Below are 265,409 nucleotides of genomic sequence, written 5' to 3' on the forward strand. Positions count from 1 at the left end.
ATCTACAGAGACGGCAGTTGAAGGCAGTAAAAATGGACCGTTTCACTGGGGTCAGCCACATTACTGGTTCTCACACCTCAGTGAACCATCAGAACCACCCAAGGGTTTACTCAAAGTGGAGAATCACAGCACCCAGAGATTCTGATTCGTGGGGCCCCACTGATTCTGATTCTGCAGGTCAGAGAACCACACGTGCCCTCAGACCACATAGGAGGCACAGACTGACCCTGACTGTCCCATCTTGGTTATGACCATGAGGCAGTATGATACTACCTCCAGTATTTCATGTTATTTTCATTTGATTCAGCATGAGAAGAGAAGAGCCACAGTGGTCCGTAACTTTCATGTTTGTATAACTGAATCTTGTGCTTCATTTCCTTGTGGGCATTTTTCATTGTTGGTGAAATAAACTTGGTACAATTTGTTCCTTCATGCCTTCCCTGAAGACCCTGGGGGAGATCATCCTCCAAGCCTGGGGACACTTCACTAGCTCTTTCTTCCAGTGGGATTACCATGGGTCCAGACTTTGTACACAGAAGCTGACAACCATTGGGGACCCATTCTAGGCAAATCTTGCTCCATCAAACTCATAATCCTCAGGTGGGTAGATGAGTTTGTAGCGGAGATTCTAGGAAAATGAATTAACAGAAAACCCTTCTTACTGATTCTAGAGGTAATTTCTCTTTTTATGAGCATGGAACTGGGAACAAAACAAATTTCTCTTCCATAGAAATCGAATTTCAGTAGTTCCCTCTTCAGGTCAGCTTGGTGTCATGGCAGCCAAGTTATCTTGGGAGACAGCATTTTGCTACTGCTAGCACAAATGAAATAGGAGGGGAATGTTTTTCAAATACATCTTCTATTGTTTTCTCTAGAACACTTCCTTTGTTGAATAAGTTAGCTTTTAAAGCTTAAAACTTTCTTTCTGCATTGTATGGAGGTAAAACTCCACTTCACAGGCAAAGAACAGGCAACTTGTCCTTTCTGCTTGCACCATACCAGGCGTGGGACTAAGGGTTTACACATACTACATGTTCTAATTGGGCTCCTAAAATGTCTCGTGACTCAAAATGTCCCTCTGTCCTGACTGCCTCCTATTCACCCTATTGGTAAGGGGAGGGACCCCTGACCTAAATATCATAGCCAAATGCACCACAGCTGACACTGAACCGATGAGATTGACAGCAGTTTATTAGTCACCCACACTCACAGCCTGGGGGAGGACACAGCACACTATGCAGGCCACATGGAGGTTACACATAGGAAGAGAGTGAAGAACCAGGGCTGTGAGGGGTCATGCTTTGTAGTAATAAGAGGGTGGGATAACCTCTGGTTCCCGTGGGAGGATGTGATTGGCTTGTTTGAATAATGTCACTGGCTGGCAGGAAGCCGAGGCCCACTAGGTTGAGGACTGGGTGGTGTGCAACCAATCTGACTGGGAGGGCAACAGCCAGGTGGGGAGACCTTCTCGCTGGGTCAGGGGCATGTCTGGTGAGAGCAGGTGAATTCTTGGTTAGGTCTTTGGGTCTCTGTGAAGCTCAAGGATGTCAAGGCTGCCTGTGAAATTTTAGGCCTTACAATACACCTTCCAGGATCAACCCCTGCCTTTAGTAATTGGCCATATTCCCTGGGTTACTTAGTCCTGGTTTCAAAGCTGACTTTGAACTTTCTCAATAACCCAAGCAGCAAGGGAGATATAATCAAGGATAAGATATACATTGTCCATGAAGTTTCCAAGAAACCCTCCCCAAGCATCAATACCCAGCTTCACTCACTCACTGTCTCCTTCCTGAACAGCTCTGCTCCTGGTCGGCAGCTCTGAGCTCCTCCAGCCTTCCAAGGATTTTCCCCAGGATTGCAGAAATCTTGCAGTCTGATTGGATTCTTCCAAACCAATTTTTTTACTCTTTATTTTCTTCATTTAAATATTTCAGCCTTTAAAATGTCCTGTAGCCTGTACTTTTCCATTGCCAAAAAAAAAAAAAAAAAAAACTCAGCATTTTTCACAAATCAATTTATAGTATATAAGTTTGCTTAGAAGGAAGCAGGTTTCTGTTCCGTTCCCAGTTCACTGGGGACAGAAGTGGTAGCTCAGATTCCTCTGGATCCCTTGTATCAGCCCAGCGGGTGCACCCCAGCGGCAGCAGGTGCTACAGCTCATGGCTCACACCTGCAGCCTGCCCTGGAGGCCGGCCCTCGGCCGAGTAGAGCTGGCTTGCCAGGAGGTGTACACAAGTTACCATTCCATACACACTCACACACACACACAGTTACTCATGGCTAAGGACTGAGTCGGGGAAGAGGGAGGAAAAGCCCAACCCCCTTCTTCAGGGCAGGACAAGCTCTGGTGTCATTTATGCTCCAGAGCTCCCCAGGGATCAGGCCAGACTTCGTCAGAAGCTGCATCCTTTCCCAACTCCTTCCTTTTTCCTGCCTTCCCCGCTTGCTTGCATTCGGGTTCTCCTGAGATCACTCCCTCAGTAAATCACTGCGTGGGAAGCTCCACCTCCGGCTCGGCCTCCGGGAAACCTGACCTACAACTGGGCTCTTGCTCCACAGCTGGAGGCAGCAGCTAAATCAATGGTATAGTCCCTTTCACAAACCCTTTTATTTTCCTAAAATGACTGTTTTAAGACTTTATTTTTATTATAAGAGTGATACAAGCTTATGGCTAAAAATTCAAGTGATGTCAAAGGGTATAAAGTAAAACATAAAAGATTTCAACGCCCAGCCCGACTCCCAGTTCCAGTCCCCATAAAGGGAACCAGCAGGCATTTTTCCGTGTCCTTTCAGACACGTCTATGTATACTGAAGCATTAATATAGGTGTTTTTCCATAAATTATATCAGATTGTTCATATTATTCTGCAACCTGCTTTTTTCCACTGCATATATCATGAACTTCATTCCATTATCAATGCAAAGAGATCCGTCTCAAAAATGAGCACCATTTGTAACACTCATTTAAATAGGCGCATTCTCTGTAACTGGCCTGGTCATTTCTGTGAATCAAAACAGAAAAACCAGTAATTTGAAATTTTATTTTGCCAAATGAACAACTTAGAGCTCAGTCTGAGAAAATAATTGTCATTTCCCCTGTCATGTGCCAAAGGAAATGAGCCTGATGGAACCAATGAAATTAGCGGCAGAGCCTTTTGGATTAAGGCCGTGGACTGAGCTGAGGGAAATACAGCTGTCCCGAACAGTGGATGAAAGCTGGTGAGAAAAGAGAAGGTGATTAGGTTCTACTTTATGCCCTTCCACAAAACCACATACCCAGGAGCAAACTATACTTTCAATCTCATGCGCGTGTGACAGCCTGTGTATAATTGAAGTATAGTAGGCAACGAGTATAAGATGGAGGCAGCAGCTGGATATCACAGATATGATAAAACATATTGTAAGATACATAACAAAAAATAATAATGTACCACAGCGAGATACGATCTCTCATCCAGTAGGATGGCTACCAAAACACCCAGAAAATAACAAGTGGATGTGGAGAAATTGGACCCCTTGTGCACTGTGGTGGAAATGTAAAATGTTGCAGCTGCTATGGTCAACAGTGTGGAGGTTCCTACAAAAATTAAAAATAGAATTGCCATATGATCCAGCAATTCTATTTCTGGTTATATACCCAAAAGAACTGAAAGCAAGGTCTTGAAGAGATATGTGTACACCAATGTTCATGGCAGCATTATTCACAATAGGCAAAATGTGGGAGCAACTCAAATGTCCATCAGCAGATGAATGGGCAAACAAAATGTGGTATTTACACATTATGGGACTATTATTCAGCCTTAAGAAGGAGGGAAATTCTGACATATGCTACAACATGGATGAACCTTGAAGACATCATGCTAAGTAAATCAGTCACAGAAGGACAAATACTGTATGATTCCACAAATAGGAGGTATCTAGATTAGCCAAATTCAGAGAAAGTAGAATGGCAGTTGCCAGGGGGTGGGGGAAGTTAACGTTTAATGGAAACAGAGGTTCAGTTTTGTAAGATGAAAAAGTTCTGGAGATACATGGTGGTGATGGTTGCACAAGAATGTGAATGTACTTAATGCCACTGAACTGTGCACTTAAAAATGGTTAAGATGGTAAATTTTATGTTATGTGTATTTTTCCACAATTAAAAATAAAAATTTAAAATAATGTATTCCTCAGTCCTTCCAAGCCTCCTCAGAATGATGGAATCGCCCAGTATTAAATAGCCAGCAAGTGCAGAGTCATTCGGTCATTCCATGCATATGTAAGGGCACACACAGGCTCACTCTTAGTTGACTGCAGGTCTTCTGCCCCACCTTCCGTCTCAGAGTGCCTCTGGCTTGTGGGGGTGGTGAGAATGCTGGTAGAGGGAACCGTGGGAACTATCAGCCTCCCAAGTCAAACACAGGAACCAATGAACCAACCAAAAAAGGGGACGAGATGCTAGCAGAAGTTTCCAGCCCCACAAAAATGATTAGTTCTTCTAGAAGAGAAGCCACCACGAGAAGCATCCCATCCTTACAGAAAAGGGGTTAAGTGTGTGGAGTCTGGACCCAGATTGCCAGGTTGGCACCCCAGCTTTGCTGCTTTCTAGATTCTCGCGTGATCTTGGGCATACCATTGAAATTCTCTGTGCCTCAGTCTCCTCATTTGAAATGAGCTTAGAAGAGGGCTTAGCACATAGCAAGTGGAGTATAAGTATTTGTAAAATAAGAGAAAAGTTCCTTGATTTCATCCTCACTGCATGCTGTGAGGACCGGACAGCTACAGCGCAGTGGAGAGGGGAAACGGAGGCTCAGAGAGGTGAAGTGTCCCTTTCAAGGCGGCGTCAGAGCTGAACACAGCTCTGCTGACTCCATCCCCCTCTTGCCACGCCGCGGCCACCAGCCTCTCCCAGCCTCCTTGGTGGTCCTTCTCCCGAGGCAGCAGTGGAACCAGGGCGTCCAGGGAGCACTGGTGAAGGCGGGCTACCGCTGCCTTTTGGAGCCACCTCCAGACTCTCCTCGCCGCCAGCCCCAGAGCCCCACCACCGCTTTGGCGTTCAGAACGGGACCTGGTAGCCGTGAACCGAGTGCCCTAGACACAGATTGCCTGAGAGACAAGGACCAACACAAGCCCCGGGTGTGGGAAGCCACTTCCTGAATTACTCTGTTACATGGAAATGGATCTCCCAGGCTTCAGGACTGCCCTGCCCTTGACCTGTCTCACCGGACACATCTAGTTCTTGGAAGGTGGCCAAGGCTAGAGAAAGAAGGTGGACCTTTGCATATGTTTCATTTGAATAAGTATTAATTCATGCACACCGCACAAAATTCAAAGGCACCAAAGGGTATTATTCAGTGTAAACTGAGTTCTCTCACACTCCTGTTCCCTCTGCCAAAGCTCTTACCAGAGACCGCCACCGCCTAGTTTCCTGTGCAAGGAAGGACACCCGTAAATCAAATGGATTTGCTCTTTAGGGCGCTGGTTCAGGTAGGGGCGAGCCAGTCTGTAAAAGCTGGTGGGCATCAAGGGACACGGAGAGGCAACTAGAAAGGTATTTCTAAATAGAGTCCACTTCCCACTGCGGACTGTGTGGCTGGGTCATTGTCTGCCATGCCCTCCCTGGGCTGCTTCTCTCCTCGTTAGTGTGGACCCCAGAAAACAGTCACCTTTGGTTTCTTATAAGCCTTTTGTGATGAAGGCTGGGAGCCCCCACTGCCTTCTTGTTGTTACAAAAGAGACCAATTCCTTAATCTGAGTGCCGACAGGGTCAGGACCCAGTGCATGATCTACTCCGAGGAATAAGAGGGATCAGCCTCAGAGATCTTCCCCACCCGCTGCCTCATCCTACCTTCCTTTTTGTTCCTTTCCTTTTGCTTTCATTTCTCTTCCCCACCCACAAGGGCACATGAAACACATACAATGAGGGGTGCCTGGGCTTCCTATGGATTTATGATTTACGGTTATTCATCTTATTATCTAAGTGGCTTTGCCAGGTAAAATATTAAGGCCCCACTGCCATTATAACCTTGTCTTCCATGATCTCATTGGCAGCTGGTGTTGCCATGACAACTGGGCTGGAGAAACTGGTACTGAGCTTCAGCAGAAGATGATGCGAACACTGGTGTGTGTGCATATGTGTGCGTGTGCGCACGCGCGAGCCTGTGTGGATGCAGACCGCCTATCATGTAAACCTGTTGTGCAGGAAGCCATGGATTTTTTAGTCCACACCTTCTGCTTCTCCTTCCAATTTGGTCAAAATTAGCTTCAGGGCTCTAAATCAATTGAAGGAAGCTTTGAAGGATGATTTTTTTGTTCGGCTTTTGAGTGGCAAATTGGAACCGAGGACACATAATAAATATTTCAGAGTCTTTCTACCCACGTGAAATGAACCACTATGCCCACTTGATGTCACTCTTAAAAGCACCTTGGGCCTAATTTATTTAAGACTTTTATGTAATTCCTTTATTAGACATAGAAAGTCGGAGCCCCGGATGTCATCTGGCCTGATCCCCTTTTCATTTCGATGGGAACTGAGGCCCAGAGAGCCTAAGTGACTTGCCCCCATCTGGTATGGTACAGTGCATAAGAGTCTGGGCTCTAGAGTCACTGGTGGGCCTCAAATCCTGGCTCTAGCATGTGCTGACTATGACCTCGGCCAAGGGACTTAACCCCCTACTAAGTCTCAGTTTGCACATCTGTAAAGTGGGGATAATAGCGAGAGCAACCTTATGGGTCATGGTAAGGATTAAGTTACATAATCCACGATGCTTGGCACTTATTAAGCCCTAAATAAACTTTATCACTATTACCCCCAGGCACGCAGGGAGTCAGTGGCAGAAATAGGACTAAAATCCAGCTCAGCTAACTCCTACTTAAACTGGAGCCTTTTCCCATTAATCCCACACTGTTCTTTGTTTCTTTTTGTGTATGTGTTACTCACCTTCCAGGGGAGAGTGGGAGCTTTTGAGACACGGGCTGTCTTCTTAAAACCGCTGATGAAGTAAGTGTGTATAACACATGCCCTCGGCACCCAGTGGATACTTGTTGACTTGAGGCCGAAATGTGACATGCTTCATGCTATCATGGAACATTGACTGAATGGACATGGTGTGGCTGTAGCATGGAGGAGAAAACTGAAGGAAGGAAGTGAACAGCTTTTGATCACCTCATGTGAAACCAGGCATTTCGATAAGCTCTTTACAAATGTGCTTAATCATCACAACATCCCCATGAGGTGAGTGTATTCATTCCCATCCACAAATAAGAAAGCAGACTGAGTGGTCATGCAGCGTGCCCAGCTCACCAGGCAGGTTGGGAGAGCTGCGTTTCCACCCACCCTTTTACTTCAAGCTGTCACTGATGCCCTCAATAGACTCTGCTTCAAAACAATTTCCCACCCGCTCTGTGAGCCAAAGGCATATTCCTGAGGGGGTGAGAGGAATTCAGAGCAGACTGACACCTTTCCCATCACCAACACAAAGCAGAGTGTACAAAGCACAGTTGTGTAACTCTGGGGGTCTAAAATATCCTCCCAGCCACACTGAACACGCATTGAAAGTCACACCCAGTTGGGCGGTTTTGCAGAATGCCGCGTGTTCAAACTTCCTTTCATCACTCTGTCAGGAATCAGAGCGGTGCCGAGGGACCTCACAGTCCTGTTCAGAGAAGCAAGCTGTTCTGGGGAAATTTTATTTCAAAAGTTATTCTGAAGTAAAAACATGCTCCCTTGGGAGAGGGCACTGATCCTACATCCTATATCCTGGGTAATGAGGCCATTAAATCAGCTGGTCTCAGCACATCTTATATAAGAGCAGCTCAGTCTAGGGGCGAGTTGAGTAAACCAGTGCAGAATTTAACCTAGTACCCATCCTGAACCCAGAGTGAGGGAGGTCAGACGTGGACCAAGGTGCCTGATTCTTACAGGCACCTCTTATAACAGGCCCAAAAGAGGCTGGAGGACATGCCTGGGATCTAGGTTGGCCCAGCAACCATCCTTTGTTTTTACCTACACTGTATGTTCATTTGGGCCTGGGAGTCGGGGGAGGCTGATAAAGATTTGGAGGAGATAATGCATGGAGTTGCAGAACTCATGGCAAAAGTTTGGACTTCGGCCTCAGACGTACCTCTCAGGTAGGAGACCCAGCCTTGGCTCTTGCCACCTTTTGTCACTGTGTGCACGTTACCAACCTGATTTACTGCGCCTGCAGAGAGGGGACAGGTAGCTCCGCTGAGTTACTGGGGGCACTGCGTGAAATAAGATGTGTAGGAACTTTTAAAATGGTAATTATTACAATAGTTTCAGATGGAGAAACCCTTTTAGTATCGTTAAGCCTCATCTTTTGATTCCACATGATTTTCTAGAAGGTGCGTTTGCAGTGCCATCTCTGCATCCCAGCCGGCAGGTATTCCCCAAACACGTACTGACGCCGGGTTTCAACCCGGAGGGGACCACGTGGACCTCAAGTGCGGCCAGTAGCTGGACCCGCCCTCGTTCACCCTACCCTGCGAGGCTGGGGCTGGAGGGGTCGCTCTTCAAAGCTGGGCCAGGGGAGCGTTCCCCATTGCACAGAGGACGCAGGCCGACTCGGAGCCCCGCCGCCTTCTCGGTAGAGAACAGCCCCGAAGGAGCCGGGGTTCTTACATAACCTGGATGACGTCAGCGCCGGCGGCTGCCGAGGGGCGGGAGCGGGGGCCCGGGCAGCGGGAGCGCGCGCCCCATGCGGTCCCTCTACCGCAGCGCCGCGGGCTTCGCCACGGGGCTGCGCGGAGGCTCCAAGGAAGGCGCCCCGGGTGGCCGAGGGTGCAGCACGAGCACCGCGCGCCGGGTGGGCCGGGCCGGCCGGCTGTCACGTGGCCAGCCTCGGCGCGGGCGAGCGGGGTTGGCGGGGACGCGCCCGCGACGTCGTCGGGGGACCGACTAAGAGACAGTGGCTGCTGCTGGCGATCAGCCGCAGGCAGACGTGGGGCTGGCCGGCGGGGTGCAGCCCCTCGGGGCCCCCGGACCCACTGACGTCAGGCGGCCCCGGCGCCTCCGCGATCCTGGGCTGTACCTTGCGCCCGGGAGGGCGAGCTCCGGGAACTGCCTTCATGGGGCTGTTTTCCGCATCAGACAGGGCTATTCTAAATTGCTAGCCGAGACTCCGGCTTGGTGCTTTCCTGGGTGTGTTTTTTCTAAGAAAAAGCGGCTTGTGGCCTGTGACCTCTGGCTCCAGCCGGGACATTCCGAGGCGGGTTTCGGAGCGGGTGTCTGCGGGGCACTCAGGTGCGCCTGGTGAACGGGGCTTGATGGCTTTTCCGGCCCCTGCTCACCCTTCCTGTGTCCTAGCCGGCCCTCTACCTCATTGTGGTTTTAAGGGGTGGCCCATTGCGGGGCATGGAGAGAAGGTTTTCATCTTAGAATTAATTAGGTTCACGCAGTGGTTCTCTACCCAGTCTGAACGTCAGAATAACCGCGGGAGGATTGAAAATCCCCCTTTTCAGGCCCTACCCCTCAAGGTTCTGATTCAGTTGGTCTGCACTGGAACCTAGACCGATATTTTGTAACCGCCCCCACCCAGGTGATTCTCATATACAGCCCAGTCATCTGAGCCTTCCGCGCCTTCCTGCGCTAGGGTTTTATCAGTTCCTAAGGCAGCCTGGCCAATTTCCATCTTACCAAGACGGGAGGCAGAAGTCCACGCTCCTCCTGCTCCTCCCTTCCCTCCAGCCCACATCCTTTTGGGGAAAGTGCAGGCCCTTCTCAGGGGCCAGCGCTGCCGAGCAGGGTGGGAAGCGTGGCTGTCAGCACTGGCCCTCTGAATTTAGGCGAATGTGATGGCAGCCTCTTTCTTTCAAAGGGGTGTACTCTGGCAGTGGCCACTGTTTGCTGGGTCTTTCCATGTTACACAGAACGCGGCATGAAGAGCTTGAGTCAGCTTTGCGCCTGCCCAGGGGCAGCAGGCTTCTAAAAGTCTCTCCCTAGACTCTTTCCAGGAGGGGGATGAGGATGCAGACTTAGGTCTCCCTGCTGGTGTGCATTTAGTGATTTGGAGGGAAAGACAACACCTTATTTTGATTCCAGTGGGAGAGTCTGTAGTTTGGGTTTACAGTGCTTTTTCTCAGCACACCAGGATTTTTATAAAGCTTCCCTATATTGAGCCCCTAGGCAGCAGGATCCCTTCACTGTTTTCTAAAGTTGCCTGAACTTAAGAATTACCAGGGGCAATTAAAAAAAAAACAAAAAAAACCAGACAGACTCCTATGCCCGTGACAGATATGAGTGGGACCTAAGAATTCCGTATTGGGTCAGTTGGGGGAAACAGATGCCGGGGAGCTCGATTCCTATTGTCAGGGGTTCAGGAAACACTAAGTACAGTGGTTGCTCAGTGTGAATCAAAATCACCTGGAGGGCGTGTGAGACCACAGATTGCTGGGCCCCACCCTGAACTGTTGACAAGGCATTTCTAACAGGTTGCCAGGTGATGCTGATGCTGCTTGTCTGGGAAGCACCTTTGAGCATCACTGGTGTAGTAGGAGGTGCACTCGGCTGGGTGTTGGAAGAATGGAAAACCTCCATTGGTTTTATCACCTCCATCTTGTGACCTTAGACAAGTCATTTATCTCTGCACTGAAAAATAGGGACTGATATCAAGAGTTTGTGAAGATAAAATGCTTCCCAAAAAAGAGGGCGGGGGGATACAAAATAGCCAAGTCTTATTATTAACAACAGATTGGACCAGGATGGAATCCTTGTGTTGAAGACAAAGGGCCAAGGCACAGGACAGAGGGAGGGTAAGACAGGGCCTGCAGGCCAGCCTGGCACCACCCATTTGGCAAAGCTTACAGCCGGGAGTTGGAGGAAGAGGTTTAATCTACAGGTGCCTCCCTCAGCAAACCTGAGTCTCTAATAGGATCCACATGGTGGCCCAGAGGCCAAGGGCTTCTCTAGCCGGGTGTCACAGAGCAAAGCCTGTAAGCTTCCTGCCTCTGGAGGAGGGGGATCTTTGGGGCCAGGTTCTGGCATGTTCTCTGTGGCCCACTCTTCTTCTGGCTCTGCTGTGGTTTGGGATGCTCCCCACCAGTGCATTCTCCTGGCTAGGCCCCTATTCACTGACGTCCAGGCCCCTGGCTCTTAGGAAATTCTTGCCTCTTCAAGAAAATCCTTTTCACAGTGATCCTGGGACCCACCTCTCATGGGGGAAAACGAATCTTCTAGCTTCATCTTTGGTTATGGTTTAAAATGCTCTCAAAGTTCCTAATGATTTGAAGGGCTGGGGGCCAAATGAGGAACTCAGTTTTGAACACAGAAGCTATTAATGTCATCATTAATAACAGTAATAATAATAGCAATTACTATTTACTGATATCTTAATTTATTCCAAGAGCAGCGATAAATGCCTTACATACATGACCTCTTTTAGGCTGCCCAAGAGGTACCTCTTATTATCTCCTTTCTGCAGATGAGGAGACAGGAGCTCAGAAAGGTTAAGCCAACACCTGAGATCACACAGCTATTAAAAGGCAGAGGTGTGATTTGAACCCAGGCTGTTCCATCCAAAGCCCGTTATTGATATTATTTTTAGTTTCAAGTCAGCCTTTCAGGAAAGCTTTGGAATAGTCGGAAGCCTTGCTTGCCCCACTAACTGGGCCACTAGCAGCAGAAACAATGGGAAGGGCGTTCTCTGAGCTGCCCCGGACATTCAGGCGAGTTATAGATGCTGGGAAAAGAAACATTGCGATGACTGCTCCTGTGGCAGTGACTTCCAGACCAAAGCCACGCTCGTAAACATTCTTTGGCCTCGTCACAGAGTCCAGGACGTGTAATTGGCAGTTGAGCTTTACGAGGGCATGGGGCAGGAAACCAGCTGTTGGCAGTGTGTGTGTAAACAGCATGCATGGGAGGGCACTGGGTTTCTTGTGGACCTTTCAAGGGAAAGACTCCCGTCCTACACTGCAGGCGAGAAATCACTTTGCTCTTTGGGTGAGAGATGCAAGCTCTGAGACCTGGCCTGCTGGTGTGTGGGGAGAGCTCTGCCCTCAAGGCCCCCTCCTGCCAGGCCCCCTCCATTCAGCCTTCACTGCCCTCTGCCAATTTTGTAAGCAGGAAATACTAGGAAAGTAAAGGAAGAAGAGGTACCTCAAAAGGCAGAAACAGTTAAGGAATGCAGGGTTGCATCTATCCAATAGGATGCTTTTGTGCAAATTAGAAAAAGCACCTCCTCAATATGCTTTGCTGTCATCTGCCAGAAACTTGTCCTATGGCAGATACACATCTCCCATCACTGCCATCTGACTGGTGCCCACTAGGGTTGTGCAGCACATGCCCTGTAGCCCTGAAGGAGCCTTCGCACCTTCTGCGGGGGTGCAGAGCTCAAAGAACCCAACCTTCCTCCTCCTTCATTCCCCACTTGCAAATCTCCTCCCCTTAGCTGTGGTCCTTCTACAGTGAGGTCAGGCTCCCTGTCCTGCCACGCAATAGCATGATGCTGATGGCCTCCTAGGCACCCCACCCCCACCCTCAAATGGGATAAAGGCAAAACAATCCATCTATCGAAGGATTTTTTTGGGGGGGAGCACTTCCCAGTATCACAGGCAGCAAAGAAAGGTAGTTTTGATGTCAAATTGTTGGAATCTCCAAATATTTTCAAAAGTTCAGGAAGCTAAGGGTACAGGAAGTGTAGGCCCTGAGAAGATGATATTGTTCATGAGACCAGGGAGGCCAAGGAAGGAAGGAACTGTATGATGTGCTGGGAGAGAGCAATCATGCCCACCCCAGAGCTAGGCTTTCTCCCTGCAGTGGTTTGTATTCCCGGCTCCTTACAGCCATTCTTTCTGTGGGTCTGCTGCTTCCAGGAGTGGCTATGCGTCTGCATCCGAGGACTTTGTCCCTTATGACTTGGAGGTCCAAGTTCCTGGAAGAGTCATCGGAGGGAACAGTGGCTTTGGAAAAGCAACTACCCCTGAAATAGCCAAGTGGGGTGAGCAGCCTGTACCGTGCAGCCAGCCTGTGGCCTGCCCACACTGGGGAGATTGCCCTATGTCACAGGCAGGTCAGGAAGGGCCCGGCTAGCACAGCCAGGAGTCTTGGACAGTGGTCCCGTGGTGATCGGCACAGCTGCCAGCTTTCTAAGCTGTGCATCGAGGCGGACAGAGCAAGTAACTGAAGGAACCTTTCCTCGATACTTGATTAGCGCACAAGAGAGCTTGTGGGCTGGCCACACATCACAATGTTTTCTGATTAAGAGCAGTGAGGGGCTCCAGCCAACCCTGGGCATCAGAGTCACCAGTGGAACTTAAAAAATGTAGATACTTGTCCCTAGCCCATATCTCCTCAATGAGAATGGCAGGTGGGGAGGGTGGATGGGGGGAAATTGGGAGTCCACTGCAATTTGGCTGTGGACCCTCGTTAAGAACCAGCGCCCTCAGAATAACTGGAGAGGGGAGGGGTTGACCTTCCTTCCTCCTTCCTGGTGTCCGGCCCGCAGGGTTAGAGCAGCTGGGCGTGGCCTCCTATTTCTCTTCCCTAACCTTGGTTCTGTGAAGAGGCTTGCCGGGTGCCCCATAAATTATTTAATCAGCCAAAGTCTTCCTCTGGGTAAATGCCAGAATTTCCTGCAAGAACTCAGCTGCCCTGGGTCACCACATGGCACTGTGGTGGCTAGAAGAGCCTCTCCAGAGCCTCTTCTCCAGGAAAAATTGATGTTCCAGCAGAAGTTGGAAAAATAAGTTGGGAATTTATCACTTTTCAAGATGCCCAGGATGTTTTATTTTTTTTCTCTAAAATCGAGCTAGGCATTTTCCAGGGGAATATTATACCATTTGGAGCTGTATTTAATTATCTGCCTAGTCAGGGCGAGGATTAACTGCATCTTAGCAACTGGGAAGTACTCTAAGTGCTGGGGGGAGGGGGGAGGGGGAGGGGCTGGTTACATAGGTAGCTGGAAGCTTCCCGTGAAACAGACCCCGTTTGATGAAGTGGGCTATTTTAAGGGAAGAAAGCAGGCTCTGCAATGACTACTTCTTGACTGCCGCAGCCAAGGCATTCCTCTTCGATAAACCTTAACTGATGATAGTATGGCCTTTGCTGGAATAGTCTGAGTGCCATTTGTGAATTCAACCATCCAATAAATATTTGTTGAGTCCCTGCTCCTTGTTCGGCCAGTGGTTCTCAACTTGGGCTCAACATTAGACTCAGCTGGGGAGCTCTGAAAACAAACCCAGGCCTGGCCCCATCATCTGGAGCTTTAAAAGCTTCCCAGGTGAGTCTAAAGTACAGCCAGGTTGAGACCTCTGTGTCAGGTACCACCAGGAGATGCTAGGGATGCAGATGTGACCAAGACTGACGCTTCTCATCCTTCATGTGTTCAGATCCTTAAAAAAATCAGGACATCATCCCAGAGGCACTGTCAGTCAGACCAGGTATGCAGGAGGGCAGGTTCCAGGATCACCCTCAATATTATGCCTGCTGCTCTAACTGTGGGGAGCATCCATCTAGATTTCCAGAATAGTCTCAATTTCAGGTCTTCTTTCTGTGAGCCATATATCTTAAATTCTTCATTTGGAAAAGCTGGCCTCCATAGCTATAGCCATGACTATAACTCACAGATGATTTCGATGATTTCCACCAGGTGGCACAGTTCACCTGGTTTGTCGAGATCAAGACCGAGCAGAAGGTGCCAAAGGTGAGATCATCAGGGACAGCAGTGACCAGGTGAACTGCTCTTCTCCCCTCCTGCAGGGGTTTCTCGCCTCCAGGGTCAGCTGGGACAGGGCTGGACTCCTGCCTGTGTTCCCTGGGTTGGCGATGGCCCATGTTTGTGCTTCTGCAGTGGAGGCAGCCACAGCCAACAGAGAGCAGGAGCCAGTGCTTCTCAGCAGCAGGGTTTGACCCAGGACAGCGGAGGCACCGAGGTTTGACCCCCTGCTCTGGGTTGCCCATGAAGCCAGCAGGCAGTGGACAGTCCCTGCTGCAGAGGCGTTATACGGGGCAATGGCACTGCAGGGGTTTCCACCCCAGAAGGAGCCCACATCCGTGGGACACATTAAGGGCAACTCAGTTGCTGCCAGCCAGGCTGTGAACTGACCCAGTGGCCTTCCAATAAAGAGGGACAACAAACAACATTTTGGTGATGGTGACAGCCACTTTCTAACAAGAGCTCTCAGACCTGGTGCACATTTTGTGGTCTTTCTCTCCTGAGAGAGTTGGAACCAGGACTGGCTACGTAATTTGTGGGACCCAGTGCAAAATGAAAACGTGGAGCCCTTGTTTAAAATTAAGAATTTCAAGATAGTGAAGGCAGAGCATTAAAACAAGCCTGGGTTCCTTCTGAATGTGAGGCCTGTGTACCTGCACAGTTGTACGCCACGATGCTGGCCCTGGGTGGGAAGTGTAAAGTGGAGCGAGGGGCCCCTCACTTTCACTGAAGAACGTCCTCCTTCCTTCCCACGGGGGTTTCCTCCTCTCTCCTGTGGACCTTCCTGTCCAGCAGCCCCACTTCCGCTGCTGCTCCACTGAGGGGCCCGTGGGAGGGACGTGGGGAGGGGCAGACGGCGCCCCCGCACCCTCAGGCTTGGATTATGGCCAAAGAAAAAAATTGCCCCAAGCTAGAGTAGAATATTTTGCATCTGCTCATTAAGGTTATTAATTTTTTAAAATAGCATTTTCAAAGCAAGTGGCTGTTCCTGCAACTCCTCACCAGACCTCGTGGTCTCACGCCATCCGATGCCTTGCCTTACGGAGGCCGAGTGCTGGCGCACGCGAGGGTGTCTGAAGCTTCCGCTGATGTCCGCAAGTGCCGCTGCAACCCGGAGCCGCAGTTCCCGAGACGGAAGGCTGCCTGTCGCCTGCTGGTAACTTCGTGCCGCCCTGCTGCAGAATGCAACAAGAATACTAGTCCCAGGTCACCGGCAGAGGAGGGCTTGCCTAGATTCCAGCCCGCTGTGGTTTGGGCCATATTTTTTACGAAGCGGATTTATATGGAGGAGGATGACAGTGTGGTTCTGCTTGTAATCTTGAGCCATCCTTATATCCAACTCCACCGTCTTCGGGAAGGATATAGAGCTGAAAGGCGGTTTCCTGGGGTAGGGAGGGAGAGAGGGAGCCCTTCACCTGCTGCCCTCCCTCCCTACCCCCCCCCCCAACACACACACACACACACACACACACACACACACAAGTGGGATTTGAACAGACGCACGGGTAATTTCCCCATCTTTTGTGTGTATGAGTGACCTCCAGCCCTGCGAGCTTGGAGGGCCCAGGGCTGAGAGTGCCTGACTGCTCATCCCCGTGGATGTTTCTCCCCTGACTCAGTGCATCCTCCAGGCGCTGCCAGTGATGCACCGCTCCTCCCTGTTTGTGAAGCGGCGCCACTCCCCAGCTTCAGCTGGTCTTCATTCATAGGCAGCCCCACACGCAAACAGCGTGGGATGTAGAAAGGAGCTGGGCTCTGATTTGAGTCCTGGTTCTGCATCCACTAGTCCTGTGAGCTTGGGCAGTGTTCTTAGCTTCCCTGAACGTCAGTTTCCTCATCTGAAAAATAAGGGTGATGTTACTTTATTCATTTCTGAGCATATAGTTGAGTATGGACCATACGTCAGGCAGTGTGCTGGGAGCTGGAGAGACAGATACAGCCCCTTACAGTCTTGGGGGGATTCAAGTGATTGACAGGCACTTTCAGTGAAGCATGTGGGCCGCCCTGGGCCTGCCTGCTCAGCTCGGAACCACACTGGGGGGTGGGTGGGGGAGCAGATGGTGTGGACCCAGCAGCTCCCATCTCAGCCGGCTTCTAGCTGAGTTTGGCCAATGGGGGTATTAGAGGAAGATCCGTAGGTGGGACGAAGCGGGAAACAGGATATTTGGCTTCCCTGGCAGTGGCCAGGGGACTTCCTGTGTGGTGCTTCCTGCTGGTGGCCACCATGGTTCCTGGGCCGAGGTCACACCACCTCCTCTGTTGTTCCTCCAGCCTAGGGCTGCCAGGAGCTTCCTGCTGTTACTGATCTCTGGGAGACGTCTCCAGTCCCAGTGCAGTTCTCCTCTCGTTTCATACCCTGGGAAACCAGGTTTATCCCTGCATTTAATTCCCTCTATTGAAAGAAGTTTCTGTTAGATGCTGACTGACTTAACGTGGTAAGAGCTAAGACATGGGAAGTTCAGGGTATCATAGAACGTATAGCTCTCAATCAGTAGGAGAAGCTATTATTATTGGTGTTATTGGTATTGTTTATACTAATATTATTACCACTCCCAACCTTACGTTCTCTGCTTCGAGCTCCCTAGTTCTCTTTAATCAGTGCTTTGGCCCTGCCTCCATGGGAGCTGGAAACTGGCATGCTCCCAGAAGCACGAGAGGTGTGAGGCAGAGCAGTGAGGACACTGGAGGGGCTGGTCCTGGCTGCGTGGTTGGGTGGACATCGAAGGGCAATGGTCCCTTGGGCAGGAGGGCCTGGGGGTAGTGAGTGGCAGGCCAGCTGAGTCAAGTGAGCGTAGGCAAGCTGGGCCCCCAGGAAGGCTCAAGGTCACGTGGGAATCAGCTGCTCGTACACACTGGCTTGGTAAGATCAGGTGTGTGGACTGTCCTGCCAAGGTGCTCTTTCTAGAGGGGGCGTGTGTGGCCCCAAGCTTGGGGGAGGAGTGCTTGTTGTCACAGAGCAGGCTCCCTGCTCACCAGCCCACTGTCTCTGGCGCAATGTTCCCCATGGGCCTGGGGGAGAAAGTCAGAGTGGACCCTCCTCAAGCTTCTTGTTGTAGTTCATTACCATCTAGCCGCCTGGATAGAAGGGCACCACACTTGTCTGGCAGTTATCTCCTTGGGCAACATTTAAAAAAAAAAATAACCTTTTAAATTTTAGAATAGTTTTACATGCACAGAAAAGTTGTGAAAATAGTACAGAGTTCCCATTTACCCCATACCAGATTTTCCCTTTGTTAACACCTTATATCAGCATGATTCATTTGTTACAACCAATGAATCAATATTGATACATGATTATTAACTAAAGTCCATTCACATTTTCTTAGTTTTCACCCAATGCCCTTTTTCTGTTCCCAAATCCCAACCAGGATCCCACATTACATTTAGTCGTCATGTCTCCCTAGTCTCCTCCTGGCTGTGACAGTTTCTCAGACTTTTCTAGTTTTTGATGACCTTGACAGTTTTGAGGAGTACCAGTCAGGTGGTTTGTATACTGTTCCTCAATTGGGGTTTGTCTGATGCTTTTCTCATCGATTAGACTGGAGCAATGGGTTTTGAGGAGAAAGATCACAGAGCTACAGTACCCGGGCAACATTTAACTCCTGCCACACTCCCGATGTGGCTGGAAGGTGCTGTCAATGTGCCCTATGTCTTGTGGGGATTGATCCCGTCAACATCAAAGCACCAAGATGAAAAACAGGTGTTTCCACTCTCCAGCTCTCCCAGGCCAACATGGAATTCCAGCTTGTGGAGAATGGTTGAGTTAGCTTCCCCAGTACTCAACATGAATATTAACTACCACCTTGTACCTACATGGTGGTTTCTACTCCTGAGGGCACATTCATCCACTGTTTCCCATTTGCTCATCACACTCACCCTCTGACGTTGGTAGAGGGGTTCCCATGATGTCACCTCGTGAGTCCTGGGCCCCACAGCAGCTAGATGGTATCTCTTCCACAGAAAGGAGCCCTGCTGAGCTTTGTCCCATCTCAATAACAGCACTTGTACCCCAGGGTTTAAAGAGTGAGGACAGTGGGGCCTAGTGCTCCTAGGGCCAGCATTGTCATCTGTGGACCAGCACATCGGGGATTTTTATACACATATGCCTGCTCCTGGTTCCTTCTCCTGATCACAGCTGACCGCTGCCTTCTCCTTCTGGGTGCCCTCTGGCTTCCTGTTTTCTCCCAGAGGGAGAGAGATGATCTCCTTGCCCTTTTCATGATGCTTCATTTCACCAGGCTCCGTGGTTGATTTGTCTAGGGCAGTGATTCTGTCTTCCCTGCTCCTACCTCTTTTTAATTCTGAGACACTTCAGGTGCTCCTAGAAAGCTTAAGCAGGTTGTAGAATGTCCAAAGTGGAACTGAGTCTAGTTCACTTGAATTTTGTTGGTTTTTGAACCTGGATTTTGTGTGATCACACAGCACTGTTGGGTGGGAGGGCGTCTGGGGCTGGTTGGGGGAAGGTGTCAGATGAAAGGGTCAGGGTCTAGACTCAGTTTGCCATCGTGGGTAGAGGCTCAGGGCCGGCCCAGGAGTGAGTCAGCAGCCTGTGTCCGCTCTGGCTGGGCGAGGACCTTCAGAGTCTTTTTAAAAGAGTGTGGTCCTGTACAGACAAGGCTTTTCCTATCCCTTGAAGGTGGAGGAACACTCAGTTGTGTCAGACTTAAGCTGAATATGGTATTCAAGCTGACTACAGACCTTCTGAGTCACGAAAATGTGGGGTTGCTTCTGTTTTCTCATTCTCTGAGCCTTTGTCTCAGGGTGAAAAAACAATGTTTTGAGATCAGTAGAAAGAAATTCTGACTACAGCCTTGGGTTCTATGGCTCGATTAATGGGGAAACTGAGGCAGGGCACTGAACTCTCTGCTTTATCCAAGGAATTGTGGCTGTTGCTCAGCATCTTGCCTGTGGATTCAGTTCTCAGGTCCCTGCAGCAGCAGAAATCTCTGCCTTGAGTGGGTGATAAGTCACTGATGCCTGGCGGAGCTCAGTGGGGTATCCTTGCGTTCACTAGAGACTGAGGATACAAGTCTGATTCGTGTGCTGGGGACAGAGATACATTGTGTCACTTACGTGTATGGCTGTGTGAACCCCATAAAGGAAAAGGGGGATATTCCACATGGCTCCTCCATCAAGGAGTTCTGAGTCTACTGGGGGAGGGAGCTGCATCCAGAGATAACTGTATCACAAGGCAGGAATTGATGAGCGTCATAAACAAGGACTGAGTCACAGAGGAAGTTGTCATCTTATAGTTATAATGTGCCTTAGGAATTGTCTTAAGAGCAAAATATTGACAAAAACCCCTAAATGATTGGCAGCAGGAAACGATGACACATCCATGCGAAAGTATGTTACGTATCCATTAAAAGATAGACTTATATACAACAAAAAAAATCTCCAAAAACATATTGTTAAGTGAAAAAGAAGGATATAGAACCAGGTATAGTCTGATCTTATTTATATGGAAAAGGACACACATACATACACACATATATTTTATATATATGTATAATGCTTTAAATATATAATATGTAATGCCTATAAATATTGTATGTGCTTAAAATATTTCTGGATGATTCACAAGAAACTGTGAGCAATGGTGTACTTCTGAGAAATGAGACTGTTACTTTGATTTTGTATCATTCCAAACTTTTTGATTTTTAAAACCATGTACTAGTATTTTATGCTCTTTTTTTTTTTTTTTTTTTTTGCTGCAGAAGATTAGCCCTGAGCTAACATCTGTGCCAGTCTTCCTCCATTTAATATGTGGGTTACTGCCACAACATGGCTTGATGAGCGGCATGTGGGTCCATACCTGGGATCCGAACCCATGAACTTGGCCTGCTGAAGTGGAGCACGCCGAACTTAGCCACTATGCTGTGGGGCCGGCCTCTGCTTATATCTTTTTTTTTTTTTTTTAACAAAGCTTTACAACTTTTTTTGTTTTCTAGTTTAGAACATCTTTCTGCACATTGTGGACTTGTCTGATCCCAAGAAAACTGGAAATTTGTGGAAAATTTCAATCAGGAACATAAACTCAATGTTCTGGTAAGCTTTGTAAGTGTAAGTAGAGGATAAATCTCATGTGTGTACATTTCTCGTCTATGTGCATGTGGACTGATATATACGTTTGTGGATCTCTATGCCAACATCTTAGAATCTTCTATGGTGAGGCTTGTTCATGTAATCAAGTTTACTTGTTGGATTCAATCTAAACAGCATGTTGGTTAGATTTCTGGGGAAAGGAAGGGACCATCCACTGGGTAGGTACTGTGGGAGGATGAGGATGTTCTGTTTTTCAAAAACTCATTTAGGGCTGGCCCAGTGGCGCAGCAGTTAAGTTCACACATTTTGGCTTCTCAGCGGCCTGCGATTCGCAGGTTCGGATCCTGGGTGCGGACGTGGCACCGGTTGGCAAAAAGCCATGCTGTGGTAGGCGTCCCACATATAAAGTAGAGGAAGATGGGCACGGATGTTAGCTCAGGGCTAGTCTTCCTCAGGAAAAAGGAGGATTGGCAGTAGTTAGCTCAGGGCTAATCTTCCCCCCCCAAAAAACAAAATTGATTTGTATATCTGTATTCCTGAGCTCTGTAGATTTGGGAAGTGGTATATTAAAATCAGAGGCTCAGGGAAAAACAAAAATAAGAAGCTTAGTCCAAAAGAACACTTGCTGTGGACACGCAAATCTTTTAGTAACAGTCAGAACTCCACAGAAAGCCAGGAGGACCCAGGTGGGATGGTGCCTGTCTGCTCCTCCCAGAGATCCCATTTTGAGCTGAGCTGCTTTTCTATCTAAGTAGTTTCTAACGTGCTCCAAAATGTCTGTTTGGGCCAAGGTCTGGTCTTGCACTGTCCAGTATGGTTATGGAGCATTTGCAATGTAGCTCATCTAAATTGAGATGTACTGTATGTGTAATGATCAGCTGATTTTGAAGACTTAGTGTGAAAAAATTAAACTATCTCATTAATATTTTTTTTTCCTAGATTGGCACCTGAGCTAACATCTGTTGCCAATCTTTTTTTTTCCCTTCTTCTCCCCAAAGCCCCCCAGTACCTAGTTGTATATTTTAATTGTGGGTCCTTCTAGTTGCGTCATGTGGGACGCCACCTCAGCATGGCCTGATGAGTGGTGCTGGGTCAGCGCCCAGGATCTGATCTGGTGAAACCATGGGCCGCCAAAGCGGAGCGTGCAAACTTAGCTGCTTGGCCACAGGGCCGGCCCCTCATTAATATTTTTATATCGATTATGTGTTGAGATGAAACTATTTTGGATGTATTGAATTAAATAAAATATAGTATTAAAATTAATTTTACCTGTTTCTTTCTACCTTTTCAATGTGGCTACTTTCAAGAAAATTTAAAATGACATTCTTTCTATTGGACAGCGCTGGTCTAGGCGAATTCCCAGAGCATTTTATTGTGAATTAGGTTGCCCGGCCAAGTCCTTGTAATTAGAGATCTCTGCATAGTTCTGTGGCTGAGCCTGCAGCACAAGTGACATTTTCCTGGATGGGGTTTGGAGTGAAGGGACAGTTGGGCAGAATTACCCTCACTTGATGCGGGGCTGGTGAAGGCGGTGGGGGTGTGGGGTTTGGGAACTGATCCCTTGGCCCTGTTTTCCTTGTTTTTTGAAGTCATAATTGTAATTTCTAGATCAATAATGCATAGTCAATAAAAGAGAGCTCACAGAAGATGGACTTGAAAAAAACTTGGCTCCCAAGACTGTGGGTAAGTGTAAGCAGTTTTCTTGTTTGTGTTTGGCAAAAGAACCAGACATAGATGACACCATAGAAGGATCAGAAAGATGGGTCAACCTTTTGGGTTCTTGGTCCCTGGCGTGATTGCATTTGCTTTAAGTGTATCCTTCACTGCATTCATTTTTCTTCATAAAACACTCTCTCTTGTCATGTTTTTCATAATGTGTATTAGTGCCAGAAATACTTTGTATTGTTAAAGCATTATTTTCTAGGAAGCTCAAGGCTCATCATAGAATTATTTGGGAGGGCAGAGCAAGTTCATCTCAGGTGGAGAGTGAGATGAACTTGAATATGAAAACTGTAGCCAAGGGAACTTCCAGCAGAACTGAGGAAGGCACAACCATGAGACAAGGAGATGGAGCAACAAGGGCATTCAGCCAGAACAGAGGACACCTGGATTCTCGGTCCCGCTCTGTGCTAACAGGCCGACTGATTTTACACCGGGCCAGTGGTTCTCAGATTCATCTTCCTCGACCAGCAGCATCAGCATCACTGGGGAACTTGGTAGAAATGCACATTCTTGGGCCTCACCCTCAAATCTACTGAATCCAAAACTCTGGGATGGGGCAGAGAAATCTGTGTTCTGAAAAGCCCTCCAGATGACTCTGATGCACACTCAATTTGAGAACCAAGGTACCAGGCTTTTAACCTTAGATTTTCTCCTTGAACCTAGGGGTCTGGAGTAGATTATTTCAGTGCCTTTCACCTGGGAGATACAAGGAATCTAAGATTCTCCCCAGTATCTATACCACTTCCTTACAGTAAGTTAAGGTTTTAATGGGGCATTTTAATTAAATATTGTCCTGAGTCACAGGGTGGATGGCAGGGGTTGATGTGGTTGTTGGGGTGGTTGAGGGTGTCCATTAAATAACAACCCTCTTCTCACCCAAGAACTGAACCAACTGAGGAGTAAGACAATGGAATAATAGCAAAATATCACTGCTCTCACTGGTAAGACTAGTTGAAGGGCATGGCTCAGTCTGAGCCAAATGGGTTCCTTAACATCAAACTCCAGAATTAGACAGACTCACTTACTTTGTTGGCTGGCCTAGGACAGCCACCACCATCTCCTCCCCAGGAATAGGGGAAAGCGGGAGCGGAGCTGAGCATGCACAGCTGATTGTTCCAGATTGACTCAACTGATTATGTAAGCCCTCCACCTCCCTAGATGGAGGGAGAAGGGGTTGAGAGAGGACAGCATCACACTCTTTGCATTCTGTCCACGAGGAAGGAAACATCAGGAGAGGGGAAGAAACTTTCTCCTTGGTGGTGAGGGTGCATTTTTTAAAACCAATACCTGGAAGTGTGCTATGAAATGGTGCAGATTTGGTTCAAGTATTTCCATCTTTGATTTTGCTCCAAATGTGGTATCATTGCCAAAAGTCCCAAAAGTACCCAAATGTGGGGGCATGCAGAGGTTTGCCTTCTAACTCGGTTGGATGGCAAAGACTCCTAGAGTGGCTGCTCAGCAGAACTGGCTTCATGATTTGTGGGGCCCAGTGCCAAACAGCAATGTGGGGCCCCTGTATTCAAAAATTATTAAGAATTTCAATACAGTGACAACAGAGCATTAAACCAAATGCAGGGCCCTTAGAGACACAGCACCTGTGGGACTGCGCAGGATGAAGCCAGCTTGGCTGCTTTCCCACCCACCTATCCACCATCCTGCAAAATTCTCGTGGGGGTTTGCTGCGTGCTGGGCCCTCGTGAGTGTTGTATATATGTCACTTAACCCTCATGACCCTATGATGGAGGTGTTCCTACCTGTTCATTACAGATGAGAAAAGTAGAATTGGGAGAGCTTGTATCACTTGCCCAAGGTCAAGTGGAGGGGCCAGAATTTGAACTCAAGTCTGCCTTCCTCCACAGCCCAAGTTCGTAACCAGGATGCAATTCTGCCATTGCTTCCTCAAACTCATCATTGTATCATCGTGAAATAAGTGCTAAGGGAGCACTGGGAGGGGAGTGACCATACATGCCAGAGGAGGATGGGCTGGAGGTGCTACTTAGAGGGCCATCTGGGACTCGTTGCGAGAACTGAGAATGTGGACAGATGTGATAGCCTCTGGGGGGACTGACTCTTTGATTACATGGCTGGTTATGTTGTACTTCTGTATGCATCTAGTCTGCTCCTAAGGACCTTGATATGCCTTCATTTTCATTTCCTATTTGTGTTGGAAACATTTTATTGATCTTCCCAACCTCTCTGAGAAGCATAATAACTCTCATGCTTTGATATTTATTCATCCTCTCTGGAGTGAGAGACACAGCACAATATACAAAGAAGCATGTCGGTGACGGAGGGGGCAGCTTAATGTGTCTCTGCTTCACAGATGAGGAGACACAGAGAGGTTAAAATATTGTCATTCTTAAGCAGGTCTAGAGCCAAATGAACAACCCAGACCTCTGTCTGAGTCCTAGGAAATTGCTGGCTGCCGTTCTAATATGAAACACGTTTTCCTGGCCCGATTATGTAATGTGGGATAGGTTGTTTTCTGTTTTCTAAGATTCAGTTGAGTCTTTAGAAACATTTCCAATAATTCCCAACCAAACCTCAGTAGGTTCCAGACACTCAGAGGACGGGACAGACACCAGTATTTGCAGAATTTATCACCAGATCCTAGGGGTTTGGAAGCTGGAGATTAGTTAAATGTGAGATATCGTCAGAGCCCATGCCTGCACATGGCTGTTTGTGGAGATATCATAGTATATGAATTAGATGAAGTTTGGAAATAATTCTTAACATTCTGTGGGGGTGGGTGGAGCGCGGAGAGATTCTGGTATCTCAGGAGACAGATTCTGTTTGGTGCTGTTCTCGCCGCGCCTTTTGGGTCTTCTCAAATCATATACATTTTGCCTGTTAGCATTCAGTGGCATTGAGAGTCCGCGAGGAGTGAAGACAGATGGGAGGGGAGGAGAGGTTGTGCTAAGTGCTCTGCTGGCAGCCTGCCACAGCCTGAGCGCTCGCGGATTAAAACTCTCACCCACATCTTAGCCTTGCTCACGCCACAGGACGCAAGACGCAGACACTGATTCCACCTCCTCCAGGACAGCTGCGTCATCAATTAATAGACTGTAATAAACAAGCAGTGGTGCCTCAGCTCTTTGGCAGAAGGTGGGGGAGTTCAGTTTAGGTCATTTTGGAAGGACACATATTAGTATACAGTAAATGTTCTGTCACTTGACATTCTGTTATTTGGAGCTCTACTCACTGGCATATCCCCACAGCCAATGACAAGTCCTGTATAAAGCAGGGACCCAAGGTCCAGAAATATTTTAATAATAATAATGATCATAATAATAATAATAGCACATGCTGAGCACTTCCCATGTGCCAGGGGCTGCACCAAGTGTTTTTTCTGGGATTATCTTATTCAATCCTCATAACTTGACAAATTTCACAGACAAGGAGACTGAGGGTCAGAAGTAGTCTGAAACTAGAGTCTGTGACTCGCCTTCCTAGACAAAGGACAACGAAATCATAGCTGGTGCATTTCCAGGATAGGGTTGTATCTGACAGCTGTGGCTATATAACAAAACTCCAAAATCTCAGAGGCATACAATGCTGAACATGTATTTTTTGCTGGTTCTTATGCAAGTCCGCTGGGTGGCTATTCTCAGCTGAGCTCAGAGGGGTGTCTCTAAGCAACAAGTTGGATGTGGATCGTGTTTTGCATTTTCGCATCCTCCTTCAACTGTTAGGTTGGCCAGAGTATGCTCCAATGGCAATGGCAGAAGCCCAAGTGTGCAAGCACATTTCCCACCCCAGCTTGATTCACGTCTGCTAACATGCAATTGACCAATGCAAGTCATTTCAAAGAGCCCCAAATCAAGAATGAGGGAAGCATACTCTGCCCATGGAGGTGGGGAAGAGGGGGTGGATATTGTTGAATGATAATCTCCCACAAGGTCAATTTTATTATATTCTAATTCTTTGGAAAAGGGTCATCTGAGTTTGATGTGATAGTTATTTATTATCCAAAATATTTAATACACAAAATGCCTTCTTTATTCAATAAACATTTATAGAGGGCCTACTATACACCAGACACTGTGGTCAGTGATGAGGATTCAGAGATTAAAGGGACTCCTGGCCTAGTGGGGGACTTAGACACATAAACAACTTCAGTAACCATATGGTAAGTCCTCTTGTCATCCAGGAGGGAGCTAGGGTACGAAGCCTTAGAGGAACAGTGCTTCCAGGGTAGAATGTTTCCTTACACACTATGTTTGGTGCCAGGCATTCTGACTTGTCAATCACCTATACCCTGAGCTTTACCCACACACCATTTTGCTCCTAAGACCTCCATCCAGTGCATAAACCTTCAAGATTCCCAGAGAGACACAGTATCTAGGAAATATAAGTACTGTAGAAATGACAGCTAATACTGTTTTAACATCCAAATCCATTAACCTGGAATTGAAGTCCTTTATTATTATACCCCAGCCACCTACTTGTCCAAACTGCTTCCCATCATTTCCCTACGTGGTTCCTCTGCCTGTGAGCCCGTTAGTTTTGGAACATGCCCCTAGCAGTTTGGAACATACCTCCAGGCTTTTGTCCCGGCTGCTCCTCTGCCTGGAATGCCCCCACTTTCACTTCTCCTCTGTGACTCAGCTGGGCACACCCCAGCCTGGAGCTTGATCGCTGCTCCTCCTCTTGGCTCTGTGTGTCTAAGCACAATAGAAATCACCTGTTGATCAATGGGTTTCTTGCATAGAGCATGGATCCCTGAGGGAAGACCTGCCTGACCCTTAGGAGGAGCTCATCCTCTTTGGCTGAACTGAGCTGACCTTCTGGGTCTACTGACTGGGTCCACGGCCTGGGTCCAGTTCCTCCAGCTCTATGACTATGTGCAAATTGCTTAAACCTCCCCAAGCCTCATGTTCCCATTTTGTAAAATGAGGATAAATGATGCTTTTATAGGCTAGAGGTGAAGATTAAAGAAAGAGTTGTAAGTTATTTACTCAAGAGAAAGAACTTGTGTTCACACAAAAACACACACACACAAATGTTTACAGCAGCTTGTTTTATTCATAATCGCCCCAAACTGGAAACAACCCCGATGTTTTTCAACTGGTGAATAAACTATGGTTAAAGTATGGTACTTCCAAACAACAGGATGCTATTCAGCAATAAAAAGGAATAAAATATTGATGTTTGCAACAACGTGGATGACTCTTGAATGCATTGGCAAAAGTCAAGCCAGACTCAAAAGGAGACATACTGTATGATTCTATATATATAACATTCTGGAAAAGGCGAACCTATAGGGCCTGAGAACAGATCAGTGGCTGCTGGGGGCGAGGGGTGAGAGGAGGGTGTGACCACAAGGGAATAGGTGACTGTGAGGGAATATTTGGGGTGATGTAACTCTTCTGAATCGCACTACAACGTAATGCACAGTTCCCGAACCCTATGCATTTGTCAAAACTCATAGAGCTGTACAGACACACACACACACACACACACACACACACACACACACACAGAATTTTACTGTAAGTAGAGAGATATATATTTAAGAAAAAGAAAAAAAGGAAAGCATTGTAGCTCTCAGCACGATGCTTGGCATGTGGTGAGTCCATGTCTTAGTAAACAGGTTATTGATAACGACTGTTTCTAGGTGCCCTCCCTCTGTAATCAATGAGCTCCTAGAAGGGACACTGTGTCCTCTTCAGTTCTGAGCACAGGTCACCCTGCCTGATAATCATAGGTGCTCAAAAGTACCCATTGGAGAGGAATAAATGCAGAGATCCCCTCCATGCTGTGCGGTGCAGGGGCTGGGGAAAGGCCCTTCCATATTCCAAGGATAGTGGAGAGTACAAAGGCTGTGGGAGGAGAGAACAGCAGCCTTTCAGTACAGGAGAGCCTCTTGGGGTGAGGAAAGGTGGCCCCATGAGAGATCCTTGACCTGAGTGAGGTTTCACATTTCTTGAAAGCCCATCTAGTTCTGGGCAAAGCTGGGAAGCAGGCAGTAGTTGCAAAAGAAAAGATGAACAGCCAATCCCAGTGCATCATGGGTGTTCCCATTGTTCCTCCATCCCTATCATTTTCTAGAATTTTCTCTGTACCACCTATCCCCTAAGAATCCACTGAGAGGAAAGGAGAGAGGAAGATAGAAAGGAGAGAGAGAGAGAAGGAGAGGGCTGCCATCTAGCCGTATCAGTGGTCTCTCTTAGGTTTCCTTCTCTCATTTTGGAATCTGGCCCCCAAGGTGCCCAGTCCCCTCTGATCTCTTCAAACAAGTGAATTAGTGGATGTTGGAGTGTCATCAGGGCCCCAGCAAGGCCAGCGTGGCTTCAGCAGCATTCTACATTCTGGACCACTCCCACTTCCCTTCCTCATCCTCCCCTCTCCCCTCCCTCCGAATATTGGTCTCTTTTCTCTCATTCTTTTGGGGCCCACTCCTTTCTGGGTCCTAGATCACAGCTAAGTGACTCAAGGAATCTATGCTCATTTTAGCAGGTGCCGTCTTAGGACTTTATGGTGGGGAGCGGGATAGGAGAGGAGGTTATTTATTCAAGAGCATTTATTTTTCTAATCATAAAACAAATGAATATTCATCTAGAAAATAAGGAAGTAAAAATATAGAAGAGAAATGAAAACTCGCCTGTAATTCCATCGTTAAAGTATAGCCCACTATTAACATTTTTGGTCTGTTTTCTCTAAGACTTCTTCTATGCATGTCCCCTACTCCCAATTGGAACCACACTGTATATATCATTCTGAGTCTTGTGTTTTTCCATTTAGCATTATAAATGTTTTCTCATGGCCTTAAGTATCCTTTAAAATGTTATTTCTGTTAATAATATAGTCTATTGAATGAATGTTCCATAATTTATTTAATTAATCTCCTATTGTGGGATATTTAGCTTGTTTCCAATTTCCCACTATTGAAAATGACTCCACAATGAACACTTTTGTACATACATTTTTGTGTACATCTTTGGCTATTCCCTTAGCGTGGATTCCTAGTAGTGAAATTACAGGGACCTAGTATGTGAGCATTTTCAAGACCCTTGATGGACATTAACCAAATTGCCCTCCAGAAAAAATTTAGCAATTTATATTCCCACCAGCATTCAAAGTGCCCTTTTCTCCTCTTCCTAACAAATTCTGGGTCCTGTTGTTCTCAAAAGAATGATCTTTGCAAAACTGACAGATGAAACATTGCATCCTATTTTTTTGTGTGTTTCTTTGGTTACTAGCGATGGTGAGGGGCCAGCCCAGTGGCGCAGCGGTTAAGTTCGCACGTTCTGCTTCTCGGTGGCCCGGGGTTCGCCGATTCGGATCCCGGGTGTGGACATGGCACCACTTGGCATGCCATGCTGTGGTAGGCATCCCACATATAAAGTAGAGGAAGATGGGCACGGATGTTAGCTCAAGGCCAGTCTTCCTCAGCAAAAAGAGGAGGACTGGCAGTAGTTAGCTCAGGGCTAATCTTCCTCAAAACAAAAACAAAAACAAAAAAAACTAGTGATGGTGAACTTGGTGGTGGTGGTTGTTTATGGCCATTTGTATTTCTTTTGTAAATTGCCTGTTCATGTCCTTTGCCCATTTTTCTGTTGTGATCATCATCTTTTAAAGTGTTGATTTATAAACTTTCTTTGGCACATTTATCACAAGTGCCTTCTCCCTGCAGTTTAGCAAATTACTTTTAAATTTTATTTTTGGTTTGCCTCACAGAAGTTTAAATTTTTTATGTAGTCAGGCTGTATATTTATCATTAAGATTGAGTTATCCATTTGTATGGCATAAAAAAAAATCCCTGGGTACTCTAAATACCTACTTGGTTTTTTTCTCCCCTATTTTCTTATAACATTTTCTCTTATTTAGCCTTTTAATCCATCTGAAAGTTATTTTGGTATACGTAAAGAGCCTCTCTTTCTTTCTCTCTTTCTCTCCCTCTTTCTCTCTCTCTCCTTATATTTTTTAATAAACAGTGTCATAGCTGCTTATTTATTGCATAATCTTTTGAGCTGTGGTGCCATCTTTATCATATACCAAATTCTCATTAAGTTTCTTCTCTGAGCTCTAGTCTGTTCTGCTGATCTATTAATTATTATGTCAGAACCAGACTATTCTAATTATTCACAGTACATTTTAATATCTTCTAGGGCAAGTCCCAGCTCATTACGGATCTCATTCTTAACCCATTTTAACCCAGAGGATTGATAGTTTGTGGGGCAGAAGGGCAGATTTCGGGCAACAGGGGAGACTGGTGGGGTCTTGAGCTCCTGAAACCACCAGTAGGAGCCCCTCTCCACCCGTAGAAGACTTTGGAGCCCTGGAGGAGGCTCATGGTCTAAAACTGCACTGGGGAGCTCTGTACGGCCCTCCTAAGGAGAGAGAATGAATAAACCCAAAAGTCAGAGATCATGTGCTCCTTGGCTTTTCGTTTTCTGCCAGTCATCAAGGCTGCTTTGGATGAGGCACAAAAACTTCCCAGAATTGAGTCCCCTTGGCCACGATGCCCTGCCCACCATTCTCGGGTGGGGGTGGGTTCTGAGCTGCTGCAGCACCCAGCTCTCTCTGGGCTCTGTGGGGACCGCTTCTCCTGGTCTCCTGGCCAAAGGAGCACTGGCCTCAATTCAAGAAGTCCGTGAGGGGCCTGGAACTCATTCTGGCCTGTGGGCCCAGAACCTTATCTGATCATCTGGCTGGGATTCGGTGGGTGTTCTTAAAGGAGTGCTGTTCACAGCAGCTCTCCCAGACACTCATTTGGGGAATTTTAAAAACAAAATCCCAATTAAGCACCTTTGTGCTTTTAATGAGTGAGGGCCCAGTGCCCACAATTGGGTTCTCCCTGCTGTAAAGCAGGCTCTTTCATTGTATCCCAAGTGTCCTCCGCAAGAGTGTCCCTCGGATGTCACAGCAGGGAGGAAATGCAGACATCTTGCACCAGAAACACTGGTTTCGCTGCAGCACCCTGAGGCATAGACCTTGGATGCCTGAGGAAGACAAGGAAGTGACAGCATTGTCACCCATGAGTGAGTGACGTGGAAGCTCAGGCAGGTGACCAGGGCTCTCCCCTCTCCTCTCAGGTGATCCTTCCCATTAGCGTTCACATATGTCCATTCTCATGTTTACTAGAGACAAGAACAAACACTTTGCAAGACTCCACCTTGGGGTGACCAACCATCTGGGTTTTCCTGGGACTAAGAGGGTACCTAGGACACAGGACTTTTAGTGCTGAAACCAGGAGAATCCTGGACAAGCTGGGACAAGTCGGTCCCCCTACTCCACACTCTACTCCTTCTTCCTCCTCTCCTCACAGCGAAACTCTGTCTTCATTTCCTCACTTCCCATGCACTTGGCAACACACTCCATTCTGGTTTTCTCCCCAACCACTGGTGACTTTCTAGCTGAGGTCACCTGTGACCCTCCTATTGCCAAACCGAGAGGACGTGCCTCCATTCTCGTCTTACACGATCCCTCAGCAGCACTTGACGCGGTTGTCCACGTTCACCTGGGACCCTCTCTGTGTGGGCCCTGTGATTCCATCCTCTAAGTCATAGCCTCTCCTGTCTCCGCTCCTTTCTCCTCAAGCTCCTTAGCCAAATGCGGTTTCTCTGCGTGACCTTTAAATGTTGGAGTCCATCCCAGCCCAATCCTGGCCCTCCCCTCTCCTCCCTCTGCACTCTCTCTATAATGATCTCATCCCTGTCCACAGCCCCAAATGCCACCTTGTGCCCTGGCTCCCAAGGGTCTCCATCCAGCCCAGATCTCTCTTCTGAGCTCCAAGTCCATATCTCGAATACCTCAAACTCAACATGTCCAAAATTAAGACCCTGACCTTCCCTCACCAGTCTACTCCTCCTCTAATTGTCCCCGCCTCAGTAGATGGCATGACCGTCCACCCACTTGTTCACTTCCCCTTCCTTACCTCCTGCATCCAATCGATTATCGTGCCTTTGAGTCGGCCTCCATATCATGCCTCCGGTTTGTCTGCTTCTCTTCATCTCCATGGTACCACTCTGCCCAAGCCGCCTCGGGTACTGTAATATAGTGTGGTAATGCTAGGCTCTTGGTGCCCACTCGTGCCCCACCCCCACATCGTTGGCTTCCTCCCTAAAGCTGACAGAGTGATCCTTAAAAATTACACATCTGTTTCATTCTGTTTCAGATCACATCTTGGTGTCATAAAAGCTCAGTATCATTGGCATTGGCCTTCGAGGCTCCAGCCTCAGCTTGCCCTACTCTCCAGCTCGCTCACTCAGCTTCAGCCACCCTTGGTTGAGCCCTCCAACCCCAGGGCTCTTTGCACAGGCTGTGCTGCATGCCTGGAACAATCTCCTTTCCATCCCCAGCCCTCTCCCAATGCTCTGCCAGCTTATTCCTGCCTCTCCTCTAAATCTTAGCTCCGATGTCACCTCATTGCTAATGCAGCCCTGACGCCATCCCCACCCACCCCCATGTACTCATAACAGTCTACACTCTTCCATCATAGCAGTTACCTGAACCGTGAGTGTAAGTTAATTGCATAATAATCTGCTTAATGCTTATTAATGCCTGGGAAATACCATGAGGGCAGGGAGCCCTCACAGTCTCCCTAGTGCTTAGCACCGGGGCTGATGTTTAGCAGGCCCTTGATAAATACTTGCTGAGTGACTGGAGCTGGATAAAGGAGGATGAGTTGAGGTTGAGCACAAAGGGCAAGATCTGATGCACCCTGACCACTGTACACATGGAGAAGTACCACATAGTATTCACCAGGGCTGCTCGTCTGTACCTTTAAAATCTACACCAGTAACTTCCCAGGGGTGGAGGGACATTATTTTCTCCAGCAGATAGTACACTTGGTGGGAGCACATACCCACTGGCTAGTGGCTTTAATTCAAGCTGGCTTTGAAGGTTTCTTAATAGAAACTTCTATCAGTTTTTCTTATGTGAAAAGTAAAAATTGCAATGTATTTTTCTCATCAAATAATAATTAACTTTAATGCTATTAAAATATATCATTCCCCAGATACCGTACGATTTCAGGAGCACTGCGAATTTAATATTTGGGTGGAAACGTGGTTTTAGTAATGCTTTAAGAGTACTCTCCATCTCTCCTTCAGCCTTACCTAGGCTTGACACCGTTTCACATCCCTCCCTAATTAGCTTATATAGAGAGATTTGCTTCAAGTCATGTACTCATGTAATAAAGGTCCTTGTTGCCATATTTAGAAAACTATGTCCAACATAAATTCCACTCTCAAATCTCTTTCTCGTAATGAACCTCCATCGACATAATGAGTTCCTTGGAAGGAAGGCATTGTGTAAATTAAAAACACTAATGAGTCATAATGATAATGAATGATTTTCCTGATTCCTGCGAGCAGGACTAACCTTCGGCACATTTTCCAGTAGCTGTACCTTCCCTTCACCCAGGACTGCCGTCCCCTGGGAGCCCGTACTCTAAAATATCTTCTCCTTTTTTTTCTTCTTATCAAAACTCTGAATCCCCTAAATGTTCCTGACGGTAGCTGGTCAGTCTTGGAAGAAGGGAGGTTACCGAACTGGCTCACACTAAAATATGAATGACCCAAGGACCTGTCGGCCGTTTCCAATGACGCTCTGCCTGTCCCTTCTCAGGGATAATCTCATTCTAAAAGGAGCTGATTAGCGCAGAAGAACTGGGGGACTGCGTAGCTAAGATGAGCCGAGGGTCTTGGGGTTGTCTGGCTACAAGTAACAGGAACCCACTCAAGCCAACTAGACAAAAATAATTTCTTGGTGAGATGCAAGGGCAGCCCTCACAGAACTCAGTGGGGACGCACAGCTGGGCTGTGGGCAGGTCGGGAACAGGACAGGATTGCTGTGAGGAACTGGGGTAAACTTCTGTCTCTCTGGGACTGTTCTTCGCAGACGCTCATCACAACTGCTTCGCTCTCTCCCCCTCTGCAGACAGACTGTCTCTGCTCTTCTGGGCACATGGGCCACATATGGCACTGCTGAATCAAAGCAAAAATAATTGGGACAAAAATAATTGTCCCTCTACCTGCCCTCAGTTGCAGGGTCCCATTTCCATACTCTTGGGAGAGAGCTCAAGGCCACGGGGGACAAACACAGTGCCTGGCCCAGGGTAACGGCTCAGTTATGTGTTTGTTGTTGTTATAAACAGAGTGAGGAGCCCACCCCAAAGGGGAGCAGTGTTGGCACATCTCCAAGAGAAGTCTACCACACCTGGCCAAGGAGTTTCTTGCTTAATTCGGTTGGGAACCTGGAATGTTGAAGGGTTTGGGGGTAGGAGAGTGACACTGGCTCACTCATTAACAGCAGGCCCTGGTGGGATCTGTATGAGCTGGGCAAGGAGCTCCTGGAACCAAGTTCCTGCTAAGGGAACAGTGACTTGCAAACAATGGGATTCATTCCTGCTCCGTTGGCAGTAGTGTCGGCTGGGACTTGGTGTGATTTAATGACTCAAGAAAGGGAAATTTGCCATCTGTTTTCCACTTTGTATGAACTTGCTGGGAAGTTGGGTAAGTCACTGAAGCTCTTTGGGATCCTCTTGATTCCAACTCTTTTAATAAAAAATGTATATATACACACACACATATACACACACATTAGTTATATATTTGTTATTTTTTAGCAGATTTTTATTGTGTTACTCTTTGCTGGGCTGAATAACACTGAGGGGACATGGCAAGGGCCTCAGAAAGCCAGCGGGGAGGTTGGAGGATTATAAATCGCCTGTGGCCTGAAAAAGATGCTTCATCTCCCTCTCAGGGAGGAGAAATGCTTGCTGCGTGTGAAGAGTTACGTATGCTCTTTGGAATGATACGGCTGGTGGCCTAGGAGGCAAAAAGCCTACAGAAGCACGTGACGTCTCGGAGCTGCTCCTTCAGGAGGTGGCGGGAATGGGAGAAGGGTGGGGAAGGGCCCATTTTGTGGACGTGGGTTGAGGGAGATTTTAAAATGATAGAAAAGGCCCTGGAAGGCTTGTTGCCCAAAACTGTGTTTTTTCTCCAGAAGTTTTTAAAAAGCACATACCACCTGGCTGTGCCCTCGGGAAGCGTATTCGGCAGGGGTGAGTGGCCCTGCTAATCCTCCTGCAGGTGAGTCTGTTAACATCTAAATCAATACAGGTGTGTTCTCACAGAAGCTGAAGTGGAAAACAAAATACACAACCATCCCCCGGGTAGGGAGGAGAGGCTCACCCCAGGTCTCATCCATCTGCGGGGAGAGGAGAGAGGGTGCCCCCCCACAGCTCGGGCCAGAGGGCGAGCAAGCCGAGCCCTCAGCCTTCCTGGGCTCCGGGGCGGGTGACCCCGAGGGAAGCAGCAGCCTTTCCAAGGAGGGGGCTGCAGGCCTGCCGCGTGGAGCCCGCGCCCGGCTTCATTTCCTTTACTCAGAGGAGCCGTCTGTAACAATCCGTCTCGGCTGCTGATAGGGCAGACAGCTTTTGGCAGGATTCCTTTCTACTTCTTGCAAATGAAATCACAGAGAAAGCCACCAGCAGTGAATACAAAGAAAGTGTTCAAGGCCACTGGATGGAAGGGAACAGCTGTTAAACATCCACAAATACTAACAAGGCAAATTGTTAGCGGACAAACTGGAGAGACATGTCCCTCCAAAGACAGATTGCCGTCTGGGATGAAAGTCACAACTCTGAATTACTATTATTACTAATTACTGAATAATAATAATAATAATACAGAAATAAAATGACAACAAGCAACGTGCACAGAGAGCTTTCCAGCCCACACACATTTTTATTTCACCACAAAAGCCTCTGATCCTGGGAGCGGGCTGGCAGGCTATTATCTCCCTTTCACGAGTAAAGAAACTAAGTCTGAAATTGCCACGTCCACTGGCCCAAGGTCACACTGCTGTAGGTGCCAGAGCCAGGGCTCAAATTCAGACCCCCGCCCCCCCCAGTGCCCCATCTGTGACGCCAGGCTGCTCCTGTGAGCTTGGGTGCCGGGCACGGAGCGGTGGGTGGAGTTGTTCAAGCAGAAGGTCCAAGGAGTGGTCCAGAAAAAAGCCCAGGGCCTGCCACTGGCAACCTCTTGTTTCCCACCTCACGTTGTGGTAAGGGGTTTTAATTTACCGCCCCCCTCCCCTTAAAACAAGGTACTGTACGTTCATTGTTTCAAAAAACACAGATAGGCATAATAACGTGGCAATAATAATTGTACCACTCAGAAATAAGCATTTTTAACACTTTAGGCCACCAAATTTTATTCTTGCGGGTATTTTCTCTGTTTCGCCACATCTTTCCTCACCAGAATGGAATTGTGTTGTTCCTGTCGTTTTGTAACTTCTCATTCCATATATTGTGAATATCTTTCCATGTCCAATGCACTTCAACAGCATTTTTCTCATTTTGTTAAAAATATTATACATATATGTTTTATGGTTGCAGAAATCATCATAAAATTATATGCTCATTGTAAAAAGACTCCAGTTCAAACAGTACAGAAATGCAGAGCAAAGGAAGCCAATGTTTTACTTAATCCCACCCTTGGGACACAACAGTGTTGCTAACTTTCATATTTCCTGTTCATATTTTTCTATGCACGGACTAGACATAATGAACATATGTGTATATATACATTTTTTCCCCCACAAAGTGGGCTCCTAGGCTGTTCTGCAGTTTGAGTTTCTCTCCCTGTGGGGTGGACATCTTTTCCTCTCAGTCAGTGCATGAGGTTCTGAGGCATCTTTGTTCCAGTCCTGGGGAGAGGAAAACCGATGAGATGGAGGAAGGAACAGCGGGGCAAGCAATGGCAACACAGAGCCAGTCACAGCCTGTGGACTAAAAGCCTCAGAGAGGAGGGACACTGCAGCTCAGGTAGCCGCTTGCCTCATCCGGGGGGTGCGGGTAACCGGGTCCCACCTCACCACCCCTCCTCAGGGTCACCGACACGAGGGGTCCTGCAGCACCAGGGAGCTCCCCCACCCTCACGGAGGTTCTGTGCCTCTTCAGGTGGGCACATTCTCACGACTGCCCTGAGCCCTGCATTGGAGAAAGGACACGACCCCAAAGTGGTGGGTTGACCTTTTGGGATGTTTGTAAGTAAATGACTTTGTTCCCGATGGGAAGTTGGTGGTCCTACCTATGCTGCTTCCACTGTCCTAAGGGGGCCATTCTGTCCACATCAACAGGGAAAACCAAATTCTGTCCCACGGGCCTTGGTTTAAGAACCTGGCAGCAGTGCGCCAGCCTGCACAGCATCCAGCTAGGTGTAGAGAGGATCTGACGCAGGCTGGGAGGGGTCCAGGTCGAGACGAGGGTCAGCCTGGGGCTCGTTCCTGATGACATGCACTTGAGGAGCTCCTGACGCACAGGCAGGGATCCCACATGCTCCTTCTGGCCGCGGAGCCTTCCTGGAAGCCCCTCCCCATCCTGCCTCCCCTGCTCTTAGGGGCCCCTCCACCTCCCCGACTCCTGCCTCTTGTCGTGGCTGGGTGGCTGCCGCCCACGCATGGCCCACGAAGGCCCTGTGAAAAGGGAGGCAGAACCGTGCAAAGATCTGTTTTAAGGATCCCAGCCCTCACTGAAGGCTGGTCATGCCAGAGTTGGCAAAGCCTCGGGGAAGGGAGGCTTCTGAAAAGCAGGGCAGCTGTGGGAGTCATGCAGGGCAGGAGTGGGTGGGGGCATGTCCTGGAGAACACGCTGCTCGAATGGGAGGGGACGGGCTCATGGAGCCAGTTCTCTCCTAATAGACTAAAATGACACAAATCAGAGAAATCAGGAAGAAGCCAGTTTATGTAAGCGTCATAGTCTCTGCTGTGGTGGCCAGAATAATTACCCCCCTGCCCTATGCCATCCATGTCCTAATTCCTGGAACTTGTGAATATGTCACCTTTATGTGGCAAAAAGGGACTTTGCAGAAGTGATGAAGTTGCAGATCTTGAGATGGGGAGAGTAGCCTGCATTATCCAGGTGGGCCTGATGTAGTCACAAGGTTCCTTATAAAATGGAGGAAGGAGGGCCAGAGTCAGAGGAGATGTGACGATGGAAGCAGAGGTCGGGGGGGCACAGCCACAAACCAAGGAGTGCAGGTGACCTCTGGAAGCTGGAGAAGGCAAGGGACGGGTTCTTCCCTATCACCTCCAGGAGGAATGCTGCTCTGCGGACACCTGGATTTTAGTCCCAGACGACCCACTTCAGACTTCTGACTTCGAGATCTGTAGGAGAACACGTGTGGTGTTGTGAGCCACTAAGTTTGTGGACATTTGTTGCAATAGCAACAAGAAAACTAATACACTGCTTGACAGAGAAGGGGACTGCGAGGGTTAACGAACTTGTGTTTATAAATTTCCACTATGTTTACTGCCAGGAACATTCTCCTCAGGAGGAATTGAGCACCGACGATCCACAGTGAGAAGGGACAGCATTTAATGGAACTGTGGTCTCTGCACAAAACCAAGTAAGTGAGGTGGTTTTCTCAAGACTGCATTTTATTAAGGTGCCACGTGGGTTTTTATCCAAAGAAGGCTTATTCTGGGGTACACATTAATCTGGATGTTAGTAATTCACAGCACCTGAAAATGTTCCCTGGCGAACATCTTCCCTCTCCATCAGGAGTGGAGGAGGGCTCTGCTCAGACCACGGTGGGCCTTTAGCGTGCTCCTCCGAGAAGCCACAGAAGTGGCCACCTTTCTTTTTGGTGTTTCTCAGGCCCACCAAGAAAATGGTGAGAGCCGGTGATCACCAAAACAGGAGCCCAGAGAGGCCTCCGGGCCCTGCTCAGCTCAGATAGAAGTACGGGGGCGACGCCACTCCTCGCTCCTCTGGGCAGACCCCCGGCTGACTCACTGGCTAGACAGATGCCACAGGAACAACTCTGGGTTCGCTGGGCTCACCTGGAAGGGCGGGCTCCTTCAGTTCTGAAGAAATAAAAGGACAAGGGACAGGGTGGCAGCTCTCATGCCTGATCTTAACAGAAAGTGTAGTTGTTCTGCCGTTATCTCAGCTTGTTAACAGCTATTTTTAAAAGCCTGCTGTATACTCCACACAGACAGTTCTTGCCCTGAAATCCCCCTGGTTGGGCTCCCTCACTATGAAGCTGCCGGCGCCCACAGCTTTGTCTGTTGATGGTGTTGCCTCAGCAGGTAGCCGTGTCCGGCACTCTCCCCACCTCTCCCCCTAACCCCTGTGCGCCCTGGGTATGCCCCACTTTTTTTCACTCACCCCCAGACCAAATCCTGGTAGATTACTTCTCCTAACTCAAAATCCGGACATTTCAAAGAGCCATAGTTCTTTATAATTTTCCCAGGGGACATGGGAATAAAGCACCCACTCATCATAAATGAGGCCCAGATGGAGTTCTTCACAAACTGCCCTGGACTGGGCAGCAGCCTCAATATAGCTGAGGTTTAAGTAGAGTATTTAATGATTTTTTTTTTTAAATTTGCAACTCATGTGTTCTCTAAGCATCTCTAGGAGTTAATTCACATCTCAGTGGACACCCTCATGGTGCTGGCCTGCGCTGGGGGCCTGAGCTTGGGCGTAGCAAAGAAGAGGGTCGCACAAGTGATTGTAAAAGAGGAAGATCTGGGCGAGAGGGGTTTAATTTCCTGAGGGGAGGGGTAGGGAAGTCCCAGGCAGCGGGCAGTTTGCTGTTCCTGTTCTCACGTTCTGCCCTCTCTGCTTGTTTGCACTTCCTATGGGGTGGGGGGCAGGACGCAGCACGGGGTTCTAGTCGGACCTGGTCGGGTAAAGACCTGATTCAGAGGAAGGTGAAATGAAGGGTGAAGTCTGTGCACCTGGCAAAGCCCCAGACAGGCTCGTCCTGGGTGCCCTCAGCCGGCTCCCCCGCCTCCCCGCTAAGGGGCACCTTCTCCCCCATTTGTTCAGCCTTCCCCCCTGTCCAGAGGGAGTGGGGGCCTGAGCGTGCTGGGCCACAGGGCACCGGCCGTCCACTCCTCACGAATGCAGCCCGGCTGCGTGGACACCCCTGGTAGGTCGCAGCCTTTAATTTCCATGCCGCTTATGTTTCATCTAAAAATATCTGAGTGGCCGCAGGACTGCATCTCCCCAGGAATGACCTAAAACCAGAGTAATGAGGACTCAGGGATTGCTTCATCTCCATGCGAGAGGGGATGCAGGGACTAGAGAGGGAGCTGCCTCTCCTCCCAGGCAGAGCTCTTGTTTCCAGGTTGCCATGTGCATGGCCGAGGGACGGGGTGCCTCCTGGCCACAGCGCCCCGGGACGGGGACAGCTGGTGAACACCACGCTCCCGGGTGGGAGGGGAAAGGACAGGGGCCCAGGGAGGTCAGCAGGAGACCGCTGGGGACAGCCCCCGACCACCTCACCGCTACCCAGGTTTCTGGAAATAATGAGTGCACAGAGGTAAATAATAATCACTGAGGAGAGAACTGGAATTATCCGTGTGTTGGAGCAGCAGGGAAGGAGGGCAGAGCTGTCTTCCAGATCTGCCCATCCCAACTCCATGACCTCGGGCAGGTCACCTGGGTTCCCTATGGCTTCCTCCTCCCCAAAGGAGGGAACTAAAAACAGCAGCAGCCATGGCAGACACCCCACAGTACACCCCAGGTGCCAGGGGCTTCTCTCAGTGCTGTCCGGATCCTAACTCGTGTGTCCTCACAGCCCCTACAAGGCAGGCACTACTATCACACCCATTTACAGACGAGGAAACTGAGGCACAGACAGGCTGGGCCTGGCCACGGCATTTTGGGAGGCAGGCTCTCTCATGCACTGCTGTCACCTTTCTGAAAGCCAGTTCATTAGAAGCCTTAACATCTGTACATACATCCTTGGAATTCATCGTAAGACATTATGAAAGATATGGACAATGGGTTTGCTCCTGGCAGCACTGGTGAAAGGGGAGTGAGTTAATAAATTATGGAACACCTACACGGACAAAAGAAATCTGTTCAGACCTGAAAACCCTGCTGTTGATACATGTCTATGGGAGAGGAAAATTGTCTGCACTCTATCATTAAATGGAGATATCAGGTTTCCCAACAGTACACACTGTATAATCTAATTTTTGCTACCCCCACACGCCCGCGGAAAGAGGTGTGTGTTGGTGCCGTGCGGCATCCCTCGGAGACCTGGCTGGGAGACTTGGCACAGACTAGGCCTCTGACGCACAGATGTGAGGAAGTCTGGCAATCTTCTGTTGCAAACGCAAAGGGGATGTTCTCAGCCAAGCACACCAGGAGACACAGGCCGGGGGTGTTGGGAGAGGCTAGCTTCTTGATTCTTCTCATTTCCTAACAGGAGACATGCTTGGGTCTGCTGACCAGGGTGAGCTCCATCAGGCGGTGGAGAGCCCCCAGCCTCTTCTACTCCCAAGTACATTACCCTGACAGCTCCAGCATCAACTTGCATGCTTTCAGAATCTGTGCTAGCAATCCCACCGCCTCGATCTAACATCTGGGTCAAGGTGCAGTTTGCTGTCTGTCGTCCACAGGTCACAGAGCAAGGACTGGACAGGGGCCTGGGCGTGAGGACGCTTGTCCTCTCTGAGTGGTAGGACAGAATGTTTCACGTTCCTTCTTTTTGCTCATCAGTAGTTCCTCATTTTTCCACAATAAACAAATATTGCTTCTGTAAAATAAAAAACAAAGTTATTTTTAATTTAAAAACTGAGGGCCTCTGATGAGATGATCCTTTCCATCTCTAAAATCCTGGCATCTCCTTAGGGTTCTCAAATGTTTTCAATGGTTTCTTTTCTTTCCTCGGCTTTACGAGAGAACGATTTTGTTTCCCAATGTGCTCACTTTAGAGACACTGTGTTCCCCGAGGTCTGTGGGCAACGGCGATATAGTCTGTAGCCAGCTGTGGGCCGCCTGCGCTGAGGGGCAGGCTGAGGGCAGGCGGCCAGGGCCTGGGGAGGGACGTCAGAGGAGGAACCTCCATGGAGCCCTGGGGTGCAGGGTGCAGAGGGAGGGCGAGGCAGAGGAGCTTGGCAGGGAAGTAAAGTTCTTCCCCTTCTTACTATACTCCTCCCTAAAAAGAGGAAACACCACAGCAGTCCAGGAAACCCCCAGCCAGGATCTTCAGTGGTTAGAATCATCTGAGATCGCCAACCCAGGAGGCAGGGGGCTGAGCGTTTAGTCCCTTCCCGGCCTCACTGCGGCCCACGCCCCGCTGCAGAGACCCTGGTTCTTAGGATAGAAAGGGGCCAGGGGGCCTTGCTCTCGGGTGATGGGCTGGTCTGGGTGCCCCGTGGCCCAGAGCCTGGGGGACAGAGGACCCCACACACTTGCAGCACTTTCCACCCAGGCTGCAGGGCGACACCGCAGGGGCTTTGTGACAAGGCCCTCTGGAATCTGAGCAGCTTGGGTAACAGCTGTTTTGAAAAAGAAAGAGAGCAGTTTATGACCCCATTGTTATTATCACTGTTGGTATTGGTATTAGAAAGCAGCCAACCCCCCCCCCCCCCGCCCCCATCCCTGCATTCCAGAATGCTGTCCTAATCAAACTGTCTGGGTCCCTGTCCCTTCCTTCTTGCAGCTGTGAGGCTGTCGATGCCCAGGTTCCACTCAGTGCTCAAGAACAGGGGAGCTCTGCGGCCCAGGGTGTGGATACTGTGCCGTGGCTGGTTTCTCCATGTCTGTGAAGGCGGCCGCACCCTCCTTCCCTAAACCACAGGACTGGGGCCTCTTGAGGTGGGCCCTCCTCTTTATGAAACTTAAGGTGGGGTGGGATTGTTCCCCTAGCCCATAACTGTGCCCAGGTGTCAGGGCGAGATGGTTCCTTCACCTGTTGGGGTGAATTTGTCAAGTGCCTCGCCTCTGATTTTGCACCCCCACTTTTTTTCCATCTATCTTTCTGAACTCAGTGGGTCCCTTGACAGAAGGCCTCAGGTTGTGATTCCTGTCATCAAAGTCCTGGGCAAGGCCAGGCCCCGTGGGCGCCGAATAGAGGTGATTCCCACCTGGGAGATGGAGGGTCTTCTGGGAAGCTGAGCAAGCCTGGGGGAACAGAGCCCTCCAAAGCAGCAGTGTGAAGCGAGTAACTGTGATTCTGCATTTCTATTTCCGGAGGCAGTTATCTGTTAAGGTTTTGTTTTCTACCCGGGCAGGATCCTGAGGGGCAAGCTCTGAGAGAGGCGGCAGGCCGGGAGGAGATGGCATTAAGAAGAGAGTGGCAGCCAGGGTCTTCTCTCTTGTTCTTTCCTCACTATGGATAACCACCATTGCTGGAGAATTAGGAAGCTCGGGTGACCCTGCAATGATTAGGATGGTCACACCTCCTCCCCTGGCTACCACCTGCCTGTTCCCAAACACGCCACACTCCCGTCCCCAAGCCCCATTGAGCTAGACCCACGCCTGAAGACCCTGCCCTCACCACTGGAGAACGTCTGAGTTCTCAGCTTGACTCCCGTTCTTCCCCTCTAGGTGTCCCTTCTGTAGCTCATCACGATACTCATCTGTGTGGACCCTTGAGGACACAGATGGTACCCAACTCCCGTGTGGGTCCCTCCTCAGCCTCCCCATAGGTGTCGGTGAAATGACGGACCTGCGGCCTGAGTAGCGGCAGGCAGAGGACGCTCTGCGGTTCTCACATCTTTGTCCCTCTCGCTTTTAGATCAGAAACCAGTTCCCACACACTTGCCTCTTGTTAGAATATCCTCCTCACTGGCTGAAGAGAAACTAAGAGAACTCCTGGAAGAGCTGGCTCAGAGATTTAAATAGGCCAGGCCAGACCAGACGCACGGCCAGAATCGCCTTAGAGAAGACAAGACGGTGTGGACTAGGGGCCAGTGAGCAGAGTCGAAAGATGCCACTGTAGCAATAAGGAACCTCCATGGGATGGGAACTTTTACCTTAAAATAAATATGACTGGGGCTGGGAACAAGCTAACCTTCATCTTCTGCAGCACAATCTTTTCCTGTGTAGATCTTATTTGAGAATGTGGTTTTCTTAAAAATTCTGCGTTTAGGGTCACCCCGCATTGTCACTGTGAGGGAAGCAGCGGTGAGCGCTGTGCTGCTCTGAAGCCAGGAGAGGGCTGTCCGCTGCCTCTGCCGTACGCGTCCCCGGGAGCACAGCACAACCAAGGGACAGTGCACAGTGACATAAACCAATTACAGGAGGCCTAGTCTACATTTGCTTAAGATTAAGAGTGGCTTCAATAATGCACCTGGCATTCTAGCGCTACGTTTTAAAAAAACTTCTAAATTACACCATTTTACCTCCTAGTGACTCCAGGGAAAGTTGTAATGAAATCAATGAACAGATTTAGAATATATCTTCATGCATTCTTGGTGTTCAAGGTGAAATAGACATAACTCGTCCCCCATAGTGAAGGAAAACCCGGGTGGGCACAGCTCGGCCAGTCACACGTTTGGTTCCTCAGATCCAGGCTCTCAGCCAAGGAGCCCCAAGGAAGGGGTTTTTCTGGGTGTGCCTGCCTGGAAGGTCAGCGAGCACTGGCTCCATCTGATGGCGTCTCTCCTTCCCTGAAGGAGGAAAGCAGGGGCCTCTGGAGTGCTAGGTGTGGGTGAGGCTGGCACACGTGGGCTATGAGGGAGGGGCCCCACCAGAGATAGGGGCCTCGACGTGAAGGGTGACCCACTACGCCACTCACTGGCTGTTCCACATTGTGCAGGCTATTGATTTCTCCCTGCCTGTTTTCTTATCCACAAAATGGGCCTCATGGGTGTTTAGAGAGGCTTTTCCTGGCTGTATTTGCCCTGAAGTCCTCTTTCTCCTCGCTTGGAAAGTTTACTAATCACAGTTAAAGCAGACTTCTGTGAAAGATCAAGAAAATAAAAAGGACCACAGGGCCAGAGCCCACTTGCTGCACTTTGAGTGTGTGATGAACGGTGGCTCACCTTTGTCTCCAGAGTGTAGCTTTCCTTGGGGTCTAGACAGCCAGGTGCAGGAGTGGCCCAGAGACTCCCCTCCCCTCCCAGTTAACCCCAAAGCAGGGCTGTTGGGGTGTATGTGGTTACATGTTACAGCTCAACAACAACAATGATGGGACCACAGGTGCAGGAAGGTTTCCACAGAGATTTATTTTAAACCATGGAGGCAGCTTTGCATTGAGAGTCTTACACTGGTAATGGCTACATACGGTTTCGGTTAGAGGGAAGCTCAGTGGGAAAGTGAGCAGAGTTTAAAAACATTCACAACATTCAGCAGCATTTGAGGGTAGAACTGGATACAGACATTTTAACATTGTAAGAAATTCTTGCTCAATCCCACCTAGTCACATTCAGGAAGTCAATATCCAGACTGCTCGGTCTGGTTGTGGACCGCAGTGGCAGAGAGCATGGCACTGCCGGGAGGATCCAGCTAGAACCACATCTGAGAAGTCTGTTCCAGCTTCGGGCTTATTACATTCTCAGCCTGACCCCTTGGGGAATCTCATTTCAAAAAGAAAGAAAAAGATATTGATAAAGTAACATGCCCGCTGCAGCCAGGCTCCGATGTGGCTGCCGACGGATGGCGTGCAGCATGGAAGAGTCCATGTCCCTGGTTATGGATAAGGTGGTAGGCAGGCACGAACGTGGGGCTAGCACCTTCCCTGTTGTCCAGTTAATAACAGTTTTTGTACTTTTCATATAAGATTTTCTTTTGAAAATGACAGTACATTGAAAAAAAGTTATTTAAAAAGCAAGGCAAATGGCGTAAAACACAAATATACAAGAGTACAATGGTTACCAGTGACACAAGTGTTTTGGTCCCTACTTCAAATGGGCATATGCTACTGATATAAGGCTGACATCCATTTAAATGGGGAAAAAAGTGTATATAAGTGAAATACTTTTTTCAAACCATTTTCCCTTTTTGTGTTATAGTTCACTCTCTCATATTTCTCAGAGAACCAAGGAAAAAAAAAAGGAGGAAAGAATCATAAATATCAAGGTCAGATTCTATATCTAACGTTTAAACCATCCTGCAGTTCTCTGACACTTTCTCTCCCAAGAAAGTCAGATACATGTTTTGACTCACAAAGGTGAACATTTTGAGGTATCTATTTTTAAAGAGATGGTACCATGATTAACTTCCACGTTCACCATCTTTTTCAAACCTACTAGGCTTTAGATGGAAAAATACAGAAAGAAACTTACTAGATATGACAGAAGACAAAGGCATTGCGACATGCTCTCATGTATCCCAGGAAGTCAGCCACATGTGGGTCGCTCGCTGGTAATGGTTTAGGCCAGTCCAATAATAAACAACATTCATGGAATCACAGGATCACAGGATCGGAAGGGATCTTAAGAACAATCATCGAAGTCAACCCTTATTCAAGCTGTCACCTCCTTCCCACATCTCTGACGAGGGGCTTTCTGCTGTGTGTTCAAACACTGCCTGGTATGGGAAACACAGAGGAGGAATCCCACTCCAATTTCGGACAGATCTAATTTTTAGACACTGCTTTCATGTGTTAGGCCTCTTGGTGGAAATGATAACGTTTAAAGGCAAAAATACAAACTAAAAACCCAGAGGGTTGGTATGTATATAGTTCTTGGTTATAAAGTTGAGCTAAAGTTTAAAAATAAACATGGATGTTCCTCAATTAAGTTATGGATATATGATACTTGAATAGTGAAAGACAAAGGCAAATGGATGGAATAGCAAGAACCAGAAAGCCCAAGCCCTGAGGGGGGATGGTGGGATGTCCCTGCCTTGGCAGAGCCAGGTCTCTGAGGCAGTGGCTGCCGGAGCCTTTTTACTGACACCGAATGGAGAAAAATGTTTCCACCTACTAGGCGAGTGCCACTGTGATGAGGATTTATCACATTTACCACTTGGTACTGAAATGACCCATTACTTGAAAGGACGATTTAAGGCCGAGAGAGAAATGGAGGGCAGCAGCTGCCTGCTTATGTACCAAAAGGCTGCTGCTGCTTATTAGTGTAAGGCCACAGTTGTCCAGAACAATCTTCCCCTGCCACAGGTCAAGGCCTTAAGCCTGGCTCACCTGTGTAATTGTGGAATTATTATGTAAGTTCTTCCAGGCCAAGTGTGTGCATGCAGTGATCGCTAGCTCTACCTCATGGCCTCGAGTGAGGGGCTATGCACCCAGAAAGTTTTAAAGTTAGTTACCATGGGTCATTTTAAGATAACAATTCCAGGTACTTCCAAAGAAAAAGAAACTGATACTAGCCTCAGCTGTAGGTAAACATGACTCTCAAACTAATGAGCCTCTGAGTGGACCTGTCACGGCAGACCGTGTGCTGCCGCCCTCTCCGTGGTCATGAGCATCCGAGCGTCACAGTGACAAGAGCTCAGGCTCCAGGACTGCAGCTGAGTGCTTGATATTCTCTGGCAACTCCAGACCACTTGTGGTCCCTGAGCACCAGGCTGATGCTAGATCTTGGGCCTTTATTTATGCTGTTTCTGCAGCCTGGAAAATCACGCCCTTACTTGACTCACTCCAATGCAGCTCAGAAGTCCTTGCCTCTATGAAACCCCTCTGGCCCCACCCATGCGGGACCGCACGCATACCTCCATCACTGAATTTACCACGTGATACTGAAATGATCTCTGCATGCCCTCTGCCCATACCAGGGAAGGGACCTCGTCATCCCAGGGCCTAGTTCAAAGCCTGGTAGATGGTGGGCACTCAACAAATGGTTGAACTGGACTAGAATCTCAAGGATCAACTAGGAAACTCAGTGTTCAAAATGGACTTAATTTCTGTGTTTTTCAGTCAGGTTGCTGGATATCCACTTCCACATCAGGAAAAATTTAAGTTAACATTATTTTAAAGGAGAGAAAAAGAAGAATGTTTTGACAAAATTCTTGCTTGACTTTAAAATATAAATCTTGGTGGACAAGGTCACTTACATACAATTAAACTACTACGACAAAGCAAAACCAAAGGAATCTCATTTGATGAATACTTATGTCCAGTAACTTTGATACATAGTTTAGAGCTTTCCCTTTGCTTAGAAGTCAAAATTCAGGTTTAAAAATTGATTTTTAAGCAAAAATAAATTATACTTTTAAAAAGTGAATCTCAAAACATGAGAAGGTGATGTTCCTAAGAAGGGCAAATGCTGCAGGCGCAGAGACTCACTCCAGGCCAGCCTTCACACAACAGGGTAGGGTGCATTCAGTGCCCCTGGATTTCCACTTAAATGTTGCCACTGGGATGGTCTCTGGGGAAGACCACAAGAACGAGTTAATGCTGAGGAAGACCTGCAATAATTGACTCATTGCATAGTATCCACACACTCCTAACTACAGGGCTGCGGCCAAAAGAAGTGTCAAATTCGCTTATGATAAGAGGAGCAGACCTGGTTCCTGAGAGCTCCCTGTCTCAAGGCAGTGCAAGTCTCTCCTCCCACTCATGCCATTGCCAGCTAATGTTCAAAAACAACTGTTCCTTGAAAATTCTTCTTTTAGATTCTCTTGTTTACACCTCAGCTATATCTAACTGCCTGGCATGACTAAAGTGTTTTGTGCTTGGAACATCCTACATCTCTGAAGATCCCTTCCAGTTTTGTGATTTTATGATTCTTTGAACAATTCAAACAATCAAATGAGAAATACATCATGGTTGATTGACCTCATATAAAAAGACACACGATTCCAAGTATTTTATCTAAAACCACTTTTGCTACTGTGGAGACACATCCAGGCAGTTTAAAGTTGCAGCAATATCATTTCTTTGGAGAAACTGAGAGCATGCGATTGGTCTTATCCTACCAAATAAAGGACAACCACGTGTGCGGTCTGTGCAGTCTTGCCGCTTTCCCAATGTAGCCACGTTAGGCATCACTTGCCAGAGCTGCTGTATGTTGAAGTAATAGAGCAAAATTTATGTAAAGTGCAATTCCAACATCAGCACATATCTCTCTCTGAGTCAGAAAAATGGTGGAGATACTCAATGTAAAACTCAAGAATTCACAGTATTATAAACACACAGTTGGCTTGCTTAGCGCTTCTCTCCAAATTCAAGCACTCCCACAGATGAGGAGAAAGATAAGGGCAGCGTGATGGATACCTTGACACATCTGTGGTTTTTTGATCATGACTCTCATCACCAATGAGGTGTCAAGTGGTTTCAACCTCTAAGTGGCTCTGTGGCCTGGGGAGCTATGGTGGGAGGGAGATGGCTGGAGAGAAGTGCAGGGTCCCAGACCAGAGCAATCACGGTGTAGACAGGTGATCCAGTGGGGACAATCAGTTTCCCCAATGGGGTCTGAGCTCACCTAGACCCAACCCAGACCCACGTCAGGCGGCTGGGCACCTCATCTACTGCCTCCCTGACACTGTGTTTCCCTGTCTGTGTACAGGCTGTGCGCCAAAGTTCAGGAAGGGAAAACAGAGCGATTCATTTCTATTACTCATTTCCAACACATAGCTCTCTACTATGTACAACTCAGTAAGTGGCTCCAGGTTCTAGTAGTAAACTGCAAAATAGATATATGAGTATTTTAATTCCCTTTTTAAAGCTCTCTCACAGAGCAATCATGCAGAACAGACTTAGATTAGTTTTAATAGCTTCGACTGATGGCAAGCAAGGGCAGTGCGGAAGGGGCGGGGAAGGGACACGTGGTAATTGCTTCTGTGTGTGTGTGCATGCACACACGCAACCTTAGAGTACGGTCACAGGGGCTGATCTGGTCTGATCTCTCAGGGGATGGCTGTCATGTACCTTGGCAGCAGGGGGCACACCTGCTGGTCCTGCTTCCCAAAGCTGCAGCAGCAGAAGCATCTCTGGGAAGCCCCATCCCCAGGAGGCAGACTTGGTCGGCGTTAGGGGTGCTAACCAAGTATGGTGGGTAGTACTTCTCCCAGTTAGAAAGAAAAATAATTAATCATCACGAGGGGAAAAAACTGCTTTCCAGGAAAAGAGAAAAAAAATAGGGAGGATTTCAAATACTACCACAAAAAACTGTCAAATAAGACACTGAGGAGGTAGGGCTTGGAGAAAGAAGGGCAAGTAATTGGCCTGTTTATCTGCAAGGCTTTATTTAACCTGGAGATCCCCAAGAGACTCAGTGATCCCCCAGTGCTCCCAACAGGTGAGGGTTGAATGAGCTGGGACATGTAAAGTGCTTAGGATGGGGCAGGCACGCAGCACATGCCTGCTGCTAATTTAAGCTCTATTTTTACAGGTGAAAATAAGATTTTTTTAAAAGGACTTCAATATCCCGAGTTGAGTCATTTACACACAAGAATATTCCGCTTTATCAAGTTTGACTGAATTCCCTTAAAATTCAGGTTCCTCAGGTTCATTTTCTAAAGCCCTTTTTTTACATTCCCAACAGGAACGCAGCATGAGCTGTAGGATTCAGTACCTTTTATGTCTCAGATCACACAGCTTAGTATGAAAGTGTGCAAAGTGTTCTGATAAAATACATTAAGATAAAAATCTTTAAATATCTAGTTTTTAAAGGGGAAGAAAATACAGATGGCGAGGAGTAGAGCAGGATACAATCTCGCAGTAAGGAACATGTTCAAGTTCAGAGGTGACACCACATGGAAAAACACATCCTGAAGACATTTCTTTTGGAAGGACACAGAGTTTTGGTGTTTCGTTTTGTTTTGTTTTAATATTCTGAGCGAGGGAGAGATGTGTCAATAAAATTAAAACATAAAAGACTCAGAAGGCTCCAAGTGAATTAGAAATGATCCAGGCACTGACAGCTGAAGCTCTGAGTTATAATAATCTACTCCTGTGATGACAATGGTTGGCAGCAGCTCTCACGACATTTTTTTAACATGCGAAAAAGAAAACTGAGGCAGAAACACAAGGTCATTTCTGCTCAATGAGAGCATGAATGAGTTAGACATTACGAATGGAGCATTCTTCAGGTGATTCAGGAAGTCAGTTGGTAAATCTATGGTTTTCCACATCTCTCAACTGAAGAGGATTTCTATGAAAGCACTGCGAAAGAAACACTGCGAATAAACAGTGTAAATACATACACTCTGGTTAGCAGCAGAGGAACGTGGGGGTAGACACATAGAGAAGAAAAAGATGCTGACCACATAATATGCGCCGAAGTGAAGAGAACATGGAAACTACTTTATAATGACCCCAAATACCCCGAACATTTCTCCCACACGCAAAGCAACAACTAAAATGAAGTGTTGAAAAATATAAAAATTAAACACCCCACACAGAGCTTTCAGTATACTCAAAACAATGTAGCACAGCCAGACTGTATAAACCATTTGTTAAAAAAATATCTTCTTTGATATTGTATGAACAAGTTGAAAGAGTCCCCTCGCCAGTGTTCACTCACTAGCTCACCACCGTGTGTGCAGGAAATACACCGACTCTGCCCGGTTCTAGTTTCTCTCTTACTTCTCACACGTCTGCTTTACAGCTCCAGTAAGGATTGGGATTAGAACAACCGTTTCTTGAGTAAATACTCTCTTTCTGATGCCTGAGAGCGTCATCAAGACACCACTGGGGTCATATCCCACAACTGTGAACAGAAAAAGAGGATAAATGATGAACTGAAATGAAACTGTGTTGAGGATAAACAATCCTTAGAATTAAATTCAAGTGAACTCTTTAACGTAGCAGGCAACTAAATACTGAGATGATTTCTAAATCTATGAAATAGAATTTTCCCATCAAAACGTTCAAGATAAATGTCAAAAACACGAAACGGCAGCTGGGAATTTAATCCAGCAAATGGAGAATAAAGGCAGATTATATTCCTTTAAGAGGAAGGGAACTAACAAATATTAGGCACGAAATGGGCCCCAGTGATGTGCTGTGTCCTTTCCATATCTCATTTAGTCTTCCAAGCAGTTCCACAAGATGTCTCATTCTCAGAAGCAAAGGAACTGACGTTCCCAGAGTTCACTTTAAACTTGCTCAAAGTCACAGAGGCCTGGTAGCTTCCAAAGGGGGTTATTTTAACCACCTCATCCCGCTGCTGCCTCCCCCAATGGACCAGCACAGGCCTGGGAAGTAGAGCTCAGCGTGCTGGGTGAGCCTGTGCCTCCGTCTTTCTCAGGAATGACGCAGGTGTGGCCCCTTCTGTCCCGGGCCTCTGCTGTGGCACTGAATCCATGTGGCCTACCACAGTCCTAGCAGAGGCCCAGAAGGAACGCTTCTGGATTAATTGATCTCACTGGGAAAAGATCTTGTTTATGACTTGCTGGCTTATTCCAGTTCTGCTTTTCATTCAGTGCTCAGCTCAAATCCCATCTCCTTCATGAAGCCATCTCCAGCAGCACCATCTCCCGCTCCTGAACGCTTAAAGTAATTCTTGTCTGTACTGCTCTTTTGGCTGCTGAATATGTGATGTATTATTAACTGTCTTTTTAAGAGTACATCCCCCCCAGCAGACTAGCCATTCCTTGCAGGCCAAGAGCCATGTCTTATTCTGGCGTGTACAGCCAGTGTCTGGCATGGGGCCTCGCATGTTATGGGTTCTCAAAAATGCTCACTGCTAAGGGTAACCTTTTGAGCAGCCCTCACATTGCCTTGGTGCTCCTGTATATTTACATAGGGCCAAAGATGGAAAGCTTCTACAATAGGATGGCCTCCTACCTTAATAACCTTGTCAGTTCCAGAAGTCAGTAACCATCCTCTGGTTGCATCAAAATGCACATGCACAATGTTATGCTTACTGTCATGGAAGGTAGCTGTGGGCGCACGTCTGGAAGGAATAAAGAAAGATGCCAAGAGTGAAAAGTCGTGACAGATAAATGAAGGAGACCTAGGGTGACATTACGCTCTAAGTTTTACCCAAATGGCTAAAACTGTTCACTGTTAGAAATGCTCCTCAGAGCTACCTTTACGCCCTGGTGACCTGTTCTGATTTTTAAAAAAATGTAAAAGCATTCTTATATTCTCAAAAATGGGAAGGAGATGATGAAATTTCCAAAAGTCCTTCTAGAGAATTTGCTGCTATGATAGACTCTGTGAAAATCTCTACCTCTGCTTTTGACAAATCTTGAAAAAAAAAAAAAAATCCACAGTGCTTTCGCCACGTTTAATCTCAGAAGGACTTGCCAGTAAAATGGTTTCCCTTTCCCTATTTAACTAGAAAAGAAAAATAGCATGCTTGTTAAAATGTCTAAGGCACTACCATTCTAATCGAAGGGCGAGCCCTTCTTTTTCCTCTTCTCACTGGTATAACTGCAGGCTTAGTTTTTCTGTGTATTCTAACACTTTAACAAGCAAAACAACATATAAACAAACATTGTTATTTGTTTTGTATTTTTTAACCTACGCATTTTTTTAGTAAGAAGACTTGTCGACTGCCTAGGTGCTCTAGAGACAATGCAAATACTTCCGCGGAGAAGAGGCAGGGATGTGGGAAGGGGACAGCTGTTCTCTAATCATGTTTCAAGGGTTCCCACTCCTCTGCAGTGCACTCTGAAGCCAGTTGTTTTCCTCTTTTTATCTCTAGTTAAATCTTAAGAGGAGATCTTTGTATACTACAAATGATCACTTTAAAATCTTTAGAATTAAAGATTTGGGTTTAAAGTTTGCAGTCGCTTAAACTCCCTGGGTCTGTGTCTTTATAAAATGACGAATTAAACTAGACTATCCCCAAAGTCTCCTGCAGCTCTCTAATTTAATGAAAAGAACGCTCTTACTAATTTCACCACGTATAATGAGTGGAAAATAATCAATGAACATAAATGCTTCCTTATGAAGGGCATCCTAACTTTTTTTGATATGGATAAATAAAAACGAAAAAACACATAAATTAGGGTTATCTGTAAGAGAATGCTTTGGTTTATTTTCCAAGAATTTCTTTTAAATGCTGACTGCCTCTGGTGCATTTTAAATGTTTCTATTTACATTCAGCTTTTAAGACAACCACCTGGTACTTAAAATGATTTTACTGTATACAAGGTGCGGGGGGTAGGCTGGGGAGGGAGGAACGGGCAGAGAAGTCTCCTGTGAGAGCCTGCTGTAATTCACTGAAAGGGAAACTAGTTGCAGAGCATTCTGTTCACACCTGGGGCAGTTTTCAAAGAGGAGACATTAAACAAACAACACAGATTTGTCCCACCCCTGCAAGCACACTGAGGCGCAGTAACCTAAGGTCCTGGGTTACTGGGCAAGACCGACCAGCAAGACTGAGTAGCTGGGCAACTGGTAGTATTTGCCTCTCAGGTAAAGTGGCTTAGCTCTTCCTGGAAAATGAAACCCGTGGAGCCCATGGGCTTGTTCAGCTTCTACTAAGATACCAGCTTGGGCCAGAAGTGAACCCTGGTTCCTGCACTCTTGGGCAACTCAAGGAAATGAGCAGACAGAAGGGTATGCTCGAAGAACATCCATTTGCAATACACACGCCCCTGGGATTGAGAAGAGCACAGATGAATTCTTTGCGCATCCTTCCTCTTCTCCTGTCTCACAAGAGAACAATCTCTTGGTGGAAAGGAGGGCCTTGCCCACTTGCCATGGTCTGTATTCTAAGCCAGCAGGCACCAGGACACTCTTAGTCATGGCTGCAGTGCTAGGTGCAGCTCTCAGATCACATCCTCTCCTTAACCCTGACAATTCTGCAGACTGCTGGAACTTACTCTTCATCTGTGATGGCCTCGTGGCAGCTGTCGCAGACTCTCACTTCAAACTCAAAGCCCATCAGAGGGATGGAGGAGCGCTTGGAGCTGCACTTGCCGCACACAGCCTTCCCGCACTTGCGGCAATGGTGCTGCAGGGAGAGGAAACAGACACTTGCTGCCGCTTCTGCAACTCTGCCTCTCCAGGTAGGCTCAGCTGTGATCAACAGCATTCAGGCGAGGATGCTAAACAAGCGTGCCCCAGAAAATGAAGGAACACACCAGGTGTGCTCTCTTTTGGGCTCTTTATTCAGAATGAGGGCTGCTGGGAAACACATCTCACTGTACCACCCACCCCCCACTGCCTGCCTTTTCCCCTTCTTGGACCTTTCCAATTATCATCAGTATGAACTCTAGAGGAACCACCCAGGGGTCAGGTTATCTTAAGCCACGTGTACTGAAGAAGTGCCATCTCCAGAGATTATGCTGTTGGATGAACATGGACGAAACCTGATTCAATCCATTGTCTACACTTTGGTCACACTCAAGCTAAGTGACTAACATTTGATTTCCTTGAGGAGGATCAAATCCAACCATGGAATCAGACTGAAAATGCTCTATTATAAGTAGATCTAAATAACTAAAACTAAGATGAAAAGAGGGAAAGTGAAATTACTAAGAAGAAATAAATACCACTTCTATAATTTCATGGTTTGGTATCAGTATGAGCTAAGCATGACCCCTCTAATTTTAAGGTGTATTTCCACAGCTGCCACTGGAATTCTAATATCATATCCCTTAACTTCTTACTGGGAACAAGTCACTACAAAACTGAATCCAGTACAAATGAGCTACAGTAGATAAAGAGAACAAGTTAATGTACAGTCACAAAGTGACTCCATGATAATAATTTATCGCACCACAACTCCCGCCCAGGGGTGCGCCTTCTTCTAAGATCATTAGGAGAAGTTATTTCCACACTGTTTCATTTTGATGAAACAGCCATACCACCTACCTGTCTTAGGCCAATTTTCTTACTGTCCCACATTTGCTTGAAGTTCCAGAAGAACGGCTGATCACACTTTTGGCAGGAATCACTGTCCAACCATTCAGGGGTCTTGTCAAACAAAGCACACAACAGGTCACAGTGAGAAGCAGTGAGGACAATGGAGCCACCGACACGGATGAAACTTACAGAATCAGGATGCGTTTTTTAAAAACGGAGGTGTGATTTCTCAATCATTTAAAAAATATTTACTGAATGCCTGTCATGCGTCAGGCCCTGGGGATGTAGCTGTGAATAAAAAGAACTTCTACCTTTATGGAGCTTACAATTTATTAGGGAAGACTAAACATGAAATATTACGAGTAATGATTATTTCAATAAGTAGAAGTGCAAAGGCCTGAGAAGGATAAGCACACAGCACCATGACAATGGTGTGACCTAGGCTGGGGTCCAGGGGTGTCCGGGGCATCCAGGGACAGCTGGGGCCATATCACACAGTCTTGCCAGCAATGTTGAGGATTCAGGACTTCATCTCGTATTCTCTGATTGTATGGAATTATATTCGCTCTGGTCTTGTACAATTATATATAACTGCAGACCACACATACACACAGCTACCCGTGTCAGAGGGATGCAACCTGACCACAGCGGGCACTCAGGGAAGCACTTGTCCACTGTCCACTCCTGGCAGGCCCAGCAGAGCTTGAGGCTCTGCTCCTTGCCTCATGGGTCACACAATATTCTGGCTTTGTTCATGATTTCCCAGCCCTATCATGAGTATTCTAAACTGGGTCAAACAGGTTTAAAAGATGTGTTAACCATAAAGTACTCTTTAGCAAATCTTCACAGATTATGCATATAGTGGCCCTACATTTGCTTCTAGAGTTCCACGTTCAACTCTGTAAATTCACCATCTGTGCAGAGAACTGATCTCTTTCCACATATCATCGAACCCAAGGAACCTAAAAAAATATACCCAGGGTTTCCCAAAAGTGAATTCCAATCTGACTCATAGGACACATTGTAAAAGAGGCCTGAGATCAAACAAGTCAGAGAAATGCGGTAAATGAGAGCCTGCCCCCTCTCTGAGATTCAGAGCCGACAGCGGCACAGTCAAGGCTCGGGAAGGCCTTTTTCTATTGAGGTAATCCTTTCGGGGAATGCCTGTTACGGAGCGGATCTGGGGATTTAGCCTGTTCTCCCACCTTCGAGGAGAAATGAACCTAAAGCTACACATTGTCTCAAAAAGACCCCCATAACAGTGACATTTTAGAGTTCTGATTCTTGGTCTACTTATTTTATTAAAACTAAAGAAAAGAAATAAGCCTTCATTTGCTTTGTTTTATGCCCTAATCACTTTAAAGACAGATTTAATAAAATAACACAAAGTTTTTAGCTAAGACAACTTTTGTCATTTTTCAGAACATTTATAATGCAGGAAAATCAGCAAGATTTACAAAAAACTTTCACACTCACACACACAGAAACATCACTACATCTTTTACAAGGCAGCATGCAGGTTTAGGACATATATCAAATGTATCATAGTGGGTGCCTATGAAGAGGAAATTGGGAGTAAGGATCAGGAATGGGGAAAAAATACATCAGCATGTGTGGTATGATTCCATTTTTTGTCAAAAAAATCTTACACATGTGTATATGCAGAGAAAATATACGGAGGATCTTTGCCAACATGTTAAGGGTGATATTTCTGGGAGGTGGTATTATGAGTAATTGACATGTTTTCTATTTGTTAACAAGCATTTTGTAACTTTTCTACAAAGAATATGTATTATATATACTTTAAAAACATGATAAGTTTGAAAGAATGGATTTTATTAACTGTACAAACACGTTTAACACGTTTACGGGATGTCAATCCCATCTTCGTTCAGACACTTGAGGTTCTCATCACCTGCCCCGCGCCCTCGGCTGCCAGCCAAGTGCTTCTGTCTGCTGCTGCTGCTCATGAGCACTAACCCTCTGCCTGCGACCTCTCGTGTCCACCTCGTCTTTACTCCTGGTGTTTCTTGTCCTGCTCAGAGCACGTCCAGGCCCCATCAATCTTTGAGCACTATGTCCTTCTACAAAACCTTCGCTGAGAACGTTAGCCGACAATGATAACACTCCTTCCTAAATGCCCAGAACTAATGCTCTTTCCTACACCAACTGTAACAGTTTTCTGAAGTTTTCTGTCACATGTCTTTTCTTCCAGAAAGTCTGCCAGCCTTCATGGCAGGGACTGCTTCATTACACGTCCCAGACCTCCTGAGGTGAGCACTGCATGGCACGTGCCATAACCAGAGTGGAGCTCCACAGATACCTCTCAGGGGTATATGTTTATAAAATATGACTGGCAAAAAATGGATGGAACCTCCTCCACTGCTCACTGAGAGCTCTGATTCACTCAAAAAGAAGATTTAAAATAGTCAATAAGTACCGAAACCCCATATATCTGCACGTCAAAAGGCATAATTTTTAAGCAAGACGGCACAAAGGACTGTCCACCAACCGCCTGGTTTTGTCTTCGGAAACCACATCTTTATCCTTCTTCGGGTCTCTGTCCATCAAGGGTGGAGGGAGCACGCAGTGATGGAAAAGAGCCCAGCAGTTCGCTCTCCCCTGGTCTGGTCAGTTAGGCCTGGGCAAAAGCCAAGACAGACCAGGTGTGGCGTCCCTCATCCAAAGCAGGCTACCATGCAGAATCACCAGTGACCCGGGGAGCCTGGCTAGCAAGGCTAGTACATATTGTACTGATTTCCCTGCCTTCACACTGATGGGGCCAAGTGGTACTTTCAAAAGCAATATTCTACAATTCCCCACTTCCTAACAGTAATGATCGTTTTAATTAGTTACTAATAGAACTCCTGTGGATTTATGGTTTGAGCAAATCAAGCTTTAATCTTCTTAAGCATTTAATTACTGGCATTTGAAAGGCATTACATTGTGGGTAATGCAACTACTCTCTTGAAATGAGATTGGGTGAGGGCATGGAAAGAAGTTGGGAAATTGCTTTTGTCTTTTTAAAGTGTTGCTGTTCTATCTAATTTTTGCATCCTGCAAGGAAATAAATTAGAAGAATATACACTGTCAAAGGGAAAGTTTATCCAGTATAATTCTAGGGAGATGAGAAAATAGTTAACTTCAAAGTACTTGTCAAAGGGGATGATTCAGTAAACGCATCAGTTAAATGCTCAAAGGCGAAAAGGAAAACTCATAAAAAAAGAATATTATGATAAAACTTAAATATATGCCTAAAAATGACAAAGTATATATTTATATCTGGAGAACTGTTAAGGACATGACTGATAAAGAAGCACAATAATAATTATTTCTAATATTTCTATTAATACCAAACTAAAGATTCTTACTTCATCAAATACCATTTCTCGTAGACAAGCCACCATTTCCCTCAATAACATAAAGCACACGAGTTTTCTGTTTTCGTGGGCACTTTATCCCGAAGGCTAATTGCCTGAAAATAGATGGTTCCTTTTTCTCACCTGAACTTTTGCTGTGAATTGTGTAACAGATTTTAAGCCTACATAGCTTAGTCTCAGTTGAAATTCTTATGAAATCTCCATTACATGAATGTTACATGCCAATTTGTGAGGGGTAAAAAAAAAATGAGAGCTCCTTTTATAGTAGAATTTTTTTTCTCCAACAAACATGTCTTATTTCATGGTTTAATCATAAAAGAAATGAGAAATGAGCAGAAGGGATGGCTGAGCGGTTTTTCAGCATAGCCAGAGCTGCAGAGCCCAGCCCAGTGGCCGTGGAGGGCGAGGCACCAGCCTGCTGTGACCCCTACCTCCTGCCTCTCCACGTCCATGTTCCAGACGACAATCCCACCATCACCACCACAGGAGATGAGCTGCCGTGTGTGCTGTGCATAGGAGAGGGCCTGGACTTTGTCACTGCAAAAGGAAGCAAGAGTTAGTGACAGTTCAGGAGAGCAAGCGAAAGCCCTGAGGGCAGGAAGCCCAGCAGTCAGTCAACACACACACTCACCCTTGCGCTCCAAGTGCAGATCTCAGAAAACGGATGGAACTGTCAACATGCTAACCCTTGGGAGAGGACTCAAGATTTAAAATAAGCCAAAATGCTCATCGAAGATGCTGAGGCCACAGGGAGAGGCAGTGTTTGTTCATTACCAACACTTAAGGAAAAAAGCTGAGTGTTGAACTGGTTGTAATATCTTACTGGTTCCTTCCTTAACTGATTAATTAAATGAAGTCTGTGCCACATCTTCATGTTGTAATTGTTCAAGGGTCATGATTCTACCTTTTAAAAAAAGTATCCTTTAGGAGTTTTGGAGGTCATCCATCGAGATGCCCAATGGATTTACCTGACAGAGCCAGGTAAACTGTGCTGCCTGAGGTGTGAACCATATCATGGCGGCTTAGGCACAGGCATGCCATTTCTTGGCTTCCCAGGGTGAATCCAAAGCAACAACAGACTTGAGTTTTACTGACTCTCCATTTCTCTAGTTTTAATAATCTTTCTCTACTGATTGTGTTTTACTTTTCTTTCCAGTTCATGCGTGGCTGCTAAGTTAGTCCCTCTTGGTGGCAGCCATGATGGAGGATTCAGGTTTACAGTCTGACAATTTGGTGATCACTTACAAGATTAGTGAGATCTACTCTCCACTAAGTAAGAGGGAACAGGGAATCTGGTTTCTTGGTCGTTTGTGTTTGAATATTTTTCTAATTTGAGCTCAAATCAATTAAGCATTCTGTGCCCAATGGGAAGGAGAATAGCTCTTTGAAATCTGGACTGGTGGTTTTTGTGTTTACTTTTGACCTGTGGCTGAAGTTGTAAAAGTGAAGCTATGAAGCTCCATGTGCCTGTGTCTACCTCTTAGATATGGAATGCTTTCCTATTTCCAGAAGTATCAATAAAAAGAACTGCTTCTGTTTGACTTGTAAAGATAAAGTGCTTATATAAATTAAATATTCCTAAAATTCACAGAAACTAAGGAAATTGAACCTCTAAAACTTTAAACTTACTAAACTTAAAAATAAAAATTATTTTACACAAAATGCTATCTAACTCAGTAACATCTTAAGAATCCAAGTTCACAAAATTAAGGTAACTCTTTGGCAAATGAGACTAGTATGATATGTTTTAAAACACAGCTGTCTTTCTGATTTGTCAGTGTTATGTGTAATGCAAGCGTATGTTTTATTTTATGTGGGTCGATTTCTCCTAAATTTATATAGGATTACTGGTCAATAAGCTAATATATATATATATATTTTTTTCCTGAGGAAGACTGGCCCTAAGCCAACATCCATGCCCATCTTCCTCTACTCTATATGCGGGATGCCTACCACAGCATGGGGTGCCATTCAGTGCCATGTCCACACCCGGATTCGAACCAGCGAACCCCGGGCCGCTGAAGCAGAACATGCGCACTTAACTGCTGCGCCACGAGGCCAGCCCCAATAAGCTAATATTATGCCTATATAATGTTTAATATTATGAAAAATATAAATTTATGTTCCAATAAATTGAATAATTGTTCTGATAAACTTTATATAAACAGCAATTATGTTTTGTAGCAAATAAACTTAAAGATTATTCCTAAGATCTTTAGGTAACTTAAAACAGACTAATATTAAGTTGTGCTAATCGACAGATAATCATTGGATATCTAGATAATTCCTAAGTTAAAATACTGAAACTTTGATTACAAAGAATAGCATTAAGTGTATATATGTTTGCTTCCTATTTTTATATGCTACAGAGAGGCTATACCTTAGTGTCTTGTCAATGAACGGCTTCATTTTTGCCACTTCAAGGAGATACAGAAGTGATGTATGTTGCAGTACAAATTTGTGTTATATGTGTTCATGAGCTTTGCAGTCTGCTCAAATGTTTGTATGTGACAATTCTGAATTATCCACATCCTCCCTCCCAATTTTCTCTATGAAATATAAGCTAGTTACTTTGGTTAACTATTATAATTAAAATGAGTGGTTGAGACTATGCCAGGTGCAATAATGAAAAAGAAATACAACAAGAAATAAAGCAGTGGTTCTCAAACTTTATGGTCTCAGGACCACTTTACACTCTTAAAACTTATTGGAGGACACCAAAGAGCTTTGGTTTAAATGAGTGATAATCATCAATATTTGTCATATTTGAAATCAAAACTGAGAAATTTTAAAAGTACTGATTCATTTGAAAATAGCAATGATGGATCCATTCCATTTTAACATAAATAACATATTTTGTGAAAAATAACTCTTTCCCAAAATGAAAAATCTTGATGACAAAAATAGCATTGTTTAACATTTTTGCAAGTCTTTCTAATGTCTGGCTTAACAGCAGAGAGCCAGATACTCATCTCTCTCTGCATTTGTTATGTTATCACTCATCATGCAGCCTCTGGAAAACTCCATTGTAGACTTTTGAGAGAAAAGGCAATTCTCCAGTAAAGTACAAATTTGTTCCAAAATATGAGAGAGAAAAATGAAGGCCAAAACTTGGGAAGTGAATTTTATTTGCTTTGGTTTATAATATTCAAATCTGGAAAAAAAATGCATTAAAATTCTGGCATAGTTCCCTCAATTTTGATGGTTTGTTTCCTTGGTTTACTGATTAATGCCTTTGACTACAATGCAAAGGATATTCTTTACCTTCTATGGAATCTGCCTAACTAGCAGAGATTCTGTATCTCACCAGAATTTTCAGAGCTTTATGTTGACTTGATTATTTAAGGAAAAAAATAAAAGGACCAGGGCCCTCACATGTGAAAAGAGCTAAATTCCTGAAAATTGTGTTACTTGCTTTATTTATTTTCAAATGTGTGTTATTCTTACTTTGATTATATAGATAAGCAAGTATTATTTTTGGACCACCTGTACTCTTACCTTAATCAAGTACCTAAAACTACTCTAACAACTCTTTGGTTTTGCCTTCCCAAACTATACCCAGTATTTTGAAGAAATAAAAATGTTAGGGTACTTTTTACACCTAAAACTATCATTGAGATTTCCTAGAGGGGTCCTGGAAAATCATAAAGATTTGTTTCTTTGCCTTACAAAAAGAGAGATGCTAGAAATAAATGCATTTGTTTGATGTGTTACTATGTTGAGTTGCATGTGAAGAGTTGTCAGATCAGAAGAGATGCTCAGTAAAATGTGACTAATCTAAGTATTCTGAAATTGTCTATTTCATGGGAAGACCATGGAGATTTACCAATGCTCTCATTGTCTATAATACGTTTTTCCCTTCAGGGGAAATACTGATCAAAACTCTTAGGAAATAGTTATGTAGGGTAGCCCAATAGAGAACTGTATTGTCTTCCATTCTGATATTGTCAGAATAAAAAATTAACCACTAAGTCTCTATAATCTACACACAACTTTTGTATTATTCTGATGTTTGCCTGAAGGCTCTGCTATAAAAGGTACAGGCCAGAAAGGACGCTCTCAGAGTTTTGTGGAAAAGGACTGTTGTACCAGGTATTTTAAAATATTGATATTTCAAAGAATAGACTCTTAGGCAAAGGCTACTGAGTTGACAGTACTTAGATAATTGTTAAGCTGTTAGTGGATGGAGTCAGAATTTCCTGGGATTTCTTTTTTTGGTCTGGATGTAGACGGCTTCATGAATGCAGACTGCTAAACCAAGAACCAGCAGAACAAGAATTAATTACATAGAACTCAATGAACTGAAGAGGAAAGTTTTATTGTGGCTATTTGCTTGGCTGATGTTGTTCTAATGTTCTACTTTCTGGATAGATGAGGATGCCTTGCCTCTTTACTTTTTTTTTTTTTTTTTTGCTGAGGAAGATTCACCCTGAGCTCACATCCATGCCAATCTTCCTCTATTTTTTAGTATGTGGGCTGCCAGCACAGCATGGCCTCTAATGGTGATGTAGGTCCAAGCCAGGGAATCAAACCTGGACTGCTGAAGCAGAGTACACTGAACTTAACCACTAGGCCACCAGGGCTGGCCCTCTCTGACTTTTTAACCTATCTCTAACCTACAGTTTAGTAAACTCTGCTTTCATAGGCTAAATTGAAACATTTAAAAATTATATCCTATTCTCACTGATGCCCCAGAATTCACAAACTATTACTGAATCCCCTTAATTTTCAGGGCAATATAGTTATTTCACAGGTTCAGTTGGAATCTATCCACGGGATATAATTAGGCAAGCAAGCCCTTACCTGGAGTGTCGTATCAGAGAATGATGCTCACTGAAACAGATATGACTAGCGACTTTAAGAACTTACGGAGCCAATGCCTACAAAGCCCTCCCAGGAAAACTGACCTGGTACCTGGTTTACAGGGTCCTGGCCTTACAGGTGGTAAGGAAGCTACTAGACCAGGAACCTAACAAATGTTGGAAACCTTGAGGAATTCAAAAAGGTTATAAACACTATAGGTGAACTAAGGAGCAGAGTTTCTTAGGCTTGGTTTCCTAGCCTTGGGATAGCAAATAATAGAGGCTTTGAAAAGTCCAATCCAAGATTCCTTACAAAAACCTGCAGGCGGAAGTTAATTTTGTGGGCTTAATAGTTGTTTATACTGTATGGCTCTCTATTTGCAAAGCAAACCAAGAAAGTCTATATGGTTAATCAACACTCTTACCACACCAATGTAAATAATTAGGCCAAATCTTATGAGACCAGCCCTCTTTTGTGATGAAGAATAATCTTTGAGATTATTATAATTACAGGAGAGGAGGGGGAAAGAACTGTCAGGCAGAGTGTGAAAGACTGTGAAATGGCCAAAAAGAAATGACTGGGTGTCTTTTCAATGGAATATCAGGTGTTATTTAGCATACCCTTCTGAGTTATCTGATTCTATAGCAGTCTGTGTTTTTGGTATCTTTAACTGAGCTAGTTTATAACTATGTAAATTATAAACTGATATTATTGCAAATGAATTTTGTCCAGTGAAGATGCAACTAACCCCCATCCACGCCCCTCCCATGGAAGAAGCAAGCTGTGAATCTGCTCAGCATTCTCCATTGCCTATGCATGTCTCCTCTTTGAATTTTCCTTTGAACTGGTTATAACATCTTACTAGTTTCTAGTATTAATTAATCATTAACTAGTATTAATTAATGACTAATATAAAATCTTTGGCATGTATCCATTTATAAAAAGAGTCAATTGTTTGCTATCTCTCCTGGTTGTTATTTCATACATTTTAAAGTATGGCGTGCCGCCATTCTGATATTCAAAAGCAAGAAGGAAAATCATCTAGTTGAACAGACCCTGTGATTTGAACTACATTTCATTTGTTAAGGCATCTTGATACATATCAGTGATCTTGTAAAACCAAAATAAGCTAGAGAAGGAACTGCTTTGCCACTCATAGCTGGCAGCAACATTCAGCAACAAATACGTAATTTATGGGATTCCAGTACTGTTCACATTCCAACGCAGAAGAGTGGGACACAGTGACGAATGCTGGATTCCAAGCTTTGTAATAAAGCTGCTCAGGGACTTCCTGATTTAAAGATTCAAAATATGACCACCTTGCAGTTAAAAGCTGAGTGAGGGAACATCCCCAGGTTCAGAGACTAAGGGTTATAAAGAATAAAAGATACCTTCTCCTTACATTCATGTTTCATCTGACATCACTGTAGCATTTATACTAGAAAGCATTTCAAAACTGGTTATTATTTCATGGATCAGTGCTCCGTGCACTGCACTGCAAATGCTCTTACAAGTGCACAAAAACCTCACTTTTTACAGCCACAAGGATCTGCCATCCACAAAGACTACACTTAGTGGGACGGCCTTATTTCCTCTCTCACCAACCCTAGGGGCAACATGTCTAATCAGGCCCAGCTACATAATTTGGGAGGCTCAACGCAAAACGAAAATACAAGCCCCCTTGTTGAAAATTTATTAGGAATTACACGATGGTGACAGCAGAGAATTAAACCAAGCATGAGGCCCTCCTAAGCATAGGGCCTTGAGCAACTGCACAGGAAACATGCCCAGGAAGCTGGTCCTGGGCCTGAGGCTTCTTAAGGAGAAAGGGTAGAGAAGCCTTTATCCTCTTCATAGAAACAGATTTTCAGATATAGGCTAACATCTTCCCAGATGTCAACGTAGGCCCTCTTCCATCTCCTAAGAGTAGGAGGGACTTAAATGTATAGTATCTTTCATTTCTTTGATGAAAAGTCCTGGGTTACCTGGTATAAATCTGATTAGTTATGCATCTGCTACCAGATATCTCGCTCTCTTATATTCAGAACTCCCATATTCATAAGTTTTCCAAACCTCCAAGGACCAGAGAAGGTTCATAAGCAATCCACACGTGTGAGGTCTCTTGGATAACTGATACCCAGGGTCACCACACACCAAAGGGACCTGAGAGGGATCTGCTTCCCCAGGGATCTGTGGACCGCAGCCAGCCTGAACCCAAACTCAGGGACCTCTGTCCGGGAGCACTGGTGTGAGATCAGCAACATTTTGCTGTTCAGAGACTAGGGTGGAAGTTCAGATTAGCCACCAGCTCTCACTTGCAATTTCCTGAAAACACTATATTTAGTGTTTTCATGTGTTCTGTTTTGAGTAACATCCTGATCCTGACAACCATGAGAATCTCTTTACCTCCTAAGATCCAAATCAAGAGTCACTCCCCCACTGAGCCTCTCACTTTCTAGTAAAACTGGCCAACTGTCCCACCTTTATGTCCTAAGTGCCTAACACAAAGTCTGGTATGTAGCTGGAGCTCACTAAACATTTGTTGGATGTATTATGAATAAAAGGAGGAGGTGTATGTGGCAATATTTCCATAGTAAATGCTACAATCAAGGAGAAACAGTAATCATATCCAAGAGCTTGATTTTTGAATTATTATAATTTTCATTAACAGGAATAATTTTAACAACTGCCACTTACTGGCCCTTACTCTTGTGTTGATTATTTTACATGCATTATATCATTTATGTTTTTTGATAACCTTTGAGGGTTTTTCTTTCCAACATTACCCTTATTTTAGAGATAAGGAAACTGAGATCAGAGAGATGAAGTACCTAGCCTAAGCCTATGTAGCCATTAGCAGAAGGGCTGGCTCAAACACAGCTTGGCCTGACTCAGAGGCCAGCACTTAATGACACACTACACAGGCCCTCTGTCTTTAACAAGATGAGGACTCTAATTTCTTATACTGTGTTCTATTATGTGTTTAGCTAAATTAAAAATAGAAAAGACATCTCTTCTCTATCCTGATAATTCTCCAGTGCTACAGTGAGAAATGCTCCTAACTCTCAGATTCGGAAGGAGAGAAAGCTTTCATACATATTGATCTTTGCCCTCCCTCTTCAAAACCCAGAAGAAGCTGAATGCAAGAATTCTACTTCTTTCATAACTTTACATGCAATTTACTTGATATAAGAGGGAAGAGCACAAATTCTTCCAGTGTATATTTATTTATGAATAGCCTATTTCTTTACCAAAAGGCTTTGAGGATGCTTATAACAAAAATCTTACACATGGAAGAGTAGGGAGAGAGAAACCAAGCCCTGGGATTGTGGAAAGAAGCAGCAAATACACAGGCCACATGTGCCCAGGGCCTGGCTGTGCCACAGCCTCATGCAACATGCGGATCCCAGTCTTGGTGGAGTGTCCCATCACAAGGGACCACACAGCCCTTTACCTGTGCTTTAAATTATGTTACTATTAAATTAAGTTGCTAAAAAGTCTTAGAAGCCTAAGAAAACACTGCTAGAAAGAAAAATTACGGTCAAAAAGTTGGTCGTGGAATGATAGATATTATCAGAGAATAAAAAAGGACCTAAAAAGCCCAAGTACCATTATTAGATTTGCCAAGGTGGGTATGGGACAATAAATATCCAGGTCTACGCTTCTGTAATATCCATCCAACTGGTAACTAATACTTGAAAAAACATAACTGGCCCTGAAACTGGAATCTTTTCTTTGCCTTTCCTTCCACAGAGCTAACATATAATCATGGTTCCACTTGCTGCAGGGAATAAAAACACCAAAATGCTTCCAACGCAGATAATATTGTATAGAAGTATACTTTCTTAGCTTTTTTCCCTTGGACTTGGAAACATTTTGCTGTCATCCATCACTTACTGTAGTGCTAAAGCTCTCTTTGTTTTGATGGGAGTTTTATACACCAAATCAAACTAGTTGCAAAAATGTCGTATTTCTGCTGCTGAAGGATGGTATGAAGCAGCAGAACCTGGGACAGAAGACACATGGAGTTGTCCCTCTACACTATGGTTGGACATTTCCACAAGAGGGGAAGGCAGTCTCCCCATCCTGAGGGGTGGGGATCTCTGTCCAGTCTGCTCTCTCCAGTTCCCAAGCTCACCAATTCGGTCCTTGATTTGGAACTCTGATACCATCAGTCACCCTGGGGGAAGGTGGGAAAACGAGGAATTGTTCAGCGCAAGGGGCAGCCTTGGACCCCAAGTAGAAACTCCTTGGCCTCTAAAGATGAAAAGAGACAGAAAACACCATGGGGCACCTGGGGGGAGGGGGATACCATATGTTACTCAATGTTCATTTTCATATCCCCAGTGCCTGGCACAGCTCTGGACATGAGGAAGGTTCTGAATAGCTTTCCTAGTTCAAACGGACCTAAGGTTTGGGAGACCTAAGCTCCCAGCTGGGGTCTTTGAGGATGGTAGCCTAGTACGCTCATCTAAGAAATGATATCTGGCTTCTCTCTTTAACAGGGTTATCATAAGACTAAACTGAGGTGTCTGCGTGTTTTGAAGGCTCTTTGACAAAGTATTAGGTGCTATTCAAATACAGGGATCACTGAACACCAATCCAGGGTCAATCTTCAGGGCAAAGGAATGGCTGCTTTGACAATGGGCTGATGACTTCTCCTCTCTGGCCGGGTGCCCTTGCCCTTTCCTTCCCACACCTTCTTTGTGAATCCCTTCTCCTACTTTCAGCAGCTCCAGTGGCTTTCCTGTCCTCAACTTAGGCATTCAAACCCGCTCTAACAGACTGACAGCAACTGATGCTGAGGAAGTTTATTTCTCCTAGCTCTGTGACACCCGGGGCAACCCCTCTCACGCTAAGACCTGGGGACAAGGAGCTTTTTAGAGAGTTCATTTTATTACTAAGCTTGAATTAAATAAAATACCTTCTGCCATTATTCCTGTTCACAGCCAGTTCTGACTGGGGGCTCCTGATCTCACCGCCTGCCTGTCCTAAGTTCTAAGGGTGTGATCCCTTCGGGATGGACTCCAAGTCTGGTCTATTCCATTTTCTAAAAGGTCAAGTCTGTATTTCTTAGAAACTGGAAGACCTTTCATTTTTCTGGGACTGAGAGACTGTATCTCAACTTTGTAGCTTTTCCTTTCTTACCAAACTATAGGTGCAAGTTCCCTAGAACAACATTCTGCATGAGAGCACTTAGCACACAGTGATGCTGGTGTTAAGCACTGTTACACTTCACCACCCTGTGGACGGGCCATGCAAGGCTGCTTGCAGCCTTTATTAACCACTGTGTAAGAATAAAGCTAATTATGAGCTAATCTGAATGAGTCCAATAAATATTACTGATCTTCATTCAAAACCTGCGTTTTATTTCTCTGAGAGTCCAAAGCAGCAGGAATTACCTGGCAGATTAGATAATTGAGTGTTATTAAAGAAGACTGTTTTTGGCTTCTCTTTCTCTTCACTTACATAGATGATGTCAACTCCTTCTACAAGATCTCGATGTGTGTCCATGTCATGGAGATAAATATAAGAGAACGACCCCTCTAATGTGCTGATGACAAGGTCCAAGTGACCCACAAGCCAGGTGTAGCCCCAGACAACTGATCTGTTCTCTAACGTGGGAAAGAAGGGCTGACCAGCTACTTCTCTAAAACTAAACTCTAACATTAAAATAATTATTTTTGCATGGGCTGTCTAAAATTGAATTCACTGATATCCAATAATCCCAAACTGTAGATTTAACTGGGGAGGCTATTTTAAAACTAGTGTTTCCACGCAGATTTACAGGCAGAGCTAATGTTGCTTAAAACCAGTCAGTTCATGGGAGCAGGACTGACATTTGTTCATGGCTGTCTAGAGTCATTCTTAATAGCATTTTGAAAACTTTACAAGTTTAAACAATTCAGAACAGCTTGAGTGTTCTAAAGAGATCTAAAATTCCTTCCTACAACATGATTAGGCCTTGCCCCCAGGGACTGTGGGCAGCACATGCGGAACAAGTTGGAGTGTGGTCTGAGGGTCACCAGCAGAGAGCCGCCTGGGAGGCTGGTTACGACACAGACGCCCGAAGCTCCAGACAGCGACCAGATCTCAGAAGACAGGGCCCAGAAAGCTACTTTTTAACAAACTCCTTGGTGATTCTTTGTGTACCGCAAAGTTTGAGAACAGCTCCAAGGAAACACAAAGCTCTCCCTGCTCTTCCTCCCAGGCCCCTGAAACTGTCCCTGAAGGAAGAAGAGCCTGATATGAATCCAGGCGAGAACTCAATAAATATTTGGTGAAGTACAAAATGTACTGTGTAAGGAAGGATATGATTTCTCTCTTTCCTCTAGCTGCCAGGAATCTTAGAGCCACATTGGAACTCAATTAAGAAATTCTGTGGGCCTTCCTATTTTTAAGCTCATTTTTCCCTCATTCTCAAATTTTGACTCTTATATTCTTTCCGGTTCTAATTTTTACCTTTTCTTTATTTGCTGCCATTATTTTATTTTACGGTTTTTTGTAAGCACTCTCAGATCCTCTGTGGAATAAGATGGAGTATAAATAAATAAACAGATGTACAGATGTAAATCAAAGTGGCTATTATTTGCGTTCCTGCCATGTTCCTTCCCACGCTGAGATCCTGCCATGGAGACTGGCCCGCACTCCTTTGTTCTAGCTTTCGGCTGGGAATCTTTTCTCAGTGTTCTTTATAAAAGCACCAGCAGTCTTACTTGTGTCCTTGGAGCTCGATGGCTGTTCCTTTTCTCCCACCGATGTCCCACATGATTACAGAGTGATCTGAGCTGCCCGAGAACAACACTCGCTGGACGGGGTCCCAACAGAGAGCAGTCACCCCACCTGAGAGAACAGAGCCAGCTGGACATTAGTCACAAAGTAATAGTATTATTCACCAATAAAATGTGAAAGCAAAGGAGTTAGGATCTAGCGCAGTTCCTGGCATACAATACATTTTTGTTGAAAGAACAAACAACTAAGTCTCAAAAGAGAAAAAAATTGGCTCCAAGAATGAAGTCCCACCCTTTAAGCATTATTTTCTCCCAAATTTAATGTACTATACAATGAATTACTGTAAAGACCAAAGGGAAATGAAGATGGCAATTAATTGACCTTCAAACAACGGGCATAATTCTAAGAAGAATGGAAAATATTGCACTGTTTGGAAATATTAACCATATTTTCTTAACTGCTGTCTACTTCCCACCCCAACAATAAGAGATAAGAAGTAAATGGGGTTTAAAAATCTCAATTAGCTTTTTTATTCTTGAACACAGATATAAATAGACTATAATATCAGAACTTAAAATTTATTTTCTCTCTTTGGGAATATAAGTTTACAGATTCTGGGCAAATTACCTACATCCTTGAGTGTCAGTTTCCTCAACTATAAAATGGGGAGGATGGTAATACGACTGTGACTACTACAGTGATAACATCAACCCAGCCATTACCTACTTCACAGGATTACGGTGAGAATTAGATCGGATCAATTACGTAGGACCCTCTGTAGACTGTGGTGTGCAGTACAGATGTTGGTTATTAGCATTACTCTAGCGGTGTGGCTATAAAATATGATGACAGATTTTCTTCTCTGGCAGTCCTCTTATAAATCAAACTCCTTGTGCACTGAGAAAAATAACAACTTTTTCCATATAAATTGAATGCAAAGCCTACAAATACTTAAGAATGTGAGAAAGACTAACTTTTTACCTTATTAAAAAATATTGTATTCTGAAAAGAACATAAAATAGCTTATTTCTTGGAATCTGACATTTTTCCTATTCAGATTATCAGTTTGTTCTAATGAAGTACTGCACTTTAAAAGCTTTTAGGAAAGTTTCTCTCATATAATTGTCTCAGAAGACCAAAAGGGAAAAAAAAACCCTCACTATTCTGAATTATGCTTAATGGCTTCTTCTCATACCTGCACAACATTCTGCTTGAATATATTCCTGTCCATGTAAGAATACACATCACCTCCCCCAGGGCACATGCAGTAACCACCCAGTGCAGCTCCCATCTCCTCTTCCCTCACCACTTGCCGCCCCTCAACCCCATCCATAACAGCTTCAAGCACAGAGCCAGCAGCAAACAGGGTCTAGTGTTGTCTGTTGAATGAATGAAGGAGCAGATGAATGAAAACACAAAAGTCTTTGTTTTCATCCACAAATCTTGTTATTCGGAAATGTTCTGCTATGTTTACTTAGCTTTTCAAAGCTGAATATTTTCTCCTTCTGTATAACTCATTTTCTTTCCCTGCTATTAAACTCCATATACCTTTTTTTTTAAAGCTTCTTTCAGAATTTTAGAATGTAATACTTCAGCATATACATTCCATCCTGCAAAATGTTTATTTCCACACAGTACCCAAATGGCTGACTTTGTTCAATATCTGTGGCAGTTAGCTAATTGTTCACCTAAATTCATATGCCCCCTTCCATATATACAGTGCTCCCTGGAAAGCTGCTGTCCTGCAGGGACCACATTTACTGGGCCCTCCTGAATCTAGGGGGCATGGGACCAGTCCTCAGCCATGGAACCCAGAAAGTATGAGGAAGTAACATGCATTGCCTGTAGGCCAGGCAGTTAAGATATCCCTTTTCCACTGTCTCTTTACACTTCCTCCTAGAGGACTCTGAAACCTCATGGCATGAGAAATTCTAGAAGGAGCCCGGGTCCCTGAATCACCAGAAAAGACCTGTAAATCAGGAACACTGGCATTGGATTGTTACATGAGTGAGAAATAAACTTCAGCAGCATTAAGCCACTGAAATACTGAAAATTATTTGTTAAGAGTAGTTAGCATTACCTATTACAATGCCATATGTTTACTGGAATATTATAATAAGCCTGGCCCAAGAGAAAGATGAGAATCGGCAAAAGCTTCATAAATGTCAGAGAAATGAAAAGAAGTTACTGGTTTAGACTGTAAATATTGATGCCTAATATTTAAACAGAATTGGAGAGAACCCTGGTCAGAAAATTGTTGCATTAGCCTCCAAAGCAATCCATTATAAACTCTGAATTGATTTTTTCTCCAAAATATATCTAGAATCTAAGCACTTTTCACCACCTCTACTGCTACCACCCTTGTATGAGCCACTGTCAAAATTCTTGCCTGGAAAATTAAAAAGTCTGACACATGTTTTGTTATAAAGGCTATGGGGGAAGAAGGCATTCTCATACATTGCTGATGAAAATGCAAACTAGTAAAACGTGGAAAGCCATATCCAACAAAACTACATATGCGCTTAGCTTTTAATCCAGCAATCTCACTTCTGGGAATTTGTCTCAAAGATACTGTCTCCACACCCACAGAAATACACATGCACAAGGCTGTTCATTCCAGCATTGTCTGAAATTCCAAAATATTGGGAACAACCTAAATGCTTGTATGAGAGAGTAGGTGAATAAACTATGGTACATTCACTGAGTACTACGCTGCTATGAAGAATGAACAAGAACTCTTGGATAGATATGAAGTGATTTACAGGATATACTGTAAAGTGAAAAAGGCAAAATGCAAAAGAATATCTACATTATGCTACCTCTCAGCTAAGGAAAAAGGGTCGATGAGTAACGAATGAGATTTGTTAACTAAAAGCAGGTGTGTGGGAGCAGCTGGGAAATGGAAATAGAGAGGGATGAAAGAGATTAACACTTTTCTGAGTACATTTTTTTGTTTGATTCTGAGTTTGGGAACCATGTTAATGTTTCACATATTCAAAAACAAGTGAATAATTAAAATCAACCAGGAGTGTGGGGTAGTGATGGACCCCAAATGGAATATAAACAGAAACAAGTGAACCTAGCTGTATTATAAATGAATGATACAACCACACTGAAGGGGAGCAGGAGGAGAACTGACAAAAGTAGCTTTGGAAAATGGTAGTTCAATTGTATAGTTTAAGGCTAAATATAAAAAGACTTGTACACAAATATGGTACTCTAGTTAGTAGGTTTGTACTTCACAGGGATACAGGTTATACAGGTTAGCAAGTCTGACACTATTCTAATGTGTATTTAGGATTGAGCAACTAAGAAATGTACTGAGGATAATAAAGGCTGAGATTCTCACTATTATAATAGGAGTTACAAATAAGGAGGGAAGTTTAGAATAAACTCTCCGGGGTTAGATCTGAATTTGAAATATCAGTATGGAGTCAGGTGTGTGTACAAGCACACACATCCAAGATATAGAAATAGTTATAGATGTGTGAATACACATATATATATTTTCTAGCTCTGTCTAGTGAGAGGGCCAAGAAGCAATGACACCCCATTAATAATAAGCACACATAGCACCCAGATTTTGCCTTCTAATTACTATTCTGTAATAAAAGGAATAAGGGTTATTTGGATAGTTGAATCTAGGGCTGAGGCAAGGAGTATACAAAATAAGCCAGGAACATCATATGGTACCATAAAGTACGACTTGCTCAAAAGATGATGGGGACATGTGAAAAGGAGACAGGAAGCAATGCGAAGGGGTTCCCAACAGCCAAACTGGGGACAATTTGAGCAACAAGATAAATAAATGGTAGTAACAAATTCTCACACAGAAATAAATAAAAACTTTTGGATCCAAATCAATACAATCAACTGAATAAATACATGGGGGAGAAGTGAAAGTTTTTCCTTATGGTACAATTCCAACCAAACAGTGTGGAAGTTATTACGGTAATAAAAAACCCACAAATTTGGCAAACACTATAATCATAACTGTTTCTGGTAAGAATCATGAATAAAATTACTGGGCAGAAATATGATGAAAAACAGAATATTTACACAGTTTCAAAGTATTTCCTCATAAAATACTTATGAATTACAAAGGGTGATTAAGTGGAGAAACCTGGCAGACAGTACCCTAACCAAATGATTAAAGTTAACATCTCCAGGGCAGAACAAATCAACATCATGCATCTGATATGATGCACTGACAAGGACACAACGTCATTTTTGTGGTATTCTTATCAAAAATGCATAACTTGAATTTAACCATGAGGAAACATCAGACAAACTCAAATGGAAGGACATTCTACAAAGGAGGGACATTCTGGCTAGTACTCAAAAATGCCAAGGTCATGAATGACAAAAAAAGACTGAGGAACTATTCTAGGTTAAAGGAAACTAAGGAGATATTATAACCAAATGAATGTGTGGTCCTGGGTTGAATTCTGAATCAGAAAAAGGTTATTAGCAGGATAACTGGAAAAAATGTGAGTAAGGTCTGTAGAATAGTATTGTATCAATGTTAATTTCCTGATTTTGACATTTGTACTGTAGTTTTCAAAGATGTTAACATTTGGGGAATATGGATGAAGGATGTATAGGACTCTGCACTATTTTATAACTTCTTTAATGTCTGAAATTATTTCAACGTGAAAGTGAAAAAAAAGAAAGCCTAAGACTATTATAAGAGCCTTCTACAAGGTTTCCTGGGCTCCACTCCTGTTCTGTTAGCTGTTCTCCGGCTAGCAACCAAAGCAATCATCGAAAAACCCAAAGCAGATTATGACACCCTTTGCTCAAATCACTCCTATGGTTTGCCATCCCATTCAGAGGAAAACCCGAAGTCCTCTCTATGGCCTTTCAAGGCCCTTCCTGATCTCACTCCTGCCCCTATCGTGGGGCTTCCCTTCCTCCCCTTCTCTACCTTACTTGCTCCCCTCATTCCCTCACTTCACACAGGTCCCTGCTCAAATGCAACCTCCTTACAGAGACCTTCCTTGTCTGCTCTTATCACTCTAGTCCTTATTTTGTTTTATTTTTCTTCAGAGCATAACAATCTATCACATACTTATTTACTGTCTGCTGCCCCAACAGAATACAAGCTGTGGCAGGGCCAGGGTTTTGGCTTGTTCACCATAGTCTCCCCAGGACCTAGAATTCTGCCTGGCTTACAGTAGGAACTCTAAGCACAGACAAATGAGCAAATGACTGCAAGGAGTAAGCACACGAATCAATGTCCTGTGCCTTGTTCTTAGCACACAGAACAGGCACGTGACATCTCTTTTCCTGGCTGACCCGTGGGAACAGCCTTCATCTATTTTGCTACTAACACCTTTTAGGTTAGAGAATGCTCATCTCAAGGAGAAGCTCTGGAGATGGTCTTGTTTGACTGGTTAAGCCACTAGGATTAGAGGGATAGAAAAGAGAAAGATGACAAATGGGATTTCCCCTATTTAACATCTGTTTGCGTCCCCCTAAAACTCCTATGTTGAAACCTAATCCCCAATATTTGGAGGTGACGAGGTCACAAGGGCAGAGCCTTCAGGAATGGGATTAGTGCCCTTACGAAAGAGACCCCAGAGAGCTCCCTCACCCCCTTCTGCTATGTGATGTTATAATGAGAAGGTAACCATTTAGAAACGAGGAAGTGGCCCTCACCAGACACTGAGTCTGCCAGCACCTTGATCTTGGACTTCCCAGCCTCCAGAACCATAATAAATAAATATGTGTCATTTATAAGCCACCCAATCTATGATATTCTGTAATGGCAGCCCAAACAGACTATGACAACATATAAAATGGGTAGCTCAGGTTCTTTAAAGCATCTTGTCAGATTTAAATTATGGTGGGCAATGGTAAAAAAAATGGCTAGAAAGGCTTATTTAACTTAATTAAAGACTTAATTGCAAGAGCTGTTCATCCTGTCAGAACAAACATGGAAATACTTAAATAGAGCTTATTACATGCCAAGTGATAAATACCTTTCAATTTCCCTCAATACACACCCACATCTATAAACACTGCACCATGAGAAGGAGGCCCTTTGCCTTCTTTGTTGGTGACTAAGGGATAAGGATAGTTTACGGTAAAGAAACTGGAGGTTTAGATATGGTATTATAAGTGCACTGGCTCTGGAACCAGATTCTAGGCTTAAATTCCAGCTCTATCCTTATTAGGTATGTGGCCTTGGGTAAGTTATTTAACGTCTTTGTGCTTCAGAAGTCTCATCTGTAAAACAGGGATGATAATAGTTTTGTTGGGATTAAATGAGTTAATATATGTGAGCACATAAAATGGTGCCTAGCACCTGGGAAGCTCTCAATAAATGTGAGCTATGATTACACTGCAGGAGACCTCATCTATACCATCTCCGAGACAGCGCTTATTGTTGAGTTAGCTTTAAGGCAGTGATCAGCTTGTTCCCATGTTATCCCACAATCATGAGGTCAATTAAAGTTTTAGAAACAAGACCCATCTCTAGTTTTTCCACATCACATCAGGCTATAAGGGGCCAGAACTGGGAAGGAAAGTTCTTGGTAATATAGAGTTAGGAAGAGAAAACCAGGTTAATGCAAGTCAAGGTATACTCATCAGACCCTCCCAAGGCTCAGAGTGTTAACATGCTCTATTAACAGTGGAAAAGATGGAAGGAAAAGCAGCAAGACAGGAAATAAGATGGACTGGGGAAGGAAACAAATAACTTTGGGGTCTCATCCTAGCTCTATGTAAATATCCTAACAATGGGTCCTATTGGAGGTTGGCTTATAAATTGTAAACTAAAGAATTCATTTCAAGTCAGTTCAACAAGCACGTATTAGGCTCTGTGGATACAATCAAATGAAATTAGACGCTATGCCAACACAAATGTACAATGGTAAGACAATGGGATTAGTTTTGAGAACAAGAAGGGCATGCACATTGTATTTGGTGGAGTCATTCTCTCATGGGACCTGTGGTTACTCTCTCTGCCTAGAGTGCCCATTCTACCTTTTATCACCAAAGTAACTTTTCTCCCTCTTCAAGGTGCAGCTTAGGTGTCTCCTGCAAGAAGCCTTCTCCCAACACCCCCAATCCAGGTGAGGTTCCCACCTCTGTGTACATCTCTGTTGTCACACTCACCATTTTGTCGAACTTTGTTGGATTATAAATCCATCTCTACAGTAGGCTTTGGGTTCAGTATCTCTGTATTCAAGCACAGTGCACAGTGCTTGATACACAGGAGGCACTCAATAAATATTTACTCAACTGGCCTGTTGAATTTGAAGGCAGAGAAGAATGGGCAGACAACAAACAAGAGCAATAAACCATCACTACAGAGGCACTGGGTGAGCCTCGAGGGTGGGGCCGGCAGGAAGGCAGCGCGCTGAGAGACATGGAGGAGCAGAGAGGTGGGGAGAAGAGGTGGAGGTGGAGAGAAGAGCCGCTGACTGAACAGCCTCTTCCTTCCGACGCGACTGTTCCTGAATCTCTCAGCAGACAGCCTCCTGATGAACAGTCCTTTCTACTAGAGGCTTTTGGCAGCAGGAGAAGGCAGCTACCATCAGTGAGCCTGCCTTCCACAGCAGTGTGACACACACCTCACACTCAGTCCACATGCATACCATCCTCCTTGCCCTCCTAACTAGGTCGGACAATGAGAGCCAGGGTCTATGATTGTGGGTTTCCAGGGTTTATGATATCTTAAATGACAAAAATCATTTCTTCTATTTTTTTGACTTCACTTCAGCTTACTGCATCTTTCTGCTCCCCACAATGTTTCATTATATGCTTCTTCCTGTTTTTGACCTCGACAATATGACAGACAGAATAATTTTTAACAAATGAATTCATTCTTAAAAATAAAGGTTTTTATCATTATAGAATTTAACTATACTATTATATACTCTCATAGATGTAATTTTTAATGGCTGTATAATGTCTCAACACATGGAGGTACCTTAACTTATTTCACTTATTATTAGATTTTTCTCAACTTTAACTATTATAAATTTTGCTAAGATGAACATTTTTATATATAAAACTTTGTTCACATTTCTGATTATTTAGTTAGAAGGGATTCCCAAACATGGAACCAGATCAAACAGTATAAACATTTTTAGAAATTTAACATACATTACAAAAGGCTTAGTGAAATAATTTTCTGGAGAGCTTTACAACATTTCTTGCAAAAGCTAAAGACTGTGGACTGTTGCAAAGTCAGGGTTGGAAACTGCTGGGTATGTCTTTACCAGTGTGATTCGGTACCTCAGTACGAGTGTTCCCTTATACCCTGCCAGGTGAAGGTTTATAGGCTAAATGTGGCTAAAGGAGGGCCACCAAAGTAAATCCTCAGATCACGAAGATTCTTGGATAAAATATTTGACCTTTCGTTACTGCATTTTGCTCTAGGTTAAAGTGATGAGTGTTTTTGTAAAGCTAAATGTCCTCCATCTCTAGGCTACACCTTCCTCCTGAGATCCACAAACGGATCTCCAGCTGTCTCCTTGCCACCTCCCCAAGGACGTCTCTTGGTCACGTTCAGTTGAAAGCACCATGATATTCTCTCCCAAACCTGCTCCACCTCCAAGCCAAGTTCCTGGCTTCAGTAAACGGCATCATCATCCACCCAAATGCTCCAGACAGAAACCTGGGAGCCACTCTTACCCCAATGGCCAAATGCTGCTGACTCCTAATCTCCTACAGAGATCCTGAATCTTTCTTCTTCTCTCCATGCCCACTGCTATCTCCTCAGTCCAAACAAGTGTCACCTTTTCTAGGGACTCCAGCAGTAGTCTTCCTTCTATATGGTCTCCTCACATCCATTCTTGTTCCCACTCAATCCACCACCCACAGCTGCCACAGTGATTTGTTAAAATGGAAACCACGTTAGTACACTGCTTAAACTTCATCACTGGTTTCCCAGTGCCTGAGAACAACATCCGAAGTTCTTAACACTGCCTCGAAGGTCAACCTGTATTCCTCACCCCTGGCTCTCCACACGGGCCATTTGACTTCATTCTGTTACTCACACTTTCCTGCTCCAGGCTTCATACCTGCTTCATACATGCAGTGCCTGGAATGTTCTCATCACCTGGGTAACTCCCCTTTCTCCTTAGGGTATATTTACACACCACTTCCTTGGAAGCCTCTCCTTAACTCTCCGGAAAAGGAGAGGCCCACTTGTACCGGCTCCCAATGCAGCCTACGCGTGCTGGGGCTTCACAGCACTCGCTACACTCATAACATTTTGATTAATTATCTGAAATTCCTGGCTTAATGCTAATATTTCATGACTGGAAGATGCAGAGGTCAGGCATTATGCTTGTTTTATTCACCTATGTAACCCAGCACTCATCATATGGAGAGCTAATGACTTGACCGACTCAACGAAAATCCGCATCTACCGGATGTGAAAGCCTCCACTGTAAACAAAAATTGTTTTCAATTTAATGATTTGAACCTTCATATTTGCACTGAACTATGCCTGTCCTTGTTTTAGTTATTTTTATTATCGTTATATTGTTACTTTCAATAATTCTCCTAACGGTTAATGAACAAATCTGTTTTTAATTTTTCATTAAGTAGTATGCTTTGGCAGATTTACATCCAAGCCCTCCTGTTCCCAAGATGTTTATACTAACCAAAAAATTCTTACAAGTAAAAAAAAAACCAAACAAAACAATTTTATTGACACTATGAATTTCCAATGGTCAAAATCTGATTTTTTTTCCTTTTGTTCAGGTCAGTGTATTACTTTTTGGTAGAAATACATTGTAATTTCTGCAGAAATAACCAAGAAATAAAACCAGCAGAGGGAGCAGAAGAACATAAAACTAGTTTCGTAAGTCCCCATGGATTAGTAAACGTTAGGTTTTTGGCCTCTGGGTACGACTATTAGGCCAATCCCAGAACTAACCCACATCTCCTAACACCTTCTGTACCGTAACAGGGAGTGACGGGTGAGCGGCTACAACTTCACACACATACCGAAGACTTGTCAGCTTCCAAGTTTAGATCTGGACTGATGAGATCCCCAAGATCACTCTGTAATGGATCTGGGTTCATCTTAAGTTCTTTGTTTGAGGCATAGCGGAGTGAGGAGATTAAACTAATCCTTAAAAAACCCCCTTCTCTTTTTGAATAGTATTAATGTTAGATAGTCCTTAGCTTTTATCTTACTTACAAGTTAGCAAGCAAACCTGCCATAGTTCCACGGATGCTGGTAGAAGGTATGAGACTCCTTGGTCAGAGACGAATGATAGTTTATCATTTACAGGAGTAACAGCAGCAAGAATGTTAGCATTTTATGCTGGTTCCTCAAGTCTCAATTTCCACAGGAAAACATGAAGAGAGCCAAAAGGAGCCCTGCATGGTGTGCAGAAGAACCCTAAACTTAGGGAACTCGAATCTCTCAAAATAGGCAGTAGGCATGCCTGCCCTTTGCTCCTAAGCAGACACATCCCTTTGAAAAGGGCATTCAGTGCCTCAATATGAAAAAAGTACAGAAATGTGAGAGAAAAGTCTCCCCACACAGAAACCCTTCAATTCTGTACTAACTTGCCTTCTGGCAAGTCTACCTATGAATACGTCACTCCACTGGTCACTCTGATTCACCTGGGTGACGCAGGCTGGGATCAAATCTATTCAATCTGTCTCATATGTCATTTAATTAAGGCTACTACCTACAAGACTGCAAGCACGAGTTTAAGCCGGCCTACAGTACTGACCTTATCCATGACCCCCAAGGTCCTGGACCTAACCAGCTGAACAAATACAGCATCAGGGTCTACTTAGAAATCCAGTGGTTTTCCCCTTACATTTCCCCTCAGCCATTCCATGAGGCAGACAAATGTCACCCAGCTGGTGGCACACACAAATAGGACAGTCCCTCCTAAAACGAGGACTAGACTCAATTATTTGATCTGAACTGGGACTCCTAAGGTTTACCATCCATCTGGGAAGCCACACTGAAGGCACTGTCAACTTGTTGCCCCCCAACTGGTGAACATCTCACTTGAGTGGCCCAACAATTATAAACATTTTCTTTCCAGGGGCACTGTGAGAACCCTTGGTATTATACTTCTTGTACGAAGGCCAGGCATTAACTTGCTTCCCTCCCCAAAACCACAATAACTTGCACCTCAGGAGTGGTCATAAGAGGCTTTTGAGTATTTAAGGAAACACTACCAGTAGATCGTGCAGCCCTCAGATATGTGTGGAGATCTCCACAAAAGGAGCTACCTTGCTAATTCAGTGTAGCTTCCCAGAAAGAAGTGATCAGTGACACCACTTTAACCCTGGAAGATACTCCAGTCAGCCTCAACTCACTGGCCAGCGTGTGTTATGGATGACAGAATTGCCCTAGACTTCCTTCTTTGGCGGAGGAGGAATCTGTGCATTCTTTGTGTATCCATCTGTACCTGGATCAACGCCACAATATACAATAAGGACAAAGAAGGCATCTAGAACAGAATGCTTGAGTCATACATAGGTCAAGTTCTACACTTGATCACCTTCTTTTCTTGCTCTTCATTGCTACTAAATTGGAAAATGCTAACTCACTGCTATGAGTTGGCAGGAATGGCTACAAGAGTTTGAAGGCTCTTGCAGATGGTTTTGGATATTCAGATCATATGTGGAACCAGAAAGACTTCTCATTAAAGTCTGCTTCAGGAATTCATTAGACACTAAGTTGACCAGCCCATTCCATGTAAAAGCAAGAAAATTGAAGATTGCCACTTGTGAGACATAGGCAAAAAGATTTCCAGTCTACTCTGTGGTTGTATTCAGCCACATAAAAGTATTTCTCTAGGGGCTGGCCCCGTGGCCGAGTGGTTAAGTTCGCGCGCTCCGCTGCAGGCAGCCCAGTGTTTCGTTAGTTCGAATCCTGGGCGCGGACATGGCATTGCTCATCGGACCACGCTGAGGCAGCGTCCCACATGCCACAACTAGAAGAACCCGCAACGAAGAATACACAACTATGTACCGGGGGGCTTTGGGGAGAAAAAGGAAAAAAATAAAATCTTTAAAAAAAAAAAAAAAAAAAGTATTTCTCTAAATTCAGTTGTAACTTGTGGATGTAGTTTTTAACTACAGTCATTTTTTTCCTCTATGAATAAAATAAAAACATTAAGATTTGGAAGAATTTCAAACTTGCAGTGGGGCTGGCCCGATGGTGTAGTGGTTAAGTTCATGCACTCTACTTTGGCAGCCCGTGGCCGGTGGTTTGGATCCTGGGCATGGACCTACACACTGCTTATCAAGCCAGGCTGCGGCAGGCATCCCACATATAAAATAGAGGAAGATGGGCACGGATGTTGGCTCAGGGCCAATCTCCCTCAGGAAAAAGGAGGATTGGTGGCAGATGTTAGCTCAGGGCTAATCTTCCTCAAAAAAAAAAAAAAAAAAAAAAGTCAAACTTGCAGTGATGTATCCATTTCATCACAATTCAGTCATCCTAAAAAATTATTTCGGTATCTCAAATTTGATGTTGATGTTTGGAACTGGAGATATTTTAATTGATATTTTTAACCTATTCAATCAAGATAATGACTATACTGCTAAGTTGCTTAAAATAATAGAAAGAATCTTTACTGGCATTATCAGTAAAAGTGCTGTGTAATGTATCATATACTGATAAAGCCAGTAATGAACATTTTCTACTATTTAAAGTAAAAATAATGCCAGTAAAGAAATTAAGTTCCTTCCCAAAAGAAAAAAATGGCATGCTTCTGGTTGGAAAGGCAGTCTTACACTCCCCATGCCTTTCCTCACGCAGCACTCACCGCTTGCAACTTGATCATATTCATACTATTTCTTTCAACACTAAGAATATTAGTAGGCTCATTATTGAGTTCCAATTCATTAGTGCTATCTCTTTATCCAGGTAGCAATAACTCTCCCTATTGCACATAACTAGTCGTCTGTCAGTACTGAGTCCAGCAAACTCCGTGTCCAGATTCTGTGCTCCAAAGATAGCAAGCGTATCTCCTCCATATGTGCAGAGTACGTAGGCTGATATGTAATGGGCACCAGAGACATCAGTACACAATCACGCAGGTTAAGTGTACAGACTAAACTTGCCTGCTTAGGTTCAGACCCCAGCTGTGCCACCTAGTAAACTGTATGATCTCGGGCATGTCACTTGACCTCTCTGTCCCTCAGTTTCCTCATCTGTAAATATGAGGACTAAATGAGTTAATATGTAATGCACTTAGAACAGCACTTGGCACATAGTAGGAAGCACTATTTCGGTGTTTGATAAACCAATTAAATGAGTAATTTTGTCCCACTGTTAAGTGAAGCATCTGCTATCCTGTATCATAGCAATTACTCCTCTTCACTGTATGTTTTTGACACCGTGATTTTTAACATTACTTAGTAAAGAAATTTGGCTTTCTCTAAGAACAAAAATAAATAAATAAATAAATAAATTAAAAACCCCCTTCTCCAGAATTGTGTCCGGCTGAGTTTGGGACATCCCAGGGTCCAGAATGGGCCTACCGCATAGGAAGAGCTCAACGGTATGTTCGAATCACTGTGGGATCTCTCAGACATCCCTGCTCTGGCTTTAAGTGACTGAGCTGTGCTGTAGCCACAGCGACCACGGGTAGATACTACTGCCTACGAACAACAAGTTAAATATCTCATCTGCTACATTTACCTTCACGTTAGTTAGCGGCCTTCCTGGGCCACGTCCTGTCTTCCTCAAAGATATTTCATGATGAAATCATATGAAAATGCTTTAACTTCTCTGAGAAAGATAAGATACAATGCCAAGGTGACATTTTATGTTAGAACTAACCCAGAAGATGTGAAACCCTTGGGCCACATCTGGCTCACCACACAGTGGTAAGAAGCAGCTATTTACCCCTGTTCTGACCTGGAGGCAGCAACACAGAACTCAGAGCACTCCCATCAGCCACCATATGGTGCAAGCCTGACCAGGAGAGCCAAAACGTCAGGCTGAAAGCCACATCTGCCTACGCTGAATCTGGGAACTATCCAGGTCGTCACTAGGCCTGTGAGCTCACTGCCTAAATTTTACCTTGGGTCCATCCATTCCTCACTTTCCCATTACCACTGCTGCATTTCGAGGGACAGTTTCCTAGTTACATTCTCTACTCTACTGCCAGAACAATCTTCAAATCCAATCAGGTTAACTTCTTTGCTTAAAAACTCTTTGATGATTTCTCACTAACATCAAGATAATGCTCTCAGGGATTTGAACTAACTCTTTCTTCCTTTCTGGCTGCCCCCCACCTCATACTCAGTGTTGCAGTCAAAGAGAATTACTAAGAGTTCCCAAGAGAGCCCTGTGCTTGCAAATCACCATGCCTTGGACTATGCTGGTTTTCTCTGCCTGGATGGCTCTCTTCACTTCGCTCTCATGAACTCGACACTAACTCATCCCCAAAGATCTTAGGTCATGCCACATCTTCCCCAAGGAAGCCTTCCCTGACTAACTCCCACTCCTGTTCAAGATAGGCGCCCATTCTGTGTTCTTGGAAGTGCCTGGTGTCTGCTTCCCCCGCTGCCTTTGCCACCGTGCACTATAATTACCGTTTAGCTTCTGTTTCTCTCACTGGGCTGTGAGGAATTTGAGGACAATGACTGTGCCTTTTATTTCTGTGACTGGGAGTAGTGGCTGAGATCAAGCAGACTGAGCAAAGAGCGTAAAGAGAAGAGGGTCCAGGAAGAACCCAGAAAGGCCACAAAGGAGAAGAGAAAGAGCAGTCAGAGACACAGAAGAAAACTGGGAGAGAATGTGTCACAGAAGCTAAAGGAGGGCAGTTACAAGCAGGAAGGAATGACCACAATGTAAAATGCTGCTGAAAGGTTAAGTAGGACATGGTTTAAAACATGTCCACTGGATTTAGCAACCAGCAGGCCACTGGCCATCCGGGGAGTGGAGTGACAAGCCAAATTGCAGGAGGCTGGAAAGCAAATGGGAGGTAAAGAATTTGAAGCAGCTGGGGAAATGATATTCCTTTAAGATTTCCTTTATCATATTGTTGTTTGCTACAACATGAAGATTATGCTAAGTGAAATAAGCCAATCACAAGACAAGAAATACTATCTGATTCCACTCATATGAAGTCCCTAGAGTAGTCAAATTCATAGAGACAAAAAGCAGAATGCTGGCTGCCAGGAGCTGGGGAAGGGAGGAGTGGGGTGTTAGAGTTAAATGGGTATAGAGCTTCAGTTTTGCAAGATGAAAAATGTTCTGCAGATGGATGGTGGTGACAGTTGCACAACAATGTGAATGTATTTAACGCCACTGAACTGCACACTTAAAAATGATTAAAATGGTAAATTCTAGATTATGTACATTTTACCACAATTTAAAAAAAAAGAAAAAAGAAACATTGTTGTTAAGGAAATAAGATGGAGGGGCCAGCCCCGTGGCCAAGTGGTTAAGTTCAGAGGCTCCGCTCAGTGGCCGAGGGTTTTGCGAGTTCGGATCCTGGGCGCGGACATGGCACCACTCATCAGGCCACTCTGAGGCGTCATCCCACATGCCACAACTAGAAGGACCCACAACTAAAATATGGTCTTTGGGGGTAAAAAAGGAAAAATAAAATCTTGAAGGAAAAAAAGAGAATAAGATGGAAATTGCTACAACAGGACACGGGAGTGAGAGAGTTTCTGTTTGTTTTTTAACAGAGAGAAAAGAAACTCAGGCATGTTAAAAAATTGAGAAGAGTGAGTTAGTCAAAAGAGAGAAAAAGGGAATAACTTTTGGTGTGGAGACCTTGAGGAGAATTAGCCTGGGGCCAGAGGACAGGAGACTCCTACCTAGGCAGGAGGGCAAGAAATAAGGAGGGGGGTAGAGGAAAAGTCTGTTGGGAAGGGAATATAGGGTGGGCAAGAAATAAAATCTTTTTAAAGGCTTCTATCTGAGGACTCCTGTTTTTCTTTGAAGGAAGAGGCTGGGGAGGGGAGGGCTTGGAGAGGGCAGTGAAGGTCTGAGGAAGCTGACGAGGGGAACGGGAGGAGGAGTGCACCGAGGACTCGCAGAGGAGTCCGCGGAGGTATTTTGAGTCTGGACTGGAATGGGTTTGCAATGGTAATGATAATCTAAGTCTCGGGTGTGGCTTGGGGCAGACCCAGGGGGCGCGTGCACAAGGGTGTGGAGAGTCTGAATCACAGACAAGTCTCACCAAGAGGAAGGACAAGGGAGCCCTGAACTGAGAACGCTGGGCAGCAGGTGGCTGAAGTGACGCACTGCTGGGAAGGAAGGGAAGATAGGGCAGAGACACTGGGGAATGAGGGATCAAGGATCACACTCCTCAACAAGGGCAAGAGCAGGTGGAGTTGGAGTAAGGGTTGAGGGAAGTGAAAGACTAGGAGAGTGAAGTCAGCAGTGTAACACAGAAGTTTAAGATTCCTGGGCAGTTCTGGGTCCCTGCCAGGCCAGGCTTGGCCAGGGTATAGGTGGCTAAAAAGAAAAATTCCATCAGGAAAGACCTGGGTCCTATCCACAGGAGATGCTTCTATGTGCTCTCTCCCAAAGGCACAGATCATTAAGATGATCTTTTATGAACCTTTTCCCCTGGATTCAATTTTCTCTTTACTGCATTCCTTTTTTTCCCTTTAGGAAACCCCTTATGATCTAGGTACTATCCCATTTTACATCCTCATTCACCTACTTTTGTTCTTATATGATGTCTAAACTTAATATTAACTTAGTTCTATACAAAATCATGGGTTGGTAATCTGCAGAAGACACAAAAGCCCATTAAGATCCATATAAACGCAGTGACTTATTTTCCAGGGTCAACATCACATATTAAAAATACCAGCAAAAAATTAGTGATCATCATCTATTCAAATCTTTCAAAAGCTAAGTGTGGATATTTATATTATCTTGCTTAAATGACCCTGAGCAGACCAGTAACATAAAGGGGTCCTCCGGTTTAAACTGAAAAGAGGCCAAAAGGAAGGAAAGTTAAAGAGGAACTTGGGACTTTCATGTAGCCTCGCTACCCATGGTGAACTCAGTTTTCATTTCATTTGTGTTGAAAGTCGAAGTCTGTCTTGCCCACCATCTTCTTGCTCCAAAGATGGCAAGGACAGACTAGGCAGCTGTCCCTTTGGCCTTCCGGGGTTTGTGCACTTGCCACATAGTCTCAAACAATGTCTCATTGACATGTGCCAACACTGGCTTTCTCCAGTGCCACATGACAAAGAACCAAATCACCAACATTTTCAAATAGATTCGTTCCCCTTTTGCTTGGATTGACGTAGAAAATTTTTGACATTATATCTTACTGAACCGTTCTGAAATCAGTTAAGTGTAACGTGCATCTTTGCACAAGCCCAGAGAGTACTTTGCCACTTTCACAACATGTCATCCGAACATCAGAACATGCAGCAGGTGATGTTTCACTGGGAGAGCAGCACATGGAGACTCTGCTTTCAGTCCCACCTGTATGTCCTCTGAATGTTGTGACCAGGCTGCAGTTTTCTTGCTCCAGTTTGAGGATGGTTACTTGGCCTGAGTGGTCACCAATAAACACATGCCGGGTTTCAACATCAAATCTATCATGTAGGCATTAAGGATTGTTTCTCAAAATTGAGTGGATTTACAGAAAAAAAAATAATAAAGAGATAATAAATGTAACAAGAAATGTACGGATCCCATAAGAGGAAAACTTGGATACAATGCTGAAAGATACAAAAGTGGACATAACCAAATGAAAGATACAGTATTAGTGGATAGTAAGACAACATGATAAAGATGTCAATTCTCACAACATGAATTTATAAATTTAACACAATCCCTACAAAAATATCTACATATTTTTTTCCTAGAGCTAGATACATTAATTCTAAAGTTCATAATAGAAAAATAAATAAGCAAGAAGAACCAAGAATACTCTGAAAATAATAATAATATGGTAAGTGATAGGAGGAGGTTAGCTTACCAGATAGTAAAACATGTTATAAAGTCTCTGCAACTAAAAGTGTGATATTGGCAGATAAGTAGACAAATGGAACAATGGAACAGAATAGAAAGTCTAGAAATACACCTAAAAGCATACAGAAATTTAGCACATGTCTGCTAAAGGTGGCTCTTCAAATGAGCAAGGAAAAGATGGATTAAAAAAAAAAGATGTTGGCATAAACTGGATACTCATGTGGAAAAATAAAATAGGATCTGTATTTCATATTATATTCCAGGATAAATTCCAAATGAATTAGAGATCTAAATGTAAAAAAGGAAAAATGTAAGTTTTAGATGGGAAAGTTCCTCTGTAACTTGGAGTAGAAAAATTTATTACTCAAAATCACGAACAACAAATACCATAAACATAGCCAAAAGACAAACTGGAAAAAATATTTGCAACTTAAGTCACAAATGGCCCAAATCCCTGATATAAAAAGAGCAATCAGGAAGAAAAAGACCACAGACCTAACAGAAAAAGGGGTAAAATATATGAACGGATAGTTCAAAAAGAAATGAAAATGGTGCTGTGCAAAAAAGAACTAACCTAGCAGGCCTGACTGCTGTCCTTTGAAAGGCTGCTGACAAGGCTGGTGTGGCATCTGGGAACCTGGATTTCAAGAGAGTTCCCAGGGTTAATAGACAAGAGTGGCTCACTGTCCTTTAACTGTACAAACAATATGGTTTATGCCAAACACGTGTTTTCCTTCTGCGAGTATGGAATTTTGGTACATGCCAGGAAGCGGCTGCCTACGTGACCAGTCTCCAGTAAAAACCCAAGGCCCTGAGTCTCTAGCGAGCTTCCCTGGTTGATAATGACCAGCAATCCTACTCCTAGAGATCCATCTCAGAGATACACTGGCAAAATTACAAAATGACACATGCCTGAGGCTATTCACTCTATTATTTTAATAGCCAAAGTTTGAAAACAACCCAAAGTCCATCAAAAGGGGACTTACTGAATTAAGGATGATACATTCCTGCAACAGAATATTATGCAGCTGGGGAAAAACAATGGAGATCTCAATACCTTAGCAAACTGAGTGGAGTAATTTCCAGGATACATTATTAAGTGAGAAAAAAAGCCACGGTATATAAGAGTTTACATGCTACACTATCTTTGTGTAAGAAAGGGAAGGGGAATATAAATATAAGTGTGTGTGTGCTTATATTTACAAAAGGAAGCACCGGAAGGATAAATCAAGATCTAACCAAGTGGCCGCCTAGGGAGAAGGGAGAAATGAGCCGAGGGCACAGGGACGATCATGAGCCTTCTCTCTTGTTATATAGTTTCCATTTTGGAATCTTGTAACTATTTTACATATTAAAAATATTCATAAAATTAGAAGGAAAAATCTCCCAAATTGACAACCAAGTAAAACGAATGAACCTAACTATCAAATTGGTGATATAACCACACAGTTAATAGAATTATTTCAAGTGACTTTAAAAAACATTATTTTGGCTGTACATCCTTGGTAGAACATATTCTAAGGACAAAGAAAACTATAGAGAAATCTAAAATCTCATTCAACGGTCTTGTTATTAAAATACTGCTATTATTATTTTGAAACAACTTCAATATACCATAGGCTAAAGCAAATAAGGAATTACATCAATGTTTGAAATAAGAACCAAGATTTTCGGTCCAAGATAAAAGAAATCAAACACAAAAATGAAGTTAAAACCCCATAATGTTAAATTTGAATTAGAAATATGTGAACTAATGATTTATTTTCTTTTGAAAAATACACATAGCTATCTCTGAATACTATTCCTCACTAAAGAAATGGCTGATTTCAGCTGCAAGATGAGCTTAAGACATATGACAAAAAGAAAGTAGCACTCAAAGGCTAGTGGATTGTATTAAAAAGATATAGAAGCCAACGTGATGAGGCTCTTAAGGCCAAAGATGGGACAATATGAGCATCAAAAAAAAGTGACAATTTGGGGCCGGCCCCATTGCCGAATGGTTAAGTTTGTGCGCTCCGCTTCGGCGGCCCAGGGTTTCACCGGTTTGAATCCAGGGCGTGGACATGGCACCCCTCATCAAGCCATGCTGAGGCGGCATCCCACATGCCACAACTAGAAGAAACCACAACTAAAAAAATACATTACTACGTACTGGGGGACTTTGGGGAGAAAAAGAAAAATAAAATCTTTAAAAAAAAGAAGTGACAACTATTGAAATATACTGAATATTTTATTAAAAAAACAAACAAACCCTAAGAGTTTATAATAATGCTCAAAAACAAAAAAAGATCCCTATAGGAGGTAACCAGGGCACTAAATCTCTACTCTGAAAATGAACAACTAAAGAGAAATAATTAAGAATTTATGTTGCTTTTCCTATACTAATGGTATTTCAGGGTAACCAAGAGCCCTAGTTAACGATGGGAAGTTTTACTTTATAGAAGAATTCCAACTAATACATGTGGAAAAAACGATAGGATTACAAAATCACCATTTTGCAACCCTAATGAAAGAACTGGTTCAGGCAAAGACCAGTAATGCATGAAACCATTAAATGAAAGGCTGATGGGGAGGGCTGCACTGCAGGGACCTGGCTGTCACCATCTGAACCACCAGTCAACCTCTTGAACCAATAGAAGGGCGCCAGCACGCCACTACGAGCTTCCTGCTGTGAGGCACCAGGAACCACACAGCACAGCTACCAAGCGTTCTTACCAAAAATTGAATCTGAACTGAATCAAGATTTTAGAGGCAACTTTCAGTTTACAGAAGAATTTGGGAGAAGGGTAGGGAGAAAAACATTTTAAACAACATCATGAGAAAGCAGAGATCACTTAAGACCGTGGGGCTGTCTACAGGAGAACTGACTCAGTGCCTCCAACCAGCCACAGCGGCATAAAAAACAGTAAAGCGGGTCTTGGCTCTAGATTGAGAGATTTAGGAGATATGACAAGCACATCCGATGTGAGGACTTCGTCTGGACCCCACTTCAAACAAACCTACTGCAAAAAGCCATTTTTGACACAGTAAGTGAACCTGAAAATAGACTGATTATTCAACAATATCAAGGAGTGACGATAAATTTTTAAGAGTAATAATAGCATTGTGATTATTTTTAAAAGGCCCATCATTTTTAGAGTTGCACAATGAACTATGTAAAAATGAAATGACAAGTCTAAAATTTGCTTTAAAATATGTCAGCAAAAAGAGAGAGAAAGCAAAAAGGGATAGAAGAATCGACAGTGGAGCTGAGTAATGGGTATATGAGTGTGCACTACACTCTTTTCTTCAACTGGTGCCGATTTTGAAAATTTTCAGAATAAAACATTAAAAAAAACAAGCGAAGGAGAACAAGGCATAACAAATTTTTCCAGTCTGAAGAACAAGAGAGAAAAGTTATACTCTCCTAACAAGTTATCAGATACATGTAAAACGATATTAAGATTTATACGGAATAAGTTTACCTTAAATTTATCTTGATTAATTATACGAACACAGACCAAAAAACAGACTCAATCTAATACCTACAGTCTTTACAACTGCAGGTAAATAACAGCAGTCAGTAAAAAATATATGAATGTAACAAAGGCTATTTGGAAGACGGCTGAAATAAAATTATAGTACACCCTCAAAGTCAGAGTGATTGGCATTAGGCATATGAGGAAATAGGACAATCAAGATAACCTTAATAGCTTTTCAGTATTCTTTCCCTGAACAGGAATAGATCTAAGAAACTACTTGGTGGAAAGATATTCCACTATATAGGGTGACATCTTGGAAATATCTCCAACATGAATAAAATCTTAATATGAAGACTACCTGAATTATTTTTGTGAAAGCATGAAAAAAGTGATCAAAACATGGTCAAACGAAAAGACTAAAAGGTGAGGCTAGATAAAGTATTCACAAACTTAAAGACTAGCAAGTGAAGTGGGGAAGGAAAATAGTTCTATTTCCTAACATCAACCTGCCACGGGACCTTCGGGAGACACCTCCATTCTGCTGGGTCTAGTTGTGCAGAGCGCTAGCTGAAAGATCAGAACGCCCAAGTTCTAATCCTCATTCTGCCAGGTCAGTCAGGTGACCTCGAGAAAGGCCCTTAAGCTTTCCGAGCCTCTCTGAACCTTGGTTTCTACATTATGCAAATTAAGAATTAGGTCTTTTTGTTTTTACTGCACATTATTATTTGGATACTGAACGAAGTAACATTATGTGGAAGCAGCGTGTAAACTCTCAGGAAGTGCAAATGTCAGAAAATCTCTCTCCTCTCCTCTTCTCTCTCCTCTCTTCCTGATTGTTACTTAGTATTATAGTTCCCCACTTAATATTTGAAGTTTCAGATCTTTAGCCAAAGCAATCAAAGATTTTGAGGTTATTCAGAAACTGATAGTTCAATTTGTGAACTGGTCACAGTCGCTTTGCCCTCCTTTGCTTCTCTACTTAATTTTGGTTATTTTCATTGCGGATTTACTTCTCTGCTAAGAGGCCTGAAAGAAGAGAAAAAAGGCGGAATTCAATCTGGCTTATTCTATCCCTTGTTGGCTTGGGTGAATGACTTGGCGGTGGAGACAGGAGAGAATCAGTTCATCTGTAGAAGTCTCTTATCTTTGTACGTCACCAGTGTCCACTATGAAGAGAGATAGGGGTAATGATATTATTCTGGACATTTTATATTTTTCAACAGCTCTTCCTCCTTCCCTTATCACTACAAAAAAAATCCCTATAAGTATGGAAGGTGGCAGAAAGAAGAGAAGGAGAGAGGTGAGGGTGGAGGGTTCCCATGAAAAAACCTGTTTAAAACCTGGATGTTAATGTGAACCCTAACACTGTATGGGTTGCCTGTTAACAATCTGTGCACCAGGCAGCTCTGAGAAAAAAACCTCCAGCCTTGGCAAAGCCATACGGTTCTCGGTTGAGAACCTCTGGCAAAAGCAGTGCTGTCATGCCACCCGTGTGCAGCACTGGAAAAATGCCAGGGATACATATGCTCCCACAAGGGCTGGCACTGTGGCTCCAAAATTGGAGCTAGAGAGGCAGAGCTGGTGGAGGTGAGGGAATCTTCTGGAAGGGCCTGTCCCTGTATTATTGCAGCTATGCTCCACCTTAATAGCAAGGTTGGACTGGATGGTCATTTACACTGGGGAATGAAGCCAAACGCTTCACACACACACAAAATCTTCTGATTTCCAATCACGAGATTTTTTTTTTTGCTTGGTAAGCCACACGGTGTGGCCAAAGGAAACAGGTTAAAAACTAGGATGACTTTCAGAGATGCCTGAGGAGAGGAGTCAAAGACTACCACAGCCAGGAAAAGTTTAACTCTGTGTAGATGTTTTTTGTTTTTCATTTTCAGATAGTTTAAAAAGTAAACTTCTTAAGGGCAAGATCTGCATCTTTTCTATACTCCTAGGCTTGGCTAGGGATATAGAAGCCAGCATAGTCTGCACAACTATTTTGGTCTCATTAGTTCTGTTCTCAAAGGGGTAATGCGATATAATGGGAAAAAACAGCTGTCTAAGGCAGAAGACCTGGATTCTGGTGGTGCTTTTCCTACATACCAGCTGGGTGGCAGCAGTTAAGGGCCACGACCTTTTCTGGGCTTCAGCTGGCTCATCTGTAAAATGAGGAGTTGGACTGGATGATCTCCAAGGGCTTTCTAATCTTAATATTATAAGAAATCATTACTCTATTGACAAGAGAGCTCATGTATTTCAATTCAAGCATTATGCACGTCTGAACTGGCTTTTAGAAAGTAGACTTTGGAGTTTCTTTTATTAACAGGTGGTAGCACCCTCTCCAAGATAAGCTGATCTTGCTTTCCATTTCTTATCGCCCTTGCTTCTGGTCTTCCTGGTAACTTGCCACTTTTACAACCTTCCACGACGGCCATTCTTAGTTTCTTCATCTTGCCCTTCCAGTGAGGAAAATAAGAGTGAATTAGCCTGTACACACACAAAATTACAGTGCCTGCCACACGTCCATAAGGAAAGAGCAAAGCACTTTGTCAAACTGTCGAGAATCACTGAAGAGGATTTTATAAATATGAGACAAAAATTTGAAAGCAAGTCGTAAAACAATTTCTTCCTGCTTTTGCTGACAAGTGATCTGTTTCCACCTATATCCTCATTTGTCAGAAGGTGGAGAGAGATTCTATGATTTTTAAACTAAAATCCCAGGGCCCTTTACTCGTCAGAACAGTAGCACCATCCACACGGGCTTCACACTTGTCAAGCCTGTGCTTGCTGGAGCCCGGTGGGCCAGATGTGAGGCAAACTCAGCATTAGAGGGCATTCACATGGAGCACATGGGCCCTGGAGACTTGGGAGACAAGAACTAATATCAATCTACGTATCCTAGAAGTCTTGTGCCTGGAACAAAGGCTGTAGCATTACCGTGTAGACATCACCCAACCTACTCTGGTTCTGGCATGGTAGCCTTTCAATAAATATGTTTAAAATGAACGGGAATTCTGTGGTTCTTCTGCCAGGCACCAATATTAAGGTTCACAACCTTAATGTCTATGTAGAAATTACTTCTGTACAAAAAGAAAAGATTGTATTTTGGTGATAGGTTTATCTCCATGTTCCATAATTCTTCCTGACAGCTGAGGCTCACAAATCTGGGCTGTGTCCTGTCTAGATGTCAGACTTCGTGTCACAGGAGACCCCTAACCTGCGCAGCAGGGTCTCTTATTTTAGGTAAAATTACCTCACTTTACTCCACCTACACAAGGACTCATGATGACTTGAAGGTTAAGGAAGTCTATGAGCATCTTAATCAGCAGGGTAACTCAGCAAATAAAACGAAAAACTTTCAAGTTGCACATACCCAAAATTTTCATGAAAGAAAGAAGTCAACAGCTAGGTTCCCACCAAGGGATTTTGTCCAGCAAAGGATACTGCAGGCCTGAGGCCACAGCACTGGTGCGATAACCTCCCAGGCGATGCCCACTCTCAGAGCAGTGCCAGGCAAACTGCTTGTCCTGTCCCGTGCTCAGCACCCACTCCAGCTCCAGCACAAACAGGATCATCGTCACTCTGCTCTGATGCGCTAAAAAGTAAGAGACAAGAAGACAACCGATAAAGCATGCTAAAGGAGGAAAAGCACGACCTGCAGAGATGCATTACTCACTTCTCCCCACTCCAGAGTCAGGTGAATGGTAATGACAACCACTACAAACACAGGCTAAAACAGTGGTTCTCATCGGGGGTAGAGGTTTGCCACTGCAGAGTGGCATGTCTGAGTTTCTATGTGATTTTTTGAAAAACCTATCCATTTCCTCCCACTGCTCTCTTTCTTTCCCACCTGCACCAATCCAAAGATTTCTATCACAGAGAGCTCCCATTACTGAAGGGCCTGCCTCTCTCAGACATGTTAGAGCTGCTAGAGAATGCCAGATTTAGTGTGACCACAAAACACATTAGGAACAATGTTCTTCTTCTTTTTTTTTTTTGGTGAGGAAGATTGCCCCTGAGCTAAAATCTGTTGCCAGTCTTCCTCTTTTTGCTTGAGGAAGTTGGTCCTGAGACTCTGCCAATCCTGAGGTAACATCTGTGCCAATCTTCCTCTATTTTTATATGTGGAATGCAGCCACAGCATGGCTTGATGAGTGGTGTGTAGGTCCACATCCGGGCTCCAAACCCATGAACCTTGGGCCACTGAACTGGAGTGCGTGAACTTAATGACACACCACTGCCAGCCCCAGGAACAATGTACTTATAATAAAGTCACGGGGTCAGATTACGTGAGCTTAAAAAAAAAGTAAACAGCATTCCTGTTCTCTTTTTGATGAAATTTGACTTATAAACCCACAACAAAGTTCTATAAGAAAGTGAATGTTAGGAAAGGAGGGCAGAAATATCTCCAAGTGCCATATAAAAGAATGAAACATCCTTTATGTCAAAGTATACACGTATATCATAATGAGAGCAAATTTCCCAGGGTTGCTCATATCCAAAGGCAACACCATAACAGAACTATTGCATCACACAATTTCAGAGTTAGAAGAAACAATTCATGTCATCTATCCCATCTCTCTATTTTACATATAGGCAAGCTGAGGCACAATGAAGTTGAGTAGTTTGGCTAAGGTCTCATGGCTTCTCAATTACCACAAAAAATCAACAAAATATTTGCTTTCTTCTTACGTAATTCTGGGGGGTGAGGTAGAGGGGGTCTGTGGCCACTGAATAGAGCTGACTGGAATAAACGAAGATTGATATCCTGGAACCAGAATATCACCGGGCCCTGTGCCCAGGAGCTGGCAATCTGGTGGGGAAGAGTAGACGTATCACGAGTATCTCGAGGTGATAGAGAAGACATCAGTTTCCCATCTTGATCATGAAAACAGGGTTAGACAGTATGGAGGGATCTTTGCAGCTCTACCGGCAAAAGCAACACTGTCTGCCAATTTCTGAGTGTCTAACAAGTGCCAGGTACTTAAATACATTCTCTCACTCAGTCATTGTAATGACCCTGTAAGGTGGGTGGTTTCCTCATTTTACAGACACAACCCAGCCTTGGCAAGATGGCCCTTTTATTTTTATTTTATTTTATTTTTTGCTGAGGAAGACAAGCCCTGAGCTAACATCTGTGCCAATCTTCCTCCACTTTATATGTGGGTTGCCACCACAGCACGGCTGATGAGCAGCAGAGGTCCATGCCTGGAATCTGAACCTGTGAACCCTGAACTTGCAAACCCAACCTGCCAAAGTGGAGTACACTGAACGTAACCACCACACCACCAGCTGGCCCCAGGATGGCCCTTTCAGATTGTCTACCAAACAATACAGTCAGAACCACAGTGAACACCCACATGACAGTCATTTCACCAAATGACTAGGGTTTAAAATCTGGTATTTGAAGCACAGAGAATCTAAAGGGATATAGAAGGGGTATAATACTATGTCTTCTCTACAGTAAATACCTGCCTTTCAGAGTATCAGCCACTATTCAAGATCAAAACATTGTCTTTACAAGGCTATCATTACCCTGATACCAAAGCGAGACAAAGACAGCACAAAAAAAGAAAACTACAGGCCAATATCCCTGATGAACAAAGACCCAAAAATCCTCAAGAAAATATTAGCAAACTCAATTCAACAGTACATTAAAAGGATCATACACCATGACCAAGTGGGATTTATTTCAGGGAAGCAAGGATGGTTCAATATCCACAAATCAATGTGAGACACAACATTAACAAAATGAAGGATAAAAATCATATGAACATCTATATACATACAGAAAAAGCATCTGACAAAATTCAGCATCCATTTATGATAAAAACTCTGTACAAATTGGGTATAGAGGGAATGTACCTCGATGTAATAAAGGCCATAGATGAGAAACTCACAGCTAATATCATACTCAATGATGAAAAGTTGAAAGTTTTTCCTCTAAGATCAGGAAGAAGACAAGGATGCCCACTCTTGTCACTCTTATTCAACATAGTATTGGAAAGTCCTAGCCACAGCAATTAGGCAAGAAAAAGAAATAAAAGGCATTCAAATCAGAAAGAAGTAAAACTGTCACTGTTTGCAGATGATATGATACTATATATAGAAACTCTAAAGACTCCATTAAAAAAACTTTTAGAATAAATGAATTCAGTAAAGTTGCAGAATACAAAATTAATATACAAAAATCTGTTGTGTTTCTATACGCAAATAACAAACTATCAGAAAGAAATTAAGAAAACAATCCGATTTACAATTGCATCAAAAAGAACAAAATACCTAGGAATAAATTTAACCAAGGAGGTGAAGGATCTGTACATTGAAAACTATAAGACACTGGTGAAAGAAATTGAAGAAGACACAAACAAATGAAAAGATAGTCTGCGCTCATGGATTGGAAGAATTAATGTTCCTAAAATGTCCATACTACCTAAAGCAATCTACAGATTCAGTGCAATCCCTATCAACATTCCAATGGCAGTTTCCAAAGAACTAGAACAAATAATTGTAAAATCTATGTGGAACCACAAAAGAACCCAAATAGCCAAACAATCTTGAGAAAGAAGAACAAAGCTGGAGGCATCATTCTCCCTGATTTCAAACTATAGTACAAAGCTACAGTAATCAAAACAGTATGGTAGTGGCATAAAAAACAGACACATAGATCAACAGAACAGAAACAGAACAGAAAAGAGAGCCCAGAAATAAACCCATCATATATCGTCAGTTAATTTATGACAAAGGAGCCAAGAATATACAATGAGGAACGGACAGCCTCTTCAATAAATAGTTTTGGAAAAACTGGACAGCCATATGCAAAAGAATGAAACTAGACCACTATCTTATACTATACACAAAAATTAACTCAAACTAGGTTAAAGATTTCAATGTAACACCTGAAACCATAAAATTCTTAGAATAAAACATAGGCAGTAAACTCCTAGCCATTGGTCTTAGTGATGTTTTTTTTGGATCTGACTCCAAAGGCATGGGAAACAAAAGCAAAAATACACAAACAGAACTACATGAAACTAAAAAGCTGCTGCACAGCAAAGGAAACCATCAACAAAACAAGAAGGCAACCTATGGAATGGGAAAAGATATTTGCAAATCATATATCTGATAAGCAGTTAATATCCAAAATATATAAAGAACTCACACAACTCAACAACAAAAAAATGAACAACCTGATTAAAAAATGGGCAGAGGCCCATCAACTGATGAATGGATAAAGAAGATGTAGTATATATATGCAATAGAATACTACTCAGCCATAAAAAAGACAAAAATCATCCCATTTGCAACAACAGGGAGGGACCTTGAAGGTATCATGTTAAGTGAAATAAGCCCAACAGAGAAAGACAAACACCATATGATTTCACTCATACATGGAATATAAACAAACACATGGACAAAGAGAACACATTAGTGGTTATCAGAGAGGAAGGGGGTTGGGAGGGTGGGCATAAGGGGTAAAAGGGCACATATATATGATGATGGACAAATAATAATGTACAATTGAAATTTCACAATGTTGTAAACCATTATGACCTCAATAAAAAAAAATGGGCAGAGGATACGGACATTTTTCCAAAGACGACATACAGATGGCCAAGAGGCATATGAAAAGATGTGCAACATCACTGATTATCAGGGAAATGCAAACCAAAATCACAACGAGATACCATCTCACACTGGTTAGAATGGCTATTATCAAAAAGACAAGAAAGAACAAGTGTTGGAGAGGATGTAGAGAAAAGGGAACCCTTGTACCCTTTTGGTGGGAATGTAAATTGGTGCAGCAACTATGGAAAACAGTATGGAGACTTTTCAAGAAATTAAAAATAGAACTACCATACAATCCAGCTTTTCCACTTCAGTGTGTCTCTCTGAAGAATATGAAAACACTTATTCAAAAAGATATACGCACCCCTACGTTCAGTGCAGTATTATTTACAACAGCCAAGATATAGAAATAACCCGTGTCCATCAATGGATGAATGGATAAAGAAACTGTGGTGTATATATACAATGGAATACTACTCAGCCATAAAAAAGGAAATCTTGCCATTTGCAACAACATGGATAGACCTTGAGTGCATCACACTAAGTGAAATAAGTCAGACAGAGAAAGACAAATACCATATGATTTCACTTATATGTGTAATCTAAAAAGCAAAATGAAGAAACAAGCAAAACAAAACAAAAACAAACTATAAATACAGAGAACAGATTGGTGGTTACCAGATGGAAAGGGATTGCAGGGTGGGCAAAATGGGTGAAGGAGCTCAACTGTATGGTGATGGGTGGTAAGTAGACTCATGGTGATGATCACTTTGTAGTGTATACAAATACCGAATTACAATGTTGTATGCCTGAAACTTACACAATGTTAAATATCAATTTTACTTCAATAAAAAAACAAAAACAAACCAAAAGATGTGACTTCTTGGAGAAATTCCTGAAGATCTTGCTATGTCTGTGTCATTAAATGTTCAATTCAAGTTCTACCAATGATGGAATAAAAACGGACTCTCTAATGGATCCAAGTGTACACAAGTCTATTTCAGGCAGAAAGTGGCTCCCAGCACTTTGCCCCTTTTTCTCATGAGGGGCCTTTGACCTTCTTTCTGTCACTTTCCCAGTTCAAGGAGATGACAGTATTCCAGAAGATAAGGGGGTTTAGCTTTCTGAGCTGCCATCATGTGCCAGAGGAGGAGACAGAGCTCACTTGCTCAAAGCTACATCATTGAGTGACGAAGCTCCAATTAAAACCCTAGCCTCTCTGCTCAGGTTGGTTCTCTTTCTCCCTGAGAAACTGCCTATGATTACTGAGAAAACAGCCAAACAAAACCAATCCTGCAGACGCAAAGCACATACTCTTTCTAAGGTGACAGAATTCTTTTATTCAAAAAGAAACCTTTTAAAGATACATCCATATCACTAAGCTTTAGAAACCTTGGCTTGACGTCTGGCTATACTTCTTGGATAGGAGTGGTGAGAAAGGTCATTCTTGCCTTGATCTTGATCTTAGGGGGAAAGCATCTAGTTTGTCACCATTAAGTGTGATGTTTGCAACAGGTTTTTTGTAGACGTTTCTATATCAACTTGAAGAAGTTCCCCTCTATTCATAGTTTGCTGAGAGTTTTTGTCATGCATGGTTGTCAGATTTTATCAAATGCTTTTTCTGCATCTAGTGATATAATCATACGATTTTTCTTCTTCAGCCTTTTGATATGACGGATTATACAGATTTTCCAATGTTGAACCAGCTTTGCATATCTAGAATAAATCCCACTTGGTCATGGTGCATAATTCTTTTTATACATTGTTGGATTTGCTAGTATTTTTTGAGGATTTTTACATCTAAGTTCACGAGAGATATTGGTCTGTAGTTTTCCTTTTATGTAATGTCTCTGTCCGGTTTTGGAATCACTGATTGATTTTTTAAAAATGTTTTCTGAGATAAAATTCACCATTTAAACCATTTTAGAGTGTATAATTTGGTGGTTTTTAGTATATTCACAACATTGTGCAATTATTATGGAAAATGTTCTATTTCCAGAACATCTCCATCACCCCAAAAAGAAACCCATAGCCCCAATTCCCCCCTTCCCTGTCCCTGGGCAACCACTAATTTACGTTGTCTTTATGGAGTCTCCTATTTTTTTTTTTTTTTGAGGAAGATTAGCCCTGAGCTCACATCTGCTGCCAATCCTCCTCTTTTTGCTGAGGAAGACTGGCCCTGAGCTAACATCCATGCCCATCTTCCTCTACTTTATACGTGGGATGCCTACCACAGTATGGCATGCCAAGCGGTGCTATGTCTGCACCCGGGAACCAAACCGGCGAACCCCGGGCTGCAAAAGTGCCCCGGAATGTGCGCACTTCACCACTGCACCACCGGGCCAGCCCCTGGAGTCTCCTATTCTTGACAATTCACATAAATGTAAGCACACAATGTGTGGTCTTTTGTGTCTCGTTTCTTTCACTTAGCATGTTTCTGGGTTTATCCATGTTGTAACGCGTATCAGTACTTCATTTCTTTTTTATGGCCAAGTAACATTTTGTTTATCCATTCATCCTTCCAGGGACATTTAGGCTGCTTCCACGTTTTGGTTATTGTGAATAATGCTGCTATGCACATGGGTATACAAATAATCTGTTTGAGTCCCTGCTTTCATTTCTTTTAGGTATAAACCTGGGATAAATCTCACGGGTTGTGATGTATTATCCTTTTTATATATTGCTGAATTTGACTTGCTTAAATTTTGTTTAGGTTTTTGCATCTATTTTCATGGGGGATGTTGGCCTATAGACTTCTTTTCTTGTCCTGTCTTTGTCTAGTTTTAGTATTAGGTAAAGGCTGACTTTGAAAATGAGGGGAAAGTCACCTCTTCAATTTCTGAAAGAGTCTGTGTAGAGTTTGCATTGTTTCTTCCTTAAATGTTTGGTAAAATTAATGAGTAAAGCCATCTGGGACTGGAGTATTCTTTGTGGAAAGGTTTTAATTATAAAGTCAATTTCTTTCACAGATATAGGGCTACTAGGGTTATCTATTTCTTCTTGAGTGGGCTTTCACAGTTTGTATCTTTCAAAGATTTGTTCATTTACACTGTCAAATCTATTAGTATAAAATTGTTCAAAATATTTCTTATTATCCTTAAATAGCCCTAAGAACCTATAATAATATCCCCTCTCTCATTCCCGATATTGGTAATATGTATCTTCTTTTTTTTTCTTTTCTGATAAGTCTGGCTAGAGGTTTATCACTTTTATTATCTTCTCCAAAAAAAAAACCCCCAAAACTCAGATTTTGGTGTCATTCTCTATTTTCTCTTTTCTATTTCATGAACTTCTGCTATGATCTCGCTTCTCTTCTGCTTAGCATAGCTTTCACTTGTTCTTCTCTTTCTGGTTTCTTGACATAGAAGCTAAAATCACTGATTTGAGACCATTCTTCTCTTCTAACATAGGTGTTAAGTGCTATAAATTTCCTGTTAAGTACTGCTTTAGCAGCATCCCATAAATTCTGATACATTGTGTTTTCATTTTCATTCAGTTCAAAATACTAATTTCTCTTTTGATTTCTTCTTTGACCATTGATTATTCAGATGTAGGTTATTTACCTTCCTAACGTTTGGGGATTTTCCAGAGAGCTTTCTATTATTGATTGTTGTACACTGCATGACCTGAATTCTTCCAAATTTACTGAGACTTGTTTTATGGCCCAGAATATGGTCTACCTTGATAATGTTCTCTGTGCATTTGAAAAGAATGTATATTCTGCTTTAGTTGAAAGGAGTGTTCTACAGATGTCAATTAGAGCAAGCTGGCTCTGTACTGTTCAAGTCTTTTATACCTTATTGATTTTCGGTTTACTTATTCTATCCATTATTGATTGATCAATTATTAGAGAGGAGTATTAAAATTTCTGACTATAATTGTGGATGTGTCTATTTTTCCTCCTAAAGTTTCATCAGGTCTTGCTTCATGTATTTCAAAGCTATCTTTATTAAGTGCGTAAACATTTAGGATTTTTATCCCCTCCTGAAGGACTGACCCCTTTATCATTATGAAATGATCTTCTTTATCCCTGGTAATATTCTTTGCTCTGAAATCTACTTTGACTAATATTAACACAGCCACTCCAGCTATCTTTTGACTAGTGTTTGCATGGCCTATCTTCTTTGATCCTTTTATTTTTAACCTATTTATGCCTTTATATTTAAAGAGCACTTCTTACATGTAGTTTATATCTGGGTCTCCCTTTTTCACTCAATCTGATGGTCTCTGCCTTTTTTTGTTTTTTTTGAGGAAGATCAGCGCTGAGCTAACATCTGCTGCCAATCCTGCTCTTTTTGCTGAGGAAGACTGGCCCTGAGCTAACATCTGTGCCCATCTTCCTCTACTTTATATGTGGGTCGCCTGCCACAGCGTGGCTTGATGAGCGGTGCCATGTCCACACTCGGGATCCGAACCGGCAGACCCTGGGCTGCCGAAGCAGAATGTGTGAACTTAACCATCAAGCCACCGGGCGGGCCCCTGGTCTCTGCCTTTTAATTGGCTTTAGATCATATACATTTAATGTAATTAGTGATAACTTGTTAGGCTTAAATCTCTCATCTTGCTATTTGTTTTCTATTTTCCTGTGTGTTCTTTTTCCCTTTCCCTCTTACTATTTCAGAGGGGCAGGGTTAATTCAGAACGATTTTATGATTCCATTATATCTCCTTGCTTGGCTTACTAGTTGTAACTTTTTGATTTGTTATTTTAATGAGTGCTTTAGGGCTAGGAGTATACATCTTCAACTTACAGTCTTCCTTCCAGTAAAATTACACCACTCATGTACAGCATGAGAACCTTATAATACTTCCATTTCTCCCCACCTCCTGGCCTTTGTGCTATTGTTGTCATACATTTTACTTTTAAGTATGTTATGGACCTCAAGCTACTTTGTTATTACTTTTAATTAAATAGCCAATTATTTTCTAAAGAGATTTAAATAATAAGAAAAAAAATCTTATACTAACCATGTCTGGTTTTCTTCATTCTTTTGTGTGGATCTCTATTTTCCTTTGGCATCATTTTCCGCCTTCCTGAAAGACTTCCTTTAACATTTCTTTTAGAGCAGGTCTATGGGTGATAAGTTATTTCAGTTTTTATATATCTGAAAAAATTTTTATTTCACCTCCAATTTTGAAAAGTATCTTCTCTGGGTATTGAATTCTATGTTAGCTGTTTTTTCCTTTCAGTACATTAAAGATATTCCACTGACATCAAATCCATCTACCATTTCACCAATTTATTCTGTGTCTAACAATCTACCCAATGATTTTTTATTTCAATGACTATTTTTCATATATAAAAGTTCTGTCTGATTCTTTAAAAAATCTATTTTTTTTAATACACTTTTTATTTCCCCCGGTTTCTACACTTTCTTTGATTTCTTTAACCACTTAAAACATGGTATGGTCTCTTTCAGATTGTTGTTCATTATTTAAGATTTTTGGCCTTCTAACCCTCCAGTTTGTGGTATCTGATAACATTTACTCATAGTGGATTGACTCTTTTTCACTTGTGTAATTTTATTTTTATTATTATGAATTCATCTTAAGCAAGGGTTGTTTTTGCTCTGGCACCTTTGTGCTATTTCTCTTGTGAAAAAGAGCTTTTGCATTTATTTCTAGCTAGTACCCTAGGGATATCATTGGCCAAGGATCAATGTTTATGTTAAATTCTTAAGGTGAAACGACAGACCTGGTGGCCTCGTGGTTAAGTTCAGCACGCCCTGCTTTGGCGGCCTGGGTTTGCTTCCCAGGTGCAGACCTACATGACTTGTCTGTCAGTGGCCATGCTGTGGTAGTGGCTCACATACAAAAAGAGGAAGACTGGCAATAGATGTTAGCTCAAGGTGAATCTTCCTCAGCAAAAGAAAAAAGGAAAGAAAGAAAGAAAAAGAAAATTCTTAAGTTGAAGATTCCACCATCACATTCTTGGTTTAAATTTGTAGTCCAAATCTAAGAGTTTTAGGTTGGGATTTTCATTTATTTGGGAGACTTTCTCCTCTATCCATATTTGAGATCAGGAATAAATTTCCCTGTAGTCTTCTGGGCCAATGAATGGAGAGTTTGGGTCCTTTCTTTTTCATAGGATTATGGATTTTAGTTTTACACAGAAATCTCAGTTGCAATTTCCCATCTCACTCAGCCCTCATCTTCTGTCCCCAGTTGAATGTTCATACAAAAGCTTCTAGCTATTAGTGGTTCTACTTATCTCCCCAGGACAGCAGCAATGTCGGGTTATATGCATGTAACTTACTTTTAGTTTTCGTTTTCTCTTTGCTTCTGGCACGTGGAATTCTTCCTTTTGTTTCTCTCATGAGCTTGACATTGCCCCCAAGTACATAGTCATATATTCTAGTTGTGTCTCTGGTTGTGCTGTGTGGGACACTGCCTCGGCATGGAGATACAGCCTCATAACAACTCAAGTGAGAACTGTGGAGCGGTTTGAGCTGACTGCCCCATATAAGCCACCAGTATAAAGTGGTTGCCAGAAAGTTCACCCTTTATAGTAGAAGGATAGTGCCCAGGAGAAGAAGGAAATAGGATTTTGTACTTACCACATTACATGTGTCCATTATTTATCTACTGTGTAACAAATCACCCCAAAACTTAGTGGCTTAAAACAGTAAACATTTATTATCTGAGAATTTCTGCTGGTCAGAGACCTTGGTACAGCTTAGCTTGGTGCCTCTGTTGAAAGGCGTCCCACAGAATGAAATCAAGGTGTGGGACGAGGCTACGGTCCCATCTGAAAGCTTGACGGAGGGAGGATCTGCTTCCCAGCTCCCTCACTTTGCTGCTCACTGGATTCAGTTCCTCACCGGCTGTTTAACTGAGGGCCTCAGTTCCTTACTGGCTGTTAACACTGCCTCCTTCAGTTCCTCACCACGTGGGCTTCTCCACAAGGCAGCTCACAATATTGCGGCTGGCTTCCGGCAGAACAAGCAAGAGAGCAGGAGAGGGCAAGCAAGATGGAAGCCCTAGTCTCTTTGTAACCTAATCTTAGAAGTGATATCCATCACTTGCCATATTTTAGATCCAGTCTACACGCAAGGGAAGGGGCGTGAACACCCAGGAGGTGAGGATGATCAGGAGCCATCTTAGAGGCTGCCTACCACAACGTGTCACATTTTTAAATGGCCTCACAGGTACAATATGATATCCCAAGATCTGTGACTAAGACAATTAAAAAAATTTTTTTAAAGAACAAAAACTCAGGTCATGTAAAGAAGGATATCAATGCTTAGGCTAGAAAAGAAAAGGGATAAAAGGAGAAAACGAAGGAACAGCAGTGGGAACTTTAATGGCTGTTTTAAAATCACTGAAAAGCTGTCACGTGTAAGAGAGATTGTACTTAGTTTCTGTAGCTCCAGGATACTAAGCAAGACCAATAGAAAAGCATTCTAGTACTTATCACACAACATTTTAATGGCCTGTTTGTATCCTCCACATGATTATAAACTGCTTATAAGCAGATACTATACACGTCTTGTTCACTATTTTAATCTTCAGTTATTGGAACACATCAGGTACTCAATAAATACTTGATAAGTGATATGTGAAAAAAAATTAAAGAACAAATCCATAAGGAAATGAATTTTGGCTCAAAATCTAGAAATAAAGAACTTAATGCTTAGAATTTTCTAAAATCAGGATGAGCTGCTATGTCTGTGGAGACATCAGAGGAAAGGCTGGATGATCATGCAGGACAAATGAGGTCAAGCGATTTGGATGGAATGACATCTAAGTGTTACAAGGTCCACCTGTAATGTTCTGAGCCCGTGACACTGTTGGTCTAGATAAAGAAATTCTTACGGAAAATTGCTCCTGGTCTACACTATGGGAATAGCCTACGGTACACCGCCCATGTTGAAGACACAATAAAACCATAATTCCTTCCCTTTGACAATTTGAACACTCTGAGCCATTTAAAACATTTAACCAAAAGTGAAACGAGCCCCACAGAAAGCAGCTCGCTCCTAACACTGGCCCCACTATCCGTCCCTGCTGCACTGTTCGGAGGCAGTGTGGTGCAGTAGGAAGACAAAGGACAAAGGCTGTGGGTTCTGGAGTCACACTGGCCTGGTCTGGCTCTGCACTTTACCAGCTACAGGACCACAGGCAAGTCACCCAATCTCCTTGGGCCTCAGCTTCTTAATTCTAAAATTGGGATAATAGTCACCTCACAGGATTGCTCTGTTTTATTCCCCCTGACTATTGTAAAGTCCTCTCTTTGACAGTGGAAGCCATCAAGAAACATTTCAGTCTAGGTAAACGAAACAGTGCTCTCATTCCTACCTTGATAGTTTTTCACAGGAGTCATCTTGTTATAATCTTCTGATAAAATAAACTCCTGCAAAATAATAGAAAAATATTAAGCAAAAAGAAATTCTTTAGGTGAATAATTATGTTTTGGTAAAACCAGACAGTATAAAGCAAACATCACCACAGCATTACATTTGACATGAGTATTTTGCCAATCAACTCAGCATATTTGTACTCCTTTAAAAGTAACAATCATAATTATGATCCCATGCAATTATAATTTTTACCCTATAACTCTGAAGTTGATTTTTTGAGTATGCATAAGAAGAAACCTAGATCAAGTTCAGACCAAGGGTCAATTCCGAAGATAAACCCAATTCAAATTACTTTTCTCTCAATGGTGCCACAGCTGAAAATCTGCAAGGTTTTGACCAGTGAGCAAAGGGATAGCAATCTTCTACTACAGAAATAAATTAGATACTTTAAAGGTTCTGTTTCTAATATCTGTAACTTATTTCCCCTTACGATGAGCTTCTCAAGACTGCATCTTACTCATCCCTGTAATCCTGCGGCACCTGGCACAGTGTCTTGGCATAGTCGGTAATCAATAAATACGATCAAACAGATATGTGAAAGGCATCTTCCAATCTGATGAGATTAGTTTGGATGTCAGATTTACTATAAAGTATCAGTTTCTATACAACACATTGTGTATACTCTTTGTGAGGACATAAAAGGTGAGTGTGTGGGTGTGTGTTGTGCATACTCCACCTAAGCATCTATGTATACAATGACCTTCACGTAGAAGCCAAGCGAGTCTTTATCAGCCTTAGCCAGGTTTTGAGTTTGGTAGCTTCTTTCAAATGGAAAATATCCATACAGTCTTTAAAAGTAAGCTGTCAAACATAACGAAAGCTGCAAAGCATAATAAATTGATGCCATCATCTGAACTAAAAACAGAACAGTGAACCTTTTCAAAACATTTGGAGGCTTCCAGAATTTTTCCTTGATGACTTAAAGAAAGGTAGGTGGGAGGACAGACGTATAAACTCCTTACTTGCTATCCAGGCATTTACTGAGTGAGTTTGCATAGACTGTGTAATTTTTTAGAATATAATTATTTCATTGTTTCTGTGATAGACGCCACAAAGGTAAAAGTATGAGGTGATGTGAGAGAATACGCAAGGCAAGAAAGTTCCTTTGAGTATTCACTTTTCTACCCCATCCCTCCTTAAGAAGCTTGTCTACAAATGGATTTTCTTCACCATGAGTTTCTCAGTAAAAACATTATTTAACTTGCCACTTTTTAAATTCATATCCTCATTCCTTCAAGGAGTGGCACTATATCCACTTCACATTTCTGAAGAGTTAGACTCACTATTGTTGAAAGCAGACAAATTTTTAAAGAAGTAAAGTCATTTTCCCAGAAAGAGCTCACAGTGTGGGTAAGGAGGCCGCGCACGCATCTAAGCAACGATTCACTACCACCCCCAATCCCAGGCAGGAGGAGCTCGGCACTAAGCCCCACAGCTTACCCGAAATTTCCTAACATGCACGCAAAATAAATTTATGAAAGATGATTGTTATTCAGGCAAATGTTCACTGAGTTCATACAGTTCATACGTTACTTTGCATATATTGAAATGGTTCTCTAGCTTGGGCAAAAGGTTCCTGGATTCCTTTTGGAAACAGGCAGGGTATAAAATGAAACAACTTGCTGCGACCTGCACTTAGAATCAACATATACACATACAATAGAACTACCAGTTTACTGCATTGGTAAACTTAATTTTTGTTCATTTGTTTTTCTTATGAGAATAAAAACATAATCATGGAGAAAATTTGGGAGGTTTTGTTAGCATTTTTTTCATTATTATTTTTTTGACCAGAGAAACAATATGCTATTCTAAGAAATGTAAGACAAACATTACAAAGTCCCTTGTGATGCTGCTTCTCAGAAGTAACCATTACGGAAAGTACTATTGGAATCATATATATAATAAAACAATGCTATATAACAATACTTCTTTCCTGTTAACAAATCATTCATCTCATTCCACATGAGTACATGCTCTCTAATGACTGGATAAGATGTTCTTCTATTGATGGGTGTTCATATTGCTTCTAGTTCTCCTTATTAAAAAATATTTCATCAAACGTATCCTATCTTTTTATATCTCTAAGAATATTTCAAAGAAATAAAGTTCTAGAAGTAGAATTGTTGGACCAGAGGATATAACCATTTAAAACTTGATAGATATTGCTGAATTGACTTTTTAAAAAGTTCTGCCTATTAAAACTCACAAACATACAATGTAAACGTTTGGCTGCAGCTTAGATTATTTCGTTAGGATTGACCAATCAAAGCTCAGAAAAAACTAGATCAAAGATGTACACATTTTAAATTATTTTATCCATCTTTCTATCCTCCCTTCTTTACATTCAAATGTCCACATTATCTGTCATCCTAACTGTTTTTTTTTAATACTTTATTTTTAGAGCATTTTTAAATTCACAGCAAAACTGAGAGGAAAGTACAGAGATTTCTCATATAACCCCCGCCCCTACACACACATAGCCTTCCCTATTATGAACAGCCCACACCAGAGTGTACAACTGTCACAAGTGATGCACAACTGTAACAATGTCGATTACACTGACACATCATTATCACCCAAAGTCCACGGTTCACCCTAAGGTTCACTCTTGCTGGTGTAAGTTCTGTGGATTTTGACAAATGTAGAACATGTACCCACCATCACAGTACCATACAGAGTATTTTCACTGCCCTAAAACTCCTCTGTGCTCTGTCTATTCACCTTTCTCCCCCTGCCTAACCCCCGGCACCACTGACCTTTTCACTGTCTCCAAAGTTTTTCCAGATTGTCCTATAGTTAGCACCATACAGCATGCAGCCTTTTCAAATTGGCTTCTTTTACGTAGTAACATGCATTTAAGTTTCCTCCACGTCTTTTCATAGCTTGATAGCTCATTTCTTTTTTATGCTGAATAATAATATCTCATTGACTGAATGTACCACAGTTTATTTATCCATTCATGTACAAAAGGACATTTTGGTTGCTTCAAAGTTTTGGCAATTATCAATAAAGGCACTATAAACATCCGTGTGCAGATTTTTGTGTGGACATAAGTTTTCATCACTTTTGGGTAAATACCAAGGATTGCTGGGTCGTATGGTAAGAGTATGTTTAGTTTTATAAGAACTGCCAAACTGTTTGCCAAATTGGCTGTACCATTATGCATGCCCACTAGTAACGTAGGAGAGGTCCCCCTGCTCCACAACCTTGCCAGCATTTGGTGTTGTGTTCTGGATTTTGGCCATTCTAATAGGTGTGTAGTGGTATCTCATTGTTTTAATTTGCATTTCCATGATGACTTATGACATGCAGCATTTTTTCATATGCTTATTTGCCATGTGTAGATCTTCTTTGGTGGGGCGCCTGTTAAGGTCTTTGGCCCACTTTTAATCAGACTGGCTTTCTCTTATTGTTGAGTTTTAAGAGCTCATTGTACATTTTGGACAACAGTTCTTTTATCAGGTTTATCTTCTGCAAAAATATTTTCTCCCAGTCCGTGGCTTGTCTTTTTATTCCCTTGACAATATCTTTTGCAAAGCAGAAATTTTTAATTTTAATGAAGCAGAATTTATCAATTCTTGCTGTCATAGGTCTTTTATGGTATTGTGTCCAAAAAGTCATCACCAAACCCAAGGTAATCTACATTTTCTCCTAAGTTATCTTCTAAGAGTTTTACAGTTTTGTGTTTTACATTTAGGTCTGTGATCCAGTCTGAGTTAATTTTTGTGGAGGGTGTAGGGTCTATGTCTAGATTTATTTTTTACATGTCGATATCCAGTTGTTCCAGCACCATTTGCTGAAAAGCCCATCTTTTTCCATTGTATTGCCTTTGCTCCTCTGTCAAAGATCAGCTGACTATATTTATGGGGGTCTATTTCGGGGCTCTTTATTCTGTTCTATTCTCTATTTGTCTGTTCTTTCACCCGTACCACACTATCTTGATTACTGTAGCTTTTCAGTAAGTCTCGAACTTGGGTAGTGTCAATCCTCTGATTGTTCTTCAATATTGTGTTGGCTATTCTGGGTCTTTTGCCTCTCTATATAAACTTGAGAATCAGTTCGTCAATATCTACAAAATAACTTGCTCAGCTGTTGATTGGGACTGCACTGAATCTAGAGATCAAGTTGGGAAAACTGACATCTTGACAATATTGAGTCTTCCTGTCCATAAACATGAAATATCTCTTCCTTTATTTAGTTCTTTTTTTATTTCATTCAGTGGAGTTTCGCAGTTTTCTCACACAGATCTTATACATATTTTGTTAGATTTATACCGAAGTATTTCATTTTAGGGAGTTTTGATGTAAATGGTAGTGTGTTTTTAATTTTAAATTCCACTTGTTCATTGTTGGTATAAAGGAAATGATTGACTTTTGTATACTAACTTCATATCCTGCAACCTTGATATAACTGCTTATTAGTTTCAGGAGTTTCTTTTGTCAATTCTTACAGATTCTTCTACATTGATGATCATATCATCTACAAACAGTTTTATTTTATCTCCTTTTCTTGATGTATTGCATTAACTAGTACCTCTAGTACAATGTTGAAAAGGAATGATGAGGGAGTTATCCTTGCCCTGGACCTGATTTCAGTGAGAAAACTGCTGGTTTCTCACCACACCAAACTGTTTTTAATGTTCACTGTAACAGATCAAACAATTCAGCATGTATAAGAAAAAAGTTAGTAATTTTCTCTACCCTCTACCTCACTCCTTTGAGGAAACCAGTGTTAATAGTCTGCTATATCCTTCCACAACTGTTTTTCCTCTGCCCTTATATAATAAAACATATATGCATATATAGAGGGTTTTTTTGTGTGTTGTTGCACAAAAATAGGATCACACTATAGACATTACTCTACAACTTGCTGTTTTCATTTATAATATATCAGAACTATCTTTCCACGGTAAAACACGTGGTTCTACTCTATTCTTTCTGATGGTTGTATAATGCTCCAAAACATAGATATCCCATATTTTACCCAAGTACTCCCCCATTAAATGGACATTCTGCCTGTCTCCTATTTTTTACTATTACAACAATATGGCAAGAAACGTCTTTGCATGTATAAAAATATGAACTAAAGCATATACTGAAAAGACTGCTGGCTCAAAGATTATGTACATTTAATATTTTAATAAACTCTGCTGATCACTTTGCAGAAGTATGCAGCCTTTCAATTCCCCACTGTCTGGGCCTCATCCACCAGCATACTTCCCCAAATGTCATCAGCACTGGATATTACTCATCTTTTCAATTTTTGCTAAATTGCTGTGCAAAAAAATTATAACTCACTATAATTTAATATGCATTACCCTGACCGCTTATGAGGTAGAGCACTTTTTATATGTTTATTTGCCATATTCATTTCTTGTTCCATGAACTTCCTCTTTAAATCCTGCTGAAGCTTTGTTTTCTAAAAAGTAGATCCTGAGGCAAAATTTAAGTGCTACTGCTTTCTTTGGAGGTACAGTATCAGCAGTATGAGTGAGGGAAAAGCAGAGAAAGATGCGTAGTGCATCACCAAGCTGATCTATGTTTTATGAAGCCCAGCTAGTTCTCCTACAGGATTTAAACATCAGGCTTTGGAAGAATCCGTTGGAGGAAGGAAAGGAAAGAGAATTCATCTGCCAGCTCTCTCCTCCCTTGCTTTGAATTTTGATCATAACTCCATGGGAACTTAGCTTCCCCCTCCTTTTTTGTTTTGTTTTTTTTTTTGAGGAAGATTAGCCCTGAGCTAACTACTGCCAGTCCTCCTCTTTTTTGCTGAGGAAGCCTGGCCCTCAGCTAACATCGTGCCCATCTTCCTCTACTTCATACATGGGACGCCTACCACAGCATGGTGTGCCAAGCAGTGCCATGTCCGCACCCGGCATCCGAACCGGCGTACCCGGGGCCGCTGAGAAGCAGAACGTGTGAACTTAACCGCTGCGCCACTGGGCCAGCCCCACTCTCCCCCTCCCCACACCCCCCCCCCCCCCCCCGGCCTTGTTTAGCTGCCACTGAGGAAGTCAGATCTTAGAACTGGCAAGTGCTGTACTTCAATACAACTCAGGAAGCTGCTGAGAAACCAGTGAGCTATCTTCATTAGTTTTGGTTTAAAGATAGCAAAGCACAGTGGTTAAGAGTTAAGAGCTCAGGCACTGGAGCCAAATTGTCTGGTTTAAATCCCAGCTAGAACACATACTAGTTAATTGATCGTGAATAAGTTGCTCACGATCTCTGTGCTTCGGTTTCCTTCTCCATGATAGTACAGCCTCATAAGACTGCAGTGAGGATTTGGTTAATATTTGTAAAGCACGTAAAGCAGTGCCTGGCACATACTAAGTACTATCTGAGAGTTAAGTCAAAGAAATGCTACCTTTGTAAAATAAATTAAGGACATTTCCTTTTCTTAAAATAAAATCTTCTGGAATATACTGAACAATTCTCAGTGAAGAATTAGAATTTGGCTATAAAATCGTGACTGCCTGGTCCTTTTTAAATAGGAGCTCTTTAACAACTTTTCTAATTTCTCTGACAGTTATTTATCTACATAAGCTTTCTACCTCTCCTTGAGTGAAATTTATTAATTTATCTCTTGTTACAAAGTCATCCATTTCCTTTAAATTTTCAAATATATTACCATGGAACTGACAGAATATTGTCCTCTGACTCTTCAACTCTCTTTCATATACAGGCAGTTCTGCTATAACACTTATTCTGAAAATGTGAATTTGTTTCAACACGATTGGTATATTAGGGAAGAATTTGAGCATAACTCAAATTTCATGTCTACTTATGCATGATTTTGTCCTCCAGAAACACGAGGTGAACACAGAAAACTGAACCCAGCTGAACCCAGCTGTGTAGGAATACATAAAACACAGACAGATCTCAAACAGCTACCAGCTCCCTCACTGCACAACTCCTTGAGAGCCTATCTACATCAGGTGTTAGAACTTGGCCTTCTGATTTCAGATGCCCTCCTCCAACCACTTCAAAATAACTCACATGCTGCAACCCTTCTGAGGTCCACTTCCACAAGCAAACTTGATGTCTTTTTCAAGGTAAAGTGCCGTATTCATTGTAATGTTTATGTATTTCCTAACCATTTCACATGTGTGAATGGTCCTATCTTTCTTTATTATGTATCACTGACGCAGTTGTTTTTTGGGTTTTTTTTTTTTTACAAAGTTATTGAGTATTGTGTCCCTAACCCCATTAACCCATAAGCCCTACGGCTTTTATTGTGCAATTCTGCATAGTGCAGTGATTTTAAAAAACATGCACGTTGTGTTAAAGCAACTGAGTGGCTATATACATAATGTGGTTTTATGTGTTTTCTTATGCTTAATATTATATGCTTCTTATTTCTATCTTTTTCCCTTAAGGCGACAGACATGCCAGGAATATATCTATTTCATCAGTACCTTCTAAAGCCCAGCTTTTGGTTTTATTTACTGTCCTTTTATTTTCTCTATTTCTAATTTCAGGATTTATATTTTTAATTCTCTCTTCTAACCTGCTTTCGGTTTATTTTATCACTTTTTTATAACTTAAGTTGAATGTGTAGGTTCACATGTATAAGTCTATATTTTAAAGTAACAATATTTTAAAGTAAAATTCTCTAAATACAGATTTGACTATTCCATAGGTTTTGATACAAAGTGGTTCTCCTTCAAAACAATTTCTACATTATTTTGTGTTATGGAAATATACTACTTATTACTGACTTCCTCTTTAAATTAGGAATTACTTAGAAAAAAATCTTAATTTACAAGCAGTTATATTTATGGCTATCTATTTTGTTGCTAATTTCTACTTTTAATGGCTTATATTCAGAAAACATAATATTTTTACTTTTTAGAATTTTAGTAAGATTTTCTTCATGGTCAAGATATAAATGATTTTGGAAATATTCTATAGATATGAGAAAAATTGTATTTTATCCAAAGTTCTAGATCTATTTGTATATCTGTTCAATGATAATTGATAACAGTTTTCAAATATTTTATATTTTTACTTTTTTTTTGTATACTTGAATTTTAAATTCAGAAATAAATGTACTAAAGAAATGTGCTTTATTTATTTATTTATTTATCTTAAGGAAGACTGGCCCTGAGTTAACATCCGTGCCCAGCTTCCTCTACTTTATATGTGGGACGCCTGCCACAGCATGGCTTGATAAGTGGTGCGTAGGTCTGCACCCAGCATCCGAACCAGCGAACCCCAGGCCACTGAAGTGGAGTGTACAAACTTAACCACTGCGCTGCCAGGCCAGCTCCCCACTATGCTTTATTTTTAATGTTCATTATTCTGATAATAAAAGTAATATGCTTACTGTAGATTAATAAAACTATGGAACAACACCAAAAAGAAAATTTAAATTGTCTATAAGTCTACCAAATAGTGATAACCACTGACAATATTTTGATTTTGCTTTCAATCTTTTCCCTTGCATACATAAAAACACATTAAATTGGAACAGTAGTACTACTAAAGCTGTTTTGTAGGTCTTCTTTTTAACTTAATATTATCATATGAGCATTTCCTATGTCATTAAATATTCTTTGAAAACATAAGTTTAATGGCTACATAATATTCCATTGGAAGGCTATATAAGATTTTATCTAATTAGTTCCTGACCATTACATTTCTAAAACACTAATGTTTTTATTGTTATAAAAGTAATGAGAATTATTTATCAATAATCTTTGTCTATCTTTATGATTATTTTCTCTGGATGGTTTTCCAGAAATGAAATTATCGATATAAAAGTACAAATACTTCTAAGGTTCTAGTTACATATTACCTACATTTTTTCTAAATAGTTTGTGCCAATTTATTTCCCCTCTATCAGTGCATAAGAAAGCCTGTTTTATTCAATTCTAGCCAACAGATATGTTCTAAAATCAATATTACTTAGGCAAAAATAGAAGGAAAAAATTTTTTTAACACTCTGAAATGTTTATTAGCCCTTAGTATCTCCTCTTCTGTGACTTTTTTGCTATATGAAGGATTTTTGTGTTTTTATCTATCTGCTATGCTTGTCATAGATTGAGGACATTATCCTTTCTCTGTTATATTTTAAAGTAACTATCTGCTGTTTTCATTTAAATTGTATTTAAGTAGCTTCTTTTATACCAAAAGTAGCTTTTTTATACCCAAAACAAGAAGTTTTGAATTTTACGTAGTCATATATTATATTTTCCTTTGTGATTTACATTGACGGTTACACATTCTTCCTGATAGAGACTGTTTATAAACGTCCACTCAATTGACTTGTAGCTTTTTCTTTTCCTCTTTTAAGGCTTTATTTTGTACATTTAAAACTCCTGGAATTTATTTTGGTATAAGACATGAGGTGAGGATTAAAATCGATCTTTTTCTCAAAAGCAAACCGACTGCTTTAGGACCATTTATTTAATGATGTTTCCCATCCACGAATGCTTTGTGATGTCTTCTTTACCGCATTTCATGTCTGACATATAATTGGGTGTGTTTGTGAGTTATCCAATTCTGCTCTATTGATCTGCTATTCTATTCTTCTGTCAAATAAAATGATTTAATTACTGCACATACAAAATATATGTTAACATAGAGGCTATGCATCTCCTAATATCTCTTCTTCAAAAAAATGTGGCTAGATCATTATAATAATCTTTTTGTAACAAGACAATAACATTAAGAATTTTGATTGGAATTGAACTAAACCTCTAAATTCAGGAAGAACTGACATTTAAGTCTTTTTTTATGTATATTAATAAATTTTTATAATTTTCTTTAAGTTTAACATATTTCTTTTTGAAATTATTTTTAGATTTTTGTTTTTGTTAATGTCTGTAAATAGGATGGGTTTTCCATTCCTTGGTAAACTGAGTAAAAAAGACAGATTTATAGGTCTACTTTTGGACTAAAACTGAAAAATAGTGATATCACAGCTCCTGGGAGACACACTGTGGACCCACTAAAAACCCTGATTTGTGGCAGTTATAGTGAGATGATCAATACTGGATAGGGTACTTGGTTACATGGGATATTTAATACAATCTTAACTCCAAAGTAGAATAAAGCACTATTCTATCCCGAAGCTTTAGAAGGAAAGGAAGAGGGCATGTTTCAGATCAAATTAAGGGAAGAGAAAAAAATCGCAAGACTGGTTAAGCTCCAATGTTAATGGCTATTATAAATAGCTACTGCTTTGGGCTGGGGGTAAAGTAAAGAATAAAAATGGAGTAATGCTATTAAGCTTCTTCATACATTTGTCAGCACTTTTTCTACACTTCCTTGTCTCTTTGAATTCCTGTGAACACCAGGTCCTGCAGAATGAGTCAACCAGATGGTAATATTACTTTATTTGGAGAACACTGTACTGAAAAAAAAAGTTGCCATTATGCTATGTCATTAAAGAATTTAAGACAAGGCCCATGCTTGTGTATACACATGCCATTCTCAAAGCTCTTGTGGCATGTTTCACAAGAACATTAATTATTTCTATTCATTTATAAAAATATGTATGTCAAGTAGATATCATGGCTCTTGTTTAGTAATAGAGGTCCCCTTACCTGGGTCAAGTTGTTTCTCAGCTTTTTTCAGTCTAAGTAAGAGGTCAACAGACAGTACTTTCTGTTTTCACTCATATGAAAGGTATGGCTTTGTTTTCTGGTTACCCTTAGACTCCCACACAACACAAGTTCCCAGGGATGTCCTGGATTCTTCTGTGAAATGCAGGAAGTCATGGAACAGCAGGCTAGGATCCACAGTGCTATGCTGTAGCTTCTGGTTCCATCCAGGGAACCAGGCATGACAGGAGCACAGTAGGCCCTGGTGCTCGAAGAAATAAAAGTATCCACACCCCCGCAAAGTCACCCAAATTTCGTGTGCATGCCAAAGCAGTCCCCACCCGGGGCAAGTACGTTTCCTGAGCAGTCTGCTTTCTTTCTTTTGTCTTTCTCTGTCTCTCTCTCTTTCTTTCTGTCTCTCTCTTTCTTTTTTCAAAGTAACGTTCAATCACTGCAAAATATAAGAACTTTTAAGCAATCAACAATCATTTAATTAGAAAGCAATGAGCTTGGCTCCTTTGCTATTCCCAAGGCCACCCTGACTCTCCACTGAATTTACGGTAAAGGAATGCTACACAGTTCTAAGCATGGCCCACCTGCTCACCTATTAGGGTTCAATAAAATACATCCTCAAGAATTCCAATAATACAACCATGGTACCTTAGTTATAAAAATACATATATATCAATCTTTGGTTTCTTGCTTTATTTGAAAGTTTGCCAACAATCTCTTATTTCTCAAAACATAGCACTACTTTAAGGAATAGAAATATAGTCTAAAATTAGATTATTAGCTACTGATTCTTTGTCATCTTTGTTGCATCATCAGAGCATATAACTTGATTTAATACTTGATAAATCTAATTTTTATGATGAAAACTGAATTACAGTCTCTGTACAGGTTTTCCTCTCCTCTCAGAAAAAATACTCTCCAATCAACCAGCAAAGTCATACAAAAAATAAACAGGAACTCTTAATTCAGCCCAAATGTGATAAAGAATGAAGGAAGGAATGATGTCATCTGCTTAACTACCCAGCAAGTGTCACAAAGTGTACAGCTTTGGGGTACTTTTGTGTGCGTGCCTATGCAAAGCCATTACCGAAGAGAGGAGATATACCCATAAACAGTTCCATGAACACAGAGGTACTACATTTCTGGCTGGGAACCAGAGGTGTCTTCTCTCTGCATCTGCCTCCAGAAAAGAAAAATCCATCTAAAGCCAAAATCTTGCAGGGAGAGCAGATATTGGTAAATTTCTCATTTTACATTTCCCTATAAAATCCATTTCTGCATCTGCTTTAGAAATGTTCTGGATATAGTCAAATATATTACTTAATGTCTCAATTATTAATTTACATGAGGGTGATTTTTTTTGTTGTGATAAAAAATACGTAACATTAAATTTACCATCTTAGTCATTTTTAGTGTAGAGTTCAGTAGTGTTAAATACATTCACAATATTGTACAACACATCTCTTGAAACGTTTTCATCTTGCAAAACTGAAACACTTTATCCATTAAACACTAACTCCCAGCCCCACCTGCCAGGCCTTGGCAACCACTTTTCCACTTTTTGTTTCTAAGGTTTTGCCTGCTTTAGTACTTCATATAAGTGGAATCATACACTATTTTTCCTTTTATAACCAGCTTATTTCACTTAAATATCTTCGAGGTTCATTCATGTAGTATGTGACAGGATTTCTTTCTTTTTTAAGGCTGCATAATATTCCACTGTATGCATACACCACATTTTCTTTATCCAGTCATCAGTCACTAGACATTTGGATTGCTTTCACCTCTTTGCTATGATGAATAATGCTGCAATGATTACATGGGTGTGCAAATGTCTCTTACAGATGCGGCTCTGAATTCTTTTGGGTATATACCCAGAAGAAGGATTGCTGGATCATAAGTTAATTCTATTTTTAATTTTTTGAGGAACCTCCACACATCAGAGGGTGATTGATTTTAAATTCAGAGTTACAACAGTATTACTACCTCTAAAATTGCCTTCTTTTTTATTATAGTTTCAAGATGAACAGTGTCTCCTTTTTGCCTTGGCTATGAGGAAGTTCAGAATCAAATTCACGTCTTAATCATGTGTTAGTCCTTATAATCTGCATACTTGTGTTATTCTAGGTTTTAATCAGGCTCTTTTGGTGGCCAGGAACTCAAGCCACTACAGAAGACAGTATTTACTGTAAAAAGACAGAGGTCATAATGGGAAAGCTACTGGCCAATAATGATGCACTTGCCACCCTCTGTCTCTCTCTTACGGGCTCTTGGCCTCTCTCCTGGTAACTGTTTTTTCCTCCAAGTGCAATTGATCATCCTTTCTCAGCCAACTGGTCTCTTCTGACAACTCAGCTTCTGTGCCTTCATAACTGGAGCTTACATGTGGCCTTCACAGCTCCTCCACCTTTCTCTATAACATGACCTTTCAGCTTCACTTTCCACCCACTGGCTTGTTCTCTTAGTTCTCTTGTTCTCTTTGAACATCCAGGTTCAAATTCAAGGCAGGAATCTGACCAGTGCTACACATCTTTTCTCACTAGGACCCTAGCCAGTCCACACAAGGCCCCTAGAATGGGGTCATGAGATATAAAACATGGCCACCTCCATCTTTTCATCAGGGCCTGCAGAGGACAGTTCTTTCACCACAGAAGGGGTAAAGCATAAGCAGACACCATGTATTATATACCCATGGAATTCTCATCTGGTGTCTTCTACCAATACGTCCTGCTCTCTCTTTGGACTTGCTTTCAATATGTGCTCTTATTTTTCCTTTCTACACAAGGTCAAAAACACTCATATCCCATAAGGATGACAGTAAGAAAGATTCTCAAAGATTCTTGTGTTCTTACTTATGGCTGTCTCCATGCTTTAGCAATCAGTGAGCTGGAATTTGCACCTCTTAGCTCTCTTTCTGTTTAAATGAGCCTTTCTTTTGGTCCAGCCCTGTGGCCTACTGGTGAAGTTTGGTGCACTCTGCTTTGGCAGCCCAGGTTCAGTTCCCAGGTGCAGACCTACACCACTTATCAGCAGTCATGCTGTGGCAGCGACCCACATACAAAATAGAGGAAGACTGGCATGGATGCTAGCTCAGGGCAAATCTTCCTCAAGCATAAAGACGACCGGCAACAGATGTTAGCTCAGGGCAAATCTTCCTCAGCAAAATTAAAAAGCCATCCTCAAACTTTTTGGTCTCTGGTTCCTTTTACTCTTAAAGATTACTGAGGACCCCAAAGAGCTTTTATTTATGTCGGTTGTATCTATTGATATTCAGCATATTAGAAATTAAAACTGAGAAAATTTTTAAATGTTAAGTCATTAAAATAACAACAACGTGTTACACGTTACTATAAACAACATTCTTTGTGGAAAAAATCTATATATTATAAAACAAAAAGTTAAATAGGAAGAGTGGCATTGTTTTCCATTTTGTAAACCTTATTAATGTCTAGCTTAACAGAAGACAGCTGGATCTTCCTATCTGCTCCTGCATCCAGTCTGTACACCTGTTAGCAAACGAGAGTAAAAAGGGCAACTGACATCTTAGTATCATTAGGAAAACAGGTTTGACCTCAAGGACCACAGTTTGAGAACTACTGGTTCAGTGACTGACCTGACTTTTGGCTTTGATCAGATTCTGCCAATTTGCCGGCAGATTTCAAAAAATGATTCTTGTTTGTTTATAAATTATGAAAAGGGGCTTCACTGGCTGCCAAACAATGGAACATTCTCTCCACCGGGGAACCAGGAAGGTAGGTGCCTGCTCCCCCTCCTGTCAAATGCCGAATCACCTTCACCTTTTCTGATCACATGTATTTTAAGAAGTTGGGGGAAGGAATGCTCTAGTGCAAACCCCCAGCCTCAGCTCCGAACTTTGTAAGAAACCCCTAGTTATAGTTCTAAGAAAACTGACAGATGTGATGATGCAAGGAAGCATCCGAAACAAGGGAAGGGATAATTGGGTGTTTTTTTTTTTAAACAGCAGCTGTTGGCCTTCTAGATTCAAAATATCACCTACAAAGAAACAAATTCAGGTTTACAAATTTCTCTGATAAATTCTCGTTCAAATTCATATTTACATACAAAAAACACAAAAGGCCATTTCAAGGTCTTTCTGCACATAAAGCTCAGGTCTGGCTGCGCCCTCTCTAGGGTTGTCTGGGTGGTTAAGGGTTTACCCGTCATCATCTTTCTTTACATCAATGGTACACATTTTTGTGCTTTCCCACCCCAAGTCTGCCAACACAGAATCCAAGTAACCAGATGCAGCTGGCTTTTCAATAATATCTCTCCCAAGAGGATGGAAGGGAGAAGGTAAAAGAAAAAAAGATACACAGGTTTGAATGCAACCACTTCCGAGACTGCCTTTCGCAAACTTTGGAATCTTAAGGACAAATGCTCATGGAAGTTATTCAATGAATGTGGAATATCTTCTTCAAGGCCAAAATTTGAAGCTAGATCATTGATATATTACACAAAGAAAGCCACTAAAGTATTCTATGCCCCCATTACCTTTCATGGCAAGTGAAAGAGATTGCATATCTTAAACAACATCAACACACAATAAAAATTCTGCTGTAATATTAAACAGCAAGTTACATGAGAGATCAGTTTACATAAAGACTAGTTGCTAATACTTATTTTTTAAACAGAAGACCTAAAAACTTTTGACAAAATTATTCTGAACAGAAAAGCTGCCTGCTGGAACTGAAAATAGCATTCTTAGAGCTGATGTCACGATGTTGAGACTGATAGTCAAGGCCGGCAACTACTATTCCTACTTATGACAGCAGCTGGTGAAAGAAGTTTGGATCTTTGGTTGTTAAGTTTCAGATTTCCCAGAATTTTAGAGTTTGTAAGAGGTCTTAGAGATTGCCTAGCACAAAGACTCATTCTTTAGAGAGAGAAACTGAAGTCTAGATATACTAAGGGACTTGTCCAAGGTCACAGACTTACTTGGTTGCACAGCCCAGGCCTAAAACTTGGGTCTGTCTCGATTTTTTATCTACTGATCTTTTGATTCACACAAACCTCAAAGAGCCTCTTCAAAAGGATATTGAAACCAGTGAATGTCTCACTGAATTTCTTTGAACAAAGGAAAATATTACAGTGCAAACTCTGAAATCACTCTGCTCTTAGAGAATCCAGATGACAGTACATTACAACCAACATGAAAGAAAGATGAGCACAACAAACCACCACTAATGCCTCTCTTATTATCTCTGTTACCCAAGTCTGACAGCTGGAAGCAGAACCAACAGGTATAGAAACCGATCAATCAGACAGATGCTGGCTGTAGACAGCAGCAACTGATGTATACTAGCTGATCCAACCTTGCCCTGTGAGTTATCTTTGCCAACTACCCTTTGTCTCCACTCAATTTCTTCTACACATTGAGTCATCAGATCCTTACCATCCTTCTTGAACCCACCTCCCTTCCAATGCATTCCCAACTAAACTACATTTGTCCTTGACAGTGGCCTGCACACCCCCACAACCTAGCCTTTATACTAGGCTCTTCTTTCCCAGCAAACTGTTCCCTTTCCCCAATCTTCATCACTTTTCAAACCTATCCTTCAGGCAAGGTTGAATGGTCTGCATTCATATGATCACCCAGGCAGAACGGATCTTCCCTTGGCTGAAATTCAAGAAACTCTATAGCTCTTTTATGCTATTGATCACAATGTGCATTGAATTAGAGCTACCTTTGATGAGATTATTTTATCTTTCCTTATAGATTTTAAATTGAAAGGACTGGGGTTTTTGTTTTCTTAATAGGTATGTCTCCCATATGTCCAGCATTTTCCCCAATATACCATATATGAGAAGTAATCCATAAATATTTATAAACAAAGGAATGATCATATCTTCTTTTTTTTTTTGTAAATATCAAGTGAAGGGGCCAGCCCAGTGGCATAGTGGTTAAGTTCGTGTGCTCTGCTTCAGTGGCCCAGGTTTTGTAGGTTCAGATCCTGGGGCGCGGACCTATCACCACTTGTCAAGCCATGTTATGGCAGTATCCCACATAAAATAGAGGAAGATTGGCACAGATGTTAGCTCTGAACCAATCTTCTTCATACACACAAAAAATATCAAGTTAAGATTTTAATTTTAATTAAACACTCCTGTCTTAGGGCCTTCGAGCCCCGAGATTAAACAGGTCTATCTGTGCCTGTTTTAAACACTCTTTTCCCAGATTATCAGCATGATTCACTACTCCAAGTTTTAAGTCCTTTGCTCAAATGACACCTTCACAATGAGGCCTAACATGTCCCTCCTTTTAAAACCTGCAATCTGAGGGCTGGCCCCATGGCCAAGTGGTTAAGTTCACGCACTCTGCTTCGGCAGCCCAGGATTTCACCGGCTCAGATCGTGAGTGTGGACCCAGCACCGCTCATCAAGCCATGTTGAGGTGGCGTCCCACATGCCACAACTAGAAGGATCCACAACTAAAATATACAACTATGTAACTGGGGGGCTTTGGAGAGAAGAAGTAAAAAAAGAAGATTATTAAAAAAACTGCAATCTGTCTCTTCTACCCCACCCTTACATGCCCAATCCTCCTTACTCTGCTCTGTCCTTCCCATGGCATCCATTACTTTCTAACTTAGATAAGTGGTTATACTTCTTGTTTACCGAATGTGACATACACAAGGAGAGGGCATTTTTGGGAGGAGATGAGGGTTCACTGATGTATCTCAAGCACCTAGAACACTGACTGGCACATAGCGGCTGCTTGACATATTTGTTAAAAGAATTCAATAAAATAATTAAAATCTTATTTTAAGTAATATATTACTTTACATATAGTAGCTCTCTATTAATATACTTTTGACATATGTGAAAAAAATACATAATATGCTATGCAAACATGAAGTACTATATTTTTTCAGGATGGCTGCAGTAAATAAGTATGACATTAGTTTGTGTTTTCATTTAGAGGAAACATCAGAAAAGGATTAAACAAGTTGTTCATCAATAGTAGGCTTGGAAGTAGGAACTAGGTTTCTCAACTTGGGGGTTCAATGCTACCCACAAGTTTGAATGAAAATATGTACAATTATCATAAATTTAAATAATAAAAGAAAACAGGAAGAGAGCCTAATTGCTAAGCTATTACTTTTTGTAATCAATGCCAAAAAACAGCATATACTTTTGACTCAAATTTCAGGACTAATCAATGTTTTACTTCCTGGGTCAATAGGGAAACACAATAACTTGCCGCCTTTTTTCTTTTCTTTTTTGTTTTTTTTTTGAGGAAGATTAGCCCTGAGCTAACATCTGCTGCCAATTCTCCTCTTTTGCTGAGGAAGACTGGCCCTGAGCTAACATCCATGCCCATCTTCCCGTACTTTATATGTGGGATGCCTGCCACAGCATGGCTTGATAAGCAGGGCGTAGGTCTGTACCCGGGATCCAAACCAGTGAACCCTAGACTGCCAAAGTGGAACATGGTCCACTTGCTGCTCACAGGAAACAAACTGGTTTAAAAATTAGGAGTTTTTAAAAATTATCTTTGAACTTGAGGTGGCAAATAATCACATAAAAATAATACTCTTTAATTTCAGATAAAATTAACCTTATCAAAAAGTAAATTTCAGTTCACCTTCTTGAAATGAACAGAATCTCTGCTATAAAAATAATAATTACCATTTATTGAGGCTTTTATATAAATTACCTCATGTAGTCCTCACAACAATCCCACAAGGCACATATTAGCCCCAATCTGCAATGGGGAAACTGAGGTTATGTGAAGTGGACCACCTTGTCCCCGATGCAACCCACCTAAAAGACGGCAGAGCCGGAACTCACACGCATTCCTCTCTGCTCACACCTCACCCAGCAGGACGTCTGCCCCTGCTATAGGAAGGCAAAATGTGTTGACAAGGATTCCGCCACAAACTGAGTAAGCTCTACCCAAGGGAGGGCGGGGAGAGAATAAAACAATGGCTTCCTCCATATCAGAGAGTCGGTGGGGAACAGGGGCTTCTATAAGAACGACTGAAATACAAGAATAATAAGTGAAAGGAGAAAGAACTTCTGGATAGAAACACAGAGGAAACTGGTTTGGTTTTTATTCATCTGAAAACTATTACTGAGGTTCCAATTTGTACACGGCTTTCTACTGGGTACTGGAAATGGCAATGTATATAATGTTTCCTGCCTTCAAGCTGCTCAGGCTAATGGAGGTCAAGAAAACAAGGAAATTAGCACTTACTAGATGTCTCCTATTTACCAGACACTTTCAGGAACTACATATGTGTTATCTTATTTAATGCACAATTATATAAATGAAACATACATATAAACTAATAATAATCACATAAATACTAAGGTAGAAATTTAAACTAAGTGCTGTGGCAACCCTTAAGAAAGGCCTTTTAACCCCGCCCTGGAGTAGGGCAGGCTTCTCCTAAGAACGGGTTTGGGCCTTCAGGCTAATTCTTAAAGGGAGGAGGTGAATTCCTCAGAAGGAAGGAAGCAGAAGGTCACCAAGGGGTAATGTCTCTTTTTAGCAAGAGGACTCCATGTACATGGGCATGGATGTGTAAACCAAACAAGTGTGATATTTGGGTAGCAGAACTATGATAAATGAGAGGCTGACAAGGTGGGTAAGAATTAAGGAATTTGTATTTTATCCTTCTGGAAGTTGTTGAGAGTCTATACACAGAGGAGTGGCCTAATTACACTCCAATTTTGGATGTCTGGTGGCAGAGTAGCTGGAGGAAACTAGCGACAACAAACAGCAGGACCAGTCTGGAGCTTACTGCAAGAGTCCAAGGAAAAGCTGCAAAGGACAGAAATTTTAAAAGTGCTAGTGGGAATAGACAAAAAGAAAGTCTGGAGACAGTTCTGAGGTAAGTAAGAGGCCAGGACACCGACTACTGTGAGGTTTGAGGGAAAACGTGGATCTCCAATAACTCCTATTTCTGGTTGGTGCTACTCAGTGATGCCATATACTGAAGGAATAAGGAGAAAGCACATCTTGGAGAAAAGAGAATTATTTCTATTTAGAATATACTAAATTGGAGATGTCTCGGAGACTCCCAGGTAGGAATGCCAAGTAAGCAGCTGGAGTCTGAGTTCAGGCTCTCAACACCGAATGGGCTAGAATCTTGAGCACTGTGGGTGTAGAACAATTAAGCTGCAGAGCATGTCACCAAGAAAGAGTATGCAGCACATGGCAGAACCTTGGGGAGCTTCGACATCTATGGGTCTGCCAGGGAAGGAAGATCAGTAGGAAAATCTGGAGAGAACTCGGGGTTTACTAAATGCAAAACACCGCATCAAATACCCAACCATGACACCACGCAACCCACTGGAAGCATTTCCAGCTCCTTTTTCTCCTATCCATGACAGAAAAGCTCTGGGCCGAGGAAACTGCCCTATTGCTTGACTTCTCTCCAATTCAGGAAACCAGTTGGACCTGCGTGATTGGTGCTGATGGAAAAGCTGTGCTGTTCTATGTGCCAACACGGTTAGCAGTCTTTTTGCAACGTGTAACCTGCTTCAGTGAGCTTAAGGTCCAATACTGATAGTTTTCTTCCTAAGCTAAATGAGTACATATTTATAAAAATGCAACACTCACTGGTAACTGAGACAAGAGTTATTCCCCCATCTAATGAGGCAAAATGAGATGAGTGGCTTGTGGAGCCTGCATTCAAGTAGTTCTGAGGGAGCAGTAAATAAAGAGGGAGGGGCGCTCACTTTGGCAACAGAAACTCCTTTGGGTTACCACCACCCTGAGTCACTGCGGCATCCAACTGCAGTAAAACAGAGAAACAAAAGCCCAGCACTGAACTCCAGCACTGGACCCCAGGGACCAGGGCACACTTAATGGCACTCCCCTCTGCTAAGATAAGCTTCAAGCCAGCAAGGGGGGCAGCTTGTTTTCAAGACTGTCTCAGATCACAGAGTAGGTGTACTAACACCAGATGATGGCAATCCCGCGACACAGGAGCTATAAAAGAAACACTGCTCCCTTCACACAATTTGACTCTAGTGAGTTCTCAAGCTTTACAACAAAAGAATAAATGTCAGATGGCTCTTTGGGGGGTATGTTTCATGACTTTGCTGTGGTCAAGGTACTCTGGCAGAAATGCCTTCAAAGGCAATTGACATGGAAATGCCAGGTCAGTTTCTTTGGGCTCTGAACCTCACAATCTAAATGACAGTGACATGAGAACTGTAGCTTGCCTCTATAGTTTGTATAAAAGATTAACTCAAAGTAAATCTTAGCAAAATATTTGTGCACACAGAAAAGTATTATTCTCACAAATTTAGATGGATATGGTTAAGAAAAGACTTGTTATACCAGATTGATTCCTAGTGTTGAAAAAAATTTGTGGGACCACAGCCAGCCAATGGACACTGGTCTATAAAATCCAGATTCCTAAGTGAATTGAAAGTGATACAGTCCATGATGGCTGGTAACCTTCCTCCCAAACTCTCAAGTCCACTAGAATAAGAATGTCTTTTGTGATGAGAAATTGGCTACATCTTCTCCAATCATCCACTCAGAGCATCTTCAATAACCTGCACAACTTTCTGAGCTCAACCTTTGCTTGAGGGTGATGAAGATTAAAATGGTAACAACTTGGATAAGAAACTCTTCTGCAGAAAAAATAGTATTTGACTGTCCATGTTTTGCAAATCACTGATGAATTACTGTGATGAGGCAGCAAAGATCAAAGACAAGACCAGAAATAAGCTGAGTCATCCTAAGGAGTAAGCCACCACTAAGATATTTCCTCCTCTCAGAACTGGCCAACTAAATCCACACAACCAAGATTTTAACCAAGGCTTCCTGATTACCACCAAAGGAAGACGCTGCTGCTGCTGTTAATGACCATGAAGTTGACAGGAGCACCTGACACATACAGGTACTGTTTTACATGCAGAGCTTTAAATGTATTATGTCAGATAATCCTCACAACAACCCTATAAAATGGATACAATTATCATCCCCATTTTACTGGTAAGGAAACTGAGACACAGAGAGTAAAACAACTTGCCCAGGGTGACACAACTTGGGGTAGAGCTGTGATTTGACTTAGGCAGATTCCAGAGCCTGTGTCTTAACCTCTGTATACTGTCAACTTGATAGACTATATTAATTCATTCACTCACTTATTAATTCATTCTATAAATATTTACAGAGCACTTAAAATTCACGGGCACTATACTGGATGTCAGGGATGTAACATGTAACAGAGTCAGAGAGACAGTCACTGCCTTGTGGAGCATATGCTAAATATATGCATTAATCAAATAATCACACAAATGAGTATAAAACGGCAACTATGACAAATGTACAGAGGAGGGGCACTCAGTGCTAGGAACACATAAACCAGGACATGAACTGTGGGAAGATCAGGGAAGACTTCTCCAAGGAAATGAAAATTAAACTGAGATCTGAAGGATAAGAGTTAAGTAGGTGAAGAGAGGAAGGCAGCACATTTAAGGCAGAGGGCAGAGGCTCTGTGAAGGGAAGAACATGGCGAACATACGGACTGAAAGTGGGCCGCTAAGGCCGAAACACCGAGAGGAAGGGCACTGTGCAAAGCACGACTGTGGAGGGCATGGTCACACAAGCCAAGTGAAGAATTTTGGCCTGCGTCCTAAGAGTAAGGGGAAGCCACTGGAGAGGTCTGGCAGGGGATATGATAAGTCAAAATGTGTATTTGGAAAATATCCTTCTAGCTCCAAAATGGAAAAAAACACTGGAGGAGGCAGAATGGATATGGGAATACCAGTGAGGGGGTCAACTGAGGGGTTCAAGGAGGAGATAATGGAGTAGGGTAATGGGGGGGGTGATGATGATGATGAAGAGGGCTGGAAGCTTAGAGGTATTTAGAAGGTAAAAATCAGCAAGTGATGGACTGGATAGTCGAGGGAAGAGGAGAGAAGATGACTCCTAAGAGCCCTGGCTCGTGCCACAGGGTGGACAGTAGTTACCGTCACTAAAATAGGGAACACTGGGAAAGACCAGGTGTGTGGAGACAAACACGAGTCTGATTTTGAACCTGGTGAATTTGAGGGTCCTCTGAGATATTCAATAGGAAATATTAAGAAGGAAGTTGGAATCTCAGAGGAAAGGTCTGGATAGAGAGAAAACGTTGAGAGTTACCACCGTGTGGGTGAAAATGAAGCCATGACATGGGTGAGACTGCCCAGAGAGAGAAGAAGTGAGGGCTTAGGGGCAAATGTTGAGAAACTCCAATGCTGAACCAAAGCTGGTTAGAGGACATCCTATGATGGAAACAGGCAAAATAGCCAGAGAAGAGGAGAAAAACCAGGGGAGTACTGTGTCGTAGATATACATAAAGAGAATATTTCAGGAAGAAACAGCAGAGCTAAATGCTGCAGGGAGATCAAACATGATGAGGACTTAAGAATGTCAGCTGGACAGATCACATGGAGACCTTCTGTAACCACAGCCAGAGCTGTTTGGATAGACACACGGGACTGGAAGGCAGACTGTGGTGGCTTGAGTAGAGGGGGGAAGTAAGGAAATGTAGAAAGTGATTACAGACGACTCTTTTGATCAGCTTCATTATAAGGCAAAAAAAGAGATAGAACATTAGGTGAACAGGAAAGAGAGTTGTGATGTTTTAGTCTTTGTAATAACAAGAAACTTGAGTATGTTTAAAAGCCAGTGAGAAGAATCCAGCGGGGAAGAAGAGATTGTTAAAGGAAAAGTAACTTGGAACATAACACACTCACCAATTCCTAGCCATTGCTATGCTTTCTGAAGCATAGATACGCGGCTTGATGTGGCCAAGATAAGATGACCACCTTCTGAAATAGTAACACAATGTCCTTATAAGGTCATCTTTTGTGGCAGGTCACTCCTATGGATAGTGCATAAATGACTTCAATCCACCATACACTCTACTGGATCTCCTCAGAACCCAATTTAAAATACAGGGCAGGGGCCAGCCCCATGGCCGAGTGGTTAAGTTCGCACGCTCCACTCTGGCGGCCCAGGGTTTCACCAATTTGGATCCTGAGCACGGCCTGCTCATCAGGCCATGCTGAGGTGGCATCCCACATAGTACAACCAGAGGCACTCACAACTAGAATATACAACTATGTACTGGGGGGTTTTGGGAAGAAGAAGAAGAAACAAAAACAACAAAAATACAGGGCGAACTGGGTGCTCCTATGGGTATTCATGCTACAGAACTGGTCTAAAACTCAGTCTAAAACAGGGCCTTCAAAAATTCCTAATTGCAATGGAAATGACACAAAATAATCTTGGCTCAAAGAATGCTCTTGGCATGTGCATTCACTACTACTTGACCAAGTTTTTAGATAACATGCAGGTACTGAAAAAAAAGAAAACAAGGCTACATGTACAATGACATAACTGAAGGAGACAGGCTTGTCCATGAGAAGTTCTAAGAAGGTCTGTGAGGCACACAAATATTGAAGATACAATAACTCCCACAACAACAAGTGTTTTCCTTGACAAAACCACTTTAGTGAATTATACTATATGAATAAACAGTAAGCAACTGGCATGTCAGCACCCTAGGACTGCATGAATGCATGTATGAATATATATTTCTTATATTTAAGTTCACTGTAACTTACTAGCATAAGCTCAGAAGAGAATGACTACCTAACTAGTCTATAAAAAGAACTCCTCACACTAGAAAGTCCAGTGCCACACAATGATAAAATGACTCAGAAATGGTGGTCTTTTGTGGTAGAAACCATGGTAGAATGAGAGAATCATGAGCTAGAGTAAATAATAGTGAGGTTATGTAACAGTTTAAAAAGAGGCCCTATAGATGCCAGGTCCGCATTTCTCTGAACACAGGACCTCCCAAAACTTTCTTCAAATCCATTCTGTTGACCTCATGATTAGGGTATTATTCACATATGGTATGATTAGGATATTACTCACATATGGCATCACATATGGAAAGCAGGAAAATTCCAGAAGCAACATCAAATTTTCTATAAGAACAAAATTTGGAGTGCTTCCTGATGACTGACAAGTGGGAGTCTGCTGCAGGACTGCTGTCTCTGAGCTGAAAACGGTGAAGGTCTTCAAAAGACTTTCCCTCCAGCAGGAATGGTCTGACCGTACAATCAACTTGGATACAGCTGAGGTGCTTTATTCCTAGGTTATTTGTCATCACTGTAGAATGGGAACTCACCATTTGGGTTCGGTCCCTGTGGGCTCATTATAACTCACGGTAATAAACAACTCATCCAAAACACCTTGTTACATGAAATCTTTTCAGCAATGGCTAGACGCATGGAATAACACAAGCTTCCAATTCATTAGTGACCATCCTAGGGCAATACCTTGCAACTGGGCTGCTCTAGTTGTGTGAAGAAATTGATCTCATATAAGAAGAAAATTTGTCCATGGGCCAGGGAAGACCTAGCTCGGCCACCTCTATCTTGACATGTGAACCACCCAACATATCACTTAATTTAGGGGAGGGTGGCATTAGATGTATAAGAATTAAAGTCCCTTTCAATTCTAATCTTTTCTTATCTCCTCCAAGGGGATTCAATCATCCTCTTTTAATACCTTTGGATAACTCTTCCTGAAGGTACCATATTGCACATTCACAAAATTGTTTCCTAGTCTTAGTCCCAGGTGTATTAAGTTGAATAGTGTCTTCCCAAACTTCATATCCACCTGGAACCTCAAAATGTGATCTTATTTGGAACTAGGGTCTTTGCAGAGGGTAATTAGTTAAAATGAGATTATACTGGATTAGGGTGAGTCCTTAATCCAATGACTGGCGTCTTTATTTAAGAAGGTCATATGAAGATACAGAGACAGAGAGGAAGGTGATGTGAAGATGGAGGCAGGGATTGGAGTGACACATCTACAAGCCAAGGAATGCCAAGGATTTCCAGCCACCATCAGAAGCTAGAAAAAGGCTAAGAAGGATTCTGCCCTAGAGCCTCGAGAAAGAGGAGCCATGCCAAAACCCTGATTTCGGACTTAAACCCCCAAGAACTGTGAGCGAGAGCATGGCCCAGCAGACACCTTGATTTCAGTCTCATAGCTCCCCAAACTGTTAGGACAAATTCTCTTGTTTTAAGGCACCCAGCTCATAGTACTTTGTTATAGCAGCCCTAGGAAAGTAATATACCAGGTATTGATACATTGCAACTGGTAATGAGTCATCTTGCTCTCACGGCAATATACAAGGACTGTTACAAACACTACAATATCTTGGACCCTCTAAGTATGATAAAACACTTGGAGTTCACAATCTTGTTTATAGTTGATAAAAACAGCTCTGATGATTCTTGGATTTCCTTCTAGTGGATGCTAAGTATTATATTTTCAAAGAGGTAATTTCACCTTTTATTTGAAAAAGTAACATCTTCTCTTAGAGAAACTACATTCCTCTCCCTTGAAACTATAGACCTTCTGGAAGGGGGACATTCTTTCCTTCCCTGTTACAGTAAGAACTCTGCCTGAGTGATTACCATGACCTGTGATACAGATTCCCCATCTGTGAGATTCTGCCAAGACACACACCATTGCGAAATCTACCACATGAAGCAATTTCTGAACATACCATCTAAGGAATACTGCTGGTGAAACAGATGAAAACAGTGATGCTCTTGTAAACTTGTTAGTTTAATTGCAAAATATGAATCTCTAAATAATGATAAATGATGTGAGAAGGCATATTCCTTCAATAATTCCAAAAGTTCCTCAGACTAGAAGTCCTAGCTAAAAAGGGACAATGAAAGGCTTATTAACAACATATTTTAGGGTCCTGAAAACTGTCAGGAATACATTATAGTTCTACTTAAGTTTCTTAGTTGCTTGCTTAATGAATCTCTGTTTATGAATTTCAGGAAGCAGAGCATGGACATCAAATTCTTCTATATGCCCAAACCAGCCATTTAAACAAAGGATTCACTCATGTTGTATCAACTGTGGAGAGCAATTTACCCTGCCAGCTAAGTGCCCAACTTTGGTTTTAGCATCCTGATAATATGAATTGAAATGCCTTCTTTCCTTCATTAAGCAGACATTTTACAAAGTGTCTACAGTGGTCTAGAAACTCTGTTAGGTCACAGACTGAAGCAGACATGATCTCTGTCCTCCAGTATTTCACAGCCTAGTGAAGGAGACAGACCCATAACAAATGAGGCAACATGCTCAGGAGTACTCTAGAAGCACAGGGATAACTGTCTATCAGAAGAGGCAACAGGCAGGGAATGGAAAACCTTTCACAGGAATTCTTTACAGACTCAGGAGTAGCTCCTGGATAGCAGCATGGGGTGAAGAGAAAGCCTGGGCTTCAAGGCACACAGAGTTCCCATCTCCACTGAGAGCTGCTTCTGGCTAAATAAGCTGGAAAAGGCATGTGAACTCTCCAAGCCTTAGTCTTCTTGTCTGAGAAATGTGAGTAATACCACCTACATCATAAGATCACTGTGAAGCTGGAGTGAGGCGATGTATGGAAAGCAGTGCTTGGTACATAGTAGATGCTCAATAAATGTTTAGTTCTCTTTCCTCTTTCAATCCCTTGGATAACTTACGGGAACTAACAGTAATATATGCTGTAAGAATATAATAACCACAGGAACTACCAAAACAACAGCAACAAATCCATACATGATCAATACCATTTATTTTTGTAGAATAATCATGATCCTGACTGCTAACCATTATATACATCAGTCTTTTCCTCTTATCCCAAACTTCCCACAACACATATATGAAAATAATCTTCAGAGAACAGAGATTTTATAATTTTGTGGCCTTGGTCAAAATCTTCAATGACTATGTATTTATCTTCGCAAGATCATCTTGATTATGACTATACTATAGCCATTATTCAGTAGAGTTGGTGAAAATTAGTTTAATGGAAATTCTTTAATTTCTGTGTTGACATTTCCTCACCAGTCAATTACCCTCTTTGAGTATCTTAGAAAGTCTTCCTGTGGTGTGGAGGGGAGATCTTCCCTGTTAGGGATCCAACTCTTTTACATAATGCTAACTACTCATCCTCCGTCAGGTCCTTCAAAATCAAATCCCACCTTTTATACTTCATACCCCAATAATCCACTTCTCAAACTGGTTCATTTCTCTCCAAACATTTCTAGTCCTTTCTTACTTCTGTATTTCTTTTTTTTTTCCTATGCCATTCATTTTGCCTGAAATAGCTTACCTTCTTATCTTTAGCTAATCAAACCCTAGCCCATCTTCTAAATCCAGCCCATATCCAGTCTCCATGGAGCTGACCAGACCAATCTCTGCCACTTTCCTCTGACCTCACTGCCGTGCCAGTATCACAATCCTTGGTGTCCTGCTCCTTTTGCTGTTATTTTTTTTTTACTTTGTGTTACTTATTTCATAACTTCATTTTTCATTTTTCCCCAAATGAATGATAAGCTCTTTGAAACCAGGAGCCACATGTTAGAACTGAGCATAATCTTTTGCACGTAGTTGATATTTAAATATTTGTTGGTTGTCTAGAATACATGAGGCACCGTGATAGAAAATTTTAAATTCCTACTTAAGCATGAATAGCAGTTAGCACAATCTGACTGACTTCTTTAAATATTAAAACCGAACACACTTCTGAAAACTTGAATGAATTAAACTATTGGCACAACTTTTTCCCCTGTAGAAGGCTAACGCCATTGTGAAAAACATTTTGAATAGCAACAGAATTACACAAATAAATTATCTCAGAATTTAAGCAGGTACTTATTACAACCAGCTATATTAAATAATAATAGTTTGTACTTTAGTCAACAACTTATTTAAGAAATTATTCAGTAAGTCTCTAATTTGTACAAGGAACCACACTAAGATCTGCTGGGAGAGGAGATGAAAAAAAAGACTGGCCAAGTCCTAAACACTCAACTCTTTAATGGAGGAGACACACTGAAAAACTTTACAAAACAAAAGTAGTCAATACAATACAGCTAACCTACTGAGTACTGTGTGTGATTTATTTCAATTGGTAGGGCTCAAGAACCATCTGCTTAAAAAAAAGGTGTGTGTGAGGAGACAGAGAACATTGGAAAGAGGCTCGAAAGATATTTGGGACTTTGTAGACCAAGATGGTAGAAGGGGGTTCTGAGGTATAAGACGAGAAAGAACAAAAGGTATAGACATGAAAATATACCTTCATCCCATTTTAGCTCCTCTCAGTAGATGATCTAACTTGCTACTTCATGTGAAAAATAAAACGCCATTCCTCTCTTACATCTTAAAACTCTTGTCTTTCCCTCTATCTCAAAAGTTTCCCCATTCTTGAACCCACATACACTCCTGGTAGGAATGCAAACTGGTGCAGCCACTAGGGAAAACAATATGGAGATTCCTCAAAAGACTAAAATAGAACTACCATATGACCCAACTATCCCACTACTGGGTATCTACCCAAACAACTTGAAATCAACAATCCAAAGTAATATATGCACCCCTAGGTTCATTGTAGCACTATTCACAAGAGCCAAGACATGAAAACAATCCAAGTGCCCATCAACTGATGAATGGATAAAGAAGATGTGGTGTATATATATACACACACACACACACACACACAATGGAATACTACTCAGCCATAAAAAAAGATAAAAATCATCCCATTTGCAACAACATGGATGGACCTGGAGGGAATTATGCTAAGTGAAATAAACCAGACTGAGAAAGACAAACACCAGACGATTTCTCTCATATGTGGAATATAAACAAACACATGGACAAAGAAAACAGTTCAGTGGTTACCCAGGGAAGCGGGCTGAGGGGTGGGCACAGGGGGTGAAGGGGAGCACTTACGTGGTGACAGACAAGAAATAATGTACAACTGAAATTGCACAATGATGTAAACTATTATGAACTCAAATAAAAAAAAAGTTTCCCCATTTTTCCCATAGCTAAATTCTCCAAATTGTTCTCAGCCCTCTTGCCGCTTGTCTACTATTACATCTTGTTTCAGTGCTCACCCTTTCTTTCCTTCCCTTAGGCCAAATTGTTGAAAGAATGGTCTATATTTGTTATCTCTGCTTCATCTCTAATTCACTACTCAGTTACATAAGGGTAACTGCCTCTTAAATCTTTTTTATTCAGTAAAATAAAGTAAAATAAGGATATACTTTCTGATTTCATCCTTTCTTTGTTTTAAATAAGTTAACACGTATTTCTTTTTAAAATTTATTTGCTATATTCAGGGAACAGAGAATGTATAGTCTCTGAATAGGATTTCTCACGTCCAGAAAGTAAACTATTAAACAGCTGAGACTTTAAAGTATTCTCAGTAAAGAGCCTGCTATTGTAGTGATCGATGAGAATTCTGAACCTTAAACATGCTGTTCTCCCAATGCATCTTCCCTAACTCAGAGCTCTTTATAATTCTTCAGATAAGAATAGGTAGGGGACACAATTCGTTTTCTTCAGCAACAAAAAAAGAGGAACTTTTAAGGAAATTATTTCATACAAGCCAGGTCCTTAATCTTTTTTAGAAGATCAAGGTAAGGTAAGGTTTGACATCTCCACACTGTAATGACACACGTAGAGAAGTATCTCAGTCCAGCCCCTGATTTATGTTCTGGTTCTCTGGCAGTTTCATTTACTAGAGAAATAACGGCTAAGATAGTTTCTCCTCTTATATACAATAAATAGCCAAAACTCTTCACAACTTACTTTGCTCACCTTTCTTGTCTTCAAAGTCAAATTTATCAGCATCTATTAACCACCTACGTTGATTTCAGAAATGCAAAGAATCACCCATATTTTATATACATATAAGTCTGTCCATGAACAGGGAGTATTATACATACTTTTCCATGAACTATTGGGTAATATATGGATCTCAGCTCATCTTTTCAGATTTCCTTTGTAACGAAGACTTCAGTTCACTGAACAATCCAATTATTTCCCTTTATTTTTCAAAAATAAATTTATCCCCCCCCACACACCCCTTTCTTAAAACAGCTTTCCTTAAAGTAGACAAAGATCTATATCATAAACCTCTCTTTCGTCCTCCTAAGGAAAAGAGTTTACAGACTTAGCGAATGCATTGGATATTATAGAAACTCCATAAATATTTGTCAACAGGCTGATTTATACCGTCATGCGCCATATAACAATGATTCGGTCAATGACCACATATACAACAGTAGTCCCATAAGATTGGTACCATGTAGCATAGGCGTGTAGTAGGCTATACCATCTAGATTTGTGTAAGTACTCCATGATGTTCACACAATGATGAAATCATCTAACAATGCATTTCTCAGAATGTATCCACATCATTAAGCGATGTATGACTATATTTAACAATATTGTTAAAATTTCCATAAAGGTCACCAAATGTTTTGATTAAAGATCAAATGGAAAATTTCAGGCCCACTTCTAACATTTGCAGGGGTTAGGTGAAGACTACAAATGGAGACCCACATTCCACATGTCTAAATATTTAAAAGTTATATATCAAGTTAAACTATTAAATAAAATAGGGTCTCTTTCTCCAGTCTTGACAAATATACCTTCAACCACCTGGAGGAACAGGTATCAACTTAGAATGCTTAGACTCCTTGAAGTTCCACACCATAGTGTGGTGACATGGGAGGGCCAGCCCATACCCTTCTCATCCTATTCGCCCGTTGATGATTGACACCTTGAGAGGCCTTGTGCACCTCAAACCACTGCACCCTAGCCACCCCTCAGGCCTAAGGGTACACTGACAGGTTTTATCCTCCTCAAGACAGACTCAGGGAAAAGGCCCATGCAGGCCACGGAAGCAGGCTCTAAGCTGTTTGGGGGCAGGAAATTCCAGAGCATGGAAGTGGGCAAAGCGAGGGCTTAGGCGAGGCCCACCCGTTGACCCTCAGATCCTTCATCCTGTGGAGAAGTATGGCCAGAGCAGAGTTCTCTAATTCACAGCTCCCAAAACAGGGTCTCTCTTGCCTGGGACAAAGGCAATACCGGAGAATTTACCAAAATGGAGAATTTGCCAGATCAGTCTTGTTACTAGTTAGTATACCAGTTGAAAATAAATATGTAAAAAGATCATTAAGTAAGTAGTAAAAGCTGAAATTCCAATCTCTAATCACTTCAGTTCCCTCAAGATCTATAATCAAAGGGTCTAATATTTATCTGGATCTACCCTACAGACTAAATCTAGATTCTGTGCTCTCTTTAAAATTCATACACATTTACAGAATTCTATTCATACCAGAGGGAGTTAAGAAGACAACGAGGAGGAGAAGAGAGAGGGGAAGGGGGAGAACACCGAGTATCAAAGACAAGATGAGACATGCAGGTCTAAACGAAGACATTTCCCTTGTGTCTGTCACTTGTGTGGGGAAGCATATGACATCATGATTAGCCATCTGATCAAAGCTGCTAGACTCACAGCTTGCTCTCACTAATGCACAGAATCATGCAGTTCACTCATTGACCTCATAATGCCCCTATTCTAGCCACTGGGTTACCTGGTAAGTCAAGCTGAATCTTGTCAGCATTTAAGTTGAGACTTATGACAGCTCTCCCTACACCTCACCATAATTTGCTGGACTGCAGTTTCCACTTTACTAGCAAGGAAATCAATTTGTTAATTTGAAAAAAACTAATAAATAATTCTTATCACAATACATATACACATACTCCACAGGAAGGGAAGTATTTCAACTGGAAATCTTATTTATGTGTACTTACTGAGATTGTACCATTGTCTAGACCTATGGACAGTCTTCTTGTTTCCGGGTTAAAAGACATGCATGAACATGGAGCTGAAAGAAATGAACATGTTGATGAAATTAACAAAACGATGATTCTCATCGATTCAGGAGTGACTAACTAAAAGTGTGTGACTATTTTTTTCCCACTATTTCCTGCAAAACAGTGCATTTAACTCCCACTCACCAAAAAATAAAAACAGTAATTTTATAACCAACCCCTAGTTCTTCAGTTATCCTTTTAATGAATATAACAAATAAGATATTCTCAAACTGGACAAGTTCCAACAGACTTGGTCTCAGCTGTTCTGTCAATATCAAGCCTAAATTTGCCTGACTAATTAACAATATTTTGTGCTGTGTAATCCCTTCATCACCAATCTCTTCCACTCAAACTCCATCTTTAGTAGAAATGATCTATCCTTTCCGAACTAGGGAAACAAAAGATCTTACTACCCCTCCTCCCTTCCCACATACACATACACACACTAGTATAGAAATCTGTTTTTTGATTCAGAATTGATTTCGGGCATGTAGACTGTGAGAAGTCTTGTATTCTCAGCATTCAAGAGATATGCTGGAGGTTGTTGAATGAAAAAAGACTGAGGATTTGTCTCAATCTGAAGAGAACCAACTTGACACAGGGCCAGGCTCTACTGGAAAGAAATCATCAGGTGAGTCAGTTCACCCAGTCCTGGATGGGGCCTCCCTGTCTGCAAGAACCTGAGCCTGAGTTCACCTGTGACTGAGTAAATTTAGCATGCTTGGAAGCCACCTGTGGCCAAGAAGTGCTTGCTAAACAGTCACCTTCCGGGTCCCTGCCTTCTCTATGATTGCTTGTAAGAATAGGGGCCTTTTGACAATTTACCCTATGCTGAAATAGTCTTTCTACAGAGGCCAACACAATTTTTAAATTTCTGCCCCAGCTTCACAGTAGCCCTGTGGATCATGAACTACCCACCATCATAATCACAATCAGTATCAAGTATTTTTATTCTTACGTTTCAGTTATGATTAGATGTCTTACCCAAGGTCACACAGGAAAAAAAAGTTAGAGAAGGTTCAAAGACATAATTCAAATACAGTCCTATTTTCAAACAACCAACTTAGATTATCTTTAAACTATCAAAGAACTTGAAGTTCTACAAACAGAATCATTGCATAAACACATCATTTAGTAACATTTTTTCATTTTCTATAAAAGGGCCCTGAACAACAACAAAAAAAGACCTTCTGAACTGCATGAAGTATTTCCTTTTTTCTAACATTCAATCATGATATGATCAGAAAATGGACTCATACGAAAAACAATTTTCCCCCAAAACTTCCACCAGTATGCCAGAATATCTTCTCTTGGTTTGGCCACAAAATTAAGCTAGATTGCCATAAGTACACTGATGAAAAAAGCAGTCAAATGACATCTAATGCACTGCCCTAAGAAAGTCAGTCTTACTCACCCTTGGTCTACACTATGTTGACACAATTTCTACACAGATGCTAAGATGCCAGGTCTCATAATCCCTTAACATGTGTGCAGAATTAAAATCTAATGATTTCATGGAAAATTATCATGTGAGCTGAAAAAAGCAAAAGAAAAAATACATTGTGATTACAACCACATAAAGTAGATACACACATAAAAATATATATGGAAAAACTAAACAGTTCTTGTGTTCAACTAACAAGATTATTTCTATAACACTGTCTTTACTCTTATTATTTTGCTATTCTTGTTAAAAAGTTTAAATAGCTAATGATTTAAGATAAAAGTCTGAGCATATGAAAACTCGAGTGCAGCGCAAAAGGCTAGAGACTAGTCAAGAATACCCTTATCACTTAGCTGCCTCCTGACCATATTAAAAGTATTTTCTGTGTGATTCCCTCCAAACTTCATATCTGGTTATGTAATAGTTAGAAAATCCACTGATCTTTGAATGTGATTTAAAAGACGTTTTTTACAATATTGCACAGGTTACCCTTCAATCTACATTGCTATTTCTTTTCTTTTTTTTTCTTTTTAGGAAGATTAGCCTTGAGCTAACATCTGCTGCCAATTCTTTTTTTTTTTTTTTTTTTGCTGAGGAAGACTGGCCCTGAGCTAACATCTGTGCCCATCTTCCTCTACTTTATATGTGGGACGCCTGCCACAGCATGGCTTGACAAGTGGTGCCATGTGCATACCCAGGATCCGAACCGGCAAACCCCGGGCTACCAAAGCAGAACGTGCAAACTTAACCACTGCGCCACCAGGCTGGTCCCACATGGCTATTTCTTTATTCCTCACTTTTTCTCTCATTTACTAAATTTCCTATTATTCTTTCAATGAAAACTTAGAATGCTTACTATGTTCCAGGCATGTGATACAATGATATATAAAGTATTACAGCTGCCATTAATGAATTTATAGATTGTGACACCAACTATATATAGGAACTATAACACTTGTCCCCAGTGTCACCTCCTTATTTCATATCACTTTATGTTGATAGTAAGAATCACCACCAGAATTCAAAAGGAAAAGACCTTTCCTACAAAGGACCAGAAATTCTCTTGTTCTAGAACCACTATGGTTGAACCTAAGATGGTTCTAGACAGCGGAATGCCAGAGCTAGAGAGCATAATTAGCTCTTCAAAGAGGCATTATGGTAAAACCCTAAGCAAACCAGGAGGAGGGGGAAGACTTCTAGTAGGTGAGCCTTATGATGTTCCTCAAACCTGTTCCCAACTGTGACTCTCATAGGAATAGGCCCTGGGTTGGTTACCCATAGACCCTGCGGGGCCAAGGAGGCAGGGAGTGAATTGAAAAGAATATTAATGACCATCTTTGTTGTTACAGTAAATGTCTTTCCTTTTGAGGTTCGGGGGAAGTAGACAGATTGACACAGAGATTCTTCTAACCTTAACTCACCAGAAATTAACAAAAAAGCAACCTCTGAAAGCATAGTGCCATGGCCCATACAAAATGGGCTTCTATCCATGCAAGGAAATATCAAAGTGGCAAAACTGTTGGGGAAGGATAATAAGACAGTAAGTTAATAGTAATTCTGGCCAAATGGTAAAAGGAATCCTTTGGCAGGAAGAATAAAGGAGGAAACAAACAAAACATGATTTAAGAGAAATATGTGTAGCTGGGTTGCAAAAACGTGATGTTTCACAAGTAAGAATTCAGCTTTAAATGCTGTAAAACTAATAATTCACAAGTCAATAAAGAAATATTGGTCTCTCTGACAGCTGAAAGTTCAGGTTAGAGATGAAGCGGTTGAGAGACCATTCTATTCTTCCACCTTAAAACTACCTTCTCGAAAGGCTGCGTGAAGTGGCTGACCAGAACTATAAAATTACAACACAGCTCCCCTCGACTGGCTTCCTCTATCAAAACTGCATCCCTGATCTCTAGATGATATAAATACAGCAAGATACAAAACCTAAAGATATATTTATTCCCTTCACCTTTAACTCTTTCCCATGAGAAAGGATAACCACACCAAGTAAGCTTTGTGGGGTGAGCCCCGACTTGCCAAGGCCTCCCACATTATTACATTATACATAGTTTGCTTGAGACGGCTCCTACACAAACCCAATAAATGAAATTCAAGACCTTGTAAATGGTCTTGTTGATGTTATATCCTAGCTTTCTATTTTTTCTTCCCAACATTTTCATTAAAACCTGAAAAAAACCTGACCACAGTTTCTCAATAAAATAGTAAAAAAGTTCATTTTCCATACTATCTGATTAAAATTTTCCATCTCCCTTTTCTGTCTCAGACTCATGACAGTCAAAAGAAGTATATTTGGCAAAATTTTAGGAAGCAAGATAATGAAAGGCACAACTCAGAAAAGAAATTTGTGCTGGTCTATGGGTAATGGGAAATAATATTCTCTTACGTTAGTATCAGGACTTTAGACCTTGATGGCCTGTCAAAATTTTATTTTTAAAATTAAACACTTTCATACCACTGAGGTTTTGGTTTTTGTTTTAAATGAAATCTTTGTAGTTTCAGGCAAGCACTCACCTTAAAGTTTAGGAAAAACTAAAATAAAGAGAAGCCCCAGTCTGAGTGATTATATTAATGGCCATATAATTTGAAGGGGGAAAAGTTCAAGAGAGATGAGCCCCAAACAAAGGAACTCAAGAGACCAACCTCAACAGAGTCAATAATTAAGTGGATTAGAAGGAAACTGGCTACTTGTATTTCTAACACTTTTATCCCATAGGTATTCTTAAAAAAAATATTGCTCTTGCTTTTTAAAAAAATGTAGATGAGAGGAGGCATTCTCAAAATACTTCTATTTTGGGGAAAGTTTCCTTGTTTCTATTATCTACATCTATAACTCTTTCATTTTATGACTAGTTTATTTTCTGTTCTTTGCTGAATGGTTAAACTTTGCTCAAATAAACACCAGTTTCACTGAAGGTTAAGCTGTGGATTTCAATCACACTGACTGCTTTACAATGATAAAGGCATTATTTGGCAGGAGACACTAATCTTCATAAGATGTTCTGGTGGGAACTTTAAAACTAAATAAACAATGGTATTTCCATGAACCAAACTCCAGGTGTTAAAGGCATCCTGGTGAAGTTAAACGTAGGACCCCATGAAGAGGGCCTTGAACAGAGCCTTCAAGGAGCACTCCACCACCACAAGGCAAAGATTTAATTCATTTACTTCATGGACACTATTTTATTCAGCCCTATTTGTCACAAGATAATATTTATTAGGTTTACAATCTTTAACCCATGCTTTACTTTATTAAGAACACTTATATTTAGGACTTTAATTGCCTAACATTAAAAAGCATTTTTCATTTATTTAATGCATTCTACTAATCATTTTTTTTTTACTTCATCAACAAAACTACAATGAATTAGGAGTGGTCATTTTTGCTCCCAGACAACCTTTAAGTTACAACTACAAGTTTAACTAAGTATAATACATTTTAAAATACCCTGTCATATGAAAATCAAACAAGAGTATGCTAAGCAAATGCTGTAATTACTCAGATTAATTAGTATCTGTTATCTTTAGTTTAGATCATCTGTTTTCCTTCATTTCTGTTAAAAATCAGAAGTTTCTTTGGTACCTTTTCTTACTAGTAAATACAGAAGCAAAAGATCAGATTACGTTACTATTTTTGAAAATGTAAAGAATAAAAACAATGAGTTGTTTTTACAATGGTTCCATAGTATAATCAATACCAAAAAGAAGCCAACAAAGGAGCAACACACTTCACAACTAGCAACAAGGAGTTATTTGAAATAAGGTATAAATTAAAACAGTAAGATAAGCATTTCCCACTTATACACATATCCCCCAGGCTGCCAAGAAATTTTCTCAACTGAGTTAAACATGTCTAAAGTCACCAAAACAATCACTGCCTTATGAAAACAGAACTGCCAAATTCATTATTTTTAAACATCTATCTATCACTAATCTATTCACATGAATTTTCCCCTGAACTCCAATAAACCCAGGAGAAGAGGTGAGAGCCACGAACCAGCTCCATCCACAGTCCTAAACTACTGAAGGGTCTCCTTTGACCTCAACAATGGGAAAATTAACACTTGCAATCACATACAAAATAACTCATTTCCATCCCACATATAAAGCATATGAACATATCAATCATTTTAATTTTCTAAATCCTCAATATCAAGTTATCTGTTGCGGTAAGATGACAGTCCCCAAAAATGAAAACAAGGAAACCAATCCAGCCACAACCTCAGAAACTAGCCAATCTTTCCTACTCCCTATGAGTTAAGACCAGCAATGACAGCATATATTGCTAAACACCAAGAACCTGAGAGTATTTTACAAATACTTACTTAATGTACCTCATAACAAAAACATTTCTGCAAATTTTTTTTTTTTTAAGAGTGTGGATGCTGAAGTTCTGGTTCTTATTCTGTTTTGTTTTAAAGATTTTATTTTTCCTTTTTCTCTCAAAGCCCTCCGGGTACATAGTTGTGTATTTTTAGCTGTGGGTCCTTCTAGCTGTGACATGTGGGACGCCGCCTCAGCATGGCTTGACGAGGAGTGCCATGTCTGCGCCCAGGATTCGAACCAGCGAAACCCTGGGCCACCGAAGCAGAGCGCGGGAACTTAACCACTCGGCCATGGGGCTGGGCCCCATTTCTGCAAATTTGAGGTCAAAGAAAATGAAGAGTTTATCTGTCAGGCTTCAGAGCAGGGAAAACGTAAAGGACTTGCCCGAAGAGACTCAGCAAATTGGCAGCAAAAATGAAAACTGAATTCCAGTTTCCCACCCAGGCACAGGTTCTAACCTATAATTTTGAGAACTCCAATCTTAAACAATGCATATTTTTGGGTGAATTTAAGGTAAAGAGTACGATTATGTTCAAATTTCATCGCTCTATTTGTCTTAACTAAGAGACTTCATTTAATGCATTCTCTACCTCATTTCACAAAGAATTTGAAATGGCTTAAAAAGCAGATACAATAAAACTGAACAATAGAAATAAGCAAAAAGTCATGACTAAGGAAAATATACATAAGAACAGAAAGAAAATGAGAATAAAGATCTGCTGGGAAATGTCATAGGTACCATATTTCATATTATCCATAAGGACAAAGTCCTAGGTCTTTAGAGCTATTCTCCCAACCTTTTTCACTTCAAGATAAATACAGAAAATTAGATTTGAACAGTCACTAGAGTAAACGGAAGAGATTGCTAGGGCCCAGATGACTGGGTCCCCGACCAGGTAAGGGGATCAGTTCCCAGGGCCTGTAATCCATTTGGATCATGTTAGTATGCTGTAGCACAAAGGTTGGGAAGTTCTGCCTTAGAGAAAGCCAAGGGTTTCTAGCCCTCAGATCTAAAAACTATTCCCCCTTAGTGCTTCTTCCAAGGGGCACTGAGCATTATGGTAGACAATTACTTCAAAGCCAGCCATAAGGCATTTCCTATATGTACACATCAGTATGAGCTGAGAGCACAACGACCGAAGGCATTTCTGCAGAGGGCTAACACAAAGCGGGAAAACTCAGAATACAGATGAATAACTGGACCGCACATCCTTCATGCTGCCCTCCATAAATAGCCTTTCTCTCAACCAGGCTTTTGATAAAAACTGGGAAGCAGACAGTCTAAAATTATGTTTTTCATTGAGAACTAGAGTTGCTATACTTTAAAAGTTAGCAAAGCAAATAGTAAAGTGGCCACACGTGTGAAAACTGAGGCACCCAATCACAACTTCAGACTGGGCAAATGCCATCCCACAAGGCCAAGGCAGAGAGCTGGAAATAGGACAAAACAGGTCATTTTATTACTATGTTAGGTGCACCTTTTACTTGTAATTATCTCTAAAAAACTGTCTCCTGTTTTGCTTTAAGGACAAATTCATAAACACTTAGAGCCAAAGTAAACTCCACCTGCCTGTCTTGGCAACAAGAGAACCCACAGAGGTTTTCCAATTGTCCAACACACCCTCAGTCCTGAGGCTCCGGCCCTCTTAGCCTCGGATTCACTACATCTTTGGCAGCCATGTTGTTTTACCTATTCTCCATACTCACAGAGAAAAGTTGGCAATAAAGGCCTAGACACGATACCCAATACTTTAATAGAGTAAGAAAAATCTCAAACACCTGCCACCCTGGCTCCTGCTTGAGCTCTCTGCTCCATTCCTTTGTCTGATCCCAGGAATGGCAAACCTAGTTGGTAAAGTAAATCTAAAATAACTCAACCATGAAAATAGGAATGCCTGTGCTTTTCATGTTTTTTTTTTTCTCTGTAATGTAATGCAAATGTGGTGGTTGAAATAGTATCAGTTAGAAGCCTGGAACAAATAATCACATTTATGGCTACAACTGAAACCTCAACTCTGTACTCTCAGAAAGGCCCCTCTCTGGTTTCCAAGCTCAGGCAGGTCCCAGTTGCAGAGGTTGTAACTTGATCTTGTCACAGGCAATAAGCAGCCACTACGTGAGATAGGTCAAGAGGGAATTAAGTTTTTAAAAGAATATTTGATAAGAAAATGCTCTTATTTCTCACTCATCCATAAAAACCAGCTTAATAGGGAACTAAAAAACAAGTTACCAGCCACCGCAAATTTTCTATAGACAGCAGGGGTTTTAAATGGACCTTCCTCTGGGAGCCTCTGTGACCATGTTCCCATTACGCCTATTTCTCATGTTCTAACACTCCCCATGCATCATGGGTGGTACTTATTTTAGGTCTGTCTTCCTCACCAGGCTGTACACAACATGAAGACAGAAATCACCTCCCGTATTTAACCAGTATATCCTTAGTACATTGCACAGTGTTTGATACAGAAGAAATATTTAAAATTTGTTGAGTTGTTGAAGGAAATTAAAGAAAACAGGATGAATATTTCTTTCTGCTTTTCCTCTTTACTTGCCCTCACTTTTCCCAGACTATTTTCAGCTCAACACCACAGTGGCACCAATAGGGACGTGGCTCAGTTCTTTCTCTTTAAAGATACAGAGATCCAGGAGAAACTGAACAGAGAGGAATCAGGAGGTGTACACTCCGGGCTAGGCTGAGTTAGACACTTGCAGCCATCAGTAACAGAAACCCACCGGAGTGAACTTCAGCACCGATGGGCATATCCAGTAAGGGGGGTATCTCTTGAACTCAAAGGCAGGAGCAGAGCCAGGCTTCTGGGTGTCAGAAGGAAGAGGAGGAAAATGTTCAGGAATCATTTGCTCAGACTTCTCTCCCTCTGGAGCCAAGTGGTCCTTCCTCCCTGATTCACAGTTCTTTTAAGCAGATCCGCTTTCACTGTTGCTTTACGCACTCAAATGCCTTCCAGCTGTAGGGTTTACATGTTCCCAATTCAAGGGACCAGCTGAGCATTTCCTACTCCAAATTCTACATTCCTGGGAAAATCAGATTGGCTCAGAGGCAAACAGCCTTAACCAGGCAAGTCTGGTTTCTCCGGGCTCCCTCCTAGAGGGGAAGTGGGAGCTTTCTCAGAAAAGACAGGGTATAAGGACACCCCCCAAAGCAGCGGCTGTGTTTCTGATCATGATGTGTCAGCTTCTCATCTCTCTCTTGTCTGCCACTCCCCCAAGCTCGCACAGCCTTATCACACTGTTCCTTTCAGGCTCACTCCCAGCCTTCAAACTTAGCCTTCACTATTCATTCTTTCTCATCTAATGCCTCCCACTCACTTAACCTCCACTAAACTTTAAATTCTTTTCAATGTTACAGAAAATTACTATCCTACCCAGAACATGACAATTACTATATTAAAAAGTATTTAATGGACAAAATAAACAAGCCATATATTACATGTATATTTTCTTTGCTTTTTCTAGATTTGGAATACTACTTATTATACACCACTATAAACACACAATACGGTCATATCTGCCTTGTGGTGTCCATATTATAGCCTCCAGATATACTGTACCTTTTCACTTATTTTGTAACTAAAACCACATAACAGTTATTTAAGGATAACACCAAGTAAACTCTTAACAAAACACCTTTCAATAGAAAGTACTGCAAAACAGCTCCTCGGAAACTCAAATCTATTTCAGGTTATCTAACCGACCGAAAATGTAGCTTATTTCCTCATGCAATAAGACTCTGCTGTTCTCAAGTTAAACAAAACTTAAATTCTTGCTCAGAGAGCAGTCGCCATATCATTTGAATGCATGATTCCTAAGACCATAAAAGCCAATTTCTGACCAAATATGAAGAACATAGCCTTTTGTTTTTTACCTCTCCATGGTGGTGGCGCAATCCAACAATGAAAGATTATGGAAATCATCTTGACTTATGCGCCTTGTTCATCTGCAAATTCTGGCACCCAGCTCAACGGCCTATACATAATAGGTGCACAGTAAACGTTTCATTGACCCGAATGTGTACTTATATCCATGTATTTACAAATCAACACTATATATGCATGAGGCTTTACATGTGTTCATACAAGCACGAGTAAATAGATCAGCATGTTGCCTATAATGCCACAAGACAATTTTTTCAAACTTTAAAGTACATTCAAATCACCTAGGGATCTTACTAAAATGCAGATTCTGATTCAGTAGATCTGGGGTAGAACCCAATATTTGCATTTCTACTAAGTTCTTGGGTGTCTCTGATGCTGCTGGTCCACAGAAGACATTTTAATAGCAAAGTAATTTCGTTTTTACTCCTTTTAGTAGAAGGCCATCGGCAAAGTATGCAAATAATTAGAGGGTCCTCCTTCTCAAAGCTGTGTTCAGTCATTAAGAAAATGGATGATAAGGTTCTCAGGGAAGCTCATGTTTATTATTGGATTCAAGTCTTCAGTAAGTATATATTTATTGAGCACCAAAGTCAGGTGCAGGAGCTATGGCAGACTTTAGTCATTCTTGCCTACAGTTTAATAAACAATGAAAATGCAACTAGAGGCTTTTCTGTATTCTCAGTGATATTCAAATAAAAAGAACATTAGAGAAGACACCAAAATGTATATGCGGAAGGAGAGGAGTAAACAATTGCTTAGGACCCTGTGTCTTCATGAGGTTCCCATTAATGTTCATCTCAAGAAGATTCCTTGCCCACTATCCTCAAGCCCTCATCATTCTGCCCAGGTCTGCCTCTCCTCCATCTTCACAGTTATGGGAGTGACAGGTCTCTGGGGTCAACTTTAACTTGCTGGACTACAGACTTTCCCCACATCTTCCAGCTAGATATTGCATCAGGTTTGATGAAAAAGCAAGACCATAGGTAAGACTAGTTATACCACTTAAAAATCAGGAAAAACATCAATCAGAGAATTCCCTTCTCTTTCCATTTACCTAAGCCCTCATCATTGCCACAGCTTAAAAAGAAAGTTCACTGAGGGCCCTTGCTGTATAATGGTGTCTACTGGAGACACAATAAGTAAGGGGAGAGTAAGTACTCAGAATTACAAGAAGTTCCTTCTTCCTTAACATAAGGGAGAATACTTGGTTCAGCTTCGGGGTTATCTATTTACCACAAAATTCTAAAGACATGCAAAACTCAAAGATAATTTGAAAATCACAGAAAACCATTACATCCTTAATAATTCATTTGTTCATAAACAGGCAAAATTGCTGTTTAAGTTATAACAGTATTCTTTTGCCAGAGGCTTAAACCTTATCAGAGCCACAATGTGCATGAATTTCTCTGAGCTATTCACTGCGGCAATATTTCTCAAACTGGGAAACTTGTATCAGGGAAGAGGTGCGCGCTGCAGCAAGCCAGGGGACCTGAGCCCAAACAACAAACCTGAGGGATTTTTCTAGGGTGTCAATTTTAATTAAGATTTGAAGGAAGGAGAGTAAGGGAAATGTTTAATAATATAACTTATAATGAATTTAAATAATTATTTTATACTTAAGTAAACATGGAATAGGATGCCCAAACTTCATTAATTTTAAAGATAAAAGAGCAGACTAAAAAGAAATTTCCTATTTTCGGGAGCCAGCTCTTCTCCTGCTGCAGGAGAACTTTTGCCAGTATAAGAGTCTAAAAATCAGTCATAACATTTTTTAAAAACTATATTTCAAAGATTCGCTACTTATCAGTGCAAGGATGTATTTCTCACATAAAATCTTAGGGAAATGAGATTGACTTCTTTTTTTTTTTTTTTTGAGGAAGATTGTCCCTGAGCTAACATCTGTGCTAGTCTTCCTCTATCTTCTATGTGGGACCCTGCTACAGCATGGCTTGATGAGCAGTGTGTAGGTCCATGCCCAGGATCTGAACCTGTGAACTCCAGGCCACTGAAGCAGAGCATGCAAACTTAACCACTACACCACCAGGCTGGCCCCAGGATTGACTTCTAATTAGAAAGTTTCAATCCTAAGCAAATCCTTTTGAGAATTGAATGTTCAATGCTGAATGTCTTGAATTTGAATAAATAACAATAATGCAAGAACAAATTTACTTCACAAATGTAATCAACGGACAAAATTTTGAGTTGTTTAAGGAAGTACTTGACAAAAAAGTTAAAAAAAAACAAGAGAGAGAGAGATGGCTGTAATCAGAGAGCTTATGTCCTTCTTCCATTAATCTTATTCAGAAATTATGAATATATAGTCAATTTCAGACCAATTTTCTTATTTTACATACTGAGAGCTAAAATGATTTAATATGGCACTTTCCATTAGAATGGTAATCCTAACCCTCAGGCATCGCTACTCAAGAAGAAGACACAGAGAAGGCAATCTTGGAAAGAAGGGGAGTTGGAGTCCATGTCTGATTTTTAAAGACAGAGATCCAGATACTTACAAGGCATTGCATGGTATATGCTTGGCCAATATTGTCCACTGTCTCTCTTTAACCATACACGAACTGTCCTGCAACAGAAAGAAAGGTGTGTGTTAAATCATAGTAATTTTAGTCATGGGAAAATGTTAATAGAAAGAAACCAAACCTCCTAATGATATATGTATTTAGTTTATATATAACATATCTTAATCATATACTATATATATCTCAACTATATATATACTATATATATTCATGCATATCACTTATGTTCTCTAAAGATCCTATGTTCCTTAAATTTAAGGTTTGTATACATTTAGAATTACTATGAGTTTTTAAATATTATCCTCATTATGTCTATATACATGGTGGAACAGAGATAATATTTGAAAATTATAATTTTTGTTGTTATTTTGCCTTTCCAAGTACACGACTTTGCCCTAGTCTGCTAGAAGCATTCATCTGCCTGGGGAGTTATTTGGTTTTCCTAGTAAAGGAAGTGTGAAGAGATAAAATGAAGCAATATGCAGCATCTGACATGCACAGAAGGATTACATACTAAGTCCATCGTTTTACAGGCTAGGCCATTGTCTTGAGAGAGCGTTTTCACAAACGTGGTCTGGCAATGGTAAGCTCTGAGACTCAGATTTCCTGAGCTAGAGGGTTGGCCATGGGGCCCACCATGGAACAGGTAACCCTGCAGTAAAGGTTATAAGTGAAGTTCTAGGCCAGACAGAGACATGGCAGATACCCAGGAGAGCTCAGAGAAGAGGAGCCAAAGAGAGAATAAACTAGTCCAGGAGCACCACCAAGTTCTTATCAACCAGAAAGGCCCCACTATGAGTTACACGAGCCATGACATCATCTGCACATGCCAGCAAGGAAAACACAACCAGGAGGTTACAGGACATGGCCCCAGAGACCAGAGAAGTAGTAGACATCAAACCAAGGGGAATGAGCAGTTCTCCACTGCTAAGAGATCACATATGCCACATCTCTCACGCCACATGCTCAAACCATCCCAGGATAAAAAGCAGACAAAGAGTGAGCATTTTTATCTCAAAGAGAGTTCGACACTACCTAAACAGACTATTTAACTCACCATACTAGACTAAGTTTTAAATTGTATTAAATTTTTTCCCTGAGCTACTCAGTGGGTCTCCCACATGGAGTAGTAGGAAAACGACTAAATTAACTACAGACAAAATAAAGAAATGCCATTTTTCTCTGCACAGCCACAAGATAGAATGTACTGATACACAGTGACACCACCACATATACAGGCAAAATTCCATCTTTTTGGTCAACTATCCTAATTTGTGAGATGGACAGGCATAATGGTAAATAATTCGTAAGAAGTAATTTGATACAGGTCCTATTTATACACACATCAGCCTTCACCTAAACAAATTCTTTTACAATATATGCCTAAACAAATTCTTTTACAATAGTATAATACTTTAATATGGAGATTATTATCTCAACAAGAATAAATAAGGAGTGATATCACAGAAAACGGCAGAGTAGAGCAGGAATCAGTCCCTATACCAAATCAATTACTGAGCTGGCAAGAACTGTTAGAACCACTATTTCAGAACTCTAAAGTCTAGCTGGACACTTGCAGCATCCACGGGAATGCTTAGATGAAGAAAGAAGCTGGTATATGTCAGTAAATTTCACACTTTGCTGGCAGCTACCACTATGCATGCCTCATCCTCGTAGCAGGCAGCTATAGGGACAGTGGCCCATGTTCATGGAGTAGCTTGCTGGTACAATGGTGAGAACCTCATCCTCCAAAATTTGGGGATGTGTGTTTTGATTTGCTTGGCAGTTCACTGAGAGACTAGCAAAAAGACTGGCCATTGTTTCAATCCCCTAGGGCTGAAGGGATTCCATGGAAATATCTGTCAAAAGAATTTAAACAGACAAAAGACCTTTTTTTCCTTTATTAAATTCAGACATTAAAAGAAATCACTGATTGGGGTGAGCCCAGTTGCACAGTGGTTAAGTTCACACGTTCCGCTTTGGGGGCCCGGGGTTTGGCAGTTCGGATCCCAGGTGCAGACCTATGTACCGCTTATCAAGCCATGCTGCGGCAGGTGTCCCATATATAATGTAGAGGAAGATGGGCATGGATGTTAGCTCAGGGCCAATCTTCCTCAGCAAAAAGAGGAAGATCAGTGGCAGATGTTAGCTCAGGGCTCATCTTCCTCAAAAAAAAACCCAAAACAAAACAAAAACAAGTCACTGGTGATCTCAAGAGATAACAGAACAGAGACTTCAGTGATCACATACAACAAGGAATAGAGCCTTTACAAAAATAGTTTGGAAAAGTCACTAAACAGGCAACTGCAGAATTCAACAAGTAACAGCAGCAGCCACTGGAGAGGAGAGAGAATGATTTTCAGGGTGACTGCATTATAATATTTAGAATATCCAGATTTCAACAAAAACTTAGAAAGTATGCAAAGAAACAGGAAATGGCCCATTCATAGGAAAAAAAGAAAATGCCAGAAACTGCCAATGAAGAAGTCCAAATACAATTTGCCTTACTAAACAAAGGCTTTAAATTAACTGTCTAAATATGCTCCAAGAGGGGGCTGGTCCAGTGGCATAGTGGTTAAGTTTGCATGCTCTGCTTCAGTGGCCTGGGGTTTAAAGGTTGGGATGCTGGGAATGGACCTAGCACTGCTTGTCAAGCCATGCTGTGGCAGCATCCCACATAACACAAAGGAAGATTGGCACAGATGTTAGCTCAGTGACAAGCTTCCCTCAGCAAAAAGAGGAAGATTGGCAACATGTGTTAGCTCAGGGCCAACCTTCCTCACAAAAAAGATAAATAAATAAAAGCTAAGTAAATAAATAACTAAATATGTTCTAAGAGCTGAAGGGAAACACAGACAACGAACTAAAGGAAATGAGGACAAGGATGTATGTACAGGTAGGGAATATGAATAAAGAGACAAAAATGATAAAAGGGAATCAAATAGAAATTCTACAGCTGAAAAGTACAACTGCCGAAATAAAAAATTCATTAGAGAGCTTCCATAGCAGATTAGAGAAGACAGAAGAATCAGCAAACTTCAAGACAGGACAACTGAAATTACCCAGTCTGAGGAGAAGAAAGAAAAAAGAATGAAGAAAAATAAACAGAGCCTAAGGAATCTATGGGACACCATTAAATGTACCAACATATATATTATGAGAAAGAGAAGACACAGAGAAAGAGGCAGAAAAATATTCGAAGAAAAATGGCTGAAAACTTTCCAAATTTGATGACAGGTATAAATCTATACATCCAAGAAACTCAATGAACTCCAAGAAGGATGAACTCAAAGAGATCCTCAAGAAACACATAATAATCAAACCATTGAAAGCCAAACAGAAAATCCTGAACGCAGCAAATTTTTCATCAGAAGCCTTGGAGGCTAGAAGGCAGTGAGATGATAATGTGCTAAAAGAAAAACACTGTCAACGAAGAATTCTATATCTGGTTAAACTATTCACCAAAACTTCCATATCTGGCTGAACTATTCTTCAAAAGTGAAGGAGAAATTAAGACATTTCTAGATAAACAAAAGCTAAGGAACTTTATTACTAGCAAATCTTCTCCAAAAGAAATGCTAAAAAGAATTGTTCAGGCAGAAACAAAAGGACAGTACTTGAAGCCATACAAAAAAATTAAGATCATTGTAAAGGAACTACATAGGTAAATATAAAAGCTAGTATTACTGTATATTTTGTCTGTAATGTCTCTTTTGCTTCCTATATGAATTAAAAGACATGCATAAATCAAGAATTTTAAGCCTATGTTAATACGCACACAATGTGTAAGGGTGTGATTTATGACAATAACAACAAAAGGGCCGGGACAGAGGTAAATAGGAACAGAGTTAATGTATGCTATTGAAACTAAGTTGGTATCAAGTCAAACTAGATTGCTACAAATTTAGGATGTTAAAAATCCCCTTGGTAAGCACTAAGAAAATAAAAATTATACAGCAAAGAAAAGAATCAAAATAGTACACAAAAAAATCAAACATAGAAGGAGTTAGTGGGGGAGTTGAGGAACAAAAAGGATATGACATACAAAAAAAAAAAAGCAAAATGGTCCTTCCTTACTTATAAGGAAGTCCTTCCTTATCAGTAATTACTTTAAAGGTAATTCAATTACATTTAATCTATTTACATTTAAAGTAATTTACATTACATTACTTTAAATGTAAATAGATTAAACTCACAAATTAAAAGACAGGTAGTGGCAGAATGGATTAAAAAAACATGTTTCAAATTTATGCTACTTAAAAGAGACGCTCTTTAGACCCTCAAACACACATAGGTTGAAAGTGAAAGGATGGAAAAAAGATATTCCAAGAAATAGTAACCAAAAGAGAGCTGGGGTAGCTATAGCAGTAACAGACAAAATTGATTTTTAAGTCAAAAGTTTTGCAAGAGACAAAGAAGGACATTATGTATTGACAAAAGGGCCAGTTCATCAAGAAGATATAACAATTATAAATATATATGCATCAAATAACAGATCCCCACAAGACATATCAAGTAAACACTGACAGAGTTGAATGGAGAAAAGTTCTACAATAATAGTTGGAGACTTCAATCACTATCTTCAATAATAGATAGAACATCTATACAGAAGATCAAAAAGAAAACAGAGGACTTGAACACTATATACTAGCTAGACCTAAGAGATATCTAGAGAACACTCTAGTCAACAGCAGAATACACTTTCTTCTGAAGTGCACATGGAACATTCTCAAGATAGATCATATGTTAGGCCATAAAACAATTCTCAACATATTTTAATAGATTGAAATCATACAAAGTATCTTCTCCAACCACAATGAAATGAAACTAAAACCAGTAACAGAAGAAAAACTGGAAAAATCACAAGTATGTGGAAATTAAACAACATAACCTTACAACCAATGGGTCAAAGAAGAAATCACTAGGAAAATAAGAAAATACTTTGAGATGAGTGAAAATAAAAATACAACATACCAAAGTTTATGAGGGGCAGTGAAAGCAGTTCTCAGAGGAAAATCTACAGCTGTAAATACTTACATTAAAACAGAATAAAAATCAACATCTTAACTTTACAGTTTATGGAACCGGGAAAAGATGAGCACACTAAACCCAAAGCCAGTGGAAGGAAGGAAATAATAAAGATTTGAAGAGAGAAAAACAAAATAGAGAATAGAAAACCAATAGAATCAGTGAAACCAAAAGTTGGTTCTGTGGAAAAAATCACCAAGATTAACAAACCTTTAGCTAAACTGATTACAAAAAACAAAGAGAGGATGAAATAATTAAAATCAGAAATGAAAGTGGAAACATTATTACCTATCTTAAAGAAACTGAAAGGATTATAAGAGAATACTATGAACAACTGTATGCCAGCAAATTTGATAATCTAGATTAAATGGAACAATCTTCAGAAACATACAATCTATCAAGGCTGACTCAAAAAGAAATAGATAATCTCAACAGACTTACAACAAGTAAAGAGATTGAATCAGTAATCAAAGACCTCCTCAAAAATAATAGTACAGGGCCAGGAGGCTTCACTGAATTCCATTAAACATTTAAAGAAGAAAGAACAGGGGCTGGCCCTGTGGCGCTGTGGTTGAGTTTGGTGCATTCCACTTCAGTGGTCCAGGTTCATAGGTTCAGATCCCAGGCTTGGACCTAAATCACTCATCAGCCACACTGTGGCAGGGACCCACATACAAAGTAAAGGAAGACTAGCACAGATGTTAGCGCAGGGCTAATCTTTCTCAGAAAAAAAAAAAAAAAAGAATGAGCAACAATCTAATTTAACCTTTCAAAAAACAGAAAAGGGACTATTTCCTAACATATTTTTGAGGCTAGCATATCTGACACCAAAGTCAGACAACGATACCACAAGACAATTATAGACCCATACCCCTTATGAATATAGATGAAAAAAATCCTCAAGAAAATTCTAGCAAACCAAATCCAACAGCACACTAAAAGGATTACACACCATGACCAAGTGGAATTTGTCACAGGAATGCAAGGGTGCTTCAACATAAGAAAATCAATCAATGTAATACAACACATCAATAGAATGAAGGGGAAAAAAGACATGATTATCTCAATAAACACAGAAAAACATTTGACAAAATTCAACAACCTTTCATGATAAACAGCACTCAGCAAACTAGGAATAGAGGGAAATTTTCTTAACCAGATAAAAGATATTCTTAAAAAACTCACAGTTAACATTATACTCAATGGTAAAAGACTGAAGCTTTACTCCTAAAATCAAGTACAAGACAGGATGCTCACTTTCACACTGCTACTCAACATTACTGGAAGTCCTCGACAGAGTAATTAGGCAAATAGAAGAAATAAAGGGCATCCAACTTGGAAAAGAAGTAAAATGATCTCTATTTGCAGATAACATGATTCTAAACATAGAAAATCCCAAAGAATCCACAAAAACACTACTACACCTAACATTCAAATCAAGCAAAATCTCAAGGGACAAGACCAACATACAAAAATCAGTTGTGTAGAAACACAACTATGATACACCAGCTATGAACAATGTGAAAAGGAAAGTAAGAAAACAACTCCATATATAATAGTATCCAAAAGAATAAAACATATAGGAATAAATTCAACCAAGGGAAGTGAGAGACTTATACACTGACAACTACAAAATATTGGGAAAGAAATTAAAGAAGACACAAATAAATGGAAAGACATCACACGTTCATCAATTGGAAGACAACATCAAGACGACAACACTCCTGAACGCGAACCACAGATTCAATGTAATCTCTATCAAAATTCCAATGGCCTGGGGGCTGGCCCCGTGGCCGAGTGGTTAAGTTTGCGCGCTCTGCTGCAGGCGGCCCAGTGTTTCGTTGGTTCGGATCCTGGGTGCGGACATGGCACTGCTCATCAAACCACGCTGAGGCAGCGTCCCACATGCCACAACTAGAAGGACCCACAACGAAGAATATACAACTATGTACTGGGGTCTTTGGGGAGAAAAAGAAAAAAGAATAAAAATCTTTAAAAAAAAAAAAATCCAATGGCCTTCGTTGCAGAAATGGAAATATCAATCTTCAAATTCAGATGGAATTGCAAAGGGCCCCAAATAGCCACAAACAATATGGAAAAGAAAAACAAAGCTGGAAGACTCCCACTTTCTTATTTCAAAACGTACTACAAAGCTACAGTAATCCCAACAGTATAGTACCAGCATAATGACAAACATGAGGATCAATAAAGGAGAGTTGGGAGTCCAGGGACAGGTCCAAACATTTATGGCCAATAAATTTTTGACAAGGGTGCCAGGACACTTCAATGGGAAAAGAATAGTATCTTTAATAAATGGTGCTGGGACAACTGGATAATTACATACAGAGGAATAAACCTGGACCCCAACCTCACTTCATATACAAAAATTAACTCAGAATGAATCAATGACCTAATTATTACAGCTAAAATGATAAAACTAGTGGAGGAGAATATAGGGGTAAATCTTCACAACCTCGATTCAGCAATGACTTCTTGGCTTTGACACCGAAGCACAAGCACAAAAGAAAAAATAAACTGGACTCCAAGAAAACTAAAAATTTTTGAGGGGCCAGCCCAGTGGTGCAGCAGTTAAGTTCGCATGTTCTGCTTTGGCAGCCCAGGGTTCGCTGGTTCAGATCCCAGGTGCAGACCTACGCACTGCTTGTCAAGCCATATTGTAGTAGGTGTCCCACATATAAAGTAGAGAAAGATGGGCATGGATGTTAGCTCAGGGCCAGTCTTCCTCAGCAAAAAAGAGGAGGATTGGAGGCAGATGTTTGCTCAGGGCTAATCTTCCTCAAAAAAAAAAAACCTAAAAACTTTTGTGCAACAAGGAACATCATCAAGAGAGTGAGAGGACAAGCTACAGAATGGGAGAAAATGTTTGCAAATTATATCCAATGGGGTTTTAGTGCCCACACCACATAAGGAACTCTTGCAACTCAACACATAAGGACAACCCTCCTAAAGGGTGGGCAGACTTGAGTGGACATTTCTCCAAAGATAAACAAATGGCCAACAAGCACATGAAAAGATGTTCAGCGTCACTGATCCATAAGGAAATGCAAATCAAAACCACAAAGAGATACCATTTCAAACTCACTAGGAAGGATATAATAACAATTTTTTTAAAAAGGAAACTAACATGTTACAGAGGCTGTAGAGAAATAGGACACCTTGTATGTTGCTGGTAGGAATGTAAAAGGTGCAGCCTCTATTGAAAATAGTTTGGTAGTTCCTCAAACAGTTAAACAGAATACTATAGGACCCACCAATTTCACCCCTAGGTATATATCCAAAAGAACTGAAAACCAGTATTCAAACAGATACGTGTTCATGTATGTTCGTAGCAGCACAATTCACAATAGCCAAAAGGTGGAAACAATCCAAATGTCTATCAGCAGACGAATGGATAAACAAATTGTGGTATTATATGCATAATGGAATATTATTCAGCCATCAAAAGGAACAAAGTACTGATGGGTAATAGAATGCTCTTCTGGAATGATGAGAAGGTTTTGAAACTAGAGAGAGGTGGTGGTTGCATAACACTGAGAATGCACTAAATGCCACTGAATTGTACACTTCAAAGTGGCTAATTGTATGTTATGTGAATTTCACCACAATAAAAATAAAAAAAGAAGAAGAATTAATACAAACTTTGCCTGGAGATGAGGCAATCATCTGTGATGATGAGATAACAAGCCTGAGGACAAAAGCTGACATACTTAGGACCGCAGAGATGAAGGTCAGAAAGAGCCTGGAGCCTCAATAAAACAGAACCACCAACCCTTTAGATGAACTTCAGACTTGTTTGTGAGATGTTTACTTCCTTTTTACCTTAAGCTACTGTTAGATGGATTTTGTTACCAGGATCTGAATACATGTTAACTGATAGAGAAGATACAGAAAGGAATGTCTGTGCTTAGGTTTTGGGTTTGTTGAACAGCATGGATGATGTTGTCATCCACTGGCGACAGGAACACTGGAAAAGGACCAGATGTGGGATGAGTATCATGGGATCAGTTCTGAACGTCTGAGTCGGAGGTGTCTTTGACTTAGCAAAGAGTTCCTAATTAGTGAAAAATGAGAATTATAACAGAACCTATTGCACGAAGCTGTTGTGAGGATTAAATGTAAGCTTCTTGACACAGTGCTTAGCACATCAGCAAGCACTCAGTAATTGCCAACAATTATTATTATTGTCACCATCATCACTATTATTTAAAAACACATTTATCAACCGTAGCTTGGGAGGGTTCAAGATCCTAAACCTTACCTGCTTTGCCAAAACATTGAACAATGTAATCCTTGATATAAGGGACTTCACACTCCATCTTACTAAGGTGTCCTGTCAATGACTTATCCATTCCTTTCTGCATTTCTTTAACATGTACTGAACATCTGCCAGGTGCCACGCATTGTGCAGGAGCTCCGTGTGGACAGAACAAGTAAATATACCACTAAAATAGTGAGTGAAACCGGCTGCGAGCTATTTTATATCTATGTAGGGTGTAGGAAAGGTATCTAATCCATGTAGAGAAGGGCGACAGGTTCGGGAAATGCTGATTCTAGAGAGACGGCATTACCAATTACTTTATTTCATTCACAGCATTGGACACAATCTGTTACTTGATCTACCTACTTGTGAGTGTATTTATTATGATTCTACCACTAGAAAATAAGATTCACGAGGATAAAAAAAATTCTTTTCTTGCTCCTTACTGTCTACCCAGAGCCTGGTGGAATGCATGGCACATGGCAAATAGATGATAAAGATCTGTTAGACGAATGAAAGTACGTGTTAGTCCTATGTGGCAGAGACTGCTAGTTGCCTACACTAGATTCATTCTCCTCTTCTTCCTTAGCAGCAGTTATACTGACCTGAGAGGGATGGGCAGAGCACAAAGGCCAATAAATAGAAGACAACAGACCTCGAGGTAGACAAGATGCTTGGCAGAGTTCATTGGCTATGGACTACCACAATAAGGGAACAAAAAGAAGTCTACTGGGCTTTTTGTTGCCGTTGTTTTCGGTGAGGAAGATTGACCTGAGCTAACATTTATGCCAATCTTCCTCTATTTTGTATGTGGGACGCTGCCACAGCCACAGCATGGTTTGATGAGCAATGCGTGTGTCTGTGCCCAGGATCCAAACCTGCAAACCCCAGGGCACTGAAGCAGAGCACACGAATTTAACCACTACACCACTGGGCCAGGCCCTCTACTGGGCTTTTGAGGGGACTATTTTGCCAACAAAATTCCAAACGTGGCCACCCAACAATTCATCAAGGTAGGTATGATCATTAACGTCACGTTACAGATGAGGGCTCTGAGGCACAGACAGGCTCTGCAGCCACAATTTGAACCCAGACTGTCTAACTTCAGAGGTTTCTCTCTCAACCACTACACTGTGCAGAACTGCTTCCCTAATACAGGAGGGAGAGGAAGGTGGGAATACACAGTGGGCTTCATTGTGGACATACTGAGTCTAAAATAACTGTAAATCAACAGAATGGCGATTACATGTGGACTAGCTTCTTATGAGGGTGAGAGCTAAAGCTGGCACCTGAGCTCTGCCCACACAGCTTGTTACACTTCTGAATGTCAGCCAAATCAATGCTTGTGGTCTTCCAGATGCATAAATTATAAAGTGAAATATATTTAAGTGATAGTGTCTCTAAAAATCCCAGAGAAAAAGGCACACACCAATACAGCTAGTATAAGTTTGTTTTAGGACTTTCTATTTTTTTAAGTAGCTACATAGTTAAAAGGGTGGCAGGATAATATTAGTTTTAATTTTAATAGTAACAAACATTTCTACAGAAATAACAGCCCCCGGGACACTCTGCCTATAAATTTAATCCTTACAATAGGCCTACGAAATAGAAATCATCCTCCAGAGATAAAATCTAAGGAAGGCACAGAGAGCTTAAGCGATTTCCCTGAACTAATGTGTGGATGCAGTTATTTTAAATTCTCTTCACTAAACATGCTGCCTTCGTTACACAAACATGTATTAAGAGCAAACGATGAATTTTACAATTTAAAAATAAAATTATATAAGAATAATTGTTCCCTTATCTTCAGAGGTATAACAGCAGTTTAAAAAAGAAAAAAGGTACTGCATCCTAGAGGTCAAAAGTACACTTGGATGGCTAGGATTTCCCTAGATAAACATAAATTCCACTATACAAAGTGTATAAGTAAGTATTAATTGTTGTGCAAATTATATTTAAAAAGTAACCAAAAAAGTTTTTAATAGTAAATGAAAACCTTTTTCCTTGAAAAAAAATCTAAGGAAAAAACCAGCTGTGATTAAGTCATAGTTAAGCCAGCAGAGGTCAGTGTATTGGAGAAGAAAAATGCATGACCCTGCTGAAAGACCGGGCAACTGCATCCCCCCAACAGCCCTGTGAGCGCAGCAAGTCACAGGGCCCTCCCCCTACCCAGTGCAGGGCAACGTCCACCTCTCTGGGTCCTGTTTTCTTCTCTCCCTGCCTCTTCCTCTCCCCCAGGCTCTCAGCCCTACGCAGAAACTGACACTGGGAGAGTTGGGAGAGTTGGGAGAGAGAAGCAATGCTCATCTCAAAAATAGAAAGGCAAGCTACCCCTGGTGGGCCTCAGTCAGTTCAGCTGCTGGGCTATTTTGAAAACAGCATAATGTTATTCTATGTTAGACACACTGACCACATTTCCACAGGCAAAAATTACTTTTAACGACTGGTCTTAAATATTATTATTTAAACCTAAAAAAGTTTTTCCTTTGTTTGTTAAGGTTAAAAGAGATGTTACATAAATGGTAGCATTTATCAAAACTCCACTATGATCAGAGCTGGTGTGCTCCTCAACTGAGCTCTAAATACAACCAGAGAAGGAACCATACTTTACCATACTTGGCATCTACCCCAGGGCCAAGCCCCACCCCAGGTCCAAACGTGGTGCTCATTGTTTGTGATAGACCAAAAGGATCAGTCAAAATCCCCCCTGACAGCCACCACCCCCGACCTGTCCACCGTCATGAAGTTTTCTCCTTCCACCTGCACAGAGGGCCTGCGCAGAATGCAGCAGAGCAGCTGGGCTGACACTGAGAAATCTGTACACTGTGCTGGGTGAGACGACGGGAAGGAACCATAAATCCTTAATTTCATAGTCCAGTGTCTACTAATACTCTAAAGACATAAGAAAAGGAAGGGCATTCCCATCCTGACTCCCATCTCACTTAAACTCCCTCCAAAGAACCAAACCAGCGCCTGGCTCAGCTACAACCTTAATTAGGATGAGTGTGACCTCTTTTCAGGCAGCCCTCAGCCCAGTAGCCAATACCACACACAGGGGTCTGGACTCAAATGTTCAGTCAAGCAAGGGAGTCAAATGCTCCCTTTATGAGATCCCCCAAATGTTAGTTTGATTGACTGTCATGTTTGGAACTGTGCTGATACACATAAGCTGGCAGTAGAGTTTAGTTAAACACAGTTGGTGAACTCTGTGTGTGCGTGCGCAGGCGCGTGTCTGTGTGTGTATGCGTATATACTTATATATATGGCCAAGCACCACACCAGGTCCACCCCCCCCCCCCAGTCCTATCCAGGAAAAATATACTCTCTGTTCTATATTCTAGGAATGTCTAGTCTGCTTATACTGGTGGGGACAATGAACTACAGGGACTAGAACAACTTGGATTTTCCAAGACCATTAAAATCTAGTCCCATTGCCCTACAAGTGCACATGTACATGCAATCATTGACTTATTGATCATTAATTCATTCGACAAACATTTATTAAACACCAATTAGGTACTAGTATGTGAAAAGCACGAAGACAAACAAGTGCCACCTCTGTTCTCAGAAGCTCACCACGCACTGTGGGAGACAGATCAGAGAGCACTGCAAATTAGCAGGTAAGAGCTAAGGTAGAAAGAAAACTATGCTGTTATAGGAGCACATGGGGGCATCTAACTCTGACGATGGAGCCCGGGACAGGTGATGCTAGAGAGAGCTCCCCAGAGACAATGGCGTCTGAAATGCAGGCTGAAGAGGCACTTCCCAGGGGAAATGGAGAGAGGGAACAGAAGAGGGAGAGGGAGTGGGGGCCTGTTCCTGGCAGGGGCAGGAGCACATGAGAACAGGGAGGCAAGAGCAGGCAGGGGAGGTGGCAAGGTGGGAGTAATGAGGAACAAGCCTGGACAAAGAGCAGGCAGGAGGCCACGAGGCACTTTGTACGCCTTGCTAAAGACTCTGGATTCTACTTTGACTACAATCGGGAGCCGGTGGAGGATAAGCAGCCAGTCACAAAATCATAATTTTTTGTTTGTTTGAGGGAAGCCTGGTTTCACTGAAGGAGTAAGTTTGGAGGATATGGGCAATAAAGCAGGCAAAAAAGATGAGGCCCTAGAAGAGAGAAGAGGACAGATTTTAGAGCATTGAGGAAGTAGAAGCATCCAGACTTGGGGGCTGACTGGATGTGGGGTGCTGTGTGAATGGTGGTGCCATTTGTGGATGGCAATGCTGACTCCATCTTGAACTTGCTGAATTTGGGGACGATCCAGTTAGGGCTGTTGAGGAGTGAACTGCCTGCCTACTTGGAGTCCAGAGACAAGACTAGAGCTGAAAATTAAGATTTCAGAGTCACCAGCACATAGGAGTAGCTCAGTTATTGGTGAATAAGAAGAAAAGAGGGCCAAAAACAAACCTTTGAATAACACTAACAGTTAAGGAGTGTAGAACAAAAAAGATCTGTGAAGATCTTAGTGTGGACCGCCAAGAAAGTTTAGAAGAAGCATCATTTATTTCTCAAACACAGCATATGTCCTAATTTTGATCCAGAAAATAAGGTCAGTATAAACATACCTAAGAGCTGAACCAAATTCACAGTGAAAACGTGCCCACAATAAAAAACTATCTATATAGGTCACTTTTCTAAGAGAAGAGGGAAGATTGGGGGTGGTGACAAACAGTATACCACAGGTTGCTAAGCTACTGAATAAAATAAGATGGGGCGTCTACCCATGCTGAAATCCAGGCTTTTAAAATGTGCCCTAGAATGATGCAACCTTCATTAGTTACCATAGCAATGAGCTTCATTTCCCAGGGGACAATTGTTATTTTTGCCACCACTGAAGTAACTTGGGGGGGAGGGTAGTGAATCTTACTGTGTTTTGAAGACCCTGAATTTTCAGAGAATACTCTTCTAATAGATCCCGCATTACAACCTCAATACAAACAGAAGGCAGCCCCTAGCGATCCGCAAACTAATAGAAAAACTTTGAGCAATGGGATGTCAGTCGTCTTCTTGTAGTTTTCACAGTGACTTGTTTAGAGGGGAAAAAATGCCTATAATGCAGAAAATGTTGCAGAAATTCTTGGAAAACATACCTGAAAGATTTTTTTTTAAAAAGGCTTCTTTCTTTATGATTATTTGTAATAAAAACAAACTGTCAGATTCTCATTATATGCACTCAGATCACATGTAGTAAATAAACTAAACCCAATCTTCTACAGAACACTGTGTATCTCTGTATTGAGGGTTTTTCCACAGATAGACAGAGGCTGCTGTGTGGAGTGAATTAAAGCAGCCAGGGGTTTAAGATCCAGGGGGCTCAAGCTGGGCGCTGTCCAGCTTCTAGACCACTCTGCCAAGGAGCTCAGATCCAAGCATTAACCATCCCGCTACATCAGACCTAAACAACTTTGCTGAATCACAGACACTTGAATTTCTCTTCCTCCTAGCTGCAGCAACCTAGCAATCAGCGGCTAGCTGGAGAAGAGGTGTGGCTGTTTTATACTTCAACACCTGAGCTTTTAATGGCATTCCTGCTTCAAAAACAACAAGAACCACTCTGGTCATTTGCAGTCATGTGCTTCAGTGAGGTGTGCTCATTACAGCCCTTGGTAAGCCCCTTGGCATTCTAACCAGCAGGGTCATTTCTCACAAATGAAAGGCTGTGAAAGTCTTTATCATTTAAAATTTTTTAAATCACAATCAAGAGGCAATATCTTCATTCTTTTTTAAATCTATAAAATGAAGTCTCAAAATAAGGTTAAATGGACATGTATGTCAGGTGAGAAATTACAAACACACACAAACATATGGAATTGAGGTCTTTCTCAGTCAGTAGTAAGAGCCTTGAGAGAAAGACGTCCCCACAAGGCCTTAATTCTGAGAAGTTTGATTACTAATAAGCACTATTCCGTGTCTGCAAATAGTTTCCTTGCATTCTAGACTTGTTTTGTATATTTTGTCTTCTTTATGATTTAATTCTTAGAAGCTTTTTAAGCACAGCTTCCTGTCCTGACACAGCTGTGGGTTTTAAAGTTCCCAGACTCCCTCCCTCTCACCAGTGTTTCCCACATATCTGCTCTCCCATATTAGCGTAACTCCCTTAAAAGCCTTCGGGACTCCCCAGGCAAAATTAAGATCCAGGGTCACATTGTATCTTGCACATGTTAGGACAGTCACATTAGCACCAATGCTAGTTAGCAAGTCCATCTCCCCCTCAGATGATGAATTCCTTGAGGACTTTTAAAATTTGTATCTTTGAATATCTTTGTCTTTGATTTAATACCTACAATACTTTTATTTTGAATACATACAGTACGTAGCATAGAGGAGGTGACTGAAAAAGGTCATATAAATACAGGAAACAAAGAAAAATGGGGGCCAGCCTCATGGCCAAGTGGTTAAGTTTACACACTCTGCTTCAGCAGCCCAGGGTTTCATGGGTTCGGATCCTGGGAACAGACCTAGCACTGCTCATCAAGCCATGCTGAGGTGGCGTCCCACACAGCAGAGCGAGAAGGGCCTACAACTAGAATGTACTGGGGGGCTTTGAGGAGAAGAAGAAAAAAAAGAAGAGTGGCAACAGATGTTAGCTCAAGTGCCAAACTTTAAAAAAAAGAAAGAAAGAAAGAAAGAAAAAAGAACAAGAAATGAAAGAGAAAAGAGGAGAAAAATGAACACATTCCTGGTGCAATGGTGAAATGGTAACCCATAGGGAAGCACTGGGAATGCACCAGAAGATCAGAGAGGCTGGATAGGTTCCTGGTTACTAGTATCAGCAATGCCATCGGCTCTTCAGCCAGAGTGCCTCACAGGGAAGAGAAATGTGAGTACAAGGCTTGAACTGTCAGGCTGAGCAATTCAACAATATGAGTGTTCATCAATATCACCCATTAGGAGGACTATGGATGGAACCATTAGAGCAACAGCATAGATTTAAATATAGTTCTCGTCTCTGTCCACAGTGGGAAGGCACGGTCTGTGTCATCCTACTCACCACTATATTCCTACAGCCTGCTACAGTGGCAAACATGATAAATGCTCAACAGGAACTTAATGAAATAGTAAACTGAAAGAGCAGTGATTCAGAGGATGCCCCTGGCTGCCACTGTTTTGAATCTGTAGATAAATGAACTGCTCTCTTCCAGCGTAGCCACATGTAACAAAATGGCCAAGAATTTTAAACCTTAAAAACACAGCAGAGCTGGGAGAAGGAGAGAATGGGGAGTTATTGTTTAGTGGGTATAGAGTTTCCGTTTGGGAAATGGATGGTGGTAATGGTGCAGAACATTGAGAATAGATTTAATGCCACTGAATTGTACACTTAAAATGGTAAAAAAGGGGCCAGGCTGGTGGCATAGCAGTTAAGTTCATGTGCTCCACTTTGGCAGCCCAGGGTTCATTGGTTCGGATCCTGGGCAGGGACCTACGCATGGCTTATCAAGCCATGCTGTGGCAGGCATCCCACTTATTAAATAGAGGAAGATGGGCAAAGATGTTACCTCAGGGTCAATCTTCCTCAGCAAAAAGAGGAGGATTGGCGGCAGATATTAGCTCAGGGCTAATTTTCCTTAAAAAAGGAAAAACGGTAAATTTTCTATTATGCCTATTTTACCAAAATAAAATAAAACTTTAAAAAAAAGAAACAGCAGAATGACTATCTCTCTAAAACTGTAATCTTCATAGAGTTGCCAAAGATGCCACAATTAGAAGATAGCTGTGGACAGACTGGTCCTGGAGCAGGTCAGGAAAGAGCATCCTCGCTGAGAATGTGTAGAAGGAATTCATCTGCCCACTCCAGCAGGTAGGGGAGCAGAGTACCCATCCAGCATTCAAATCCAACTTGAACTTAAAGAGTTTGTAGGAATTAGACTTGATATCCTATGAAAACAGGAACAAAAGAGAGTTTCTGAACCATGTGTAAGTGGGTAAGGTTACATAATGAAAGGGGATATTTTCAAAAGACTACTGTGGCAGTAGTAAGCAACTTGGATTACACAGGAGAAAAATGAAAGGCTGCAAGACTAGTTGAGAGCCTACCATAGTGATCAACATGTTAGAATACAGCAGTAGCAGGAGAAAAAGGAGGAAGAATCAAACCCTAGACACATTTCTAAGAAGGAATCAAGTGAAGGAGAAGAAGCCAAAGGTGGCTAGCTTTCCAGTCTGCAGAGCCATACTGATGATGAAGGCAGACTGTGGCAGATGTCACTAGCCCGTATTTTAAAACAAGAAAAGGCTTCACCAAGTCAAATCACTTTTCCAAGAAAAAAGAGAAACTGGAAAATCTCATTGATTTCCAGCAGTGTGACAGAATAGACACTCTGAAAGACTTTCTGGATTAAAACAATCAAAATGCTAAGAAAACTTAGTAGAATTTGCTTTTCTTTTTATTGTTATTTTAAAACAGTGCCAACTTGTTTGAAAGTGAGTAATATGCAGATCCACAAAACTCTAGGCAATAAAGGAGTTTTAAACAGGCTTTTTTTTTTTTGAGGAAGATAGCCCTGAGGTAACTACTGCCAATCCTCCTCTTTTTGCTGAGGAAGACTGGCCCTGAGCTGACATCCATGCCCATCTTCCTCTACTTTATACATGGGACGCCTATCACAGCATGGCTTTTGTCAAGTGGCGCCGTGTCTGCACCCGGGATCCGAATCGGCGAACCCCGGGCTGCTGAGAAGCAGAATGTGCTTACTTTAACCACTGCGCCACCAGGCCGCCCCAACAGTTTTTAACCTTAGGAGTTTATGTTGGACCTTGGAGATAAGTATCTACTTTAATGCCATATGAGGCATGGGATATAGGAGAAAAGGCCTAGGGCCTGACCAACATGGGGAGTCTAATAAGAGACCCTATTTAAGCTGAGATTCCAAAGGCTACACCCTTAGTGCAAGAGTTTATAAGAAATAAATCCCCCCATGCAGAAATGGGACAGCAAGGAAACTTGTCTGGAAAAAAGGAAAAAAAAGTAAAAAATCAAGCTGTTCTCCACAAGCTCACCCTCATAAAAGATTCAGTACAAATTTAATCTACTTGTGCCATCTGAAAAACCTCAAGTGGAGAATTTAATTTTAAGTGGTCCTAGATTTACAATGTCCTCAGGCAACCAGTAAAAGCAAAAGCAAACCCCGTCTTACAGAGAAGCTCAACTTCAAGACCTTAAAAAATTCCCCCAGGGGCCGGCCTGGTGGTATAGCAGTTAAGTTCGCACGTTCTCCTTCTCGGCAGCCCGGGCTTCGCCGATTCGGATCCCGGGTGCAGACATGGCACCACTTGACAAAAGCCATGTTGTGGTAGGCGTCCCATGTATAAAGTAGAGGAAGATGGGCATGGATGTCAGCTCAGGGCCAGTCTTCCTCAGCAAAAAGAGGAGGATTGGCAGTAGTTAGCTCATGGCTAATCTTCCTCAAAAAAAAAAAAAAAATTTCCCCAGATGAAGTTCTAAGGAAAATTAGTGGATCACAATAAAAACAAAAAAGACAAGCCTCACAAGGAAACTAGGTATCAGAGAGAGAACCAGCAAAAATAAAAGCACAAAAAGAGACTAACCAAGACTTCAGATACTAAAATCATCAGAAATAGAATATAAAATCACTACATTTAACGTAGTTCAACAATAAAAGAGAAGGTGTAAAAACAAACACAGAGTAGGCAAATTGGAAAAAGAACCAAATAGAACATCCAAAATGAAAAATATGATATTATTGAAATTAAAATTTTAATGGACAAATAGAACAGATTAGACACAACTGAAGAGAGGGTTTATAAACTAGAAGATAAATCAAAAACAATCTATAATACAGTCCTCACAAAGACAAAGATATGGAAAATATTAAAAGTTGGAAAACATGAAAGACAGAGTGAAAAAGATTAGAAGGAGAAGGTCTAAGATATGTGTAATTGTTAAGAATAATAGAGAGAATGGGGAAAGAGGCAATAGTTGACAGACAATGGCTCACTCTTAAGAAATTTTGAAAGATGCCAATTCTAAGATAAAGACAGTAACAGGAAATTAGCCCAGATCAGATCAAAAGTTACCATTTTCTCACCTAGGTGAACTGTTCATACTATGACAGTGACTGTAACTCAGCTACACTCCTATTTTCCTGATATCCTAGAAGCTCACACAAAGAAAATATTCTCTAGGAATGCACGTGGGCCTTGTTAGAGATAATAGGAATCTAGGCATGCATCGTTAGATCATAACCACTTTTCTTTGCTGTTCATGTTCTCATAAGAAATATGCCATATACATTTTTCAATACCACCTCTTATATTTCAATGATTACTAGAAAGGTTCCACGAATAAGATGGACACAAGTTAGGCCAGCCCTAGTTGTCTAGTGGTTAAGATTCAGTGCTCTCACTGCCTCAGCCTGGGTTCATATCCTGGTCAGGGAACCACACCATTCGTCTGTTGGTTTCACACTACGGCAGCTGCATGTTGCTGTGATACTGAAAGCTATGCCATCAATATTCAGACAAGATCAGGCACATTCAGGGTGGTATGGGCATAAACCCATCAATATTTCAAATACCAGCAGGGTCACCCATGGTGGACAGGTTTCAGTGGAGCTTCCAGACTAAGACAGACTAGGAAGAAGGACCTGGCCACCCACTGCTGAAAAAATTGGCCATGAAAACTCTGTGAATAGCACTGGGGCATCACCTGATATAGTACCAGAAGGTGAGAGGACGGCACAAAAAGACCAGGCAGGGTTCCGCTCTGCCGTACACAAGGTCACTAAGAGTTGGAAACGACTCAACGTCACTAACAACTAAGTTAGGCAGAACATGATTTTGGGAAATAACTCCCACTAATGAAATTAAATAGAGTAGGGCAGAAAATATAAAGTCCATCCATTTTGCCTGCCCTCCTCTAATTCTCTTTATCCTTTACAAAACACCCTAAGGTTAGTAAAGCAAAGATATAATCATTCCCAGCGGATGTGTGACGGTGTGAGATATCCAGAGGAATTAAATGATTTGATGAAAGTTACAGAGGAAGATGGTGGGAAAAGTCACATCAAAACCCTATTGTCTAAAATACAGTGTGTGAACCTTGTTTGGATACTGCTCTGAAGAAATGAACCATAAAAAACTATATGCTCAAATTAGGGAAATTTGAACATGTTAAACAATATTAAGAAATTATTGTTAATATAGTTCTACATCATAATAGCATTATGGAATGTAGAACAAGTTATCATTTATGGGATTAACAGATGAAATGAAATAGTAATCTAAAATTCATTTAAAGTGAATCCCAGCACACCTACCCCACAAAGGATGGAGTGAGGAGATATGTGAAACAAGATTGGCAAAAGGTTGATCACTGAAACCAGGTAATGGGTCCATCATTATTTTCATGTGTTGTATATGCTTGCAATTGTCCATGATAAATTGTTTTTAAAAATCTTGCAGTCTTAACTCACACCAACAACTATATATAACTCTATGTAAAAGAAAGGCATAGCCTCCTTCGGGAGTACAGAGAGATTATGAACAGAGAAATAGTAATGGATATTAATGCAAGTAGTATTAAACACTTTTGTCATCCACTTGGCAATGTGAATTGGTTTAATATCCTTTGTTGGTATTGTGAAAGATGACATGAGTGGAGTCATATTAAAATAGACCCAGAGCAGCCATTTCAGAGGAACTGCCTTGCATGTCTTGTTTTCTTTATCTCCCAAACTAGACCAAACTGCCAACATTACAAGAAGTCAGTAACGACAAGAAAATCCTAGTTGTAAGGACTAATAAAACTGAACTTTGCTCAAGACCAAATTGCTAACCAATCAATGAAGTACAAGTCTACCCTTTTGCCTGATGACCGAATCAAGCCTATCTGTGACGTATAAACCTAGCCTTACCTAGCTTACCATTGGAAGCACCAATGAACTCTTCTTTAATACAACTTACCTCATCTTCCTTTTTCCCATAGAAACCCTGAGAACTTCTCCTGTAACTGGGATACTTTTTGGCTTTCTACCTGAATCTGTGCTCCCTGAATTGCAATTTTTTGATCACAAATAAACACTTTGCTGCTTAAACTGGTTTCTGTTTTTACAGGGAAAAAAATATTAATAAATAGTTCACAGAAGAAGCACCCTTTATTTCTAGAGAATAGATAATTTCTGGGTCTCTAAAATGAATGAACAACCTTTAAAAAATTATGCTTAAAAGGTGTAAAGAGTTGAGCCAAATTATCTAAGATACACACCCAAAAGAAAGTGGTACAAATTACCAGAATAATCCTTCTAGAAAATTTCTTAAAGTTCTCATGTTAAATATTCTCGATACACAAATTACAGTAGCATATGGCAATGAAAAAGACGACAAATAGCGTATGCGCTGACCTGAAGTTAGCAGAGTGGATGAAAATGTCTATTTTCTGCAGTGCTTAAATGTATTTCATTAGGAGACTGAATTCTCCTCACTACTGGGAAACACTACACGGGATAAAAGAATTCAGATTCCACATTAAATAATCTACATTATTTCGAATATCCATCCATCTGCTCTCCTTTATGACAAAGAGACAAGTATTGAGCTTTTAGATGGAATCATAAAAACCCTTATAATCCAGCCTATTTTACAAAGGAACTAAGACTAATCATATTTCTCACAAATTTTAAATGCATCTGACATGCTTTGTAGTAGTACAAAGAGAGATAAAACAGGAAAACCAAAAAGACAATGATACTACATCTTTACTCTGCCAAGTCAAATAAACATAAAACAGCAGCTATTGCCGCTACAATTTTGTTTGATATAAAGTGATGATTTAGCATGAGCAGTTGAAAAATCTCATGTTATCTTGAAAAATCACAGTATACAGATATCCTCTCCTCCTATAATCAACCTTTCTTCCTGCCTGTTTGAGATACATAATGTATATTCATGAATGTTAATAAATCCCATAAATCAAAATCACACTAACTTTCCTTCCATATTGAACCTTCCTAGTAAGCTTCCATAGAATTTCCTTGATATATCAAAGTACATGGTGTAAAAAAGTGCAGATGAACCTACAATAGCAGAATCTCTTTATATGTTGGTTGAAGAAAAGTCTATTACTAGAAATAATTCATTATATCTTGACTTTCCTTGGAAAATGCTTTATTTAAACCATGCCAACAGAAAAACTTACATGTAAACTCAAATGCACGGAGAAGCCAGAGAAACAGAAATTTCTGTCCGTCAATCAATCTTCATTTATGTTTTTATGGGAGAAGTCAGGTAAAAGTAACAGCTGAAACTAAATTATTTTCTAAAATTCTTTTCAAGAATTCATTAACTTGCAAAAAGATTCTGAAATTCATAAGAATCTCGAGCTGAGGCTGACATACGAGATAGCCCCTCCACCAGAAGCCATTCTGTAAAGCAAGTATGATATATCAATTACTGCTCTACATAATATGCAGCAGTATTGAGCTAATCCCTGCAAAAATAAAAGTCCAAGAAGCTTCAGCAGGACCCAATATTTTTACTAGCCAGCATTCTCCCAAGGAGTTATACATGTAATAAAATGAATGAAATCAGCATTTTCTGACTCACACAGCTCTTCATGAATGGGTACTTAAGTGTGAAGATGGATTAACTCTCTGATCTCATTTTAATGAGTTTCTCTTTGTCTTTGAGGGACTACACTGCACAGATGCTCAATCACTCTACAGTCATTTAAATCAATCCATTTAAGAGTTCTGAGAACTGCGCCAACTTGCACTTATTTGGGCAGACTAAATGCACCAAAATTTAAGGTTGGAGAATAATTTAAATAATGTTAAGTTACCTCTTGCATCCAATAGGTTGCTAACCCCTGTCAATCGTATCTCCCTAATGTAACTAAAATCATTCTCTCTGCTGTCTACACTGCTTTAGTCACACTCTCATTGATACCCACAAAGCCTCCTAGCTGGTCTCCTGCCTCCCATTTCACCCTTCTCTGATCCCTTCACCCAGTCACTGAAGTCATCTTTCTCAAATGCAAATCCAATTATGTCACAACCTTTAAAGATATGGGGATCAAGCCCAACCCCACGATCTACCAGGTCCACCAGGATCTGACCCCGTCTGCTTCTCTGGCCCCACCCATCCTAGCTGCCCAATATTCTACCAAACTACTTAGTTCTCTAACTCAGTAATGGCCAAACTTTTGGTTGGATTTCACAGGTGAGGAAAACTCAAAAACAAAACCTAAGTGGGTGAGCGGTTAGTTAAACATAGGGTTGTCAGCTTTTTATTTTACCAAGAAAAAAAATTTTCTAACAAAAACAAAATCTACAATTTGCTAGCACTTTCATTTTACAGAAAGTTAAGGAGGATATGATCTTAGAATTATAAAACAAATAAATTTGATTTTAGATATAAAAAGCTCATTATATTGTCCTTTTTTTTACTTCACTGCACATTGGTGAAAACTCTTGCATGAACTTGTTCAATGAAACCACTGCCCTCACTCATACCTTTATGCATGTGCACGTGCTGACCCTCTGCTGAAGCATCTGTTTCTCTCCCACCTCCCTTTTCACCTGCATAACTAGTACTCATCCTTCAACATTCACCTTGTAGGGTGTGATATTGTGATTTATAATAAGAAATACATATTTGGTTGTCAACCAGGGTCCTGGCACAGAGCTCCCAAAACCCTTGTAATTTGCTAGTGTTGAGTGTGATAAAGATTCTTTTGTTATGTTAATGAGGTGACTTTTGGAAAGGACCTGAGGGTGAGGGCTGGTTTTCAGGAGAACCAGCCATGTGATCAGGGGATTGGAAATTTCAGTCCTACCCCCTGATTTCCAGTGAGGAGAGTGGGGCTTGAGGTTGAATCGATTGCCTACACTTGATGTCTTAGTCAATCGTGACCAAAGAATGAAGCCTCCATAAAAATAAAAAAAGGACAGTTTGTCGGCCCTATTTTTGGAGAGTGCCCACACTGGGGAACCAGAACACTTCCAAGTGCCACCATGCTGCCCCAAGCTCCATGAGGGCAGAAGCTCCTTTTTTTTGGCACCTTGCCCTATGTATCTCTTCATCTGGTTGTTGATTTGTACCCTTTAATATCCTTTGTAATATATTAGTAATTGACTAAGTAAAATGTTTGAGTTCTGTGAGCCATTATAGCAAATCAGTCAGTCAGAAGAAGAGGTAACAACCTGGGCTTGAGGCTGGTGTCTGAAGTGGAAGGCGGTCTTATGGGACTGAGCTCTTTACCTATAGAATCTGATTCTATCTCCAGGTAGACAGTATCAGGACGGAGTTGAATTCTCAGACACCCTGCTGGTGTCTGAGAACTGCCTGTTGGTCTGGGGAAGTCTCCACACACCAACGTTGGAATTGAGTCCAGGAACCCCTTTATATAGGAAGTCGTTTTCAAATTTTAATGTGTGTAAGAATAACCTAGGGATTTTGTAAAATGCAGATTCTGGTCACAAAGATTTTTGTCCTATGTTTCTTCCAGAAGCTTTATCATTTTAGGTTTTACCTTTAAGTCTAGGATGCATTTTGTATTCATTTTTGTATATGTATGAGGCAGAGATTGAAATTCACTTTTTTTATATGTGGATATACAACTGTTCCAGAACCATTTGTTGAAAAGACCATCCTTTCTCCACCGAATTGCCTTTGCTCCTGTGTCAAAATCAACTGACCATGTAGATATGTGCATCTCTTTCTGGATTCTCTATTCTGATGCATTGATCTACTCGTCTAGGCCAAGGTATCTCACACATATCTTGAAGGCTCATGATCCAAAGACAAAAAGCATTCGGTGAACCTGAGAAAGAACCTGGAATGTCCTGGACTTCCTTGATGTTTGTCTGTGTTTTCTTCCTCCTGCTATGTTATATCCACTATCGTTACTAAAGCCTTAGGTAAGTATACTTTGCGAAGTCTTGCAAATCCCTTCAATTCACTGACCCTGGGTAACTGCTGCAATGATTTTGCTTTCTGTGATTAAAAAGACAGAACACAAAGCCAAAGAGCTGGCTGTTTTCCATCCTCCCAAAATAGGCAAGATCAATTCCCTCTCTGCCCTCTGCTAGGATTGGCACTTCCCAGATTATAGTGATCATGGCCTACAGATCTGTTTTGATAATAACCAGTTAACCATGGCCAAGATAACTAAAATAATTGTAAAGTGGGGAATTTTTTAGTCTAAAGCATGTTTACAAATCAGAGTACTGAGTTCAAGTGTGCACGCATGAATGTGAGCTACAGAAGATGGCTGAAGCTAAGTGACACATCGACCTGAAAATGAGTAAAACCCAGCAAAGCCAAAATATTTAAAGAAATATCACCAACTGTCCAACAGACAATTGTCAGGCTTCCTGTATATAAAAGAAGACAAAGGTGGGCATCCAGCACACTGTAAAAAAAGCGAAACTTTTTTACATTGTAAGAAGAGTGAAACTTCTGGTGGGCATATCTGCCATTAAGAGAGTTAAGCCAGATCAAAGTGTACGCAGGCGCTTCCACAATATGAGAAGGGAGTTACATGTTGGCACCGCCCAGCTTTGGGGATACCAGAAGAGACATGGAGAGTGGTGGTATGGTTAGAGTAAAGCTTCCACCTCTCCTTCTATTAGTTGAGAAAGTTAAATAATAGTAGTAGAAGGAATAATAACAACTGTTGAGGACTGAATGTTTGTGTCCCCTCAAAATTCAGACATTGAAATCCTAACCCTCAATGTGATGGTATTAGGAGGTAGGGCCTTTGGGAGGTAATTAGGTCATGGAGGTGGAGCTCTCATGAATGGGATTAGCGCCCTTATAAAAAGAAACACCAGAGAGATGATCTCTCTCTCCACCATGTGGAGATACAACAAGAAGACTGCCATGTGTAAACCAGGAAGAGGGCTCTCACCAAGAACCAGACAATGCTGGCATCTTGATGTCAGACTCCCAGCCTCCAGAACTATGAGAAAACCACCCAGTCTATGGTAATTTGTTACAGCAACCCAAACTAAGACAACAACATACTGAGCATTTGTTACATAAGACATATTGTCTTTTACTTGCTTTCCTTCATTTAATCCTCATAAAAGTTCTAGGCAGGAGATTCTGATTTCATTTCCATTTTAGAAATGAGGAAGTACAGTGTACAGACCCTAACCTGCCTGGCCCTGGTCCTCAAGCCAGTGAGAGGAAGAACCAGGAATTAGCCCCCGGCAGTCTGACTCTGGTGGTTTAGAGGTTAAGATTCGGGCTCTCTCTGCTGCCGCCCAGGTTCATTTCCCCTTCAGGGAACCACCCATCTGCCGGTTGTCATATTGTGGCAGCTGCATGTTGCTGTGATGCTGAAAGCTATGCTACCAGGCATTTCAAATACCAGCAGGGTGACCCATGGTGGACAGGCTTCAGCAGAGCTTCCAGACTAAGACAGACTAGGAAGAAGGGCCTAGCCACCCACTTCTGAAAAAATTGGCCATGAAAACCCTATGAATAGCAGCAGAGCATTGTATAGAGCACTAGAAGGTGAGAAGATGGTGCAAAAGGACCAGGCAGGGTTCCACTCTCCTGTACACAGGGTTGCTAGGAGTCATAATTGACTAGACAGCACTAACGACAAGGTCTGACGCTGAAGGCTGTCTTAACTTACCACCATACAATTTCTGAAGTTGCTGACTGCTCAGAGAGAGAAATAAATCAGACCATGGGGACAGAGGGTAAAATGGAGGAAGCCCGGTAAAGTTTTCACTATTTAGATAACAGAAGACAGGAACCAAAGAAAACAGCTTCCAGGCATTTAGAGCACCTTGCCCAATGCATTAGTCAGGTCTGGATTTGATCACTTCTAATATGCCTAGAGGTAAGGAGACAAAAAACATGCTGCTCTGTGAAATTCTCTCAGTTACACAAAGCTGCTGTGCTTCTCAGGCTGGCGTGGAAAATGATCAACTCTTCTTATGCCATTTAAAAGGATTAGGGCTTCCTTAGAGGGCAACTATATGTATTCCTCTACAGTCTCCAACTCTGAGCTTTGTTAGTGTGGATGAAATCCACTTAATCCAACCATAACAGGTCCAAGTGCTTTGATCAGTACGCAGATGTTCTAGCAAAAAAGTCCTCCTTGCTCTACTAAGGTTATTTCCTGGTACTGAATATGTGAGAAAAATTAGCCTTTTCCACTCTTAAGGCACTATTAGATATTAGAAATTTATAAAAGTTTAATGGACCTTAGTCTGAATATTCATGGCATTTTAAAAATCTTTGTTTGCTAAAAGGCCGAAGTATTACTTTTCCTTCATTTTGAAAACATGTACTGATTACTTATCACAAACCAGGCCTAGTACTAGAAACACAGAGAGAGTAAAAATGGGGTCCCAGCCCTCACAGAGCCCACAAAGTCAGGTTTTCATCCATTCTTTCTCAAAAACACACCTTCAGGGCTTTGCAAGACTACACTATTAGTTCTGGACATTGTTATTTATAGAATTAAAGCCATGTCTCTGCTTGGAAATAAAGGAGAAAGAAGATCCTGGAGGAGGAGAATCTTACAGTTTTTTGGTCTCCAGTTTCAGAAGCAGGACTCAAAAATTAAAAAGTCTATGTTACATAAGGCAAGAGATTTTAAGACGTAATAATAATAACTAACATTTAGTGAGCACTTACAGTGAGCCAAGTTCAGTTTTAACCACTTTATGAGAATTATTTGATTTAATCTTTACATGGGTCCTACAGACTGGCACTATCACAATGTCCATTTTTAAGATGATGAAACTGAGGTACAGAAATTAAAGGAGCTAGAATTCAAAACCAGGCAGCCTGTCTCCAAACCGCAAGCTCTTAACAACTATTCCTGCCACTGAAGAAAGATTCAAATATCATAGCACTGTACCAGATTAAACAGACTGACCAGTGGAAAGAACTAAAAGCCCAGAAACAGACTCAAGTATATACACTAATTAGCATCCTAAAAAGTTATTACAAATAATGAGTGAAAAATGAATTATACAATAAAAGGTGCTGCCCTAATTATTTAATTATTTTGTTCCAAAAAAGTGAACCCTTATCTCACACCAGTTATTAAAATAAATTTCATTGGTTTACAGAATTATATGTGAGTATCTGGAACCAAAAGGATGCATATGACTCTCTTTCCTCATCACTTCTTGCTAAAATGACCCAACTAATTCGATAGGGAAAATTCTTCACCGCCAACTGGCCACTTAACAAGAGCCCTATCCACAAACCTGAACCCTTAAGGAGAGTCACAAGAGATGGTTTAGGAAAGAGCACAGTGAGTGAAGAGCCTAATTCACAGCCAGTCCCTGGAACATCAACAATAAAACTGCTGCCGTTAATCACTTATTGACAGCAGACACCCTACTAAGTGCCCTAAGCCATTAACAAATTTCAGTATTATTATATAGACAAGTAATCTGGTGCTCAGAGGGTTAAACAAGATGCCCAATGTTAAACAGTAACAAAGCTAGGATTGGAAGAGAATGGCTATCGGACTCAAGCTTGAACTCTCACTCCACTACACAGAGGGGCCAGGTCCACCACGATTCTCTCTTCAGAGCAAGCAGCCAGTTCCTGGACTGGAGCAGAGGCTGGAAGCAAGACAGTGCTGGACAAAGCCATGCTGCAGCTTCTGCCTGCGTGCCAGGCCAGGCAGCTATTCACGGGCAAGGGAACCTACTCTAGTAGGCTCAGAGCTGCCAAGGCAACACAAAAGGAAGACTGTTCTGTGACAAAGGGGAACTCTGCCCTGCAGCTGTCTCCCACTGCTACAGCTCCAGCCCTACCCCACACAAACTACTGGAACTCTAAGCTGCTGATGAGAAATTACAATAAATCTAACTTTCCCCCTATTTTTGCCCGTAATACAAAGAACTGAACAACGACCTACACGATCTCTGACAAAGCATATTTCAGCTACCAATACTGAACAAACTAGACCGCACTTGGCAGATGAGCAAACAGAAGAAAAGTCTCAGATATTTTAAGAGAAGTGGAATAATCTAAATAATTGGGGTAACTGCAAGAAACAAGAAACGTTTACAAATTTTAAAATTTACATTCCCAGTGAGCTTCAAAAGAACAGGGAATCACTAATAGAAATGGTACTACAATGAAAGGTGAGAAAGCAGCAACAGGAAATAGTATTTTAAGGTGAAAAGTAAAACTGGTGGCCTAAAGAGTAGAGGCAGTGAAATGCAGACCGGCTACTGAAGAAAACCAAGTTGTGCCCAAGAAGATCTGCTCAACAAAATCTCCCAGAGCTCACGGGAAAATAATGAAAAACTGGAAATTATCAGTGAAAAAGATAACACCTGAATAACAGATCCAGAAGATCAAATATGTGTAGTAGGAATTTTGGAGAGAGAAAATGAAACAAGGGAGAAATAATATTAAGTTAAGGAGAAGTAATAATTAAGTAAATAATGGGGGAGGGGGGACTTAAAAATGAGTCTTTCAAACTGAAATTATTTACTCAGAGCTTGGCAGAATTAATCATGAAAGATTCACACATCCCAGAACTCCTGAATGTCGGGGGGCAAGGGGGGAGATATCCAACAGACATCTGAACCTCCACTGAGATTTAAAAAAAAGAATATGAATAAGATGATGTCAGGCTTCTCATCTGCCATACTAACTGCTAAAAGACAATGGGAGTAAGATTTATGGGACTCTGAAGGGAAAAGACTGTGGCCTAAGAATCCTAAATTTAGCTAAACTATCAATGCTGTAATTATTATAAGGCAGAAGAAATACGTTAATAAACATAGAAGGACTCAAAAATATACTTTCCACATATCCTTTCTGGAAAAAAATTCTTAAGAAAGGGAGGATAAACAATCAATTGAAAAAATAAATCAGAATAAAGAACTCAAGAAAGTAGAAGATATATAGAAGCATAAAAGAAATAGCAGTGAGCAATAAAGCTAATAAAACTAGAGTGACCTAAATTATGTATGCTAATAGTATTGAAATCATGATACAAATATTCAGCAAAGATGCCTAAAGGAGCTAAATGTAAAAAAAAATAGTATGAACCAACATTCCTAATTATTTCAACAAAATTTAGGTGGTAAGGAGAAGAAAGAAAGAATGTGCTGAAGCACTCATATACTCATATAGGTTAGGGACCTCCACAGACACTGTTTCAATAATAAATAAGTTCCAATTTTAAATGTACCCACCATTAGAACAAAAATTAGACATATACCTCCCAAGTCACAAAGAACTGTTTTCCTTCTTTAAAAGAAAGGAAAACTTGATAAATAAAACAAGACAAAACTCAGAAAAAGGTAAACAATAAAAGCATAATAACTTGAAAACCTAATACAAGATGCCAAGAGTAAGAGCAAAGATTCAGTGAACACGAACGGGTTAAGCAACGTAATAAAGGAGGAACACAAACTGGGTGAAAAGAGCCAGAGGCCACTCACTTCCCGGGTTCTTAAATGAGGCCTTGTGTGCAAAGGGGCCAGGCATAAAGTAGCTGCTCAAAAAAGTGTATGTAAAGAAAGAAATAGTATTTGCAGGCACCATGGTGAACCAAACATTCACAAAGAAGGAAAAACAAGGAGGAAACTTTACCTGCTTAAAACACCGGAAAAAATTCATTGAAATAGAAAAAAATTTTTTAAGTCTCATCATGAACGGGCAAGAAAACAAAAGAAACCCTCGGAGGTCAAAAACTTAATAAAATGTATAATCTCTGACCCAGAAATTCCACTTGTAGAAATTTATTCTACAGTCACATGCAATAAAAGTTGGAAATCATACATGGGAAGAATTAATAAATTCAAGACAGTTTTCTCAGTTTAGGATAATTTGGGCTGCAAATAAAAGAATACCCAACTAAAGTGACTCAAACAAAAAGGGTCTAATTTAAACAAAAGGACTAGAAGGCAGGCACTTCCAAGTTGATTCAGTAACTCAAATACATAGACGGCCAAGGTTCTACATTCCTGCCCTATTACCTTCAGTGTGCTACGGCCATCATATTAGGCAAACACAAGGTTTATAAGATTGTACATATAAAATGATCTTAAATACTAAAATGAGAGAAGAGTTAAAGCAAATCTGTTAACCTTTGGTTGCTCTAAGATGCTGGGATCATGGGTGGTTTCTTACCTTCTGCTTCACGTATTTTTTGTACTTTCCTATCTTTTATAAGAATGTAATACGTGTATAAACTTAAAATAGAAGATGTATATATATATAAAAGACAAGTGCTACTGAAGAAAGGGGCTCAACTACCCCTTGGCCATAATGACACAGGTGCTTTCTTCTTGTTTTCCAATTAGAATTCTTACAAATTGACTTGTTACGTGTGAGTTTTCTAATTCTCCACCACATGCACAGTAGTTTTGTATAAAAAGTAAGCTCACGATGTTAATGATTATCATCTATGTAGAGTATAAAACTTGTATAGAACTAAACAGTTCCCTTTCACATGTCTTTATTTCATTATTACTGACTACTACAACCCTTACAAAAAGAAAAATAGATGAATAGAGCATTTTGCAGTGAGGAACTTGAAGCTTTAATTAGTCAAGAGTCTTTCCCAAAATCACATTAAATTGGGAAACTTGAATAGAATTTATCCTGTGGGGGACTGGAATTGGCCACCCCAAGATACATCTCTTTGGCATGAGGATTATTTTGGGCCGGTTACTTTTAAAAACTGCAGACAGGAAAGAAACTCTGAAAAGTAGAATTTACTTACCCTTTGTTAGGACACATTTACATTGTAAAGGAAATCTCAATCTGTAAAGGTGTCTCCCTCTCCATACCAGGAAGGGGGGGATGACCCTATCTCTAGAAACTCTTATCAATGTGGAAGGCAAGGACTCAAGTCTGTGTAATAACCTGACTCTTGTTTACTGTACTTTGTGTGGTAATTGCCCATGATAGACTCCTCCCACCCCCAACATCCTCCTTTGTCTTTAGCTGAAGATGGTATTTAAGGTGGTGGCTTCAGCCATTTTGGCGAGTTGCTCAGCTTGCCTGAGCCTCTCCCATGTATACATGTTATAAAGTTTTGTTTAATTTCCTCCTGTTATTCTGTCTCATGTGAATTTAACTCCTGCTCCAGCCAGAAGAACCCAGAGCAGGTAGAGGAAATGCCTTCCTCCCCTACAATCCCCAAAGCATTCTCTTTTCATGTACCATATTTCATAAAGATAACAGTAAAACAAATTCCTGGTTATATTGCATCAATTTCCAAGGGGCTCAAATTCTTTTAGATACTTAGTACCAGTAACCGTCAGTGCTCCTAAATCTACTGCAAAGTGAATGTTTAGCGACCAAAGCTGGCTAGAAGAAACCTACACTATACATTTGGTGTGCTTTAGTGACTGCCTTCTGTTAATCTTCCCCATGTTATGAGGCAGTCAGAACAGTTTGAGGGGCTTCCCACATGTAGAGTATCACTTATCCACTAATTTCAGAGGCATTTTCCAAAAATGTCTTTCCTATAGCTTAAAACTAAAAATTTGGGTCTCAGAATTTCCATTTTAAAACTGAAGGACACCTGAGAAATAATTTAGTCAAACTCCTCACTTCATATACAAGGAAATGTCAATGCACAGTTTAAAACCATCAAACAGATCACAGTTAGAAATGTTCCACAGAGCACACAAAGATGTCTTGGGAAAAGGTCTGAACCCTGCAAGAATTTATCCTGTTGCTCAATCTTTAGTTTATGATCCTATTTTTAAAATGCTGGTCAATCAGTTTCTAAGGCCCTTTTTAGATATTACAAATCCTCAAGTAAGAAAATTCCATCCAGTTAAACATGACGTGCAGAGTAAACCAGCTGAGTGGCATCTGTGGTACATCAAGTGCCCTATTAGGTCATCCTGTCCCCTCTTCTCCATCCACAAGGACTAAAAATTAAGCTCCGCCTTTTTGGTCATTGTTGTCTTCAATAACGTGACATGAGACACTGAAGAGAGGAATCTGTCAACACCAAATTGTAAACAAAAAATTCACCAAAATAAAAATTACTGTTAGGTTCGTTTCATTTTGTTTTAGGCTCTGCCAACACTGTTCACAAAAATTATGAAATGTAATAAACTTAATTATACAAAATTAAACAAACTATAAACATCTACGATGTTAATCATCGATCAAAATTAATGGTTCGAGCCATTGGTGGAGAAAGACGAAGGAGCTATTTAAAAAGCCTCGCACGGAAGATGCTTCCTGTATTTTTGTGTATGTTGCCTGGCATGACCCGTACAACACCTCTCACAAGTAGATATTAAAAAACCCTATTGTACAGAGAAGGAAACTGAGGCTTGAAGAGGTTGTCTAACTTGATTGAGCCTCACAGATAATAGGAAGGAAAGCTGGAATCTGAGCCAGACCAGTCTCACTCCAAACCCTGTCTTTCCTCTACGTGCACATGCTGCCCCAAGTACTTACAAAGAATGAGAAAAGATCCAGGTCTCACTGTTGACGAATTTATGTTCTAAAGACAAACTTGGGCCTCACTGCCTCCCTTATTAAAGAGTTGGAGATTCCAAGTGAAATTTTAAAATATTCTTTCCCCTTCAACATCTGTCCTTGCTCAGATCTTCACTGCCAGGCCATGCATGGCTGCCAGGAGCTCTGGACCACCCGACTATGACTGAAGAATTTACTAAAAATTCTTAGCCAGACTTATTCATAAATACATGAATAATGTATGACAATATTTAAAAAAATCAAACAGAAGTAAATCACTGGAGTGCTAAGTATTAAATGTTATACCAGGTGAAAATTCCCTCCGTTGATACCAGTTTCCTTTTCGCAGTCCTGGCTGCATCTCGGCCCTGCCCTGTCAGCATTCTGCCCTCAGTCAGGGCTGGCTGCACTCTGAGCTGGTTACTCTTGGCTGAATTCCACATGATTTCAGTTGGCCTCAGTATTATTTTTTGCTTAGCTCTCAAGTCCAGAGATATTTATTCTATAAATGACTGCCATTTTTGTACTGAACTTCTGAAACCCTCCAAATTGAGGAATATTTTAATTGACTCATTAAGAAAAGGTACCAAATTTTAGTGGTGGTTGCTATGGGATGAAACAATTTTGCTTTGTATATTATAAGTATTTATCTGTTTCTTTAAAGGATTATTACTTTTAAGATAAACAGATACATTTTTCCTCTTTTATTACATAACTGGGCCTAAAGGATAGCTACATTCTTTCCAGAAATACAAGTCTTGCACTCCAAATACTTAGACAAACAAATTCTATACACATGCATGCTTAATAGAGGAGAAAACCATCATACCAATACTAGGAAGGTGTGTGGCTAAAGTGCCATTTAGTCATAATGTACTTAACTAGAAACAGCTAAGTTTGAATTATGAAAGTATATACCCAGATCCCTACCACTCAGTACCTCTACCACCATCATCCTGTTCAAAGCCACCAGCACCTCTCCCGCTGCGATGCCCTCCTAACTGGTCCTCCAGCTTCTGTCCTCACTCACTCCTACCCTGCACCTGGTTGACTCTCTCACAAGAGTCACTGATACTATTAAAACAAGTTAAATCTTGTCATTCCTCTAATCAAAATCCTGCCTTGGCTCCCCATTTTACCAGAGTAAAAGGCAACATCATCACAATGGTCTACAATGAAATATTTCATCGTGACAATCCCCCTGACCTCGTCTCCTAGGACTCTCCTCCCAGCCACACTGGCTTCCCTGATGAACACCAGGGCCATTCCTGCCACAGGGGCTTTGTATCAGCTGTTCCCTCCGCCAAGAAGACTTGTGCCCAGATAGCGCCATGGCTAACCCCCTCACCCTTCCAGACTGGATTCAAGTGTTGCCTTCTCAGTGAGGACCATGTTGGCCATTTCCTTTTAAAAATTGGAAACATCCCTTCCCCCATCCCATACTTGCATTCCCAGTCTTTTTACCCTGCTCTGTGTTTTTTCCCCACAGTGCTTATCACCTTCTAACACACTCTTTACTTACCCGCTATAATTATTGTTTATTTCTCCACACAGGAATATAAGCTCCACAATGGCAGAGATCTTTGTTTTGTTTGCTAATATTATCCCCTGCCTAGAATAGTGCCTGATACAGAGTCAGGAACTCAACTAATATTTGTTGAGCACATGCTAAATTAGAGTAAAATAAGCAGAGTTTAGATGGCCTAATGCAGTCACATCAAGATCCCAACACACAAGATTCTTGCCACTCCCAGCGATGACTGGAACCAGAACAAGCAAATCAGGAGTCACGAAAGTCCAAGAGCGAGGGCTCACACCACAGTTCTTGGGAACAAAACTATAAATAATCAGGCAAGGCCTGAGACATGGGGTTAGAGTATCTGGGATGAAATCAGAACTCCTGCTTTTAGCAAATTCATTGTATCAGACTCGAGCAGTAACCTGTCCATAATCACCCCAAGAAAAGCGTGTGCCTGGAGAAGCCTCTGATTAAATGAATCCATTCTACCATATATCGGTTTCTCCCAACCTGATCTTTTCTCTAATCTTTCATCTTTTAGCACATTGTCTCAAAATAGGGTTCAATCAGTTCAAAGACAGCTCTTGAAAGGAATAGTAGGCAACAGGGGGAGCACATTTAATTACGTCTCTTTATTCTGCCCTTTTATTTTAAAACCTGGGGGGCAGGGGGAGAGGCAGTGAAGAAATTACTTCCAGAGATTAAAAAAGGACCCATACCTTTAAAAAGAGCTGTCTATAGTAACTGCCAGCTGTGGAAAGACAGAAACAACCACAAGACTAGCAGGGCAGGAACCAGAGAATATCCAGAATTTCTAGAGGGAATGAGAAAAAGTTAGAAATAAGGTAGGTTCCAAATGTTCACAGGATGTGCATTCTAACATGTGGTGTGCTGGAAAGATGAGTGGTATTCACTGATGAGAGTATGATGAGGTCTGTAAGGTTAAACCACAAACATCTGTTGAGAGGCTACTGCGTAAAAAACACACGCAAAATAACATCTACAACCAAGGAAATTCACAGGAGACTACTGAAAAATGGGTGAAGAGACTAAAAAAAATACTTAATTCCCAGGCAGTATTCCAAGAGCTTGAATTAGCTCACTGAATCCTCGTAAAAAGCCCTATGAATCAGGTGCTGTAGCGATCCCCATTTTAGAGAGGAGAGTAAGGTGCAGTGTTCTCTCACCCCCCTGTCATTCTCCCCTGCCTCCTCCAGGCTCCCTCTCATCCTTCTGCTATAGCTCTTCCTTAGGTTGTCCATTCATCTGGTTTGCCTAGGACTGCCCTGATTTATATCTGTTCTCTGGGCCTAAATATTAACAGCACCTACCTTCACTTTTCTTTTAATTGTCATAAAAAACACATAACATAAAATTACCACCTTAACCATTTTTAAGTGCACAGTTCAACCTACTTTACTTTTAAAAAGTGTCCCGGTTTGGACTAGAAATTATATGATCACCCTTCTTCACTTAAACTTCCCTACTGTAACTGTTTACTTACCAGCCACCTTGACCCAAGTGTGAGCTTCCGGAGCACAGAACTTGGTGTGCTGTGTTTTCATGCTCACACCCCAGCACAGTGCCAGGCATACTGTTAGTAAATGTTTAATAAGTGAACAAATGAATGAATGTTACCCTAAAGTCCCTACTGGTTAACGTTCATTTTACAGAGGAAGGCTGCCCCCTACCAGGTTCAGAATTTGAAACTTGTAAAACACTCCAGCTGTAGCCGAAACCAGCCAGAGGAAGAGCCAGAGGTCTCGACAACGCTATAAACGCGTGCTGCTGCACAAGTAAGAACAGTCATTTACCCAGCAGTGGGCCGCCAGAGGAGACGGTGGCCGCAAGAAAATGTGCGTGGGCTTATAAATATTTGGACAGATTCACAAGACTGGAATAAAGGACAATAATAAAAACAAAAAAACTACCTAAAGAAGCAGGGACTCAAAACACAGTGAGGAATGTCAAGTGCTCCACTTAAACATTCTTTTAAAATTCGAGTATTATCTTTTGGGATGCAAATACTACAAAGCTCCCCACTGTGGGCCTAGGGCCTCCTGGAGTGAATTACAACACAAATGTGCTTTAGGTTAATCCTGTACATTTGTGAAAAGGGAAATAAGAACGACCTCCAATTTCAGTGTAATTTTAAAAACCTAAAATGCAATGTTTAATATGAAGCTAAACAACCCATCTTTCTCTCCCTCCCTCTCCTCCCCCTCCTCTCTCACACACTTACATACACACCTTTAAGCTTCTCCATCAAGTTAAATTGAGCAAAAAGATAAAACAAAATTAAGAAAAAAAGATCAAAGGAAATGTGGTTTTTAGCTGACTTAACAGAAAATCTCACTGCATTACTAAGTGAAACAGTTTCATCATCATCATATTAATATAGAAGTTCTCTTTTTTTTCTCCTTCCACTCAAGTCTTTGAGTCACTAGTACCACGTGGCCTCCTCAGAGCCAATCTAATCTCTGTATTTTTCCTGATGGCAACAGCCATTTGTGCTTGTGGGAACCCAAAACCACCAATCTGGCCAGCCATCACATTGCGTGCGTACTTTAAAACTTTCACTCAGGGTTGAGGTAGCTGCCACTTTATTATTTGCAACTCTTTAAGATATGAAGTCCATAAGAATCTTCAATTCAAAGTAGTCTTAATTGCTCTAAGGTCTGCTGTTTTCCAGGTAAACAAGGTCCCTTTAATTCTTCCAGATTTAATGAAGAGAGTATTTTTGAAGCATTAACGTACTTGTACTAAACATGACCACCCCCTAGTCTGTCAATGTATCTGTTTGCCTAGGCAAGGCTTCTGTTACTGCAGAAATATGAGAAGAGGGAAGGGATGAGAGGAGAGAGACATGATTTTGCAGCAGGAATCCCAGGCTTTATCTCGAGAAAATGTTTTTTCCTAAATCCCTTTAACATCAGTAAACAGTGAGGCCAACAGGACTTGATCATCGAGTTTTATATGGAAGGGAAGTTTTAATCTGACAGAATGAGGAAAGGGGGAAGCCCAGGAGAAAGCAGGAAAAGAAGAAAAGAGGGGAGCTGGAGTCAGGAGAGAAAGTGGGTGAGGTTAGTGTGTTCCAACCTCCCCTCTTGGAAGGTGTACTCACATGGTGAAAGTAATACCAAGGGTAGGACGGTCTCTGCCATGCTTCCCTTTAGGATTCTGGAAAAGACTGTTTCGTAAGCTACACCACACCAACCCAGGCCCACGCCAGTCATATCAATATAAACTCTGCTACAGCAAAGTCAGACAGAATAATGGCTGGAATTTATCTCTTACCTCTGTGGTCCTGATTTTTGTTTTGTTTCCACAAGACCCAGAAATCCTGCCTGGACAGGGGTAGGATGGAAGCGAGCAGATGCAGATGGGTGGGGCGGGTTGAGAGGCGCAAGAGTGCCTGATAAGGGTTGAAGTGACACCACTACAAAGACTGCAGGGGACCAGACCACTAGGCCAAGAGTTGGATGAAAGATATGACAGAGAACCAGAGGGGAAGCATATCCCCAAGGGCCAAAGTGAAGTGGAGCCCACCAGGAACACCACCAAGCATGACTGAGCATGACAAGCAAAACGAGACTTCTACCAGCAAGAGTTTTCAGCAGTGGACTCCAGGGAGGTATGTCATCCACCAGTGATCTCCAGTCCAGGAAACAGGCCAGAGCAGCTGCTTCCTGGCAGAGCCAAAAGGGGGTCACCAGGTGGCTCTGTGGATCCCATCCACTCCCCTACCCCCACCCCCATCTCACCCAGATGCCATCTTAGTGAGGGAGAGGAAATATAAGAATCAGAGCACTTTACCTGCTTACAAATGAGCATTTACCTAAAAACTGTTTAAATTGTTGCATCAGATTAATTTTACTGGCTTGAACCATATTTTAGCCATGCCTCCTTCCCATTTCCAGCCCGTGAAGGGGCTTGTAAGGAAGATCAACCCAGATTATTAGGAAATAAGGAATCATTCTCTCTGCCTGTGTGTTCCATAAATAACCATTGTTTCTTCTCAGCCTTATTTTGATCACCCACAATATGAGGTAGAATGAAGAAATTAGCCCCCAATCCTATTTGAAGGACCTCCGTTCCATTATTTAATTTTGGAAGGGTCAGGGGGAGAACCTCTACTAAACCCTTCTGGAGTTCTTTATCTGTCTGCCTTTGGAGGTGGAAGAAGTAGGTCTTGTGAAGAATGAGAGAACAGATAAAGTTGAGAGAGAAAGGAAAGTCAAAGGAAGTGGGGCACCATTTGCTTTTTCCTACTTTGAGCTCTGCAACTCACCATTAGGATACAATTTTAGAGAGGCAAAAGGCATCACGTACTTTGTTTCCTTCTCTAGCTTGTCTCTAGGTGGACAAGCTCCAGCAGTCTTGTGACTGCTGCCTGATGAAAGGTATGTGGCACTGCTTACTCCCTCTTCCACCCGCCCTCTTCCAGTATTCACAATGGAGGCAGGCAGGGAGGAGGCACTTTGAGCCTTGATTGTTCTGCTCTGGCAAGCCTCCCATTTTCTAGTACTGTGATGCTCTGTGTTCAGGGAAATTCCAGCAACATTCTATGAGAATATGGGTTAATCAGTCACAGGCTGATGCTATATATACTAACAGCAAGGGTACGGGGTATGTCATGAGTGACAGGAACAGGCAGGTTAACTTTATACAAGGTAGACAGGCTGCATATACTCTATCACGGGAAACCTTTCAAACATCCATTGATCATTTCAAGATCCATTAATTATCTGTAAATCATAAAGTTCTCCAGATTATGGACCAGGTGGTACATCTGACTGAGTCCGCTCATTCATCCACTCATCCATCCACTTACACAGGCATTCACTAATTTTATCAATACACATGATGGGACATCACTGTGGATACATAGTAGAACGAGATGCAGTCCTTGCCCTTAAGAAGCTCAGAAACTAGTAGTAGACACAGACTAGGAAAGCACCATACTGTCAATTCTTAGTTTATTATCAACGTCACTGGTACTAGTGTCCAGAGACAGGCCATCTGTTAGCCTAAGGCAAAGTTCTACTGAGGTAATATGCATAACAACATATTGCTGGCACACAGTGCTCAAAAAAATGTTAATTATCTTTCGTATCCTCTCTTTACTGATACTCTTAAGGAAGTGCTGCCAGAATACAGCAAAAAAAATCCAGGTGGCCTAAGGATAGTAAGACAAAATTCTGTTGAATTTGTAGAGGGCTTGTCGCTTATACTTAAGAGGCATCCCAGATTTTGGCATTAAAGTGTATTTCTACATCAGCTAAGGTGTGACTGCTTCTCTTCACAGGAGTTCAGTTCTAAAGTCAGTCCAAGGCTGCTGAATAAAGGCAGTGAAATTAACAATAAATAGAAACACACGGGCAGCTTCATCTTTTATAATCAAGCTTTTTCAAGTATTACAAAGACTTAAAAGCTTTTCCTACTTAACAGCTAGAGATGTAAGAAAAATAAAACCAATAAATCAAACAAGTTAGCATGGAAAATTCAAGGCCTAGAAAGAGCCCATATCTCAAATAAATCAGGCTATGGACACATTTCTTGAAGTTCAACTCATCACTTTATTAAAGTGGCAGGAAAGATTTTTCTCCCTTCTCCCAGATCCTAGGAGAAAGGTTTGTCTGTCTTGTAGATGTTCCATGCCAAAGAATCTAAGAAACTGAAACGTCTGCTCACTTATGAGAAAACAGGATGGAACCTGTGGTCACGAACTAAGTCCTTGAGAGAAGTAAAGATAAAAGGACTGAGCGGATTATAAGGAAAGGGAAGAAAGATTAGAGAGGAGGAAATCCACGATGCTCAGAAGAGAACACTTCGTACTGAATGATGGACATCACAATAGTAGAGAACTCTGCACTTGGACTTCATGTGTCAGGCGGATGGTGTAAAAAGATGTCCTTTCTGTTAATGGAATGTTCCTTCCCACTCAGCCAAACCCAACAAGCATAGCTAAAGAGTCACTGCTATAAAATGCATCTCTGATAGCCACCATAAATAGGAATTTATTATTAAATAGATTAAAACCTCACTAACTTGAAGTTTTGTAAAAATACACCAAAAGCCCCACAGAAATTTCCTTTATAATAACACTTTCTTCACAGAATGAACAATTTTGCAGGGGGAGGAAATTTTCAAAATATTTAAGAAAAGTTTTCACAAAATCTTTTTCAAAAGTACCTATCTACAAACAAATCTTTTTTCATGTATCATATTTTTATTGAAGAATCATTTGTGTTTTTAATACAATAGATAAAACTGGCCTTTCAGAGGTACAGTGTTATTACAAACGAAAAATGGACTTCCAAACATGTCAAACTCACGGCAGAGTAAAATGTTATTTATTCAGTCTGATTCAGCTAGTCCATAAAACACTGTGAAGTGAGACACCAGAGAAGCTCTATTTTGAGTCCCTATTAGGTAATTACATATCAACACGCTAAACAGCACATTTCAAGGTCAAAGCTAAATCTGTGGTTATGTTTAAGAGGGTAAGGCACAGAGAGTCTATCGACTGAAGATGGTCATTACAAGGACAGACTCTGGAGCCACACTGCCTGGGTTCAAATCCTGGTTTGCCACTTATTAGTCATTCCTACGTCTCTTGAGCAATTTAGATAGGATTCCTATGTCTCAGTTTCCACATTAGAATATAGGATTTATAATAATCATACCTACTTTGCAAGGTGGTTATGAAGATTTAAAAAGAATAAATTTCCAGCACCTAGCACATGAAGCTATGGAATGTAGTCAACACACAATAAGTATTAGTTCTATAAATATAAAAAGCTGATGTAATTAGAGTAGTACAATAGCAGAAAGTTAACAATCTGTACTTTTAATGGGAGATGAAGAAGGATAAACATCACGGGCTCTGTTCTAAGAAAGATTTGGATTCAAATCCTAAGACTCACATATACCAGTGTGTACCTTGAGAAAGTTACTTAACCTCTCTGTGTTGCATTTTCCTCTCGAGTAAATGCAGACAATCAAACCTAACTCAGTGTTGCTGAAGAGTCGATGATACAATGATGTTAAAGCCCTATACAAAGCTTGACCCATAAGAACTGTTCAAAGATGTTAAGTTAATATCCCTTCTCCTTTGAAATAAATATAAAAGTAGAAGATATATATTTGTTGACCTGCTTTATGGAAATTTATTGAGGTGGTGACTCATGAGGTAGTTGCTTCCATTATTTAAATGCTCTAAGAGGGACCTGTATGCCATGACACAATCAAAGTCCATCACTCATCTATTGCCGGGGAGACAGCATTTCCACTCACACGCAGATTAACTGTACAAGTCAAAGACAATGCTATTTACATAAAAGTCACCGTAGCTTTTGTATAAGTCATGGAACAGTGGGCATGACATTCACTCTCCCTCAGACAATTTCAGAAAAAGTGCTGAGGACACCATCTCCACTTCTTGAAAGTTCATGACCTCAGACCAGACATTTGACTGATAACATGTTAAGATATCAGGCTGAAATTCTTGTTTTTTTCTGTTTTTTTTTAAATTGAGGTATAATTGACATACATTATATTAGTTTCAGGTGTACAACATAATGATTCAATATTTGTATATTTGCAAAAAAATCACCACAATGAGTCTAGTTAACATCAATCAGTATATATAGTTACAGGATTTTTTTTCTTATGATGAGAACAAGTCTTTTTATCTTTCATAAGTTTGATACAATGACATGGACTCAACAAATGCCCGTTGATCCAATAAATATGCAAATAATTTCTTACATACTTCTTAAGAAATTCATCTAGCTTAGTGTAAATTAATGTATCTATAAAAATGAACACTGGGGCTGGCCCCGCGGCTGAGTGGTTAAGTTCGCGCGCTCGGCTGCAGGCAGCCCAGTGTTTCGTTGGTTAGAATCCTGTGCGTGGACATGGCACTGCTCATCAAACCACGCTGAGGCAGCGTCCCACATGCCACAACTAGAAGGACTCACAACAAAGAATACACAACTATGTACCGGGGGGCTTTGGGGAGAAAAACAAAAAAGTAAAATCTTTAAAAAAAAAAAATGAACACACTTATACTATGTGCCTATCAATGTTCTAGAAGCTCATTTCACAGTACCCTTTTCAAGTGCTTGGATAGCCATTAGGGTGTTCACAAATATTCTGATTCTCTCCCCTCCTGGCAAATGGTAGGATGGAAATTCCCAGCTCCTTAAATTTAGGCATGACCATGGGACTTGCTTTGACTGATGAACTATAACTGGAAGTGATGTGTGTCACTTCTGGGAAGAAGTCTTTAAAAGCTAGTGCAGGATCTGCCAAGCCCCTTCTCCATCATGGTAAGTGGCAACGCTCAAGTCAGTGGAGCCTCTGTTAGGCCACCAGCTCTGTTAGCAGAGTCCATAGACAACTCTCAATAGTCATGAATCATGACAGAGAAATAAAGTTTTGTGGTGTAAGCCCCTGAGATTTGGAGATTGTCTATCATTGCAATATCATGTACCCTGACTCATACAACAGAGTTGAAAGAAAAATAGCATTTCTTTTCCAGTATTCTATTATTTAGATTCTTCATTAATCCAGATTGTTTTCTCCCTACCACATCATTTGCTCCCCCACCACTCCCAGAAAACAAGTCATAAAAATCACTATCAGCATTTTAGCACTTTTATAGAATCAAAAATTGACATATTCCTTTAATTTTAAAGGGTTCTGTTTTTGAAAAAACTCTTACTGGTTAAAAACAAAGACAGGTAATTCATCCTTGCAAAACACACACACACACACAAACACAAGTAATGCAGCCTTGCAAAAAAGCCAAATAATACCTACTCATAAAAAGAAAAATCATCAGATCTCTTACCCGATTCTTTTAGATGCACACACAGATTCTTTTTTTAAGAGAGAGAGGTATCACAAAAACAATATACATGTTACTTTGCAATTTGCCCACTTAATAGTCCATAGACAGCATTCCAGTTAATAACTGCATTGGATGGCCATAATTAATTTATTTAACAATGGCCCCCCGACGGACATTTTGGCTTGTTCCACATTTTTATTTAATTGCATGCTACAGTAAACATCCTTGTAAAATCATGCTAATATTTCTGTAAAATTTATCCCAAGAAGAGGGTCTGCTGAGTCGAAAGGTATGTACATTTTACATTTTGACAAGTACTGTCTGTCAAACTTCCCTCCAAAATGATGGTATCAACCTAACAGGACTGCCAATAGTATACAAAACTGCCTTTTCTCCCTAGATCCTTATAAAACTCGATAGCATCAATTTTTAAAACTGTCAAGCTGGGAATCAAAAAAAGAAAAGGTATTTCAGTGTTTCTTTTAATTTGTATTGCTTTAATTATTTTGTTCCAACTTTTTTTTGACCATTTGTATATTTTTTTCAGAGAAATGCCCGCCTGTCATATTTTCTGTTTTTTAATAGGGTTGGGTTTTTTTATCACTTATTTGTAGAGGCTTTTATCTATTATGAATATTAAGACTTTTTAATCTATGTTGCAAATATTTTCTTCAAGCCTTCATTTATGAATGCTGGTTTCCACACACAGATTTTTTTTAATTAATATGAATAAATTTGCCAAAATTTCCCACTATAACATCTGGGTTTCAAGATATAGTCCTTTAAATTAATTCAAGCTTAACAGACGTACTGTGAGAACATTTCCACAAAGAATACAATTATTGTTGCTTTTTTAGCTCTTTAAACCCACCCTGAATGTCCCTTATTCTTTCATATAAATCTGTATATGATCTATCTCTCTGAGTGCTAAGGCTTAAAATAAGATAATGCCCCACAAGGCAACCAGCACAACATCCAGTACACAGTACGTTTTCAATAAATGTTCACTTATTTTATACCTCCTGAATCCCATTAGTTTAGAAACAACAGACACATAATTCTTTTCAAAATATTTTCCATCAAAATTCCAATTGTGTTCAGGGTGACAACATGTCCCGCCAAAACTACTACATTTCCCAGCCTTGTGTACAGCTAGGGTGGCATTATTACACAGTTCTGGTTAACGAGATATAAGTCGAAGTCGCTGAACTGAGCTTCCAGGAAGCTCTTAGAAACAGAACAGCCGCAGCTGGCATCTGCCTTTTGCCATCTGCCCTCCTCCTTCTTCCTGCCTGGAAGGCAGATGCAATGCTGACTGAAGAGCAGCCATCTTGAGACATCGAAGTGACAAGGTCACTAAGGATGGCTGGATGGAGAGGCAGAAGCAGTTTGGGTCTTCGATGGATTTGACCAGCCCTGGAATGCCCACCTCTTGACTTCTTACTAAAAGAGGAAAACAACCCCTTTATTTGTTAGAGACATTATTAATAAACCAGGCTTTCTGTTAATTGCAGCAGAATGTAATATCTAAACTACATGTCATGGTTCACTCAAGATCTTCACGCAGATTTTAAAACACTTTCCATTTCCATGGCTTCAGATGGTCTCTTAAAGAAAAGCTGCTGGTTTGAAGGGCGAGTTCTTCACTCACAGACAAATTTAATTTAAAAAGGAGAACTCAAATCATTAAGCACTTCAAACAGAAATCCAAAAGTACCCTTAAGGAGAAGTCATTAATCAGCAACATATGGTGTCACCAGCAACATATGGTAATACCTGCGCTAATCCTGGTGTTAAATTATGCTTATCAGGACACGACATGCTCATTTTGTGAAACAGAATTTTAGAGACAAAAGATTTTTCAATGGAAAAAAAAATCACAGTATTGGAGGGATTCTTGGTAATTACACAAGACTGACTTTTTTCCCCCCAGCAGGGAAAGATTCACCCTGAGCTAACATCTGTTGCCAATCTTCCTCTTTTTTTTTTTTCTCTCCAAAGCCCCAGTGCATGGTTGTAAATCCTAGTTGTAAGCCATTCTAGTTCTTCTATGTGAGCTGCCACCACAGCTTGGCAACTGACAGACAAACGGTGTGGTTCCATGACCAGGAAAGAAACCTGGGCCGCCAAAGTGGTGAGAGAGCCAAACTTCAACCACTAGACCATGAGGGCTGGCTCCAAGACTGAATTTTTATTTTTGTCTTTAGTCAGTTTCCAAGAATTTGGACTTACTTGTAGTCTTAAGTGAAATTAAGAATTAAGAAAATACAGTCGGCCCTCTATATCCTCAGGGAATTGGTTCCAGGACCACTCAGGGATACCAAAATCCATTATGCTCAAGTTCCTTATATGAAATGGATATAACCTATGAACATCCTCCCACACTCTTTAAATCATCCCTAGATTACTTATAATACCTAACACAGTGTAAATGCTACATAAATAGCTATTATATTGTATTGTTTAGGCAATAATAACAAGCGCAAAAAGTCTGTACATGTCCAGTACAGATGCAACCATCATAGGCCTTTAGATCAGGGCTGGTTGGATCCGTGAATGTGGAACCTGTGGATACAAAGGGTAAACTATACTCTAGAAGGTGCCCAGTGAAAGCCTCACTACTGTCCAAGATCATAGTCTTCAAAGAATTTCACTAGATTAGGGAGGAAAAGAAGCTGAGGGAGCTAATTAACCACTCTGCTACTAGAACAGTCTCAAAATGTTGGTCCTATTTTAGTCCTCTCACTTCAGTTAGCCAGCCCTCCAACCCTGAAGAAGGAGCAAAAGGGCGGAGGGAAGAACAGATTCTGCCCCACAAAGGTCCTCTCCGACACGGCAGCCACTTCAGTTTGGGAGAACAGGAGGCAGGAGACGCACGCTGTACTTTCCAGAAGACTGGAGACTATCTTAGTCATCTCTGCAGGTTCCTCTTATCAGCCACCACCGCTTCTACCAAAAATAATTTGCTTTTAAAATGCCTAACCCTCCCCCATCAAAGTGTCTTTCACATGGAATTAAATATTTTTTAATTGAATTCTTCAACTATGAATAACTCCTCTACTCAGACTGAACACTGTCCTGATTTGCCTCTGCAATAAGAAGGAATGCACCACATGCTGCTGATCACAGTCTCTTTACCCTCTACCTCCAAGGGGGAAAGGAAGACGAGAGAAGAATGGGACGGAATGCAGAGAAGAAAGTCAACAAAGAATGGCAGTGCAAAGAACATCCCGTACATCGTCAAGCATAAACTTCATATTAACTTTTCAGAAGTCTACTCAGAAGCTTCTGAAGTCAAACATACAGCCCCTACTCCCATTCACTCCAACAGTATGGTCAGTCATTATTTTAATTCCTTTTAAATGAACCATATCACTTTTCAGAATTTAACACAACTTTTGAAACATATATCCACAAACTTAGGTAGAGTTTAACAAACTTTTTGAAATGTCTATTCACAAAATAGCTTTAAAAAATTACTTTAGTTGTAAAAAGAACTTCTTTTCAAGTTGCATTTGTAAAAGTTCTAATTTATGTCAGCCAAGTTAAGAAAAGTAGGTAACAATATCAGTGAGAATTTCAAAGCAGTATCTGTCACAGGTAATCGACCATCAATTAGGAACTGTCCCTAACGCATTTCAAAACACAAATACCTAAATTTGGTAATCCAGTTCCCTCCCAAGCAGGGAGGCAGGGCTGTTTATAGAGAAGTTACACGGTGGAACAGGAAGACCACTAGACAAGGAGCCAGAACATGTTTTAATTTTCCTGGCTTGAATACTGAAGTCACTGCCTACTGATGATCATTCCATTTAAAGCTCTGAGAGTCTCAGTTTCCTTGCCGGTAAAATGGCAATTATGATACCAGTATCCGTGAGGATACTCTCAATTGAAATAAGGAAAATTTACTCTCTGGTAACAAGAAGTCAAGCAGTAGGGCAGTCCCAGGGTTGGTTAATTTGGTAGCTGGTTCTTTCCATCTTTCTCTCCCACTACATGCTGCATGGCGATTCATGTCCAGGCTACCTCTGCTTACAGTCACAAGACTGCCATAGCAGCTCCAGGTGGTCACACCCAGTCATGACAACAGCAGCAGAAAAAGAGAGGTCGTTCCTTCCTTGTGTGTCCCTTTCCAAAAAGGGAGGGGACTTTTCCTGGACCTCTCTCCTCCTCCCTCCCAGCAGACTTCCCCCCTCCTCTCACTGGCCAGAACTGGGTCGCATGTCTATCCCTAAACCAATCCCTGGCAAAGGGAATGAACTACTGTAACAGGCTTAGAGTCCTAAGTCATGTGGGGTGGGGGGGACACCTGAACAAACCTGGGGACAGCCAGCAATAAAGAATGAAGCAGACAACTGGGCAGATAATCAACAGTGTTGGGAGCCCCTTACTCCACAGTGCCGTGGTGAGGATCAAAGGATGAAACACGAAAAAACTGGAAAATAGAAAATGCTCTATATTTTATATTTTATATATAATATAAAATGCTACATATTTAAGGGGTTATTATTCATTCAAGGAGAATGTTGTGTACTGAGGACACACAGTTCCCCTAAATCTCACTGATGAAACAGACTCATTGAAAAAAAGGATATTCTTTAAAAAAAAAATCACAAAACAGCAAACTATAATGACTACCATTCGATTCATAATAATAAAATGTGAGGTTCTGAACTACAGTGAATATATGCATTTTTCAAATATAAGCAAACTGGCAATAAGAAGCACCAGCAATAGGTTTTTACAGCCAATGTATACTTCCATTCTATATTCAACAATATTTTCTGAGCACACTACTATGTACCAGGCACTCTTCTAAGCACTGGGGATACCACAGTGAACAAGACAAAAATACCTGTCTTGTTGGTGCTTAACTGAGTAACTACACTTAACTGTGTAACTACTCCTGAAGATATATTTTTTTTTAAGGCTGGCACCTGAGCTAACATCTGTCGCCAATCTATTTTTTTCTTCTTCTTCTCCCCAGTACATAGTTATATATTCTAGTTGTGAGTGCTTCTAGCTGTGGCATGTGGGACACCACCTCAGCATGACGTGATGAGCGGCGCTATGTCTGCACCCAGGATCTGAACCCGCAAAACCCCAGGCCACCAGAGTGGAGCACGAACTCAACCACTCGGCCACGGGGTCGGCCCCTGATGAAAAGCATTCTTAATCACCAACATACGTTGAACTCAAATGATTAGAACACGTGTAATTTTAAATTAATTACAATAACTTTGGTTTTTGTTTACTTCTCCTACTTTCCCATACCACCCAAAAATAAAATCAGGAATCTAGAAAAAAAATTTGACAGTCGCTCACCAATGGAACAAAGGAGGAGTTAATCAGATTACCCTTTGTTGCTCTTCCCCCCCCAATTCTCGATGAATGCCAAAAAGCAGAGCAACATTTCAGCTATCATTTCTGAAAATGATATTTGCAAAGGGCAGAGCTAAAATAGCATCAATATCTACAGTCTAAAAACAATGAAATACACAAAGCCAGCGAATCCTAAGAACCTACAACGGATGTTTTTCACGATTGTTGTCCATTAATAGTAGACTCGATATACTTTTTTCCGGGAATCTTACAAGTAAATGCTACATTCACAGCAATCCTTACCAAACAAGATAAATAACATCATTGGATGCAAAGAGGCCTTGGTTGCCTTACTTTTCATGAATGCAAAAATAGTTACATGATACCAAGGAGCCACAAATTAGAAATGGAAATGAAATTTAAGTACTTACACAAGTATTCATCACCTGGGTTCTAGTTAAAACGATTTTCTCTAGTAATTTCATACAATAAATACATACAACTTACTCACATTTGAGGGAAAAAAAGGCTATTTCCTAAACAAATCAGTGTTCAGCAGGGCTTTTTAAAGATTCACTGTACTTAACTCCCTTACAGAGATTCACTCAAGGCCATACCAACTTCTCTCTTTTCATTCAAAAAGATACATGATTTCCTATATCTTTTTTCTAAGTAGAGGACAGTGTGAAAGCATCACTTTGTGTTAACAAAACCACTCCCCTTGCTCCCATTAGCGTGTGCAACACACAAAGTGACAACCAAATGACAAACTCTTACCACTCTTCCCTTAAACTTTCAGTTTTAACTTTTTTCTTACTTTCAGTTGTTTGAGATGAGTGATATTATTTATCTATACATTTCCACCTCCATGACTTCACCATCCCAACCACAGAGCTGAGCCAAGCCTTTCTTTTGGTAGGAATTCGTATTTGCCAGTTTGAGTCCTACCTTCTGGGCTTGAGCATAAGTCAGAAAAAAAGACAAGAATTGTATGTGCCTACGATTCAATTCCATATGTGAACTAATCAGCACTGATCAGAAAGCACTCCTTTGGGGAGTTCACAAAACAGAACAGACGAAGAACTAACCTGCAGGGCTTGCTCTAAATCAAGTCTCCTAGGAACTTCCCTTAGAATGAACTTAGCTTTTAAAAATGAAGATCAGGTTGCCTAATGCACCATAAAATGGATGCATATATTTGACATCTCAGCAGATTGAAGCAATCTCTCCGAATGAATTCTCAAGGTAACAGCCTGTTGTCTTTTCAAATTCTATTTTTTTCTTTCAATCACTTTTATGGTGTTCTTTCTAAAATATTCTCCTGTGTTCTTAAACGTAGATTAATTTTTTAATGCCTTAAACACAGATGTCCCAGAAGCTACAGTCTTACACAGAGGGTTGCTTGTTCTAACACTAAATGTCCCAAACCTCTCACTTTGTTTTTAGTTCTTACATCCACTTTGTGTAATTTTTCCAAGGTCAACTATCAATTCTTCTTTTTTTTCTTTTTGTGAGGAGGACTGTCCCTCAGCTAACATCTGTTGCCAATCTTCTTTTTTTTTAACTTACGGAATATTGTCCTTAAGCTAACATCTACACCAAATCTTCCTCTATTTCATATGTGGGACACGGCCACAGCATGGCTTGATGAGCGATGTGTAGGTCTGTGCACAGGATCCAAAACTGCAAACCCTGGGCTGCCAAACCAGAGCGTGTGAACCCAACCACTGCGTCACTGGGCCAGCCCCCAACTGTCAATTCTTAATCATACTATTATGAATACTCTACTTAGCTCTTTTCATAATCCTAATATTTCGAGGGCCAGATGACCAAGTTTGTTAGAGATCTACCCAGAGCAAACAGTAGTAAATAAAAGTCAGAGTACTGTTTACTTCCCAGGGGTTGTAATCAGGAAAGGGCACAGGAGGTCCTTCTGAGGGGCCAGAAATGTTCCATTTCTTGTCATAGGTGTTTTCTTTTCAGTAGTGCACTTAACTATACATTTATGGTTTGTGTGCTTTTCATAACTTTTTTAAAAAGTTAAAATAACATATTATAGGCAAAGAGTTAAATGGGAAGATACAATTTTCCTCACTCTCTTACCAGCATGTGCGTGCGCGCACACACACACACACATGCACACACACACAGAACAACATTCATTCACGTAGTAATTCAACTGCTTGCAATTATATTTGTAGATGATAGCCAATAATATTTGTAGAAGAGATTTCATTTGTAATAGAAGAAAAGAAAGAAAAACAGAAGAAAAAAATGGAAACAACCTAAATGTTCCCTAATAGGGGAATGGTAAAATAAATTATGGTACTAAATAAGGGAGATCACTTTATTCTGATATGAAAATATGTCCAGGAATATATTTAATTAAACAAGCAAGTTGCAGAATGAAATATGCATGTTTGATACCTTATTTGTACAAAAATGAGAGTATCAATGTGACTATTTCCGAAGAAATGCATAAGAAACTCTTAACTGTGGTATTCTATAGTACAGGGGAATAGTCAAGGAGGAAAATAGGAAATTTTACTTTCTATCCTTTGACTCTATTTGAATTACTAGCCAATAACCATCTATTTCTTTAAAAGTAAAAAATTAAATAAACAAATATATTAGTTTCCATTTGTTGTTGTAACAAATTACTACAACCTTAATAGCTTAAAACAACACAAATGTATTCTCTCTCAGCTCTGGAGGTCAGAAGTCTAAAATGAGTCTTAATTAAGGGCTAAGATCAAGATGTCAGCAGAACTGGTTCCTTCTGGAGGCCCCAGGGAAGAATCTGTTCCTTGCCTCTTCCAGTCTCCAGAGGCTGCTGGCGGTCCTTGACTTGGGGCACATCACGCCAATCTCTGCTTTCACCTTCACACTGCCTTCTCCCCGACTCCAGTCCTCCTGCCTCCCTCTTTTAAAGACCCTTGCGATTACCCTGGGCCCATCCCAAAAATCCAGGATAATTTCCCCATCTCAAGATCCTTAACTTAATGACATCTGCAGAGTCCTTTTTACCATGTAAGGTAACATATTCACAGGATTTGGGGATGCAAATGGGGATATCTTTGGGGGGCCACTTTTCAGCCTCCCACAACAAGGATAGGCCAAACTGTTCTTGCAGGATGCCTCTAGGGTCTGAGATGTGGGAGGAGGGGAGTAGGGAAGCACTTTCACTCACTTTTCTATATTAATTTAAATTCGTACATGGAATATGTGTTCTTTAATTAAAAACCCAAAACATACGCCATATTTCATGAACTCTAAGATACCATCAATCATAAGATACATTATTCTATGTATGACTGAGAAAGAAAACACACTGATTAAACTATGATATGCATTTTAATATCATGGTAGATTGTTTGCAAATATCCCTCAGAAAGGGATTTTGCCCACAGAAACCCCTCCCATCCCAGTATGTCCGCCCCTCTGCAATGTGACTTGACTGTTCCTCTCATCAAAAGGCAGAGTCTATTTCTCCACTCCTTGACTCTGGGCTTGGCCTTGTAACTTGCTCTGGCTAATGGTACATTAGCAAAAGGGACTCAAACAGAAGCCAGAAAAGTGCTTGCACACTGGGGCTAGCCCTCTCTCTTGCTGCTCTCTTTCTGCCATGTGAACAAGTCTAGGGAGGTCAGCCAGCTGCTCCAGCCAACTTACTGAATCTTGTGCAAATAACAACTGTTGTTTGAAGCCACTTAATCCTGACGTCAGAAAAATTTAAAGGTGAAAAAAAGTGGATCTTCAAATCAATGAAATGTGGTATTTCATTAAGTACATTTCAGTATAAAGCAGTATACAAGTAGGTGTCTAAAGGGAGCATCCAAGGAGGAAAGTATACAAATTTTAGTGAACAGAGTTTTTATGCCACATTTTGGCTGCTGAATGTTACTTTTGCTCATTTTCTGGTTTTCAGTTATGCTTCATAAAGCTGAAGTCGTTGAATAAGTGATCACTGACAGTGCAGGGATTCTCCTTTCTGCCACAGTATCAGAGCAAGATAAATTATCCTGTCCATTCAACGGGAAAAAACGGACAACCTCTAGAACTAAATGGTGAAAAAATATTACTTTGTCATTCAGCTAGGTACTGTGAATCGTAAATTAGGAGTGACAATGCTGGCAAATATCTCTTAATTTTATTGTACAAAGTCTATGATTTTATTAAAAAATTGAAAATACAGTGGTATAGTGTAAGTTCTAGTATTATTACATTTGCAATTTTTTAACCAAAATTATTCCAAATACAGAAGAAGTTCTAGTTATCTCTTACTACAATACTGCATTTACAGGCACGTTGTTACCTTCTTGTTCAGATCACACTGATATAAATCAGATCTATTTTGTTAACAAAAGGTCAAACAGCTCCATTGTGAAAGGTGAATTTCCTACACTGTTGCTTTAAAATCCAGTTTCTGGATTATTGTAATAGCTACCATTTACAGTGCTTGTTTCCCAAATAACTAGTTATAATAATACCTGATCTGGGTACAGAGATGAAGGTAAATAAGAGCTTTACCCCTTGGCAATTTCTTCTCCACATATACAAACAATTACATAAATTTTTGGATTATTAATTTAACACACGGTTATTAAGTGCTTATAATGTGCCTGACATCATACCTGGGACGAGAGACACAAAGTCCGCACCATAAAACAAAGCTCCTGAACTTCTGAATTGAAGATATCGACTGAATTCATTCCTTTTCTAATGTCTAAAAATCCTATCGTGTGCCAGGAGCTTCACATACAACTCCTGCTATCCTTTAATCCTCACAAACATCACAGCACATTTTAAAAATGACTTTAAGCTCTCTGAGAGAAGTCACACAGCTAGTAAGCAAGAGGAGCTGGGACCGAATCCAGGTAGGTCTGCATCTAGTTTTCTTTACTACCCAACACTGCCTTGTGCTGTCTCTGCTTTGTGTTTTTTGATTTAAAGTGAGAAGACAACTGTTTCAATTTATGCTGGAATAAAATAGAAGAACAAACTCATAGAGAAAGAAGGAAAAAAGTCATCTTCGAAGCAACCCATCATGATAAAATGGTGGGAAGGCCCACTTCCTGGGTCTCTGTAAGGCATGTGACCACTCCAATGAGAACATTTAAAAGCGCTCCTGTATCTTAATATGCTCTCTCTGGTGCACCCAACACCCCCAGCATCCTCCTCAATGGTCCAGTGTGGACTTAGCATCCATGAATTCAACTATTCTAAACTTAATTAAATGTGTTTCTCTATAGGCTCTTTTCTAATGAGTTCCACAAGTAATGACTGTGTACACAAAAGCAAAATTGTTTTCATTTACACCAAAATTTTCTTCTTTACATTCTAAATTTCCGACAGGGTGCCTTTTAGTTTTAATAATATATATTTGGTAAAAATTCTCCATGTTTGTACAATCCACATCCACCATGATCCTCTATTCTTTGATATTGAACTTTCACCTTTCAAGGATGGATTCTTTTTTTTTTCTTTCTGCTTTTTCTCCCCAAATCCCCCCAGTACATAGTTGTATATTTTAGTTGTGGGTCCTTCTAGTTATGGCACACGGGATGCCGCCTCAACGTGGCCTGACGAGCAGTGCCATGTCCATGCCCAGGATCCAAACCAGCGAAACCCCAGGCTGCTGAAACGGAGCGCACAAACTTAACCACTCGGCCATGGGGCCGGCCCCCAAGGACGGACTCTTAATAACAACAACTAACACCTACTGAATGTTTACTATATATTAGGCTCCTTACTAAATCTTTGTATGAACTACATCCCTTAATCCTCACAATCTTTTGAGATATATTCTATCACTATGCCTATTTTGCGCATAAGGAAACAAAGGTCCGGGTAATTAAGAGCTTCTGTGCTAACTGCTCGATATTACAGAGCTGTAAGTGGTGATGTTGAACCCAGATCTGACTCCAATGCCCATGCTCTCAATCTAATGTGCTATCCTTATGTAGACATTGGCCAAAGCACTTATATACATTAATCATTAGACGTCCCAGGCCTATATCCATGAACTTGAGAAACCACAGGTCCCCAGATTTAAGGACTTAGATTATAGCATTCAGGCCAAGCTGGAATCTGTTCCAAGCAGCAAAGACAGTCACCAATACTAGCAGAAGGGGTAGAGTTGGGGGCAAAAAAAAAAAAGTTACAATCAGTTTTACAGGGTACAAAATTCAAATGGAACCCACTGGAGACAAAGCTATTCCCAACTTAAACAGTGGTCCAACAAGTATAGTGTAGTTCCCCTAGGCAAAGGCCTTGTGTGAGACCATACGAGTTATTTATCTCCCCAATATCCACATTTGTTAAAGTGCTGAAAACGAATGAATAAATGAATAAATCAATGCCCATCCTCCCTTGTAGCCAGGTGGTCTTGTGACAGATTTTAGGTTTATGACCACAGGTGAAGCTGAAAGTCAAAGAGCCATCTTCAACCATGGGGCAACCACAGGGATGACAGCCACACGCCAGAGATGGCAGAACAGAAAGAGATAAAGACTACCTACCTCCAGAAGTTTTGTTATGCGAGAAAAATAAGCCTACACTTGGTTAGGCCTAACTGATAAGTGCTCCCATGCAGCCTACAAGGCCGTCCTCATTCACAGACCCTGTTGTCCATCAGCAAACGCACAGCCCTTCCTGATATCAAAGAAGTATCTACAATTTTGTTATAGCAACACTTAGAGCAGATAAAAAAGGGCATCACAAGGGTGTAAAAGAGATACTTAATTTGTATCATCATTTGTTGACTTGCTAGCTTTACCTCTGAAAAACCAAGTTCAGCCTGCTGTAATTTCCATGGAGGCTCCATACTGGTCCTTCGACACCTTCCTCAACAGATCTCAAAGAGGTGGTGCGGCGCAGGGAAGCCGCATGGAAGGGCTGTGGAGTCCGATGACACAGGGTGCACAGGCTTCCCGCTCGGCCTCTTCCTGGCTGCATCTGGTCCCTGATCTTTCAAATGAGAGTAAAATACTAGCTTCATAAAATCATCTTGAGGATTAAATAAGAAAAGACACGTAAAGCATAACGCAGTGCCTAGCACATGGTGTGTACTCAGTAAATGTTAGTTATTATTAATTACTATTAATATCCTTGAGGCTTTTCAGCCTCCTCCCTGAAACAGGATACATGCTGTGTCCATGTGTGCTTAATAGCCTAGTTTGTGCCATTTTTTGAATTTCAGTTTGTTAAGTGTATAGTGAAATATATATAAGTTCATCCATCAGGAAAAAATCTTTTATTTCGTGATGTGTTTTGATTTGGAGTTTAGAAAATATGGTTACCATATGGGGTTTATTCATTAGTGCTGAAATTTGTCATATGACACTGGCTTTTGCTCAGCATACACTCATAGTGAAACACCTACCCATTCCTCATCTTATATTCCCTACCAGAAAATAGCAGTCAACAAGTCAAATCAGCAAATGAAGCACGAGGAGAAAATGGCTACCTGAACATGCCAAGTGCTATATGAACAGATTTCAAGGAAAACAGGGCAATGAAAGTCATGAGAAAAGCAGGAGTCAGTGTTCGTTATTCTGCTGCTACCAGAGCAATAACCAACAACACACCAAGCTACAAGGGCATGGGCGCATCTCATGCCCACACCACCCCAGCAGTGGGCACACGCTGGATTCTTGGCCTTACAACTCTTTTCTAAAACTTGCCCCTCCCCTCCCCATCCACAGGCTGCAGCAGTGATTGCCATATTCCTCAACATGACCCCACTTCTGGCCACAATCCCAGAGTGGACACCTGACCCTTGCTGGACTAATAAATCCCTTCCCAAGGAATTCTGGAACTGGGACTGGGAGCCTGACATCCGTCTCTCCCTGCTTATCTAGACTATAACACGTAAAATTCAGGAGCATCTGGCAGCCATGTTCTGCTACATGGACTAAGTAAGAAACACAGGAAGCCAGTGTGAGCAAGAGAAACGAATGAAACAGACACAGAGAAACCCATGAGCAGCAGGGAGAGGGAACCTCCTGGTTCTCCACATGCTCCAGTCTTTAGTTCTATTCCTAAGGCCCAAATGCTTCTCTGTCCTTGGATTCCGCAAAATACTTAAGCCTCCCGCCAGGAAACGCCAGCGCTGGATTCTGTTCACAGTACCAAAAGAACCTGAGAGACCCCACCATTATACATTATTAGAAGACAACTGGCTTACAGAGTGACCCCCTCCCTCACTGTGAACTAACACACAACACAAACCTGTATTGCTTCAATTTTGCCTACTATGTTCTACGTCCTGAGCCTTGAGGCCTTGAGAAACACAGTGATGAGGACCCCAGGGCATAAGATAAACAAAACATTTCAGGGGCCAACCCTACGGGCAAGTGGTTAAGTTCATGCACTCTGCTTCATGGGCCCAGGATTTCGCAGGTTCGGATCCTGGGCGCAGACCTAGCACCGCTCATCTGGCCGTGCTCAGGCCACGTCCCTCATAGCACCACCAGAAGGGCCTACAACTAGAATATACAACTATGTACTGGGGGCCTTTGGGAAGAAGAAGAAAAAAAAAAGAGGATGATTGGCAACAGATGTTAGCTCAGGGCCAATCTTTAAAAAAAGAAATTCAGAGCACGTGAAGAGGTGTTTTAACAAATAAATGAAGAGCGCGCTGAGGGAATGCAGCTGTCAAGATCAGGAAGAGGAGGAGGAGGCCAATTGCACGCCCAGCTAATCCCCAGAGCAGTTTTACAAGTGAAACTGTAAAATGCTGCTGAAGCAGCAATGCCCAGAGATCCATGTCAGGGCACATATGAGAGCACGTGCAAATCCTATCAGCTTACCTTTCACAAAATCTTAAAATCCACAAGTGGCAGGGAGCTTAACTTTTTTGAGTATTGTCTCTCGAATTTTACATATGCAGGTACAATCACCTTAAAAACAAAATTAAGGGGCTGGCCCAGTGGCGCAGCAGTTAAGTGTGCACGTTACGCACACACGTTACGCTTCGGCAGCCGGGGGTTCGCCGGTTCAGATCCTGGGTGCAGACATGGCAGTGCTTGGCAAGCCATGCTGTGGTAGGCATCCCACATATAAAGTAGAGGAAGATGGGCACGGATGTTAGCTCAGGGCCAGTCTTCCTCAGCAAAAAGAGGAGGATTGGCGGCAGATGTTAGCTCAGGGCTAATCTTCCTCAAAAAAAAACAAAAACCTTGTTTCTTTTGTACTATGATTATTTAATTTTCTAATTGTGGTACTCTCCTGGCTAAATTACATTTCCAATAACTAAATGCTTCACCATTTTGATCCATTCTCTCTGCAAATCCATCCACATCACTAGCTTTAACCTCACTTTTCCACATATATAGGCATGTACTACTAAGCAACAACGACACAGGTAGATCAAGTTTTTAAGTAAAAGTTTTGGAAAAGTAGAAGTAAGCACTGAAAATAATGACTACAACAGCATCCCCCAAATAACAAAGGTGATATTTGTGCAGTGTAAAAACTGTCCATTGCTTCAGGTTTTCAAGTTCAAGTTCAGTCCTTTAGGCTCAAGAATAGAATTTCTCAGTAATTATTTAGTGATAAGACATCGAAAAGGGCTTAGTCCAAAACACAAAAAATGTCATTTACAAAGACGCTTACAAAAGGGCGATCCTGGTTCCAATGGACCACTGGAAGCTACTCAGATCAGAGTAATCTCAAGAAATTAACCTTGGGCCAGCCCGGTGGCGCAGCGGTTAAGTTTGCATGTTCCGCTTCTCAGTGGCCAGGGGTTTGCCGGTTCGGATCCTGGGTGCAAACGTGGCACCACTTGGCAAAAGCCATGCTGTGGTAGGTGTCCCACGTATAAAGTAGAGGAAGATGGGCATGGATCTTAGCTCAGGGCCAGTCTTCCTCAGCAAAAAAAAAGAGGAGGATTGGCAGTAGTTAGCTCAGGGCTAATCTTCCTCAACAAAAAAAAGAAAAGAAAAGAAAAGAAATTAACCTTTTGTTCACTTATCAACAAATTGACAACTTAGAGTGTATAGTTCTTCTGGGTTCAATATTGATACTGATCTATAACCCCCAATGTATACAACTCTTAAAGATTCATGCAATAATTATAAATTATTAAAGAGTAAGGTAGTATAACAAGGTCACAGCAGACAAGATTGACATACAAAAGTCAACTGTTTCCCTATACACCTTCAATGACCAAGTGGAATTTGAGATTAAAAACACAATACCATTTATATCAGCACTCCCAAAAATGAAATACTAAGGTATAAATCTAGCAAAACATGTACTAGATGTACATGAGGAAAACTATAAAATTCTGATGAATGAAATCAAAGAACTATTAAAGAGATAGTCCATGTTCATGGATAAGAAGACTCAATATTATCAAGATGTCAGTTCTGTCCAACTTGATGTACAGAATCAATGCAATCCAAATCAAAATCCTAGCAAGTTATTTTATAAAGACTAAAAAACTTATTGTAAAGTTTATAAGAAGAGGCAAAAGACCCAGAATAGTCAACACAGTATTGAAAGAGAAGAATAAAGTTGGAGAACTGACATTACCTGACTTCAAGCTTCAAGCTTACTACAAAGCTATAATCCCCAAGAGAGTGTGGTATGGGTGAAAGAACAGACAAAGAGATCAACAGAACAGAATAGAGAGCCCAGAAATAGACCCCATAAATATAGTCATGGGGCTATCCCACTGGTGTAGTGGTTAAGTTCACCACTCCACTTCGGCAGCCTGGCGTTCGCAGGTTCAGATCCCAGCTGTGGACCTAGTACTGTTTGTCAGGCCATGCTGCAGGGGCATCCCACACAAAATAGATGAAGACTCACATAGATGTTAGCTCAGCGACAATCTTCCTCACAAAAATAAATAAATAAAGTCACTTGATCTTTGACAAAGGACCAAAGGCCATGCAATGGAACAAAGACAGTCTCTTCAACAAATGGGGCTGGAACAACTGCATATCCACATCCAAAAATATGAATCTAGACACAGACCTTATGCTCTTCTCAAAAATTAACTCAAAATGGATTACAGACCTAAACGTAAAACCCAAAAGTATAAAACTCTGTTCCATCAATCCCAGCCTCTTGACGGTAGTGCTCTGTTAGGAATGCCTGCGGCCATGCTCAGGCACACATCACTTGTAATGAGCTCTGCAGACGTTTCCCCCACCACAGCCCCTATTTATGGTTGGCTCTTGTGGTTCTTATTATGATCTCAGGACGCATTTCAGCAAGAAACAATTGGGGAACTTTGAGGAATAAGAATCACTACTCACTGGTCCTGGAGGGTACACAGCACACCCAGGGGTCTCACAGCAAGGTCACAGGGGAGGCGGTGAGTGCACACATGTGGATCTATGGTCCTGCCTTTATTAGAGTCGAGGGTGAGGTATCTAGGGTTTCATGGATTCAGTCTTCATTAGCTAATTTAAAGCATAAGAGTGCGAATTAGGATGTAGGAAAGGAGAAGTGGGGTCACTCAAAGTTACCCAGGGCTTTCTGAAAGAGGAACTTTCATGGACCAGGTGGCCTAGTTCCTTATCTAGTTGTCTTGCTAGCAGCTATGTCATACAGCTGGCAATCTGTTTATTCAGGACAGATGTCTTTTTAAATGGATGCTTCAACAATTAAAAGCTTAATGGCAGGCACTTACACTACAAATTCCTAGAAGATAACATAGCAAATCTAGATGACCTTGGGTACAGGGATGCCTTTTTAGATACGACACCAAAGACACAATCCATGAAAGAAATAATTGATAAGTTGGACTTCTTTAAAATTAAAACCTTCTGCTCTGTAAAAGACAGTATCAGGAGAATGAGAAGACAAGCCACACACTGGGAGAAAATATTTGCAAAAGACACATCTGATAAAGCACTATTATCCAAAATATTACATCCAAAATCTGATAAAGGACTATATATCCAAAATTCCAAAATAACAAAACAATCCAATTTAAAAACAGGTCAAAAATCTTAACAGACACCTCACCAAAGAAGATCTACAGATGGCAAATAAGCATACGAAAAAATACTGTACTTCATGTCATCAGGGAAACTCAAATAAAAATAACAAGGAGACAGCACCACACGCCTATTAGAATGGCCAAAATCCACAACACTAACAACATAAAATGCTGGGGAGGATGTGGAGCAAGAGGAACTCTCATACATTGCTGGTGGGAGTGCAAAATGGTACAGTCGCTTTGGAAGACAGTTTGGCAGTTTCTTGTAAAAATAAACAGGCTCTTGCCATACAATCCAGCAGTCGTCCTCGTTGGTGTTTACCCAAAGGAACTGAAAACTTATGTCCACACAAAAACTTGAACACGGATGTTTACAGCAGTTTTATTCATAACTGCCAAAACTTGGAAGCAATCAAGATATCTTTCAGTTACTGAATGAATAAACAAACTAGGGTACATTCAGACAAATGAATATTATTCAGCACTAAAAAGAAATGAGCCGTCAAGACGTGAAAAGACATGGAGAAACCTTAAAAGCATGTTACTAAGTGAAAGAAGCCAATCTGAAAAGGCTACATACTAATTTCAACTATGTGACATTCTGGAAAGAGCAAAACTATGGAGACAATAAAAATATCAGTGGTTGTTGGGGAGGGATGCAAGGAATTGGCAGAGCACAGAGGATTTTTAAGGCAGTGAAAAAACTCTGTATGATATCATAATGACGGATATGCCACTATACATTTGTCAAAACCCACAGAATGTACAACATCAAGAGTGAAGGCTAAAGTAAAATATGGACTTGGGGTGATCATGATGTGTCAGTGTAAGTTTATCCTTGGTTAAAAACGTACAACTCTGGTGAGTGATGTTGATAACAGGGGGAGGCAATGCAAGTGTGGGGGCCAGGAGTATGTGGGAAATCCATGCACCTCCCTCTCAATTCCGTTGTAAATCTGAAACTGCTTTAAAAAGAAGTAAAGTCTCAAGGCCAGCCCGGTGACACAGTGGTTAAGTTCGTGTGCTCCACTTTGGCTGCCCAGGGTTCGCAAGTTTGGATCCTGGGCACGGACCTACACACCACTCATCAAGCCATGCTGTAGCAGCATCCCACATGAAAAATAAAGGAAGACTGGCAGAGATGTTAGCTCAGGGACAATCTTCCTCATCGGGGGATAAAAAAAACTGAAGTCTTAAATTTAAAAGAAAAGTGAAGTAGGATATTTTTCAAAAGAAAAACGGTGGGGGGGGGGGGCGATGGGGGAACCACACCTTGAGAAATACGACAACCCACAGCCATATATGTACCTACGAATAACCTAGACATCCCTCAGAAGCCTCAAGACTCCTCGCCTGGGCCCCTTCCTCTTCCTATATACGACCATGAACCTTTTCTACCACTAAGTGAACTTTCCTTTCTCAGCCTTTGCCCTACCCTACACCCAGATAAAGCCCAAAGACCTATATCGTGCATATCTCATACACAGAAAGTTCCCAAATGGAAGCTCAGCAAGAAAAATAAGTCAGAGAAATCACAACACAACCAAATTCCAAACCTATTTAACCCAACCAAAGACCATACTAATTTAGCTAACTATTCAGATTAAGCTCAACTAACCTCTCTAATTTAACTTTACCTTCTGGAGAAAAATTATTCATTCTTCCAAATTGTTTAACAATCTAAGCTTTGAAATGTAAAGGGAATTTTTTAAGCCATTCAAATATGAATTCAAAAATATTCCAAAAATCAGAATATAATGAAATCAGTGAGCCATTCTGAACAGCCCTTCTCCTCCTATAAAATATCAGACAGCTAGTGTTTCCCAAGTCCCAGAAGTGCCAAGGAACACTAAAACAGATGACTGCAATTCTAACAGCACATTAAGCTTCTTTTCTACTGGGAATGATTGACTCCAGAAAAATATTAATCCAGATCTACAGAGTAAAACGCAACAATGTAATTTTAAGTTTTTCTAAAATTAGAATTTAAAGATTACATTCATCTACTTTTAAAATGAAGATAAAGAAACACAACTCTGGGGCTGGCCCTGTGGCTAAGTGGTTGGGTTCGCGAGCTCCACTTCAGCCGCCCAGGGTTTCGGAGGTTCGGATCTTGGACGCGGACAGGCACCGCTCGTTAGGCCACGCTGAGGCAGGGTCCCACAGGCCACAACTAGAAGGATTCACAACTCAAAGTTATGCAACTGTGTACGGGGGGCTTTGGGGAGAAAAAGGAAAAATAAAATCTTTAAAAAAAAAAAAAGAAACACAACTCTCTAAATTCAAAGAAACACATACTCATGCTTTGTATTTATGGCCAGTTAAATGATAACAATTCAACATTTGTATAGGACCTTATGGTATCCTAAGTATTTTCACATATATAATTAAAAACTATGAAAAACCAATTAGAGATGAGGATCGAAGAGGGGTAGTGACTTTCCAAAGGTCAAAGAATTAGTGTCATGATGCTTGAACACTCTTTCCAGAAGCACAGGCATATAAGGAGGGAGTGGGGAGAAAACTAAAGGAGACAGGAAAAGAGATGGATTGATTCAAAGACAAAGAAGAGACAAAGAAGAGTTAGAGAATTGAGATAGGGGCTGGCCCCGTGGCCGAGTGGTTAAGTTCGTGCGCTCCACTGCAGGCGGCCCAGTGTTTCGTTGGTTCGAATCCTGGGCACGGACATGGCACTGCTCATCAAACCACGCTGAGGCAGCGTCCCACATGCCACAGCTAGAAGGACCCACAACAAAGAATATACAACTATGTACCGGGGGGCTTTGGGGAGAAAAAGGAAAAAAATAAAATCTTTAAAAAAATAAAAAAAAAAAAAGAATTGAGATAGTTAATGAAGAATTAAAGAATTGGATAAACAGTTTGGAGGAAAGGGGCAAAAACCCTAACATTCCTGAAGTAATGGCAAGGTGCCAACACTTTACAAAATTTCATTATTTAACCGTCAGAATAACCCCATGAGGTAGGCATTCTCCGAACTCCAGTTTTAGACCTGAGAAGGTTTAGAAGTGATTAAGATCACATAGCTGGGAGGTGCAGAGCTAACAGTCAAAACCCAGCCTTCCATGACTTGCGTCCCTGGCCCCAAATGCTGTTACAATGCCTCCAGAAAGAGGGTGTGAAGGGGTAAAGGCCGTGCCTAACTTACCAATACCCAACTTTATTGATACATTTACTGTGTACAATATCAGGATCTCTCATAAAAAGTGTCTTAACTTTTAATGTATGTGCTTCCTCCCTCCACCTCCACCTAATTTTTTAGAAATACAGTCAGTCCTCAGTATCCGCAGGTTCAGCATTCGAGGATTCAACCAACCAGAGATGGAAAGGCCTATGATGGTTGCCTCTGTCCTGAACATGTATACTTTTTTTCTTGTCATTATTCCCTAAACAATACAGTATAATAACTATTTATACAGCATTTACATTGTATTAGGTATTATAAGTAATCTAGAGATGATTTAAAATATAGGGAGGATGTACACAGATTACAAGCAAATACTATGCCATTTTCTATAAGGGACATGAGCATCTGCAGATTTTGGTATCTGCGGGGGTCCTGGAACCAATCCCTCCAGATACGAAGGGATGATTGTGTGGGCTTTCTGGATATCTTTTGATTTCTTCTCCTTCTTCTTCTTCCAAATACCAAAAAAGCTCCAGCTACTAACTCCACAAAAGGGGATGTGCCTTTCAGATTCAGAGGAAGACAGGAAAGCTCTCTGGGTCTCCTGTGCTATTTTCCCACCAGGAGGCAGCAGGGATGGCGTGGGCTTCACCTCTCATGGCCTCACTCAGATGACCTTAGCTCAAAGCGAGCAGAGCAAGGGGCCTGCGGGAGGGGAATTCGAGGCTTGGCAAGGCTACACCTTCCCATTTGTGAAGAGAAGCCAGCAATCTAGACTTTAATGTGAAATCCAGATTTTTAAACCTTGGCTACTAATTCAAGCTTCTTAAAACATTGTGTAAGGACAAAATCTGCCCAAGGGTGGACTTCAGCCCAGGTGTCCAGTTGAGGGCAGCTTAGTTAGAATTTCATCCAAACCTCAATGTATTCCCCATGGAAGACAGAGAATATATAGCCCTTGCCCTCCAGGAGGCCAGTGGGGACAATGAACACACCATTTTAGGACAAGACAGCAAATGGAGAGAAAGAAAAGCCTGCAAAGGAGAAACACAGCACCCACCAGCCACACACCTCTCCTGACCACTGGCTTTCAGAAGCAAGTTTGGGGAGCAGCAGTAAAAAGATGAGAGAGTAAGCCCACCCTTAAATATCTAGAAAAGAGATCAAGGGGCCCAGAACTATATGAAAGCAAACAAACAAAAATTCCACAGTCCCACCTTTGTGTATCCAAAGTGATTCTTAAAATAGTCAAGACTTAATGGAACCATAGCAACATAAAAAGCTAGCTTACTTAAAGGCATGGTGGTATGATAAAACACAAAATAACTTTTACTGAACACCATCTATGCACCATGTACAATGCCAGGTGCCGCAGGAATATTATCTCATGTAAATCTCCCTCTCAACAACCCTAAGAGGAATCATGATTCCCAATTTGCAAATATGGAAACTGATACTCTGAAATCCTAAAGTTTCAGAAAGAGCCAACTACCTAGAGCCAAATGATTCCCTTCCCATTAACTCGCTGACCTGGCCAGAGAGATTCGGGCTATCACTGTAGACACATAATGGCACGCAGTCAAGAAGAACTCATTAGCTACAATAATTAAAAGTGTAGAACTGGTATTAAAAGAAGCAGAGATCCTCAAAATACAACAGAGCTCATAGAAAGGTCCTGTTGATTATGAGAATTTAATTTTGTGATAAAGACAGTTTCACAAATAAATACAAAAGAAAGCATAAGGACCATTCAGTAAATGATGTTAAAATAATCCATAGCAAATTTTAGAAAAATCATTACATTCTTCAATTTACATCATCCCATGAAACATATTCCAAATAAATCAAAGTTATTTTTCCACCAATAACTAGGATAAAAAAAATGAATAGTCAATGAATCTCTGGGGAAAGAATTATTTTAAAAAATTAGGAATGATGGAAGAAATTTCAATTACAAAAAAGGATAGATGGTTAAATTAAAAATTAAATGCGTTCGATGTAAAAAGTAAAAAGGCAAACAATGGCGTATAAGACATATATCTGGATATAGAACAGACAGAGGGTGAATATCTTTACTATATCTATAGAACATACGTGCAAGAAATTGTTCAGAAGAACCAGGAGATTTCAACGGAGAAACGGACAAAGGACAGGAACAGACAATTCACAAAAGGAAAAAAGTAAACAAACAGAAAAATATTCGACATCCCAAATATACAAATTAAACATCAATGAAGTGCCACTATTTATCAAGTAAACTGTGAAGAAGAACTTTAAAATAATAATAACCAAGGCTGGTCAGATATGACAAAACTAATATTCTCATTTGTCACTGTAAATATTATAAAGTGGCACAAATCTTTTGGAAAGCAATAGGGCAATTTCCTTGTTACAATTTTTCCTAAAGAAATAATCAAAAAACCTCGGAGAAAAAAATACCTATATGTACAACGTTTATCATAACATTTATAAAACTGAAAATAACGTAAATAGCCAACAACAAGCAATGGATAAATTACGATGTACCCACTAGATTACCACTACCTTGAGAGCAGGATGTCTTGTTCATGATGGGAGATGCAGGGCCAAGTTCATACAGTACAAGCATTAGATAAACATGAGTGAATACTGAAGGAAAGGAAAAATATACTTAAAATGATAGTTAAAGACTAGGTAGCTGGTGGCACAATTTTAAACAGAGGCAAGAATATAAAAGTGCATGATTACAGTCATATTTTTGAAAGCTGCATTAGAAAAACTGCTAAAAGGAAATATATAAGACACTAACAGTCACTGTACTAAGAGGTTTATGAACAATTATTCTTTATTATGGTTATATTATCTTTATTTAAAATGTAAACATACTCCAGAGGGATTACTATTATGATTACTTAAAATATAAGTTGATCTTGAGAAACTGAAAAGATAAAAAATTTAATAACTAATGGAAAATGCATAAAATCCCCAAATAGTTCCACGGTATAGGTAAATCTGCCCAGCTAAAATGAAAAACACAGTCATACAGAGAGGTTAGCAACTGATATTCATAATTTAGATGAGACACGTCATTTCTGAGTCCTACCTCAGTAATTAATGAACACATCACAGGAAGTCAAAACGCAGCCACTCAAACAGCTGCTCAATTTACTGCACTCCTGTTCTTTTCTGAACTCTCTCTCTGCCTCTGGGCTGAAAGCACTTAGAATTATTATCTTCTGACTTAGAAGCTCCTGGTGAGACAAGGTCAATGCTATGATCACACTGGGAATTCAGAAGGGCAGGGCCACCAAGGATAGGCTGGGGTTGGGCGAAGATCCCTGAGTTGAACTGCATTTCCATCCTCTAAAAAAACAAAACTACAGAGAGAGAAAGAGGGTACAAAATTTCAACAGCTTCTCTAAGGCACTGTAATCTAAACTGTTGTTCTCAACCCATTATGGGTCATGAAATCAACTGAATGAGTCACAGCCAGGATTTTATAAAGGCTACTAATAGAACAGAAAATATATCAGCATGCATATCATATTAAAAGGACATCATTTTATGAAATTTCTGTTTCAGAATGTGTGTATGTGTCAGAGTATTTAAGTCTTGGGTAACAATGCTAAATATATTTCCTACTGATTTGTGGTCAAAAAAGTCTCAAAAGCATTACTCTGGACAACCTAGGCACTGACTTGGGGGCCAGTGAACTACCCAGAACTAAACTGTTCAGTATTTGAAACTAAAGGATTCATCTCAACATAGGAATGTAGTGAATCCAGTTCATCAAAGCATTAGGCACCAATACAAAACAAACACCTCTTCAATATTTCATCCAGGAACAAATAACCGCCGCCATCCAAGAGCTGGGAAGGCATCGTTTTACAGTTCCCTCACAAAGCACAGGCCATTTTTTATCCTCTGCACACTTTTCTCCACTTGAGGTTTTAAGATGCAGGCACATTATGGCGCCAGAGTCACAGCTAGGAAATCCTACACCCTCCTTTGCCAGATGGAGAAACTGAGGCTTAGACTGATGAAATACCCTAGGAAATGCCCAAGGTCAGTGCAGGGTACAGCTGAGATCACACTCTGAGTCCCAGTTCTTTTCCAAGAACCCTTAAAGGCACATCAGAGCACAAGCAGCTCTCCCTGCCAAGAGACAAGCTGCTGACTTTTTTTCTTTTTTGGTCTCATCTGCTAGCTTCATACACCTCTGAATTAATTTTTACTAATGACTAAACGAAGCGATTGGATGAGGAGGCCCCTGCCCTTCAAAAAGAAGAGAGTTAATGAGACTGCTCACCGAAGTTGCACAACAAAGTTATTTTTTCTGCGTTAGGGAATTTCTAGGCTAATTGTGGCACTCTCCTTGGGAGACCTACTCATATCAAAATAAACGAGTGTTACCTCCTTTTGAATTCCTTCTATTCTGACACTGTAGGTGAAAAGAAAAGCTTGGCTTGGTGGCCATTTTCTTTGCAGATAAGTATATACTGTATATAACTTGGTTTAGTGTTACAGATATCAATAGATCACTATGAAATAGTCTTAAATCACAATTTACCTAGTGATTTCTAAATGCCACTAAGTGTTTGAATTTCCCCAAAACTGTTATTTTTTAATGACATCAAGATGGTTCTCAACAACAACAGAAAATGTGTCCCTCTCAAAGTGAAAACAGAGCCAGAGAAAGATGCTATGCAAGTAAAAAGTAGTTTTTCTGTTTTTAAGGTTTTCATTTTGTTTCCTTGGAAAAGATCAGCTCTCTGAGGTCTCTTCCAGCAACTAACATCCTATGATTTTCACCTATTTTTCTTTTTCAAAGTAAGTTTAGTAATGCTTGAGGTATAAGAAAGCCGGGTCAGGATTTCACAATCTGAGAATCACTCATTTTAGGAATGTCAGAACTGCCACTCTAACCTTTCCCATCGTCTTGCAATATCCAGATGAATGAAGCCTGGTGAAGGTCTTTGAGGTCCTGGACAGAGTCTGGTTTAACTGATAAATTATGTGAGAGACTCAGAACCCTCAGAAGCTTCGGGGTCAGGAAGCTAAGCCTCCTCTAGCGAGCCTCCTTCAACAAGCTTTCCCATAGTGATCTTTTCTTAAAAAGCCAATCTGTATTCTGACCTTTAGAGGCACAGAGGCAGCCTGTTTCCAGACAGATTTGCTGGCATGAAGACAGCCTCATGATCTGAAGTCAGTGTAAAGGTCTAATTTTCAACAACCATATGGGGCAAATTCCCATGTTGGGACCTTGAAACCAGCAATTATGACAGCCAAGTGATGAGTCTCAAGTGCATAGTTGAAAGTTTATTAATTTTATGCCATTAAATAGAGACTTACACTCAAAAACTATTTTAGATGGGTTCTAATTTTGTCGATTTTAGAGATCTCACACCATCACTCTAAGTCCTCAACTTTCAGAACTATGCTTATGGTGGGAAAAACTTTGATTTGCATTTTAAAAAAACTTTTTTTTTTGAAGCAAGTCTTACAAAATGCATGGTACATGAAACTCCACCAGGAGCTCAACTGAACTGAGCTAAGGTCTGAGTATTAGTGAAACTAATGGTTTCAACCAGAGAACTAAGACAGTGCAATTTCACAATGAAAACAATCAATGGTAAATGAATCAATAGTATAGGGATTTATAAAATGAAATGAAATTTTAAGATATCTTTTCAAGAAATAGGCAAGTAGTCATGGCCACTTAGAATGAAAGTTGTTCAGAGCTGGGGAAAAAAGGCCTTCTAGACAAAAAAATCCAACCCCTCTCTTGTCCCAGCCCCTTCCTACCCTCCTCCCTTGTTGTAATGCTACCAAGGCCTAAAGCAAGCCATTAAACTTCTTGCAGGCTCAACTCAAAAATCTTCACTCTTGGAAACTCACGGGCCAGCCCGGTGGCACAGCGGTTAAGTTCACACGTTCCACTTCTCGGTGGCCCGGGGTTCACCAGTTCAGATCCCAGGTGCGGACAGGGCACCACTTGGCATGCTATGCTGTGGTAGGCGTCCACATATAAAGTAGAGGAAGATGGGCATGGATGTTAGCTCAGGGCCAGTCTTCCTCAGCAAAAAGAGGAGGACTGGCAGTAGTTAGCTCAGGGCTAATCTTACCTCCCCACCCCCCAAAAAAAGGGAAACTTACAACTTCCTTAGGGCCATTCCATCAGCCATTGTTTAATTCATTTAAAGAACATATACTGCATATCTCCTTTGTGCTAGGCCTTGGGGATCAGATCTCCTTATACTGGGATAAAAATATGACTCCCTTTTACCCCTTGCAGGGACTGTCTGCCCTCAAGGCTTAGAGAACACAGCTAACTATGTTGCATAAATTGGTCCAATAAAGTCAGAATATAAGGCGGTGGTTCCCCACAGTCCCCTCCCCATTACCCTCATTCCCTACAGTCCCCTCCACACGGCCTCCTCCCCAACATCCCACCACCACACCCTCAAGTCTTCTTATCCAGAAAAGAATTCAAAATTCTTGTACCCAGAGTTTTGAGAATTTTTGCTATCATAGTTACTCTTCTGGAGAGACTAATTTTGCACATTCCTCAAAGTGTAATAGTCAGAGCCAAGTTCTGAATTCAAGCAAACTGGCTCCTCAGTCTACACTCTTAACCAGTCCATTCTAGTGCTTCTCAATGAATGCGAGTTTTCTCTTCCCCCCTACCTAGAAAGCCCTTTCCCCTACCTTAGCTTTTCCACATGAACTCTTACTCATCCTGAAAACCCATCTGGAGGAGAGCTCCTTGGTCTTTTCTCTAAAGACCACAAGCAGAGGAAATTCTTCGGCAACCCCAGAGGATGCTGTTTGTACCTGCTTTCAGCACATCTCTTTATATTGAGATAAAAATGTGATCCCCTTTTACCCATTGGACAGGTATAGACTCCTGGTGAAAGAATAATTTCCTGTGATTGTCTAATAGTAACTGCCTAGAGTTACTGAAACACTCTGTATGAATGCAGAGATTGTTGACTTGTGTTAAGATACGCATATAAAGAACTTTCAAAGACAAAGGTCTGGATGGGGCGAGGTCCCATATGGACAGAGGTCCCTCCTGGCCATTAACACTTGGAGAAGAGGCTACCACAAGACAAGGGAACTCCTGGTAAGTGGCAGACTAATCATCCGTCTTAACCAAAATAGAGACAAGATGTCTGAGAGGAAGCTTCTACGCAAAGAACGTTAGAATGGTATTCAATCAGAAAAGACAGTCCCAAAGAAGCCAGGAAACAAAGAACCCAAAGCACCAAAGTTGGGCGTGTCCTTTGGAGACAGAAACCAGCTATAACTAAAGCAAAAACAGACTCAGATAAGGCCAGGGAGTTCTGAGAACAAGCTCTGTATTATGACAGCACCTGAAATCTAGACTCATAAGTCAGATTGTTTTCATATGTCTTATATTCCCTTCTATTTCCTCCTTTGGTATCCAGTAAAGTTCCAGCCTGTCTTAACCGAGATAAGATGAACTGAGGTGAAGGTTTTTATCCACTCTTGGGCCTGAAGATCAGAATATTAGCAGCCCAGTACAGACAGCAGACGTAGGGTGAAAACAGTCCTCCAAGTGAAAGTGTCCTCTGGAGTTAAGGGACACGAGGGCAGAGGAAGCCAGATACACTTCCCCAACTGAAAACTCTCTTTCCTATACAAAATCTTAGAGGTTGTGGTTTTGTTTTATCATCTTCTAAAATTTCCCCCCACTAAAGTGTGAGCATTTTGAAGGACCTTGTCATTTTCACCAATGCTCTGCGCACGTGTGCTTGGAACACAATAGGAACTCAAATGTTGGTTGACGGAATGAAACAATGCATGGACCTTCAGAGTTCTAAGGCTCCATAAAGGCCATCAAGTCCAATCCTTTTCCCACTTGTATACATTTGTCCACATAGGGCTTTCATAGGTTGTCATAAAATTCATTCAACAAATATCAATTAAATGTCTACAATAGTTGAGATCCTGTGCTTTCAGGAATAACAACAAAAACAGATCAGTTGCTGATATAACAAATGTTTATTGAGAGCCTACTGTGTGCCAGGCACTATGTAAGGCCCCAAGGATACTACAATGAATAAGATGCACACAGCACCTTAGGGAACTCATGGAGAAGAAGATAAATGGACAACTATCTATAACACTGTTTAAAATAGAAAATGGTAAGTGTTTTCAAACATGTGGACAAAGGTCATCCAGTGTCAGAGGTCAAAAAGGGAAACCAGGATTACAAAAGAACTTACAGGACAGTGCTATTCAGGAACAGGACATTATTTTGTGGTTTAACCTTATAGTTCAAGAATGAAGACCACTAGTTTCCAGTTAAAGCAGTAATGGAAATGGCTTTGTAGGTTTTGATGAAAATCAGTATTCTATTTTCATATCTTTAGCATTATGTCAAGTGACATTGACACTGGATTTTGAAAAACAAGAATACAGATCAGTTCTCTTTTCATGAAAACCATAATCGAAACTGAGCTCTAAATAAGAGTTTTTTTCACATGTAAGTATATGACCCAAAGAAACACAGACTTGTCGACTTGAGTTATAATAAACTATAAAGAATAATCCTAGAATTATGGCTGGGCCTTATTTATTTAACAGTAACTCCATAATAAAATAATTTCTATTACATACTTACCTTGTGAACTAGGAAAGTTAAAACTAAGCTTAATGTATACATAAATATTGCATTTCTTTTGTCCTATAATCAAATGAAATTTGTCTTTCAGTTTCTTTCATATGTGCTACTTCAGAGTCAGCAAATACTTTGAAATGCACCTCACTAAAGCTGTTTCAAGATAAACACACTGAAATCGGAATCAGAAGACTCAAGAGCTCGAGCTGGCTCCACTACCAGCTACGTGAGTTTGGGCAGGTAAATTCTCTGGCCTAAACTGTCTCATTCGCAAAATGATGCTGTTAGAGCAAATAACCTCTAAGACCCCTTTGAACTCTTAAAAAAAAAACTATGAAAACCTACCCCTACTCCCAAAACATCAACCAAAGCAAAAGTTTCAAAACTAATATTAAAGGAGCTTAGGTTTAACTAATTTCCTCCTTCTCTTACTTGATTCAACAAACTTACAAATTTCCTACAGCAGTTAGGTTGAGCAGCCTCATCTCCAGCAGTTATAGACTGGGAAGGTGATGTCTATCAATCAGTTCCTTTAAACACAATTCTGTGACAAAGAATTTCTAGGTCCAGAGGCAATCTCTTTAAAAGAATTTTGTCTCTATCGAAAAATTAAACACTCATAAGGCTTCTCTGTGAATTTCAAAAGGTATCTACATACATGTATTCCATTCCAGCCATGAATTTCTTCTGTTCGTTGCAGACTGCTTGCCAGGGTGTATGTTTACAATGTTTTCATTTGGATCTGCTTAGGAAATGAATCGAGCACCATTTGGCCATTTGTATGGAGTACGATGTAAACAAGAATATGTGATGAATACACTCAGCCTAGTTATACTGAAGAACCTATGATATTAATAGATGTATCAGGCAAATTTTTTGAGGCCACACTGTATGCAAAGTCCTGAAATGGCTATCAAGATAGTAATGAATATTTTGTTGCTTTACCTCCGCCTGCAATTTTACAAATCACTCAGAAAAAATATTCTCTACCTCAGCATCATTTGAACTTACATTAAGAAAACCTAACTACTGTTTTAAGGTTAACAGTTAAAGCCCTTTGTCATATACGTCTATAGTGCTACATTTTTGAGAATGCTAGTTGATATTACCAAAGCAACAATTCCAGATCTAAACCATAACTACTATATTCAAACAGCACCGCTCTGGAAATTAGCTTCGTCAGCCTAACTTCTGCATATTAAAGGACATTAAGTTCAAGCGACAAGGCTACTGTCTGAAAAACAAGGGAGAATATTAATGGCAGAAGAACTGGCTCCACTTCTGCAAATTAAGCAAAAAGAAAGGAAGCATGCAAAGGGAAGGAACTCAGGAGCTATTTGCAGCAGCGATCCCTTGCAAGTTCTAGGGGCTTGCTTCCCCTTGAGCTCTAAGAGATAAGGAAAAGGAGGGCAAAGGAAGGAAGGCACCTCTCCCGGGCAGAAGACCAAAGTTACTCTTTCCACAACTTGCAATAATTCACTGAATTCACTGTAAGATATCCGAGAAATCTAGACTCTGGGAATGTCTGGGAGAAGGGAGCGGCATTTGCTTTCTCAGTTCGAAGCCCTAACAACTGTACTAGAGTACTCAAAATCCCTTAGTTATTCTCGCAGAGGCAGCTCAGAGCATCCTCCTCACGCACACACCTGCAGGGCCGGGCGGCACCTCCTTCGTCCCCTCCCGCCCTCAGGCCTGGACCAAGGTCCAGTGGCCGGCGTACCGTTAGTCCAAGAGCCACCCTGGCCTCGGCAGGAGTCGCCCGGCCCCGGGCGAGGCCAGAGTGCACGCCGCTGTCCGGGCTCCTCTTCCCAGAGCCACGCAGCGGCCGCGGCACGCAGCTGGACACCGGCACCACTAGGATGCGCATAATAATAAAAACTTGGGGGAGCATTTCTACACTTGCGCCGACGTGGAGGCACAGCCCCTGACACGGGTGCGGGGACCGCCGGCCCGTCCCGCCCCTCCTCGCGGCCGAGGGGCAGCGGTCCGTACCTGTCCTCTGAGACGCTGATGACGCCCTCCTCCTTGGGCACGATCACGGCCATATTCACCACCTCCTGGGACCCTTCGACCCGCTGCAGCAGGATAGGCTTGCGGGTCAGCGGCTTGGGCTGGATCTCCGCCGCCATCGGAGGAGGGGGCGCGCCAGGGGCGCCGCCGCCAATCGCGCCGCGGGGCCGGGCTGAGGAGACCGCTCGGGCACAGGCTCAGGCTGAGACAAGGACTCTGGTTGGCCGGAGCGGCACGCCGGGAACCCGCGATCATAGCCTGGCCGCCGCTCCCGGGAACGACCCCGCGCTCCCGGCTTCGGGTACCGAAACCGCCACAACCGGGGCTGCAACCCGGCGCCACCACCAGAGGAGGGGGCGGAGAGCCGGGGGGCGGGGCCGGCCGAGGGCGGGGCCTGCCGCAGGGGGTGGCCGCTGGTCGGCGCGAGGGCGGCTGCACTTCCGGAAGGGTGGTTGAGGAGGAGGGGAAATCTGAGACAGGAGGCGGGGCGCTGGCGGCCCAATGCGCGTGCGTTAGCCCCCTAGCCCATTTCCGCCCCGCCCCTCCGCAATTCCCAAAGTCTTGCAGTACCACCCCTGGGACGCATGCGCCTTCCGTTCTCTGCGGTCTCCTATCCTCACCGACTTCCACACCCAGCCTTTAGTCCCCACTCTCTTTAGCTCCCGTGAACGCGCGTGCCCACACCCCTGGGAACGCGCTTGCCAGAGGCCCCGCCCCCTCCAAAATCCCTGAGAAGCTGGCGGAGAGTGGGAGGGGAAAAGCGCAGCAGGGCGAGGCCGGAAAGAGAAGAAACCTGCGTGAAGCAGCAGAACTACTTGGGACGTGACTGGGCATGCGCACGTTTTACCTGTCGCGAGAGGCCTGAACAATGAAGAGCGGCGGGAGGTGGCTTACTGCTCCCAACATGCACCAGGCCCAGGCCACGGAGTGACGCCCCGTGGGCTCCTGGGAGTTGTAGTTTCCGGGAGACTCCTCTGCGTTGTCCTGGAATGACCTATCGCCCACATCTCTGCGCTTCTGGCGTGGCAAACGCCGTGGCTTCCCGGTCCTGGCTGAGTCGCGGCCCGGACTGGCCTCTAAGGCAGGCAGCTGAGCGGCAGCCCCCAGCTTAGCAAGCGGTCGCTACCCCCTTGGTTCAGGCTGCTGCCCATAAGAGTGGAGCGCTGGGGACCGGGAAGGAGGAGGATCTCTCTATACAAGCATCCATGAAATAGATTAGAGATCATCTGTAGTGTCAACCTCCTCGTGTTCTTAGATGGTTTAGTTACTAGGCCAGGCTACTTTAGCTCCAGGTTGCAGCTATAGCCCCCGCAGACTTGAACCCAGACCTCCCTGCTCCTGGTCCTGACTTTTTTCTGTTTCCCAGCAATCCAGGCTTTCTAGCTTGCTCCAGAGACAATGGAGAGAGTTATTGTGACTACTGAACGAATGTTAGGTGCCTAGCACAGGCCTGGCATGTGGGATCCTTCATTGTGTGATAACCCCGCTAAGACCTCCCATAGTTAACAGACTAGCTGAGGAGTGGTCATGATCTATGTGGTGACTGGGCCGCCAAAGGTTCTGGAGATCAGAAAAATAATATGCCAGAGCTGGGCAAAGAATGAGATAGGCCTTGTGGAAATGCGTTTCTTTTTTTTCTTTTTTTAAGATTGGTACCTGAGCTAACAACTGTTGCCATCTTTTTTTTTTCTTCTCCTCACAGTCCCCCAGTACAGAGTTGTATATTCTAGTTATGAGTGTCTTTGGTTGTGCTATGTGGAACACCACCACAGCATGGCCTGACCAGTGGTGCCATGTCTGCGCCCAGGATCCAAACCAGCCAAACCCAGGGCCACCAAAGCAGAGCATGCAAAGTTAACCACTCGGCCAGGAGCAGCCAGGAAATGTATTTCTAAGGCACGTTTTTGGGAGTCAAGGCAGTATGCTGCTAAGGGCCTGCCTCAAAGCACAGGGCAACTCCTTACTGCCTCCCGTCTTTGCAGAAATTCTGTAAGATCCTCGAAAGGGCAGTTAAGGTATTTTCTAGCTTTGGGATCTAGAACAAGGCATTCCCGTTCTCTCAGGTTCCCCAGCTATTAAGCGGAGGATAATAACATCTACCTTGGGTGGTGGTTGTGAGGCTTGCAAAGAACATATTTTAAGTGGCTTCATGCACAATAGGTTCTTTAAGGTTTGGGGGATTAAGATGTGGACATATTTGGAGGCCATTATTCAGCCTACCACAATGGTTTTAAATGCCATCTATATGCTCCTGACCCATATTGTTATCTCTACCCATGGCCTCATTCCTGAACTCCAGACTCATATATCTAATGCTACTCCACTTTGTCACTTTACTGTTTTACAGGTATTCCAAACATTCCCAAACAGTATCTTTAAATCTACTGCATCATTTATCCAATTGTTCAAAATTAAGTTCCTAGGAATCGTCCTTGATTCTTTTCCTCACAACTCATATCCAAATGATTAGTAAATCCTATCAGCTCCATGTCCAAAGTGTATCTTGAATTTTCCCACTTATATCATCTCTACCCCAGTCTCAGTTACCGTGATATCTGACCTCTCCTACCACAGTATCCTTACTGCTTTCCCTGCTTCTTCTCTTGAACCCTTCTCCCCAAAACCCATACAATCCATTTGTATCTCAGTAGCCAGATGATTTTGTTTTAAAATATAAACCAGATATAGCCTCTGCTTAAAACTCATCAGTGGCTTATCATTGCATTTGGCATAAAATGCCTCTCCAACATCACCTCTCCTCCTGCTCAGTACGCCCTGGCTTGGAAATTCTCTAGAAACACCACCCACCTTCCTGCTGGTGGCCTTTGCACCAGCTGTGTTCACTACCTGGCTACTTTCTTCTCACTATTCAGGCTTCAGCACCAATGTTAGCTCCTTAAAAAGTCTTACTCTCCCACCTCTAAAGTACTCCACTTCATAACACTCACTGTCATATCACCCTGTTTTATTTTGTTCACAGTACTTACTTCTGCCCCAAATAATCTTGTATGTTTCTTATTTATTTCTTAGTCTCCCTCTTCTAGAAGAGAAACACTCTGCGAGAAAGGATGTTGTCTCTCTGTTCATCATTGTATTCCTAGTCCCTAGAATAGTACCTGGCACATTAGGAAGCATGCTGTTAGTATTTATTAAATGAATGAATAGGGAAAAAAAAAGGGGGGGCCGGCCTGGTGGCGCAGAGGTTAAGTGCGAACGTTCCGCTTTGGCGGCCTGGGGTTCACTGGTTCGGATCCCAGGTGCGCACATGGCACCGCTTAGCATGCCATGCTGTGGTAGGTGTCCCACATATAAAGTGGAGGAAGATGGACATGGATGTTAGCTCTGGGCCAGTCTTCCTCAGCAAAAAAGAGGAGGATTGGCAGCAGTTAGCTCAGAGCTAATCTTCCTCAAAAAAAAAAAAAAAAAAGAGGCAGGTCTGGATTTGTTTAACTCCATTCCATTAGAACATAGTGGAGAGACTGGAATCTGGACCCTACCCTACTTCGTAGAATGAGGTGATCCTTGAGAGAATACACACAACAGGCAGATGATAATGCCAGCATGGTAAAGGCAACAGGTGAGTAATTGGTATCCAAGGGAAAGGCCTAGCATGCAATTTCAGAAGTCGTACAACTGTCAGAAACCCAGGGTGAGAACTCCTGCTACTCTAGGGAAATTTAAGCCTGCTCATCCCCACTCGTCCAGCCACAAGAAAGGTTACTCTGATGGGGATGACGGACAGAAAGGAGGAGACTGCGAGAAAAATGAGTCTCAAACTCCTTTGTTCATATACACCTTAAAAAAATTTGAAGAATTTCAGTATAAGTTTAAATATTTCAGAGTCTGAGTTCTAGCATCTTGTAAATATTTGCATTTATTGTAAATATTTTTATACTTGAGGATCTTTTATTGATGCCCCTATAATACTATCTGAAACAAAAAATATATAAATTAGAATTATTTAATTTGTTTAATATGCTAAGGCCATAAAGCTCTAATTTTGGGGGGTTTTTTTGAGGAAGATTAGCCGTGAGCTAACTACTGCCAATCCTCCTCTTTTTGCTGAGGAAGACTGGCCCTGAGTTAACATCCATGACCATCTTTCTCTGCTTTCTATGTGGGACGCCTACCACAGCATGGCTTTTTGCCAAGCCGTGCCGTGTCCGCACCCGGGATCCGAACTGGTGAACCCCGGGCCACTGAGAAGCAGAATGTGCGCACTTAACCGCTGCGCCACTGGGCCAGCCCTAAAGCTCTAATTTTTAAAAGTTTCTTCTACATTAACTGATCATTATGATTATTAGTACACAATAGGTCAAGACAACATAAATATATTAGAAATTTTTATGAAAATCATTAAACATAAAAAGTAAATTTTTGACAAAAGTCTTTAATGCAAATTTCTATTTGAGATGAACAAGACTAGGTTTTTATATCCTCCTGTATCTAAGGATAATTAATAACTTATTGCTAGAATTAAGTAGGATTCAGGATCAATTCTATTCACACGTTTTGTAAATATAAGGGCTGAGAAACCTCATTTACATAAATAGATGGAAATGGAAGGAATTTTGTTAAATCAGTGCCACTCAATTCTTTGAACTCTTCCTGAGTTACATGTCAAAAATCACATAATTGGGCAAAAATTTTTGCAAATCATATATCTGATAAGGGACTTGTATCTAGAATACATAAAGAACTCTTACAACTCAGTAATAAAAAGAGAACCCACTTTTTTAAATTGGCAAAGAACCTGAATAGACACTTCTCTGAAGAAGATATGCAAATGGCCAATAAGCACGTGAAAAAATGCTCAACATTGTTTAGCCATCAAGGAAACATAAATCAAAACCGCAATGAGAGACCACCTCACAGCTACTAGAATGGCTATAATAAAAAAGACAGAAAATAGCAAATGTTGGCAAAGATGTGGAGAAGTTGGGATCCCCTCATACACTGCTAGTGGGAATGCAAAATGGCGCAGCCCCCTAGAAAACAGTCTGGCATTTCCTCAAAAGGTTAAACATAGACTTGCCATATGACCCAACAATTCCACTCCTAGGAATATATTCAAGAGAAAGGAAACCTTAGGTCTACACAAAAATTTGTACATAACTATCCATAGCAGTATTTTCATAACAGCTAAAAAGTGAAAATGATCCAAATGTCCATCAATTGATAAATGGATGAAATGTGGTATATCCATACAATGGGATATTCAGCAATAAAAAGAAATGAAATACTGATACGTGCTGCAACACGGATGAACTTTGAAAACATTATGCTAAATGAAAAAGTCAGTCTTGAAGTTTCATATGTTGTAAGATTTCATTTATATGCAATGTCTAGAATAGGCAAACAGAAAGCGGCTTAGTGGTAGCCAGTAGAATGAGGGGAGGGAGGAGTAAGGGGGGCTGAGGGTGCAGCTAAGGAATGCACAGCGTGTCATTTCGAGATGATGAAAATGCTCTAAAATGGATTACCATGGTGGTTGCAAGATTTTGTGAATATAGTAAAAGTCATTGAATCGTACACTTTAAAATGGTGAATTTTATGCTATGTGAATTGTAGTTGTCTATTGCCTAAAATTATTTTTGATGACTCAGTGACAAATTGTGTCTCCATCGAGTCTTCTGAAAGCAAAGTATTGGAAAACACGTGACTTGTGAAAGAATTTTTTACATATTTATTAATTTTTCTCAATTTCTATGAAGTATTCAAAAACATATTATATGACTATTACTTTTATCTGTTACTTTTTCACTGAAAGGCACATTGTTTAATCCCATATACTAAAAAGAAATTGGAAAATTTAGAATGTTTTAAATTCAGTATACCTTTGCCAATTTAATTTTTTGATAAGATGCTTTTATTTTATCACATGCTTACGTATATTTTTCTCCAAATCTTAGAGCTGCAGATTTTTATGGAAAAGGTCCACCCTATAGCCTAATGATCAAAGTCCTATTGTTAAACCTATCAGGCAAATCAGACTTACTTTCTGTTAGAAAAATTCTACTTAATTTTTCCATTAAAATAAACAAATTTTTTGTTTTTGTTTTTAGGAAGATTAGCCCTGAGCTAACTCCTGCCAATCTTCCTCTTTTTGCTGAGGAAGACCGGCCCTGAGCTAACATCCTTGCCTATCTTCCTCTATTTTATATGTGGGATGCCTACCACAGCATGGCTTGCCAAGCGGTGCCATGTCCACACCCGGGATCCGAACCAGCGAACCCAGGGCTGTCGAATCAGAATGCGCGAACTTAGCCACTGCACCACCAGGCCGGCCCCTAAAATAAACAAATATTAATATGCATTTTTAGGAATATTGTTAAAATATACTGGGATGCATCTTGTAAGAGGATTATTAGGTGTAGTCAAGTTCCATGATGTGGATCTAATATAATTAATTGATCAATTTTTAATAACTTATGAAAACAAATAGTAAACCAATGTGCTTTTCTTATTAGTTAGTGTAATGTAATGTGTGGCTTGAGTTATAAATTTTGTTGAAGGAAGAAAAGTGATAAAAGACATGATATGATTATTCTTTCATTAATTGTGTGTGTGTATGTTGAACTCTGGTGTTGAACTTTTGAGAATAATTAAATAAGAATCAAATATAAAAATCATAAATGACTCCATTAGTTTGGTTAAAATCATAATCAAAGTTTCTTATGTATTTAATGAAAGTGAAAGATGCATACTCCTTAAAAGTAATTGGCCTGGGACTAGTATATAATTTAATTTTTGTTAATAAGTAGTAGAAATATTAATCATTTTATAAAATAAAATAAGATGGTGTTGATCATAAATGAAATAAATACTTCATATGATCTGATAATACATTCTAAACTACTTTATTGAATGACAGCAGTGAATCTGAAAAAATAAGTTTAACAAGGGTTTTTTTTCCAAAGTGATTTGAAAACTTGGTAGTATTGAAAAATACTCCAATTGCATGGAAAATAATCAGCATCACTAATTTTGTATACTTTGGTTTCTCTAAAGTCTTTTTCTTTTTAGTTGATGACTCATGCTAGGGAAGAGTATTGAGAAGAGCTGAAAAGAACTGCTATGTTTCAAATACATGAGAAAAAGGTGTTTGGGGGTTGCTGTTTTTCTTCCTGCAGATCTCTTAGCTTTGTTCTCACAGTCCTTTCCTTTCAGAACGATGCATTCCTGGACAATAGACGAGATGGAAGAGACGAAGTCATTAAACAAAAAAATGCCATTCCTTCCACCACCCTTCTCTACCTTATAGTAGAATTCAGAACCTCTCAAGAGGAGCCAAAATATCCTCGTTTCTTCTCCCTTACCAGAAATACTGATAGGATAAGGAATGCCAGAAAGATCTGTGGGTTGTCACCTTATTAATCATTAAAGTTTTCCCTAAATCAATATATTGTAGTATCTTCTTGTTGTTGTTTTTCCTTTGTCCCAGTAAGATTTGGGGTGGCTAAGGAGAGGAAACGGGAGAACATCTGATAAAAATGAAGGCACATCCCCAGGCAAATGGATTTTAGGGAAAATTACCTACAAGAGTAGAGGACCTGGAAATGGATGTCCTTAAAATGATGCGTGTCCATGGACCACCGGGAAGTTTTCAGAGCGGGGAGCTCAGAGAGCTGCACTTTGGACACCACTGATCCAGAAAACGAAGCAAGCCTGCTGCTCTAGCAGGACGTGGAGCTTTTAGGAAGGGGAGGATTAAAGGAAAGGAATGATGCTTCAAGGCAACTTCTTTTGGATTGACTCCTCACTCGTGGAAGGCTAATTAGGGACTAGGGTGAGACCAGGGAAAAGAAGGCTCAGAGCAAAGTCTAAAGCCCTTACTTGTAGTAAACAGCATGGATTTTTCTGGCTCATGCTCAGCAACCTAGCCCAGCGGTGGCAGGCTGGGCAAGTATGAAATAGTAAGAAATATATATATTGGTCTCTGGCCCTGGTTCCTGGCACAGAGCTCCTAAAAAATTGTAAATTCCTAAGTGATAAGAGCACTGGGAGCATCTTTTATTCTGTTGAGGTGGCTCTGGGGGGCTTCACAGATGAGGGCTGGTTGCCAGAAGGACCAAGTCATGATGAGAAGCTTGGAATTTTCAGCTCTCCTCCCTCACTTCTCTAGAGGGGAGAGGGGCTGTAATGGAGTTAATAATGGATCATGCCTATGTGAGGAAGCCTCTGTAAGACCCCAATAGCAGGGGGTTCAGAGAGCTTCCAGGTTGGCGAGCACATCCACACTGGGAGGGTGATGCACCTCAACTGCACAGGAACAGAAGCTCCTGCCCTTTATCTTTCCAGACCTCACCCTACATCTCTCTTCATCTGGCTGTTCATCTGGCTCTTTTATCACATCCTTTAATAAACTGGCAAACATAAGGAAGTGTTTCCCTAAGTTCTGTGAGCTGCTCTAGCAAATTAATCAAACCCGAGGCGGGGGTCATGGGAACCTCTGATTTGTAGCAAAGTTGTACAGAAGTTGTGGGCCACCTGAGGACCTACTACTTGTGATTGGCATCTGAAGTGGAGTAGGAGCAGTTTCGTGGGACTGAGCCCTTAACAGGTGGGATCTAACACTATCTCCAGATATATAGTGTCAGAATTGGGTTAGATTGTAGGACACCGAGCTGGTGTCAGAGAATTGCTCAGTGCGGGGGAAACCCCCACACATCTGGTGTCAGAAGTGAGTGTGGTGGGGCTGACCCCGTGGCTGAGTGGTTAAGTTCGCTCGCTCCGCTGTAGGCGGCCCAGTGTTTCGTTGGTTCGAATCCTGGGCGCGGACATGGCACTGCTCATCAAACCACGCTGAGGCAGCGTCCCACATGCCACAACTAGAAGGACCCACAATGAAGAAAATACAACCATGTACCAGGGGGCTTTGGGGAGAAAAAGGAAAAAATAAATAAATAAAATCTTTGAAAAAAAAAAAAAGAAGTGAGTGTGGTGGTAGAGCGAGAGTAAAGGAGAAACACAGGAGGAGGGCTGGGTTTTTCTAATAGAGCAGGGATCCGGGGATCCTGGCTTCATCAGATGAAATGCACACATAGGGAGAAGAATCTAGAACACGAGTCTGAGATCCAGAGACGCAGTCAGTCAGCAACAGGGACATTTGATGGGCAGCTGTGCACCAACCTCCAGGCTCCGGTTCAAGAGCAGGGGCTTCAAATCGGCGGTAACAACTTAGGAAAGCTATGCAGGGCCCGGGTCTGGAGGACTGGTGTTCTGATCAGAAGGCCTAGACAGTGTCTTAGATGTCAGAACTAGGAAACAGAGTTGGCGTTGAGCCACTTACCAAAGTGTCCTTTAGCAAATCACTTTATCTATTGGCGCCCCCTTTCTCCATCTGTAATGTGGATAATTACAGCACCAATCTTACAGAGTTGTAAAACATGAATAAGATCATTCATTTGAAAGAACAGACCAGTGGCCGGCAAGTAGCTCCCCTCAAGGAAGGGGGGAAAGCCGAGAAGGAGTTGGAAGGGCACTATAGTGAAGACAGAGAGAAGAAAAGGGGTGGAGATTATAACTGGGTCTCAAAACAAAGGAAAATCCAGCTATTAAGAACTTTGTCACAAGTCAGGGCCAGACCATCTTGCAGCAGAAGTCCTAACTTCAAAGGGCACAAACCTGAGAACAGAGAGTTAAAGGTAGCTTTCACCTTCATCTGAAGTCACTTGTTTAGAATTTGTTGTTTTGAACTCTGAATTTTCCTGTTGACTCAGATACGCATTGGTGGGTCCCAGGCACACTCACAAAATGCCTACGGTATAAAACTAATGGTCTCTTGGCATGGGCCTACCATGATGAGCAATGCTTTTCCAGAAGAATATCTTTTACATTACATCCAGGACCATCGGATGAACATCCCTCCATTCGTCTTCGTCCTCCTTTCCCCATTCCCTTCCTGGCAGCAGGCACGAGGACGCCTTCTGCAACAAGGGTTTGTGGTTCTGAAGCCTGGCTGCGCATCTGAATGCCTTGGGAATTTTTTGAAAATATGGATTCCTGGATTCTTTCCCTGAACAACTGAATTTGCTTTCCTGGGAGTTTGGCCTGAGAATCTGAATTTTTATAAAGCATTTTAGGTTTCTAACTCAGGTAGCCCTCGGTGTCTGATCTAATCTGGGAACTGCAGACCTGAGAATCCTAAGAAAGGTGCAGGAAAAGTGATCAGCGATACAGGGGACTGGGCCCCAACCGTGGGCACATCTCTCACTTCCTTTTCTTTCCTGGTGTGAGGGATGAGCCAGCCACCTTGCTCTTCCACTGACAACATCTAGTGTTTCTGATCAGACCGGTGTCTTTTTTTTGTGGCCCATTGAGTAACAGAACACAACCTGTGGCTTTTCCCCTACTCACCTGTGCCTGGAGCATGCACAAGGCTTTTCCTTTAATCTTCCTCTCCAGTCCTTCCCATTCCTTTCTAGCCCCTGCAACCTTGGGCTAACAATAGATTTTCATGTACACAAAGGGCTGAAGTAAGGTTCACCCATATATCTTTATCAATACCTCTATTTTAAATAGATTTTTTTTTTTAGAGCAGTTGTAGTTCACAGCAAAATTGAGTAGAAACTACAGACAGTTCCCATATATCCCGTCCCCAAGCATGCACAGCCTCGCCCACTATCAACACGTCCCACCAGAGTCATATGTTTGTTACAATAAATGAACAAGTATTGACACACCATTATCACCCAGAGTCCATAGTTTACGCTAGTGTTCACTCTTGGTGGGAATGCAAAATGGTACAGTCATTAATGGTGTACATTTTGTGGGTCTGGACAAAGGCACACTACGTATCCACCATAAGAATATCATATAGAATGGTTTCACTGCCCTAAAAATCCCCTGTGCTTGCCTGTTTATCCCTCCCTCCCCTCTAGCCCCTGGCAACCACTGATCTTTTTCTTGTCTCCAGAGTTTGGCCTTTTCCAGAATGTCATATAGTTGGAATCATACAGTATGTAGCCTTCTCAGATTGGCTTCTTTCACTTAATATTATGCTTCTAAGATTCCTCCATGTCTTTTCATGGCTTAATAGCTCATTTCTTTTTAGTGCTGAATATTATCCCATTGTCTGGATGTACCATAGTTTGTTTATCCATTCACCTACTGAGAGACATCTTGGTTACTTCCAAGTTTTGACAACTGTAAATAAGGCTGCTGTAAACATCCGTGTTCAGTTTTTTGTGTGGACATAAGTTTTCAGATCATTTGGGTAAATACCAAGGAGCCTGATTGCTGGATTTATGGTAAGACTATGTTTATTTTTGTAAGAAATTGCCAAACTGCCTTCCAAAGTGACTGTACCATTTTGCATTCCCACCAGCAATGCATGGGAGTTAGGTTGATCTACATTTCAGAGGAAAACCAACTCTTCTAGAATTTTCTGCAGAGGAGGAGGGCAAGGTAGGATGAAGTGGGACTAGGAACCAGCCTTAGGAAAATGGCCACAGGGTGAAATAGTGAAAGAAAAGAGAGAAGGCGGAAGAGAGTTTATGTTTCTGTTCCTTCCTTGCTTTCTCTTGCTAATAACTTTCATGTTACCACAGACCCACGCATACACTAGCCCTGAGCTGGGCTGAAGTGAGTGGCAGGAACGTGACTGATGAGGTCTGCTCCTTAGAAGACCAACAGTAGAGGAACCCAAAGTGCAATTGGTCAAGAGGCAGGAGGTCTGCTATTCCTAGAACATGATGGTTCTCAAAAAGCATTTGTTGACTGAAAGCATACATGAAAACATAAACTCCTTCTCAGTTTGTCATTCAAGGGTCTTAAGTCTATTAGAGTCCTTGGTTTAGTTCAAGGAAATTCAGACTAACTCAATTCCGTAGACACTACCTTCATGCATTCCCTTTTCTGGCAAATATTTGTTCAGTGCCTGCCATGTGCTAGGGAGTAAGCTAGATGCTGGGTATGCTTAACTCTCTGGTGAAGTCAAGGGCAGAGCTCGCTTTGGCTCTTATCTTGATTTTATCATTAGAAGGCCTCTGGCTCTAGGGCACAATGAGCAAGTAGAAAAGAGTTGGTGTGACAAGATTCTGGTTTAGAAATAAAGGTCAGGACTATGCTTAGGTTCTGGTGCACAGTTATGTGGTCAGTTCTGCTGTAAATCTCCTGCATCAAATAACATTTAATAGAATGCATGAAGAAATTAAATGAGACCTGTGGGGAATGAATATTGCCCATATGAAATAGTGAAATGTGGTGGGGGGTGTGAAATATATAGCCATTTAGGCAAAATGATTCTTTACTTGGAAGGAATCAGTCTCTAACTCTAATATCTAACTACAGTTCTTTACTAAGGAATGGACATTGTGTGGCAACTTTGAGGGATAACACGTTTTTGTACATGTGCCTGCTTTTGGTTCCACTTTCCACCTAAAATTATACACATGAGGAGGATGAATTATTCTGTTAACGAAGAATGAGATCATTTTTATCTCAAGGACCTTGACTGAAGGTCAGTGGTTAATGATCAAAATTTTAGTGTTGTCACTGGAGTCCTGGCAGAATGGCACTTGCAACTCTTCGGATATATCTGATGAGGCTTTCAAAAACTTTTCACAAGCTTCAAGGATCAACACAGCACAGCCATCTTACCTATGAACCAGCTGTAGTAGTATATGCTTAGACTTCATTGACGTGGTTTTAGGAAAAGCACTATCCTCAGAATCTATACTGTAAATCCTTTTCAAGCAGAGACCCAGCTTTCCTTTCCTGTTCTACTGTCCCTGTATCAATCACAGTGCAAGGCATGAAGAGAGAGCTCACTAATGACAAGTAGAAAGATTAATTGAATCTGCGTATCTTTGGAAAACAGTTTGCAATGAAATGGAGCAGAGAAAAGTCAAACACCCATATTTCTCCTACCAATAGAATTTACTTGGCTGTTAATACTAGAGGCCAAAGAGAGCAGGTCAAATGTTTGTTATCAAAGATTCTTCCTCTTGAGTCAAATTGGTTAAGATCAGGTTAATTTCCCTCAAGAGCAACAGATCCCATGGGAAAGGGCTTTTGTGCCAATTGAGTCAACATTATTCTTTTTCTTCAACTGCCGTTCTAGCTCTAGGGGAATAAAGAGAAAACAAAACAAAACAAAAAACCTCAAGCAATGAGAGAAAAAAAAAAAAGACTGCATTGACAAATGAAAAGAGTTCAGAGGGAGTACAGAACACACTGGAAGTCCTAAAGAAAAACAGAAGGTAGCCAAAATATTGATAACCCAAGGAGCGTAATTCAAATTTTGATCTCTTATATTAAACCCCTGTGGGCTTCTAAAACATACATCTTTACTTCTAGGGTATAAAATCCTAAAGAATTGATATCCTATATCATATGTTCACAGATTAAGTGTATTTTAAAAAATCTGATTCTCTTTTGAGGTGGGTGCAAAAAAGGAGCTGGAACCCACCCCATACCCCCACAACGGAATGATGAACGAAGTAGAAATGTATTGTAGTTTCCTCACTGGTCTTGCTGCCCCCAGCCTTGCTCCCCACAAGCCATCCTTCTCATTCCCGCTAGACTAATCTTTCTAAAACTTATATCAGATCATGTTATTCCCTAATATGGCCTAAATTCTTCAAGAGCTTTCAATGTCTCTAGAACTGAAACATCTACCCCATGCCTACCTCTATGATCCATATCCCACCTTCTACCCCCTCAAACCTCAAATCCAGTGACATTGCATCAGATAGGATGATTCTAGTTGCAAGTAACAAAAAATTCTACTTTATCTTTTAAACAACGAAGAGAATACCAGCATCTGCTTAATCTCTGGTCAGAGTTTGGTCTGGTCATTGGCTCCTTTTCTCTGCAATTCCCTTAGCACTATGTGACATCTTTATCTTCTGGTTGGCTCCCCTTGAGGTAACAAAAAGGAAACCAGCAGTTCTCGGGTTTACACACTTCCTCGTCCATGTGAGTGCATCTCTTCTCCCAACCATCAAACCAAAGTCTTGGGCTTCTTTCTGGTTGGACATCCCCAGCCCTGGACTAATATCCCTCAGGAATGCCATGGCTGATTTGCCTAGGCCTGGAGGACATGCCTTTCTGGAGACCAACCATGTCAAGGGAATGGATTATGCTGACTGGCTAAGGCCAATCAAGACCCATCCCTGGAGCTGGGAGTGAGGTCACTTATGCTCAACACATGGCTGGGAAATTTGCAGGGAAGGAAAGAATGGATGCTGAATAAGCATCTTCAGAATCCAAACTGCTTACAGTTCTCTAAGCCTTTCATCCCATGGTATACCCCTCTGCCCTCTTCCTGGAATGTTCTTCCCCACGTCATCTGTCTGACAAACTCCTACTCTTCCATCAACCCCAGCTCAAGCATTTCATCCTCTGTAAGGCCTTTTGGGATCTTCACCCCAAACAGAGTAGATTACTCTCTTCTGCGTGCCATTCTTATACCCAGTACAGACTTAATTTATTGCCTCATCCCATTACTCATCAATTATTTGTTTAATAGATTTGTCTCCCCAGACAGGTTAACTCCTTGAGGACAGAAATCCTATTTTTCTTTTTTTACCCTTAACACTTGACAACTATGAAATGACCAGAGCATATATGAGGATCCTTTAAATAATTCTGAGTTTTGTTAATTCTTTTGGGGATATTGATCATCAAGTTGTATGCTCTATATATAGGTGTGGCCTCCTCTGATGTCATAAACTCAAGAAAGAGACAGATCCTCAAAAGAAGCAGCTGGAGACTGGAGCACAGGAAGATGGGAGGTGAAATGCCTACGTCGCTTTAGTCCTTGGCCTTTTTGGTCTGGATTTAGAAGGATCTAGAGGTATTTGAGAGTTGGGTCATTATTAATTGCTGATGATGCTTTCTGACATATGAAAGCAATTCAGGAACCAAGCAAGAGGCTTTCCTATAAGAACCTTGACCTACTAACCTAGCCAGCCAGATTACCCAATTGCATGCTATGCTCCATGTTTGTGTTACCTTTATTACCGCAAATTGGAAAGGGAGGAGCATGCTCAAAATACTCTTCCTCTTGCCTCACAGCTCTGAGCAAAAAATACCACTTTTTACTTTTCCTGGACTCACAGTATGTGAGGTGGAGTAAAGAATTAAACATTTCCAAAAAATGAAATAAAATTATCATTATCAGTAACATTTTACACACTTACTCTCATTAGGGCATAGGATGTATGGCAGAGAAACATAGGAAGCAATGGAGAAATTTCAGGGAAGCTAATAATGAATTAATAAGAGAAGTGCTCTGCAAATAGCATAGATGATAGTAATGCAAATATCCTGGAGGGCCCTGGGATTCAAAGAGGAGAAGACGTTCACTGTGTTAGATGCTAGTATCTATCATCAGAGTTACAAAAACAGCAGAAGACAGGCTCTATGACCTTGTGAAGTCACATATAAATGTAATAGCTAGAGACTATTAGCGAGTCTAAGATAGCGTAGTGTGAATTATACATCCGTGATGGACTGTAGCAGCATTATTCAACTGGTTGCAGAGGGAGTGATCAGTACGGAATGATATTAGTCAGGAAAGGCTCTTGAAGGATGAGTCACAGGTTTTTGAACAAGAGGCTGACGTGATGTAGATGGTACTCAAAAAATATGATCTTAGCAACTGTGTAGAGAATAAACTGAGATAGGGGAGTACAAAGCAGGGAGACCAGGTAGGAGGCAGTAACGCAGATGAGGTGATGGGAGCCCGGACTGGTGTGTGGGCTGTGAAATAGAGCTGGGATGGTTTAGAGAAGGCAATGCAGAGGATTGCATAACAGCATGGGCTTTGCACACAAACTGATTTGGGCTTCAATCCTGGCCCTACCACTTACTAGCTGTGTTACTTGGGTAACTAATCTACCTGCTCTAAGTCTATTCCCTCCTGTACAAAACGCACCAGTGGGCATTTGTCCTTTCTGCTGTCCGATATCTGAACTTCCTTCCTAATTTGAGTGAATCCCAATCTAAGTGGGAAGTCACAAAGGGGAAGCTGTTCCTCCGCCAGCTGCTGGCAGCTAGGGCATAGGCATGTGCTCTGAGCAGGGCCAGTTGATGTTCACCTGCCTCTCTGTACAGGAGGGTATTGATGCAAAGGCACTGTGGTCAGTTTGAGACTCTTGAGGCCTCTTTGGTGAGATTAGAATCCAGAGGCATGGTGGGGCATGTCCTGGGAAATTGGAATTGAGGTAGGATCCCAACTTTGTGGTCTGCTTCTTCTCTTGGCTCTCCCCTGAACCCAGTTCTCCAGCTTCCTATGGATTCTATGAGTTGCCTGATCTTTTCCCATAAATTTTTTTCTGCTTAAGTTACCTGCTGTTTGCTACCAAGAATCCTGACTAGGACATGACCTCACATTCAGTTTTGAGGATTGAAGAAGATGGTGTATATAAAGCCCTTAGCCCAGCACCTGCCACAGGTAAATGCTTACTAAATGGCTGATCTAAGAAAAAACAGAGAAAGCATTTGTGACAGAATAATCACGGACTTTGATAACAAATTAGATGTGGAAGAAGAATAAAAGGAAAGAGTAGGGAAGGTAATGCTAAGTTTACAAACCTGCCTTCCACCTCCTTGTTCTGCACCTAACAAGAATATGGAAGTCAACAGAAGGATGACCTGCTTAAAAGCGGGTGAGATGGTAGCAACAAAGTACTTAATTCTCAGCATGTCGACTGAGAACATGGTATTTACTGACACGACAAAGTCTAAACTCGTTAGCCTGGCACATGAGGCACTTCACAACCCTGTCCGAACCTGCCTTTCTAGCCCCAGTGCTTGCCACTCCCTGAGAAGCACCTGACGCAGTAGTCAGATCAAGCTGCTTGGTGTTCCACGAAGATACCATGGTATTCTGAGCTTCGTTGCCTTTGTATCCCGTATTCTCTTTGCCCGGAATGTCCTCACCCTCCCTCAACTCAGCTCATTTAAGACTTGGGTAACATATTTTCTCCTCAACGAAGCCCTTCTTAACTTCTTCCAGGCAGTTACTAACTCCTTCCTCTGGGCTCCCACAGAATTCTGTTCATGCCTCTCTGATAGAACATATCACTTTTATTCTAATATCCTCTTTATGACTCTCTCCTTCATTGTCCTGTGTGGTCCTAGACCAGAAAATATGGTTTGGTCAACCTCATATCGCCATTGCCTGACATCATCTGGCATGTAGACAGTTCTTCACAGGCTCCTTGTTCAATACCCAGAACATGTTTTCATGTATTTGGTTAGAGATAAAACAATATGACTATAATAAGATAACAAACCTGATTCAACAATCCACACACAAAAGTCAGTCTCGTTCATTGTTTGTTTATGTATTAACTAATGATTAGTGTCTTTTTAGCTTCCTAGCTCCCAAGGGCAGACTTCTGTTTTAACTCACTTTGTGCCAACAGGGTTTTGCACCAGTAGATGCGATAAAGGAATTGGAATCCTTTTTGAGGTGCTGCTTTGTTGTGAACAAAGCAATGTTCCTAGTATGCTGAAGAAGACGTGGTTGGAGACCCTGACTACAAGGGGCCAAGCCAGTGGCCTTGGTTAGGTTTTCCTGTAGACACCTTCTAGCTCCAATCTCCATGATTCAACCAACTCACCTTTTCCAAATAGGAGCTCCTAATGAAAATAAATATTTCCTTTTGCATTTCCCCCAAGTTAGGCTTAAGCACAAGTTTCCAGAGGAACATAGCTACGAGGCCAAAATATAGTTTTATCTTCCATTGCCCTCAGAAATTATTCTTCTTCATTTCATTAGAAAAAATTTTAGGAATTTTACTTTTAATTCATTTTTGAATAGATAATACATTCCTGTGATCCAAAATTCAGAAGTATACAGTGTACCCTAGCCTTGCAGTTTCTCTTCCCATGGGCAACAAGAGCTATTACTTTCCAACACATTCTTCTAGAGATATTTGCATATGAGAAAATATTTTTTTATCTTCTACTGACTTCTACACAAAATTTTAATTAGTACAGTTCTGCATCTCGCTTTTTTTCACTAAATAATATATCTTGTAGATCTTTTCCTATCAATATGTATCAGTACATAGCTTTTTTCCTGCCTGCATGGTTTTCCATTGCATAGGTCAACTGTAATCTATTAAGCCAGTCCGCTATTAATGGACCTTCTGGGTTTTTTCCAATCCTTTTTATTTTATAAACATTTCAGCAGCGCTTTTAAACCTCCCTTCAAACTGCCTACACAGTCTCTGCCTTCTTCAGTCTCAAAAAATGCTGCCTGTCTTAACTCAAAGAGAAAACAGAAGCCACTAGATAGATTCCATCAATTTCCTGCCTCCCATCAACCTTGTACTTCAGACTCCTTCAAAACCAAACAGCAGATAGTTCTCAGGATGTGTGTGTTCTCTCTTGTCTCTGTACCATCCTATATGCTTTTTCCACTCCCAACATCCTTGTTTTGCCTAGGAAACCTCTATTAACCTTTCAAATCCAAGTTTGGATATCGAGCCAGAGGGAGTGAATCAGTTGCTGCTGTGTAGTATGTCTGTACCTTGTTCCTCCCCTACCGTTGTACTTACTATGGCAGTTTGAAATTTTTTTACAAGTTTATGTTTCTGTAAGTCTGTGAGCACCTTGAGAGCTAATTCATATCAGAATGCCCAGCACTTAGCATAGAGAGTCTGGTAATAGAAGCTACTCAGTAAATATTTGTTGAATAAATGAATAAATAACACGGAAGATATGTAAGCATACTCTGTATTGACAAGCATTTGCAAATTAGTAGAACAAGTCTTCAACTTTGCATAGTATAGCAAAAACAGCATTGCAGCAGAAATCAAGTGAACCAGTTCTGGTCCATGGAAGCAGAAAAGTTTTCCTGAATGTTGACTGCTATATCCTCAGTACCTGGAAGAATGGCTGACTCTTTATTGGTGCTGAGAAAGAATGAGGCTTTGTGTTGTGTTTGTATTTGAATCTGCTAAAGACATCCTTTATTTCAAATAGTCTGCAAGGAGAAAGTTAGAACCAGAGGGTCTGTAGCTTTGGGACTAACAAGAGAACATACCCAATACTCAGTCATGGTAACTTATCGTAGGGCCACTGGATTTCTTAAGAGTTTAAGTTGAACAAATTCACCCAAATGACTTTTATAGGTGTTATCTTACAGATTAAATTAACACATTTCCCACAGCCACAGGTTTTTGAAAGCTTAGTGGTAATCGCATGCGTAATCTGGGAAATGAAACAAAACCTGATACAGAATCTGGCGGAGGTGGGGCTCTTTGCTCCTCCATTGTGAACACTGAAGAGAGCAACTGTGTGACAATCCATAGGAGGACCCCTAAGGATCTAAACTGAAATAGACCTTGACCCCACCTGGCCTGTCTCCTAACAGCACTCTTATTCATTGCCCTCCTGTGGTCACCAGAATGCAAATATTCTCCTGCCCTCTCTTCCTTGTCTTACTGAACAGCAGTATCCTATACAGTAATGTTGATTGTCCATTAGTTTATGAAAATAAGATTCTTTCATCTTAATACTTCTGATCAAACACGATGGTGACCCACAGATTGTTTTAAGACCAAGACTGAATCAAAGTTGTTTTTTTTAAAGATTTTATTTTTCCTTTTTCTCCCCAAAGCACCCCTGTACATAGTTGTGTATTTTTAGTTGTGGATCCTTCTAGTTGTGGCATGTGGGACACCCCCTCAGCATGGCCTGATTGATGAGGGGTGCCATGTCCGTGCCCAGGATTTGAACCAGCAAAACCCTGGGCTGCCGAAGCAGAGTGCACAAACTTAACCACTCGGCCAAAGTTTTATATTTATAATTTTTATTTCCACAGTGTTCAATAAATATTTGTTGACTGAATGTTTTGCCATTAATTAGCTCTATGACCTTGGGCAAACTTTGTTTAACTTTTCTAGGCTTCATTATCTTCATCTAGGCAATCGAGTTTGATTGTCGTATTTTTCAAATTATTTTTAATAGTTGAAACCCTTTCTTCAAAGTCTTAGGCAGAACACAACATACAGAACAGGAAAATGTGGGGCTACTCTGGATAAAATAGGTTTGGAGGCCCTAAGACCCCTGGCTTCTCCTCCTCCTTCCCCACCCTCATTTCTGTTCTGCGCCACTCTGCTGAGCCCCAGTGCTCTGTGAGGTGCCATCTAAAAAACTAGTGGACTAGATGATCATATATATGACATAGACTCCCAGACTTGTAAGGAAACTTACTGCTGATTGGGACCAGAGATTCTCAACCTGCAGCCTCTTAATTCTTAGGGATTAAACAAGGTAAGCCACCCAGGCAAATTAAAATATGCATTTTCCTTGGTTTGGTTGGTATTACATCAACTCAGCCTATGTCAATTGATTATTTAATGCTAAGCAGAATTGGAAACTATATATACCTTTGCTAAATTAACAATGAACATGAACGTGTTAACAATGAATATGATAACGTAAATTACTAACAAATAATTTTTAGTACACAAAATTTCTCAACATTTTATGAAAATGCGGGGGTTATAAAAGGAATCCCTGGGGAGTGAAAAGATTGAGAATCATGAATTATTCCATTTTTTTCCTTTTCACACAAATCAAACAAGGCAGGGGAAGGTTAAATGGCTCGCTTAAGCACTCACAGCCTACTTGGGGTGGGAGAGTCAGTAACACAACACAGAACTTGAAATTTCCAGCCCAGTGCTCTTTCCCAACCGTGCTGAGCTTCTATACAAGGTTAGGCTTTTACCTTTGTGTGTCTAGGATCCACGGTCACACAGCTCAGAAAGATAGAACATCCTCATTATCTCAGCATGCATTATCTGAATCCCTCAAATTTGAAGTTGTGTAGGAAAGCAAGAGTCATCAGGACCTAGAAATGTTTACTTATCAAATGACTGCTTATAAAACCCACTCAAATATCCACCTCCATTAAACATTACCATCAATTCTTCCCTTCTATGATCAGCTTCTTTGTCAGGTCTCTAGCTGATGACTGGATTTTTATACATATTTGACAATCCATAGTGTACGAATGCAATGCAAATCAACTGCAAAGTGAAACTGCACATCTTGCAAAAGATATAGAATTTAATGAGACGGATGAAAGAAGGCCAATGTGCGTAGTCCATAGTGAAAGAGAGGGAAAGACGTGGGTGATATTGAAGAGGTAGGCAAAGGCCAGATTAGGGAGGGCCTTCTGGGTCTCAGTGGTTTTCATTCTGGTTGAGATGGGGAATTTTTGGAGGCCGTTAAGCAGGGGAAGTGACAATCAGATTTACCTCTAAAATTTTCTTTTGAAACTTACAAATACACTAAAATACATGATATAGCAATTGTATTTCTGTGATTTTATCACAGATGCATCTCCACATATACGAAATGACACATGTACAAGGTTATTCATTGTTGCATTATTTGTAAGAGCAAAAAACAGACCCAAATGTGATGTTCAGCAAAAGGGGCCTGGTTCAATAAACGATGGTATGACATGGAGCTGCAAAAGCGAATAAGGAAGATCTTGATGTACTGATATGGAAAGAGCTTTAGGACGTATTGGTGAGTGAAAAAAAGCAAGATGTAGAATAGTATGGAACAGTGTATATGGTAGGCTACCTTTTGTGTAATAAGGCAGGAGATGTATTTGTATATGCTTGCATTGACTTTAAAAACCCTAGAATAAAAAAAAAAAAAACCAATGGAAGTGATTATCACCAGAGGGTTGGGGTGAGGAATGCAGGAGTCTGTGCAAGACTTCTCTGGGCATATCTTTTTTATAGCATGTTAAATTTTGAATCATGTAAATGTAATACCTAAGAAAAAGAAACACATTTAAAAATCCCTCTTGGTTGCTCTGTGGAGAGTGGCTGCAGAGACGTGAATGCAGAAGCTGGGAGACCATCTAGGAAGCTACTGAAATAGTTCAGGCAAAGGCCAGTGGTGCCTGGCACTGGAAGGTAGCAGTGGAGGTGGTGAGAAGTGGTTGGTTTGGGGGTGTAGAGCCAAGGCACTTGCTGATATATTGGGTGTAGTGTGTGAGAGAAGGGAAAAAAAATGAAATCAAGGACAATTCCTAGACATTTGGCTTGAGCAGATGGAGGAGAGAAGATGGGGTAGAGGTAGGGGGGTGGGGAGGCAGAGAAAATCGAGAATCAACAGTTCTATTTTGGACATGTTAAGACCATGTCCAAATGGAGAGGTCCACAACTGGAGAGAAACATCTGGAAGGATAATGACAGCACAGATTTTTCCAAAGACGAAGTCAACGCCCCATGAGTTCAAATTAAAGGATTGAAAGACCCTGGTAAAATTAATAAAACCCTCAAACAAGTGTCCATCTTCGTTTTCATGCTGCACACATGGAATATAAAGGGAAGATTGTCATTTGTGCTACTACAAAATTTTGTTGGAAAAAGATTATGTTAAAAAAATTCCAGCCAATCACTTGATTTATTCTTAGTTCTAAAAGTAAGCATGTAGTTATCATGATAGCCTACATTTCATCAAACAGAAAGTAAAATAAATATAGCTTCACAATTTTTATTTCATTTTTCAAGATAAAGTTCAAACCTAAGCTTTTTCATTATTTACTATGAAATGTGAGCTGACTACTCTTAGTGGCCTTTTCAAAATCCTGAACCAAGTGCAAAACAACAGAACCTTGCAGTGGCAGAAACACAGGGAAACAAATATAATTTAAACTTTTTCTCTTAGACACTGAGTTCACATCTTTATTAGCAGAATAACTTACTACTTAACCTGGATAGATAATGAGGCAGGAGGTGGAGAGTAACAATATTTCCTACTTTACCACTCTACAAGTTAAATAAATATTTTTTGGTAAAAATAAAGAACTGCTTTCTTAAGAATTCTACCTTCAACTATTAAGTTGTCTCTTGTGCATTCACCCTGAGTAGGACAGGCTTTGGAGATGTGTCAATGCTAATATAAGTCAGGATGTTACTGGTTGTTGTGTTTGCTGCAATGCCCAACGTCTTAGAAAGTTTGGGCTGCCAAAACAAATGACCATAGATTGGGTGGCTTAAACAGCAAACATTTCTTTTTCATGGTTCTGGAGGCTGGAAGTCTGAGATCAGGGCACCAGCATGGTCGGATGCTGGTGAGACCCTTCCTCCTGGTTATGGCCTCACATGGCCTTTCCTTGGTGTGTGGATACACAGCTCTCGTGTGCCTCTTCCTTTTGTTATAAGAGCACTAATACCATCATGGGGGCTCCACCCTCATGACCTAATCTAACCATAACTACCCTCCAAATGTCCCACCTCCAAGTGCCATCTCATTGGGGATTAGAGTTTCAAGAGATGAATTTGGGGGCGACACAAATATTTAGTCCATAGCACCCAGCCCAGATGCCCCTTCAAGCTGGAGACCCTCATATCCACAGGTGCCTGGAGTGTTGGCTGCTAACAGCTTACAACGAAGTCCTCCTGAGGACTTGCCTGAAAGAAGGAGCCTCCTCCAATGTTAGGTCCACTCTCCAGGGGGCAAGAGGGGTAGGCACAACAGAGCGAGAGCACAAGGATCCAGCCCTCTTGCCTCAATACGAGACAATCTGGATGAGGCATTCCACATCCTGAGCTCCCCATGAGGTCAGCTGAGCCCAAACGTCTGCCTCTGTCCTGCTCCCCTCACTCCCTTACAGGTGTGGCTCCCCAAAAGACCTCCTGCACACAAATCTCTGTCTCAGAGTCTATTTCCTGGGGGACCTAACCTAAGACACTAGTAGACCTCATTAATAGCATATTCAAATAATAAATAACCAAATCATGCAGATTTCTTTATATTTTGTGTAGGTTAGGGCATAGTGTAAAAAGCCAACATAGTGGATAATGCCGAAAGTATAAAACACACCGTTGGACAATCCCAGGGTTTGTTTCATGCACTTTGCACATATTGTACACACACTTGTGGAAGAGAAAAACTTGCCTTAGGTCAGTTTGGCGCCACATGTTTTTGTCTATCACAGAGAGTAGTATCTCTGCTCATTCTAATTCATCTCTGATTGCATTACAATAAGAGAGAACCAAGTTTTGATCCCATTATGCTGGAATTTATTTTTGTTTCTTAAAGAAGTATAACAACAGGAAGTCCAATTTCAGTCCAAGTATTCTTGAAAGAAATGAAGACTAAGTAATAAAATGAAATAGCCAGTTCGGCAGCACTCCTTCAGAATTCCCCAGCAGGGGTGATGGGGCTGCATCTAAAAACACAGGCCTTTGATGCTGAGTTGATTTATCATACATAGAACAATTCTCAGACCAGAGATTCCTTCTGCTAATTGCTTTCCATCATCATGATTTATTTAGCCTTCATTTTTCAAGATCCTTTATGACCATTAGTAAGATTTTTAAAATAGCCCCATGCAGGCAGGATTTCACAGAGAATATGCAGGCTCTCCTCTCCCCTTTCGTCACTTGTTAGGCATAGTTCAGCATTTGGTAAAATCCAGAGGGTCTTTTTCATAGCACCAACCTAGCCTAACTTATGTCCAGAGAGTTAGTCACAAAGAGAATCTAAATCTTTCTTCAGGATTCTCTTTTATTTTATTTTATTTATTTTGAGGAAGATTAGCCCTGAACTAACATCTGCCGCCAATCCTCTTCTTTTTGCTGAGGAAGACTGGTCCTGAGCAAACATCTGTGCCCATCTTCCTCTACTTTATATGTGGGACGCCTGCCACAGCATGGCTTGCCAGGCGGTGCCATATCCGTACCCAGGAGCGAAACCAGCGAACTCTGAGCAGCCAAAGTGGAACGTGAGAACTTAAGCACTGCACCACCAGGCTGGCCTCTCTTTTATTTTTTAATAGTTATTTCTCCATTTATTCCCTTTTCAATTTTTGAATTTTGTAATTCTTTGTTAAAAATCATTTTATTACAGAATTATAGAAAATGGAAATGGGATAAATAAAAAGAAAGATTATCCATAATACTTCTACCAGACTAAACACCGGTGGCTTATTTACTTCCAGACTTTTGCCAAAACAGTGTATATAGCACTAATAATTTTTGCATATATTTTATACTATGTTGTATATATTCTTTCATAAATTTTTATAATAATTTTGGCACATTTCCTGCCTCTCCCCAAATCCTTTGGGACACCGTTAAATTTATATGTGAATTTAGGCAGAATTTACTTTTTTACAGTATTAAAATATTCGGAAACATAGTTTATCTGTCCGTTTATTTAGGTCTTGGATTATGAGCCTTGGTCAGGATTTGTGATTCCTCACAAAGACCTAGCACGTTTCCTATTAAGTTCATTTACAATACTGCTATTGCTAAACAGGATATTTTTTCATTATACTTTTATTGAGCCTACTGACTTGTTTTTAAATGATAGCTTTATTGACATATAATTCACATACTATAAAATTCATCCTTTTAACGTGTACATTTCAGTGGTTTTTAGTATGTTCACAAGGATGTGCAAATATCACTACCATCTACTTTAGAACATTTTTATCACTCCCCAAAAAGAAATCCAAACAGTCACTCCCCACATCTCCTTCCCCCGACGCTCTGTCTCTCTTATTTAGCTGTTTCTGATCTGTATTCTGTATAATAAAACTGCAATCATAAGTGCAGCCTTCCTGAGTTCTATGAGTCACTCTAGTGAATTACTGAACCTAAAAGGGCCATGAAAACCCCTGAATTTATAGCTAGTTGGTCAGAAGTGTGGGAGCCCGAGACCTCCAAAGTGTAGTTGATGTCTGAAGCAAGGGCAGTCTTGAGGGGTCCTGACCTTTACCTTGTGGGGTCTGTGCTAACTCTGGGTATTTAGTGCAAGGATTAATTTGCATCACAGCCAAAAGGGGTTGAAACGCAACAGGCTTCTTTTCATGTGCTTTATGACTATTTGTATATCTTCTTTGGAGAAAAGTCTCTTCAAGTCCCTTGCCCATTTTTTAATTGGGCTGTTCATCTTTTTATTATTGAGTTCTAAGTGTTCTTCACATATTCTGAATATCAGATATACCAGATAAATCAGATATATAATTGGCAAATATTTTCCCTCATTCTGTGTGTTGTCTTTTCACTTTCTAGATGCTGTCCTTTGAAGCACAAACGTTTTTCATTTTGATGAGTCCCATTTATCTAACTTTTAACTTGTCCTTTGGGATCCAATCTAAGAAACCATTGCCTAACTCAAGGTCACAAAAACTTACTACATTTTCTTCTAGGAGTTTTGTAGTTTGGGCTTTTATTTTTAGGTCCATGATCCCTTTTCAGTTAATTTTTGTGTATGGTGTGAGGTAGGGATCCAGTTTCATTCTTTTGCATGCGGATATCCAGTTCTCCCAGTACCTAGTCTCTTGACTTTTGAACGTTTTGTAACTAGCCACCTAACACTAGCTCTAATAGATTTAATGGATTCCTCTATGTTTTTCAAGTAGATAACATCATGTAAAAATGATAATTTTGACTTCTCCTTGACAATATTTGTACTTATTATTTTGTCCTCCCAGATGTTAAAAAAAATAGTGGTGATCACATCATCTTTGTATTTTTCTACACATTAATGGGAATGTTTCTAGAGTTTTGCCACCACTAAGTACGATACTTTGTCCTTATTCAGTAATAAATGCCTTTTGGTATCTGCTACTATATGTATATTTTGCTGCTACTCATATAAGCTGAGGAAACACAGCATTGCCATAAAATCTCTTTAAAATTATGTTTTAAGAATATATTATTATAATTTCTACTTGACTATAGCATAATATTTATTGGGGGCCCCTTTAACAATAATTTTTGAGGAACATTTTCTTAAAATAATATTTATCCAGAACAGTTTATTCTATTTTTTAAAAAAGTTTTCTTCATAGATGAAAACAAGATGCTTTTGACCCTATGTAAGAGAGAATTAATTTCGTTTAATCTGAACTAGTTTTACTTCAATTAAGTCAATTAATGAATAGATAATTCATAAACACTGTACAAATTTCAAAAGGTAGAAAATAGTGTATACAGTGGAATAAAATCTCATTTTCACCTCTGTTCCCTAGGCACCATGTTCTTCTCCCTACAAACAACTACTGTATACTATTAGCAGGATTTTTTTTTTAAATAAAAGAAATATAGACCTATACAATATATAGAGACACACATTTATAAAATATATGCAACATTTACAAAATATATCAAATGTTTACATAAGAAAAACAATGAACAAAGCAGTCCTAAGGAGTTAGATGGGAGGCAAAGACCTGATAAAGAGTCTGTTCACAGAAAGAAAGAGAAGCAGCTGAGAAAACTGGTATGTTTCCAATATTGTCAGTTACCAGTTTATTTAAACTCCAGGTTCGTTTTCTCACCAAGCTACGGCAAGAGATAAATCTAGAATCCATGCCACATTAACTGCATTAAATATGAACGTCCCCCACCTCAGCTTCCCTGCCTCAGATGGCAAATAAGATAGAACCACTCACTCCCGAGAGGCAAGAGATCAAGAGTGCAAAACAACAAATCAAATTTCTGTACCAAAATATACTAAGGGGCTTCAGTGAGACAGGAGAAGCCTAGATAAATCAAAATCATGGCACAAAAGTAACTTAAAAACCTTTCTCCCAAATAAATTTGTATATGTTGTAAACATCTCTGAACAACCAGTTGGAACCGTGGTGAGTAAAGGGCGAGCTGCCTATTTGGCTCAGGCGGGCACCCGTAGTAGAGTCACTGTAGTCCAGCCTCGGGATCCGCAAGGCTCTGGGCAGTGAAGGGGGATGGGGGAGAAAAAGTGGGAGCTAGGAGGTGGAGGGATGGAAAGCAATAGAGGAGGGGCAGGGAGTGATTCAAGCAGACCAAACTCACAAAAGGCTGATTTATAAACAGAAATGCTGTTTGTTCATTAACCAGCACAAGGGAATTAGAAGGGTGTTTTATTCACGCTGCAGAAAATCCTAATGTGGCGTCCCATTCCGCAATAGCGTGTACTTACTGCTGCTGCTCAGGAGACCCGGGCCAGTGAATACAGCCTTCTGTCCATGGACAGTGTTGGGCAAACCCTGCTATAGATTATCCTTTGGTCTCTCTTTTTTTTGTCTTTTCATTCCAGTCCCTCTGTTAACACGTCGTTCCTTCAGATCGACAGGAATAAAACGGAGTGCACCAGAGTTACTTCACAGCATCACTCTCCAGCTGAAGTTTTCTGAGGCCTTCCCTTTCTCCCCAGTCTCTTAGCGTGGGCCTTCCGGTGGATGGCAGGGGTTAATAGTAATATAATATGGCAGTCACCTGCACAGGTTCTGAGCCCCGTGGCCTTGGTTCTAATCCAGGCCTGGCCATTTGCCAGTTATGTGACCTCCGGTGGTTATTTAACTTCTCTCCTCCTGTGAAAGTGGGAATGATAACTCTCCCCCTTCAGTAGGTCACTGTGAAGACTAAATGAGCTAATTCATGTTGAACACTCAGCACTGTGCCTAGTACATGTGGAACACTCTGGAAACGTTAGCCCTTAGTATTAGGGCAGCTCTTGTCTACTTCTGTTGATTTGTACTTGTTTCTGCTCACAGAGACTACGCTATTTTTAACTCTTTGCCCAAATTAAGGAAAGGGAAAGAAGTCAAATGAGAGATGAATTTGACCTGATGGTGAAAATTCTGAAATGTATTCAATGTTTCAAAGAAATGCAATTGTATTGCTTTCAGATTTGAATAGATTAGAGCTCCAAATAACATGGAGAGTAAGGAAATAAATAAAGTGAAATTTTAAAAGGCAGAATGATTAAAAAAGAGAGGACTTAATGTGAAAATGCAATGTGCAGTCAGCAAGTATTTCTGGAGTGCCCAGTATGTACCAGCTAGTCTTGCTGCTTCAGTCCTTGCTTGTCTTAAATCTGTTTGCAACACAGCAGCCAAATAATGTTTTAAAGACTTAAGTCAGATCATGCCACTTAAGTGTTCACCATCTTCCAGTGGCTCCCCACCTCATTCCAAGTAAAAGCCAAAGTCTTCACAGTGCCCTCCAATGCTTTACATAATCTGCTCACCCCTCCTTGCAGACTTCTATGACTTCATCTCTTAACACCCTCTCACCTTCTCGCTCTGCACAGGCCACACTGGACTCTTTGTTGTCCCTGAACTGTGCCAAGTACTCCTGCCTCAGGGCCTTTGCACTTGTGGTTCCCTCTGCCTGGAGTTCTCATCTTCAAGTCTCCTTTCTGACCTTATTCAAATGCCACCTTCCGTGACCCTTCTATTTAAAACGGTAACTTCTTAGGGCTGGCCCCGTGGCCCAGTGGTTAAGTTCACACGCTCCGCTGCTGGCGGCCCAGTGTTTCGTTGGTTCAAATCCTGGCGCAGACATGGCACTGCTCATCAAACCACGCTGAGGCAGCGTCCCACAGTCCACAACTACAAGGACCCACAACGAAGAATATACAACTGTGTACCGGTGGGCTTTAGGGAGAAAAAGGAAAAAAAAAAATCTAAAAACAAAACAAAACCCTGTAACTTCTTTTCCACCCCAACCAGTCTCTAGTCTCCTTCCCTGCTCTGTTTTCTCTAAGCATTTCTCTATGTGTTTATTGATTGATTTTGTTTATAATCTATCTCACCCACCCTCCCTGCAATATAAGCTTCACAAGACAGGAGTTTTTGTGTGTTTTGTTTATTGCTGCATCTCTAGTTCATAGTGATGGCTCTTTTCGTTGAATGGATGAATGCATTTATGAATGGGGCTAGGTGCTTTCACGTTTGTCATCTCATGTACATCTTTTGGTAAAGGTCTGATTTTCATGATAATATGTCACTAAATGGTAACCATTATCATAATTCCCTATTTTTATATTCGACAATTGTTGCTTCCTGAAAATTAAAAATGGACTGAAAGTATCTTTGAGTTCTTGAAATTGGACTTTAAAAAATGCTGTTTCTTTTACCGTGTGCATGTCCTTTCAAGGCATCTTACATAAGATTGAGATTCAGAGGAAGAAGTTTTTAACTTCTTACTCAATATGAATGACATACATTGCTTCTGAATTAAATTATGAATTTTCACGTAAATTTAAGTTGGCCTTTTCTAATTTTAGCATTAATTCTCCAACCCTTAAAAAATGATTTTCATATTTGTCCAAATGGTGCCTGACAGCAGCAGCATGGGTCTGCATGTCCCTGCCTCTGCTTAGTTGAAGATAAGGGCTGCCTACTGAATTTCTGGTTTCCATTACAGCTGATGACATGAAAGAAATGCTTGTAAGAACAAATGTTTGGTTCCAGGCTGTAGCCTAATTTAATAGTGTACTTGAGAAAGAAAAGTTGATGATTCATTCCAAAACCCCTGGGGAGGGAGGGGTGATTGTAAACAATTTGGAAAGGGGCGAGAGAGACTAATATGAAACCATTTCAGCGACCTTAAACAACAACCAAAAAAGTCTTGTCTAAACTTGATTGAGTGCTGGGTTTTTTCCAGAATGACTTTAGCTGAGGAATGACTGTTAGATTCAAAATCCTTTCCCCTCTGCTCTGATTTGGGGAGTGGGAGGTTGTAACCATATTCATTTTTTTATAATTTCAGATAATATGAAGTATTTGGATGAAAGATTACCCTGAGGTTTTCATAACTGTGGTTTTTCTCAAATCATTACATGTGATGGTAATGTTTTTATGGGCCAGAACCCCAGGCAAATTTTTATGGGAGAAGGAAGAGAATTTTTATAAAAAATAGAAACTAAGATTTAAAACGCATCAGCCATCTAAGTAGGTGGAATAGACAGCTGCCATGGGCAAAACCCAAAAACCCCTCCCACTGCTTGCTTGTTGATGCCTGAAACTTTGAAAATCAGGAGTTCATTTTCTTGGATTATGACTTCATCTATGAAAATACTAACAGCCCTACTCAGAGTTAGACTCTCTGGGCCATTTTTCCTCTGATGGTAATAGCCTCACTGGCTGTAGGTCTAACAGGGTTTCCCAACTAGGTGGGCAGAAAGTAAGTGGATGCTGGCTCTTTGGAGATGAGGCTGTGCATGTGATGGGCGAGGCAGTGGGAGACACCTTTGGGGGAGCACATCAAAGATCACCACAGGGAAGGGAATTTGAAAACCTTTCCCTCTATGGGAACCATTTTTACCTATTCTTACTAAAGTCTTCCTTTCCTGCATACTGGAGGAACAGAAGGTTTACATGGTGACGAGGTCCACAGAAAGCCCACATACTTGAGTCTCAGGTAACCATAACCCACAGTCGGGTTATCATAGCAGTTAATCCCTCAACGTTAGCCAAAACCACCTGCTTACTTTGATTAATATCTGTTGTTTTTCCATAACAACCAGAGACATTCAAATGGCTTTATCATTTTAAAAGATATTCTGATTTCATAGAAAAGATAATCTGTAAAGTACTTCTGAAGTGGGGGAATTAATTTTTCTCCCCCAGAGTTTAATAAAGGAGTTAAATTGATGCTGTTGTAAAAATGACTCCAGGCTGGCAGTCGTCCGTCAGGCTCTCAGACCAGTGTTACTGGCTACATGGTTGCCCCTGAGTAACATAACAGAGAGATTTTATTTTCATTTCTCATCATTTAATTTAGTTATTTCCTTTTATGTAACTTTCAAAACATTTTAGTACCTGGAAGGGTAAAAAGGAGATTTTATAAAGTTTGGCTTATTATGCCCTTTAAAAAGGGTGCTTTGCAGTGAAGGACATGTGTTTGCTTCTTACAGCTATGGCACAGCTGTTCACAAAAAGTCTTGTAAAGATTACCAGGTTTTTTCATCATCACTAATTTCTTTACCATATATGGCACACAGATTATGTAGCAGACGCTGGGCTGGGCACTAAGGCCACAGAGCTGAGATCCACCGTCCTGACCCCAGGTTGCTCAGTCTAGTCTGTGCAAGGAGACAGACAAATTACCATCTGCTAAGAGTGTGATAGAGGTTTGCATAGGGGGTGTGGAAGGTTCCGCACCCACACCGGGACCTCAGGAAAGCTTTCCTGTGGGGATGTGCTGTCTGAGTTGGTAGTTCTAAGGATGTGAATAATAGTAGGGATTAACTAGGTGAACAAATGGCAAGAGAGCGTTCCAGGAACAGGGAACAGCACATGGAAGGAAAGAGTGGAGAGAGAGCACTCTCTTCCGGTCTGTCTTCACCTCTCTAGGAAAGGGCCTGATTCTTACTCATCACTGGATCTCTGGTATCTGTCAGGCAGGTCATAAAGTATTCATAAATATTTATTTAACTTAAGTGAACTGAACTACAAATATTTACTGCTGTTTTCCAGATGCTGGCAATAGGGTAGTGGCCAAAACAAAAGTTCCTGTTCTTGTGGTGCTCACGTTCCAGGGAGGCATTAGTGTGAGCCGACATTTACCAAGTGCTTCCTACCTGCCAGGCCCTGTCCAAGAGCTTTATGCATTCACTCTTTCCGTTTTAACAACCAGCCTGTAAGGAGGTGTTATAATATTATCCTAATGTTACTGTTGAGGGCACAGTGGAGTCAAGAAACCTGTTCAAGCTTACCCAGGTTGCAGGTGGTGGAGCTGGAATTCAAAGCTGGAAAGTCTTGGCTTCCAGAGTCAGTCGTAACCTCTATAGTTGGCCATTCAAGAATTTTTAAATACTTTCTCAGTCTTAATTTTGGAAAATGAAATAAAAAGAAACTCTAATTATTCATTCACCCTGCATCTCTTTTCTCTATATTGACGTGAGACTTAATTATTTGGCATAAACATGTAAGAATAATGGCCATTTTGAAAAGCAAGTGTAGGGTTAGGTCCGGCCCCATGGCCGAGTGGTTAAGTTGGCATGCTCCGTTTCAGCGGCCCAGGGTTTTGTTGCTTTGGATTCTGGGCGCAGACCTAGCACGGCTCCTCAAACCGTGCTGAGGTGGCATCCCACATAACACAACCAGGAGGCCCTACAACTAGGAACACAACTAGGTACTAGGGGATTTTGAGGAGAAGAAAAAAAGGTTAGGGTTAAAATTAAAGATAATATGGTCTTTTAAAAATTAAATAGGTGAGGGGCTGGCTCCGTGGCTGAGTGGTTAAGTTCGTGCGCTCCGCTGCGTCGGCCCAGGGTTCGGATCCTGGGCGCGAAGACGGCACTGTGCGTCAGGCCACATTGAGGTGGCGTCCCACATCCCACAACTAGGAGAACCTGCAACTAAGATATACAGCTGTGTACGGGGGGGAGTTTGGGGAGATAAAAGCAGAAAAAAAAAAAAAAAGATTGGCAACAGTTGTTAGCCCAGGTGCCAATCTTTAAAAAAAAAAAACAAATTAAATAGGCGATAATAGTGGCGTCAGATGTCAAAGTGCGTTATAAAACTATACTCATTAAAGATACAGGCATGGTAACTATAGAGTTAATAATGCTGTGTTGTATATGTGAAAGTTGCTAGGAAAGTAGATCTTAAAAGCTCTCATTACAAGAAAAAAATTTGTAACTATGTGTGGTGATGGATGTTAGCTAGACTTATTGTGGTGACCATTTTGCAATGTATACAAATATAGAATCATTATGTTGCACATCTAAAATTAATATAATGTTGTATGTCAATAATACCCTAATTTTTAAAAAAGAAAGAAAAAAATATATATAGCACAAGCATGGATTTATGTCCTTCTGCTTCCATTTTCCTCTTTTCCATAGACCCAAAATTGGGGGGAACAATGAAAAAGAATTTCCACTTAGATACAAAGAATCAAAAACAAATCAATACAAAATCTGCTGTTGCCCCCTTCACTTAGTATTTCCCAGGCATTCCAGATATAAAACCAGCTGCTCTCACATTGGATCTCAGAGAATTAAGAGGGAATTGGATACTGTCTTAAGTGCTGACAAACTGATTCCTTTTTTTTGTATAGAAAACCTTTAAAATTTTGTATAAATGAAATAAACATATTTTTTATTGTTTGATTTGAGCATTGAATTTCATAGGTATTTAGTGCGTATTTCACCAAAGTGGCAACTGAGAACTATGAAAGACTAAGATCTTGAACGCCATCTTAACTTGCCTGGTTCTGAGAAAGAGGAGGTTCACATGCCTCTACCAAACTTGTCCTGATATTTTTAAATTATAAATTTAATATAAAAATTATAGATTAAAAATAGATTAATTAAAATAAATTTACATATTTTTAGTACCCTGTGGCCATATTCCTCTCACTTAAGGACTCTAAGCTGAGGATTGCTATGCTATTTAGAAAGTTCCCTTAATAAGGAAAGGTGGCAGCTGGCAGCCTTATGAAGGACAGATTGGAAAGAGACAAAGATGGAGTCAGGGAGACCAGTCCATTTTGGAGATGATGGAGCAGTAGCTGAGGGTCTGAGGAGAAAGAGACAGATTCAAGAGATTTAAAAAATAGACATGATAGGATTTTACTAATTGAGAGTAGAAGTTAAAAGGGGAAGATTTGAATAAGAAGCTAGGGATGATACTCAGATTTCTAGCTTGTGTGGTTGGGTGGATCATGGTATCATCCAAGACAAGAGCCCAGGAGGAGCAGGTATGGGAGGAAGAGGAAGACTTTGAATTAGGACATGTGGAATTTGATATGTCTGTGTGATTATCAAGCGGAAATGTCCATAAGGAAGTTACTGTCCTAGGACTCAAAGAGCTCTGGGATGTCTGGGCTCTCCTGGCAGATATCTTAGGGAATCATCAGATCATAGGTGGAAGTTGGAGCAATGGATTGCATGGACTCACCAAGGGAAAGTGTAAATGAACTAGAGAGGAAGGGTAAAGATAGAGCCTGTCGGGGCTGGCACCGTGATCTAGTGGTTAAGTTCAGCATGCTCTGCTTTGGTGGCCTGGTTCAGCTGCCAAGTGTGGACCTACACGACTTGTTGGCAGCCATGCTGTGGCAGTGACCCACGTACAAAGCAGAAGAAGAATGGCATAGATGTCAGCTCAGGGCAAATCTTCCTCAAGCGAAAAAACCAAACCAAAACAAAACAAAAGCTAGAGCCCTAGAGAACATAAGAATTTCAAAAGGGTTTGAAAGAGAAGACTAAGAAGAAATCATCAAAGGTAGGTGGGGAGCCAGGAGAAAGTGATGTCACAGGTGCCAAGGAAGAAGAGGGGACTTAAGAAGGAGGTATGGTCAGTGGTTAATGACACAGAGACATCATGTACATCAAAGTCTAAGAATTCCATATTGGATTGGGTAATATGGATGTCACCTTTGCCTTCAGCCTTCACTGTTTGAGTGGAGATGGAAGCCAGAGTGAAGTGGGTAAAGTAGTGAATGGGAGGGTAGTAAAGAAGCAGTGATGGTTTCGTAGACTGATCTTTGAAGAAGGTTGTCTGTGAAGGGAAAGAGGGAATGTTTGTGTAGAAGATAGAAGGCATGTTTTCTCCTAAAAGAGGAAAAGCTTGAGCATGATAATAGGCTAAGGAAAGAAAGCCATAGAGGGGGAGGGATAGAGGATACAGCATAGAATGGATAAATGAAAAGACTAAAGCATCAAAGGAAATAAGAAAGGTTGGTATCCAAAGTAGCTTCAATCAAGTGGTGGAACACCCTCTCAAGTGAGATGGCAGGAGGGGAGGTGCGGTGGATAAAGTCTATAGTTGGGTAGAGGGAGGGCAAGAGATTGAGGGAATTTCCATCTGATGACGATTTGTAGGGAGGGGTCATGAGGAGAGTGGTAAAAGTTTGGAAGCACCATTTAGAAATTTAGGGTGGAGGTGGCTATTTAAAGACACAAAGGATGACTGCACAGCGTTGTGAAGGATCTCTCTGTGGTTGGAGGTCATAAATTTACGGTTGTGCTAATCTGCATTGGATGTGCTGATTGCTTGGTTACAGGGGCAAGGAAGATGGGGCTGGAGTTATGACTGGATTGACCCAGGCACTGAAGCCATAAGGCTTTAAAGGCTCTAGATGAGGGAGACAATTGTCTAAGGTCCTACAGCTAACAGGAGTAGAGGTAGATTTGAATATAAATTTGACTCACTTGATACTCTTAGCTGCTCTATGAGGCTAGGGTGCTGAGTAGGTCAACTATATTGACAGGGAAACTGCCTAGGTCAATGACAGGCCTTGAAATGAAGACAAAGCCTAAGATCCAGATGCCAAAGTTCTTGATGGATGTTTTATGGTTAAACACTTAATAAATATCTACTGTTCTACTGTTGAGTTAGGCTTTCAACCATCAAATATCACCTTTTATTCGATGATGTTAGACATCCTTTTAAACTATTATTTTTATTTTGCAAATTAAAACATATCTATAGAGAAGCTAGTAGGACTCATAATTAAAAAATTGAATGTAATGCAAATTAAAACAACAGTGAGATACCACTATATACCTATTAGAACAGCCACAATCCAAACACTGATGACACCAAATGCTGGCAAAAATGTGGAGCAACAGAAACTCTTATACATTGCTGGTGGGAATGCAAAATGGTACAATTACTTTGAAAGACAGTTTGGCAGTTTCTTACAAAAATTGGCATACTCTTACCATACAATCCGGTAATCCAGCTCCTTGGTATTTTACCCAAAGGAGTTGAAAATTTATTTCCACACAAAAACCTGAACATGGATGTTTATAGCAGCTTGATTTGTAATTGTCAAGACTTGGAAGCAACCAAGATGTTTTTAGTAGGTGAATGGATAAATAAACTGTGGTACATCTAGACAATAGACTATTATTCAGTGCTAAAAAGAAATGAGCTATCAAACCAGGAAAAGACATGGAGGAATCCTAAGTGTGTATTAGTAAGTGAAAGAAGCCAATCTTAGAAAGTTACATTCTGTATGATTCCAATTATGTGACGTTTTGGAAAAGGCAAAACTATGGAGACAGTGAAATGATCATTTGTTGCCAAGGGCTGGGGGAGGGGGAGGGGAAAGGATGAACAGACAGAGCACAGAGGATTTTTTGGCCAGTGAAAAACTTGGTATGATATTATAACGATGGATATATGTCGTTATACATTTGTCCAAACCCATGGAACGTACAGCACCAAGAAGGGGAACCCTAATGTAAACTATGGACTTTGGATGATTATAATGTGTTGATGTAGGTTCATCAGTTGTAAGAAATGTACCCCTCTGGTGGGGGATGTTGATGTTGGAGGAGGCTATGCATGTGTGGGGAGAGACGGCATATAGGAAATCTCTGTACTTTCCTCAAAATTTTGCTGTGAACCTAAAACTCCTTTAAAAAAATAAAATCTTCTAAAAAATTAAATATGTCTTCTACCATCTTGAAAACTAATTTTGTTCTCTTTGCGAACAAATTTAACATTGGATAGGATTGAGAGTAAGGGTGGTGGAAAATGAGTAAAGCAGGTGGTAAAGTGTGAATGAGGGGACTTCTTGGGGTGGGAGATAAACTTGGGGAAATATGCAGAGATTGATGTAAGTTTTCAAGTGTTTCTTTACTTTCTTTTCATGTAGCAGTTTTATTCAAGGGATAATATGGTAGAAAAACTTCTTCTCCAAATATCTCCTCCAAAATCTTTTGATAAAAGTCTGCACATACCTCCAGGGTAGTAGCAGAAGAAAAGCAAAGTGCTGCTAACATGGTAGTTTGCCGCAACTGACTGGAGGTCAGATGGTAGGTGATCCCAGCCACTTTCCTATGTCAGGGAGACAAATTATACAGAGAATGTGTTTGCTTTCCTGAGTCAACTGGCAACCAGACAGTATTGCCAGAAAGCGAGGCCTTTTGGGACAGTCATAGGTTTTCCAGAGGAGGTTATAGTTCTTCTCTCTGTGCATGGAGTCAGTTTAGAAAAAACAGAACCACACCTCACCATACCACATCTTACCTCACCTTCCCATCACACCACACTCACCATACCACACCTCATCT

General features: G+C 41.4%; 2 protein-coding genes across 2 annotated transcripts; one reads left to right on the forward strand and one right to left on the reverse strand.

Annotated features, from left to right (window-relative positions):
- Positions 1 to 11,944: 11,944 nt before the first annotated feature.
- DHRS12 (dehydrogenase/reductase 12) lies at positions 11,945 to 41,010 on the forward strand. Its single transcript, XM_070579459.1, is given in 12 exon segments — positions 11,945 to 12,052; positions 12,754 to 12,934; positions 14,585 to 14,667; positions 20,607 to 20,646; positions 20,649 to 20,711; positions 22,304 to 22,378; positions 37,332 to 37,417; positions 37,449 to 37,454; positions 38,704 to 38,778; positions 40,226 to 40,311; positions 40,724 to 40,787; positions 40,789 to 41,010. Coding segments are annotated over 12 exon segments (945 nt in total). The 3' UTR covers positions 40,867 to 41,010.
- A 4,311-nt stretch (positions 41,011 to 45,321) lies between these two features.
- Positions 45,322 to 228,549, reverse strand: WDFY2 (WD repeat and FYVE domain containing 2). The gene is made up of 12 exons (XM_070578133.1): positions 227,640 to 228,549; positions 152,474 to 152,541; positions 140,223 to 140,296; positions 107,927 to 107,981; positions 95,505 to 95,655; positions 88,114 to 88,226; positions 70,685 to 70,811; positions 59,597 to 59,702; positions 55,795 to 55,896; positions 54,801 to 54,931; positions 52,810 to 52,918; positions 45,322 to 51,730 (listed from the first exon to the last, which is right to left on the reverse strand). The coding sequence occupies exons 1-12, from the start codon at positions 227,774 to 227,776 to the stop codon at positions 51,701 to 51,703; spliced, it is 1,203 nt and encodes a 400-aa protein (XP_070434234.1). The 5' UTR covers positions 227,777 to 228,549; the 3' UTR covers positions 45,322 to 51,700.
- Between the last annotated feature and the right edge of the window lie 36,860 nt (positions 228,550 to 265,409).

This window comes from Equus przewalskii, chromosome 16, assembly GCF_037783145.1.
Source record: "Equus przewalskii isolate Varuska chromosome 16, EquPr2, whole genome shotgun sequence".
In the NCBI taxonomy this organism is placed as follows: domain Eukaryota; kingdom Metazoa; phylum Chordata; class Mammalia; order Perissodactyla; family Equidae; genus Equus; species Equus przewalskii.

Excerpts from the sequence above, each read along its gene's own strand:
- WDFY2 (XM_070578133.1), bottom strand. The coding sequence starts at position 227,776 with ATGGCGGCGGAGATCCAGCCCAAGCCGCTGACCCGCAAGCCTATCCTG. Across the intron at positions 107,982-140,222 it reads TAGACAATGGTACAATCTCA|GAGTTTATTTTATCAGAAGA; the intron begins GTAAGTACACAT and ends ATTATTTTGCAG. Across the intron at positions 88,227-95,504 it reads GCTGTGGCCTCAGGCCTGCA|ATTTGATGTTGAAACCCGGC; the intron begins GTATCCTTTGCT and ends CCTACATGATAG.